The sequence below is a fragment of the Mus caroli genome, unplaced genomic scaffold (assembly GCF_978045245.1).
Source record: "Mus caroli unplaced genomic scaffold, Mus_caroli_1 scaffold_1, whole genome shotgun sequence".
NCBI lineage: Eukaryota > Metazoa > Chordata > Mammalia > Rodentia > Muridae > Mus > Mus caroli.
Window position 1 is genome coordinate 132,604,440 of NW_028227256.1, and position 268,019 is coordinate 132,872,458.

The 268,019-nt window shown below is 49.3% G+C and overlaps 7 protein-coding genes across 18 annotated transcripts; 4 read left to right on the plus strand and 3 right to left on the minus strand.

The window, feature by feature from the left end:
- Positions 1-10,482: 10,482 nt before the first annotated feature.
- Positions 10,483-27,266, plus strand: Tmem9 (transmembrane protein 9). Of its 3 annotated transcripts, none has more exons than XM_021159659.3 (6): positions 10,483-10,550; positions 10,993-11,094; positions 12,150-12,241; positions 16,778-16,886; positions 19,551-19,682; positions 26,305-27,266. In XM_021159659.3, the coding sequence occupies exons 2-6, from the start codon at positions 11,029-11,031 to the stop codon at positions 26,455-26,457; spliced, it is 552 nt and encodes a 183-aa protein (XP_021015318.1). In that variant the 5' UTR covers positions 10,483-10,550; positions 10,993-11,028; the 3' UTR covers positions 26,458-27,266. The 3 variants fall into 3 exon arrangements, with proteins under 3 accessions (XP_021015318.1, XP_029337162.1, XP_085697536.1); XM_029481302.2 differs by lacking the exon at positions 10,483-10,550 and adding an exon at positions 10,599-10,632; XM_085841410.1 differs by lacking the exon at positions 10,483-10,550 and adding an exon at positions 10,712-10,735.
- A 15,159-nt stretch (positions 27,267-42,425) lies between these two features.
- On the plus strand, positions 42,426-42,992 carry Ascl5 (achaete-scute family bHLH transcription factor 5). The gene has a single exon (XM_085830305.1). The coding sequence runs from the start codon at positions 42,426-42,428 to the stop codon at positions 42,990-42,992; it is 567 nt and encodes a 188-aa protein (XP_085686431.1).
- Positions 42,993-44,506: 1,514 nt separating this feature from the next.
- Cacna1s (calcium voltage-gated channel subunit alpha1 S) lies at positions 44,507-110,565 on the plus strand. Of its 3 annotated transcripts, none has more exons than XM_085841423.1 (44): positions 44,507-44,661; positions 46,120-46,225; positions 60,300-60,439; positions 62,015-62,157; positions 62,283-62,435; positions 64,886-65,091; positions 66,260-66,363; positions 67,925-68,070; positions 68,826-68,907; positions 70,051-70,211; positions 74,969-75,194; positions 76,039-76,246; positions 77,305-77,425; positions 77,956-78,070; positions 78,933-79,026; positions 79,671-79,740; positions 82,413-82,545; positions 83,306-83,435; positions 84,071-84,130; positions 85,646-85,752; positions 86,228-86,315; positions 86,533-86,640; positions 87,827-87,879; positions 88,115-88,261; positions 88,907-89,108; positions 89,268-89,426; positions 91,325-91,435; positions 92,205-92,288; positions 95,423-95,479; positions 96,305-96,433; positions 96,631-96,696; positions 97,257-97,348; positions 97,872-98,031; positions 98,919-99,046; positions 101,736-101,832; positions 102,863-102,965; positions 103,794-103,895; positions 104,175-104,299; positions 106,159-106,287; positions 106,942-107,192; positions 108,625-108,710; positions 109,387-109,493; positions 109,722-109,865; positions 110,009-110,565. In XM_085841423.1, the coding sequence occupies exons 1-44, from the start codon at positions 44,507-44,509 to the stop codon at positions 110,180-110,182; spliced, it is 5,562 nt and encodes a 1,853-aa protein (XP_085697549.1). In that variant the 3' UTR covers positions 110,183-110,565. The 3 variants fall into 3 exon arrangements, with proteins under 3 accessions (XP_085697549.1, XP_085697545.1, XP_085697553.1); XM_085841419.1 differs by having other exon boundaries at positions 109,387-109,478; positions 109,713-109,865; XM_085841427.1 differs by lacking the exon at positions 95,423-95,479 and having other exon boundaries at positions 109,387-109,478; positions 109,713-109,865.
- Positions 110,566-123,260: 12,695 nt separating this feature from the next.
- Kif21b (kinesin family member 21B) lies at positions 123,261-167,110 on the plus strand. 7 transcript variants are annotated; one of them, XM_085841439.1, is made up of 35 exons: positions 123,261-123,613; positions 136,508-136,730; positions 137,038-137,220; positions 139,303-139,452; positions 139,539-139,673; positions 140,012-140,182; positions 140,435-140,550; positions 141,074-141,269; positions 142,998-143,187; positions 143,917-143,980; positions 144,078-144,296; positions 144,638-144,722; positions 145,076-145,193; positions 145,999-146,190; positions 148,015-148,214; positions 149,397-149,504; positions 150,210-150,278; positions 151,172-151,404; positions 151,566-151,713; positions 151,943-152,137; positions 152,233-152,334; positions 153,348-153,513; positions 153,668-153,719; positions 153,902-153,959; positions 154,738-154,943; positions 155,024-155,101; positions 157,210-157,323; positions 159,367-159,405; positions 161,440-161,576; positions 162,254-162,434; positions 163,482-163,646; positions 163,928-164,045; positions 164,500-164,670; positions 165,143-165,342; positions 166,394-167,110. In XM_085841439.1, the coding sequence occupies exons 1-35, from the start codon at positions 123,573-123,575 to the stop codon at positions 166,446-166,448; spliced, it is 4,878 nt and encodes a 1,625-aa protein (XP_085697565.1). In that variant the 5' UTR covers positions 123,261-123,572; the 3' UTR covers positions 166,449-167,110. The 7 variants fall into 7 exon arrangements, with proteins under 7 accessions (XP_085697565.1, XP_021039962.1, XP_085697558.1 ...); XM_021184303.3 differs by having other exon boundaries at positions 144,641-144,722; XM_085841432.1 differs by lacking the exon at positions 166,394-167,110 and adding an exon at positions 165,825-166,021.
- Positions 167,111-173,827: 6,717 nt separating this feature from the next.
- On the minus strand, positions 173,828-208,827 carry LOC110301141 (maestro heat-like repeat-containing protein family member 7). Its single transcript, XM_021171409.3, has 22 exons — positions 208,740-208,827; positions 206,299-206,363; positions 205,865-205,987; positions 205,701-205,780; positions 205,205-205,334; positions 204,385-204,471; positions 198,554-198,661; positions 197,955-198,090; positions 197,150-197,238; positions 195,689-195,838; positions 193,781-193,935; positions 187,583-187,727; positions 186,979-187,151; positions 186,395-186,532; positions 186,185-186,299; positions 178,697-178,837; positions 177,982-178,158; positions 177,478-177,636; positions 176,293-176,394; positions 175,394-175,496; positions 174,784-174,843; positions 173,828-174,068 (listed from the first exon to the last, which is right to left on the minus strand). The coding sequence occupies exons 1-22, from the start codon at positions 208,825-208,827 to the stop codon at positions 173,914-173,916; spliced, it is 2,679 nt and encodes an 892-aa protein (XP_021027068.1). The 3' UTR covers positions 173,828-173,913.
- A 2,127-nt stretch (positions 208,828-210,954) lies between these two features.
- Inava (innate immunity activator) lies at positions 210,955-231,442 on the minus strand. Of its 2 annotated transcripts, none has more exons than XM_085841456.1 (10): positions 231,240-231,442; positions 224,850-224,998; positions 224,116-224,240; positions 223,487-223,603; positions 222,670-222,892; positions 218,455-218,508; positions 217,505-217,715; positions 217,082-217,255; positions 213,132-213,816; positions 210,955-211,823 (listed from the first exon to the last, which is right to left on the minus strand). In XM_085841456.1, exons 1-10 carry the CDS (start codon positions 231,440-231,442, stop codon positions 211,731-211,733), a joined length of 2,034 nt encoding a protein of 677 aa, XP_085697582.1. In that variant the 3' UTR covers positions 210,955-211,730. The 2 variants fall into 2 exon arrangements, with proteins under 2 accessions (XP_085697582.1, XP_029325283.1); XM_029469423.2 differs by lacking the exon at positions 231,240-231,442 and adding an exon at positions 227,530-227,695.
- Positions 231,443-262,373: 30,931 nt separating this feature from the next.
- Gpr25 (G protein-coupled receptor 25) lies at positions 262,374-263,530 on the minus strand. The gene has a single exon (XM_021155457.3). The coding sequence runs from the start codon at positions 263,448-263,450 to the stop codon at positions 262,374-262,376; it is 1,077 nt and encodes a 358-aa protein (XP_021011116.1). The 5' UTR covers positions 263,451-263,530.
- Between the last annotated feature and the right edge of the window lie 4,489 nt (positions 263,531-268,019).

Genomic DNA, 268,019 nt, shown 5'->3' on the forward strand with positions numbered 1-268,019 from the left:
AAGCAGGATCCTCCCTTCTCAAAAATCCTTCCAAGCTCTGGGGAAGGCCGGAGCCAGTGGGCAGCCCGTTGCACCGCGGACGCTCCGGGAGATGTGTCACATTTTTCTCCGGGTTAATTACCTCAGGTTGGGAATCCGAGCCGTATCTGTCTCGGGCACAACAAGCCTTGTCGCCTGGTGGGAGAATCTTAATCTTTCTAAGGTGACAGCTGCTGGCCCGGGACAGAAATGTCCTTATTCTGGGGGCGCCACCTGTTGCACTAAACTGCAAAAAAGCCCAGGAGTCTAGATTGAGGTGGAGCCTTTCGGAACAGGGTGACCAGGATTGGACAGATGGAATGTCAGATTACCCGTAGGCGGGGCTAGGGTGGGACTTGGCCTAGAAGGAATTCTCTCTTGGTGAGCCCCACCCACTTTATCCCTGAAACACACAGGGCACTTGCCCTTTGCGTCCACATGGGCAAATATTTAACCTTTCCATTTTTGCAGTGGCTTGTGAGTCTGGGTGTCCTGCAGAGTTTGACACATAACAGGCACCCGATACCTGTTTGTTGAATGTGTAAGTCCATCAGCTTGTCTGTCTCCTAGGAAAGTGTTGTTCCCAGACTAGCACGTATTTCATCACAGGGTTATGACTTGTCACGTGTGTCGCTAAGTAAAATGCTAAGCATCCAAATGGGCGTGTTTATCACTTTCAAAGGTAAGTTAGATGAGATCATTTTTTTCTTTTTCATTTTAAATTTGTTTTTAAAGTTTGTTTGATTTTATCTATATGAGTACACTGCAGTTGTCTTCAGACACACCAGAAGAGGGCATCGGATCCCACTACAGATGGTTGTGAGTCACCATATGGTTGCTTGAAATTAAACTCAGGACCTCTGGAAGAGCAATCAGTGCTCTTAACCGCTGAGCCACCTCTCTGACTCCTCGATATTATTTCTAATCAACCTAATAACTTGAGCTAGTGGAGTCTATGATATCAGCTATTTGGAATTTTGAGACAGGAAGATTGCTGGAACCCCGGATTTTGGAGTTAGCCTGGGCAACACAGTGAAACTCATCTTTTAAAAACAAACACAAATTACAATAATTGCCTTGCAAGTGGGACAGAAAAGGGTGAAGACTGTGGGGGACGCTGGTTGGTTGCTTCTTCTTTTGCTGATAACAGCTTCTGATGACATCTTGGGAGATGGCCTTGGGTGTATCATCTGACCTTTCTGCTAATCAACAGGCATTAGACCAAGTCCAGAGCATGTAACTAACTCTCTTCTATAGAGATGGGAGGGACCATCTCTTACATCCCTGTGGAATGCTACGAGGGAGCGGGAGCGCTCTCTTCCTTCCTCTTCATGTCTAGTTCCTTGACCATTTCTTAGACTATATGAATTTCACACTTACTTTCTGTGTTTAACTATTTAGTGTCTGTTGCTTAAGACTAAAGCATCCTAACTGTGGGAATCACAACCACGTATCCCTGCTTTAGACAACCTGGTAAACATCCTTCCTTGATGCTAAACTGAAAAAAAAAAAAATCCTCGGTGCCTCCTTTAGGCCCCATGAACTACAAATTCTATCCCTCTTCCCCAGGACATGCCTTGGCATGGTTAAGAGAGTTGTCATCCCCCGGATTCTCATATGGTGTTCAAGGCATCCATTGCATTGGCCCCTGTCTAAGTGCATTCTCGTATGTGCTCTTCATGGTCTGTGTCCCTAAACGGAAGGCAGCACTCAGCTAGATGGGTGAAAGATTGACTCGAGATCCATGGTTCTCAATCTGTGGGTCTAGACCCCCTTGGAAGTCAAGTGACCCTGAGACCATGGAAAACACAGATATCTGAGTCACAATTCATAATAAAAACAAAAATACAGTTATGAAGTAGCAAGGAGATAACTTTATGGCTGGGGGGGAGTGGTCACCACAATATAAGGAACTATATTAAAGGCATTATATCACAGCATTTAGAAGGTGTAAACCGTTGATCTAGATAGAATTTGGTTTTTTTTTTTTGTTTTTTGTTTTTTGGTTTTTTTTTTTTGGTTTTTCGAGACAGGGTTTCTCTGTATAGCCCTGGCTGTCCTGGAACTCACTTTGTAGACCAGGCTGGCCTCGAACTCAGAAATCCGCCTGCCTCTGCCTCCCAAGTGCTGGGATTAAAGGCGTGCGCCACCACCGCCCGGCGATAGAATTTGTTTTAATTTAGCTATTAGGCTCTAAGCTTTGTTAAGTCACACCTAAGTCAAGTGAGCTTGCTTATTGACTCTTATCAGCCACATCACATTGGACTATCCACCGATGCATCCTCCACTATTTATCTCTTGTATTTACGTAAGTGGGAAACAGACTCAGCCTTCATTTCAATAATGCATTTTTTGTAACTGATGTTCTCTTTTCTTGTATTCTTATTATCCCTTCTTATTGTGGTTTGGATCAGAAATGTCCCCGACAGGCTTCTTATTCAATGCTCCAGTTCCCAGCTGGTGGCATCATCTGGGAGGTGGTTTAAAGCTCAGGAGATGGGGCCTGGCTGGAGTTGAGTAGGAGAGGGCCAGTGAATGTTATAACTAAGATCCATTCCCTGGCACTGGAGTGATGGCTCAGCAGGTAAGAGCACTGATTGCCCTTCCAAAGGTCCTGAGTTCAAATCCCAGCTACCACATGGTGGCTCACTACCATTTGTTAAAGGTATCTGATGCCCTCTTCTGGTGTGTCTGAAGACAGCTACAGTGTACTTAACATATAATAAATACATCTTTGGGACAGAGCGAGCAGGGTTGGAAAGAGCAGGGCTGGAGCGAGAAGGGGAAAAAAATCCATTCCTCTCACCCCCTGTTTACCATTAACTCTCAGTGGAAAGAGCCTTCTCTTCTATAGACCCCATCTGCCCTGACATTTCACTTCACCATGAGTCACACTTGGTGGAACCCAGCATTGAAATCTTTGAAACCATGAACTACAACTCTTCTTCCCCACATGGTGGTTTGAATGGGAATGGCCCCCATTGACCCATGTGTTTGAGTGCTTGGCCCATAGTGAGTGGCACTGTTAGGAGATACGGTCTTGTTGGGGTAGGTCTGGTCTTGGAGGTAGTGCGTCACTGTGGGGGTGGGCTTTGAGGTCTCCTATACTCAGGCTCTACCCAGTGTGGAGTCCAGTCTCCTCCTGGATACCTTTAGAAAACAGTCTCCTGCTGCTGCCTTCAGATCAAGATATAGAACTCTCAGTTCCATCTCTAGCACCATGTTTGACTGTTCCTCTGCCATGGTTCCTACCATGATGATAATGGACTGAACCTCTAACCTGTAAGCCAGCCATAAGAGTTCCCTTGGTCATGGTGTCTCTTCACAGCAGTCACGACACTAAGATACCCACTGCATATGTGTTTATGTTACATGTTCTTTACAGCAAATCTGAGAAGCACAGAACGCTGTTACCGTGACCATTGCTGTAGCTTTGCTTGAGAATGTAGCTGAAACACCTTTTGAACTCACTTGGAAAAGGCTGGAAAAGCCCTAGGAGGACGGTAAGCACAATTTAACGGGCAGTTCCACTGGGAGCTCAGAAGGCAGAATCAAACAACAGTGTGGACGGCGATGACTGTGCTCATGGGGCTGGAGATCTAGCTGAGCAGTTAGGAACACTGGCTGCTCTTTCTGAGGACCTGGGCTTGATTCCCAGCACTCACTGAGTGGTTCACAATTATCTGTAACTCCAGTTCAAGAGAATCCAGTGCTGTCTACTGGCCACCAAGGGCCACTATGCACACTCATGGTGCACAGGCATAGATGTAGGCAAAACATGCATACGCATAAAATAAAAAGAAATAAAATGTCCAGAAATGGAACCTTTGGGATGGGATTAGCTCATGAGGGTTTGAAACATATGAATTAATTAATCCAAATCATATCTCAACAAGTCTAAAAGAAGGGCTTTGTTTAAAAAGTTAACTAAGCCATGAGTTCCCTCCCTCGCTCCCTCCCTGTCTCTTTCCTTCTTGTCCATGAAGAGGAAAGTTTCAGTCTATCATACACTGCACCCCACCCCAGACATGGCAAACAACATCATCATAGTCCCCCAAACGACAGTCAAGTGCTTACTTGATCTGTAACTGGGAGCCAAGGTCAATATTTCTTTCTGTAAGTTGACTTTTGCAGGGTTTTGTCACTGAGAAGGAAGCTGGGCCAGCATTTTATTGTACAGTTGTTACAGCTCCATGAAGAATAGTTTAAAAAAAAAAAAAGAAAATACGTGACATGCCTCCTTCTGTGTGTTGGCCACAGCTCGCTATCACTCATCCCCACTCCTCCTCTTCCGTCCCCTCTTCCTCCTCCCTCCTCTTCCTCCTTCTCTCCCACTGCTGTCCTATGCTTTCTACTCTCCACGTGTATGTGTGTAATGATGTCTCTAGAAACATCATTTTATATCCTCTTCAGTCTATAAGGAGTAAAGTCTTAAATTTTCCGGGTCTGGCCTCTGACAGTGAGGTTGTTCTGAGGTGGACACTCTGCTGCTTTTCATCAGGCCTTTGGTGGCTGCTATCTCTCAGCTTAGTGAGAAAACTTTAAAGAATCTTATTCAAAACAAGACCTAGCTAATATGGGAGCCATTAGTTATCTACCCATGCAAATTGTATTTTTAAAAGGCATGCTGGTGGCCTCCAGCTGTCTGAGTAGCCAATCCCCACTATTAAATCATGTGGTCACTGATCCCTGTGGACACTGTACACTTTGCAGTTGGGAACAACTGCAAAGATCCAACTAGGGATCATGTGCAAACACATAGCAAGGCTAAGGCAAAAAATAAATTAGGAGCCAGGTGTACTGGTGCACGCCTTTGATCCCAGCACTTGGGAGGCTAAAGTAGGTGGATCTCTGTGAGTTAGAGTTACATAGTAAGACCCTGTCTCAACAAACAGACACCTTGAAAATAAATAACAACAAATAAACAAATCCAGTTAATGGTCAAAAACTATAGCCAAATACTATTATGCAATTCTATAGCTTAAGAAATTTACAATAAGGGCTGGAGAGATGGCTCAGCAGTTAAGAGCACTGACTGCTCTTCCAAAGGTCCTGAGTTCAAATCCCAGCAACTATGTGGTAGTTCACAACTACCCGTAATGAGATCTGATGCCCTCTTCTGGGGTGTCTGAAGATAGTTACAGTATACTTACATATAATAACTAAATAAATCTTTAAAAAATAAAAAGAAATTTACAATGTGTTCATTACATTGAAGTATCTAAAAGGTCCTAAAGCAAAATATGTATACTGAATTTACTCTAAGAGTTCCCACACTAATTTATTCATAGGATTCACATTTTCCCCTATACGGGTTGCATCCTTCTTACAGTAACATTCCTTGATACAAGTCTTAAGAGTGTGTTTTCTAAATTGTATTTTGAAAATTACTACCACGTCTCAGAAAGGCCATAGATTGTCATCTTTGGTCGGAGAGTTAACAGTCTTCGTAATCAGTAGTAGCCTGGGGACCTTTGTGAGTCTCTAGGGACTTTCAGGGAAATCACAAACTGAAAACTTTCCCCCCTAGAAGCACAAAGAAGTGATTTGCCCTTTGGGGTCTGATTCCCCTAGAATTCTACAGTGGAGATTTTCCAAGATTAGATGTATCACAAAGGATTAAATGGAGAAGTATATGTGAGAAGTAAACGTGAGAAGCCCCTGTAATAGCTAGTAGAGTCTGTCACATTCCGCTAGCTATTAAAGGGGTGACAAAAAAAGATAGATGCCATGCTTGTCTCTCAGATCATCAAAAGGTGCCTATGTGTGCGATGTAAAATAAAGGTTTGTAATTTTTCTGTTTTAATTTTGATAGTGAAAATATAGCTAGAACCCTCACAAACAGCCTCGGGAGTTCTAAATCATTTCAAAAGGGTGTAAGAGGGTGTGGGACTAAGATGTTTTAAAATGCCATTCCAAATTAAATCTCCATAGAGGGAAACTGAGGCTCTGTGCTCCGGCAGGAGTTCCTTTAAGTAGAACCAGTCTGTGGGTTTGATTCTATGGAATTAGCTCAACAGCACTCTTGCCTACTACTGTGAGCTAAAACACAAAACAAAACCCCCAAATATTTGGCTTGGGTAAGACAATTGGAACTCCAAAGTAAGCTGTTATCTCATATGTATGCTGTCTACACCCAGAAGCAATGTGCAGAGGCAGAAGGGCTGAGCCAAGGAAAACAGAACACTGGGCAAGGCGACCTTACCTAAGGCCACAAGCATCACAATTCTGGGGAGTGATTACTAGGAGTGTACACAGCTGAAATGTGTACATGTGTGTTGCATATGACTCTGTATATGTGCACAAGAGACTGGAGGGTCTACGTCATTTATTACATTTGGGCAGAATATTTAGGACGATCATTTCTTTGGTAAAGATCATTTTGGAGAGACGCTGTTGAGAATGAAGAATGTCTGTGAGACACTGAGAGAGGATGCCTTTACATCAGACATCTCTGCCCTGATATCAGTACCCTAGGATCCCTGATGCTTGATAAATTCCGCTTTGGTCAGAGACAAGACATTTATTTACTTAGGGATCTGAGGATGGTACCCAATCCATTATAAGGATGGTCCCTGTGCACCTGCCTCAACATCAGTGAACAGAGTGACAGCTTTGTAAATAGATGGATCAAAGACCACTCCACATCCTCAGGGATGGATCTTTTGGACATCCCATGAATGCCTGGCATCTCTTCGTTGGGCTTTATTCTGTTTAGGTCGGATGATCCTGTGGTGTGACTCAGATGCGATTGTAAATGCCAATTTAGGAGGGTCATCATTTCCTAGGAGCCTGGGGCTATGGCGATACTGGACAGATACACTTTGCTGGGTATCACAGGGGCAAGTAAGGGCATATAGCTGATGCCTGTGAGAGGTGCCCAGGTCAGAGGTAATGTCAGCCATCCAGTCCCTAGCTAGGAGTACCAACAGTAGGGAGAGAGGTGGAGAGGAACTCAGACCCTCTGTCCTAGCACGGATTCTAAGACCTAGCTTACATGTGCAAATTCATGCTAAGATTGTTGAGATACACCCTACCTGTTGCTTTTGTATCAATGTACCATGAACTCTGTGGCTTAAAACAACACAAGTGTAATACAGCTCTATAGGTCTTAAGTCTGATTTGAATGACAGTGGATTAAAATCAATATATATTATATGAGACTTCTAGGTCTAGAGAAGGCCAAAACTCTTTTCCTCCACCTTGAGAGCCAGCAACATAGCACCAGACATATGGTCACGTTTGTCTCTGACTTATAGCAGAAAAAACATTTCTCTCTTAAGGTCTCCCCTGATTAGATAGGACCCCTCTTGAATAGTTCAATATACTCTCTCAACCCTAAAAGCCTTAATTTTTTCTTATCACATCTGCAAAGTCATTTTGCTAGATAAGATAACCTAGTCACAGGATGAGGCAGTAGCACTTGGACCTTTCTGATAGTGGTGCGCATATTCTTATCACATTCTGCCAGCTCAGGGAGCCTCCTGCTGCCCTCAAAACTTCTCTACCACTCTGAGCTCCTCTGGCTCCTGGTCCAAGTTTCCTACTAACTTTTACAATTTTGTTCCCAGCAAAACTCTTGCTATCTTAAATTGTAATGGCTCGTTGGCCATTGTGATGGTTTGTACATGCTTGGCCCAGGCAGTGGCACTATTATTAGGAGGTGTGGCTCTGTAGGAGTAGGTGTGTCACTATGGGCATGGGTTTAAGATCCTCACCCTAGATGCCTGGAAGTCAGTCTTCCACCAGCAGCCTTCAGGTGAAGACAGAACTCTCAGCTCATGCCTGCCTGGACGCATGGAGGACTGGGGCAAAGTTCTTCAGAAGGCAGTATATATGTTTTGAATCAATGTCTGATATATGGTACAGTTTTTCTCAGAGCCAAGATTCATAGGTCCAGGAAACAAGGGGTGGAAAAGGGAATAGTTCCACTCACTATCACTCCTACAAACATTCCATTGAACTGGAAGCTCAGACTTCCCCCTGGTCATTTTGGGCTTCTATAGCCCTTAAACCAACAGGCTAAGAGAGGAATAACAGTGTTTGGAGGGATGATAGATCCAGATTACCATGGGGAAATTGAATTGCCTCTCCAGAATGGAGGTAAGCAAGATTATGTCTGGAGTGTAGGAGATCCCTTAGGGCGTCTCTTAGTACTACCATGTGCTGTGATTAAAGTCAATGGGAAACTACAACAGCCTAATCCAAGCGGGATGACAAAGGGCACAGACCCATCAGGAATGAAGGTATGGGCCACTCCTCCAGGAAAAGAGCCAAGACCTACTGAGGTGCTTGCCGAGGGTGGAGGAAACCCAGCATGGGTAGCAGAGGAAGGTAGTTATAAATTCCAGCTAAGACCACGTGACCAATTGCAGAAAGGAGGATTATAAGTGACATGAGTTCTTCTGTTTTATTTTGTTACTAAAAGTGTTTCCTAAGGGACATTGACCTATTCTAAATTTACAAAGAATTTGCATTTGCACGAGCAATAGTTATATTATGTTAGGCATCATTATGACCTGATAATTCCAGCTAAGACCACATGACCAATTGCAAAAATGAGGATTATAAAATAACATGAATGTTTCTGTTTTATTTTGTTAAGAACACATTGTCTTTCTTTAAATTTCTTTAACATCAATTGGTATTTAAACTGAGATACTAAAAGAATGCTCCCAAGGGACATTGCCCCATTGTAAATTTACAAATGTGTTTGTGATTGTACGAGAAATAGTTACATCATGGTAGGCATATTTATGACCTTGTTATTGTTTCATGTGGACATGAGATATTATTTGTGTCAAGTTGACAAGGGGTAATTGTAGTGGCTATTCCTGGTTGTCAACTTGACCATATCTGGAATGAACTACAATCCAGAATTAGAAGGATCACCTGTGATCCTGATCTTGAGGTTTGGAGACACAAGTTTCTGACCTGGATGTTGGCATGGAGATCTTGAGGTATAGTGGCTATGAATCCCAGGAGACTAAGGCAGGAAGATCTCTGAGTTCAAGGTCATCTGGGACAAAACAAGTCCCAGATCCAGGTGTGGTGGTACACACCTTTATGTGGGCTATATGCCTTCTCCTGGAGACCTACATAAGGACATAGGAAGAAGGAAGATTCTCTCTTCTTCTGCTTGCCTTGTGGGACTGAGCAACTGCTAGAGCCTTGGGCTTCCATTCACAGCTGCTGCTGACCACTGTTGGGCAGTTGTAGTACAGACTGTAAGTCATCAACACATTTGCTTACTGTATAGAGACTACCCATAAGTTCTGTGACTCTAGAGAACCCTGACTAATACAACCATTGTTTTTTGGTTTTTGTTTTTGTAATAAATATCAAGTTATACAAGAGCAGAGATGGGGCTGAAGAGATGGCTTAGTGGTTACATGTACTGACTGCTCTTCCAAAGGTCCTGAGTTCAATTCGCAGCAACCACATGGTGGATCCCAACCATCTGCAATGTGATCTGACGCCCTCTTCTGGTGTGTCTGAAGACAACTACAGTGTACTCATATACATAAAATAAATAAATCTTTAAAAAAAAAAAAAGAGCAGAGACAAGGCTAGCCTCCCCCTCCCCCAGGCAGCTTCAGTGTCTTGTATAGTGCTCAGATAATATGTCTGAGGAGGAAAACTCTTTTGTGACACATGACTTTCTATACTAAATTTCATTCTAGCCATATGACTATTCCTCTTTCCAGGAGCCCCAACCCATCAAAGCTGTAGGGCCCTTAGCTAAGGAAACTGGTACCCAGAGAGGGAATGCATGTTTTCTAGGGTAACACAGGAGCTTAGTTCGATGCACTTGAGGCCAAAGCTCAAGTGTCCTCACTGCAGTGGCCCCTGGACTCAGGTGACTCCAGTTTCCTTCACTGCTGGTAAGAAGTTCACATCTGTCCCTCTGCAGCCTGTAACCTCCTCCTAGTCCCAGACCCGCCTAGTACACCTTGTTTCAATTTGCCAGGCCTTCAGAACCAGTGCAGGCTAAGGAGGCACAGCTCCCTCCAGCCCACGCCTATTACTAATCCTGTTTTGCTCTCTTTGGTGTATGTCTTTGTGTGTAGGAATAGAGACTGGGCCCTTGAGTTCCTTGTTAAAAAACAAAACAAAACAAAACAAAACAAGACAAAAATGTGTCTCTTTAATAATATTTTCAGACTGTGAATAAGCACAATGGTCCTTGATCTTGTTCTAAAATCATTACTAGTTTCATTTCTAAAATGCTTTCTCTGAAACAGTAAGATAGTATAAGGCGAGGACAAACAAAGCCCTCTAGGAGGAGTTGAACGGACCCACAGGGCTAGAGCTTCAGTTTTCAGTAAGAAAGGCAGACATTCCCTTTTCTTGCTAAATCCTGGTAGAGAAATGCGTGCCTCTCCCTAGATTGGAAGACTCCGGGAACAAGAGAAGGTGGGTCTTGTTGTCTTGGCAACTAGCGAGGTGGGGCTGAGCGGCGACTGTAGCAGCCAATAGATGCTGAAGGGGTGGAGCCTGCTGATCAGTGGCGGCTGCGGCTGAGCTTGCAGGTTGGTAGACCCGGCATTGGGGGAGGGGTGCGGGGTCGCAGGAACACTGGGGGTTCCCAGCCACCCCAAATCCTTAGGCAGGGTGTGCAATACTTTTGGCGGTTAGAATCGGGGCTTCTGGTTGGGCCTGAGCGGCGCTACCAGGGCGGTGGAGGCAGAGATGGCGGAGGGCGGTGGGAGGAGAGGTGAGGGTCGGAACGCGGCCTGGTGACAGGATCTAGGGGCTCCGGGCGGCTGTAACCTCAGAAAACTCCCTCTGCTAGTGCACAGATAGCTTTTGAGAGCTGGACTTGGTGAGGAGAGGGAAAGGTTTAGAAGGCCAGGAATCCTGGAACTCAGCCCTCTTCCCTCGTCTGGCAAAGCTGAAAAGGGGCCGAGGGTGCTGCCTCTGTTGTGACCACTATCCCTTTTTCCGACTCCATGTTTCTTTTTATCCCCCCAGGCATCTAGTCTTGCTGGCTCAGCAAGCCCGATAAGCATGAAGCTGCTGTGTTTGGTGGCTGTGGTGGGGTGCTTGCTGGTGCCCCCAGCTCAAGCCAACAAGGTGAGGGAAGTGGGCCAGCGACACCTTGTTCCTGGGCTGCCGCCGAGGTAGCGGAAACGCCACCCTGACCCCTCCCCCACCCGAGAACCCTACTTGGGGGCGGGGACCTTACCTGGGACAAGCTGCTGGCCATCTTAAGGGTGTAGAGAGCACGGGGTTCAGAGCCTACCACACAGGGTCCGGACCAAACTAGCCCTAGGTAGACTTCTCCGCAAGCAAGAAAGTTTGTTTAAGAGAAGTTACCCAAGTTCTCTGTATCTTCCTTTGCCCCAAGTAAAAACAGCTGTGGTCGAATCTCCTGCTCAATTTGATAGTCAAATCATGTAATGCTGTAAAATGCTCTGAGTGTAAAGGCATGCACAGATGGGAGCTTTTTGGCTTCAAAGCTAACGCAGCTGCACCGTGGACTCCAGAGGCTGCTCTCATTCCTTCCGGGTGGGAGACCCGCAGCTAGGTTTAGATGATGTATGCGGCTCTAGGCTGTACGCTTTCGATTCTGACTCTCCCTGAGACACTGAAATAACGTTGAGTATTAGGGCTTGCTTGCTTGCTTCTTTGCTCTTCAAGGAATTCCCGACGGGAGTCTTCCGGTGATAACGTCCCAGTTTTCTTTATTCATCCCTTTCCCCTTTCCAACCTAAGGAGTTAAGACAGAATTGAAGGGGAATCTGGCCACCTAGCTCACCAGACACAATTGTAGGCTCCAGGGTTGAAAAAAGCCTGTCACTTTGCTTGCTATATACACTGCAGTCCCACAATTCCCTCCTCCCCCCCATCCCATCCCTCCTCTTTCTCCCAGCACATCACTTCATGGATGGCAGGCAGCCTTGGGTAACTTCTGTGAGTTTGTTTTTGATACCAGAGAGGTTTCTATCTTGAGGACCAAGTGGAAGAACACGCTTCCTATAGAGCCAGACCTTGATGAATTGGGGATGGGAAAATTCAAAAGCATGCCTATAGTCACCCAACGGAGCAGAGTACAAGACTTTGCTAGCCTGCCTAGACTCTGAACCCAGGCAGGACTCTTCCCTGCAATTTCCTCTTTTTCCTTCCAGAGCTCTGAAGATATCCGGTGCAAATGCATCTGTCCGCCTTACAGAAACATCAGCGGGCACATTTACAACCAGAATGTGTCTCAGAAGGACTGGTAAGACACTGTCAATGGTTGAGCCCCCCAGCTATGTCACCGGCCAGACTGAAATTATCAATGTTTACTAGATTTCTTATCCTAGAGATAAGTTACCCATTCCTGTGGAGAGCCTACAAAGGAATATTTTGTCCTTAACCATTTGATAACAAAATCCAGGTATCTTGAATTCCAGCTGAGGAGGTTGGGTTTTGTTGTTTTGCTTTGAGTTTAAATCTCTGTTGATACATGTTAGAATGGTCGTAGAGACAAGGCAGGTGTGTGTAGCGTACACTTTTGCAAAGCTCTCTACCTGTGTGCTCCGTTAGCCTCAAGCAACCTTCTAAGGTAAAAGGAGTAGATATTCTTCCCATTATATAATTGCATAGGCTTAAGTCCAAAGATCTTATATTATGTTTCTTTTGTCTCTGGTCTTGAATTCATTCTTAGTCGCTTATTTAAAACAAAACAAAGCAAAAAGCATTGAATGACCAAAGATTCATTCAGGTAAAGAAAACCAGTGAAAGGAAGTATAAGCACAGTGTTCTAGAAGGAATAGTTTAAGGAGTTAGAATCTGGAGACACATTCAGTGGATGTTCAAGACAGGGAGAAAGGCTGCCGTGCTGAGGAGAAGGGAGGGGCATGTGGGATTGGAACTGGAAAGGCTTGGGATGGTGTCATAGTGTAGAAGTAGGGCCAGGGGATGGAAGCTTCAGGGGGATGGATCTCAGCGTGGGTTAAAAGCCATCTCTGGCGCTGCTAGTTCTAGGATGGGAGGCTTCATCCTTGAAGACATCAGCATACCGACGGGGTAGGGTCACAGCAAGGCATTGGATGGGGATGGGTCAAGGTTACCGCTACCTGTATATCAAGGATCACTAGGTGAGCTTTGAGAAAATACACAGTCCTGGCACTCTCCTGCCGAGATTTGATTCAGCAAATACGGTAGTGGTGGAGGGCTAACCTTTGCTTGGAATCCTTGAGGTGCTCATAATGCGATCCAGAGCACATCTGAGAGTTTTCAGGCGGTTATTTTCAAGCTTCTGGATAGCATGAGAGGCATTCTATGCGGATGCATAGACTCGAGGACCGCCCTTCCTGGATCCCGTTTGTTTCAGATTACTTAATATCCACTGTACTTTGATTTACTTTTAAAATTCATATGTGTGTGCGTATGTATATGTCTGTGTGTTTGCCTACTTTTATGTCTGTTTACTATCTGCATACAATACTTGCAGAAGCCAGAAGAGGGCCCTTGGATTAGATTCCTTGGAATGGGAGTTACAAAAGCTTGTGAGCTGCCATGTGGATGCTGTGAATCAAACCCGGGTCCTCTGGAAGAGCAGCCAGGAGTGCTCTTAACCATGGAGCCATCTCTCCAGCCCTATAGTGATTTCCTTACGAGCAAAGTATGGTAATAATTTTGAGTGTGAAGTGTGTATATTAATGTGAATTTATATAGTACTTAGGATGATACCCACACATGCTAACATAAATGTTAGCTGATGTTTATTAATAATATCATACTATCACCCTTTGTAGCGATTACATAATCAAATTATTCTATAACCCTGGGAAGTGTGGCCTTCTCCTAAAGCACTCGTCTAATTCTTGTGTTTCTTCTGACCTGATGGTGGCATTACCACAATGGCAGTCTGGAGAGACTGCAGTGGACTCCTCTCATCGGCAGAGACACGACACTGACCCCACTTCCTTCACACAGGCAGACTCTGCTACTGGAAAACGTTAGCAATGCTCTCTGGGCTTATACTGTGACCTGAAAACTCAAGCTTGGTTGCCCAGAGGATGGGATCCTGCCTATAACTTCCAGGCTGTAGTTTATCCTTTCTCTTCAGAAGCAGACTTGGGGGTTATCTGATGAACAGTTTCACATTAAGAACCTAAATGTCAGCAGTTCCTTCCCTTAAGGGTGTTGGGCAGAGGCTAAAACTTGGGGGTAAGACCCCAGGATTCTAGGGTCTGGCAGCACTGACCCTGGCTGAGAGCCATCATGGATTTACTTGGTGACCATTGGTGGAGCAGAAATGGACATGCTACCGGCATCTTAGTGCCAGGACTAGAATTAGAGATCTCATGGAGTCTTTAGGTCTAGTGTCCCATGCTGGCTTTAGGACTGAGGCCAGCACCCAGTGTCATATTAGTGTGTTGCTGGTTTCTGTCATCTAGTGTTGAAAGAATATAATCACATCCATATAAAAAGTCCCTTTTGGTGGGTCTTTTGAGAAATGTTGCATAGACAAGTCCCAGAGTTGAGGTGTTAAAGTAGGACCCTTCTACAAACACAGCCTGTCAGGGAAACACAAGCTGTGTGGGGTATGCAATCAGAACTGGGTTGGCTGAGAGGTCCTGCAAACTCTTCCTTACCACTGCCTGCCTCCTACACAGTATTTCAGTGCTACCCAAAGGGGCACAGTTTGAAAGACACCGATCAAGCTTAGCTTCCATCATCAGTGAAAGACTGAGGCCCAGGGAGGTTAAGTAAGTTACTGACATCACAGACTCAGAAGAGCTTGTCTTTCGCCTTCACTTTCTTCCCTGCCCAGTCCCCAAAGTCAAATGGAAGTATGTAGAGTTTTGGTGACTCTCGGGAGAGCCAGAAAGGACAGAAATCTTTCACCTTTTTATTGCTGTTCCCTGTAACTGTTTACAGCCTATTTCCCTGGGCACCAGGGTCCAAGTTGAAGAACTAAAGATGGTTTCCTAACACTACACCTTGACTTTCCAGGGCATTCACAGATCCTACTGTAGCCATGGGGTAGCCTTTCTGATCCAGAGCTCTGTGTGGCTCAGGAAAGGGAGAACTCTGCTCCCTGGAGGCTTGGTTTGTTGGAGAAGGGAGAGCCACATTCACTCTGCACAGGAATGATGGGAGATTGTGTTTTACATTTTAGAGACAGTTTCACATAGTTCTGGACACCCTTGAACTCAAGATCCCCTTACTTAGTTCCCAGAGCACTGGGATTACAGTTGGGCTTACACCACCATGTCTGGCTCACGGTGACCAGTGGAAACTAGCCTTGTCTGTGAATGATTCCCAAGTGATGTGCAAGGCCTAGAGGCAGTGCCCTGAAACACAGCAAGGAGGCTCCTGTTCCTGCTGCAGAGGGTAGAGTGTTACCCAGAGGTGGAACCAGGATCATCAGAGGGTTAGATAACAGATAGACGCCACACACTGGACTGGAGGAGAAACGGAGTCTTTGAAGGACCTTCTCCTCTTATGTCAGTGCATGGCCTTGCATATCCTTGGCGCCTCTGCTAACACCCCAGCCCGACAGCTTGGAATATCAAGCCTGACTGTATTCAGGGAGCCATGCTTGCCTTTTGCAGCACGTCCATCAGAACTGGAAGAACCTTTTAAAGTGACAGTGAAGGCGGGCTGACTGTCCACTACAGCATGATGCTTTCCTGCTTCACCTCTTTGAGCCTCTGAATGGCTTATTTTCTTCTCAGTGATAGTGCTTTTTTCTCTGGAGTCTTTTGGTTGGAAACCTAATGATCTAAGGAAGTTTGGGAATGAGACCTAACTGCACAGCTGGGCTCAAGCTGGACAGAGACTGAGTCAGCCACTGGTGGTGGCCCAAACCTCACAAGCGTGGCGAAACTGCCATTTTTGCCATTCTAGGCGTGTTTCCTTCATTTTAATAGAAAATGTACCCACGTTGCTCAGGAGCACTGCTGGTGAAGTGAGCGGTGGAGGCTCACTCTTGGCTTCTGATATAGTTGGCACTCACCCACTGAACCCACACCATGCTCAGCACAAGCGATAGGGACCCATGCAAGCTATAACTTGTGTTTGCATGGGACCTCACATCTATTGGGTAGAAGAGTCCACATCAAGGATGAAGAGCAGTGTGGTTGGGGATGAGGCAGGGGATGGGAGTGTGGGTGGGTGGTCAGACCTTAGGGCTGAATCATCTGATTGGGCTGTAGTAGGGTGGGGCCAGAGAGGGGCAATGGGACAGTTTGTTTGCCTGGGTGTTGGAGGAACTATGGAGCCACTGATTGGTTTTAAGCTGAAGAAGGATTTGACAGGAATCCCAGTTTGCTATGGTCCTTGGTGCTGTCACTTGGCTACTGTGGGAAGTGGGTTCTAGGCCAACTAGAGGCAAAGGAGCTAGGAAAGACATAAACATTTGCCTGAGAAAGATTATGAGAGCTCCAGGTCCCACAGCCAGTGCGCAGGACTGACAACTGGGGTCAAAGTGCATGGATGTGGCGATTAAGGCTCCTATGGGGCAGTTAGGTGGTGAGCACAGTCGTCAATGGGCCTGAAGAGATCTAGAAGGCTGAAGGGACGTTTGGATTGGAGACCCAGGCCAGGAAAAACAGCCCAAGAGAAGGCAGCTAAGGGCAGGGCTTTAGGACCACTGATGAGTTTTGTCCTGGTCCTGTGGCCAGGAAATGGGGCTGTTGTCTGGGAGAGCCCTTCCTGGGAGCTCGCACCTATGGGCTTAGGCCTTCAGCATCCTGCTAGCCGCTACTCCTGGAGCTCCGGGTGTGGGACCCTTTGTCAGCCCTGTCTGTTTGTGTTGCAGCAACTGCCTGCATGTGGTGGAGCCCATGCCAGTGCCTGGCCACGACGTGGAAGCCTACTGCCTGCTCTGCGAGTGTAGGTACGAGGAGCGTAGCACCACAACCATCAAGGTACCGCTGCGGGTTGGGGGGGCGGGGGGGGGCGGGGGCTGCATCCGCGTGTGTCTCAACCCATGAGTTCTGTTCTGTTTTTAACATTCTGAAGCCTTGTGCAGATAAGGGACCTGGTTCCCACATTTTGGGTGGGGGCGGGGTTTCTGACATGGCGGCAGGGCTCCTATGCAGTGAGAGTGAGAGCTTTTACCGCTGCACGAGGCTCCATTTTCCCTCCAGAGCAGCAGCTCTCAGCCTTCCTAACGCTGTGACCCTTTGATACAGTTCCTCGTGTAGTGGTGACCCCCCCCACACACACACACTATAACATTATTTCATCGATACTTCATGACTAATTTTACTAGTTACGAATCCTAACGTAAATATCTGATATTCAGGATATCTGATATGTGACCCTCAAGGGCATCATGACCCGCAGGTTGAGAACTGCTGTTCTAGAGAAGGCATTGAGTACGTCTCCTCCGGGTGCCTGACTGTCAGCACGATGCTAGGAGTAGAGGTAGACTCCAAGGGAGCATGCAGGTTATCCTCAATGATGTTAGCCTCCTTTGAAAAAGCCTTCATGGCCACATAAGGCATTGGACATTAGATTCAGGGTCTTTTACTGTTTCCTGAGCCTCGCCCTTGTTAACCACCTGGATGAATTGAAGATAGAAGTGATAGATATGGCCCACTCCAGATATGGAGAAGGGTGCTACAAAGCCCTTGTCTGTCCTTCTGTCATCAGGCTGGATTCAGACCTGTCTGGAGGCTGAGAAGCCAACCATCCTCTGACAAGCAGAGAAATAGTATCAGAAAAAGTTTAACGATATCAAATTCTTCCTTGGCTCTTGCTTTTGAGGCATGTTTAGAGAGGAGCTCATCTTCACACGGTCCCTGCCTGCCCTAGGGAGCTATGGCCCTTAGGACTGTAACTCCCCATACTCCCCCATTTATGTGGAAAATAGCTGTGTGTTATCCTTTAGCTCTGTCAGGCTGGGCAGGTTGCCTTCTATTCACTCTCCTGCCTGGGGCAGCCTCTCTGGACCTCTCCTGATGGTGCTGACTTCCTTCATAGGTCCCACCCTCTAGAGACCATCTAGATGCCCAGGACCTTCGATCCAGAGCCCAGTGTCACCTCCTCCCTGTGGAAGGGAAGGTGCTCCCAGCACGGGGACTGTGTCAGCACAGGCTCCGAATCCCTCGTAGTTTGCTCTGCCTAGGAGCCTCAAGCACGTGTGTCACCTCCCCTCTCCTGAGGTTCTCTATTCTCTGTGTGTATACTCGTCCGTGTGGAGGCCAGAGGTCAACTCTGAGTGTTTTCCTCAGTTGCTTTCTGCCTTGTTGCTTGAGGCAGAACCTGGAGCTTATCAGTTCAGCTGAGTTAGCTGACAGTCCTATGTCCTCCCCCGAGCACTGAGCATATTGGCACACGCCATCTTGTGTGATGTTTTTTTGATTGTGAGTTCTGGGAAATTTAAATTGTATCCTCATGCTTGCGAGCAATCACTTCACTGAGCTATCATCTTGGCCCTTAGTGTGGGTTGGTTTGTTTTCTAACCCCTTTTTCCAGTCAGGGCCACTGCTGGATCAGATGCCAGCAATAGCTAGGCATTTTGGGTGGGTAGAAAAAGCATTTGAGGTGTAGCCAGCCAAGCCAGGTCCACATCTCATCTCTGTCACTTCATCTGCCAGTCTTGGGGCCCTGGGTGAATTCTGTGGAACTGTGGTTCCAGTATGGTGATCCCATCCCATCTGGGCCATTTCAGGCTGAGTGGAGGAGGTCCTGTGGTCTTCACTGAGGGATTAGTGACTCAGGAGAGAGACCATGAGTGCTGAATGTCGCATAGGGGCCTCCAGTACTCACACTTCACACTGAGTTAATCTTACTGAGTCTGCCCTTTAAATGCTTTTGATTCAGTGTGTTTTGTCTGTGGTGGGGATACATGTCACAATTGAAGCACACACAGAACAACTTATGGGAGTCAGTCCTTTCCACCATGTGGGGCCACCCGGTCACCGAGCTTGGTAGCAGGCACCTCTATCTGCTGAGCCATCTTACTGGCCTGCATCCGTCCTTCCCAGAAGACACAATTACTCTAGCTTAGGAGGCTCCGTACGTGGGAGATGAGTGAGGTAGTCATCTTCCCTTCCCTCAGCCCTCAGGATGCAGCCTCTTGCTTTCCCCCCATCCCTCCCCCCATGCATAACGATGCACTAAGCATAGCACACCCTCTCAGGACACGAGCTACCCCCTCCCATTCTGCACCCGAAGTGAGGCCAGCCTGGATCCCCTGGCTTACTCTTTTTGGTCTCTGTTCTCTGGCCTCCTCAGCTGGTCCTCCTTGCTCTGGCCTAGTTCCTCATGAATCTCTAGTCTTTGATATAGGCTCTTGTATAGCCAGATGGCCCCTGCCTCTCACGTCACCTCAGAGTCTCTCAGGTGCCTAGCAGCAAGCTTAGTATCTGAAATCTTGGTGCCTGCTGGAATGTTCCTTGTCATTGAACTGTCTCAGGCCAGCACAGAGCCTGTGGTGTGCATCACTTTCCCTTCCATCCAGCCCCACACTGCCTCCTAGTACCAGTCTCTAACTTGATGGTAGCCAGGGTGGATATAAGACTAGAAATGGGGTCCTGACTCTGAATATGGGGGTCACTGAACAAGGCTGATGTCTTCCATAGGTCATTATTGTCATCTACCTGTCTGTGGTGGGGGCCCTCTTACTCTACATGGCCTTCCTGATGCTGGTGGACCCGCTCATCCGGAAGCCAGATGCCTATACTGAGCAGCTGCACAATGAAGAGGAGAATGAGGTAACCCTAGCTCTCTGGGCTAAACCCTAAAGCAGGGGTGCCCGTCCTCCCCACCCCTGTCATCTTCAGTTGCTTTTCCCTGTCCATTTTCTCATACTTCACCAAGAGACAGCAGCCATTGCCCTTTGCCCCTCCAGATGCGCTAGGCAGTGGCTCTGAGCTTCCCTGACACCTGGCACCAGGCAGCCTCAGTGCTTGGTGTTCCTAGGCTGGGGTGGAGGAGGGCGATCCTCCCAGGGACACATGCTATGCTGCCTGCTCAGATTGGGTCTAGCATGCAGAGGACTCCTTGGAGGTAGCAGGTTTTGTTCAGGGATTCGACAAGCATCTGTCAAGTGCTCACTCAGTTCAAAGCTTGGCCGTGGGGGCTGGTGACAGAGGGGGAATCTCAGAAGCTAGAAGGCCAGGTGCGTGGTGACCAGCACAGCCATGTACAAATGCAGGATTTGGATTTCTTAGGATAGACTAGGAGTGGTGGCAAGTAGAACTGCCCGGGAAGTTCAGCCAGATCAATGAAGGCCTTGAATGTCAGGCTAAAGAATCTTGAGTTCATATGATAAGCAATTAGGAAGCACTGTGCCAGGCAGCTTACATACCTGTCTGAAGGACAGCGTCTCTGCAGCCTCCTCGCTGGAAGAAACCACAGTCTGTCAACGGACTGGGGATTTGGTACAGGAACCTAGGTGTGTCTAGATGAGCATGTGGCAGGAATGCGCCTCAGCCATGACAACTGGCCCTGGGAGATGTCACCAAAGAAGCCAGAAGATGGCTACCTTAAAGAAGAAAAAGAAAAAAAAAAAAAAAAAAACGTGGCCCTTGCCAGCTGCCTTCTGATGTTTATAGAGAAGAGCTTGTACTGGGGGCAAAAGGGCCCACCCACAGGTTGAAGTGGGAGATGTGACAGGACCGTGTTAGGTTTGATGATAAAGAGGAGAGGGCTTCCTTTTTATATAGTGAGTTGTGGGTCACTGGAGGTGACCAAGCCAAGCTGTCCTAGGCAATTATAGTTTGAGAGGTTTTTAAAGTTCTAAATTGGAGACAAAGAACGAAAAATTCAAATGCATGTGAGGACCCTGACACTCAGAGTCTTCAGGTGGTAGGGTCTGGACCAGCCCAGACAATAAGGATAAGGACAGGCAGGTAGGTACTGGGAGCCTGCACCCCACCAGCCTCCTCCTGGCATGAATTTGGCCAAAGGTGGAGCAGAGGTGATGAGCCTCACCCCCCACCCCACCCCCTGGAGGTGTGACTAGGGAGGTGGTGGCCCTGGCAGTTGGGTGGTCTTGCTTGAGAGGAAAGCTCGCTTGCCTACCCAGTTATTAATGTAGTGTAATCGCAGCTCTGATAGGAGAGGAGCGTCACTAATAAACACGGGGCGATTAGGGGTAAGGTGGTAATTGCAGTCCTGGCCGGGGGAATAATTGAGAGATGCAGCCGATGATTACATAGCTCGCGCCATGATTCCTGAGGAATGCATGGCTCCTGGGCATGGCCTTGCCATGTCTCCTGCCACCCCATCCTAGATACGGAGCCAGGGGAAGGGTGGCTTGCCGTCTCTGCATCTGGGCCTAGGCCTCTCTTCCTACGAGAGCCTACCTGTGGGGAGCCTTGAGGATGTGGAATCAGAGTAAGCCCTCCCTGCTGTGGGATTGGCCTGGTGGAAAGGAGCCTAAGGATTTCTGTCTGGCCGTATAAGGGGTTGCAGCAGGCCGTCACTGGCAGATTCAAGCCAGAGCTTATGAGCTCATTCCCCATCTGTAGAGGACATTGCTCATTTCCCACCCAAGACTTCAAAGGGTCATAAAATGCCGTATTTTTAGTTTCTTGGAGACTCTGACCTAAAGTCAGTTTGCTCTGCTTGGTCCCAAACTCAGGGGTTGGGAGTGGAGGGCCAGGAAGAGTCTCGTCCAGCATCCTCAGAGTAGGCGGGGAAATCCTGTGCTCTCATGACATGGCACTCTGCTCCATCCCCTGACTTACTGTCATTCTGCATGGTGTCCAGGCGTAGGTGCCTGGGGCTCACTGCTCCCATCCTCTCCTGCTGTGTGCTGCTGAATCCTGCAGGCGGTACTGTGGGGAGACTTACTAAGACCTTTGGCCTGTGTACAGGCTTCAGCCCCAAGATGGCCGAAACCAGATGCCTGGGCCAGGACCATAAAGGCAGGCAGCTCAAATCTGACTTGAAGGGATGATAGTCTTTGGGGGGAAGAGGGTTACTTTGGGAAAAATCCTCTTTAAGGTCCTAAAAGAGGACATTTTTAGTAAAAGATCCCTGTGTTAGGAGCAAAGGCTTCCTAGCAGAGAAGAACTTTTGAGTGTGGCTCTGAGGGCTGATGGGAGAGTGAGTACCGCCCCTGGTCCATGGAAGTGGAATAGCCCCAAGGTGCCTTCTTATAGGGCATTGGGCTGGAGTGGTGAGGGACAGTCTTCGTCACCACAGTCGGCACACCAGGAAGGTCTCCTTTCAAGTGGCCATAAAGCCAGGGCCTCTGGATTGATAGTTGCCTGGAGAGACCTCCCCTGACCCAAAGGGACTTAACTTCCAGCTCAAAGTGGGAGAGTTGGAGCGAGCCCTGGGCTTCCTTGAGGTGTCACATGAGCTTATACAGCTACTGGCCTCCGAAAGAAAAGTGTCTGTCCTCAGGGGCTCCCCTTTCCCGCTCCCAGGAGCCTGGGACCCAGATAGAAGTGAAATTTGATAGCCAGTGAGTGTTTGCTAGGTTTAGGGGGGCTCCTGGGCTCTATCACCCCAATTCTTATAGGTAGGAGCTCTCCTGCCAGGGGATAGGGGCCTCTGGCAAAGAAAGGGAGGCATCCCCCCACTGCACAGCCCAGTCCACAGAGGGAGATGAAAGGCCCTCGTGCTCCCTTTGAAAGCACTGGCAGAGCCTCAGTGGGCCTGGCTGCTGGGCGCTGCCTCCCTGGATTCCAGTGGCATTAGACCTAATCCCTAGGCTCAGACGCCCTTTGAAAGGAGGAAGCCAGCATGTTTGTAGGGACAGAAACAGCAACAGAGCCATTTTAGATGTACAGAGCTGGCCCCCTTTGAAGAGGGAGAAATGAGGGTTTCTCCAAGGCTCTTGCCGTCTCCGCCACTCGCTCCTGAGCTCTGACAGGGTCTTCAAAGTTCTCCCTCCCAGTGGGGGCAGTGCAGAGAGTTAGTTCTGAGACTCCTGTGGGAGGGGGTGTACAAGGAAACCAAAGGAAGAGGATAAGGATGATGGGAGCTAAGGTCATGGAGAGCCAGACGAAAAGAAAGCCAGGGTCACCGAAGACTGGCCTCCCTTCCTGTCTGTAGATGGATGGCAGTATGCACTAAGAACCCTGGGGGCCCTGGGGTTTGGGAAAGACGGGTCCAGACTGTTCAGATAGCCTCCTCACCCTGATAATAGAATAGGGAGGTGTGCCGTTCAGCAGATACTTCTAGAACGTCGTGGGGCTAGACTGCATAGCGCTTGAGAATAGTCCTGGTTGAGGTCCCAGCTCCACCACTCACTGCCCTTGCTACTGAGCTCAGGGTATAGCTTTCTAAGCCGGGAGTAGACAGAGTAGCTCTTGCCTCAGGGCCGCTGTTGGGATCGGGCATTAAAGGCTTTTGCAGACCCTGAGTGCGCTCGTCCAGAGAGGGGAGCCTCTGGCCACAAGTAACCTGCAGCTACCTGTCTTTGATCTAACTCTGGGGTGAGTTGTGCCTGCTTCTCTGGTTGTCCATATGATTTCCTCTTGGGAAAATCCAGCCAAAGGCAGAAGCAACTGAGTCCTAAGACAGGAGATCCAGGGGCATGAACAAGTTCAAATGTGGTCCCATGAAATTAGGTGACCTTGGTTTGCGAGGCAGTTTCTCCTTCAGAGTCTAAGTTGTACAAAAGATGGAGGTGATATTAGCCACTTGCTGTAGGAGCCTGTCAAGTACCTGGGAAAGAGACCGGTGTATAGTGAGTGGTGTATGCTTGTCAGGGTGACATCAGTCTGGTTACCTGGGGACCTCTAGGGACTTGTCTGTCGTCGTCGTCCCCCCCCCCCCCCCACCGCATTCCTCAGCCCAGACCTGATGGGAGAAGGGAGGCTAAAGGGAAGACTTTCCTTGCTGCCCCACCCTCCTCCCCATTCACCTGCCAGTTCTATGACCAGCAGGCAGGCCTGAGGCCATCTGTGGGTCTTCTTAGGGAATAGATGTGGCTACTCTAATACCTTTTAATCAGACTGTCAGCCATGGGGACACAGAGGCTCTCAGCAGCAGCTTTCTCCCACTTGAGAGCTGTTTGCTGCGACTTCACCTGAGCACTCCCAAGTGGAGCTGTGGCAATGTGGTGTGTTACAACATGCTCCCTTGATGTTCTGCTCCGGCTCTGTCCAGCTCCCACTTCCTCAGACAACCCAAGAGCAGAGCTTCTGCCTGTTCACCAGCTCTAGCACGCCCCGGATGACCCCAGGCCTGCGGTTTACCCCCAGGCACTCACTAACCAGAGCCCTCCAGGGCAACACGGGGCCTAGAAATGGGCAGGAGTAGGATTGTGGAAGAAAGCAGCCCTTGGGCCCCCGAAGCTAGACTGGGGTCCTGGGGGAGCCAGCTGGTACTCAGGCGGGCAGGTCTTCGGTGCCCACCCCTACCCCACAGCCATGCTAAGAGCAGTCTGAGCCAAGCTGCTTTCTTTGTTGGGCCACTTAGGCAGCGCAGCCAGTCTGGGGAGGAGTGGAGTGGAAGGTGGTGTAGGCCACAGTGATGCTCAGAGGCAGCTCCCCTGACAGTAGTCAGCCTGCCTTTCCCCCTTCTCTGCCTCAGTGATTCCCGGCACTGACCTTGAGTGCTTTCTATCTCCAGAAGCTGACCCAAGTTTCTGTATACATTGTGTCCTTGAGACCACCTCAGTCTCCATCCTGTATGAGAGAGATTGGCTCTGACCCACCTAAGGCCATGTGTCTGGTAGGAGTCAAAGCCAGGTTTTTTTGAGTCGGCTCCACTGTGCTGAACTCCCAGGGAGAAGGGCACTTGAGCCCTGACCTATGCTTGCCAGTTCTCTTGACAAACGGTTCTCCCCATGACAAACACATCTTGTAGTCACACAATGGTACTCGAGCACATCAGACCTAAAGGAATTTTGTGAGACATGGCTAGGATTTTTGTTTTTCTTTGGGTTTGCTTTTGGGTTTGGGCATGTTGCTAGAAATTGTCCTACAGCCACAGGCATGGTTAGCTAGGGCTTGACTTACTGTGGAGACGCAGGCCTAGCTCTTTAAACATGGTCTGTCCTGAGACAGCATCTCACTAAGTGGTTGCCACTGGCCTTGAACTTGCTATCCTCCTGTTTCTGCTTCCTGGGTAGCTGGGATGGCAGGCCTGGACCTCACCTGGCCTGCCCATGACACCCACTCAGTCTTGAGCATGGACTCCCAGGGGACCATCTATAAGTCACCTTAGGAGCAAGTGAGCTCAGGACAAATCGCCCAGCACTGTGCTTCAAGGATAAGGCTGTCCCAGCCCTTTGACCCCAGCCTCCTCTCTGCCCTGCCAGCCTCTCTATACCCTCCTGCCCCACCCCACTCTCAAGCTGGCAGCTGCAGTGACAGAAGCTATGCCAGCTCGGGGCATTAGAAGCAAAGTTGCACTTACTGGGCGGCTCTGGGCTTAGAGGGCTGCACTAATCCTTTAAGAGATATGTGGCAGGAGATGAGAGGCGGGGAGAGCTAGGGAGGAAATCCCCACGGGCTGTGGGCCTGGCCCTCGGCTCTAATTCTCCCCCCAGAGATCAGCTCCGGGTCCTGCAGGAAATGCATGGGCTCTGGAGCTTCAGAGGCAGAGGAGTGATAATTAAGAGAAGACTGACGACAGAAGCGAAGTGGGTCTGAGAGCAAAGGGGAAGGGGGACAGGGAAACCAGCAGAGGGAGAGAGAGAGAGAGAGAGAGGGAGAGAGAGAGAGAGAGAGAGAGAGAGAGAGAGAGAGAGAGAGAGAGAGAGAGAGAGAGAAAGAGAGAGCAGAGCTGCCAAGCAGGGGACTGGCTGACTGCTGCAGCCGGCCATGACATGGGAATGCTAGAGTTGGACTCTAACCCTAGACTTTCACCCTACCAGGCTCTGAAGGATGTCCCATCTTCTCTTTTTCAGGAGAAGCAATCTCTCTCTCTCTCTCTCTCTCTCTCTCTCTCTCTCTCTCTCTCTCTCTGTGTGTGTGTGTGTGTGTGTGTGTGTGTGTGCCCTTCTTCTTGTCCCCTGAGCATAGGACAGAGAGAGGAGGTGTGCAGATGAGTACCTGCCCTGTGCATTTGGGTACATAGCTCTTGAAGTCTTGGCCGCTGTGCATGAGGCCTTGAAGCCAATATTCAGTCCTTCTCCTGAGACTTAGGAGTGGCTAGGGTGAGACCTAGACTTGAGCCAGCTCTGCTGGAATTGCTTGGGCCCCAGAAGATGCTCCTGACTCTTAAAGATGCCAAAGCTTTCTGGCTAGGCACACCATTGAGGTCTTCAGATAACCAGGCAAGGCGCTCATGGAGCCCACAGCCCTTGGGGAATTCAGACTTTAGAAGTGCTCACTGGGGCACTTGGTTCCATGCTAGACTTTAAGGATCCAGAGCCCTGACCCCTCCATCCTCATTCAGATCGTTTCCCTTCTTATTCCAATGCAGGATGCTCGCGCCATGGCAGCAGCCGCTGCATCCATTGGAGGACCCCGGGCAAACACTGTCCTGGAGCGGGTGGAAGGTGCTCAGCAGCGGTGGAAGCTGCAGGTGCAGGAGCAGCGGAAGACAGTCTTCGACCGACACAAGATGCTCAGTTAGATGGTTGCCATGATTGCATCAGAGACCTGGGCCATGGCTACCAGATTCTGGGGCTCACTGCAGTCTTCCCTGGGTCTTCCCTTCAAATGCCCATGGCGTTTGTCCTTCTCCCTCTCTAGAAATGTACTCGACTGTTATAACTAGGGAGTGTGATTGGGTCTCTGTAGGTCTCTGGGGGGTAGAGGGGAGGGGAGGGAAGGCAGAAGGGAACAGAGACATTTGAGGTGGCCACATGATTGAGTGGAATTCATCCCTCCTGTCTTCGCCATTCCTCCCAGCTCCACATCTTAAGGATGCTTACGGGAGATGGAGCTGTGTCATCAAGAGCTCGGTGGGTTCAAGGAAAGTATGACCCAGCGCTCAGCCTTCCCTCTAGGATGCTGTGGTCCCCATTCCCACTTCCTCCAGTGCCAGTACTTTAGCTTGGCCTGGCCCCAGCCTCAGGAACTGTTGTGGTGCCACTGAGCCCACGGTCATCTCCAGAGTCCACCTGGAAGCCTGCTCCCCTCTCCTCGGCTCCTGGTCCACCAGTGCATGGCAGTGCCCATGCATGCCAGCATATTCAGCAGCTGTCACCTTACTCCCGTCCCAGGAGGCCATCAGGCCTCCCACCTCTCCCCTGTGACTGCAGCTGCTGAGCCATAAAGTTAGAGCCTTTGACACAAGGCCAATGGGGACCAGAGTACCATGGCTCCTGTCCTTGGATGGCCTCTTGTCCCTGAATTTCATTGTATCATGCATGGAGAGAAATGTCTGTCTTTCTGTTGTCTGTACATCGAAGAAGCCATTAAATTGTTTTATTTCTCAAATGTTGCAGATCTCAAGGGAGATGGAGAGCCATGAGAAAGTGTTCTGCAAGTGATCTGGTTAGGTGTGCTGTTCCATATGGGGGACAATACATCTTCCTAGGTGGATTCAGACATAGGCAGCGCTTTGCAAAGCCAGGGTGGACTCTTGCCACCTGCTGAGGAAAGAGGCACAAGCTCAGTAGGGTACTGCCTGTGTGTGTGCACACCGCAAGGGGACAGTAGGTGTCACATTTACTTCACCTTTGAAACTGCACAGTGCCCACCCGATGTCATCCATACCCTACAGGCCCGTTAAATGGTGTTTCTTGCAAAATGTCTAAGCAAAACCCAGATGGGAGAGGGATTGAGAGGGTAGGCAAGAAAAATGTACCCTAGAAGCTTCCAGAGTGGCCACTCAGCAGAGTCCAGCCCTGGCTCAGCCCAGGCCTACATGTGGATGGTGGGAGGTGTCGAGGCCTCGGTCGCACAGCAAGTGCCTGTAAGGAGCTGTATGTCGGATCAGAGTTGCCGTTCTTCCAGGTTTCCCTTTGACCATGCGTGGAAGATGTCTGTGAAGCCTTTGGTTCTTTGTGAGGGGTTGGAGACGAGAGAGCAGTTTCAGTGTTTCAAGGGCTACTGACATTCAGTGCTAAGTATCAGGAGGATGGGAAGGGCTGGGACATGCAGATGGGGCTTCTAGAAGGTACAGAGAGACAGTTCTGGACTCCGAAAGCTATGAGATACTAAGAAGTCATCCTTAACTGGCACGCAGTCCCAGCTGGGGTTAGCAGGAGGTACGTGATCATGAAGGCAAAGCCGGGACCCGTGTTGATTACATTTCTCTGCTGCTAGATAGCCTGGTGTCTTCTAAGCCCCTCTCAGGGTTCGTCACTCACTGGGAATCTTGACGTTTTGATCCTCATTTCATAAAAGAAGCAGATGGTACATTTATGTACCAATACCTCATCTGTAACCCAGAGTCTGGGATGGATAGACCTCCCTTTGCAGCTGCTATACCAGAAGGATACCTTGAGCATCGTCTGTGAGTCCTGGTGACTGCAGAGCTCTGCCCAGACTGGTAGTTTTAAAGATTTCTTGTGAATTAAGCACTCGATGCTAGCTAGAAATCAGCCTCGGCATAAATAAGTCTAGTGTGGGAAAAATTTTAAGATTAGAAATGTGTTCACACCGGGCAGTGGTGGCGCATGCCCACCCACAGGGGCTCCTGGGGGCCTCACTGTCTCCTTATCCTCACCCTCTCTCCCACCCTTTCACTAAGGTATTGACCTTAATAGGGCCCAGGTCCAGCCATGGCCATGGGGTCTCCTCCTCAGGTAACTGCCTGCTGCCATCCCTTTCCAGTCACCCACCCCGTGACTTCTGTAGGCTGACCTCTGTCCCTTCCCCATGAAACAGTCCCCAGCAAACTCGGCTGGCTCTGCAGTTGCTGGTTGTAGAGGATTTTCCAGTCAACGCCCTTTCCCTTCCTGTCTTCTTCATTTGATGCCCTTGATTCTCTCTTTCCTTCTCAGAGTTCTACCCCTGGCCTTAGTAACAGCGCCTTGGCCTCCTCTCTCACCATCCCCTCACATCTGAGCATTGCTATTTCCCAGGCTTCTGTCCTCAGCCTGCTTGGCTCAAGGTACAATTTAAGTCACAAGTCCTCAGCTCAGAAGTCCCTTCTCTTGAGGTTTCCTGGTGTCACGGACTCTGACCCTGAGATCTGCCTGAGCCCAGGCTCCTGACTTGTCTTTCTGGCTGTTGGATGAAGCAGGCCTCTAGGTACATCAGTGCCTGTTCAAAACAAGCACATTTATGATCAAACTTACCTTTGCCCCAAATTGTCTCCTTCTCAATCTTAATGGGTGGTGCCACCATCCACTGAGTTGTTCAAGCTAGTAACCTGGTATCCAAACAACTCAAACCAACGTTACCACCAGATACTGCCAGCATCTATCTCTCCTCTCCCTGCCTACTATCTCTGATCTACTCCAAACTCATTGTTTCTCATCACTGGCCATTCTTGTTAGGAACCAAGACAGCGTGCTTATAATCCAGTCATGTTACTTCCTTGGTCCAGAACATCCAGGGTGTTCCTAACGTACAGGAGTTTTTAAATTGAAGCCACTGTCTGACTGCCTCTGCAGCCTGTGATCCAGAACAGTTGGCAAGAGCTACTGGGTTGAGTCTATGCAAGTCCTTGGCAGAGGGGGCACTGGGTAGGCCCTACAGAAAGACACTTACCTATGGGTGTCAGGTCCTAGGTCCCACAGGCCACAATCCTGAGGTGCCCTCTGGGGCTTTTATTTTTGCCAGAAGGCCTGGGCCAGAGCTAACTCCCGTGTCCCATCAGCTCCTAACTCATTAGCACTATTTCATAAGGGTTGAAGAGCAAGCAAAGCTGGAGTAACCAATGGGATACAACAAGGACCCTCCCCACACTACCCCCAGGCCTGAGCTTGCTGCCTAAGCAAGCCTAAAACTGTACTGTCTGCTTCTCAAGGTATAACCCCTCCCTCCACAGCTCTGGGATTCCGTAGGCAGAGTGGACAGTGGGCCCCAGTTGAGCTCAGCCTTACCCTGTGGAGCCAGTCCCCATGTCTGTGGTAATGACACAGCCAGGGTCCAACCTATGATCTGCCTTTGTCAAAGGATGCCATCAGATGGACCAGGAAGAAGTCTCCTTAAGAGATTGTTCCTTCCCTTATAAAGCAAGTGGGGAGGTTAGAGCATAAATTCAGCCCAGCATCTGGGTACAAGTCTCTCTCTGCCATGCACGAACCAAGCAGCTTTGAGCTGAATCTAAAACTCTACGTGTTTGACCAGTAAGATGGCTCAGTGCTTGCTCACCAGGCCCGACGGCCAGAGTTCAGTCCCCAGATCCCACATGGTGAAAGGAGAAAAAAGACCTAAGTTGTCCTCTGGCCTCCACACGTGTTCCATGGCACACAGATGCTTACACATATGCATACAAACATACATACATACATAAATGAAAATCTTAAAGCTCTACATGCGCTGATGTATGGGTATATGCCTAAAATTCCTAATAAGCAAGCATCACACTGTATCCCATGAATAGCCACGATTATTATCTCACATGATGGGTAGCAAATAATGCAAATTTAATACATTCTATTAATATTTTTAGAACATACCATTTCAGGGCTTTTTGTCCGAGAACAAATACCTTAAACAAACAAACAAAAAACCAAACACCCTCTACCTGCCTCACTTTCTTAACTGCAGTGGGAGCAGCAACCACCTCTGTCCTAGCTGTAAGGACAGGGATGTTGATACAAAGACCCTTAGTGGGCACACAGTGAATGTGGGAGGCTCCTGTTCACATCACTACAACAACTGTTCAACGTGACCTCCTGTCACAGTTACCAGAGACTCCCAGCCATCTTGGCCAATCTTCAGCTAGCTAGACTACCCCACTGAGGCTTGGTTCAGAGTTTCCTCTGGCTGGAATTCTCTCCCTAACAGAATCTGGGAGAATGCTCACTTGGTCTAGTAACTAACTAAGCACAGAGGAACACAGGGTCAAGGCTCTGGTCCTAGCATCAGCTCTGCCGACACTCACTGTATGACCTCAGGCAAGGGAACCTCCTCACTGAGCCCCTCTTTTTCAGAGGACTACAGAGCCTACCAAACTTGCCTATGGTTTCCCACAAGGTCGGCTCACATGAATGAGGGGATTTGAGATGTGTTTGCAATGATGCACTCTCCTCAGTTGCTTACACAGAGTATTGAGTATTCCAAAAACAATGACTGGCCCTGTAGAGCTTGATATAGAGAATGTGGGAAGGCATGGGAGTGAGCATATGTCATGGTTGGTAATAGGCTCATGACACAAAAGATGCCAGGAATGAACAGAAGACGTGGTGGACACAGCCTGTGCTAACAACTCAAGTTTGAAACTGCTGACGTCTAGTTCCTTCAGAGCTGACACCTGTCAGTGACTTGCTCTCTCTAGGATTCTGTCTCCTCACTAAGGAAATACGGGGTGAAAGGAATCAGCAGAGATCTTCTCAATGTTGGGCTTCCGCTGTGATACAGGAGCAGCTTAGGCCAGGCCTGAATGGACCTATACCGGACCCTGGACCTTCTCCAGCTGCATTGGGCATTATGGAGAGGTAGCTGCACCCACAGATACAGAGCCAGGCTCTAATTCCCAGGGCAGTCTTCCTAGCATGCAATTTCGGGCAGGTCAAGCTGCCTTCATCGAGTCAACTGAAAACGAGCAGTGCCATTTCACTGGGTACTGTAAGAGGACAATGAGTGTTGTGTGCACATACACACATGAGCACATGAACGCACACATGCAATGGGTCTGGGATGTACTAAGTCTTTCCATGTGAGTACCTGTCATCTGTTATTCTCAGCTTGTCTGTGTGGTGGGGATTAGGGCTTCCCGTTACTGCTAGGAAGGGTCCTTTCCTGGCTTGCAGCCTGTGCCCAGGCTCCCATCTGTACAGAAGCAGCAGGGAGTGAGGGTGAGGCTGGAACCTGGATCCCCAGATTCTAGCCTACACTTCCTCCCTGGCTAGGCTGCTCTCCTCAGCCAGATCTGGACTACATGCATGTCCACAGGTAAACTTCTTTTCTCTCTTTGGGCCATTTTCCTCTAGGAGTTTTGAGGACAGTTCCAGGCAACACTCATGGGCTCTGGGTACTCTGGCTTTGGGTAGTTCTACAAATGTATCACCCTCTCTGTATTCTGCAGTCCTTGGCAGCTCCAGCTGTGCAAAGCCAAAGCCAATCCCTGCCGCTACCACCACCACCATCATCACCACCACCACCATGCTGCCTTGGAACTGTGCTAGAGAGCCACTGCAGCTCTGTCCCCCTCCGTTTAGCCTAAGAGGATCTGGTAATCCTCAAACAGTCCCAGCCTAACCAGTACCATGAAAGCCACTCTAGAATCATCTCTATTAAACAAAGGGCACCCCTCCCCGATCCCCCGTGTGTTCCCTCTGCATTGCTTGCAGAGTTCTTCCTAAGACCTTACTTCTGGGCCACACAAGCAATCTCCCCTGTGCCTCTCATTTGGGCAGTACTTGGAGGACTTCCTTAGGCTCTCCCCAGTCTCCAGCCCAGTCTCTAGCCCAGGCTCAGAGCAGCCAATCACAGCAGGACAGGAGTGGCCTATCCCCTACTCAGGAGCCCCTTCCTCTCCTCCCTCCCTTTATGGGTGTGTCGCACACGCTGAAGCTTAATCAGGTGAAGTGTACCTGGTTCCTAGTGGCAGGGCGGCTGAGCCAGAGGCCGAGGGAGATGCAGAGAGGCACGCAGGCAGCTTGGAGTCCCAGGAGCCCCTGGCCAGGAGCAGCAGTTCAAACAGTAACGAAGATCTAACCCCAGGCAAGTAGCTGATAACTGTGTGATGGAGACTGAGGGATGTGTTTCATCCTGAAATAGAGTTGGAGGAGGGGGGCCCCTGTTTACTTAGGGCTTAGTCACCCCCTCACAGCTCGCCTACCTAAAGGAGAAGAAATAGAGCCAGGCCACCTGCCGGGGGGTGGGGGGGGGTTTGCAGCACCCACCTCTGGGGGAGAAAGATGGGATTAGCTGTGCTGCCTGGGACAGTGCCACCAGCCAGTGTTTGTCCATGCCCCTGCCTCTAGAGAGCCCGCTGGGTTTGGCTTAATGCCTGGCAGTGCCTAGAGATCACCGTGGGTTTTCTGTATAGAGATTGGCTGGGAGATGCTTTCTTGGACAGAAGTTAAAATGTGAAAGGGATTAAATAGAAGAGAGAGCCCTGACCTGGGTCTGAACTGAGCTGTCCCCACGAAGTGTGGGCAGCAGTTAGGGGCAAGGCTTTTCGAGCCAACTTGTGAGAGCTCAAATCCCAGCATCGTGGCTCAGCAGCTGTGCAACCTCGGGCCATTTGCTTCTTCACATCCCTTCTAGGGCCTGTGAACGGGGTCAGTCGCTGCTTTCTCCCAGCATTGCTGTGAAAGTAAAATGAGTGTTCAGCATTCAACTTAGGGGGAAAGCTATGGAGATACTTTGCAGTTTCTAACACCGAGGCTTGCTAGATTAACAGTCTCCTCGAGGCTAACCTCAACTCTCAGGCCCTCAGCCCTCCTCCCCCCAAGTCTGTAAAGTGGGGTAAAAAGCTACTCAGAAGGGAACGTGAGGGGATTAAATAAATTGCTAGCACAAGGTAGGTGTCCAATAAGCAGCCACCGTTCTCTGTGATATGAGCCAGTGTTGTGCCGGTTAACAATGTAGATTTCCTCTCCCTGACACCTGGGCCTTTACCCGGGGGCAGAGATTGCATGGTGAGTTTTATCTTTTCAGAGCCTGGGACCTCTGCATGTCAGCTGTACTTCAGACATTAGGCTATAGAGGTGGCTCTCAAGAGTGCCTGCTTGCCATGCTAATGTTCACTCCAGTATCATGAGCTCTGGAAGAACACATCCCCTTCCACCCCACTGTAGGCTACTTTTGGGCACCTCCAATCTGTGAGGAACAGTGCTGGGCCCTGCAGGATGGAGCAGTGCCCAGGACAGTAGTCTGCATTCTCTAGAGAGAGCAGTGTACAAAAATGTGCGGCAAGGTGATTGGACGTGCAAGAGGTCCCTGCCAGTGTCCCACACTATGGCTAAGGAGAGACCAATAGACAAAGGCTTTGAGGAAAGAAAATGAGTAAAAACAGGAGAAGGCAGAGTAGGAACCACGGACAAAGAGATATTCAAACAGGTCTCAGCAGGAGGAGGAGGAGGGGTGGGTGGGTGGGTGGATGGGTAGAGACGGGAGTGGCTGATGTTCCTGGGAGGGAACATCCCATGAACACAGGCTTGAAGGGGAGGACCCAAGGCTGATAGAGAGAAGGAAGGGAACAGAACAACATCGTGGTATAGCTAGGGGCTGATGGGGACTGTGGTGAGGGAGAAGGTTGGTAGCAGCCCACTGAGAATCCTGTGTGCCAAGCAAGGGAATCGGGACCACAGGAGGCATCAGCTGTCTCTCCGGGAGCCCCATGACCAAAGTTGTGTTTTAGACAGATGAATCTAGGGCTCCAGAGCCTGGACACCAGTTAGTGCCCCATCAACAACAGCTGCTGATCACTGAGCACTCAGCCAAGCAGCCTTCAGAGGCCTGGTCCTCCTGGACCTTAACCCTGGCAGGTACCGGTGCTAGCCCCATCCAGAAGAAGAGGCCTAAGAGAGACTTAGTCGTGCTCCAAAAGCTGGGAAATGCCAAAGCCTGGCTAGTTCCAGAACCCTAGGTCTAAATTGCAGTAGGAAGGGATGAGAAAGGGAAGGAGGCAGACCAGAGAATTCAGTGGCATCCTGGGGGAATGAGGAGGTGATGACCTCAGCCATTGTGAAGGGGACTAAGTGGTGGCAGTTGGGAAACCAGAATAGCAGTCTAACCTGATCTCAGATCCTGGTTCAACTAACCCCCTTCTCCTCTCACGGAGGGCGCTGAAGACAACATAGTTCTACCATGACATAAACACCAGAGTGAACATCAGCAAGGAGTGTCCCAGTGTCCATCATGTTTGTCTGATCCCTCCTTTCAGGTGCTCCAGCTAATTCATCCCCGGAGCACCCAGTCACTTTCCATCTATGAGGTCTGAGTCTGACTGTCTTCTCTGGGAGACTCAAAGCTTTTCTCCGTGGTCCCCAAAGCATTTTCCCCGGGGAAATCCTGCAAGGGAACACTTTGTGAAAATAGACATGGGGTTCCTTTTTCCTCTGTCCCCTGTGTTGGCAATGAGATGGACCCCTACAGTACTGCTCTCTATGTGAGCTGAACCCTAGGATCAAGACCAGGAAGCCCAAGGAAGCCATGGTGATGATGGGCAGCTCCCCCCAGTCAGTGTCTGTTCTCAGCAGCCCCCAGATCTCAGTCCAAGGCTCCAGCTTGCAGACTGGCTGTACTACACCAGGGAACACTCCTAGAATTTCTGGGATCGCAATGAATTTCTTCAGCAGAACTGCCTGCTTTGCCCTGACCATCCTTCACTGTCCGCAGGAAGGTTTCTCATCTGTGTAGCCTTTCTTTGAGATTAGTGCGATGGAGCCCTAGGTCTTTCTGAACACTGTGGGGTGGTGCTCAGGACAGGGGTCAGAGCAACACAGCTCTGGGGCAGCAGTAGATGTCCCATCAAGCCAGCACTCAAACTCCTGGTCATACTTTACCAGTCCTGCCCCAGCCACATTCTCCAGTGATCAGATACCCACCTTACTGGACTTGCTGGGCACCTCAGAGGGGAAAGGAAAGGGCAGTTTTGTTTTAGCTTAGGACAAGAACCCAGATGTTCTGGCTCTAAAGTCATAACCTCTTCTTCCATGCTTGGCACACAATGGGAAGCGGTGCACGGGGTTAGCTGGATGACATGCATCGTGTATGAAATGCACTTTCACTCTTTTCAATCTTAGACTCGCTCACTCTTCTGGGCTGATATAGATTCTTCCCTCAATTGGCTAATGACTGGCTTGTTCCAGGGCATATACAACCCTTGTTTCCCAGTTAAGATTTAATTATCAGAGTGACCTTGATAGAGCCATTTCCTATGTCTGCTTTCCTAATTGGTAAGACAGTATATATCATGTAGTGAAAATTAATGATATACATACACAACACACACATACACACACATATGTATGTATGTATATATGTATGTATGTATGTATGTATGTATGTATTGTTTAGAACAGAGACTGGCATGGAAGACCCTGGCTTCCAGGGTTAGCTATTATTGTCTGGCCTGGGCATGTTCCAAATTTTACATTGTTGCTGGCTCCTGAGGCAGCAGGCCATTGTTTCTGTGGCTGAGTCTATCAGGTCCCCTGATGGTAAACTGAGAACAAATGTTTCCCAAAGCTCAGTTCAGGCTTGAAAGGACACTGGAGAAATGATCCCAAACTGAAGAGAGGATGATGCCCGGTGGGTGGCTGCTGTGAGAGGTGAGGTCACAAAAGCCAGTGATGGTCTTCCTTTGATACCAGTCTGGAACCTCAGTCTGCAAAATGGCTTAGCTAACTTCCCCACTGGATCATCATCAGTTCTTGGGTGCATCAGACACACAACACTACCCACAGTTCTCAGAAGCTAGAAGCAGGCTGGGATGTAAGCACACGGTGCTTCCCTTTCCACCATGTAGGACAATTTATTCTCTCCTCCGCTGCTCTTGGATGAGGATTGGTTTTCTCTGTCATGTAGAGGGAGCAGGAACCCAGCCGCCCCAATATGAATCAACCTGCCTATAACAACCATGTGACCTTGTGTTACTTAGCTACTCCGTGCCTCGGTTTCTTCATCTGTGACTAGGGTATGATCCGTTCTGACCCTGAAGGCTTGGAGTAGCTCTCTGGCACACTTAGAACAGTGCCTGGTATATGGGTGAGTGCTAGGTGTGTATACTAGGCATGGCTACTACCACATGGTCCTGCCCTCCTCTGAGGCTAAGGACAGCAATTTAGGTCCTCCTCACTGGCACGTAGCCCACACAGAGCTCCTCAGAGGCGCTCAGGAGAGGGGGTGGGTTGACAGATAGATCACACTTGAGGGGGAATTGGGACCTAACGCACAGAATTTTCCTTCAGTGGCTATCCAGGCAGATGTGTTTCTGAGAGCTGTTAGGTGTGGCGTCGGGGTGCTTGCCAGCTCCCATGTAGATAGTGGGCACTGCCACCTTGAGCTTGTTCATAGAAACCACCAGAGGTCCTGGAGGTCTTGGTAGTTCTACCCTGGGCCATCTGCCTTACTGACCAAAGCTCAGCACGTGGCCACCCACACTACCCTTATCTGAAGTAGCCACGGAGGTAAATGGGATTGCTTTCTTTCCAGATGAAACACAGAGGCTCAGAGAAACCAGGGCTAAGGCTGCTTGGCCAAGGCTGCCACCTCAGGCTGCCTTTCCCATGAGCCTCCTGGGTAACAGGCTCTCTAAAGCTCTCCTCCTCAGTCCTGGGGCTGGGAAGGTAGTTCTCCCAGATCATCTTCCTGTGACCTCCCAAGAGTCCAAACGCTGAGGTTTAAGGAGGAGCTAGGCCCTCACCCAACTCCAGCTGCCAACAGACTTCTTAATAATTACAACTCTTATTAGAACCCAGGGAATGGGGGCTGGAGAGATGGCTCAGAGGTTAAGAGCACTGACTGATCTTCCAGAGATCTTGAGTTCAATTCCCAGCAATCACATGGTAGCTCACAATCATCTGTAATGGGATCCAACACACAATTCTTCTGGTGTGCCTGAAGACAACTATAGTGTACTCATATACATAAAATAAATAAATATTTCTTTAAAAAAAAACCAGAAGCCCCTGTCCAACCAAGAAGACCCTCAAACATCAACCAACTAGACCCCTGGTAAATTGTAGCCAAGCTTTGGGACCATGGGTGTGGCACTCTCAGCCTCTCAGGTTCAAGAATTGCATGAGCTAAGGAAATAGAGTGCTAGGCACAGCAGCAAGCACCAGAGGGCGCATCTGAGACCAGTCCTTCTCAGTAAAACTGGCTTCAGAAATGGAGCTGGGGAGCAGTCAGGAATCCCCAACCCCTAGACAGGGGGTCAGTGAGGAGAGAACATGAGGGCCTCACAGGGAACTCACTTCAGTCTGAGCAGACCAAGGGCAAGCGGGACTGATCCAGATTGCCTAGTTATGTCAGCCCAGCGGATCTGACATCATTTTCCAGCCTATCTAAGGCACAGGTGAGCTCACAGTCATGGGATGTGACTGCTGGTCTCCTGGGTCTTGGTCCCATAGATGCAGTTATCACATCCCATGTAGCAAAAAATATTCCAAAATGGCTACTCATATTGATGCATATTTAAAAGGCATTTAATATATATTTGTGAGAGTGGCCAGGTTATTCTTCGAAGATATTTATAGGCTATTAGACAAAGCCCCCAAGCAGAGTTGTGACATTTCTTCTTCTTCTTCTTCTTCTTCTTCTTCTTCTTCTTCTTCTTCTTCTTCTTCTTCTTCTTCTTCTTCTTCTTCTTCTTCTTCTTCTTCTTCTTCTTCTCTTCCCTTCCCCTTCCCCTTCCCCTTCCCCTTTCTCTTCCTCCCCTCCTCTTCTTCCTCCTCTTGCTTCTCTTCTTTTTTTCTTCTTTGTTTGAGACAGAATTTTTCTGTGCAGCTTCAGCTGTCCTGGGACACACTATGTAGACCAGGCTGGACTCAAAATCAGAGGATCTGCCTGTCTCTGCCTCCTGAGTGCTGAGATTAAGTGAGCCACCATTGCCTAGCCTTTTCATTTTAGAGTTCATATTCTGGATATTTTAGGCAGAGTTTCCTAAAAATATATTTAAGGATTAAGCATTTCTTTAAAGTATTGTGTAGTTCATTTTGCATTTGTGTTGTGTGGTTCAACACAAATAGGTTTCCTTACTGCAGAGCTTCTCAAGACCCCATGGATCCCCAAGCGGAAGGATGCAGGCTGTGTTTATCAAACTGTTTGACTTGGAGCACTTTGGGGAAAGGCTTTCATGACTACTTGCCCAGGGCTGGGAGGGATGATGATGAAAGCCAGCATCTCCATCTACAGAGTGCCTCTTCTGGTTTAGGGCAGTTGAATGACGGGAGGCTCAGGAAGTGGTCTTATTGCTGCCAGAAAGCTCCACGGTGCACTGAGTATTTTAGAGCCATAGGAAACTCAGCAAAAATGTGAAGGACTTCATTCCTCTTCCAGAGCCATGCTTGCCCGTGGGAAAGTTATTCAGCCTTCTTCTGACCTCAGGCCCCAACTCCAGCCCCAGTGAAGAGAGAGAGAAAAAAAAGCATTTAGGGACGACATATACAGGGAAGGCTGCGCTATTTCAGAACCACCTCTTCATCTAGTAAGGCGCCCAATATGCACTCCATGCACTTCTTATTTTTATTCAGACAACAAAACACAGATAATTGCACATATATGTGCAATGAAAGTTTATGTGATGTGTATATTTAACAAACTCAAGGTAAACATAGTGGAGTTGACAGAAATCCACACAGCTTCTTCCTCGCTGGTCCTGGGACCTTCAGTCTCCAAGACAGCACAGGGTCAGGGGCTACAAAAATACTTGCAATTTTTCTCATCACCACACTATGGCGCTGTGGACAGCCATTTCTACCAGGGAGCCCAAGGGCAGGTTCTCTGATCCTCATAGATCTTACAAGTTGGGAAGGGGGCCACTGCTTCTGTTTTTTTATTTGTTTGTTTGATTGGTTGGTGGTGGTGGTGATGGTGTGGGTATGTGCTTCTAAACTCGGACAAAGGATTTTCTCATCATGGTCTCAGGGGCGAGCTCATAATGTTTAGCTCCAAAAGGAACTCCATGCCCCACCTTTCCCAGGGTGACCAGAGTGACCTAAATGCTCGATAACTTTAATCTGCAGTGGGGCCTCCCTCTAGCAGGAGCTCAGATTTATTAAGCTCCACTGCTAGGACATTCAAACCTTTCTGATCCCCTGATCAGGTGTCACAGTCACCAACTGCCACAGAAGAGGAGGAAGCTGGGCATGATTGATTAGCATTTATTAGGTCACGATCCCTCACCACGGGGTCTAGGACAAGTGACTTAACCTTTATGTGTCTGTGTTTTCTCGCCTGCAAAACTAGATAATATGAACTACCTCTCAAGAGTGGTGTGAGAGCTTGAGAAGGTTTAGAGAATATCACTTAGAACACATCATGACGGATAACAGCTAAAATTATCATTATTTCACGGCAAGTCTGCGGACTGGAGTGGGCTTCTGTTTGAGTCACCTTTCTGAATAGTTACATACCAAAAACAAAAACAAAAACAAAAATGCTAATGTATGCACTATTTATTTTAAAAATAAGTTCTGAATGTTGAATCAACCATGAGGAATTGTGTTCCTAAAATTGTCATTAATACAAATAAACTTCTGCCCTCTGTCAGATCAAATATAAACAATCAAGTCTCTATTTCAAAAAGTTAAAGACACAGAATAATCCTGGCAAGTATCTTGAACAATCTTTATGTGCCCAGCATGGTGTGAGGGACTTTAGCTTTAAAAGAAAAAGCTTTAGCCCTGCCCACTGGGATTCACGTCCTGAGTAAATTCTCAGATACTCAACCTGGACAGCCCAGGCTGGGGCCTGGGAGCCCCACCAGGAGATCTAGAATCTTGCCAAAGTTGACTCTTATTCTATGACAAAACTACCATCGATGGGAGGCTCTGGAGGTCAGCTACAAAGAGCAGGGAGATATGAATTTTAGTCCTGATGATTCATACATCAGCTTCCACCTTCTAGAAAGTGTGAGACTCTGAGGCTTTGGATCCTTGTTGGTTTGTTGCGAGAGGGTATAGAGGACACTCAAAAATCTGAGGTTGCCACCGGCTTCTCAGGCAGGGAGAGGACTGGCTCTTTCCTGCCAGATAGACAAGGCTGAGCCACAGCCAAGGCCTCGGAATGCCCCCCTCTCTCAATGCAGGTTGATTGCTCACTCATCAGTAAACTCTGAGCATCGTCCTCAAAGAGTAGAACGAAGAACAGAGCTACGAGCACTCCAAGGACACTTACGAACACTGTGAACACACATGGGGACAGGGAGCAGGGCCAGAGAGGCAGAGCATAGTGCTCAAATCTGATATGCACAGCTGATGAGCTCTGGCAGCACTTAAACTCAACACAGACCAATTATTCTCTAAATAACAGTTTTCTAAAACCAGGGAATGGCTACGTGTAATTATGCCCCACCCTGGCAAACCCAGTTTTTGGCCTAATCCTCTTTCTTGGTTATTCAGCCAGGATTTATGAAGCATCTATTATATACTAGGGACAGGGCTCAGCTTGGGCAGGTACAGAGGGAGTTTCAGGACAGTGAAGGTTGCACAGAGAAGTCCTGTCTCCAAAAGCCAAAGGGGAAAGAAAAAAAATAGAAAAAGAAAAGAAAAGAAAAGAAAAAAAAGAAGACACCTTGTAAGGTGCCATAGAGGAGAAAGCCAAGAGGGTGTGAGACCCATATGTCCTCCTGGACCCATGTGACCTGGGACAGGGAAGGGGAAGGTCTGTGGGGCAGGGAGCTTTGAAATAGCTAACCCCCAGGGCTTTGTAATCAGGGTTATCTTTCATTCACCAGAGAGGGGCTTGTGTTAACTTGAGATAGTTGATCCAACTCCTCCTGCTAGTTCAATTAGCTCCGTTAAACAATGGTATTACTGTTAAACGTGTCTCTGTATGGATATGTGCAGGTGGACACAGTGCTCTTGGAAGCAAAGGGACTCTGATCCTCTATAGTGAGTGTTACAGGCAGTTGTGAGCGCCTGGCTGCTGGAAACCCAGTCCTCTGTAAAAAGCAGTACCTGCTTTTAATCACAAAGCCATCTCTCTAACCCCCCTGTCCCAGTAGGCTGTCTCAAGTTTTAGATGTCAGGCCCTGGAAGGTAGCCTTGAGGTGATGATCTGAATTCTCAGAGGAAATGATATTAATGGCTGCCGTTATCAGCCAGGCCAGGTACCGGGTGCTTTGGGATGTGTTTGTACTCTTTTGGTTCTCATCTTAGGAACTATAAAGGATGTTTTCTGTCTCTCCAAATATGGAATTCTGACTCTAAGATGTATGTCACTTGACTATTGAGGAGCGAACACTAGATTTGAGCTCAGATCAACAGTTCTCCAAATCCCCGCCCTCTTTCCTCTTGATTGTTTCTGGAGATAGGAGTACCACAAAGGCCTTTCCTTAGTGATATGTTCACTTTTCTCTACTTTTAGCAAAGTTCTGGGACCTCTTCTGCTGAGCTGACACGCTCTCCGCCTCTGCCCACGTCCCCGCAGATCCGGGATCCTGCAACAAGATCCAGTGAGGAACAAGAATTGGGCGCTGGGGGAATCTGGTCATGGAGGCTCGCAGCTAGAGCCAGGGGCAGTGCTGGCGGCGTTGGACTGCAGGAAGAGGCAAGACTCTCAGTCCAGGAGGACCAGGGAAGAGGGAGAAAGTGCTCAGATTGCTCAACACATGTCACCACAGGCGCAGGCGCGACCACAGCAACTACCTGCTGAGCCTCTGCTAGCCTCTGCACTTGTCCAGAGCTATGACTCACATTAGGAAGTCCAAGCCAACCCAAAAAGGCAAAATGAAGCCTTAGCAACTCGCAGCACCCCAGAGTGCTAGCGATGTGACTTGTCCCCTTTGTCAGGACCATACAGAGCCCGCGCAGAGGCCTTTCAGAGGGCCTCACTCTGGGTCCAGCTCCACGAGGCACAATGAACAGTAACTTCTGCCGAGCTCTGGTGGACCGTGGGCCCCCGGGGGGCATGCAGCTGGGTGTCGTGGCCCCTGCTGGACAGACGCCGCTGGCAGTCACCGAGCCCCTGAACAACGTACCCTTTCTCTTGTACCCCGGCCACTCAGAGCCGCCTTACTACGACACCTACACTGGGGTGTTCCCCTACGTGCCCTTTCCTGGAGCCTTCGGGGTTTATGACTACCCGTTCGAGCCCGCCTTCATCCAGAAGCGCAACGAGCGCGAACGGCAGCGCGTCAAGTGCGTGAACGAGGGCTACGCGCGCCTCCGCGGCCACCTCCCCGGCGCCCTGACTGAAAAGCGGCTCAGCAAGGTGGAGACACTGCGCGCCGCCATCCGCTACATCAAGTACCTGCAGGAGCTGCTGAGCGCCGCCCCCGACGGCGTGCCACCTCCGGCCACCTCCCCGCCGCCCGCCCACGCGGGCCACAGCAACGTGCCGCAGCCTTCTTCCCTGGTGGCCGAGTCCAGTGGATCCTCCTTTTCCTCGTCGCCTTTTTTGGAGTCGGAGGAACCCAGCCTTTGATCTGGCCAGAGGCCTGGACTTGCCCCTCTAGGGAACAGCTTTGGGGGCTTCTGGGTCATCTGTGCCGGACAGAACAGTGGTGTTCGAGGTCTGTGATCCCACCTCCACCCACTTGAGCCAGATGTGAGGGTCTGGGGTAGGGATGTCGAGATAGGGATCCCAGAAGCTGATGTCTGCGGTGAGGAGCAGAGCCCTGGACAGCTCCTGGGCCAGCCTCAGCGAAGCTCTGCTGTCCACCACACCAAGTCCCCTGGAAGTCAGCCACACTTTCTGTTATGCCTGAACCTTCCACAAGATGGCCTCAAATACTAGCGAGGAGCTTGATGGCCTCTAAAGAGCAGAAATTCTGAGGGAGGGACAAGGGAAGTGAAGACAGGCAGCTGCTTGCATTTAGCACCCTGGAGCTGACAGACTTAGGAGAAGTGTGTGTGTGTGTGTGTGTGTGTGTGTGTGTGTGTGTGTGTGAGAGAGAGAGAGAGAGAGAGAGAGAGAGAGAGAGAGAGAGAGAGAGAGAGAGAGAGGTCGCTGATGCCCATTGGCTTCCTTGACAGGGAGTGATCACCTCCCCTCTCCCACCCTTCAGTCTCTTCTGGACTTAACGCCTCCCCCACCCCAAGACTTGTAAGCTTCTAGGGTCCATTGACATTGTGTTTACATCAAGGGCTAAATAAAAAGGGGTTGTTGAATTTTGTGATTCCTGAATTATTGTCTATGCCCACCCTCCACCTTGCAATGTTTGCTAGCTGGTGCAGTCACCTAACATTTCCAGAGAGATTAGTGTATATGCTGAGACTGAATATGGAAGAGGCCAGGGTTCTAGGGAGAAAGCACACAGACATTGTCTAGTGAGGGATTGGAGGACCAGGGGCCCTGTGAGAGCAGTGCACATTCAAGGTTGCCTGGAGCCTTTCCCTCTAGTAGGAGAGTGGCTCCATAGCTGCCAGGAGAAGGCATTGGGGGCGGCAACTGTGAGAGGGTCCTGGTCAGATCCCGACAGACACTGAGACTGACGTGAGTGGAGATATGCTGAGCTAGGCCACCACCCAACACATTCTCTGGACAGAGCCAAGGAGCTGGGGTGGGGAGAAACTTAATCTCCATCCAAGGAACCTGTTTGAAGTTTGTGGCTCTACTCCATGGGTTCCTCTCCCTGACCCTCATTGCCCCAGCTGTGAAGCCTTCCTGTCTCCCACTGCCCCTACCCCATCTCAAGCCTGGATATAATAAGTCACCCCTTTACACCCAGCCCTTGCCTCCTCGGGGGCACATGGGGATGTCACCGGCTGGACTGGAAGGAATGACAGCTGCCTGGCCGCAGGAGCCTGGGCTGGGCAGCAGGGGCTAATTTTACTCGCTGGGAGCAGAGAGAGTAATCCTCCCGCCCCCACGCCCGACCCGTCTGCCTGCCTCAGCAGGATAGGCTCAGTCAGGTTCAGTCCCCAAGGTGGGGGCACTGGGGACACAGGGAGGAGAGGGCAGTGGGCTGGGGGAAGAGAGGGGTGTCGGGGAAAGCCATGGAGCCGCCGCCCTCACCCCAGGACGAGGGCCTGAGGAAGAAGCAACCGAAGAAACCTGTTCCTGAGATTCTGCCGAGGCCCCCGCGGGCCTTGTTCTGCCTGACTCTCCAGAACCCCCTGAGGAAGGCCTGCATCAGCATCGTGGAATGGAAGTATCCTTTCTAGCAGCCAAGCGAGATGGAGCAGGGAGGGGGTGGGAGGCAGAGGTGGAAGGTACAGGGTGGTCACAAAGCTCAGACTTTTAGCATCAGGGTGACCCAGGCTCTTGGAAAAGAGGTGAACCTACCCCTAAACCAGCAAAAGGAACCTTTGCGAAAGCAGGAAGGGAGGTCTCCGCCACAATGGAAAGGGGCTTCTCGGAGCTTGAGGACAACTCTCGGGTCATAGGGGAGAGCCACTGAGCTATTGAGCATCTTGTGGAGGGCCTGTGTTCTTAGGAGTCTTTCTAAGTGTGTTCAGGTCTCTGTCATCATGGGGGTACCACCCGAGATTTTGAATGAGATGAAGGATGGAGCAGCTCCTGAGGAAATCCTCCACAGAGGGAGAGTGGAGAACGATTGACAGTCCAGGGACAACTTCCACTGGCTCAAGTCCCAGTTACAAATGGAACTGGAGAAATGGATTTGAGGGGAGGCCTGCTCTTATTGGCTCCTGGATACTGGCGAGTAAACTTGGATGTTTTAGCCCAGAAGTAGTACCCTGGGGGACAGGGACCTCAATCTCTCTCTAGGTTTGTTCTGGAAATAACAATGATAATATCTGGGCTATTTGGGGGGAATAAGGAGGGGCTGCAGAGAGGAGGCCCGTGTCGAGTGGGTTCTGAGAGAGTCAGGAATATTTGAAATATTTTTGACGTGCTCTGGAGGAATGGGATTCCATCAGCTGTTCCTTGGGAAAAAGGAGAATGAGGAGTAGCCAGAAGGATACGGGAGCCATGGAGAGACAGCAGGTCTGGAATCGGGTCTGAACCGCATTGCTACACTGTGCCAGGCCACATCACGTCCAGCCCCCTTCCTCCTTGCCCTCTCTGGTGAGAGCAGCTTCCCCTGGCAGGGTCTCCCTTTTCTTGAGCCCATTCTCTTACAGATCTATTCTGTGCTACTCCCCCCCATCCCCCATCTCTCTTCAAAAGCTGAAGCTTCTAGGATGAAAACAGGGTTTTATCCAAATCTATCTACATAGCGTGCCTTTCGCTCTCCACCCCGCCTATACACCAAGGACTCTGCCTGGCTTTCCCTCCTCACATTTGCTTTCTAAATGACCAGCCAATCAGAAAGGGTGGCTCCCAGAGTGCCCTCATGAATTAGCTGCTGGGGGGGAGGGAGTACGGTGGGGGGGAGGTGTCCTGGGAGTGCAAGCCTGCACACATGAGTGTGTACACATAGTTCTGAAAATCTGTTTTTCCTCCCATTTCCCCCTCTCCCGGTCCTACTCAGCCTGAACATAGCCAAACTCCAACCCTACCCCCGAGCCACTTTGGGGTACAAGCCCCCCGCCACATGACTATCTCTTAGCATTATAGTGACTAAGACTGGCCTTTAGGAATTTCATGCCCTCAACCCCACAGATCCCACAGACGGCTCCAGGGCTCTCCTTAACCCTGGTTGCAGACCCTTCGAGACCATCATCTTGCTCACCATCTTTGCCAACTGTGTCGCCCTGGCAGTGTACCTGCCCATGCCAGAGGATGACAACAACACTCTGAACCTCGGCCTGGTAAGCAAGCCTTCCCACCCTTCCTCTCAAGCTCTGCAGCTCCAGCCTGGGAGTCACCCTGCACTTGGTTTCTGTGGGAGATGCTGCTACCGTGGCTCCCTCACAGTGTAGATTGGTGTCCTCACTGCTGAGCTACTGAGTGGCCCTGAAGCTTCCCAGACTAGACGTGTTCAGCCCAATTCCATGATACCTGTCAGACAACATTCACAGTGCCAAGCACCCAACAGGTGCAAACCCATGGCGCTTTCCCAAGAACTCCCAGAAGTGGTACCAAGACAGATGTGGAAGGCTGGGCCTCAGCAAGGTGAACCAGGGGTGCTGAGCATGAACCTCCTTCCCTGGATAGACTCTAGAAGGTTGCCTACACTGAGCTGCTAGAGGCATATGATATAGAAATCTGTAGAAAGGGCATTACAGGCCTACAGTGCCACTCTCTGCTGCCCCTTCACCAGCAACACAGCAAATTCTGTAGTGAGTGGTTTTCATCTTTGAATCATTGAATCTTTTCAGTGATCTCCATGGTATAATATTAGTCTGAAAAGAAATAGATAGATAGATGAGATAGATAGATAGATACATAAAAATAAAACAAAACCCTTGAGGTTTGGAATCTAGGCACATCATGCAGGATGGCACCCATATAAGCTTCCAACAGGGCCTCATACCCTGGTCTTCTTGTCCAGGCCTCATACCCTGGTCTTATTGTCTTTGGAACTTGCTCTTATGCACATTTAAAAAATATTTTTATTTATTCTTTGTATACATGTGTGACTCTGAGTGGGTGCTTATAATGTCCTCAGAGGCTAGAAGATGCCATTGGATTCCCTGGAGCTGGAGTTAAAGGCAGTTATGAGTTTCCCAGTGTGGGTGCTGGGAACTGAACTCAGGTCCTTTGCGAGAGCAGAGCTCACTCATAACCGCTGTGCCACCTCTCATCCAGCCCCCAGATCTTGGTGTATCCTTGATGTATCCATTGTATCCAGCCCCCGGATCTTGATGCATCCTTGATGCATCCAGCCCCTGGATCTTGATGTATCCTTGATGCATCCAGCCCCTGGATCTTGATGTATCCTTGATGCATCCAGCCCCTTTCTGTTAGATGTATTCACAGGGTGGCACACTTCTAGAGAAGTCTACTAAAAAACAAAGAGCTGACAGGGGATATGACTCAAGGGTGAGATACTTGCTCAGCATCCAGGAGGCCTCAGCTACCTCTCTACTAACACACACACACACACACACACACACACACACACACACACACACACACCAGGACAGTTCAATGGAGTCCCATACTCCAGGGCTTTTCTCTGCACTGAAACCACAGAGTTTGGAGAGAGGAGGCCAATATGCATATATCCGGGGCCAGAGTGCCTCTCTCTGCCTCTTCTCAGGCTGGTTTCCATGGCAATCTATTCTGAATTGGGGAGAAGCTGGGTGCTAAATGTGTGCTTGCTGGAAATGGAAATAACCGAGCTCCTGGAATGGAAGGGGAGTGGGACTCAACGAAGACAGGGCAGTGCAGCTTCTGCTGCCAGAGATGCTGCTGTGCGCAACTGGGGCCTTCTACAAAAGAAGCTCAACTACCCATGTCCATGGACTTAGGGAGAACTCTTGGCCTACCCTGTGCTTCATGACTTCATAATTTGATTCCATGTGCACTTTAAGAAACTGAATGCTTTTGGTAGTGTGTGCTTATGATCCTAGCCCTGGGAAGGTGGAGACAAAAGGGTCCCCAGGGCTCACTGGCCAGCTTTCCCAGTGGAATCAGTGAACCCTAGTTCCTAGTGAAAGACTCTGGCTCAAAAAACAAGGTGGACAGCTCCTGGAGAATGATATCTCCCCAGGTTGTCCTCTGGCCTCCACATGCATGTACACACATGTACACATGCACCTACACTTGCATGAACATGTACATACCCACATGAGCACTTATGTGTGTGTGCATGAACACACACACACAGTTCACTATTTTGCAAGAAGCTGCCTGCTTTTAAGAATATCAAATCACACCTTAGTGGTTATATAATCTTCCAACTTGAAAACAGAATGGTTTACTGCATAGTACTGCAGCCTGGAGCTGCAGAGCTTCAGTCAAACCTGAAGCTCAGAGACATACCATAGCGAGTGCCCTAGAAGAGGGCAAGCTGGCCAGCATCACCAGGCAAGTCAGCACTTCAGGACATACTAACCACCTGGGAAGAACTATAATCTAACTCTCTATTGTGAAGTCCCAAGAGAAGAGGACACACTCAGGGTCAAAGGCTGCTTTTGCCTAAGACTCCCCCAGCATCCTGAGGCCTTCTCAGCATCCCGAGGACCCCTCAACATCCTGAGGTTCCCTAAGCACCCTGAGGCCCCTCAGCATCCTGGGATTCCCTTAAGCATCCTGGGGCCCCCCTCAGCACCACTTTTCCGTCACAATTCATCTCCCCAACACCCAGAAGAGAATGATGAGCAGAGACAGAACAGAAGGAATGTGGATTAAGCATTTATCGCTCCCTTATCCTTATGGTTACTTTGAGCCTACAGAAAGTTGGCAATATTCCAGTTGTCTACAACACTCATCTTTTAAAGGGGGGAGACTTTAGGGTGAAATCTCAATTAGTTTCTTATTAATTTTATAAATATATATTCAGTGCCTGGAAATACTCCCCAGATGTCATTGTGAACCAAGAGAACAGTTCCCATCTTCACAGAGCTCAGTTAATTAAGCCAATTAAACAACTAATTACAATTTAACCAGTTAAATGTGTACTTAAAAATGAAATGAGCAACATGTGAGGTCTGATGAAGAGAAGGTAAACTAGTCTTGGGGTCAGGGAAGCTCTCCAAAAGTTAGAATATTTAACCCAAGGCCTGACGGATGCAGGCAGGACCAGCCAAGCCAGCCTTGTGGCTATGTATCTATACCAGCCCTTGGAATGTGTGCTCTGGGTCATGACATTTACATTTTCTTTTCATCTTTGAATTGTGTTTTGTAATTAGAGTCCCCTGGGACAGTGACCCTGGCAGCTTGGAGATTTGACCCCACAGACTGTTGAATCCTGCCACCTTCTGACTCAAAGCACAGGCGCTTAGATTCTTCCCTCCCTGGGGCTCTGGACTCCCTGGCAGAACCTGGGAGTGGGAAGGATGGTATAGATGTCCCCACCTTGGTCTGGCCCTGCCATAGCCCACACAGTGATCAGCTCTGCAGAGCTGAGAGTCTAAGGCACAGCCCCCATCTGGGGACACTGGAGTGGAGGGCTAGATGCCTTTCAGTTTTGCTTGTTCACTATGGTTGTTTGCAGTAGCAAGTTTATGTGATGGAGATGTACCTGGCTCCCCTTTTTCATATCTAGCTGGGCCACAGGATGGTGACTGCTGGTGGTGAGGATAGCAGAAGAGACATTAGCAGAAGGTCTGACCTTACCCATACAATAGTCCAGTGACAGGTAACGACACAGCCATGGCCATTAAAGATGATGTGTAAAAAGATAAATAGATTCAGTTTTGTTTTAGCACCTTTATTAGTGGGGGTTTCCTACTTTTTGAAAAAAAAATCTTCCATATCTTCCATTTTTCACATGAATGGAGTCCCAACCTCTGTTTTCACTCCCAGTGATACCCCAGGTGCTTGCTGAGGGGTGAGGGGAGGGGTGGGAGTATGCGTTCCTGGTACTACAGGAAGGCTCAGCAGAAAGAGGGTTTAGGTTGAAGGAGCTACATGGACAAAGGGGTTTTGCATTTTAAAAAATGTATTTATTTTTATTCCAAGTGGAAATGGTTGTAAGCAGCCATGTGGATCCTGGGAATTGAACCCAGGTCCTCTAGAAGGACAGCTAGTGCTGTTAACTACTGAGCCATCCCTCCACCCAACCAGGGTAGTAATTTCAGAAGCCTTTCAGACCCTCATGTGGGGTGGGATGGGGTCTAGGAAAGGCACACAACGCTGCCCCTGCAGGAACTGAAACAGGCCCTGGGGATAGAGACGGATAAGAGGGTGGCCTTGAGAAAGATTTATGAAGTAGACCAGATGGGACTTGCTGACTACTGAAGGTGACTCACGGAAGGGGGCTATAGAGACAGAGCTCAGGGAAGGCACAAAATGGCGCTGGGGACAGACAGGTGGTAGTAACACTCAGAAAGGCAGCTTGGGGAGTAAGGTAAATTCAAAAGCAACCATTTGGGTTACAGGTGCCTGTGTCTACACCGTGGACAATTGGTTTTGCAGGGTGGAGTATTTGGTGACAAAGGTCTCCTGCTGTGGCATGTGCCAGACCGGCTAGGATGTGGAGCAGGAAAAAAATGGCTTCCTGTTAGGGCCTTGCACGAGCCAAGTCTGGGTGCTGCACCATGGCTATGACTGAGTGCCCTGGCCCTTGACTAAGGGGATGGGCTTCCACAGGCTGTCTCCTCCAAATCCTCTCCTACTCTCTCTCTCCTCTAGCATTCCATGAGAGTACCAGACCTGTATTTGGGCCTGGAGTATCCTTCTGCCTATTGTATATCAGCAGGGAAGCCACAGATCCCAAACAGAAGAGGAAACTGAGGCCCAGACAGGGCACGGAGTTATGGGAATACACAATAGACAAGGGGTAGCACATGGAGATGCATTCTTGGACATACTATATGATCTCCACGTTCCCCAGTAGCCTTGTTTGTGGTGGAATAACCTGGTATACTTGAGAGAGGCTTCTGTGTGGATGAGGATCTTCTGGCCTGTAGCACCTTGTACATCACCATTAGGAGCTGCATGTTGAGGGTCTCCATGCTCCTCAGAATGGGTGACCCAGCCAGGCAGGCCCTGGCCACTAGATCCTTAGGTTGTTCTAGGTTGTTATATCTAAGGATATAATCCCCAGTGGCTGTGCCAAATAAAAAAAAATAAAAATGTGTCAGATAAAAAAAATTCTTCCTTCTGTTGAGAGAATGTAGTTCAATGATAATATGCTTGGCTATAAGGTCCTAGGTTCGATTCCTGGTAATGGGAAGAAATAAATCTATACCTGCTCACTTTAGCCCTTCATCTTTGAGGCCCCAGTGTGTCCAACCAGCCTTCCTAGTTCTCCATCATCACCATGGGCAACAGTAACACTGAGTGTTTGCGGAAGGCTCCATACTATACAGTGCATATGCTTCCCAGTTAGCACCACCTCAGATGCAAAAAGGCTAAATCACTGCATGGTCCAACTGGCTCTGGACCATGCCTGTGTCCTTTGCAGACCAGTCAGCATTGGAAGAGAGAGGGCAGGGGAGGAAGCAATCAGAGCTCTGACCTCTCACTGTAATCCTGATTCTACTGACTGTGAAACTGTTGCTCAGGACAGAGAAGATGCTCGGAGTGTCCGATCTAACCCCCGGGACTGACTTACCAGGAGAGAACCTTCCTGTGGGGGGTGGGGCTGTGGCTGGTGCAGCCCCAAACTCTCCTGTCTTGCCCCAAACCCAAGCTTTAAAAGAGGTCTGCCCCTGGCCTGGCTTCAAAGGCACTTTTCAAGAGGGCTGTGGCTGTATTTCTGGCCAACCTTAAGTGACCCATGAGAACCATCCATGATGACCAGCATCCCTAATTACCAATTATAAACAGATTGCTTTTGCTATAATTCTTCTTTCAAAGCAATTTCAGGTCAAAGTATGATGTTCACAGAGTGAGCCTTAACTGATTGAGAAAGCATGTGTCAGCGATGAATCCACTAACAAGAATAAGCAGGAGGATGAGGCTGGTTCACAGGGAACTGGAGGAGGAGGGTTAATGAAGGACACAATAGGACTAGTGGCATATACACAGCCTATGGGCAAGAAAGCTAACATCAGGGACTATGTGTCTACATAGTCCTTCTCTCAGGACCCAGTAGTGAGAATGAGACACAGGAACACCCCTCAAGGCAGTGGTTTTCAAAGGAGGAACAAAACTAGCGTTCCTGCCCATCAAGGGACATTTGCAATGTCTAGAACCATGGAGTAGAGGAACAGACGCATGTACGGGTGTACATGTTTGCATGGTACAGGATGGTCATAATCATCTGACCCCAGTGCCAGTTAGGGCTGAGATTGAGAGACCCTGCCTTAGACAGTTAAATAACTCCTAAAATATTCCATTGTGGGTCTGAACAGATGGCTCAGTGAGTAGGGGTGCCTGCTGCCAGGCCTGCTGCCCCAAGTCAGATGGCCAGGACCCACCCACATGGTGAAAGGAGAGAATCAATTCCCACACGTTATCCTCTGGCCTCTACACTCATACAGTGGCACACTCACCCTCCTCCAATAACTAACTAACTAACTAACAAAATAATACACATTAAGAATTAGTAAAATCCCACCTTGACATTACAATGGCCTGGCGCTTTGCTTCTAAGTTCTGGATGTTTTTCCTAACAGTCACAGGAGATACTGCCTCCTACATGGGCACTGTGAGTTACTCTCCAGACTGCCACCCGTTTAGTCCCTTCTCCACTCCAGAGCAGCCTACCCTAAGCCATCACAGGACGCTCCAGGCCTCTGCCACATTCCTGGGGTTCAGGTTGCCACCCAGCGTCCTCTGCAGGCTGGAGGCTAAGCCTCTGGCAGCCAGGGCATTTGTCTTTTTATAGGGCCCAGAATGTCCTGCTGAGGCCTGTAACCAGTGGCCTGCTCTGCTTCACCATCTAGGGAGGCTGGGCCTTCGGCAGGGCTCTGCTCTGGCCTGGCTTTCAGAGGGTCAGAACCAGGTTGTTCTAGAACAATCTGGGGATCTAGTGACCGGGTCACCCACTCTGAGGAACAGAGGAACCTTCAGCAGCAAGCTCCTGATGGTGATGTACAAGAGAGCTCCCAATAAGGAACAGTGACAATAAAACAGATTCCCGGCGTTTGCCCCACCCAGAGCTTACCCTCTCTCCACGGTAAGGGCTCAGGTCCCTTTCTGGACACTCTGTTCCCTGCCAAATCTGTCTCCCTCCCACCAGTGCAGCAGATGGGACTGAACAATAAAGCCTTGGGCGAGTCCCTGGTATGTGCTATACTCTGCAACCTTTCTGGGGACACCAAGGGAAGCCAAAGAGCTTTCAAGTCAGACAAGCCTGCACCTTTGTTAGCACGTCCCCTAAACTCAGTCTCCATTGCCCCTCCTGTGAGCAGGGGCGGGTACCTCCCCTTTCAGAACTGTTAGGTCTCTGTGAAGTGACCTCACACAAGCCTGGTACATAGGTATTATACAATGAGTCCATTCCTTCCTTCCTCTGCTCTTCCAGCTGTGATAGCTCTCAGCCAAAGTCATGCTGTGCCCAGGCCAGCAGGGACAAGGTACAGTTGTGGGCAGGATCCAACAAATGCATGTGGATGTCTCTCCCCCTCCACCGCGGCACGGTGGTTGAGACTGTGGGGTCCTCACTTAGACTCTCTGCACATGTTTCAGTTCTGCCACTTGGCTGTGTGATTCTAGAAAGCAGCACATCGCCCTCTGTGCTTTGGCTTACTCATAAGCAGGGTGTGAGGGCGCTTAATGTGTAGGGCTTCCATTACTGAAGATCTGGGGTGTGTGTGTGTGCGCGCGCGTGTGTGTATGTATGTGTGTGGGGGGTGAGTGTGTGTGTATGTGTGTGCATGTGTGTATGTGTGTGTATATGTGTGTATGTGTGTGCATGTGTGTATGTGTGTGTATGTGTGTGTATATGTGTGCGTGTGTGTATGTGTGTGTATGTGTGTGCAATTGTGTGTGTATGTGTGTGTGTATGTGTGTATGTGTGTATGTGTTTGTAGGTATGTATGTATGTGTATGTATGTGTGTGTGTGTGTATGTGTGTTTGTAGGTGTGTATGTGTGTTTATATGTGTGCATGTGTGTGTATGTATGTATGTGTGTTTGTGTGTGTGTGTGTGTGTGTGTGTGTGTGTGGTTAGAAACAGGTCCTGGCTTGTGAGTGCTGCTTAACAGGCTCTGTTGTTATTCTCTTTATCACCCAAGACAGCCTGGTCCTCAGCCCTTCTAGGTTAGGCCTGCTGCTTCCCTGCCACGCTGTCCCCAACCCCACCCCACCCCCATCATTCAGCCTCGAGTTCATAGCTACATGGTCCCAACATTTTTGCCCACTTGACCTGAAGAAACTAGTGTGGAGGAGGATGAAGACCCCCCCTCCCATGTAGACTGACATGAGTGACCCATCCAGGTCACGGCCATCTGAGCAAGGGTTCATCCAGATAAATATAGCAACTTCCCTCATCTTTCAACTGGTCATGGTCCATCGCCTCCGAATAAGGGTGAGGGACACTCCAGGACCAGAGAGATCAGTGGACAAGGTGGCTGAGCAACAGCCCAGCAGGCTGGCTCACCAGAGAAGTCTCGGCAAGGGACAGGAGTGAGACAAAAGCCCAGGTCCCCTGCAGAACCTCTCTTTGCTTCTCTTCTTCCTGGGGGAAGTGGGGAAGCAAGAACATATCTTGCTTCTCTCATACAGGAAATAGGAAATATGACAACTGCATCAGGACCCAGCCCCAGTTCACACTGTCTTCTTTCCTTGTGAGCTCGTTTGGGAACCTCCATTTGAGTTCTCGAAGCCCACTCCATGCCTCCCCTGAGCCTGGAGCACAGAAAGCACTGGCTGTAATTGTTCTTGGTGACTGTGACCTCCCCTCCCCCTGACCCCCTGTCTGTTCTGAGTTGTGCCTTTTCCAATGCTAAGGTCACAGGGGTCATGGACACTCGTTACTCTTATTGGGGCAGGAACCAGATCAAAACGGAATGGACTCCACTTTCAGGAGCCTTCAGATCTTTGCCATTGTGAACCCTACTCTATTGACCTCTCATCCTGGGGTGAATCTCCAACCATAAGAAACCAATGCACAGTACCGTGCCACAGACATCTCCAACAATAATAAGCCATCCCCTGATGTCTGTTCCTAAAAGCAAGAAAGGGTGAAGCCAGGAGACAGGCAGCCATTACCATTATAGAAGTGTCTTGTGTTGGTCTCACCAGGCCTGCCCCAGAGTACCAGCTTGGAGAACCCAGGTGTAAAGGGATGTGTGGGGACACCCAGCTGACCCCTGCTGACCACTCAGCCTAAGTTCTACCTGGTACCAAATTCCCATGAGATAATTTCTTTGGTCTCCCTGAAGCAATCAGGCCCCACTGAGTGAACCCTGTGTGTCTAGCACCTCTGGCTCCTATAAGCTTCCTGTCTGTGCAGATATTGTGCTTGCTTCCTAAGGAAGGAGCCCTCTCCGCCTGATGCTGCATCTTAGCATCTCCCCAGAAGCTCCACTGGACTCTGTCGACTCCAGAACCCTTCATGGGGGACACGGAAGACCTTCCCTCAGACAGGAGGGCAGACAAGACCATGGCTCTTCAGGTGGGGCAAGGGAAGGAGAGATGGGGATAGCTGGCCGTGTGGCCCAGATAGGGAGACTATACTGGGCAATTCTCTTTGCAGAGGAGTCTGGCCAGCTGCCACCATCTTCCCTCAAAGCCCCAGACACGCCTGGGTGGGAGTCATCAGGGGAATAGAGGAGTGGGAGTCATCAGGGATAGAGGCAGTGCAAATGACATCATCGAGAACCTTGCTCTTTCTGACAGGGACTTTGGGAATGCCTGACTCTAGCATAACATGGCACAGATGCAAGGCCTGTGCTCAGATTTACATAGCAAGTGCATCTCTGAAAGCTCCGATAGAGGCCTTTCTGTGGGAGGACAAGACCCTCTTGCCTTTGGTACCTGGTGATGGAGCCATTCAGGTTTCTACCTCACAAGCAGCTTCCTAGTCTTCCCAAGAGCTCAGGAAGGCAGGAAGGCCAAGAGTCTGACCCAGAATCAAAGACTATCTCCCCTAGTCTGGTATCAGAGCCTATTTGTTGCTTATGACTTCCAATCTGCTCTGCTGTGTGACGTCACTTCACTTGTGCACACGGGACTTGCTGTGTGCCTGAAAACCCACAGTGGTCATCTGCTTGTAGTTAGAAGCTGAGCATGGTTGTGGGATTTTCACAAAGCCTCCTCAGAGCCCAGTGATCTCATCTTGCCTCAGTGGTAGCAGCCATCTGCAGGCCACCCTAGTCATACTTTGTCTCTTAGACAGTAGGGCCTGAAACTGTCCAAAACCACATCTGTCAGGCACCTTTTCAGATGCCGCAGGGAACTGAGCCAAGAGTCCTATATGTCAGGGGACAGTTAAGTGGATAAGCAGGTGGTTGGTAAATTAAGTCTTAAAGTCTGCTAAAAACCAAACCAAGCCAAAGTGATGTGTCATCAGATAGGAGCTAGGAAGTAGGGACGGTAACCCAGAAGGGATTGATCACAAGCTGGGACCAGACAGAGAGAAGACAGGAGCAGCATTCCATGAAGAAGGACCAGCAAGGGTCTAAGCCCTGAGCCAAAATTTCTTTTAACTAGATATGAGGGGGGTGGGGAAAGCTAGCCCCAGCAGCCGGTAGAAGTATGTTCCTCTATGAGGAACCCTAGCATCTTCCCCAAATCCTGATACTAATGGGCAATGGTCCCTCTCACCTGTTCTTGTGGCCAAAGATACTTGACCTCGTATAGTCAGTAGACAGAGGAAGATGACATGGGTCCTAGGAGGCTGCAATTCAGCAGAGGCACTGGAAAGCAAACAGGGTCACAGACAATACAGAGGACATCTCAGGCAGATTCTCCCGGGAGGCAGTCAGAGAAATCACATGATCATAGGTAAGTGAAGGCTCAGTTATGCAGAGAATCTGAAGATCATCCCACTTGGCAGGTCAGGGTCCCGCGGGACAGTGGTGAGGCCAGCAGTCAAGGCCAGAGGGGTCGTTTGTAAGGGACCACCTACTCTCTGGTTTTACCTGATAGACTACATCGATGTTGGCGACCAGGAGTAGTTGAAGTGACCAGGGTAGAGCTGGACTAGGGGAGAAGGGAGCACGGAAGGGGGCAAGTGACTGCAGATCAGGGAGAGTGAGCAGGCTGCTCTGCAGGCAGAAGCAGCTCCAACGGAAATGAGATGGATGGATCAGGCGGTAGCAACAGAAATGCCTGAATCTGGTGGGACCCGAGGCCGGAAAGACCCTGCCTTGAATAAACGGACACGATAGGCCAAGGCAGGGACATAGGAGGAAGAGTTGGTTCAAGGGAAAAGAGAGGTCCAGGCTCAAACATGTTGAGTTCCTGATGTGCCAGTCACTGATGTTGCCCAACCCAGCAGCTCTGTGAAGACCAAGAAAGGACTGTAGGTGCCATGGTGCAAGCAGAAAGACCCCTCCCCAAAGAGCCAGGCATGTAGAAGACCTGTAAGCTGTGGGACTCTCCCTCTTACAAGATGCCACTTAATTCTCAGGACAGCTCTTGGGGGTGGGGGCACAATTATATCAGTTTTAAAATTATTTTATTTTACACGTATAGGTGTCTAACCTGTGTGTGTGTGTGTGTGTGTGTGTGTGTGTGTGTGTGTGTGTGTGTGTATGCAGTGTCCACTGAAGCCAGAAGAAGGCATTGAATCCCCCGGAACTGGAGTTATAGGTGCTCATAAGCCACGATGTGAGTGCTAGGTATTGAACTGAGGTCCTCTGGAAGAACAGCCAGTGTTCTTAACCACCCCTGAATTAGCTCAGTTTCACACACAAGGAACTGAGACAGCCAGTGAGAATGAACACCATGTGCAGGCTCTCCCGCACACAATGATGGAAATGCTTTAGAGAGACTATGACTTTGATTACAGGATGCCAGCCAGTCCCTGCCCAGGGGTTTAGTCTCAAGCTTAATAATAATTACCCAGGGATTGAATAGCCCTTGTTCCTCTGTGGGCCTCTAGAGAGGAGTGGGGCCAGCACAATGTAACCTTGATAATACTGTCCCTATGGAGCAAGAATGGAAATACCCCTGGTCTGTGTCTACACAGCGAGGTCATGTTGTGTGCACTCCAGAATTAGGTTGCAGAGTGGTAAACAGAGAGTGGGTTCTTGGAGCTGATGGGCTATGAATCCCAAGTGACTCCACCTGTGGCCCACAGCCCCTACAAGCTTGCTCTGTGGCCAAGAGATAGACAGATAGACAGGAGCAGGTGCAGGCAGCTCTCTGGGCGACATGGCCAGTCGCCCAGCCTATGAGCACCACAACTATTTTGAGTCCTGCTTTTCCCTTCCCTCAACAAAACTCCTCCTGTCTGTCCCCTAGGGGTTGAATCAGCCTGAAATTTTACAAGCTGACTTAACTTCCCTCTCTTTACATGTGCCTTCCCCATGAGGGATGGACCTGATTCTTAGATGCTTACTACACAGAGAGAAGACCACCCAGTTGATTTTCAGGGGACCCACCACAATGTCTTCACCCCATTTCTCTCAGTGGGGATGATAGACACGCTGGCCCTGGCAACTCTCTTGTATAAAGCCAAGATTTGCCCCATATTCCCCCTGCCCCATGATGCTCAACCTGGGCCCTAGCAACAGCCCTGTTAATGGAATAGTATGGAGGTGCCTTCATATAGATAGGTACACTATATTTTTGTAAAGAGAAAGCTGATTACAAACTGAGGAGCAGTTGGGAGGCAAGATTAAAAAGAACAGGTCTAGCTCAGATATGCCTCTGTTTCTCCTTCCACTTCTTCCAAGTCATTCCTGGGGTGCCAGGTTCCCACAATTAAGGATCCTGAATCATAATTAAAGGGGTCCCTGAGAGGCTCCTGGAGAGGCCCTCCCTAGTCCTGCGGTGCTTGACTGGGAATGGGTACTGGTGGGTAATGGTTATAGGGCTAGTAAGCTGTGGGTACAGACCCCTTCTTGTTAAAAAACAACTTTCTATGCACCAGTTAATCTTCTGCTGCCAGAGTACAGCCCTGATACTCCATCAGGGGGCTAGGGTTGTGATAAACCTGGAGAACCTGGACTATTGGATGCAGATGACTGCAAGAAAAGCCATTTGAGCCCGGAGCCCAGCCAGGAGGGAACTGTTTTCTCAGTTAGAAATAGCTCTTGCCTGGGCCCTGAGTAGGGGAAGGGTGACCTGGACAGGCTCAGGGTGACCCAGAGGATCAGGCTACAGAGCAGGGTATGGAAGACTCAGCAAGGCCATCTTCAGGGTGAGGCTGAAACTTTGGCCACTCACCAACACTCACCCTCTTACACAGGGTACTCCATTTTCTCATCCTCCTGCTGGGATGTGGCTGTCTGTAGTCAGCTGTAGTGGGTATGAAAAGGGAGATACCAGGAAAATAAACAAGAGTGAAGGACCCTGATTATCAAGGGAGGGTCATTTGGGGTGCTAAGTCCACCCTACTTTCTATCTTTAGTCCATTGGATGGTGGAAGAGAGAAAATATCCATACTGGAAGCCACCTGGGATCTGTCTTAGTTGAGTTTCTATTGCTGTGAGAAAACACTACCCCCAAGAGGGACTTGGAGAAGAAAGGGTTTCTCTTTCATCTTACAACTGTCAGATCACACTCCATCACTGAAGGAAGTCAACGAAGGAGCTTAGAGTGGGATCCTGGAGGCAGGAAGCCATGGAAGACACTGCTTCTTGGCTTGCTCCTCACGGCTTGCTCCTCATGGCTTGCTTGGCTTATATGGTCTTACACATCTCAGCCTCACCTGCTCACAGCTGGCACCACCCACAGTGAGCTGGGCCTTCCCACATTCGTCAAGAAAATGCCTGATAAGACTGGCCAGTCTGTCAGGTATTTTCTTAATTGAGAGTTCCTTTCCCCAGATGATCCTAGCTTGTGTCAAGTAGCTAACATAGGATCATCCATTCATTCATCCAATTCAAGGTCCTGGAAGATGGGGAGGAGGGTGAGGGGAAGAATGAGCAGAAATTTCACCCTATTGTAGAGTTCATATTCTGGTGTGAAAAGAGTTAAAGAACACAATAAAAATATATATGTGGCACTTCAGCTAGATGTTAAGAAGACAACAGGAAGCTCTGAAGAAGAGCTGAAAGGTTGGACGTGGCTTAAACTGCCCTTGGTTGCCAGGGAAGACCTCACTAATGGATCAGCTTATGGGTGGATTGTTGAAGCTGGCGGGGGGGGGGGCATCTAGGAGTAGCAGAAGCTGGTGGCTGGAGGGAAGATCAAGGCTAGAGCAAGGGACCACTAAGAATGTGCAGCAGGAAGGTATGACCATGTTTTTCCCCACCTTCTTCCCTCCAGGAGAAACTGGAGTACTTCTTCCTCATTGTCTTCTCCATTGAAGCCGCCATGAAGATCATAGCCTACGGCTTCCTATTCCATCAGGATGCATACCTGCGCAGTGGCTGGAACGTGCTGGACTTCATCATTGTCTTTCTGGGGTAAGAGCTGGCTCGGGGTTGGGGACCAGAGTCAGATTCACCCTGAGGACTCTGCCCACAAGCACTACCAGCAGCCCAGAGGCAAGATGAGACCTCAGCATTGTGCTAGCCATCCTAGGCTGTGGTCAATGTTGGTGAGACATGAACCAGTGACCCCAATACCTACCTGCAGGTCACAAATTGCATCATCACCCAGACACCGTAAGTTCCCTCATCTTCCCTCGCCACATGCAAGAGGACATGTGAGTGGCTCCAGTGGTCACCATTGCCACTTGTACATTGGTTCCACAGACTTAGACTGTATACACAAATATGGACATCTAGTAACCTGCGTTAGTGAGCTAGGATGTCATAGACTCTGCAGGAAGGAGGCTTACACAATGGGGATTAGTTGCAGATGTCCAAAAGCTAAAAGTCTAGTGTTGGCAGGCCTGACGTCCCCAGGTCTCTCCTCTTGGCTGTATGTGGCTGGCCACCTTCTCACTGTATCTTTATGTGCTCTGTTTATGAGCATGCACCCATGTGTCTCTTTATACATCCAGATTTCCCTTCTAATAAGCATACCCAGTAAATTGGATTACAGCCCACCTGGATAACCTCATGTCTAGGGTTACATTCGGAGTAACTGGGTGTCAGAACTCCAGGAAATGAATTTTTGGTAGCCTACAACATTCTTGTTTTATTAATCAATACCTAATTATAACAGCTGCATGTCTTGAGCACTTACTATGTGTTTTACATATAACATTCTTTAACAACTCTTCCATTGCCTCCATCTCACGGATGGAGAGACTAAGATACAGAGAACTAAGCAACGTGCCCAAAATCACACACTGAGCTGGATGCAAACTGAAGCATCCTTGGCTCCAAAGGCTTCACAGTTAACCATTAACCACACTCTCCTTCAGCCCAATGACATCATGTTGGTTATCTGCTTGTCCCTCAGTGCTCCTCTCACCACAGCAGGGAAAATGGAAGCATTCTCAGACTCAGCATGGTCCTTGTGAAGTGCTCTGGTTGGAAACCACACAGATGAATAGAGCATCAGAGAGCAGCTTCATGGTTTCACAGAGTGCCATTGTTCTGCAATGAACTTGGGGTCATTGAAGATGTTCCTAGAAGAGAGTTGAATGGGCTTTGAATCTCTAAAGGGGGAGGGGGATAGCAGGAGCACATCTGATGTTGGGAGGAAGGCCAGTCCTTGGGATAGCCTAGCAGAGACTCCCTCTGTCCTTCTTCCCTCTCCCCTACCCCAGTCCCCACCTGGGTCACCAAATGAGTTAGAGGCCGTCCTGCAGCTTCCTGTTATGCACTCTGACTTTAGGGCATGGCGTGCTTGCATCTCAACCTGAAGCCTCCCGTTTGGTACTTAGTACTATTCATCACCAATAGCTCAAGCTGAACTTGGCCTCAGAAACCTGGGTTGAATAAAATTCTTTAGCACTGACAGTTGGGAGAACTACATTTGCTCCCTACCCTCCTGTCCTTTACATGGTGGGACACAAGGTCCCAGAGCTCTGGGACTCTGGCTCATCCACCAGCTGATCCCTCTTCTCTGCCTCTTTCCCCCTCCAGGGTCTTCACTGTGATTCTGGAACAAGTTAACATCATTCAAACCAACACAGCCCCCATGAGCAGCAAAGGAGCTGGCTTAGATGTGAAGGCCCTGCGAGCCTTCCGCGTGCTCAGACCCCTGCGACTGGTGTCGGGGGTGCCCAGTGGGTGACAGTGTCTCTTCTCCCAAGCCCTCCTCTGTCCCTTCTGACATAGGTGTTTATGGGGGTAAGGCCATGAGACAGTGAAGACGAATGACTCTTGCCCCCCTCCTTGCTGTTTGCTGCAGGCCTTCAGGTGGTCCTCAACTCCATCTTCAAGGCCATGCTCCCCCTGTTCCACATCGCCCTGCTCGTCCTCTTCATGGTCATCATCTACGCCATCATTGGGCTGGAGCTCTTCAAAGGCAAGATGCACAAGACTTGCTACTTCATCGGGACAGGTGAGCTATGTAGGCCTATGGAGGAGTAGAGGCCCCAGCTCAACTCTGAATGGGGCCACCACAGCTAGTGAAGAAGCTTGGGGTCAAAGCCAGCTCCCCTCTCCACTAATGCACCTTGGAGTCATCTCCTGGACTCGTGAAGGTGAAAGTAAAGACAGCTCCATCAGGATCAGGGATGAGAGGCCGACCTTGGCCTCAGCTTGCTCCGCCCCACCTATATAATTCATTCGGTATGTCCCAGGCTCCCTGGGTCAGGTATGGATTGAAGCATAGGTCTGGGATGAGCCTGGATTTGTCTTCATACTTTCCTGTAGCCATAAATGACTTTGGTCAGAACTGTCTCCCAATTCTGGCCTGCAGGATGATATGTGCTGAATGAGGCTCAGAGGGAACACTCTTACGTGCTTATGACACATAAGCAGCCCACAATGAGGTCACGTAGAGTCCGAGGAAGTCTTCCCAAAGCAGTAGGTCTCACCTTTCTGGCCTTAGAATACCTTCATATCCTCACACAGCAACAAAGACTGGAAGAGCATGGTCTGTATAGGTCTGATAGTCACCTGGAGACTGGACCAAATATAACAATATCCCCTCATTTCTAAGAGCAACAATAGGCTGATGACATGAAAACAGGAGCTTTTTTTTTTTTTGAAAAAATGATAACTTTCTCCCAAACAAGATCCCCTTAGTGAGAAGAGGAGTGGCACTGCTGACATTTTCAGTAAGGCTCTCCAATGCCTGGCTTTAAGCAAGTGGGCTCTGCAGGAGGCTGTTGCCACATCACATGTCATGTGACAACTCCACTCTCCATCTCGAGAATGGGAGGCCAAGTGTCCAACAATGTCTTAGCATCGCTTAGATCGCTTAGCATAGTTCTGAGGAGGCAGGTGACTCAGAAGGCTCCCAGGCTGTTGCCCTGAGCGTTGCTACTTTATGGAGGAATTCCTGGAAACTTCTGAGCATGGCCTACTCCAGGGCCTTCAGTGTAGAAAGGGTGACACAGACAGAGATCAGGTTGTCTGTCTGTCTCGGACATTGGAGTCACCAGAACAGCCCCTGTGCTCACTGCCTCGTGGGGAGAGGATGCATGCTTCCCCAATCCCATGGGCAACAAGAATCAGTCAATGCATGGTCAAACCTAGCTTCTAAGAGTGGACTCTGACATGGCTTCAGCTGGCAGCTTCCAGGTCCTCTCTCACAGGGGCCTCTTCCATTGTCAGAACTGTCTACACCCTGTAAGCAACGATGGCGTCTTCCATTGCCCTGGCTTTCTGCATCCTATAATCAACACTGTTAGGCGGAAGACAGGGACCATCTAGCTTGAGCTTTGGGACAAATTTGGAAGTGCCATGCCATTAAGGAATGAGCAGCAACATTTACACACCACTCTCAAGTCAGAGGCACCAGCTTCAGAGAGCCAGGGACCCCAAACTGACCGGCACTGTTCTCCCTGCCCACCACCCACCATTAGAACTCTGAGCTGACATAAATGTGTTAACGCAGAGGGCACTGTGTCCCTAGGGTCACCTCATCTCAGAACATATCAGGAGGCTTCAAAACATCCTAAAATAAAAGTTCTTCAGGGTATTATTAAAATTGCTAATTTGAGTGTCTGGGGACATAGTCCGGTGGGTGAAATACTTATTATCCAAGCACGAGGACCTGAGGTGCAGCAGGGGCACATTGTGGGTCTATAACCTCAGTAGTGAGATGGAGACAAGCAGATCCCAGGGGCTTGCTGGCCAGCCAGCAGAATCAAACCAGTGATCTCTGTGTTCAGCAGAGGCCCCGTCTCAAAAAAAATAACTTGGAGGGAAACTAAAGAAGACACCTGATGTGGACCTTTGACCTTGACCTGCACATGCAGTAGTACATACACACACACACACACACACACACACACACACACACACACACACAGAGAGAGAGAGAGAGAGAGAGAGAGAGAGAGAGAGAGAGAGAGAGAGAGAGAGTGAGTTTTAGAGAAAATAAAGACTCCTTGGGCAAAACACAGAGAGGTACTTTCTGAAGCCTGATAGCAGCTTCCCTAGAAGGTGCTAGGTGGCCCTGGCCCTGTGTGCTCCATGACTTGCACAGCTTAGCCCAGTGAGGCTGGAAGAGCTCCACGTTGACTCATGTCAGGAGTCCCTGTCCCCAGCCCACCCCAGCTGGACAATGGCCCCCTCTTTAAGTCTCAGAAGGTACAGAGGCCCCTCTGGTTGTTCCTGACGTATGAGTTGAGCCTCAAGGGACAGCTCATCTTCAGAGTAGCCCTTCCAACCTTGTTTGAGCTCTCCTAAAACATAGCTGCTGTCACCTGTCGATGCGGATTACCAGTCTCCGTCCTAGGTCCTTCTTCATCTCTGTTACTCTGTTCTTTCAAATGGTCCTTGAACAGCTTGTCTCCAGTCACTGTCCTCTTGTCTAATCCTACATCCCTCTGCCTCCAGACATTGTGGCCACAGTTGAGAATGAGAAACCATCACCCTGTGCTAGAACTGGCTCTGGGCGTCCCTGCACCATCAATGGCAGCGAGTGCCGAGGAGGCTGGCCAGGACCCAACCACGGCATCACCCACTTCGACAACTTTGGCTTCTCTATGCTCACTGTGTACCAATGCATCTCCATGGAGGGGTGGACTGATGTCCTGTACTGGGTGAGTCTGGGCTTCCAAAACATCCCTCTCTTCTAAAGGCTTAGTAGGGGGCAGGAAGAAAGGGCTTGTAAGCCCGGCCATTGCCTTGTATTCCCTGGGTTAAGCCACGGGAGTATACAAGACCCAAGAAGGGGATGAGGGATGGGGATGGGGGATGGGGGTGAGGGATGGAGTGAGGGATGGGGATGGGGGATGGGGGTGGGGGATGGGGGTGAGGGATGGAGTGAGGGATAGGGATGGGGGATGGGGGTGAGGGATGGGGATGGGGGTGAGGGATGGAGTGAGGGATGGGAATGGGGGTGAAGGATGAGGGTGAGGGATGGGGGATGGGGGTGAGGGATGAGGGTGAGGGATGGGGGTGAGAGATGGAGTGAGGGATGGGGATGGGGGATGGGGGTGGGGGATGGGTACAGGCTGGCCTCAGAACTCAGAAATCCGCCTACCTCTGCCTCACAAGTGCTGGAATTAAAGGCATGAGCCACCACTGCCTTGCCAGCTTTCTTATTAGAGCAAATTCCTTGTTAGGTAATTTTTTTCTTTTTTAGCTCTGTCACATTTCGTATTTAATGCTCCAACAACAAACAGCATCAGTCCTATTTTACAGATAAGTAAATTGAGGCTCAGAGAGGTTAACTGTGTCCTTGAGTCTAATGAGCCACTGAACCAAGAATTGAGCTCTCAGCCATGTGACTCCAATTCAGAACTCTTGGGAGCAACGTGGTGCTGCCTAGGATGGGTGTGGGGGATTGTAAAACTGTCAAATGCTTTGCAAATATAAAGGATTAGTATGAACATTTCTCGCAGGCTCACATTAGGGAAGCAGGTGATTAAACATGTCAAAGGAATGTCACACATGGCATTTCACCTCTGCTACAAGTCTAGGAGGAGAGCACGTATCATATCTTCACTAGAGACGTGAGGGTGTACCCAGAGGTGTCAGGACACCCCGGCAGGGTCACAGAAGATTGCTACTTTGAAAAGTTTTGGTTGTAAAGAAACTGACTGTAGATGGGGGTCTGAGAGGCAGGTTAGAGAGGCCCTTGGCAGGATGGACAACGGATCTGCCTAGCCTGGGCCAGGTGCAGTCCAACACCTGAACAGACAGAACGGCAGACAGGAATTATCCTTCAGGTCAGAGTACTGGACTCACACTTTTGTCTTGGACCAGGTCAACGATGCCATCGGGAATGAGTGGCCCTGGATCTACTTTGTCACCCTCATTCTGCTGGGCTCCTTCTTCATCCTCAACCTGGTGCTGGGTGTCCTGAGTGGGTAAGAAGAATGACATCTGAGGGAGGGGAGAAAGGACCCCGACCCTCAGCTCAGCTCTCAGCCCTGCCAGGCCAGGCACACTTCTTCTTGTTTAGCTAGGAAGGCAGAAGATACATCCTTCAAGCTTATACATGACTCCCTTTAAGCCTTCTCTCTGTCCTTCCCTGCCTCCTCCTTTCCCCCAGCATCCACACTCCTGTGTGAGCCTGTAAGCCCCAGACTTCAACCCTGGGCATGTATCAACAATGAGAGCAGTACTCATTGCACTGGCTAAGCACTCCCACGAGGTAGACTGTCTGTTTGACCCCTGAACTGCTTACTGCTTAGTGTCTGTGAGACCCTGGCTAAGTCCCTAAACCCTTGGTGCCTCAGTGTTCTTACCTGACAAAAGTAGTTTCAGGACCTGTTTCCTACAGTTGTCGTGAAAGTTAGATGAGTTTAAAGTATGTAGAACAGGGTCCAGCGCATACCAATCACCACCATCAAGAGTGCTGTTCTCAGCGGAATGGCTCTGCTGGCATCTACTCCAGCCACAGTGGCGGGGCGAGCTGTAGCCTCAGCTCCCTGCTGGATTGACATCACCCCCTTCCAGAACCTTCTCACCAGATAGCTGTAGACAGAACTCAGGAGTCGGCTAGGGGAAAGCCATCTTTACTTTCTATTGCATTAACTGAAATGTTTCCTTTAATAATGAATGCAGGCGACTAACCACATGGCATTAGCAGTGCCTGTGGAGTCTCCTAATGGAAGTGATGTCACATGTCTGTTGTTGTACCCCTGTATGCATTCCTTAACCGCTTGCAAAATGGCGATAGCCATTAGACCTGCAACAGGATCCTTGCATTAATGGAGACACAGCTGCCTTTCTCTGTTGGAATTTGTTCTACGATCAGTTCCTTGCTCATTCCATGTGCCTTTTGTGACATTATTCCGAGGAGTCATCTGTGGATAGGCTTCACTGAACTATCTAAAAACTTCATGCATAAAATGGTCAAGAGTACCCAGCTGGATGCCACACTGTTCTACAAGGAGACACCTCCTGGGTTTGGCTCAGTACTAAAGACTGACCTATATCCGAGTTCTGCTTGGTGTTGACCTGGTGTTGAGTTATGCTTGGTGGCCTAGGGCTGCCCTCTTCTGGTCCCAGGATGCCTTGCACCCTTCAGGTCCTTTGATTCTGGTGACACCGCAGTTTCTCCTTGTGCCCAAGAGCATTTTCTCAGGGCTAAAGTCTGTAATCAAAATCAATTTAGGGTATTTAAAAAACCCAGGAAGTGTGGGAAATTTGGAATAATGTTGAAATGATGGAATGTCCTGTCAACTCCTGACATCCATAGAGATAAACCTAAGGAGAAAATGAGAGGCCGAGAAAGAGTCAGTTGCCTGGAGATGGGGCTGGGCTAAGGGAAGAGAGACGGGAAACGTTGAGGGTCCCTGGCCCATAGACAGTGCCCCAGACCAGAAGAGGACACCCAGATGCAGATGTGTCCCCTGTGCTAAGGAAGCTCAGTGGGTCCCACCCCTTTCCCTCTTTTTCCCTATGCCCCTGGTTTTGTTTTAGAGAATTCACCAAAGAGCGAGAGAAGGCCAAGTCCAGGGGAACCTTCCAAAAGCTCCGAGAGAAACAGCAGCTGGAGGAGGACCTCCGTGGTTACATGAGCTGGATCACACAGGGCGAGGTCATGGACGTGGACGACTTGAGAGAAGGTTGGGGCCCAGAGCCATGGCTAACCTCCCCCTGTCCCAGTCACCCCCTGGAGAGGGCAACCCCAACATAGCCCCCAACAGCCTGATGTCTTAGTTACGATTGCTATTGCTGTGGTGAAACACCATGACCAAAAACAACTTGGGGAGGAAAGCATTTATTTCACCCAGAGTTCATGAGGCAGAGGCCATGGAGAGGTGCTTCTTCCAGGCTTGCTCAGCTTGCTTTCTTATAGAAGCCAGAACCACCACCACCAGTCCAGAGATGGTCCCACCTGCAATGATCTGGGCACCCCCACACATTGATCACTGCTTAAGAAAATGCTCTACTTAAGATTGCCTACAGCCCAGTCTTACAGAGGCATTTTCTCCATTGGAGTTCCCTCCTCTCAGATATCTCTACCCTGTGTCAAGTTTACATAAAATTCGCCAGCACACACAGAGACCCACTGAGAAGGGATAGTGATTGCTTTCAGAGACTGATGGTTTATGTAAAGCCTCAAACCTCAAGGTGATAGAATCTAAGTGCATCCTGTCTCTTCCCAAATCATCCTGTGGCCCTCCCATGGTAGCCACAGGCCCTGCAGATGGGCACCTCCAGTTCCCAAGAATCTGGGTCAGGGGAAGTCACAGCAAGAGACAGGCCCACCAAGAGCCCACAGTCATGGGTGTCCTACCCAACAATGCCTAACCAAACTTGTCTGTTCCCGAGGGACCCTGAAAGCTGCTGACTATAGCAGTATCTATCCTGTCCCCAGGCAAGCTGTCTTTGGATGAAGGGGGATCAGACACAGAGAGCTTGTATGAAATCGAAGGCTTGAACAAAATCATTCAGTTCATGTGAGTACCTGACCTGGGACCTAGGACAAGAATCCACTTTACTGTCCTAGTGGCACTTTCTTGAACCCTTAAGAAGCCTCCCTGAGAAAACAGGGCCAATTCTTGCTCTGAGAACTCAGCAGTGGCTAGACGCCTAGGGAATGTGCAATCAGAGAGGACCCTGAGTAGATGACCTATTTATACACCATGCAAGGTAAAACAGGAGCCCTTGGAGACAGCAAGCACATTTGGCTCTCCCCTTAGAGGAGGTGGGAGCCTGCAGGAGGGAAGAAACTTGCAGTGTGGGGTAGCCTGCAGGAAGGAAGTGGCTGTAGCTGAGGAGTCAGTGGCAAGAGGGTACTCCAAGCTCTTATCTTTGTTTTGGGAGCAAAGCTGTGTCCTTTTCCAAATTCACACATAATCACAACTTTTAAAAGATCCAACAATAGAGAAAAAAAGCAAAGAAAAGATGAAGGTCCTCGCTGTCCTTCAAAGAAGTAACCATGGTAACAGATGTGTATTCTACTAAAATCCTTTCTGCACTTTCATCTTTTACACACACACACACAGACACAGACACACACACACACACACACACACATTTACAACTTTGGCTATAATATCTATACCACAACTATCCCATGATATAGATGCACCGTTCTGTATTTAACCCATTTCTCCTGGTCAACTATGCACCATTTGATTCTAGAAGCAGAATTGCTGGGTCGAGGGCAGATGAGTCTAAACTTAGTGCTGTGAGGTCACTCACCACAGGGCTGTGTTAACTGTGGAAACACCTTTCCCACACACCCATCTGGAAATCCTCCTTGAGACAGTAAACCTTCCTATAGAAATGGGTAGGATTGGCACCACGGTGTTCTTTTGTGGAAATTAAAAGGCACAGTGCTCCCGAGCTACACCACTATCACGTGCTATGCTAAGCCTTTTGACTGCATTGTCTCATTCAATTGCTTGAGAGATTGACGTCGTTATCATTCTCATCTGAAAAGCAAAACTTGGCTAATAGGAAACCAGGTTTAAGTTGGCTTCCATGGCCCATGCCCTTCCTTCCTCTTGCATGCCCGGAAAGGAGAGTGAGTGGAAGAGATGCCAGGCTGGGGTGTGGCTAGAAGTAATGAAAGCCTGTTCTCCCATCTCCTGCAGTCGGCACTGGCGGCAGTGGAATCGCGTCTTCCGCTGGAAGTGCCATGACTTAGTGAAATCCAAGGTCTTCTATTGGCTGGTGATCCTGATCGTTGCCCTAAACACCCTGTCTATTGCCTCGGAGCACCACAACCAGCCACTCTGGTTGACCCATTTGCAAGGTGAGTCAGAGAGATCGAAACCAGGAATGAGCACTCAGGCTTTGAAGCTTAAACTTACCATGCAGAAGGGTATGCAGAAGTCAATGAGATTGGCATTGCCTTCTAGAACTTGTATACTACTGGTGTTGGACCATTGGCCCAACCCCTTCCTTTTACACTGAGACTATAGAGTCTTCAAAAGGCAAGATGGCATGCCCACTGTTTTACCCTTGGCATCATTCTGACCTGGGGCAGTGTCATGAAACACAGGGATAATTATCTGATGCTTCCTCAGACACATAGGAAAGTATTCAATTGTATATCATTGCATATAAGACTGTCAATAACTGAGAGCTCCAAGTATCCAATTTCAAATCCTACTATGTATGTATATATATATATACATATATATATATATATGTGTGTGTGTATATATATACATATGTATGTATGTATATATATGTATGTGTATATATATATGTGTGTGTATATATGTATATGTATATATATATATATATATATATACACACACACACTAATTTTTCACCAACTATGCAGGGAGTGTACTACACATAGAACACAGAAAAAGAGTTAATTCATTGCTTGTTACTTTAAGGAACATACTTAGCCATAGGACAAGTCAGAAGTTAATTGTCTCCAGCCCATCCAGGGAAGTCAATGAGAAAGTAAATATAAGATGGTAAAAGAAAGACAACAAGAAGAGATGCTGATGCTCCACACATCTAAAGGACACGGAGATAAAGCCCAGCTGGTCAAAGGTTGGCAGGGATTCCTGCAGAAGAGGCAATGCATGCAACATGTGGTGAATTAAGGGAGCGACAGAACATACGTGTTGGACAGAAAGCGCTACATGTGTTCATAGGGTTCCTTGTATGCTGTCATGATGCATTAGGAGTTTAAATTGTGGGTACAGGGAAGCCAATGAAAATATAAGCATAAACATTGTATGATATGACTGATTGGCCTTGGTAGAAGATGACTGGATCAGCCTCATCCTTGTGTGGATTTCCCACTGTGTGCAGAGCTCTGGGCCGTGACCAAGAACAAGTTAAGAAAAAGAAGATCCAGTTTTCACAGCTAGGTACCCTTCCCATTACAAATACCTAAGTGGCACGAATTATAATAATGTTTCAAGGAATGATACATTGGTTATTTTTCTCCTTGCTATGACAAATACCTAAAACCTAAAAAGCAACTCCAGAAAGGAAGAGTTTATTCTGGCTCACCCCTTAAGAAGTGATCATTGTGACAGGAAAGGCATGGAGGCAGGATCGTGAGGTGGATGGTTACATTGTGTCTACAGTCAGGAAGCAAGAATGGAGAGAAAGTGAAGTCATACACTCTGTGGCCAGCCCCCAATGATCTACTTCCTCCAGTGATGCTCTGCCTCTTAAATATTTGACAACTTCCCAACACAACACCGCCAGGTGAGGTTCAACAGTTCAAACACATGAACCTTTGGGGGGACATTGCACAGTCAGACTGTAATAAAGAACAATCCGGTCTCTGGGTGGCAACAGCAGGGAGCTCATTAGGTCACTTGCAGAAAGATTTCAGACTTAGATCTGAACCCCCAGGAGTTGTACCTGAGCTTTTCATGTGTATGCAGGGACTAGAAATAGGCACTGGGCCTGCATAAGGTGGGGAACAAAAGCCAGCCTGCTTGCTTGGAGCCAGGGCCCAGAAATGCTACTTCCATGTAAGGGGGTCTAAAATCTCACTGTGCATGGGACAGGGAAGGAGTTTGGAAGTTCCTTATGCATGGGGTCCTGGGAGAAAGCAAACATGTCACAGGTAAGAAATTAAACTCCAGCCTATGCCATGTATAGGTGTGGGGTCCAATGTGCAGTACCTTTCACACTGCAAGGATAGTGAACTGCCAAGAACTAGCTTTAGCTTGGAAAGGGGTTCCTGAGAGAAGGGATGTTTGAGAGTCATGAAAAGAACAACTTAAAGTCAAATCATGGGTACAAGCTGAAAGCCAGTATTCTGTTCGAGATAGCTTTCTCTGGAGATCTCCAGACAGCTCCTCCAGATATCTCAGCTCTTGAAGACCAAGGCCTGCCCAGTCTTTTATTTGCATATTAATCCAGTCATTTACTCCAGATTCCCTTTTGATTATCCTATGAATCAGCATTTCAAGATCCCAGCCCCTTGATTCTTGGAAAGAGACACATTTTTAAAAAAAGATTGATTTATTTATTTATTTATTTATTTATTTATTTATTTATTTATTATATGTAAGTGCACTGTAGCTGTCTTCAGACACTCCAGAAAAGGGAGTCAGATCTCCTTACGGATGGTTGTGAGCCACCATGTGGTTGCTGGGATTTGAACTCAGGACCTTCGGAAGAGCAATCGGGTGCTCTTACCTGCTGAGCCATCTCACCAGCCCCACATTTTTTTTAACATTGTAAATGAGTTCAGAGATCTGCCTGCCTTTGTAAGCACAGATGATACACTAGTTAGGTGGGATCCCATCCTGAGATTAACATTTCCGTCATACCTGGGCACAAACTATCTCTGTTCCAGGCTGACCTTGGATTCAGGAATCTGCCTACCCTTGTATCTTTCTGACAAACTGACTCACAGTACAGCTGCCTTTGCTCTCCCAGGTCTTTGAAGCCCCCCATATAATTCATATTCCATCCTTATATTTTGCATAGTTGAGAAATTATTCATTTTTTGAACTCACATTTTCAAGGCTCTTTCCCACAGCCTTAAAGGCTGTCTTGAGGGTTACTGTGTTTACCATTTCTGCTAAGGACATAGGACACACCCTTGCCTCCCAGACCTGTGCCATTTCTAATTACCATGGAGTCATTATCCTTGGCAGGGAGAACATTTTCTAATAACCTTGGCAGGGAATATATGTATTCACCTTCAGGAAGTTCTCTCTCTCTCTCTCTCTCTCTCTCTCTCTCTCTCTCTCTCTCTCTCTCTCTCTCTCACACACACACACACACACACACACACACACACACACACACACACACACAAGTCTCTCACCCAGAAACCATCAACACTTGCGGAGGCCCACACACTATTGGTTCTGTTCCATGGTCACGCCACCCCTTCCATGAACACACAGGACTCAGCAATGCATTAATAAAACAGAATTAAGCAATGAATTAATCAAGACAAATGAGAACTCAAGGGAGTCCAAGAGAAGCAAACACAAGTAGTCCTTTTGGAATGTCCTCATGCCAAGATATAGGAAAGGAAAGAGCATCCTGGAGCGAAAGAGCATCTCCAATTACGAGCTCCCAGGGAAGGAGAGGATGCAAATCAATAAGGAGCAAGGTTACTCCGAGGAAAAGTCTTCAGTCTGATGAACTCGAGTGAGCTGAGCAGGCACATGGCCGAATGAAACACCACAAGAAGAGACTAAGTTTAAAATGAACAAGCTAGAGATTGAGGTTTGGAGAGCTGGAGATAAAGCTACCATGCCGATGCATGGATGCACCCATTCAATCTTTCACTCGTTGCAGTCAGTCTTCTTGAGAAGCCCTTAAATGTGCTACACATTGTCATGCAGTGTTAGTAAACACATGTGAGAATGGAACTCTACCCACCAACAGGTGATTTCTAGACTGAGCAAGCAAATAGATGGTCGAGGCTCTACTTTCTAAGATGGCAAAGATAGTCAATTGCCAGGTAGTTTTGACAGATGTGAGCTGGCCACACTTGACCCACCCTGTGGTGCTGAACATATCGAGTTGGAGACCTTTGAGATGTTCTAATGGTGGTGTCAAAGAAGCTAATGGAAAATGGGTTTGGGTTGCAGTGGAGAGGTTGTATCTTTACTTAAGTGTTAAAAGATTGGCGTCATCAGAAAGAGCAGCTTTGGATCTGTGATCAGAGAGCATCGCCAGATGGTCAGGGGATAGTGCATAGCTCAAGTCTAGCATCCAGTGTCTTGGTAAATAATGCAGTGCAGAGGGAATTAGGAGAATACAGGGGAGGCTGGGAAGCCCCTGGAATGTGGTGTCTTGGAAGCCAAGAGGGTGGTGGGGAGAGAATATTTGAAAGAGCAAGAAGACGATGAACAGAATTGTGGGGAATGTGAGTACTTGAGAGTTTGTGTCTGCAGGATTTGGCATCATGGAATTTACCCTATAGGGAGCTGGATAAACAAACATGAAGAGACCATTTGAAAGGAAGAGGTGAAACAGTTAAGAAAGACAAAAGATGTTGCTAGTGGATGTCACAGATAGGCCTAGGCAAAGTTCATGAGAACATGTTGCTTTTAGTGAAGCCCACTTTCTTCCAGGAAGAGATACTATGTTTAATGAGGAAGGTCAGAACTTTTACAACTTTCTCCCTGCTAAATCTGGTATGGATTATTTGATGGAAATACAGATTTAGGTTATTTTGATGAGCAAAATTCACCAGGTTTTCCCAAGGCTTTTATTGTTGGATAGATAGATAGATAGATAGATAGATAGATAGATAGATAGATAGATAGATAGATAGATTGTGTGTGTGTGTGTGTGTGTGTGTGTGTGTGTGTGTGTGTGTGTGTGTGTAGAACAGTTCTGTTCTCTCCTGCAACTATATGGCTTCTGGGGATCAAACTCAGGTCATCATGCTTAGCAGCAAGCACCTCTGTTTACTCAGCCATATTGCTGGCCCTTTTTCTAAAGACTTAGTGCCTTGGAAAGGTAGGGAGTATACTGGTAGAGGCTCATCCTGGGCAGAGGCCTGGAAGAGGAAGAGGGAAGGAAGCAATGCTCAGACGCTGCTACCCTCTGCAGATGTTGCCAACCGCGTGTTGCTGACCCTCTTCACCATCGAAATGCTCATGAAGATGTACGGGCTGGGCCTGCGCCAGTACTTCATGTCCATCTTCAACCGCTTCGACTGCTTTGTGGTGTGCAGCGGCATCCTGGAGATCCTGCTGGTGGAGTCGGGAGCCATGACGCCCCTGGGCATCTCTGTGCTCCGCTGTATCCGCCTCCTGAGGCTCTTCAAGATCACCAAGTGAGTTCAGGCAGCTGGGCCCTCGAAGGTCTGATGTCGCAGGGGCTGACAAAGTCAGCCAGGCCCAGGCCTCCGTTTTCTCTTTCAATGACTGCCCTCTGGGGAAGAGAAATCCCACTTACTCCACTCGATGCTTATTTCTCCTTTTGCCTCATGGTCATCCACGTCAGGGTCAGGGGAGGAGGAGTGAGGAGAAGGGAGGAAGGAAGAGTAAAGGGAGGATGGGAGGAAGAGACAGGAAGAGAGAGAAATGCAGGAGGGAGGGGTGGGATCAAGAGAGAACAGGGAGATGAGGGAGTGGGGAAAGGAGGGACTTCAATTGTGCCTCTTCCCCTCTGTGGGGGTTTGCCAAGACCCCAGTGGCTGCTTGAAACTCTAAGCAGTGTTGCACCTTCAAATATGCCATGCCTTTCCCTAAACTATTAACAGCAATACAAAATTACAATTATAACAGCTTACAACAGTCTATGTGACTATGGTCTTTCTCTCTAAGAATATTTCACAGTCCTGCATGTATAGACTATAATGCTGTCCTCCACAGACTCCAGGCAACTGAAATCACAGATGTAAGGATTCTACTGTATTCTCAAGTATTTGCCCAGCTTTGGCACGAACACAGGTCTTTTACTCTTAACACATGTTAATAGTGAAGACAGAAAATGACCCTCTACCCTACTGAGAAGTGTGGGATGGGAACTGAGGTAGACGCTCAGCAGCATGGTGAAGCCTGTGATTCAGACTCAGGAAGCCATTTTCTGCTATGACCCTTCTTGAGTCTCCAAGCCTCCTCGGCACCGGTGAGAAGGCTCTGCCCACCCTCTACCCTGCTGTTCCTCTCCCTCAGGTACTGGACATCACTGAGCAACCTGGTGGCCTCGCTGCTCAACTCCATCCGCTCCATCGCTTCGCTCTTGCTGCTGCTCTTTCTCTTCATCATCATCTTTGCCCTGCTAGGCATGCAGCTCTTTGGAGGCAGATATGACTTTGAAGACACAGAAGTACGACGAAGCAACTTTGACAACTTCCCCCAGGCCCTCATCAGTGTCTTCCAGGTAGGCAGCCCTCATTATGGGAGGTTCCTGAATCCTGCTTCAATATCTGGGAAAACATTACCTCCACCAGAGAAGCCTTCTCTGACCTGTTGATTTAACTCTCATCACCCGTACTTTGGGCTACTATAATATTTGTATCTTTCCTGGAGCGTGCCTAGCGATGCCTAGTCTGGTTTCTCTTGGTCTCTGGTGCCTGGCAGAATGCTATAAGAGCTGATGAGATACTTGGGGTAGACCAGGAGTCAGAGGTGTGCTGCTCACATCTCTAAGGCAAAGTCAGACAAGGTGAATGCTCCCTCTGCAAGCCAGGAAAGCCTCAGGCAGGCATCTGAGTCCATCTTCTTACACTAGAGGCATCAGGCTACCTGCTTACCAGAAGCTACTCAAAGGCTGTGATTCAAGAGTAACTTGCAGAGCTACAGGCTCTCAGAGGACCTTCCTTGGTGTGGAACATGGAAAAAATCCCTTTCATGTCACTGTTATCTCACAAATCACCCGCCATGCCCTACTGGGGCAGTAGGGAACAATGAATCAGTACCATAGATGGCTTCATCCTATCTTCTCCCATTCACTACCTCAGGGCTGGTCAAGGACGGTGCTTTTCAAGGGACTTGACATTGGTACTATCTTTGAAGGGCAGGATAAGAGAAGTGCACTCCACTTCAGCCTAAGGATTAAGAACATAGTGGTGGCCCCATGATTAAACTCCTTGGCCCTAGAGAGGCTTGATAAGACTTTTTCCAACCATTCCAGACACCCCCTCAGTCTGTGCCCCTCCCCTCAAGACCATTCACTCCTCCCCAAGCCCACTCACTCCTCCCCCAAGTCCACTCCTCCCTAAAGCCCACTTACTCCTCCCTCCAGCCCTCTCTCACTCCTCCCCCAGCCCTCTCTCTCCTCCCCTAAGCTCACTCACACCTTGATAACATTGTAGCTCACTGAAAGAGGAGCAAGGAAGACAGCAGGGCATGGTCACTTGGACCCTGGGGTAGGGGAGAGTTAACAGGTGACAAAGGTCCCCTCAATGCATCATCCCATCTTGTGCTCTCTCCACCTAGGTCCTGACGGGTGAAGACTGGAACTCTGTGATGTACAATGGGATCATGGCTTACGGAGGCCCAACCTACCCTGGCGTGCTGGTGTGCATTTATTTCATCATCCTTTTCGTCTGTGGCAACTGTATCCCCTTTGAGCTGTGGTGCAAAGAACTCGGGGGAGTTGTCATAAAAGGGAGGATCAGGGCTCCCCATGTAGCAGGCAGTCAGTTCCTCGGGCGCCCAGGCTGATGGAGCAGAGAACAGGACACAGTAAAGGTAACTGCAGACACAACAAAATAATACTTTTACCCAGAAATGTTGGAGAGTACTGGGAACAAATGATTGTGAGATTGGTGCACCTAAGGTAGGTGGGAAGAAGCCCAAGGCCTAGCAGAGAAAAGTGGAGATGGTAGAGCAGCCTGGTCCAGAAGCTCAGAGGCAGGCAGGGAGGAACCAAAGTGCCCTCCAACTTGAAAGAGAGAAAGGTTTTTGGGCCAGAAGCTTCCCTGAGGACTTGTCTATGTTCCAGGGTCTGTACCCTTCCAAGGGGTGTAGGTCTGGCAAGAAACTGTCTTCTCAGGGGTTCAGGCCTGAAAACACACAGGCAGGCAAAACTCCTGCCCCAGAAACTGCCTCCCAACCACAACTCAAGTCTCCTTAGCTGTCCTGTAGACATCCTTCTCAACGTCTTCCTGGCTATTGCTGTGGACAACCTGGCAGAGGCAGAGAGTCTGACATCTGCCCAAAAGGCCAAGGCTGAGGAGAGAAAGCGCAGGAAGATGTCGAAGTGAGTGTTGTCCCCTCCCAGTGAGAGATGGAATGCTGGACCCTGGCTATGGCCTCTATACTGTAGGAGGGGTTTCCTCCTTGAGCCATATGAGCAGGGGTCATGTGGCAATGACTCCTATGGGCAGGGTCTCCAAGCAGGACCTGCTATTGAGTCACTGTTCCCCTTGGAGGACGCCATTTACTCCTCAACTCCCCATCTGTGGCTGGTCATGTTGCTGTGTGCCTGGGAGTAGACGTAGGATAGGTGTTCTAGACAGTGTTTCTCAAACTCAAGCTGCAAATGAACGCTCTGGAGGTTTCATGAAATATAGAGTCCGCATCAACCGGCCTGAGCCAGGTGGGCTGGATGAAGGCTTGAATATTCTGGCCAGTTTCCAGGCAGGGCTAATGCTGTTTGGGTTTGGAGGATCACGATTTAGGCAACAGAATTTCAGTTGAGCCTGCTTTTTTGAATGCACGTGCCTGCAGGGATGGGATGCCTGTTTCTTGGAGGCAAGACGGAAAGAGCTAGGGAAGAAGGACCAGCAAAGGCCCCAGACATTTCCAGGGTCGGAACTGTCTTACCCAAGCCATAATTCCATCCTGAATCCTATATAAAAGAGGTGTAAAGCCCCTCTCCACTCATTGAACAGTCATTGACTATGAATGACCACTGAGAGTCTAGCCTGAGTGTTGCATCTCACCCTCTACCACAGAGAAAAGGCTTACCCAGGCCTACTGCCCTTCCCAGTTGGTGGCCAGCGCTGCTTCTTCTTTCATAGAGACCCTTGAGCCCTCATTGTGAGAAGTTCCTGAGGGTGCTGTCAGGCCTGGAGTCATCCTTGGCTTTCACCTCGGATTTCCTTGGTTTTTCACTTTAGAGGGCTCCCAGACAAGTCAGAAGAGGAGAGGGCCACAGTGACCAAGAAACTGGAGCAGAAGTCCAAGGGTGAAGGCATCCCCACCACCGCCAAGGTGAGGGCTAGCATGGGGATGTTTGCAGGCTCGCTGGAGGGTCCCCTGACTCCTCATGTCACTCGGGGAAGGAAAGTGGAGACAACATCACCTTGCTTCTGTAGGAGGTAGAGCCAACGTCTAAGTCTCCTCCAGGGACTCCTGTGTGGAGAGGCATAGGCCCTTCAACCTGGGAGCCAGCCTTCCTTAGAATCCTGTGCAGAGCAGGGAGGCACCCCACCTGCCCACCCCCAATGTTCTACTAAGAGCTTGGCTTTCCACTCCTGCTAGCCCTGCCCTACATGGTTCAGCCTGGCCCCTGCTCACCACTGTGGAGGGTCAGGAAAGGGAGTCTGTGAGCCAGGAGTCCTAGGCTACAGAGAAGCTGCACCGCATAGCCTGAGTTCTCTTGTAGCGAGCTAAGGGAGCACACAGTGAGGACAGACTAAGACAGGCTAAAGCCTTGGCTTTGCCCAGTGCAGGCTTTGAGTTGTATACTCTGCGGGACCTGGCTTCTTATCTGTAAGACATAACAACTCCACCTCTACCCGCCTCTTGGGTCGTAGGGAACATTCAGAGAGCAGCTTAATGGCTCCACGGAGCATGCCCAGTAAGTTCGAGCATCAGTTTTTGCTTCCTCACCACCATCACTGTTCCTTCTACAGCTGAAAATTGATGAGTTTGAATCTAACGTCAATGAGGTGAAAGACCCCTACCCTTCGGCTGACTTCCCAGGTAAGTCTCCTGAGCCTGCGCTGGGGCACAGTGATGTTGAAGGGTCAGTGTGCGGGTGCTGAATTCTCTATGTGGGTCTCTCTGTGTGTCCCCTACATGGACCCTGAAGGCATCCCCTTTGCCTTGCAAAGAGCAACCTGCAAACCTGCCTCTCCCTGTGGTATACACAGCAACGATAATATTCCACACATGCTTCGATTTATTTGTATTGAGTTCCAGTCGTATGCTTCAGTAGTGAACACCCAGTTTTCAAAGAGCACGGGGCTGATGGACACATAAGACCTCCCTGCCCAGGAGGATGTATCCAGAGAAAGGCATTTTCACCCATAATGATGGGGGAACTCCCTCCTCCCTATCCTGTATCTCTGACAAAACCATGACTGCCAGACTGTCTGTCACTGTGTGAAAATCCACAAGGGCAGTGTGAGAAGGAGGGTGTATAAACCAGAGCTACAGACCACCTGCAAGCATCTCCTGAGTGCATGTGACCGCTGGTTGCCATGTGAACTGTACCCATCTGAACCAGGAGCACCTCAAATGGCAGATGCAGAGCCAGGCTGGGTTAGCCCCACATGGCCTGTCAGCTCCCTCACGGGTCCTTCTAAGCATTTTACTTCTTATTGTGGAATCAGCTGGCTAGCTTCAGTGTCTCTAAGCTCCTGATGGACTTTCTGGGCTTTGAATAGCGGTATTTGGCACACAGCAGGCCTTCCACAAATCAAATGGGTGAGGGCATGAAATGATTTTGCAAAGTGCAGCTTGGAGAGTAAGGCTGGCAAAATTTCTTCAATTACCTAGTGGGAATAAGTTCTGAGAACACTTCCTGTGGAGTTGTGTTGTCTAATGATTGTCTGCTCCTGGTGCTTGTGGCTGGCATGCAGGTGGGCACGTGACAGCTACGGGAAGTCTGATGTGAGTGGAAAGAGAAAGGGCTAGAGAGAAATGAGAACAGGAGGAACAGAGCATGTGCACTGGAGAGAGGCCTCACCAAGGCCACCAAATATATTTATATCTAACCTCTTTCCAAAAATAAGTCCGGGTGGCTGATGACAAACGTTCTGTGCAATCTGGGCCTAATGCACAGTCCTGTAATCCCAGCTCGCCTAGAGGCAGAGGCATGGGAATATAGGTCAGTGGCAGGGCACTTGTCTATTATACAGAAGACCTCAGGTTCAATAGCCAGTACTGAAGGAAAAGGAAAGGGGAGGGGAGGGGAGGGGAGGGGAGGGGAGGGGAGGGGAGGGGAAGGGGATGGGAAGGGGATGGGAAGGGGATGGGGAAGAAGGGGAAGGGGAAGGGGAAGAAGGGGAAGGGGAAGAAGGGGAAGGGGACGAAGGGGAAGGGGAAGGGAAGGGGAAGAAGGGGAGGGGAGGGGAGGGGAGGGGAGGGGAGGGGAGGGGAGGGGAGGGGAGGGGAGGGGAGGGGAGGGGAGGGGAGGGGAGGGAAGGGAAGGGAAGGGAAGGGAAGGGAAGGGAAGGGAAGGGAAGGGAAGGGAAGGGAAGGGAAGGGAAGGGAAGGGAAGGGAAGGGAAGGGAAGGGAAGGGAAGGGAAGGGAAGGGAAGGGAAGGGAAGAAGAAATGTGCAGCAAAACTATCAGCAAGCATAGACAAAGGGATGAAGAATTAGGAGAGCAACAGAGATACAAACACAAAAAATGAGCCCTCTCTGCAAGTAAACAGCCATGGCAGGCCAGGTAGGTGGATAGAAGTGTCATGTTAGGGAGGGAGCTGTTAGGATCAGAGAGGAGAGGAGATGGGCTTGAATTGGTTGAGGAATCCACAGGTACCTACCACAGAGACAGCAGACTCAGGCATTCTTCGCATCCCCGAGGGCTGTGGTCAGGCTGATGAGGTGGGGAGCAGGCATTGTCTGCAGAGGGACCCAAGCAGAGCTCAGCTGTAGGAATATGCTTGGAATATCTCTGCTCTCTGCTTCACCTCAGTGGTCACTCTCCTGGCCAAAGATCAAGAAATAATGGCAGCCAGGCAGTGGTGGCACATGCCTTTAATCCTAGTACTCAGGAGGCAGAGGCAGTTGAATCTCTGTGAGTTCCAGGTCAGCCAGCTCTATGCAGAGAAACCCTGGATTTGAAAAACAGAAAGAGGGAGAGAGAGAGAGAGAGAGAGAGAGAGAGAGAGAGAGAGAGAGAGAGAGAGAGAGAGAGAGAGAGAGAGAGAGAGAATGGGTATGCTCTGCTCATGCTAGAAATTCTTTAAAGATACTGCTTTTAGAACCCTAATCCAGGAAGAAAGCTCAAATTCTGTTTTCCCAAAACCCTTTTCTCCTTGGTCAATTTTATGAATCAGGAAAGAGAAACTAAGACAGGATAATGCTCCACAAGGCAGTGGCAGAACCAGGCCCAGAGACCGCATCTCTGTAGCAACCAACTACTGTTTAAGATGTCGTGAGTCTAACCCTGACACAGAAGATATAGCAACCACACTCCTTAACCTTGTTCAGATCCTACTCGCAGAAGGTTTGGGGGACTTCTGAGCCAGACTCTGCACTATGGACCAAAAGGGGATGGGCCAGGCTGTACCCTGCTAATACCCAGTGTCCCAAATTAGCCTTTGCTTAGCAGCTTCAGAGGCTCCTAGGAGGACTCTGAGCACAGAAACCAAGAGCCTGGCAAAGTTTGTGAAACCCCCTTATTTCTTTCTCTCTCCCCACAGGGGACGATGAGGAAGACGAGCCCGAGATCCCAGTGAGCCCCCGACCACGCCCTCTGGCCGAGCTGCAGCTGAAAGAGAAAGCAGTGCCCATCCCAGAGGCCAGCTCCTTCTTCATCTTCAGTCCCACCAACAAGTAGGTAGTGCTTTGGCAACCGGGAGAGTTGGTGAGGCTCTCAAAGACAGTGGCTTCCCCCCCCCCTGAAGAGATCTACTCTTGATCCTCCCCATCTTTGGTTACCATATGCACAGTTCATTCCTTTAGGTTATAGTTTTGCATTCAATCTAAAATGCTAGCAGTAAATTGGGGTAGAGCATCATGACGAGAGTTTGCCTAACATACATGAGGCACTGGTTTCAATGCCTGGCACATTACAAAATTAAGCTATCTTTAAGATGAATAAAATGGTAGGATTCTTGTGAGAAAGGATACCTTTAGGTTTTATCAGTTACTTGCACCTAAGAGGGACTGTAATTACCAGTTCCCTTCTAAGGGCAGTTTTAGGCAGGGCCAGGAGAGGTCTGGGGAAAGCTGGAGTTGTTATTAGCATTATAATCTTCAGCTCTGGAATAAACTGATTTCATGGAGTTTCTTCTGCTCCAGGGGAGGAGATTAGCATGTCCCACTCTTGGCTGGGGACTCCTCATAGTGGTGGGTATTGGTAGAGGGGACAGGTGAGGGAGGGGCTCAGTTGGGAGATGTGACTAAGACTAAAGGAACAAAGTGTCATGTGTGTCCATCCAGGGGACCGTGCAGCTGCAAGGTTATACTTACTCCTGGATGGTTGGGGACAGCAAGTGGATTCAGCATCCCTCTATAGGACAGAAGTTAGTGAGTAGTAAGGTCTGAACTTCCCGCATCTCTCAACTTCCATCCTCCCAACCTGTCCCACTAGGATCCGTGTCCTGTGTCACCGCATTGTCAATGCCACCTGGTTCACCAACTTCATCCTGCTCTTCATCCTGCTCAGCAGTGCCGCCCTGGCAGCTGAGGATCCCATCCGGGCGGACTCCATGAGGAATCAGGTGATGCAGCCCCTTCAGCTGTGTCAGCACCCACCCCACTCTGGGGCTCAAGTTCAGCAGCCATGGGCATCAGAGTTATATAAAGTTTCTGGAGAGGTGGGGCCTCCCGCTGCAGTTTCTGAACGGCACTACCATAGCAGAAGCAAGATAGGCCGGATTTGCCTGCCTGGCCTGAATCGTGATGGGGCTGGCAATTATAGTGGTCATAGCAGTAGCGTTGATCACAATGATAATATTAATGGTGGTGACGTTAGTGGTGGCAGTTATTGTCATGGCAATGGTAGCAATGGTGATGATCATAACGATGATGGAAGTAGTAGGTGTTGTTGATGATGGTAATATTGATGTGATGAGGTAGTGATGTTAATGGTAATGGTGGTGGTGATGGTGATGATGATGGTGATGGTAGTTATGGTAATGGTGGTGGTGATGGTGATGATGATGGTGATGGTAGTTATGGTAATGGTGGTGGTGATGGTGATGATGATGGTGATGGTAGTTATGGTAATGGTGGTGGTAGTAGTTGTGGTTGTCATGGCGATGGATGGTGACGATGGTGGTGATGATGGTTATGGTGACACCACTGCTTAGCCAGTTCTCTCACTGGTTGCCTCTCTACCTTGTCCCATCTCCAGATCCTCGAGTATTTTGATTATGTGTTCACTGCTGTTTTCACGGTGGAGATTGTCCTTAAGGTAAGTGAGGACTACAGGACTCGTAGCTCTGGATACGAAGCTTCTCTGCACGGAGTGGCTCCAATTTACACCCGGGGATTCACTTGGGGGCACTGTGAAGGAACGGGAGAAAGAAGATAGAGGTGAATATGGTAGGAAAGACTCCCCGGATCCAGGAGACTACACAGGGCTTCTGTTCCTGTGTAGGAGAGGATCCAAGCAAGGGAGCAGGTGGCTGGAAGGAAGGCTGGAAACAAGAAATATGACCCACTTGTAGCTGCCACCTCTCTGGAGAGCACAGGTCTTCTGCACAGAAGACACAATTAACCAAAAAGTGGCCCTGGGATTTGAGATTCACCCTTAGGATTTACTCCAAGAACCGAGTTCTTGTCCTCCTAGAGTTCTCAAAGAAGTAACCATTGGGGAGTGTCCCTGAGAGCGTTCAGTAGCATTGTATACAGGCTTTACTGCAGCTGCTGCGGTTTGTAAGCCTGTTGGCCACGTGCTATGAAGTCTAGGTGTTTGGAGACACAAGCTAGAGGTCTGGAAATGGCTTCTAACTGTGGGAAGGGGCTCTCAAGGCCACACCTTGCTCTGCCACAGGAAGGACAAATTGTTTTACAAATCAGGTTTTCCCAGCTTTTGAAAATCTGTTAAATCTGGGAATGTGGGTCCATTAATAGAGTTTTTGCCTAAGATGAATAAAGAGCTGGCTTGGTTTCCCTACACTGTATAAAAACGGGCCTGGTGGTGTATGCCTGTAATCTGTTCAGTTGAAAGGCAGGAAGATCAGAAGTTTAAGTTCATCGCGACCTACATAGTAAATAAAAGGGATCCTGGATTATCGACTAAGACAGGAAGCAAAGCTCTCTTATCTAAAGAAAGGATCGTGGCCCTGGTTTGGTGTTCCTGAGGTGGGCACACTGGGCTCAGGCTATCACAGTAGCGGGCTTTGAGGAGGGGGGGGCTCCATATCTGAGTGGAACCCAGAATCATGGCCCATTATCTCTTCTAATAGAAGAGGAGAGGGTGATGTATATAAGGACCAGAGCAGAGCAGAGGTGGGAGAGCTCCCTTTTCAGAGCTTCAGCCACTGACAGTGGAGCAGAGGGAGAAGGCAGCTTCTCCAAGGTCAAGGAGGAGTTCACAAGTGGAGTGTTAGCATTAGACCTTTAAATAAAGCTACACCAGCAACGTATTGAATGTGAGGCAGTGAATATAACTCCCTGGAGGACTTCTAGCCTGCCCCTTAGGAGGGAGGGGGCTTTCTACTCCTGGGAAGGTGGAGTGGAGGCACCTGAAATGCATCTGGAGAAAGGGACTCCTCCTCTGAGAGCAGAGACGGGCACAGGGGCTCCTGGAGTGCCCAGGGTTTGTCTGAAGCCAAGAACAGAGGGAGCACCCTTGAGCCTGGGGACTTGGGTAACATGACGTTCCTTGACACTCTCCCTAGCAGACTGAGATAAGAAGCCCTTCTCCAGGAGGGGTACGTCTGCTCCTCCAGCTGCTTGCTCCAGATGCTGTCTCTTTCCCCAGATGACCACCTATGGAGCCTTCCTGCACAAAGGCTCCTTCTGCCGCAACTACTTCAACATCCTGGACCTGCTGGTGGTGGCTGTGTCCCTCATCTCCATGGGCCTCGAGTAAGCAGTGTCCGGGCTCAGTTCCAGTGCGTGGGTTCTCTGTGCCTGTACCTCAGAGCAGGAGTCCTGGCCCTGTGGGTGGCTGAGCTCCTGGCTGAAACATGAGGGTGGCCAAGGGCCACCTTGGGTGGAACATCCTTGGGTGGTCCCCAGCTGGGCTAAAGGGCCAATGTTAAATGTTTAGAGCCTTATCTTGCAGACCAGGACAGGAGGCAAAGAGGAGAAGACAGCCAGGCCCCTGGAGTGAGGAATATAGGCTCAGCTGCAGGTCATTTCTAGTCTGACAGAAAAGACAGTCTATATCCACAGAGAAGTAAGCCAATGAGACCATTTGCAATGATCAGGGATCAGTTTTACCCATGGGTCAGGAAGATCACATGTGGAAAGCTCCAGGTAGGAGGTGACAAAGCCCCTGGCTGCAACCCTTTGGCGGGAGCACACCACTCTAGGCCCCACAGCTACTTGCTTCCCGCAGGTCCAGTGCCATCTCCGTGGTGAAGATCTTAAGGGTTCTGAGAGTGCTGAGACCACTCCGGGCCATAAACAGAGCCAAAGGGTTGAAGGTGAGAGAGGGCCCCTTTAGGGGAGGGACCAGCAGTCCTGACTCCAGGTCCTCAGTTCAGATGCTCATCTTGTGAGAACGAGGCAAGCCTGTCAGCTTTCCCCATGGGCCTAGTCCTCCTAGTAGGCGGAGTCTTGAATTCCCAGGGTTCCTTGGGCATGATGGTGGGTAGCGGTGGGGCAAGCCCAGTACCCATGGACCTGTCCCCGCCTCCCTAGCACGTGGTGCAGTGCGTGTTTGTTGCCATTCGCACCATCGGGAACATCGTGCTGGTCACCACGCTCCTGCAGTTCATGTTTGCGTGCATTGGAGTGCAGCTTTTCAAGGTGAGGCTCCGCCTGGCCAGCAGCCCTTCTCTCCCCACCAGGGCCAGCTCGAAGGCCTTTGACAAAAGCCAGCCAGTTCTCCTCAAACAAGACAACCCCAAACTGTGACAGCAACTGACCCTGGATCTACAGTTTCAAAAGGAGAAAATGACTGGTATTCTATTTGCTAGGTGATAACCTGTTGCTAGCCTCTGGTTCTCCGGCCACTTTTACCATTGTGTCTACTCTTACCCAGAGAGCCTGTAGTTAGCTTTTCTCTCACCAACTCGCCAACCTCCACCTACTCTGTCAGGTCTGCCTACAGCATCCCTTGTCCAGCCACCTCCTTTGCTGCAGCCTGGCACTGCAATCCAAGGTCCTGGCTGGGATGACTGGCATCATTCACACTTCCTAGGCAACTCTGCAGAGGCAATCTTCATTGCGAATTCACAGTTGGCCTTGTCCTACGGATGCTTCCCTGGGAGAACACAGCTATCAGTTTCTCTCTAGGAACCTCTTCCCACAGAATTGTAACTCCTCAAAGATGGAGTACCCTGAAGAAATAACAGAGCCCTGGAGGGAGGCAGGGCAGCTGGACCCCCTGACTGAGACATTTCTCTCTCTGGGCCTTCCAAGGAGCTAGACCAGAATTCACACATTTCAAACCTAAGTTAGTTGTAGGGTCACCCTGCATCTAACTCTTTGTTAGACAAAACCTTTCTCAGGTCCTCAGTATGAGGGAGATCGGGCTTTGTCAGGGATGTGCTGGACTTCTATCTAACTCTGAAGACAAATGAAGTTCTCAGAGCTCTACTGGGAGCATCTGTTTGTATAACTCCTGTTTCCTTAGCAGTCTTGGACTTCCCAGGGGCAGGAGAAGAACGGTGAGGGTGGGGCAAGCCTTTCCCCTTATACAGCCTGGGCTGTGATGGGAGGAGCCTCCATAGTCAAAGGAGCAGGGCTGGGTGTATTCAGGTCCAACCTTGGCCACTCCACAAATGCCCATCTAAGGCAGCAGCCAGGCTGGGTGGAGGCAGTTGGGATGAATGGATGATGATGGCCTTGTCTTAAGGGTATATAAGAGAGGAGAGGTCTCCTCCCTCCCTCCAGACAGCCCACCCTTCTCCTTCCCACCAAGTACCCACAGAGCCTGTTTACCTTACTCTATCTCCATGTCTCTGTGTCTTCTTTGCTGTCCTGGATGCAGGGAAAGTTCTACAGCTGCAATGACTTATCCAAGATGACTGAAGAGGAGTGCAGGTACCCCAGGCTTTGCCAGCAGAGGGATAGGGAAGGCTCCTATGAGGAGCACGTGACCTTCGGGGTGGGGAGCCTTCAGTAGGAGGGGGAGGGGATTCCTGGCAGCATCCTTCATTTCTGCTCTAGAAAGGGGCCGCCAGTTCTCTGGCACACTCACTACCCAGGGCCCAGGGGATATGGGTGGAGTTGATGTATCCCAGCCACACGGTGGAGTGACTGGGCCTCTCTGCGTCAGGGGCTACTACTACATATACAAGGATGGAGACCCCACGCAGATAGAGCTGCGTCCCCGCCAGTGGATACACAATGACTTCCACTTTGACAATGTACTCTCCGCTATGATGTCACTCTTCACGGTCTCCACCTTCGAGGGTTGGCCCCAGTGAGTAAGATTGGGGTCTGTGTCCAGCATGGGCACAGTGAGGATGGTGCCCAGGAACCAGCAGCCCCCAGGGTACCATGCCAGTCTGTGGCAGTGCTCAACAAACCCACAGACTCATGACTCTCCTAAGTGAGCCTGACCAAAGGACTCTGACAAAGTGAGCCCAATCTCTCCCACAAATGCATGTCTCCCGACCCACAGTGGACATCCCGTTCATTGCCTCCCACTCCTGGTCACCCCTCCCACAATCCTTTCTCCCCATCCCTCATCCCCTTCTCCTCTAAGCAGGTGGGGGCTCCCTAGGTATCCTCCAACCCTAGCACATCAAATTTCTGCAGGGCTAAATGCATCCTTTCCCACTGAGGACAGACAGGGCAGTCTAGCTAGAAGAACATATTCCATGGACAGGCAACAGCTTTTGGGATAATCCCTGCTCCAGTTATTTGGGATCCACATAAAGACCAAACTGCACATCTGCAACCTATGTGCAGAGAGGTGTAGCAGAGTCTTAATGGTTGACTGTGGTAAAAGAGATGCCCCTGGAAAGGCAGGGCCATGGCAGGGTGGGTTCTAACCTTCTCTAGATGAGTTCTGCCTTCTCTCCCATTACTTGGCTGCCTATCCTTTCCTCTCTGACCACCCAAGGCTACTGTACAAGGCCATAGACTCAAATGAGGAGGACACGGGCCCTGTCTACAACAACCGAGTGGAGATGGCCATCTTCTTCATTATCTACATCATCCTCATCGCCTTCTTCATGATGAACATCTTTGTGGGCTTTGTCATCGTTACCTTCCAGGAACAGGGAGAAACTGAGTATAAGAACTGTGAGCTAGACAAGAACCAGGTACTGAGCCACCTGCTAGAGATGGAAAACTGAGGCCCACAGGCCTGAGAAGAGAGCCTCCATTGAGGTCCAGTCCTAGCCTATGTTTCCCATTTATCTCCAACCTGAAGCAGTCCACACTGGTACTGACTTATCCTGTTTTTTTTTTGTGTGTCCTAGCGCCAATGCGTACAGTATGCCCTGAAGGCTCGCCCACTGAGGTGTTACATCCCCAAAAATCCATACCAGTATCAGGTGTGGTATGTCGTCACTTCCTCCTACTTCGAATATCTGATGTTTGCTCTCATCATGCTCAATACTATCTGCCTGGGCATGCAGGTAAGGAGACAGGAGACTGGCCATAGTAAGACCTAGGACCTGGGCAAGGCAGGGACAGAGAGAAGTCCCCAGTTCACCCCAGTAGGTATCTCTAGAACACCTGCTGCATGCCAGCTGCAGGACACAGAAGTGAGCTAACCCCAGCCTCCTCGTCCCTTATGGCTTATTTGTTAAGAAGCTAATTCAAGCCTCCAAAGAGGTGGGATGGCAGTTCTTCAAACAGGACACGGCTCCTGCAGGAGAGGAAGACCTGCGGGAAGCAGAACACATGTTCTGTTTTCCCTTCACTGTTGCAAATCTGAATGGCTGGAATGTCCCTCTTAGGAGAGGAGCAACCTCTCATAGGTCATATCATAGCTGTCAGCATTGCTACCATGCTTTAATTAAACCCTATATAATACAACGTCACAGCTAGGAACCCCCTCTCCTAGGAGCATAAGACATATTCAATATACGTTAGTTGCTTTTCTCGTAACTGTGACCAAACACCTTATGTGAAACATTTAAGGAAGGAGCAGTTTATTTTGGCTCATGGTTGGAAAGGATACAATGCAGTCTGTCATGGTGAGGAAAGGCTCAATGGCGGACTGCTATATGGTGATGGGGACACGTGCCAGCTGCTTCCATCTCAGCAGGACAGGAAACAGAGACAGGGTGGGAAGCATGGCTTAGCTATAAACCTCAAGGTCTACCCCAATGACCTAGTTCCTCTCAAACCACAGTCTAGGGGAACAAGTGTTCAGATCATGAACCTATGGTGATATTTCACATTTAAACAATAGCACAGTGAGAAAACCACACCCTGTAGGTTCGTGGAATCATGGGAGGATACTCACTGAGCTATAGACCCTGGTTATGTAGAAGAATATAAACAATGGATTCTTTAGGACTGAGTCAGGCAGCAGACATGGCCCCACTACTGAGGAGTAGGGCAGTCAGAAGGCCCTGCTGCTGAGGGGTAGGGCACTTAGTAGGCCCTTTTCACCTACCTGGGTGTGCTCTGTAGAAGGTAGTTGAGATTTTACCAACAAAAAGAATGAGAGTCTTAGGTGGTCCAAAGAAGTGGTCACAAAAACCAAGGCTGTTGACCAAATGGTCTCCCCATCCTGTCACTTCGTGTCTTAGTTAGGGTTTTATTGACATGAAAAGACACCATGACCAAGGCAAGTCTGATAATAAAAAACATTTAATTGGGGCCGGCTTACAGTTTCAGAGGTTCACCATGGCAGGAAGCAAGGCACCATGCAGGCAGACATGGTGCTGGAGGAGCTGAGAGTTCTGCACCCTGCTCTGAAGGCAGCAACAGGAGACTGGAATTCCACCCTGGGTGGAGCCTGAGCATAGAGACTCAAAGCCCACCCCTACAAGTGACTTATTTCCTCCAACAAGGCCACACCCACTCCAACAAGGCCACACCTGTTCCAACAAGGCTACACCTCTTAAAAGTGCCACTCACTGGGCCAAGCATATTCAAACCACCACACTGGGGCAGCTGGTATATAGGAGTCTTACCTAGCTCTGTTTCCCACTGGACAGATGTCAACCCCAGAACCCTAGGGTCTTCTCTTTAATCCTATACCATAGTGACTATGCTAAGCCCTGCCTAGGAGACTCAGTTTTGGTCACCCAGAACCAAATATGTAAATGATATTTGTAGCCCTGAGCCATACTTGGTCAAACTTATGGTTGTTGAACCTCCACACTCCCCTCTGCTACTGCTTATTGTGGATGGAACAGGTATGAAAGTTTTTCTTGAGACCTGGTAGAAGAGATTACTAATCTCCTAGATTGCTGAGATAAAAACAGGTACTTTCCAAAGAGAAGATGGATCAGGGATTGTGATCTGTAGCTGGGAAGCCCGGCCCTCCTGGCCTACCTCATTCATGTTGCCTCTCCAGCATTACAACCAGTCGGAACAGATGAACCACATCTCAGACATTCTCAACGTGGCTTTCACCATCATCTTCACCCTGGAGATGGTCCTCAAGCTCATAGCTTTCAAGCCCAGGGTGAGTGACTGGGCCATGGGGACAAAGGAACAGCTGTGGTCTGGGAGGAGAGACTTTCCCCTCCTTATACCTGAGGCCCCTTCTGCCTTCTGCTCTCAGGCTGCTCATGCCTATGCTATGCCACCTGTCAGATGCAGGCCTAGCAAGACTTCCAGAAGTCAAAATGGAGTGCTGGTATACAGATGCTCGCCACTGCATCTGTGGACCTGTTCACATCCCATTCCTTCCTTTCTGCTTCTAGAGTACAAGTCTCGAACTAGGAGAAGATCTTGTTTTGGCTTTTAGGCTCTCAGATCTATTCCCACAGTCCCATCTTAGTCCAACTGAGTTCTATTCTGTTGAACTCTGGACAGAAATTTTAAGTGGGGCTCTGGGTGAAAGCTCTAGACTAAGCTCTCAACAAGCCTCTCACCACCGATGCTCCAGAACAGCAGTTCTTGACCTATGGGTCTCCACCCCTTTGGGGGTCACATATCAGATCTTTACATTATGATTCATAACAACAGCAGATTTACAGATATAAAGTAGAAACAAAATAATTTTATGATCAGGGGTCACCACAGCAGAAGGAACTGTGTTATAGGGTTACATTGTTAGGAAGGTTGAGACCACAGCTCAGAGGATGAAAATTAGAAGCCAGAAAGAGAGAAATGGGATGCTGGCACCCTGATCTGCCCAGCAGCTTGATAAGTACCCCATCCCCCACTGGCTGTCATGGCTGCTTTCATCCACAGCTAAGACCTTGCTCTTCCATGACCTCCCTTCCCAGGGCTATTTTGGAGATCCTTGGAATGTGTTTGACTTCCTAATCGTCATCGGCAGCATCATTGACGTTATCCTGAGCGAGATCGATGTGAGTACAGGATGGGCAGAGCCCTCACTGGGGTAGGGCTCTCGTTCACCCTGCAGATGTTTATGAAGTACCCACGACAAGTACAACATGGTATCCGGGCTTAGAGCAGGACAAGTCTTCTGCTTTCGAGGAGCGATATCCTCTAGAACAGAATGGTATCCTCTAGAACAGAATGGTATCCTCTAGAACAGAATGGTATCCTCTAGAACAGAATGGTATCCTCTAGAACAGAATGGTGCCTGGAGAGCCAGACTGGCATGAGTGTGCCCACACAGCATAAATCAAGAACTAGAGTGGCAAGCAGAGGTCACCAGTGGCTCAGTCGAGAAAGAGGGTAGCAAGAGATATAAGAGGTGGCAGTGGAGTTGAAGAGGGCAGCAAGTCCAAGGGAAGGGATCTTCTGGGAGAGAATGTGCAGAGGTCAGACTTGCTGAGGTGTCTGAGGAGATCCATATGGACAAGCAGAAGAGAGAAGGGGTCTGGGTATAGCTGTGGAGGGTGTGAACTTCATGAGCCCACTCACTAATAAAACCTCACCAGAGATTTTGAACAAGCCAGGAAAGGGTTAAATCTCTGCTTTTTGAGATGTTAATCTAATGACCAAAAAAAAAAAAAAAGATAGCTCTTCTCTAGGGATTCGGTCATTTATAGCACTTATTAAGCACACTAAATACCAACATGTGCCTTGTATGGCTTTGGGTGCTGGAGGCAGAGCAGGGAACAAAATTGTAGGGGTCAGCAGACAACAAATATTGCTGCTGGGCTACATGAAGTTAAGGCGAGTAGGGATGACACATGGGAGGGACTGAGATGGTGATAACCGTGCAGCTATGGGAGACACTGCTGTAGAGCAAAAGGAGACTATGCAAAGGGCCCATGGGCAGAGCATGTCTGCTGCATGCAGAGAACAGCAGGATGCCCTTGCAGCTGGAAGGGAGAACAAACATACGAACACTGTGGTCAGCTCTTCTTGAAGGCCATCATTACACACTGGATTCTGTCCTGAGATGGTGAAGGATCCTTTGGAAGGTGTAAACACTCTCAGCCATCAGCTCTGATGGGATCGCTGGGGCTGCCCTGTTGAGCTGGTGCTGAGCAGGACCAGGGTTGCCCCAGGGACAGCAGCCAGGAAGGGCTTGCAGTGGGCCACCTGGCTGAGGACAAAAAGGGGATTTGGTTGTAGGGATGGTGAGAGGCGATCACCTGGGGTGTATTTTGAAGGCTGAGCAGAAAGAGAGAAAGGGGGCTGGAAGAGGAGATCCAAAGATCAGAGGCAGAAAGCAAAAGACACTGTCCCCTTGGGTCATCACTGAGCCACACCCTGGAGCCAGGCTGAGGTAGAAGAAGAAGAAGCCAGGAGGAAGAAGAGACAGAGGACAGCCATCTGCCTAAGCTGCTCTAGCTGGGGAATAGTGCGATCCTACCGAAGGGTCAGCTCATTCAAGGCAGGGGACTCGTAGGAAGGGCCTCCTTCTGAACTTCCCACCTCCTGGCCCAGAGCAGCAAGTTGGTGGAGAGACAGATATGGAGCCTGGAGATGCCTGACAGAGGGTCCAGCTGAGAAAAGCCTTAGTCTGTGAGGAAGGGGCCCTGGACGGAGGTTCCAAAAGCTCAGCCCTGGGGGAAATGGCACCTTCTGGGGACTTGGCTGCCACACCAACTGTCTGTTGTACTAGGGGAGGATCCTGGGAACTCTGTTCACCTCATCACAGGATGGTGACAGACAGCTCCATCTGCTCAGGGCTGATAGGGGTGGGGGTGGGCTCTGGGCAAAAGCAGAGAGGAGGTGGGGGAGGGGATAATGTGTAATGTGTGGTGCGTATGTGCTGTGAGTTTCTATCCGTGCTCAGTGTTTTCCAGGAAAACATTTATTTGTGGTCTGAGAGCCTCACTTGTCACAAGCAGCCAGAAGAGAGAACTCTGAACAGCCAGAATAAATAGCCCCAATTCAAATAGTTAATTCTCCAAGTCTGAGGCCCACGTGACAGAGGCTGTTCTCTTGGCTGCAGAGGCTGCCGTGGTCTTCCTTTGGTTTTCAGAAATAGAAAATTTCCCCTACCGGGAACATGTATTTGAGACACAGTAAGACGAATTTGCATTCCCAACACACAAACTAGGGAAAGGCCTTGCCTGTCGATCAGAACTTCAATGCCGGTCCCACGCTGTCCTGTCATGTGCTCCTCCTGGTCCTTTGAAATGTGGCAGATGTCACCAAGAGCTAGTTTCCAGTTTTGTTTGGTTTGGTTTTTTTTTTTTTTTTTTTGGTTGTTGTTGTCATTCAAATGGACAGTTGTGCTAAGTGGCTACTGGTCAGACTATACAAGTAAAGAACACGTTTGTCACCCGGCTGCACAGGAGATTCTCCTGGTGTGCACCGGAACCTCGGAAACCAGGCCCTATTCCACAGTCATTGGCTTCACTGGCTGGGTGGGCCCCCCGCAACAGCATATGTACAATACGATTCTCTCCATGAATCTGACATGCAGCCAGGATTGAGGCCAGTGGTACAGGGATCCAGAGAGCTGGGACCAATTTATCTGTAGACACATGGAAGCCCAGTGATTTTACTTTCAGGGCTCTAGAAAACGGGCAGCTCACAAAATGTGGCCAGGGAAAAGATAGCCACTCCCATATACCCAACCATGCACTCTTAAGGAGTCAGGCCACTGAGAGGTGAGCCTTGATCCCCAGACTTGATCCCCTTGATACCTGATGGAAGGAGGGGTCTCTAGTCTCCCCCACCCACTTTGCCCCTAGAAGGTGGACCTCTATGAGGGCATCAGCTCTGGTTACAGGGGGTGAGGGGAATCTACTTATGAAGGTGAGAGACAGTTTCCAGTATGCCAGGGTGTTCCCTGTACCACACAACCAGACCCAGGAAGAACCCAAGCCCTCTCAAAGAACCCACAGATGCCTCTCAAAGAAGAGATGGGCCCTGTCTCTGTCTGGTCTTCCCTCCCCTCATGTTCCCTTGCCCAGGTCTCTTTACCTCCCCACCCCTGACTGCGGCCACATGAGGTCTCCGTCCCTTGCCTGTCTTTTTCTCTCTTTAACTCTCCTGTGTCGGTCCTTTCTGACAACTCTCTTCACCTTCCTCCCATGTGTTTCTCTCCCCTCGTCTCTTTTCTCCACAGACTTTCCTGGCCTCCAGCGGGGGACTGTATTGCCTGGGTGGAGGCTGCGGGAACGTTGTAATTTCAGGCTGCATGAGCCTGTTCACCCTGCCCTGCAGCTTGCATGCCTAGCTGGCTGCATGGATCGCATGGGGTGCCCCCCAGAAGTCAGGGCTCCTTTCCTTAGAGCAGGCCCAGTGCAGGTTGGGGTTTGGGTAGAGGTGGGGCTCTGTGGTGGGACATGCATGGATGTAGTGGCTTCCTTTGAGCCCTGAGAAATGGGTCGAGGATTCTCCCCATACTCTCTCTATAGATCAAAGGACCGTCTGTCACCAGACCTCCGTGACAGCTTAGCAGGCACAGGGAACAGGGCCAAATTGGCCCCATAAGGAACAGGACTACAGCTGGCACAAGGGCAGAAGCTTGCCTGATTCACAACACTCAAGAGTAGTGTGGGGCAGGTGGGAGTGACCGCACTGAATATGCAGCAAACAACTTGATAAAGCTACCGGACACTTGTGGGAGACATTACAGACCACCAGATACTTAGCTTGGTGACAGTTTACAGAACAGGAAGCCAGCAGTGGGCCTTGCTACAGCCTCACCTCAGGAAGAATCCTTGCTCTGCTCCCAGGCACCGGCTTACTGCATAGCTTCGACCCCAAACTCAACCTTCTTGAGACACATGACCCCAGAGCCCTGAATCCCAGGATAGTCCAAGGTTCTGAGACAATCGGGGCTCGGAAGTGGGGTCTGGAACCCTCCTGCTGTGGACATTACACACACGCACACACGTACACGCACACACACACACACTGCGCGCGTGCACTGCATTTCTTGCCTGCCCTGCCCGTTATGCCCGAGTGCCACCCCAGACTGACCTCTGGGGCTGCTGCCCCACAGGACCCAGATGAGAGCGCCCGCATCTCCAGTGCCTTCTTCCGCCTGTTCCGGGTCATGAGACTGGTCAAGCTGCTGAACCGGGCGGAGGGTGTGCGCACCCTGCTGTGGACATTCATCAAGTCCTTCCAGGTGCGAGTGCCCAGCCGGCCAGGACCGGGGATCCTGGAAACTGACCCAGCAATGCCACTAGCCCAAGGTGGGATCCCAAGGTCCCAGAGCCAGGCAGATCCCTGGCTAGCCAAAGGGGGGGGGGGCAGGCTGCAGGACCTAGGGCTGCAGCGCAGGCAGGTGAAGCACTTAGCTGCGGCTGCGTCCTCTCCCCACAGGCCCTGCCGTATGTGGCTTTGCTGATCGTGATGCTCTTCTTCATTTACGCGGTCATCGGCATGCAGGTGAGGGCCAGGTGGGCTCAGGCCAAAAGGTGCGTCTCAGTCAAGCTAGCGGGTGTAGCTGCGGACCCAGAAAGGCGTAACAACATGCAACTGAAAGCTGGGCCTTCTCTGCCTTCCACAATCCAGCTGCCAAGGGGTCAGTTTCAATCTGACAGAGGGGGTAGAACTGAGACCCGGAAGCTCCGGTGTTAGGAGCCAGGGTGTGGCCTCCAGGAGAGACCCTAGCACATGAAGGACATGGTGGGGGTGGGGGGGTGGGGGGGCAGATCTGGTACCACTCTAAAGCCTTAGCTAGAGACCTTCTCCCGCCCCAGAACCCCTCTCCAGATCTTGTCTAACTTAGTGCTTGCTGGAGAGAAATTGTCTACCCAGCTTCTGGATTGAAAGGAAGTGTTCCGGGAAAGGAATCCTGTGTGTCTGGCTTCAGATCCGATGCAGCCTGAAGTGAAGGGCGTTGAAATGAAATAAGGGTCAGGGTAGGAAGCAGGTGAAGCAGGAGATGTGGCGGGAGGAGACCGAGTTGAGGAGACACTTGTATCCTGGTTGTCCGTGCTTGGCAGATGTTCGGGAAGATCGCCATGGTGGACGGGACTCAGATAAACCGGAACAACAACTTCCAGACTTTCCCACAGGCTGTGCTGCTACTCTTCAGGTATGAGAGCCCCCTGGCTTTTCTGGCTTCTCCTCTACACCCCAGGCAGTGCTGGTCCCACATATGCCCTGTACTAGAGGGGTCCCTGCCTGGCGCAATGCCCTGCTGTCACCGTTATGAAAACCTTGCATCGAGGTTTGACACTGAATCCCTCCTGAGTGGAAAGCTGCCTATTCAACTCCACTGAAGCAGAGTTCAAAGGTCAAAGGTCCCTCAGAGAGTACTGAGACCTCAGTGATCCTTGACATAGATCTATGACACTCACTTTAGCTGTGGTTCTGATCATGGGTAAAAGTTGCCCTCACTCCAAGAAAGGTTTTCTGTATAGCTCAGCTCTACTTTAGCCCTGCATTTAAACAAACATTGGGGGTGGAGGAGCAGAGGGGAAACAGCAAAGAGGGGACACCATACCAAGCTTATGGGTGTCTTACCTTGGGGAGCAGCCCAGTTCTGCTGATCCCACTGGCTGTTTCAGAGGACCCAGCAAATGTGAACAGGCCAACGGCATCTCTCCTCTGTTCAGGTGTGCCACAGGGGAAGCCTGGCAAGAGATCCTGCTGGCCTGCAGCTATGGGAAGCTGTGTGACCCGGAGTCTGACTACGCACCCGGGGAGGAGCATACATGTGGCACCAACTTCGCCTACTACTACTTCATCAGTTTCTACATGCTCTGCGCCTTCCTGGTGAGAAGTCTGCAGGCTCTGCCCAGGGTGGGACTTGCAGGGTGAGGTGGGATGGAGACATCTTAGAGGCGATGGAAACTCTTGTTAGTCTGTCCCTTGTTCTGATCTTTTGGGGGTGTCTTTGTCTTGTGAGCTCCTTTTTCTTGCTCCAAATGGACCATTAGTCACTTTCACTGTGTGTACGATGTTCTTACTGTATATATTATACATGTTACATACATAGTTTGTACTAAGGAGGACTGTGATGAGGCTGGGTCTTAAGAATTAGAAGCTTCCAGTAGAGACATTTAACCCTAACTATCCCTCATCACAGGAAGATGCTGTGTTACAAGACAAATGAGATTCTAAAATGAGTCTCCCGAGAGAACCTGGCTAGGGTCAGAAATAGCATCAAATCTCTTGGAAGTGGCAGGGCTGCCCATGAGGAAGGCATCCACCGGGCCCCTCACGCTGGTGTCTCCCCTTCTATTCCCTATATTCACCCAAAACCTTTAAATGTCAAATGTTTGCCAGGCACAGGGCTGGGTGCAGGGGGTAGAAACATGAATAAGACCTAGTCAGGACTCTGATGGAGTGGGTTCATGTGTGAGTAAGCATGGCAATTGAAAGGACCCCAGTGTAGACAGGAAAAGTGAGAGGGGCATCAGCCAGGCCCAGAAGAGGCAAGACTAGCTTTCAGAGACCAGAATAGCTCCCAAAGGGGTGCCCTGGTCACCAGGACCACAGCACATGCTGGGCAAGAACAGAGACAGGGCTCAGCCTTACCTGTGTGTGGAATGTGGAGTGTGCTGGAGAGCTGGATTGAGGGAGGAGCCCCATGCCCAGTTGGTCCCTGTTCTCCACCCCCACCCTGACACCAGTCCCTGAATCACCCCATCTTTTTGCAGATCATCAACCTCTTTGTGGCTGTCATCATGGACAACTTTGACTACCTCACAAGGGACTGGTCCATTCTGGGCCCTCACCACCTGGACGAGTTCAAGGCCATTTGGGCTGAGTACGACCCAGAGGCTAAGTGAGTCTTTGTGTGGTGCTGGGTGCCTACCAAACTGCCCGCCATTCCATCCTAGTGATCCCTCTGGAGTCTCTCTGTTCTCTCTTAATCTACCCAAGGTTTCGGCCTGGGGGAACAGCATGTCTCAAAGGTGGAAGGGATCCCTCAAAAGAGTAACTCCCTAATTTTCCGAGGAAGGGGTCACCCATCTTCTAGTTGGCCACTTAGTACTCAGGAGTGAGGCATGAGATCTCAGCACATCACAGGTACACAGGGCCTGGCTGCTCACTGTGGTTCTACTTACCAGCTATAGTGGAGGCTGATAACAATGCAGAGTCCCAGGCCACACTCAGACTGTCTGAGTGAGAGTCCCCACTGCTGTTAGCCATCTGCCTGCCTCTCAAAGCATGGGAAGCACTCTCCTACTCCTCTTGATAGAAGAAGCAGTAAGAGCCCATGGACTGAATGTTTCCCAGTACCATGTGAGTTGGCTCATCTGATTCTTCTAACCAACCTATGATGCAGATCCTCTGGTCATTCCAGTCTCACAAACGAGCAAACTGAGGTGTAGAGAGATTAAGTTGTTCTGGGTCACACAGTCACTGAGGGCACCAAAATCAAAGCAAGTCTGTCCAGAGTTCTTGGCAACTGGTCTCTAAAAAAAACACTCCCAACAGGGACAGTAAAACCTCCTGGGGGCCAAGTGCTGGAGAGCTGGCTCAGAGGTTAAGAGTTCTTGCTGCTCTTCCAGAGGACCCAGGTTTAATTTTCAGCACCCACATGGCAGCTAACAACTGCCTGTAATGCCAGTTCTAGGAGACCTGACACCCTCTTCTGGACTCTGGGGTAGTTTATACATGTAGTACACAGACATACATGTATAGACAAAACAATCTACACATAAAATAAAATAACAAAAACCTACCTACAGGCTGGAGAGGTGGCTCAGGAATTAAGAGCACTTCTTACTCTTGTAGAAGACCTAAGTTTGGTTTCCAGTATCCAGGTCCAGTGACTCATACTGTAACCCCAGCTCCAAGGGATCTGTCACCTTCTTCTGACTTCCATGGGTTCCTGCACACACTCTACTCACTCACTCACACAGACAGACAGACAGACAGACAGACAGACAGACACACACACACACACACACACACACACACACACACACACACACTTTTTAGAAATCTACTTGCTTCTATCACTACCACACACTCCTAACTTGTGGATGGGGAGCTGGGATGTGGCTCAGTGGTAGAATACGTGCCTGTCATGTGAGAGACCCTGGGCTCAATTCCAAGTACCAATGTGCGTGTGTGTGTGTGTGTGTGTGTGTGTGTGTGTGTGTATGTATGTCTGTCTGCATGTCTGTCTCACTCAGCACTTAACTTATAGACAATGTGGGGTCTACAAATGCCATGGTCATCAGCCTCACAGTCCATGTGCGACAAGAAGGAAATCCTGTTCAACGCGACTCAGCAGCCAGTGCTGGTTCTAACTTTAGAGTCAGACACTGGGCAGTTTATTTTAGACTTATTTAAGTAAAGTACAATTTGGGAAGAAAAGTTTCCTGGTGTAACATAATTCCATGTGCACAGTGAGACATAATTACATCAAAACTCTTCTCAAAGGACATGTCACTTGATCTCTGAAAGTAGTTTCTATAGACAGGCTGCATGTATTATCTTTTAAGGGCCTACAGGGAGGACCTGGTGTGGCCACAGGCAGGTCATACAGGTAGCCACAAGTATGAACTATCTCTGCTTCAGCTTGTAGAATTTTGGGGGTTCACCTTGGCCATACAAATAGTACAAAGGTCATCTAGACTAATGGACAGCTCCGGTCCCAGTGAGGGAGCTTGGGGGAGCAGCTATGGCTTGGCTCTACAGATAACACAGGGGTCACCCAGGCTATTAGGCACCTCCTGTCCCAGATTTCTGGGCAGAAAATAGGTTACACATTTTTTTCCTTGAAAAGACCACTTTGTGTATTTAACATTCCTGGTTTTCTTGGGCTTATCTGTGAGCACAAGAACCTGTGTGCTTCCAAGAAAAGAAATGTCTTTCACAGCCAGCCATGAGGATGAGATGGTTCATAAAACCTCCCAAATGAGTGTTCTCAGGGCAACACTCCCCTATTGCCAGTGCCTTGGTAATGGTCCTGCTTGCTGTGTTTTGTGCCTACCCCAGAAGTCACAGTTGCATGCCGTAGTGTTCCCAGCTCTGGGGGACTCTCTGGAGCAGGCTGCTACTATTCTGTTGATCTATGTACACAACCCAAGAGTCCCCACTTACAGCTTGACCAAAACTTAAGGAATGCCTTAGCATGGGAGAAAATGAAATCCAGATCCCCTGCCCTAGAGGGTAACTCCATGAAAGAAAGCATGTATCCGCACAATATATAGATCCCCATTCTGTGGTGGACGCCCATGAACACAAACCTTGTCTCTTCTTTTGGGGGTATAGGGGGACAATGTGAGAAGGGTTGGGGTGGCAGGGTGAAGATGATCAAAACATACTGTATGGAATTTATAAAGAACTAATAATATAGATTTAAAGTAATATAGATTTAAAGGCTTCTAGGCCTTTTAAACAAGGTTAGAAACTAGGAAATGTTCCTGGTCCCCTGGCTCCCTCCCCTCGTTGTCTACTCTCTGAGTAAGGTGCTCTGAGTAACACGCCTGGATGTCCTTGTCTGTGTCCTCCCTCAGGGGCAGGATCAAGCACCTGGATGTGGTGACCTTGCTGAGGAGGATTCAGCCCCCTCTGGGCTTTGGAAAGTTCTGCCCACACAGGGTAGCATGTAAGGTAATGTCTCCCAGGATAACCCCTGACTTACCTTGCCTGAAACACCCTGATGTTTGTCATTGATGTCAATGATGCAGACGGATAGCCATGACCAAGGTCCCCCAAACCTCAGTGGTGCTCCCAAAACTCCTCCTGCTTCTGCTCCAACTTCACATCCAGCCTGAAACCCCCGTTCTCTGGTTATCTCTCTCCATCACGCTCTCATCGTATGTGGCTTTCCCCACTTGCGACTTCCTGATCCCCTCGCTCTGTGTTGCTCCCGTGAGACACTGACACAATTCCTGGCTCGTTGGGAGAGGGGTGTCTTAGTCTTCTCACCCTCATCCTTCAGGTGACCACCCGTGATGGTTAAGATCCACATCCACGCACGATCCACCTGCTTAGCTGCCAGGCTAAGCAGCCGTGGCTTGGGGAAGGAGGATCAGCAGGTGCTGTGGGGCTGGGTGACTAGAGAGAGCCTGATAGGAGGAGGCGCTTTACAGTAGTGGGTTCCTTCCCGGGTCACTATGTCAGTGAGCGGGCCACCACTGTAGCAAAGACCTGAGACAAATCGCTTAAAGAGAGAAAAAGATTCTTTTAGTTTTCAACTTGGGGGTTCCAATCCACAGATCAAGCAAACTCATTGCATTTAGGCCTCTGGTTATGGGTGATGGGTGTAACACGTCATGGTAGGGGCCATGGTGGAGCAAAATCACTCCCCTCCTGGCCCAGACTTAAGGAGAGAAGAAGGCATGCCCCTCAGTTCCCCCAAATATCCCTCTAGGTCCACCCCTTACAGTGGCTACCATCTCCTGGCAGCACTACCCTAGTGTCTAAACCTTTAACACATGGGCCTTGGCAGACATTCCAGATCCTATCTACAGCAGGCTCCAAGTCCCTCCCTGCTGACCTCAGGTCTCATGGACATATCCCATTCAGTCCACACCCCGGTCCTCATAGCCACTCCCTTCTATCCTACACCAGGTAAGGGTGACTTGATGAGTTGGGCTTCTTCCTAGTGCATCAGCAAGTCCTATCTCTCCCTGTACAGAGGCTGGTGGGCATGAACATGCCCCTGAACAGCGATGGCACAGTCACCTTTAATGCCACACTATTTGCCCTGGTGCGCACAGCCCTCAAGATCAAGACGGAAGGTGAGGGACTTCTCATGAGTGCCCCCTTTTCTCTAGAAGGGTGGATTCTTGCACAGATTCCCAGAAATGTGGACAGAAGCAGAAGAAACCCAGGCCATGGTCACCAACTCTTGTGCCATTCAGGTCTCCAGGGAGGCTGAGTCTCCACACAAAAAGGTCATAAGATTATGTCTCATATTTATCAGCTTTGTCAGGGGCAGAGGCATGACAGTCCTCACTCAGGGCTGTCCCCCAACCTGCCCAGTGGTTCTGAAAGGGACAAAATTAGGACTCAGTACTGGGCAGGTGTGAGAGCCCACACTCAGCTCCACCAAACCTATTGGCCCCCCAAATCAGGAATACACACATGGTGGGAACAGGGGAAGAAGTGGGGTTGAGGCCAAGGGCTGTCCTTGAGTCCTTGGCCAGGGTTCCAGAGGCTTCAGGGCCATCCTCCTACCTGGGACAATGATGTGTGAGGCAGCCATGAGCAGGATACTTGAGATGACAAGAAGCAAGTCAGGATTCAGGGAAGAGCAAGTTAGAGAAGCAAGAGGATTGCATGGGGACCATGGGGCAGACTGGAGTATGTAGGGACTTGAAATCTTTACACAGAGAAAGGGAGGCAACAGCCTACAGTCTGACCCTTGCAAGGCATGAGAAGTGAGTACAGGATCCAAGCGTTGGCCTACCCTTGCCCTCATCCCATTGCCAGTGTGGAGTACAGCAGCTACCACAAAAGAGCACTGAGCCAGGGTATGCTGAAGAAATGTCTGCTCTTCCAGGCTTCATCAAGTTCACTCAATTTAGGGCCGCTCTTACCTTTCACACCTCCACCTCCCACCCCAGGCAACTTTGAACAAGCTAACGAGGAGCTGAGAGCCATCATCAAGAAGATCTGGAAGAGAACCAGCATGAAGCTCTTGGACCAAGTCATCCCTCCAATAGGAGGTGGGTACTCCTAGGAAGAACAGAGTCTAGGACAGACGCATAAACGTTGAGAAGCTTACTCAAGAAGCCCTTTCAGAACCTGGCATCTAGATAACATTGCTACCATAGGCAGATGCCAAGAGCATCTAACAGAGACACACTAACTCACGGTGAAAGGTGTCCACTCACCACCTCAGCAGGATGGGGCTGACCGCTGAGCCTGCTGACCCCAGACCTCTCTTCTGAGTCCAGTGTAAGTCTCCCACTGGCCTTCATTCCCTCCGTTTTGGCTGTCTACAGATGATGAGGTGACAGTGGGGAAATTCTATGCCACATTCCTCATCCAGGAGCACTTCCGGAAGTTCATGAAGCGCCAGGAAGAGTATTATGGGTATCGACCCAAAAAGGACACGGTTCAGATACAGGTAAATCCAACCTAGGTGGGTTCCAAGGGACATCCCTGCTGATCCAAGCCCCTCTCTTGATCCCTCATCAATAGTCAGGGATGAAAGCAAAGAGAAGGGAGCCCAGATAAATGGAATGAGAAGATAATTCAGGTTGGTCCGTGACAGAGGGTGTTTGGCCTCAGGAGAAGCTCTGGGAGCTCCTTATCTCTGAGTGACTGGATGAAAAAAATTGATTTCTTTGATAAGGAGTCCACTACTCCAAAGAAAGCAGAGCCCACCCCCACCCAGGTCGGCTTCTGGTCTGCTCCACTGCATAAGAGAATGTTTTAACCTTTATCTCAGAAGGCTTTTGACTTCTTCTTCTTCTTTCTCTTCTTCTTCTTCTTCTTCTTCTTCTTCTTCTTCTTCTTCTTCTTCTTCTTCTTCTTCTTCTTCTTCTTCTTCTTCTTCTTCTTCTTCTTCTTCTTCTTCTTCTTCTTCTCCTCCTCCTCCTTCTCCTCCTCCTCCTCCTCCTTCTTCTTCTTTTTCTTCTTTCTCTTCCTCCTCCTCCTTCTGTGTTCATTGTAATGCATATGACTTTAAAATTCAAAAGCAGACATGTAGGGTTAGAGAGATGGCTCATGGGTTGAGAGCACCTGTTGCTCCAACAGACCTACCTCAGTTCAGTTCCCTGCACCCATCCATAGGGCAGCTAACAACCATCTGTAACTCCAGTTCCACAAGATCTGATGCCCTCTTCTGGCCTCTGTGGGCACTGCACATACATGGTACACAGACATAATAAGCAGGCGAAGCACCCATACATATAAAGTTAAAATAAATAAATCTTTAAAAACAACACACACACTGGGCAGTGGTGGCGCACGCCTTTAATCCCAGCACTTGGGAGGCAGAGGCAGGCAGATTTCTGAGTTCGAGGCCAGCCTGGTCTACAGAGTGAGTTCCAGGACAGCCAGGGCTACACAAAGAAACCCTATCTCAAAACAACAACAACAACAACAAACACACACACACATTTGGGCCACGTGTTCAATAAGAATTCGAATTGCCTTTGCGGTTTTGAAATAACTTTATCTTTTACACAATTGCACATTTTGATATGAGCCATTTAAGGATAACTCACATGACACCCCCTCAGCTCAGAATACTTTAGTGTAAATTTCCAGACAACATGGCCTTGCCCTACATAATCCTCTACATAGTCACAATACAACCACTAAAACTAGGAAGTTAGTGTTGATTCATAGCTACCCTCCACTCCTCACCTCAATGGTGTCCTTTACAGAAAAAGAATCCAACTCAGGATCATACGCCTTGCATGCACAGCATCCTGCCTTGGTACCTTGCTTTCTGGAATCAGTCACTTGGCAGTCCTTCCTTAATGTGACCTTGACTCTTTTGAGGACACAGGCCAGCTGTCCCTCAGTCTGGGTTGGTATGATGTTTCCTCATACAAGACTGAAAATGTACATTTTAGGTAAGAATGTCACAGACATGATCCTGTGTCCTTTTTGAAAATTATCAGGTGGCATTCATTTTGATTTGCTTTTTTTTGCTTCTGATATATAACATTTCATTGGCTAAAAAACACATGTCAACAAAAAGATTCTCCACTGAGAGGCTTGGGTGGAAGGGATACAAAGTCTCTACCTACACAATCCCAGAAAGGCCCTTAGAATCTTTTCAGAATGCAGATTGTCTCCCTCAGGCCAGAACAAGACCGTGGGCCCTCGGAGCCCTGTGATATTGGTCCAAGCTAGAGAACAGGTTTCAGGAGAGCTAGAGGTTCAGGGATTCAAAACAAGTGGGGCCAGGGAAAGCATTTGTGGTCCCAACTCCTGGGATGCACGATCACCCTGATACTTCACCACCCCTAGGCTGGATTACGGACCATAGAGGAAGAGGCAGCTCCTGAGATCCACCGTGCCATCTCTGGAGACCTGACAGCAGAGGAGGAACTGGAGAGGGCCATGGTAGAGGCTGCCATGGAGGAGGGGATATTCCGGGTGAGTGAGGGCCATGGCCACTTCTAAGGGACCAGGCACAGCAGGGAGCAAGAGAGAGAAAGGCTAGAAGCCAGGATGTACAGGAGATGGATTTGGGAGCTAAAGTTATACCTTGCCACCTATATCTTTTGGGACTCAGAATTTATGGCCCCAATGCACTAAATATGATACACTGTCGTTTCCTACATTCCCCATATATATTTTCATTGCCCAAGGGTAATTTTATTTCCATTCAGGCTACCCCTGATTTTTAGTTCTATGGAGAGTTGTAAGCCATGGGATCTTGACGATTCTTCATGGACACCCTATTAAACTCCATTGGATTTTGTGAAATGGTGGCCCAAATAGAAGACATGCAATGTCCCATATCAATCAACTAGAGGGGCGCTAGAACAGAGTTCTGCAGACTCCCAATTCAGTGTGCCATGTTCCCATGTGTGCGTTAGCTGTATGGTTGCTGTCTGTCCATCAAAGTTAGACCTTGCTGAGGGTGAACTGTATTCTAGTATTGTCTTCCAGGGCATTCTCTTCTGGCCTTATAGGTTGCTTGCTCCTAACACTATGTTCCCAGGTTGTCAGCCAACCACCCAACCCCAGGGAACTCCATATCCTCATATCCAGTCATTGCCTTCTCACTCTCCCCCTTGCCTCTAGAGGACAGGAGGCCTGTTTGGTCAAGTGGACAACTTCCTGGAAAGGACCAACTCTCTGCCCCCTGTCATGGCCAACCAAAGACCCCTCCAATTTGCTGAGATAGAGATGGAAGAGCTGGAGTCACCAGTCTTCTTGGAGGACTTCCCTCAGAACCCAGGCACCCACCCTCTTGCTCGTGCCAATACCAACAACGCCAATGCCAATGTTGCCTATGGCAACAGCAGCCATAGAAACAACCCAGTGTTTTCCAGGTAACAGTTGTAACTGCTAGCCACGGGAATATGAATTCTGAGATATGTTTGAGAGGGAAGGAGGCATCCTGAAATTTGTATAATGTCCTTTGTTAGCTATGTGTCCTTGGGGACCACTCTACACCCCTAGCACAAGAGGGCAAATCTGGCCTGAAGGGGTGTCTTTGGCCAGCAGGGGGCAGACTCTTGCTAACATCGGCCACAAACCTAAGCCAACCTTTCTGTGATTTCTCAGTAGGAAGGCACTGAAATGTATTGGTTACATAGTACAGTTTAAGAAAGGGCCTCTAGCAGTAGCGTACACTATAGGAAACTGAATGATAAGGTCAGTAGTCAGATTTGGGTAGTTCTGTCTTAGGTTTCCATGGCTATGAAGAGACACCATGACCAAGGTAACTCTTATAAGGACAACATTTAATTGGAGCTGGCTCCAGGTTCAGAGATTCAGAGATTCAGAGATTCAGTCCATTATCATTATGGCAGGAAGCATGGCAGCATCCAGGCAGGCATGGCGCTGGAGGAGGGACTGAGGGTTCTACATCTGGTTCTGAAGGCAAACAGGAGAAGGCAGCTCTTAGGGTCTCCAAGCCCACCCCCACAGTGACACACTTCCTCCAAGACCACACACCTACTCCAACAAGGCCACTCCCAGGGTTAAGCCTATTCCAACCACCACATTCACATCACACCAATCCCAGCTGTGATTTAAGTGGCATATGATGCTGTAGAGCCACTTAGCCATCATAACTCAGGGGCTGGGTTCCCAGTGGGACTTCTGCTCTGGATGGGCCAACTGAACAGCGGTCTCATTGGGAAGACAGGGCAGAAGCCAGCTGAACAGCTACTTCCCTAGAAAGGACTGCCAACACCTCACTCCAGTCCAAAGAGGCCTCTTGAATTCAGCTCAGATTGCTTGAAGGGTACCTATGTCTTTGGGTCACCATGGTGCTAGGTAGTGTGGAAATACAGAAGCATCAGACCTGGGCTCTGCTGTGAGTGGATGTGTCATGTGGTACAACGGTGACCAATTAGGACACGTTAGGTGTACCAAGTGTTACTAATGACGCGGGCTGGAAAGGCCCAGAACACTTCTCGGTTTCAGTTGCACATGAGCAATATCTGGAGCTTTCAAAACTACCCGTGTCTAGAGTGGGTTCCCCAGTCAATGGTCTTCACCACAGCTTCCCAGGTGAGCCCATGTGTCATCAGGATTGACAGCTAGGGCCCTAAGAGTGCAGAATGTGAGAAGAGTAGGGGAAGCATTGAGCAGGAGTGGAAGCAGCCATGAGTTTGGCTTGCTTCCCCCAGAGGCAAGGACAGCTAGAGTCAAGCTCTAGCAGAACCAGCCCTGGCATGAAGGCTCCTGCACTCTGATTGGATGTTCACTGGTACCTCTGTGGATCGGTTTCAGCCTGCTCTGCTCCCATTTCAGCATCTGCTATGAAAGGGAGCTCCTGGAAGAGGCAGACATGCCTGTTACTAGAGAAGGACCCCACAGTCAGCCCTGCAGGGTCTCAGGTCAGTCTTTTCTGTGACTAAGAAGCTGAGCCTTCTCCTAGAGGGGTTTGGGGGTGCTCCCTCTTCTCTTAGAGCCTTGGAAGGTCCCTTAGGACCTTTATGACGGGATGGGTCCTGGGAGGAAGAACACTATCATCAGGCTGAGAAAGGCTCCAAATGGGAAGCTGAATGGAATGGGTAATGGGTGGGGAAGGCTTGTTCGCGCTATCGGCCCTTGTGCAGGCCTACAGGTCCCTTCTGTGTAGCCTAGCCTGGAGTTCCCTTTCACAGGGTTCCTGGAGGGACCATCCCTGCACAATTGATCCCTAGGTTGTGGAGTCCTTGGCAGGTCTCCCTATGGGTCTGGGATCTCTGTGTGACAGTAGCATCCCCAAGATTTCTGGGGTTCAGTAACAGTGAGGGTACTCCCTTGCTCGCCAACACACTTTAACATGCACACACATAGCCATACTGAACAAGAGCTTGCTGGCAAGTCTACCCCTCAGCTTCTCCCAAACCATAAGGACAAAGTGCTGGGCAGGGAGAGCTGAGCCAGTTCTGTCTGGCCTGGAGTTGCTTAGGTTTCAACGTGTGTCTACCTTCTCAACTACCTGCTGTAGCTGCCCAAGCAAGGCTCTGATGACTCCGCCCATCAGGGGTCGGCAGCCCCACTGACCTTGCCTTCCTTGGCCCACAGGACCTCACAGCAGATCCCATGTAGACAAACTGAAAAGACAGATGACCCAGAGAAGAATGCCTGAAGGCCAAGTGCCTCCTTCCCTGTGCCAGGTAACAGGGGCAAAAGCCTGGGAGGAAGTGCCATATAGACCCTGCTTGGCCTGGCAGGGGAAGGGCCCTGTAGGTAGCAGCTCATTCATAACAGAAGGGTCCTGTGTTCCTGCATCTTCCTCAGTCTGTGGGTCTTAGCGGAGACTCCCTTGGATGAGCTATGGGCTCCAGTGTGTCTGTTAGTTCTAGCATATCTCTTTTGGGGGCGTCTTTGCTTTTCTGTGGTTGAGACAGCTCTCCCAGGCAGAGCATCCTGTGCAGAAAGAGGGAAAGGGCCCCACGTCACGGTCTCTGGAAACACCCAACAGCAGGAACTTTGAGGAGCACGTTCCCAGGAATTCAACTCACAGGTGCACAGCTACAGCTACTGCCGTGCTGATCCAGGAGGTGAGGTGGGGCTGGAACAGAGCGGCATACTCAGGGGTGGCCTTGTAATAGTCTGTTGTTGGGGGAAGAGTAGGACCAATGGGGGTGGGGTGCAGAAGACAATTTGCCTGGAAGACCCACCCAACATCCTCCTCCCACTGCAGGCTCTGGTTCGAGGAGGACTAGACTCCTTAGCAGCAGATGCTAACTTCGTCATGGCAACAGGCCAGGCCCTGGCAGATGCCTGCCAGATGGAACCAGAGGAAGTCGAGGTGGCAGCAACAGAGCTACTGAAGCAAGAATCTCCAGAGGGCAGGGCCATGCCCTGGGAGCCTTGAGCCTCAGGTCCTCCCCTGGGCCACGTGAACTGACCCTGAGGCTCCCAAACGACCCTTATTGCTCCCAGATGTGAGGCCTATACAGAATGACACAAGCTTAGAACTACCATGACCAAAAGCCAGAAAGCGCTGGAGTGGAGAAGTAGGTTAGCCCAGCTTAATAGCCTCCCCTGCCCCCTCAGTAGCCAGCTGCATGGACTGAGTAGCGGTGGTCAGGAACCACCTCAACCAGGCAGGAGGCCATGAATGGGCAGGACTGGCCCTTCTCCTCATCAGCAAGAAGCAGGATTCAGCAGGGCTTGTGTGGCCATTCACAAAGGCCTGATCGGTGCCAGGGTCTGTCTGTCATAAAGCCACTCCATCTAGCTGGACATTAAAGTCTCCAGGCCTGACTTTGGCACCTGGCTTCTGCTTGCCTGTTTTATTTTATTGTTTTAGAACATCTGGGACTCCCTCTACCCCCTTTCTCAGAGAACCTGGGCCTTGCAGAAGAATACCAGGCCATCTTCACTTTCCCTCTGATGGCATTAGAAGAAACGCCACACCCTGGTTACACCAGAGCCAACCTGTTTCGAAGCTGTGACCCTGTGACTTTGGCCAGAGTCCACCGCCAACGCGAATCTCAGTGGCAGTAGTTTATGGCTATGTGTTCCCATGGCTCCTCTTCCATACCACCTAACAATGACTAACAGCTGCTGTCTCTAACGAAGGGCCTCAGGAGCACCCCTTGTACTCACAAAGCCCTTCCACACAAACGCCACTCACTTCTTACCACAGTCACATTCAAGATGAGGAAACAGGGGTGTGGGGAGATGACAAGATATACCTGTAATGTATCGCTAATGTGAGGCAAAGCTGGGTCTGCCATGCCCTGCCCTCTCCCCTTCACAGGGCACTCTTTCCTTCTGCCTATTCCTCCATTAAGCGTGGGCCAAGTGCCGGCTCCATGGCTGTTGCTGTGGTAACAAGGCTGCCCTGCTTTGCAGCCTCCTGGCAAAGTCCACAATAGGCTTCTGAACTTCTGGGTCCTGCCCCAGGACGTGCATAGCACAGGGCAGAGGTGACACTTGGTGACCTGTGCATCGGGTCCTAGACCCAGCTAGGCCCCAAAGCTTCCTGGTGCCCTGTCAGTGAAGCAGTTACACACACACACACACACACACATGCACACACACACACATTCACACACTCACACATGCACACACCTACACACATGCACACACACTCACACACGCACACACACTCACACGCACATGCACACACACTCACACACACATGCACACACATACACATGTACACACACTCACACACATGTACACATATACACACACACATGCACAATACATACACACACACACACACACACACACACACGCCACATGCCCTTTTCCCGTGCCCTGTCAGTGAAACAGTTTCAACTCCTCCCGTTTCCACAAACCTCAGCACCAGCAGCTTGCCTTATCCACATCACCGATAAACAGAAGTCACTGGAAGGTCCTTCCTCTCAGTTCTTCTAATCATACTGACCTATCTCCCCTCTCCTTCCTTCTTGACCTCCTGAAAGCTGAGTCTTTGCTCCAGACATTCTCCACCCTCTCCCTATCTCTGCTCTGGGTCCTGGTTGTGTCATCTTCCAAGTGTGGCTCAGCATTACCAGACACCACCCTCACATAGGTGAGGCTCCTGCTCACCTCTGAGCTCTAGTGTGCCTCCCTAGAACCTTCCTGAGCTCTACCTGACCGACCTCTAGCCATCCTTCAAACCCCTTTTGCTGTCATTCCCCAGGACTTGACCAAGCTGTTTAGAACCTGACTCCCAGGCCACGCCCCAGGCCACACCCCAAACACAGACATCCCCAAACATCTTTCCCATCCCAGAAGGCATAGCAGCACTGCTGTGAATGCAGTTTATCCTGCCAGAGGCTAAGTTCCCTGAAAGCTGGAGCTGTCCCCATCTTGTTCTCAGCTGCCCCTCTAGGGCCTAGCACTCTGGTGGCCCAGACACTGCTTGTTAAACAGGTGTTACAACCCACTAAGAAGCCGAAACCCCTCCTGCTCTGTGTCACCAGCTCAGCAGACACGTCAGCCACCCTGGCTAGGAACAGGTGAGAGGAAACATCTCCACCTTGTCAGCCATGGTGGCTCACCCCTTTAGTCCAGCACTCCAAAGGCAGGGGATGGGGTTCTCCATGAGTTCAAGTCCAGCAGAGACTGAGTTTCAGACCATCCAGGGCTATATAGTGAGGATTTTTGTCTCAAACAAAACAAAAACAAAAACAAAAACAAAAACAGCCCCTCTGTCTCCAAAGGTGCCAGGTGGGACTCCACACTGTGACCTCCAGTGTCCCCCTTTCACCTGACTCATGGATAGTGAGGTAATAGCTACCTACATAAAAACATTTCCTTTGCTATAAAATATTATCAAAGGGTGTTAGACTTTGATGAAGCAGCCGAGTGTCTTGTATGGTATTTAGCATGTACAGAACGAAAATTATATAACAAATCTTGTTTCAATGGTTTCGGTTACATATTAATGTATTTAGCCTTCTTAGCAGTTAAAAAGAGAGATAATTCTCTTTATTTTGCAACTGTGACACCGAGATCTCTGACCTAAGTCTGTCAAGCAGCTAACAAGAGGCCCAGAAGGGAGCTAAACCTAGGCCATTTGGCACTGCATTCCATGTTCTTAACGGATACACTATTTGTCAGGTCTACACTATCCTCCTGTCCTGACTGACAACTACAGGTGTACACAGGCCCAGAGAAACTAAGTCTTCATCCCTTTGAAAAGTTCAAGCAATTTCCTATTCGAGATATACAATGTTCTAATTCATCATGTGCAAATCCCGTCCTCTACCCGGCTTCACCTTACCTAATGAGTGGTTTCCATCAGAGTTAACTGGTCTGCTCAAATAAAGCCCAGAAGGAAAGGATGACGGAGGAACGGGGCTGAGTGAGCAGGTTTCAGATGAAACAGATGTCCCCTTAGGAGGACCACCTAACAGAGTCCATGTACCATAGGGACAGGGGGCCCTTCTGTCACTGGGAGGCACCAACGTTCTTGACAGTTCTGTGCAGATTTGGTACCCAGCTGCTGAGTGGGGACTGTGCCAGAGGGGCAGGAGTGCCATTTGCAGGAGGAGTAGGCACAAAATGCACACAAAGACTGCAGAGATGAGGGGAGCCTCTCCCATAGGACAGTGCAGAGCTCAGAGCCTCCATGGAAAATCCAGAAAAAGTGCGCTCAGGTGCCATCCCATCAAAGTCACAAGAGCTCTCACCTCTGGCCCTGGGGCCTGCTCTGAACAGGGCCTGCTCTTTCAGGGTTTATTTATTGTGGTGCAAGGGATTGAATCCAGGGCCCTGTACATGCTAAGAAAGTATTCTACCACTGAATTACTCACCAGCCCCATCACCTGCTTTTTGTAAAGGAGAGAAATGGCCATACTAAAGTTGTTAGAGCAACCTTGGAAACTGAGTCTTACTCCCTGACTGCTGTGTCACATGAGGGTCAGGGAGTTCACATTGCTCTGTTAAGTCTAGTTCAGCTTAACCTTAGGGTACAGATGTAAATGTGCAAGGCTCGTGTCTTAGTAAGGGTTTCCATTGCTGCGATGAAACACCATAACTAAAGCAACTTGGGGAGGGAAGGGTTTATTTGGCTTACACTTCCAAATATAGGAGATGCTGGCTCCTGGAGCTGACCTTGACTCCCCACCAAGGTGTCTTACAGAGACTGTCCCCTGCTCTTCCCAGCCTTGGGCTGACAGCTCAAGAATCCCGGGTGGCATCACAACATGTTCCTGTTGCTGGCCTTTGTTCTGAAGCTGTTCACACCTGTTCTGACCACCCAGAACTGCCTGGATGCCAGCTCACCAAGATGGACTTCCTGTGCAAAGCATTCTGATTGTTTTATGTTGATTTCATTTTTGAGACAAGGTTTGCCTATGCCACACTTCCCAGGTTTCAAACTCCCTTCCCTCAGTATCCAAGTACTGGGATTGCAGGCATGCCCCTCTCTCGGTCTCTTCTATATGAATGGGGGCGGGGGTGAGGCAAAGACTCATTCAGACTGAAAACATATGATTTGATGTTACCACGCCCTACCCCCATCACCCACCTCTAGCACCAGGGACCCACATCAGCCCAGGGGTAGGGAGCTGTGACGCAAGGCTTCTTCCTCTGGGCCTTTTCTTTTTTGTTTTGTCTTTTATCTTTTTTTGTTGTTGTTTAAGACAGAGTTTCTCTGTGTAGCCCTGGAACTCACTTTATATAGCCCAAGCTGGCCTTGAACTCCCAGACCCTCCTGCCTCTGCCTCCCAAGTGCTGGAATTAAAGGCGTGAGGCACTGCCACTGGCACTCTGGGCTTTTTCTAATTTTGTTTATGACTTAAGCTCTTTGCTCCACTCAGTCTGAGCCTTCCTTTTGGATTCTCCAACTTACTTTGGAGGTTACAGAGCAGAGAGGAGAAAAAAAGGTCTTTTCAGCCTTCTCTGCATCCTCCCTTGACCTTCCTGACACTGACTCTGCTTAAGGCAATGTATTCTCTGTCTGCTGCTTCAAGTTTCAGAAAACATGGCGCTAAGGAGGGACACAGGCAAACGTTTTAGGAGTTATGTCACTTTAGGCCAACTTGACTTTCAGAGTCAAAAGGTCCCTTGAACTGTTTCTAGCGTGGGCCAGGAGATCCAGCATACACTACTTGAGGACTGACATCGACCACTGTCCAGTGACATCCTGAGGCTGGCTGGGTTTCTGGAGAGCTGGCGCCATCGAGGTTAACTTAGAATGTAAAGTGTTAAGTGCTTCTTTGCTGGCAATTTTCTGGGTAGGGCCTGGTTCAGGCAAATGTCTCCCAGAGCTAAGGAAATGATGCGTCCAGAGAGACGGAGAATCAATAACTCAAGGACAGGAGTGGCCTTTGCGAACTTCATCAGCGGGGAAGTGCTGTCTGCGGAGGAGGGGTGAGCCCCTCTGGAGATCCATCTTGGAGGCTTGCTGCTTATTCTCAGCTCTCGGGGGGGGGGTTGGGGGGGGTGGGGGGGGGTTGTTACCTGTCTCTTCTGCTTTCTTTTTCCCCTTCCCTTTCCTGGCTTGCCCTGACTGACCGCCTCTTGATGCTCCTCTTGGCATCCCTCTCCTGTTCTATGCCATGTTCTCTGTCACTGCCTCCCTCTGGTGGGTGGGTGGGAGGTGGCTCTCCCTTTGAGCCCCTATACCATGTGGCGCAAGAGAGAGAGTTCCTCAGGGGCTGAGAACTGCTGTCCTTTGTCTCTATGACCCCAGATAAGCCAACCAAAGCGAAAGCTGAAGCAAGGTACCTTTTAAAAATAGCTCCATTGGGCTGGAGCGATCGCTTTGTTGGTAAAGTGCTTGCCTAAGCATGAAGATTTGAGTTTAGATTCGCCGTGCCCGTGTGAAAAGCTGGGTACTATGACTATGGCCCACATAGGTGGGATAGGAAAGGGGGGGTGGTGAACGCAGGTGGGTCCCTGTGGCTCACTGGCCAACAGCCTAGCCGAATGGGGTGACCTAAGTTCAGTGAGAGACTCTGAGAGCAACTAAGGAAGATACCAGATGATGACCTTTGACCTCCGCAGACAAAGCAGCGCTGTTGAGGTAAAATTAACCGTTAATTGCACATATGTAACACGTACAATGGTTTGCTTTGCCTCACATAGATACGTCCAGAGATCTATGTAAGACCACCTGAAAGACTTTCTTTGTGCGCCTTTGCAGCCCCTCCTGACCTCTTCAGGCCCCCTACCACTCCTATATCCCTCCCTTTGCCAGGCAACCACTGATCTGTTTTCTGACCCTTTAGGGTCACTGTCTTAGTCAGGGTTTCTATTCCGGCACAAACATCATGACCAAGAAGCAAGTTGGGGAGGAAAGGGTTTATTCAGCTTACACTTCCATACTGCTGTTCATCACCAAAGGAAGTCAGGACTGGAACTCAAGCAGGTCAGAAAGCAGGATCTGATGCAGAGGCCATGGAGGGATGTTCTTTACTGGCTTGCCTCCCCTGGCTTGCTCAGCCTGCTCTCTTATAGAACCAAGACTACCAGCCCAGAGATGGTCCCACCCACAAGGGGCCTTTCCCCCTTGATCACTAATTGAGAAAATGCCTTACAGTTGGATCTCATGGAGGCATTTCCTCAACTGAAGCTCCTTTCTCTGTGATAACTCCAGCTGTGTCAAGTTGACACACAAAACCAGCCAGTACAGTCACTATATTTTCTAGGCTGTTCCTCTCAGGGAGATTAGGGAGCATGTACTATCTGGTCTGCTTCTTTCCCGGAGTACAGTTGAGATTCATCTACTCTGCATCAGTCATGTACCAGTAGCTCACCCCCTTTCCTTGCTGAATAGGATTCCGTCGCGAGCAGGTCTGTTTCTGTACCCATTCCCTGCCAGTGAGCATTTGGGCCTATAGCAAAAGCTGATGTCATCACCCCCATACACACCCAAAGCAGACAACTTCCTAGGGTGCTCTACTCGCTTTCATAGCCCAGCAGCTGTCAAGGGGCAGATCCAGTCTCTTCCTTCACGGCAGCTCAACCCAAGATGGAGTCACCGTCAGCTTGCTTGGGTCTGAATCGCGCTCTGTGATTGTAGCATGACTTTCTTTACTGGATTGCTTTGTGGAGATAATTATTTCTCCTTCCAGGAGCTGGAAGCTTCATTGCATTGCAGCATGAAACGCAAACATTCACCACATGCTCCCTACAACATTCAGAAAAAGTATCCGTTAATATCTTGCCTGTGCCTCTGAGGTCTTTATGCTCTAGAATGGGTTAGTCCTGCAATATCTGAGCAGCGACCATAACCCTTTTTAGTGGCTCTGTTTCACGGAGGTAACTAAGTGTCAAGGGAACGATCTTTGAGCTAGAGACAAATGCAGATATGTCCTGATATCTGGAGCTAGAGACAAATGCAGATATGTCCTGATATCTGGAGCTAGAGACAAATGCAGATATGTCCTGATATCCAACCGGGGAATAATTCCGACTGAGATGACTGGTGGAGGCAGAGGGTCCTTAGTGTTTTCCAGTGACATCTCAGGGTGGTTCCTGAAGACTCCCAGGCAGCAGAACAGCACAGCCAGTGTAACCATGGGATCCCAAAGGGTTAATATTTAGCCATGTATGTCTTTAATCACCACAACAACCCAGTGACCAGGAAATTTAGTAAAATCTTAGTCAAATCAGGATGGAGAGAGAGAGAGAGAGAGAGAGAGAGAGAGAGAGAGAGAGAGAGAGAGACTTGTTTTCTTCTATCCACCTCTCAGTAGCCCAAAATCCAAAAGGGGCTTCTACCTGTATGCAGGCTAGGGCCTTGGAAATCACTTGGGCCTTTTGTCATCTTTACAGATGGGAGATCTCCAGACTCTGCGTCTGCTTTTACCAACTGTGTCAGAGTAGGTTAGGCTATGCCAGGACCACACAGGACCTACACGTTCAGCCGCTGATCACAAGAAACGTTTATTTCTCATCTATGCTCTGTGAACAGTACAGGTGTGACAGTGGCAGTGGCTCCCAAAGCTTCGCTTTTTATTGGTTCAAGTCACATGGTCCCTCACTATCAGAGGAGTAAGGTCATGTAGTCCTGAGCCCTGTGCTGGAAAGGCAGAGTTCGGGAAATGCAGGGACAGCACTAATGACTACTACCCTAGCCAAGGGACCTTCAAACCCGTTTCCTCTTTTGAAAACCGGTCACGATAATGGTGTACTCCAGAGATGGTTGTGAGGGTTAGATGAAAACGTGTGTGACACTTCCAGCGTGGTTACAGGGTGAATGAGAACTCTCCCCTTTCAGGGGCCCAGCCCCCAGGGAGGCAGGCCAGGGTTACCTGTGTATGAAAGGGTGCACAAGGCTAAGGCTTCCTCCTGGAAAGCCCAAGGTGCTGCCATGTCATCAGCAGAGGGCAGCTAAGTTCCTGCAGATCTGCCGATCCACCCAGAAGATCTCATGCCAACTGCTTAGCTGACGAACCTAGAATTCCACGCATGCTGGGCAAACCTTCTACCACTGAATTCCACCCCGGGCCCTCACTAATGACACCTCATCTTCACAATCTTGTTCTTGCTCACTCCTGAGAGTCCCTCTCCAGCTTTTTTGTAAACCTACCCCTCTGGCCAGACAGAGGTGGAGTCTATTGGAGAAAAGATGGAGAACCCACAAACAATGTGAAGGACTGACATCTACTTTGAGGCAAGCACTGGGTGGAATTCTTGATGCGCATCCCTCCCATTGCAACTCCACGATGGTCCTGAGATGAGGACGTGCTCCGTCTCGTTTTGAGATGTGGGAGCTGATGCTGGGCTCGGTTACATCACCGACTCGGGGTTACACAGCTCATCATGTGGATGTGAGCTCTGGATGTGAGCCCAGACCTCCGTGACTCAGAAGATCACAACTCAGCCTCTGGACTGCCTTTCGTTATTTCACTCAGACCAAAGTTTTGTCAGGACTATAAACGCACGACAGGCTGATTTCAGATGTTTAGCCTTGGGGTCTTATCATGCTGCCAGGGGCAGCACAGCAACCGAACTTCCAGTCTTACAGCTCAGCCCCTGCTTTACCATCCTATGCAACTTTGGACAAATCTCTTTCTCTCTTGGGGCCTCAGTTTCTTCATTCAAAAATAAGATGGCTGAATAATGTGACCTGGGGGGGTTCCTTTTGAGTCTAGACATTGATATGGAGACTAGTGACCATGAGAATGGCCACATCGATACTGTTAGCAGGCATAGCAGAGTAGAAGGGTGGGTAAAGTTACCATGTTTAAGAACCATGTACAGTCAGGTGGTGGTGGTGCATGCTTGTAACCACAGGATTCAGGAGGCAGAGGCAGGTAGATCTTTGAGTTCAACCCCAGCCTGGTATACAGAGCGACTTTCAGGGTAGCCAGGGCAGAACAGAGAGATTCTGTCTCAAAAAAACCAAAACAATCAAACAAAAAGAAACGTGTACAATGGGGTGTGCTTGTGATCCCAGTGCTCTGGACGCTGAGGCAGGAGGATCATGAGTTTTAGTGGTAGCATGTGCTTCGCAGAAAGACTGCTTTAAGAAGAAAAAAATAGAATGAAGGAGAGAGAGAGAGAGAGAGAGAGAGAGAGAGAGAGAGAGAGAGAGAGAGAATGTTTGAGGTTACATAGAGTATTAATTAAATCCTAATTATTATTTGAAGCCAAAAATAGAGTTTGTTTTAGGAGTGATGGATGTTTGAAATCCATGGGCAGCTCTCTGCCTTCCTTGCTATTTATAACAGTCTCTGGTTTCCTCTGTGGCCAAGTCTGTCTCCTTCTAAACACAGGAAGTGAGGCTCAGTTCACGTCTGCACTCAGATCTCCTGAGTCTGCAGCTCAATGGATCTTTTCTGGGGTCCTAAGCTTCTTGCGGGTGGGAAGCGCTGGGCCCTGCTTCTGGCTGGACATTGGAGGTCGGAGCTAGACATCTGCTAAAGGACACAGAGGATAGACTGAGGCCTGCTCCCATGGATCCAAACGCAGATGCTGGGGAGGGCCTGGGGTTAGAACTCGAGGTCTTGAGCTCTGTATCCACCACCACCATTTTACACTAAGGCTTATTTAGATTTTGCAATGCTGTCCCTGAAGGAGGGGGTAGGGGACACAGAAAGAAGACACAAGTTCAGATCTCCTTTGGGGACATTCCTGGTACCTATAGGAATCCCTTCCATGTTTTTATCTGTTCCCATAGCACTGCTGTTAAAAAAGTGGAATGTGTCTAAGAGAGCTCAGGCCAGATGGCTGCCCCAAGTCACTGCTGGAGTATTTTAACTACAGTTGCGTGGGAGCTTCCTGATTTGGAGGGGGCTCCCCACACCTCCCCGAGGTTCCCATCTGCCCAGACGCCCACAGCTCCTGTCAGGAAAAATGATGGAGGACCCAAGATGCCTGGGGGAAGGAACTCAACTCAGAATAGAAGTTGAGACTTATAGTCTAGTCCAGTTAGGGGCTTAGCCTTGTCCTCACGTGTGTGTGTGCGTGTGTGTGTGTGTGTGTGTGTGTGTGTGTGTGTATGCATGTGCAGCATTGAGGGCTGCAGGCAGTAGCTGATTCTGAGAAAAATGGGTGTGAGCCTCTGTGTGTGTGTGTGTGTGTGAGTGTGTAAAACATTGAGGGCTATATGCAGTAGCTGATCCTGAGAAGCATCATGGGTGTGTGTGTGCAGCATTGAAGGCTGCATGCAGTAGCTGATCCTGAGAAACATTGTGTGTGTGTGTGTGTGTATGTGTGTGTGTGTGTGTGTGTGTGCATGTGCAGCATTGAGGGCTGCAGGCAGTAGCTGATCCTGAGAAAAATGGGTGTGAGCCTCTGTGTGTGTGTGTGTGTGTGTGTGTGTGTGAGTGTGTAAAACATTGAGGGCTACATGCAGTAGCTGATCCTGAGAAACATCATGGGTGTGTGTGTGTGCAGCATTGAAGGCTGCATGCAGTAGCTGATCCTGAGAAATTGTGTGTGTGTGTGTGTGTGTGTGTGTGTGTGTGTGTGTGCAGCATTGAAGGCTGCATGCAGTAGCTGATCCTGAGAAACATTGTGTGTGTGTGTGTGTGTGTGTGTGCAGCATTGAAGGCTGCATGCAGTAGTTGATCCTGAGAAACATTGTGTGTGTGTGTGTGTGTGTGTGTGTGTGTGTAGCACTGAGGGCTGCATGCAGTAGCTGACCCTGAGAAACATCAAGGTTCTTTAAGAAGAGCAGCTGGGCAGAGGTGGGAACACAGCAAAGAAGCAGTGGTTATTGACGCTGGAGAGAGCTCAGAGAGGGCAGAGACTGTCTTAGTCTTTCCCTGAACTAATCTAAATCTCTCCAAATGGCAGCTTAAGCCTCCTTCTCAGCTTGGATCCCCACATGACCTCAGCCCTGTTAGTCCCTCACTCCTGAACAGAAGAGCCCAGGAGTCAGGGTCTGGACCTCAGCCACCCAGCTCCTGCTTGCTAACCCCAGAGGGAGCTGCTGGGGTGGCTGGGGCAACTGGAACCTTGAAACCCTAGTGGCTAGGAGGCCTGAGTCCGCAGCCATGGGCCTCCTTGCTTACCCTAACTGCACACCCTGGATGTCAGGAGACACAGAGAGGAAAGCTCTGGTGGCATTTCCCAGCAGCGGAGCTCTGAGTCAGAAGGTCACCTACTGCTGGAAGTGTGAGCAGACCTATGGCAAACAGGAAGCTAGAGTTAAGTACCAAAGAAGTCCAGGGATGGGAGGGTGGGGGAACAGTTTTGGTAAAAACACATTATCTTCCAGGAGAGCTAAGCCTGTTGCTTGTGGCACACACACCCCCACCCCCACCCCGGGTAAAGCTGAGCCAATCCAGCTCCCTTCTCCAAAGGCACGCCCTTAGAGGAATCCCTTAGAGGAATCAGGAAGCCTAGAACCACTTGCAGAAGTCCAGATCTTCTGTGTGTTGCTTATGAGACTATTTCCCCACTTGCAAAATTGGGGGTGGGGGGGAAGGCTAGAACCTGGCTCATAAGGTTAGAACAAACAAGAACAAAAGCACCAAGTACCTCCCTGTGTAAGCACTGCTCAGCTCTCCACATCTTCCTTTTGTTAGAAGACAGGGAGCAGCGTCTCAATTTCCCAACACTGTCTCTTGCTCTAAGGAATTTGATTCACTGGCTTTGGGTTTCAGATGCTAATATTAATAAAATATGTAGGATCCCACCAGGACCCCTTACACACCACCATCACCACTACCGCTCTGGGGCTCTGGCTCTCCTCCTGTTGGCTACGAGGGTAGGAAGAATGAGCTAACCTAACTTTCAAATTTTCCCTTAAAACAGGCACCTGGGTTCCCGAGTGGAGCAGTCATAGATGGGGGTGGGGAGTGGGGAATGATGGCACCAAGAAGTGGATCCTCAAGACCCTAACGTACATCCCAGCCAAGATGTCTCACTGGGTTTCATCATCTGAGGCTGATGCAAGAAGCTTGGAGTCAGACTCCCCTGCCTCCCCTCCCCCAGAGGTCTCCATCCACATCTTGAGCTGCAGCTGGGTCCTCCTCTTGGGCCTTTTCCAGAGGAAGGAGCTGGGTGAAGCCCGGGAAGGGAGGGCAGCTGGTGAGGGGCCCTGTGAATGGTCCTAATGTTGGTTGTTGGGGGGCAGGGAGAAGAGTGGGGCTGGGGGGGCAGGGGTGAACTGGAATGGGACTTGACTTCACATCACTGGTCTCCTTTCTCATAGCCCTGTGTTGAAAAGTCTCCTGGGCTAATCTTTTATATACATTTCTGATGGCAGCGCTGGCCTCCTTTGCCTTCTAGCTTCTCCCAGGTATCTGGAGTCAAGTGCTTCTTTGTTCTTACTACTTCCCAGGCAGATCTGGCCTCCCACATTGACCTCCCCCTCCCACACACACACACACACACACACAAAGTGTGAACCAGGCCCTGTGGGTCATAAAGGTTAGTGGGACCCTGGTCTAGTGAGGAGAGCCTGAGCCGGCCAGCCATCAAAGCAAACTATGAGCTTAAAGATGTTGCAGGGTGGAGGTGGGGAAATTTACTTCGACATCAACAAGAATCCCCTTCAATAAAGGTTAGCGGATTTACCGAAATAAATGCAGAAGGGACACTTCGCTGTCTCTTTCAAATTGCAAATTGCTCATCTCTATGAGATGCTTTGAGGTGCAGCACACCGCCCAGCCCAGAGACCAGGTTCTTACCCATGACTAGCCACAGACTCGCTGTATGACCTTGGGGTGTTCCTCTTTGAGTCCCGTTCCTCATTTAGGAAAGGAAGATCCCACTGAGAGGTACCATGACTTCGAGGGCCGTGTTTCCCGAACGGTCAACTTCCCAGGGACGAGTCCATCATGCCACTCCCGCTTTCACCCCCCCCCCCCCCAGCCCTCCAATCCTACCCCGCCCCTCCCAGCCACCCGATGGACCGAAGCCAAGAGGTCTCTTTAAAGGCTCAAGTCCCGCCTCTGCTGCTCGTTGGGGCCTTCTATTGGCGGCCTCTGGGAGGGGCGGGGCCCTGCGCGGCTCTGAGGGGCTGGGGGTGGGTCCTGAGGTGGCTCGGCCCCCGCCCCCTTTGTTCGCGCTGCGGCGGGAGGTGGCGGTCCGGGTGGGAGGTGTGTGCGCGCGCGTGTGCCGCGCTGTAGGGAGCTGCGGGTCTCACTGCCCGCTGTCAACGAGCTCAGCACCTCCGCGCGATGGCTGGAGGAGACGCATGGGACCAGCCCCGTGGGGCCGGCCGCGGCTGAGCCCCTCTGCCGCCTCCTGCGAGCATGTCACCTCCAGCCTGCGAGGTCGCTTTCGCTAGCAGGGTCCCTGCCTCCGCCTTCTGCAGCCGCAGCCGCTGCCTGGAGCAGTGGCCCCCAGACTCCCGCCCCTGATCCGCGCCCAGACCCTGGTGCCGGAGGACCATGGCTGGCCAGGGCGACTGCTGCGTCAAAGTGGCCGTCAGGTAAGGGTCGATGGCGGGGAAGGGACGTGCGAGGAGGGGTTCGAGCTTTGTCTCGCGTGTTCTCGGGCGGGGGGCGCGGGCACCGCTCGAGCTGGAGTCTGCAGTCCAGGAGGAGGGGCCGACGCGCGCTGGCCCGGCTGCCGCAGGGGAGCGGCGGCCCAGCGGACTGATGGAAGGTGGCTTTGTTTGGGTGGTAATTTCTGGCCCCTCATGGGAGCACTTAATGATCAGAAAATCGAATAAACAAGGAAATCCGGTATTTCACACCCAGCTTTGGCCCAGGCCGGAGCGTCTGTGTGTTTCCTCTTGTCCTCCCCATGAGGCTGCTGTCTCATTCTGGGGTATAGGAGGGAATCCCCCCCTCCCCCCATCTACCCCAGTTAGCCAGTTCTAAGTTCTTGATCCAGCTCACCATCCTGGGAGCGGATACAACAGACAAAGATCGGTTGTGGGACCCATGAAAGGGTTGGAATGGTGCCTTGGCTTTCCACAGGGTGCCAATGGCTTTTAGAGAAAGCCCTGCTGGTCCTGCCCCAAGAGGAGATGGTGCTAGGGAGGAAGAAAAAGGTGTATACGAGGGACTAATCCAGAAGGGGTGAAAGGGGGTGACAGGGCCCTAATGCTACATTCACAGGCACAAAGGTGAAACTGGGCAGGGGGGAAGGGCCCCTAGATTTATCTGGATTACCATTCCCGATATCTGTAGGTATTAGAAGTAATCTGGCAGACATTAAGAGGAAAGAGGACATGACTTAGTGGATTCTTTTCCTAGGGGCACACAGGTGCAGGGACAGGAAATGCTACAAAGTTGAACTCTCTGTTCTTTGCGGTGAGTGAAGATGCCTCCCACCAGCTCTCCCGACTGTGTTTTGTGGTCTTCTCTTTAAGAAGAACATATTGGGAGAATACCAATGTAGGAGCTGGTCACCAACTCACAGATGCACAGAGGAACATACATCCCTGGTTCTGGTCTTATAGAGTGGGGGAGGGGAGCAATCAAATTCTAGGGTAGGTCCTTGAGACAAGTGTTCAAATCCCCTGGGTCAGAGATGACCCAGATTCCAGGGATCCTGGGAAGGAGCTCATAGACAAGATGAAAGAAATCGATAGAATAGGTTCTCTCTTCCTGTCCCAGAGCAGATGCCCCCCACCCCCACCTGACCAACTCTGTACAACCCAGAGAGAAGGCATGGAGGCTTTTAGTATATAATAGCTCAGGTGCCGAGGGAGGGAGGTTGAGGGCTGCTGGCCCAGCAGCTCCTACAGCAGCCAGAACACCACCCGTGCACACACTCTGCCTGGCACTGAACAGTCTGAGACAAAGAGGAGCCCTGCAGGTGCCTGGTGGGCTGGTGGGGCGGAGCCAGGCTGCCACTGAAGCTGACAGTGCAGCAGGAACCCTTGGAGGTCGAGGGAAGGGGAGCGCGCATGGGCCGGGTGGGAGTGAGACATGTCAATATGGCATCTACAGCAGATGGGGAGAGGGGAGCTACCTGGCATAAAAAGAAAATGGAAGCCCAACCTCCAACCAGTGTGAACCTGGACTGACAGGACAGGAGATGGGGTGCTCTATCCATGGGGTCTTTCCTTTAGACTCCATTTTACCGGAGAGAGCCAAACAAAGACCTTCCCCCTTGATTCATACTCCCCACTCTGGGCCTGGCATGGTAAAATATTGGAGTTCCCACTTCAGGAGCCTGGGGCATGGGCATCTGTATAGAAAGTAAGGGGAAAGCTAGTGTTCCTTCCCACAATGACTATCGGGACATTTCTGGGACCTTTACCACAGAGAAGGGTTGGTGGCTGCCTTCTGCACCCAGGGCTTTGGGATGCTCTTCCCAACTGGAGTCAGCTGTGTATATGAAGTTGTGTGGAAATTGAACATCTGAAGCGCTAGCCTTTCCAAGGGCTCCAAAAAGGTGAGAGCCCCGCCCACTCATTCCGTCTGGCTCTAGATCAGCCAGCCCGGCACACGCCAGACCTCAATGGGCAACCGGCCGTGCAGGCAGACAATGCCTGGACAGAGCCCAGGTTCTAATCAGAGAGCTGAGGGTGGGACTGGGCTGGGAGAAGGAGCAGATGGTGCCAGCGATGTGCTTTAGGGGGAATTCTCCTTGGTTTAGCATCTCTTCCCATGTCTCACCTCCAGTGTCACCACTTGTGTCACTGAAGAAGGGGCTGGGTGGGAGGCTGCAGTCTGTGGCACATTTATGAGCAGCAAGGATTTGAGAACTACCCGCTGCTGTAAGTTTCCTAGTTGCTGACAAAGAGAGCTGTCTTCCTGACTTCCTGGAAGTCCTCTCCGAATTCCCGTGAGAGTCACTTATGGTGAAGCCCTGGGATCTGGCCCTGTGAGCAGAGTGAGACGGGGCTGATGAGGGGTGTGTATGGGAAGACAGCCTGGGATGTTAGAAAGGGGACGCTGGGGCTCCTGATTTACAGCCCGGACAAAGGTAAAGCTGTCTGTGTTCAAAGTGCTGCTTGGCAGCCTAGACTCCTAGAGTCAGAAAGAGGGAACTTTCAGGATGTGGGGAAGAGGGCCAGGTATGACAAGGCCCCCAAATCCTCACCCCTGCTAGGTAGAGTCAGACCCATCTGCCCCTGAACCCAGGCCAGCCCACCTTACACTAGAGATTCCCAGCCCGTCCCACCTCTGCCTGCCTGGGATCTTTTTATCCACTAATCCCTGTACTCCAAAGGCTGGACTGGCCTTTACCTGAGGTCAGGGAAAAGGATGCGCAGCCAAGCCAGAGAAGAAGGCTGAGCTGTATGCACCATGCTGCAGAGACGGAGCCCTGGCAAATGGGGGCTATAACTGTAGGGGTTGGGGGGGGGCGAGTAGCCAAGAAACCTAAGTAGGCAAAGTTGAAATTGGGGAAGGAAGCCAGGCTACGTGATGGGTTTACTTTAAGACCCTTTCAGGCCCCTGGCTCTGAGCCTCACCATAAAGAGAGTCCTTGGTGTGGCCTAGCCCCTTCCCCTTATCTCTGCCTGACTCTGCTCAGCTTCCTTCCTTTAGTGTGCTGGGGAGGGGGAGGTGCCTTGGCCAGACCCACAACCAGCCAGGGACCCAGGGGACAGTGGTGGATTCCATCCCTGCCCTCTCCTAGCTGGGATATCTCACTTCAGCTACTTCCCAAGTATTAGGCTTGCCTGGAGTCTTGCTCAGTGACTGCCTACATTTCTAATCAAGACTTTGCCAGGATGGGAAGGAGAGTAAAGACAGAAGAAACTGTGGGGTGGCTGTGTGTGTGTGTGTGTGTGTCGGGGCGGGGGGGGGAGTGGTGCTTTCAGGGTCTCAAGGCTAAGCAGTGCTATCCACTGCCAGCTATGTCCTGTGCTGTCCAATTTCTAGATCTGAGAAACTGAGCCCTCTATGGGCTGTGTAGAGACTTCAGTTCTTGCTAGTGGCCTCCTACTTGAGAAACAGGGCTTCTATCATAATAAGGAAGTGGAGTGTTGTAACCACAGGCCCCGGAAATTGGCCCCTCCACTACCCAGCCAGCCTGTTTGATTGGATCTTGGCTTTTGAAAACAACTGAGCAGAGGTAGGGTGGGGCTGGGGCCAGGGAACCAACCGAGGTGACACAAGGTTGACACCCTTATTATAGCTCTGGGGACAAAGGGCAGGGCAGAGCCCATGTAATTGTCTGACCCTTCCCTCTCTCGCCTTTCTGGACCTCATTTTGCCTATCAGAGAATGGGAACCCTTGGCTGGTTCAGTGTAGAGAGGATTGAGCCTCGAGAAGACTCCTGGGGCATCGAGGAGGAGTAAAATGTTTAAACAAATATCCCTTAGTTAAGGAGGTGTCCCTCTAGTTTAAATGATAATATCTATTTAGTAAAAGTGAATTCATTTGCAGCCAATCCATTCATTTTTTGTCTGTGACCGAACACCATAATTGCTTAGAATTTTGCTCAGTGCTGGGCATTGTGCCCGTACTATCATGCTCAGCTGACCAAATACGTGATGCTCCTCTCATGAGCAAACACAGGGGAGCAGGGATGGGGGGAAAGGCTGGATCTGAACCCAGGGCACTCTCCTTTGCAAGCACACACTTACTAGACATCCCTTGTCTGCCCAAACTGGAGTCTCATCCCAGCCTCTAATTGGCTGAGTGCTGTGGTCATGGTCGCTGCTTCTGTTCCTTCAGATGCTTCATTGCCCTGCCCTGTTGTGGTGAAAGGAGATGAAGGAAATACACACAGCACCGTGCAGATGCGTGGCAAAGGGGGGGGGGTTGTTCTTCAAGTGTGCCTTAGCTGCCTGTCACTCCGAGGCCTGAGCTCTCAGATCCTTGCTGTTTTCTTTTGGGTTTAAGAAGCTACTGTTCTCCTGTTCTGAGGTCCTTGTGACTGTCTTCTGCTTGAGCTCCACCTCGCCACTCTCCAGGCAAGGATGGCTCTAGCAGAGGTTTCTCAGCCTTTCTCACGCTGCATGTAACCCCTTTAGTTAATACAGTTCCTTATGTTCCGGTGAATCCCACCCATGAAACTGTTTTTGTTGCTACTCCACAGCTGTAATTTTGCTACTGTTATGAATCATAAGAAGATTGGGGGTTGGGGCTCTGAGGGCTCTGTAGCCCTAGGGCAGGCGGTGACCTATTGGATGCATTGTCCCCATCTCTGGTGGGCTCCTTCATTTACCTCCAGCTTTTCTCGGATACAGGAAGGAGAGGGTACTATGGTCCCTATCCCCAAATGCAAGCTACCTGTCTTCTCTCTATGCCTAGCTGTCCTATTTCAGGGAGGTGCACTTCACCAGAGAGCCAGCTGCCTAAAAACTTGCAATAGGGAAAGGCAGCAGGACCAGTGTGGTGGAGGGAGGCTGGCTGCCCTCCATCCCAGCCAGCCAGCCAGCTGCCTGTTGCTTGACATTCCTCAGCTGAGGAGTGTCCCCTGGGCCCAGCCCCTACTGAGCTGCCCCCCTACCAGATGCAGATGCCGGCACAGCTCTGGGATCTGGGTTACGCCTGATGCTTCAGTGTCTCCTGTCTCTTGGGAGGTCATGGAAAACCCCTACCAGATGCCCTGAGATGGGGGGTGGAGGGGCGGAGAAAGCATGGCTGAGTGGCAGTTCCCTGGGATGGACTTGCCCTTTTTCACAGGCTCCAAAGACAGAGGGGTCAGACCCAACCCCATCTCAGGAAGCGCCTGGTGCTGCTCACTGCCTGGCCACTGGGCTGGCCAATCACAGGCTGGGGTATCTCCCTCAGACAGGGGCTAGCCTTCTCCAAGCCTCCTGCTCTCTGGCTTTTGACATCTCATTCATCTGCTTGCTGCTTCAACCCCAGCCTGCTGTCGGTTCTGTTCTGGATTGTGGCCTTGACACCGAGGCCACAGAAAACGAGGTTCGCCTGGTGAAGGTGCCTCGGAGAAGGTGTCCTCTCTGTTTCTGCCTCTGAGTATGACTCAGAGCTCAGTGGCCAGGATTGTAGGATGAACTGAAAGTAAAGTTGAGGACATTCCCTTTGGAGGGGGTGGAGTTAGAACCCCAGTGTCTCGTGAGGTTGTTGTGGAGTGTTATGTCCCTCCCCATGATCTCAGAGGCAGAAGTCAGGCAGAGAGTGTTGACCCTTTTCACCAGGTCTGCCAGAGCCTCGTAAATCCATGCCCTTTGACCCCACAATACAAAGCCTTCTTGTTTGGGGGTGCAGCCCCATCTTTTCCCTGAGGGCAACCACAGGAGGGCTGGGCTCCAGATGCCTATGGAAAGCCAGGGGAGGTTCCAATAGGCAAATGGTGATAGGGTCCTGGTAGCTCTGCTCCTAGTATACCTGGGTTTTCCCTCACTCTACCGAAGAGTTAGCACCCTGAATTAGATCTTGCCACCCTGATGGAGAGAAGACCAGTCCCTGTGGGAAGATACCTTGTCTCAGCAAAGTCAGTTAAAAGCCCCTGGGCGTCTGAAAGCTAGACTCCCCTGAGAGAGCAAGGATTTTGCTTCTAGCAGCCTTCCCCAGAGTTGGCAGGTTGCCAGGCTGCCTAGGAGAAGTGTGTGTGTGTGTGTGTGTGTGTGTGTGTGTGTGTGTTTGTGCGCACACACGAGCACGTGTGTTTGGGGGGGGGTGCTACAGAGGGCAAAGGAAGCCTGCTATCTACAAATGGCCCAGCTCAGCCTCCTTAGCTACATAGCTTGGAAAATGCTTTCCCTCCAGGCAGGCAGCAGGCTGCAGGCAGCAGGCCGCAGGCAGCTGTCGGTGGGATCAGCAGGGATTCTAAAGGGATCGGTTTCCTCCAGCCTGACCCCTATGGCCCTGTTTAGGGGTGCCCCCCCCCCCCCCCGTGACTGCAGCAGGACTGGGCACACTCTTGAGGAGGCTGCTTTAAATTTCATCTGCATCATTATAAATTGTGGGGACTCTGGGCTTGTGCAATGTCCCCTTTGGGATTTCAGTAAAATGGGGCATGCATCCCTCACCCCATAGAGTTGTGATAACACAAGAGTGCATGTGGCACCCAGGTTCTCAGATGCTCTGTTTTATCCTCAGATGAAGCTAGGGAGTGAGAGAAGGCAGGAAGGCGGGCAGGCCTGCTACCCCCAAGGAATGATTTCCTCCGATCTCAGGCTTGCCCTTCCAGGATCCAACAATCTTTACAGGCAGGAAGTTCTTTTTGCTAGCTTATCTAAATCCCTCTGGCTGTGGCTAAGTTCCCCTTTGATCTTGCCTCTTCTCTGATGAGGAAGAGCATTGTCCTTGGCAGGTCACATAGCTTAGCGAAGTGACTATATGAAAGGCAGTCTGGAGACCACGAGGCCCCTCTGGGTCCCTTCTGTATCTCTTGCATCCATGAGCCAAACACGCACCACGAAGAAGACAGCAGCTGGCCTTTCCCTCTGCCCCACCACCTGTGGTTGGAGGATTGGGGATTCAGGCTGGGCATGAGGAGGAGCCAGTGGGTCTAAGCGGCCTTTGGATTCTATCAAGCTTGGATACAGTACAGCCAGATGTTGGGTGATAGGCGTCCTTTATGGTCCCTCTGGAGCTCTCCCACCAGCCCCCAAGGGCTCCTTCTCAAGATCCCAGAAGGGACTCCTTAAAACAAAACAGACATGCTTTTAGCCCCATGAAACTCCTTCCGAAGGGTCTATGTTGATTATTGTGGCCATCTGAGGGATAACTCTAGACCAGGTCTCTGGTTCCTGAAAGCCTGGGGGTAGAACTGGGGAGAGAGTGTCTCTCGGTCTAGAATCCCTCAAGTGCAAATCTTACACCAGCGAGTGTTTGTGTGCATGCTAATTTTGTGCAAATCTCGGGAAAAGGCAGCCGCTTGTTCCTTATCAGTCAAATGACCTTGAGCTCGGGACAGGATAGAGACAAATTGCTCCTCACTGGCTATGTGATATACTATACTGTGGTGACCCACCGTGGGTAAAGTGATGGATGGTATCTGTCAGGAAGTCTCACCCCTAAGTACTGATGTCTACTGAACTGGGTGAAATGAGTTCCAGGTAAAGCCTCAACAAAGAAAGGACATTAGGTATCAGACTCAGTGTCACCCTTATGTCCCTTCTAAGTTTTTGGTTTGGACCCTGCCTGGGACAAGGGTCCCAGGTGCATATTTTACATATCAAAGCAGACCTGGCCTCCAAATTCTCCCAGCATCCCTCAGGCCCTACCTGGCACACCCTTCCCCCAACCCTGATCTTTCCAGACCTTTCCCTCAGAAGGTTCTTTCTTATATAATCCAGACATTTTGCGCACATGCTCTCTCCCTCTCCCTATCTCCCCTCCCTCTCCCCTTCCTTTGGTCCCTCCTCCCTCCCTCTCCCTCTCTCCTTTCCCTTCTCTTGCCCTTTCTCTCTTTCCCCCTCCTCCCCTCCCCATGGTGACTTCCCTCCCTGGCCTTGGTCCTTGGGGCCAGTGAACTCACCTGAGAGCAGCTTCCAAATAAACCTGCCTTTAATATATTCTAATCTGTCTTGAACGGTCTCATTTCACTGGCAGAGAAATAACCTATTACTAAGGACCAGAGAGATGGCTCAGCCTGTAAAAGTACTTGATGCTAAATCTGATAACATAAATTAAATTCCCAGGACCCAAATAGTAGAAGAAATAGATTCCAGTGGTTGTCCTCTGGCCTCCACATGTGCATCCTGCCATACACGCACTTCACAGGTTTATTACATGCCTTCATCCATACACACATACAAACATAAATGGTTTTAAAAAAAAAAGCTTCTGGCTCTGGAACAGCTCTTGGTTATTTTAATGTCGCCGCCTGTTACTTTTCATCAGCAGAAAGTCTTGTGTGAGGAGTAGGGGAGAGTCGGTTAGGAACTCTGGGAGATACCTTGCCGCTAGCTAAGTAGGTGAGACTAGTTTTACCGAAAAAAAAAAAAAAAAAAACCACAGCCAACCCCCTAGGAGCCCAAAGTCACTGGGCGGAGCTTCTGGGAGGGGTGATTGGCTGCCTTTGTGTGATGTCACTTGAGGCCCTAAGGTGAGGCTCCTCCTAAACTTTGGTGGCGACTGTTGGGTCTCTGGCACGTACCAAGGCTCACCTAGCCATTATGCTCTGCAGAAAGCGAGTTTTGCCCTTGGCAGTCTCTCAGCAGCCCCTGGCCTGCCTCCTCGCTGTGTCCTCTGCCCTTCACTTTGCTAGGGCTCAGTCCAGCTCCTGATGAGCCAAAGAACCGCTGAGCTCAGCTCTTCCCGCGGCCCTAGGCTCCGGCTGGCTGCCTTTGTGCCCGCCTCGCCCGCCTTTAAGTCTCTCGGCTGTGGCTCATCGCTGCGGGGGTGGAGGCAGCCGCCCACATCACGCCAGCCACTGTTCGCTTGTGAGCGGAGGAAGCGTGGTGACCTCAGCCACGGTGCCAGATCCTGCCTCTGAAAAGCCTTGGCTGCGCCACCCTGCCTGCCGTTTGCCAAATGGCGAATAGTCCGGCTCTGTTCAGCGAGATTCTGGGGGTGGAGGGTAGGGGCTTTCGGAAAGGGGCCCTAGGTCATTCCTCCCAACAGGGTGGAGAGAAAGGATAGAGGGTCTTCAGTGAGAGTCACAGTTAAGCTACCAGCCTTCATTGATAATAGGCAACTGGCTTGCCGGCCGTAGTGTGCCAATTCCATTGTTTTAAATGTTGCATCTTTCCGCTTCCAGATTTTCTATTTTAGGGTATATTCTAATCATTCAGTAATGGGTTTCAATATGCCTGTCTCATGTACTTTGATCTTACACCCACCACCCTTTTATGTTCCTGTTTCCTCCTGACTTCTGGTCTCCCCTCCCCTCAAGTCTTATTTTTAAGTTTAAATACTACATATGAGAGAAAATGTGATTAGAGTTTCCTGGGTCCAACTTAGCAACCTCTTGGATCATTAGTCCATTTCTTGCAAATAACACAATTCACTCTTGGCAATGGCAGAATAGTATTCTATTGTGTTATACATACTTTTTTTTAAAGCTATTGATCTACTGATGATCACATGGGCTAATATCCATAACCTTGCTATTTTGAAAAAAAAAATCTGTAGAGAACATGGGTGTGCAGGCGTCTCCGTGGTCTGCTACATTTGATTCCCCCTGGGATATACCTAGGAGTGGCACATCCAGTTCCTAAGATAGTATTTCTGTGCTTAAGGTGCACGCCCCTACTTGCCTCTTCCCAGTCCTGGTATAGTTGGTAGCCCTCAGGGGCCCATGGTACAAATGGAAGAACCTGGCAACTGACCCCTGACCCCTCCTTCCGTGCCATTGGGAAGGCCACTGCTTGAGTGGTTGCCATCTGTGCCCATCCCGCTATAAAGAGAAACTTCTCCCTTCTGTAGGTCACTGCCATTTTGAGGACAACCCACAACTCATCCAGAGTGGGACCAGTGGAAGAGGCCGCTGGAGGGAGGGCGGTACAGTTCTTAAAAAGCTAAGACCACGTAGATCTATATAACCCAAGTGCATACTGAGGCTTGCTTGGGCTGTGAGAGACAGGACAGAATCTCCAAATCTCCACCAGGCACCAGAGATGAGCTCAGCTGTCACATGACACTGTGTCCTCCAGGGCAGGGCAGCTCAGTTCCCTGCTTGGTGCTGCCTGAATGGACATGGGGCGTGCAAGCCAGCTCTGACAGGGGAGGAAGTCAGTAGCACTGTGGGGGTGGGGTCTTTAGAGAAAGCATGGAGGGAGTTGGGAGAGAGCCTCTAGTCTCAGCCTGAGGAGAGATTGGACACCAGCCTTGTTTCTTACTACCTGAGTGACTTAGGTTTGGTTCCTTCTGGGAAGTGAGGATTAACATCCTAGCTCATACACCACCAAGGCAAAGTGATGGTGGATGCTGGCTGGCCTACTACCCACACACATGGGAATGTCTGTGAGATCTTCCTTCTTTGCTCACTCCCGCAGCCCCTCATCCACAAGGCTCACACACACTGTGCCTTGTCCAGATCAGCTATTCTGAGAATTAGTCACATACCCACTTCTTAAAAATTGTATCCTGGTGTTTTGAATAGGCTAGCAAGGAGCTAGATGGCTCTCTGATGTATCAGGATGTGTAGAATTGAAAATATAATCCCAGGGAGACCCCACAACCCTTGCTACCTAAAGCCCTGGCTGACCCTATGTGTACCCTTCCAGACCTGCTCTCCCTGACTCTCTTCTTTGCTGCCCCCTTGGAAGCTCTGGCGACTGGCTACTGAAGACCTTGGGAGGGCTCTGATAACAGGCCTGCTCTCTGGGCCTCTGGGGACATTGATTCAATCTTCTCCAATCGCCGGCATTGCCATCTGCCTGCAGTAATTAAATGGTATTTGAACTGGATCCAGAAATCCCATCACAGGCTGTCACGTGGTGGGGAGGGTGTCTTCAGAAGCTCTGCAGTCTACGTAGTTAAGAGAGGCCTCCCAGGCTGCTGTGATGTCCCCTCAGTTCACCAGAGAGCACCCACGTGCTCTGGGAGGAAGTATCCAGTCTTAGGCCCCTGCAGCCCCAGGGCAGAGCCAAAGCTCTCATTTCTATGCTATGCCATGCCTCACTCTCTGCAGCTGCCCATGCTCTCCTGGTGTCTGAGGCTTCCCTCCACTCTCTAATCCCTGGTCCTCAGTAGCAATGTGTGTACTGCAGGGTTAAGGAAGGGCTAGCACGTTCAGCCTGCCTGGGCTTGAAATGGCTCCTCACTGTCTGTGACTCTGAATGACACCATCCCAACTTCCTTATCTGTCAACTGGACACTGGCAAAGACCTCCCAGGGGGTTGTTGTGAGGTCAAGAGTTAAGAAGCCTCAGTTCATAGGCCTGGCCTGGCATGCAGTGGTGAGCCCCGTGTGGGTCAGCAGCAGTGGTTAGGGTGGAAGTGGAAGCCAGCATAGGGGCCTGGGATGGGGGATGGGGGTTGGGGAAAGAAAAGCTTCCGGTCTGAAGGTCAAGAGAGAATGAAAAAGAATCAGTTTTGCTCTTTCTGTCAGAAACCAGTTCAGGCAAACAGGTGAAAGGCTAGGACGCTGGGCTCCTGTCCCTGTACAGCCCTTAACAGTTAGGTGAGAGTGGTGACTTCTTTGGGCTTCCATTTCTTTCTGGAGAGAGTCACTCACTGAAGTGACTGTTTACACCTCCAAGGAAACACTCCTGAAAGACACCAGACTCCCACATATGGATAGAGTCTTGCCCAAGTACCCACCCCTCACACAGACACCTGTCCCTCCCCAGTCCTTATCCACAGCAGAGCGGAGTGACAATCTCGGGTGCTCCTCACCCAGCTGATGGCTCTGAGTGGGTGTTTGGGGGAAGAAGCAACTGGGACAAGGACATGATGGTGATTTAGAGGTGCTGGGGTCTGCAGCTAGGCACCTCTGGGCCATCAGTGGGCAATTGCTCCGGACCCTGGTGTTCCTTTCTTCTCATGGTAAATGTTGGCTTAGAGAGAGGGGCCTGACAAGCAGATCATTGTAAATGCGCAGCCAATGGGGCCACTAGTGTGAGTCCATGACACTAGAGCCTACCCCCACTCTTGCTTTGGGATGTCTGAAGCGTACTTTCTGCCCGTCCTTGCACGCGCATGCTTACTGACTCATGCTTGGTTGCCATGGGGACCTCATCCTGGTGATGCAGCTTAGAAAAGGGAATGAGGGGTGGATGGATGGAGACAAATTCGCCCATGGCTGGCTCCCCACTCAGGACTGATGCCACTTGTCCTCGACATAGGGACTCCTCCTCTGAACCAGTATCTGGGATGTAGATCAACCCCGTGGCCCCATTTGCTGCCTCAATGGGGTGCTTTCCATTGACCCAGGCTGCTTTGGTTGTGTTTGGGCGGGTCCTTCCGTTCCTGGAAAGAGCCAGCACTTGTGTCTGAGAGTGCCACAAAGCCCTGGTTGCCGCATTGAAGACCCTCATAGCCTCTACAGGCCCCTGCCTCGGTTCTAACCTTCTCCCAGACTGGCTCAGAAGAATGTGGTCAGGAGTTGTGGGGTGCTGCCTGTCCTGTCCTTCTCTCTCCATCCTTGGCTCTAAGCTGTATCTCTCTAGAATGGGCTAGCTCTCACCTCCTTGCAAGAGGGATACTGACTTCCAGGCCTCTGGCGGTGGTGGTGATGGTATGCCTTTGCCCAGGTTTGGTCCCTTCACTCTCTGGTGTACAACCTTGGGGTACTCACTGGAACATTCTCAGCCTCCTCTGGACAATCAGGGGAATAAATACCTCGTAGGTTCATAGCGAAGAGCACGTGAATTAGTTTATAGAGAACATATTTAACGTACACTAGGGGTACCAAGTGTTCAATGTTAGCTACTATTTGTTTGGGTGATATGCATATGTGTTACTGAAACCATTCCCTGGGGTTTCCTATCCTCTTCCCTTTCCTGACTTGTGGGGTAAACAAACAGAATTATGGCTGGTAACATGAGAGGATGGTCTGTCACTTCTACCCAGTTGGTGCTGATCCAGGGCTCTTTCCAACCCCCGAGCAGGATCCGACCCCAGCTGTCAAAGGAGAAGATCGAAGGCTGTCACATCTGTACCTCCGTTACCCCTGGAGAGCCCCAGGTCCTGCTGGGGAAGGACAAGGCTTTCACCTATGACTTTGTCTTTGACCTGGACACCTGGCAGGAGCAAATCTATTCGACCTGTGTGAGCAAACTCATCGAAGGCTGCTTTGAGGGCTATAATGCCACAGTACTAGCCTATGGACAGGTAAGCCACTGCTACCCAAACCATGAGCATGTCAAACTCAGTCTCCCTCCACCCAGCACGGGAGATAGGCCCACAAGAGAGCAGTCACTCAAGGCCCAGTGTGTGCTTTTGTCTGGCTTCTGAGTTATGGCTGCATGGCTGGTTAGCAGAAGCAGGCTTTCATCAGGGAATTCTACAGGGTTTGTCTCTGGGATAGAATAGGTTCACTGGTCTAGGGGTAATGGGTAAGAGAATTTGGTCCACGCCAAGGCTTCTGATTCCCCAGAGGGGACCAGTTACCACCTGTACTCTGTCTTTGCCCATGCAGACAGGGGCCGGGAAGACATATACTATGGGCACCGGCTTTGACACAGTGACATCAGAAGAGGAGCAGGGCATCATCCCAAGGGCCATTGCACATCTCTTCAGGGGCATCGACGAACGCAAGCGGCGGGCACAGGAGCAGGGTGTGACTGGGCCTGAGTTCAAAGTCAGTGCTCAATTCCTGGAGGTACTGTGGTCTTGGAGGGTGGTCAGGTGGGAGATGTGTTGGAACCTAAGACCATGGAAGCTGATGCTTCCCACCAGTATAGAGAAATAAGCCTAGGGAACCCTGGAGTTATCTATAGGAGATGAGTGCCCTGTTTCTGAGAGTGTCTAAGCTAGGGCTACAGAAACACTTGGTAGCTGAAATGTTTCCTGGGTCCAATGGGGCCTAAGATCTCAGACCTTGGCTGATTCTGGCCCTGGCCTGGTCACGTCGCCACTCTGAACTTCATCTGCAAAGTGGGCTTGATACCCCTCTCCTTCCTTAGGGACTAGTAAATCTGGCATGGAAGCCTGACCCTGGCACATGGCGAGAACCCAGCTTCTGTCTCTGGCCCTCATGAGGCCCTTCCTCTGCCCCCTAAGTACCTATCTGTATCTTTTGAGCTGAGACGCGTCCTGGCCTCTTAGTACAGCAGGAGTTTCCTTCATCTCTGGTCTGCCTGCTTCGGGAGGTATCAGCCTGAACTAGGCAACCATGAGCTTTGGGGAGTACAAGAGAGGATCTCTGGGCTCTAACATTTGGGCTGTGCTGGAAAGTCAGCAGTTCTGTAAATACAGGCTCTGTCCTGGAGATGGTCTTCTTGGGAGAAGGCTATAGAAAGGCGAGCCACCTTAGTATTTCTCACAGGAACCTGGCCAGGCTCCTCTGAAACATGTGGTCATGTAGTTCTGATTCCTAGCATCTAGTTTTCTCTACCAAGGAGCCCTGCTCTGCTGTGTTTAATGGGTTTGGAGCCATCCTACTCTCTTACCTTCCAACCCTGATGCTTTTCCTGGATCTTGTTGACCCTCAGAGGGATGGACAGGGCTGAGGCTTGTCCCTGTATACTGTTCCAGTATCTTTCCTGTGCACCCATAGCTGCTGCTTTCCCTATAAAGGACCTGTATTTTAGTCCTTTGGGTTACATCTGTGTATATATGCACATAAGTGTGTACATATATTATTGTATAAGTGTGCATGAGTATGCATGTGTGTATATGAGTGTTTGTGAGTGCATGTGTATATATATATGTGTGTGTGTGTGTGTGTGTACGTGAATATGTGTGGTTCTTGCTGTCTATATATCATTGAGCTTGTCGCTGTTTTCTTCCCTTTGCCATTCTGTTGCCATGGAGAACTTCCATGCTGGCAAGTCCAGGCCAAAGAGTGCACCACAAGGGGTTAACTGATGCAGTGTGTCTACACCAATACAAGACACACAGACACCATGAAACTCTGTCTCCTCCATCTCTTCCTTCTGTTTCCTCTTCCCCTTCCTGTGGGGTATTTTTGTCCCCTTAAGGCCATCAAAGCCTTGGATGTCTGAGGGCTGCAGTGCCCTCTCTCTGTCTCCATAGGTCTTGGCTGCTGCCCTCTCCCATCCCACCCCACCACACCCCACCCCACCACACCCCACTCCACCACACCACACCTTTTCCCCTGGCTTTTGACATCATAGCCTTTCTGCAGTTGAATTTCCCACAGTTCCAATCTTCTGATCCCAGGAATTGCCTCAGCAGACACCAACAGAAATGGGCTGGCACAATGGTCTTCCAGAAGGCTGGGCCACAATGCCCGGTCTTGCACTCTGCTCCTAGGCATCCGGCAAGGCACACAGCCATTCGTCCCCCATCTGAAGTTGCCATCAAGTTCTATGTCAGGCACCATGGCGCTCAGAGCTTCAGCGCTCAGGGCAGTGTCTTCTTAGTCTCTTCAAGCTTTGCCTTCCTTCATCTGGAATCACAGCCTCATGCCATCTCTGCCAGCCTGGCAATAACGATGAGATCCTTTCAATCCAGGCTGTGGTTTCCCCATTCATTAACACCTAGGACCTGCATCCTTCATCCTTGTCCTCAGCCTCCCCTTGGAGCTGAGAGCCGCTGGATGCTCTTCCTCCGGAGAGTAGGGCACCATGTGCATCTGCAGCCTCCAGATAGCCCTGCTTGGAGGACCAGGGTTCAGCAAGTTAGATTGCAGAGCTTGTTTCTGCTTTAGCAAATTGAGATGCTCTTGGGGCTCGAGCATGTACCATATGACCCAGCCATGCTTTGCTCCCCATCACAGCTCTACAATGAAGAGATCCTTGACCTATTTGACAGCACCCGTGACCCCGATGCCCGACACCGTAGGTCCAACATCAAGATCCACGAGGATGCCAACGGTGGCATCTACACCACAGGTGTCACTTCTCGCCTGATCAACTCCCAGGAGGAGGTGAGCATCTCATTCATGGGCATCTTTAAAGGCCAGAGTCCTACAGCACGTGGGGCCTGAGTCCTCTCCTCTGCGTCTGTCCCCAGCTGATCCAGTGCCTGAAGCAGGGCGCCCTGTCACGCACCACAGCCAGCACCCAGATGAATGTACAGAGCTCCCGATCCCATGCCATCTTCACCATCCACCTGTGCCAGATGCGCGTGTGTGCCCAGCCTGACCTGGTGAGGTGCTCTTGAGGGCCCAGGAGCTACATGATCTAGGGATGTCTCAGGGACAGGACAAACAAACGTGGGCCTAGGCTAGAACTCCAGAGGTGGGGCTTGCCTCTATCTCTCAGTTTTTATTTCTCTCCAGCCTCTCGTCTCATCTGTGCAATGGAGTGAGACAGAGTAATGTTAGTGTGTCCCAGCAGTGTCTGCTCTCAGGCACTGAGCACCCATGACAGTTGCTGCTGTGTAAGCTACCCTCACTCTCATGGATGGTAGTACTGTGGGGCGGAAGGCTAGCAGAGGATCAGGAGGTAGGGTCTGAGTGAGCCGGATGTCACCTTCTGCTGCAGGTGAATGAGACGGTGACTGGGCTTCCGGATGGAGCCGCCCCCACAGGCACAGAGTACGAGACACTCACTGCTAAGTTTCACTTTGTGGACTTGGCTGGCTCAGAGCGGCTGAAGCGGACAGGGGCCACCGGCGAACGGGCCAAAGAGGGCATCTCCATCAACTGTGGTCTGGTAGGCACACTGAAAATCACCAGCCCCAAGAGCCAGATGGCACAGACTAAGACAGGCCATAGGCTTCAATGGCTGCTCAGTCATTCTCTTTGGGTTTCTAGCTGCTGACTGGAACACCCATAGGACCCTGTTAGCTCCTCCTCCCTTAGCCCTCAGTTTATCAGACCAGTCTTTGAACCGACCCAGGAGCCTGAGTGTGGTGCTTGCTGCCTTCCTTGTGTGACTCTTCAGCTCTGGCTCTTTCTCCCACAGCTGGCCTTGGGCAATGTGATCAGTGCCTTGGGGGACCAGAGCAAGAAGGTCGTGCACGTGCCTTACAGGGACTCCAAGCTCACTCGGCTGCTCCAGGACTCTCTTGGAGGCAACAGGTATTTGATGACCGAGTCCAGGGAGGTGGGGAAGTTCCTGGATGCAGACCACTGACATAGGCTGAGATCCTGACTCCCAGGGAAAGGCGACCTTCTCAGCCTAGGCTGCAGACTTGGAGGCAGGGACTGGGAGGGGTTGGTTCAGTGACTCGTGGCTAGGTAGACTCAGTTTCATTGTTTCACAGAAGTGGGAGACAATACTTAAAGGCAGCCATATAGTCCAATGAGTCAGGAAATAATGGTAAGTACCAGGTCAACAGAGAGGCCATGGCACACTTTCGTCTCCAAGCAGAGGATTCTGTCATTAGGCATCAGCGCTTGTTAACTGTTTTCAAGGGTTTTCTTCTCTTGCTATGGAAGATCTTAGCCAGGTGTCCCAGGGTCCTACATCCCAGGTTCTAGGTCCTTTAAGTGTTAAATTGCGGGGAAGGAGGGTCTGGGTGAAATAGAACCTCAGCTGTGGAGCAGTGCTCCTGGGTCTGGCTTTGTCCTTTGTCTTCACCAAACCTGGTTCCACTCTTAGCCAGACCATCATGATCGCCTGTGTGAGCCCCTCGGATCGGGACTTCATGGAGACACTTAACACTCTCAAATATGCCAACCGGGCCCGCAACATCAAAAACAAAGTGGTGGTGAACCAGGACAAGACCAGCCAGCAGATCAGCGCGCTGCGGGCTGAGATCGCACGCCTGCAGATGGAGTTGATGGAGTACAAAGCGGTAAGCATCCCCTTACTCCTTACCTTAGGAACGCTGCCCATGAGGGGCCGATGCCCTGCTCCACACCTTGCCCTGTAGCATCCCACAACCAGATTCTGAGCAGTCCTCCCAACTTTGCAGCACCCATCCATCCTCATGTCTGCTAGGCTTCGCTGTGCATCAGATGTGGGTCCCAGTACTGGGTTTTATGGCAAAACCAGTGCAGGCTGAGCTTTCTAGGCTTAGAATACACCGTGTAAGAATTTGAACACCCTGGCTATGTAGCATGGGTGTTTGGTCAAGGGAAAATGCCTCCCAGGTGCTTTTTGTTGTCCACAGAGTGTATTGCATTGGAATAGATGAGACTGCCCCACTGTGGAGGAGTCAGTGACACAGGGGACACAGGTGTTGCCCAGTGTGCTACAGGGGCAGAGGAGTTAGCCTACTTGCGGTGTGGTGTGTGGGGCGGGGCTTTATGGAAGGGGTGTGCATGTGGATTTTGAAAGACAAATGAGATATCAGCAGAAGGAGGCCAGCAGGCATTCTGGGTAGAAAGCAAACAATAAAGAAAACGGCAGAAAGGAGGAAAACGGGCGCTTTGAGGGGCATATCTAATTCTAATATCCGAGGCTGACGTCACCCACTGGTCGCACCTGGTCTGAATCCGGCACACAGATGGGTGGGTTTGTACTTGACAATTCATCGGAAAGTCAGGAAGTCTCAACATCTGTGGAAAATTTGTCTCTGCTAGCAACTGGCACTAAGTTGGCTGGAGTGAGTAGCAGCGTCATGATTTATTAGATGAAGAAATCTCACAATTCACACACAAACAAGCTGTACGTTTACAGTCGTAGCCTGTTGGTAAGCGGTCAAGGGCCGCCGCCGAACTCTGGTAACTCAGAGCACAGATCGTTAGGATCAAGGAAGGAAATAGGTGGTGGCAATTCTGCACCGAATTTTACCCTTATAGTAATAAGTCTCTCTTCTTCGACTAAGCAGGGAGTAGAGTAACATCTGTGCGCAAAAGAATAGAGGGAGGATTTCAAAAGGTGAAATTCATCAGTTTGTAACATTTAACTTGGTGTCAATACAATGGACAACTCTGTAAGCCCAATCAATGTCTTGGTGACCTGATACACGGTCACTGCTTCAGCTGTAAGGTAGACAGTAAAACATGAGAGAGCAGAGATATCAAAAGAGTGGCTGCGTCTATTACACTATTTCTCCACTGCAGTCCCCACCACTCCTTGTTGTCTTATACCCAGGCTGACTCACCCATGGATGCCAATTGGCTGGCCCCATAGGGTTTTGTCACTTGGACTAGCGTTCCAGGATACTGAAAGTGACTGAAACTGGATAAGTCAAGCATTTGGAGATTTTGTTGTCAGAGAGAGAACTATTTGGTTGGTCGGTTTGGTGTTGCTTTTAGGAGGAAACTTATTATGTAGCCCAGGTTTGCCTGGAACTCATTTTGCCCAGGCTGGTCCTGAATTTGTGATCTTCATGCCTCAAACTTCAGACACTGATATTATAAGGCATGAGCTCCCAGTGAGCCCTCAGTGAGCCCCCATATTCATTGCTATGTAAGGCTTTGGGGCCTTAGGAGATAGGAACTCCATTAGGAAAGCTGGAGATAAAGACCAGAGTCCCACCCTGTCCTGGGGAAGGCTGAGGTGATTGGAAGAGGATTGTCATGCATCCTCCCATGGGATTCAGCACCTGACTGCCCCCTGCCTGTCTCCATCCCAGGGCAAGCGAGTGATTGGGGAGGACGGTACAGAGGGCTACAGCGACCTGTTCCGGGAGAACGCCATGCTACAGAAGGAGAATGGGGCGCTGCGGCTCCGAGTGAAGGCCATGCAGGAAGCCATTGATGCCATCAACAACCGGGTCACACAACTCATGAGCCAGGAGGCCAACCTGCTTCTGGCCAAGGCTGGTGAGTCGGGGTACGGCAGACTAGCTCAGAGCAACAACGTACCCCCCAACCCCCACCCTCGGTATCAAGCAGGCTATAGCAACCAGCCAATGCACAGATCATTTCATTTACGCATTTCTCCAGCAATTTAACATGACACATGCACAGCCTTCCTCTTAAACATGTAAGAGGCACACAGTACATTAAGCTAAGGATGAAAATCCCCTCAGCAGACTCTCCACCCACATCCTCTCTGCTTCCAGAAGAACCCTTCCTGAGCTGCTGAGTGTGTTTTCCCACGCGTTCTCGGTACATTTGTTTTGAGTATAAATGCATTCAGATATAGCATGTGTACGTGTGTGAATATGCATTGCATTTTCTCTATATGAGCTCATACTTTCTATTTTATGACTTCCTTTTTTTCGTTTAGCAGCATGTCTTATAAATCTTCATATCCAAAGCCACTTAATTTTTAAATGACTGCATGACGGTCCATCTGTGATGGTGAATAATTTATTGAACAGCCTCTACTGATGGCTGTGTAGATTGTTTCCAATGTCATGCCATTATCCAACAGTGCTTGGATACAACTCTGATCATGTTCAAGCATTCCCTTCATGTAGATTCCCTTATGGAGACGCCTGGGTAAACTAGCACACTGGAGACTTGTGCAAGTCTTAGAACAACAGCCCCAGTCCTTTCTGTTATCACCCGCTTCCTCTATTGTACCTGTCTGTCTTCTCCATCCAGGTGATGGCAATGAGGCCATTGGTGCTCTGATCCAGAACTACATCCGGGAGATTGAGGAGCTGCGGTGAGTAAGCCTGTCCAGTAGGAGCAGACTGGATGGACTTAACCAGGCCGATTTTACGCAACTCACCTGGCCTCACCCTCCCAATCTGTCCACACAGAACAAAGCTCCTGGAGAGTGAGGCTATGAATGAGTCCCTCCGCAGAAGCCTCTCCAGGGCTTCCGCTCGGAATCCCTACTCCCTGGGAGCATCTCCAGCAGGTCCAGCCTTTGGGGGCAGCCCCGCCACCTCCATGGAAGATGCTTCTGAAGTGATCCGCAAGGCTAAGCAAGACCTCGAGCGGCTGAAAAAGAAGGAGGTCAGGCAGCGGAGGAAGAGGTGAGTGGAATTTTACCACCTCCCCTGACAGCCAGAACATTTGAAGGTGAACCCCTCCCCAACACCATCCAGGAAGACGGCTCCCTACCCCATGTATGGCAGGACCACTCCTACTCCACTCCTAGGGCATCACTAGTAATGCTTTGGAAATTTCTCAAGCATGTACTCAATTTGGAGGAAAGATACCTTCTCCAGCCTTTTTTTGTGTCTATCTCCATCAAGGTCAATTTCAGGGGATAGAGCAGTGGAGGGGGTGGATGCTGGAGAAGAGCCATTCTCTACAAAGCTCCTGCTAGAGAATGGTATTGGTCCCTAATCTAGCTTCAATTTTCCTTCCAAAGCAGCCCAGAGAAAGAAGCGTTCAAGAAGAGGGCAAAACTCCAGGCAGAAAACAGTGAGGAGACAGATGAGAACGAGGCTGAGGAGGTGAGGACCACCCTGGCCTTCCACGGGCTCATGTCCGAGTTGGGGTAGAGACTTCGTCAGTGTTATTGGGGGTGGGGCAGGGAGTTGCCTTTAGTTGATCCTTGAGTTTCTCGGTAATGCTGACTTGTTGCCATGGTGATCTCCATCCCTTGGGCCTTTGCCTCATCCCAAATGGATGATGCTAGCCTGAGCATCCTCCACAAGGGCAGTGCCCAGGCTATCAGGAGTGGATGGTCTCCCAGAGGAGGGTATGGCTAGCTCCCACCCTGAGGTCTTGTGCCTCTCCCAGCCTCTGCCTCGGGGCTCCCGTCTCACCAGGCCGGTGCAGCTGGCTGATGGTACTTTGTGCCTAGGAGGAGGAAGAGCGAGATGAAAGTGGCTGTGAGGAGGAGGAAGGGCGTGAGGATGAGGATGAAGACTCGGGCAGCGAAGAGAGCCTGGTAGACTCAGACTCCGACCCTGAAGAAAAGGGTGCGTGGGCTGGGGCTGGGGCTGGAGAGAAGAGTTGTTTGCGGTCAGTCCCCCAACTGTGGGACTGTTGATCAGACCTGGGCTTCCCAAGAAGAAATTCAGATGGACCTGGGTGGAGTCAGGCCTGCCGGAGTGCTTAGAAACTGCTTGTCTAGACAGGGCTCAGACTTCTAAATGAGAAACCAAGAAAAGCAATAGTAAAGACAAATAATGGGTGGGGGGCATTAGCTCTCCTTCTGTGCCCACCGCTGTGTTTAGGCTGACCCTTCAGAAGGCTTGAAGAATCCAGTGCTCACTACTACCTTGGGCAAAGGTATTAGGCTCCCCTGGATCAACATCGAGCATGCTCAGAGAGATCCCTAGCCCACTGATGGATTCAGAGACAGGGCATTTGAATGGCTTTGGCTGACATCAAGAACCCCTCCTTCAATGTGGAGATATCTGTCCTTCAGCTCTGTCCTGTTGTCTGTCATCTTTCACCCACAGGGTGCTCTGGGCCACTTTACCCTCCCCCCACCCAAACAGTCCCATGTCATCAGTCATGGTGGCATAGGCCTATGAGCCCATCACGGTAGGAAGGGCATTAGCCTCCCTTCAAGCTCCTGAGCCCAGCTGTGTGTTTCTGAGGCTGCTCATTAAATGTATTGCCTCTCCCCTCACCCGGCAGTATTCCGCCTCCCTTCCTGGTCACTGATTGGTCACTGCTGACCAAAGGATGCCCACCCACCACACTCAAACTGTCTAGACTTCTCCCTTGCCCTTGCCCCTGGCCTGGGGCTGAGTCTGGCTCTGTCTGATTTGGCAGAAGTGAACTTCCAGGCCGACCTGGCGGACCTGACGTGTGAGATCGAGATCAAGCAGAAACTGATCGACGAGCTGGAGAACAGCCAGCGGCGGCTGCAGACGCTCAAGCACCAGTACGAGGAGAAGCTAATTCTGCTGCAGAACAAGATCCGGGACACGCAGCTGGAGCGTGACCGCGTGCTGCAGAACCTCAGTGAGGCCAGAGCCATGCACCTCCTCCCCGACCCCCTGTCTTGTCAAAAGACATCCCCCCATGGTGCACAGGGACCTCTGAGCGAAGCACCGTGACCTTTGGCCCGTAGTTAAAAAGTTCTTGTGTCTCACCCAGCTTCTCTGCTACTTTTGTTTTAAAATTACCTTTGGGGCATGTGCATGCATGTGTATGTGTGTGTGCGTGTGTGCAGACGCTAATGTGACGTAGCAGACACGTGGAGGCCAAAGGACAACCTACAGAGGAATTCTGTTTTCTCCTTCCACTGTCTGGGTCCTGGGGATTGAACTTTGGTCATCAGGCTTGGCAGCAAGTGCCTTTATGTGCTGAGCCACCCTGACAGCTCGGCCACTCCTTTTTTGAGACAGAGTCTTGCCATGTAGCCCAGGCTGGCCTTGAACTTGTAGCAATTTTTCTGCCTCAGCCTCCTTGGTGGTAGAACCATAGACAGCACAGACAGGTGCCACTATGCCTAGCATCTTATATGTTAAATCTCTAATCCTTTATCTCCCTAGGCCTGTGCTAAGATACCTCCCGAACCCCTACTTACTATATTCAGTTTATAAGACTTCCCAAACTGTCTTTTTCTACTGCCCTGCAGCCCTCTGAGCCAGTGGTTCATCTCCTCATCCACTCTATTAAGCAAATGTTGGCTGAACGGGTGCTATAGAGCAGGTGTTATTCTAGGGACTAGAATTGTCTTAGTGTGTAAAGTCCCTCTCCCAGAGTGCACACTCTGGTGCAGGTGGCAGTATAAAGCAGAATTGCTATCGGGGATGGCACTCCTAAGTATCTTTATATATATATATATATATATATATATATATATATATATATACATATATATATATATATATGGCAAGGAGAGGGGACAGGGAGGTTACCAATGGGGTGGGCTGGGCAGGGCATGGAAGGGTACACAGAGAAGGTGAGTGATCTTGGAGTAAGGCTGAAAGAGTAAATACATCAGGCTCTTTCTTGGTGCATCAAAAGAGCAGAACTAGCAATGGAAAGAACATTCCAGATAGAGGGAACAGAAGCTGTGAAGGCCCCAAGGCAGCTATGTCCCTAGAATGGTAGTCTAGACTAGTCGGAGAACAGGCCATGTATGTCATTGTAATATGTCACCTTGCCTCGGAGAATTGAGATCAGCGGGCTTGGCAGCAAGTAAGGAGGGGGAGGGAGAGAGAGAGAGAGAGAGAGAGAGAGAGAGAGAGAGAGAGAGAGAACACAAGACACTTAAAAGCATTTTAAAAACATCATTTTTACAGTTGTGTCAGAGGATTAAAGTGGAAGCTTAGGGGGTCGATTGGACCGGTGCTAAGATGTGGTTGGGCTCAGGTATCTTAGAGGCTGAGCTCAAGGCTCAGGAGGCCTAGGGGATAAGGGAGCCATCTCAGGATGTGTGCCTCAGGCAGGAGGTGGTGATGTTTTCTGAGATGGAGTAAGTTGGGTTGGTCTTGGATCTGCTCAGGCTTCGATGTCTGTTCCCAGTTCAGGTGGGAGAGTCTGGGTGAGGAGCCAGCTTATTCCTGCTGTAATCACACCACAGCGGCTCTTGTTACTGCTCCACTTCCTGCTGGCACCGCCTTTCCAGGGACCGAAGCCTCAGTCTGAAAATACTACACTGAATGTCAGAGCAGGAAAGTTAGGGCAGCTGCTGAACCCACGACCTTATTGTTCAAATGAAGAAGCAGGCTCAGGGGAGGGGTCAACTGTAAAATCAGACCCCAGCGCCCGTCTCCCCCAGTGAGCCCATATTTAGTGGGAACCCGTGCCTCTGACCCTGTTTTCCACTGTCCTCAGGCACTATGGAGTGCTACACGGAGGAGAAAGCCAACAAGATAAAGGCAGATTATGAGAAGAGACTGCGGGAGATGAACCGGGACCTGCAGAAGTTACAGGCTGCTCAAAAAGAACACGCCAGGCTACTCAAGAACCAGTCTCGCTATGAAAGGGAGCTGAAGAAGCTACAAGCGGAGGTAGCTGAGATGAAGAAGGCCAAGGTAGGCAGACGGTATGAAGAGTGGGGCCTAGGGACCTATACCGTGTTGTCGAATCCATATTCCACATTGAGTATCATCACTGCTCTTAAGTGAGGATTGTCCACTAAACACACAGCATCATGTGACCCAATCCTGCCCCAGCCACACACAGCCTCCTAGCAACCTCATCCCAGTACTGGGTTCATTGCAGGCACCCTGCTCATTGCTGCCCCCTGTGTTGGGAAGCTGTACTACAATTGCCTCCTGTCTGCACAAGGAAGCCTGAAGCCTCATTTGGTACAAGCCTTGCCTCTAGTCATAGTAATAATAGGCACCATAATGGGCACCATGGCCAGCTCCCATTGTGTTTGTGGAGACTGGCGGCTCAGGGAAGAAAGTTCCTGCTACCAAGATGTAGTATTGGGATGCAAATTCTGCCCTTGATGTTCCCAGCTGGTGCGTGTCCTTGGTGGCTCTGGGCTCCCTTTTCTACCTTGACACAGCCCACAGGGCACAGTCTGTAGGACCTGCTCTATTGATGTTGGCAGCTGAGGTCTTGAGCTTCTGGTATTGGTGTGGTTTCAGCTTCTGCCTAGGGCTCACAGATCCTTGCCTGTGAATATCCTTTATCACCCTTGGATCTTTCTGCCCTGGTTCTTAGCTTCTGTTGTCTTTCAGTTCTCCACAGCCCTGGTCTAAGCTCTGGGTCCAGACCCCCTAACAAAGCTTGGCAAAGGCAGTATCCCCTTGGGGACTTAGGACCTGTTAGTAACTGTGTCTTCGCTGCTGTCCTGACTCCTGCTGACCAGTGTGCACAGGAAAGGCAGTTATCCAGTTTAGAGGAAATGGAGCTGTGCCTGGGCGGGCTCTGTCCCTAAGCAGGTCCAGAGCCTTTATCTGCTGAATCTCTACCTTGCTGAGATCAGCCCAGCATGGCCCCAAAGAATCCGATGTTCACTTTTGACTTCAGTGCTTCTGTCCTGTAGACACGAAGCCATTGACAGTAAATGTCACTGGGATTCAAATACCCATAGATCTTAGTCCCTGAGGATGAGTGGGAAGGAAACCTTATGTTTCAGACCCCCAGTCAGTGCTGCCTAGAAGACCATCCCTGGCTAGTGCCCCCACTACCAGCTACTGACTGGGGCACATGGGCCATTCCTGCCCAGCCCTGCCTCACCTCTGTTACCTCTGCCACCCCAGGTAGCCCTCATGAAGCAAATGCGTGAGGAGCAGCAGCGGCGGCGACTGGTGGAGACCAAGAGGAACCGGGAGATTGCTCAGCTCAAGAAGGAGCAACGGAGGCAGGAGGTGAGAGGCCTCTGGGAGCTTTCAGCCACCCCTCCCTACCGATTACCCTCTCCCCTCCCCCCCTCGCAATCCCCCCCTCCAGTTCCTACTGTTCCAAGTGACAAGAGCCACACTTGGAGCAGAGTATAGCCCATCAGAAAGGCAGAGCCACTGTTGGCTTCTGTCCCAACCCCTACATGTCCAAGGTGATAATTTGAGCTCAGAGAAGGGCAAGAATTTGCCCAAAGTCACCAGCAAAGATCAAACACGTGGAGCTCCAGGCCTGGAAGAAACAGGAGGACTGGGCCTCTAGTTCAGATTCATGTTCATGATAGGAGATAAGACCAAGAGAATTGTCCTTGTGGGCAGGAATTCCTCATGGCCACCCCTGGTAGAAGCGTGCATCTGAGTACCATTTTATCTACAGTTTGGCTGTGTGAGAATGACCCCACACAAGAAAATCTTGAGCCTTTGGCTACAGAGCTGCCTACCCTGTCCCAATTCCTGTCTGGACAGAAAGTAGTTGTACACACCTTTACTCCCAGCACTTGAGAGGCAGAGGCAGAGGCAGGCGGATCTCTGAGTTCAAGGCCAGCCTCATCTACAGAGTGAGTGAGTTCCAGGACAGCCAAGGCTACACAGAGAAAACCGGTCTCAAATTTCACCCCACCTCTCAAAAAAAGATTGCTGTTGGTGGCTGAAGGTGACCCAACCCTTTTCTTTCAGTTTCAGATACGGGCCCTGGAATCTCAGAAGCGCCAGCAGGAAATAGTTCTGAGGAGGAAAACCCAGGAGGTGAGTGCTGTCAACAGGCAGCCTGGTTGTACAGGACTAGCCCTGGTTCTGATGCTTGCTCTCCTCTGAAGTGTGTGTGTGTGTGTGGGGGGGGGGAACCCCATGCTACTTGTGGACTGGAGCTTTCTTCATTCAGTGAGCACAGCCTTGCCAACTTCTAGCACCCTGTGAGATATGGCTTCTGAACCAGTCAGCTGTGCCTAGAGGGCAGAATCCACATCCCTTCCTGAGCGCCTAGCTGGTCATTTACAAAAGAGTGAAAAGGGCTAGAGAGACGGCCCGGTCAGCAAATTACTTACCACATAAGCATGACGGCCTGTGTTTGAACCCCCCAATACCTACATTAACAACTGGGGCATGGTCAAGACAGGTGGCTCCCAGCCGGTCATGGTGGCACACACCTTTAATCTCAGCACTCGGGAGGCAGAGGCAGGCGGATTTCTGAGTTTGAGGCCAGCCTGGTCTACAAAGTGAGTTCCAGGACAGCCAGGGCTATACAGAGAAACCCTGTCTCCAAAAACAAAAACAAAAAACAAAAAACAACAAAACAAAAAAAGACAGGTGGCTCCCAGAGCTTGCTGGCCAGCCAGTCTAGCTAATGGACGAGCCTTCGGGTCATTGAGAGACATAAGGGAAACCACACACCCTTGGGAACACATGTACACGCACATCTGGATGCACATGCACACATACCGGTAAAAGACAGACAGACAGACAGACAGACAGACATGATTTTGTTTATTTTACAACACAGACATCTTGTCTCTTTATAGCCCTAAGCTAGGCCTGTACAGAGCTGCCTCTATTCTCCCCAATACCTCATTCCAGGCTTCCTGTCCCTCCAGGCCTCCTCGCCCACTGGGTTCCCCTCTTCTTGTCTCCACTGTCCCCAGGTTTCTGCACTGAGGCGCCTGGCAAAGCCCATGTCTGAGCGAGTGGCTGGGCGTGTAGGATTGAAGCCCCCCAATATGGATTCTGGGGCTGAGGTGTCTGCCAGCACCACCTCGTCTGAAGCTGAGTCGGGAGCCCGCTCTGTCTCCAGCATAGTGCGTCAGTGGAACAGAAAAATCAACCACTTCCTGGGAGACCACCCTACCGCCACTGTCAATGGCAGCCGCCCAGCCAGGTGAGGAGTCTGAGTGCCCTGTGGGCAGGCAGGACCAGGGGGAGGAAGTGGGAAGGTCGGTGCCTGGGCTGTCTGCTTCCAGCTCTGGGGAGGGGCCTCAGGAGAACTGCAGAGAGAGGTTCCGAGCATTCAGACAAAGCCCCTTTGCCTCTGCCTCCCAGGAAAAAGTTCCAAAAGAAGGGAGCCAGCCAAAGCTTCAGTAAGGCTGCGAGACTCAAGTGGCAGTCCCTGGAACGGAGGATCATTGACATTGTCATGCAGAGAATGACCATCGTCAACCTGGAGGCTGATATGGAGCGTCTCATAAAGGTGGGATCTACCTCCCCATCTCTCCCATCCCATGCTCCGCATGTCCCGTCACTTCTCTGGCTCCTCACTCCTTCCCATCCCCCACCCTCTGCCCCCATGCCTCTTCTGACCTCTGGACAACCCCAGACAGGTGGGCGGCTTGGTGTAGGAATTGTGGGAGTTGTGGGCAGCAGCGCCTGTGCCTGAGCTGCATCTTCCATCCCTATCCCCGCCCCCACCCCATTCCCAGAAAAGGGAGGAGCTCTTCCTCCTGCAGGAGGCGCTGCGGAGGAAGCGGGAGCGCCTGCAGGCTGAGAGCCCAGAGGAGGAGAAGGGGCTACAGGAGCTGGCTGAGGAGATCGAAGTGTTGGCAGCCAATATTGACTACATCAACGACAGCATCACTGACTGCCAAGCCACCATCGTGCAGCTGGAGGAAACTAAGGTGCCCCTAGGACCCAGCCTGGCTGGGTGGGGGGTGGGAGCCCTGAATGTGTGGACAGCCCTGTGTGATGCTTTGTCTACTTTTCGCTCTTAAAGGAGGAGCTGGACTCAACAGACACGTCAGTGGTCATTAGCTCCTGCTCTCTGGCTGAAGCCCGCCTACTGCTAGACAACTTCCTCAAGGCATCCATTGACAAGGTGAGCTGGCAGCTGCCCTGGCACGAGGCAGGCATCGCATACCCTGGTAGTGAAGTCCATGGGTTTGGCTCCTTCCCACCTGCGTCATTCACAGGCTGGGACAAGCTACTGAATCTGCAAGCCTCGGGTTCTGGGGCTATAAAACCCAAACGTTGACAATACAGAACTTGTAGCTGGTTGTACAGAATGTTGCACGTAGGGGCTTGGCACACTACAGAGCTTCAGTTAAAGGTGCCCCAGCCCAGGCGCGTCCACGGCAGGACTGGGCTTGGGTCTGTTAGAGGGAGAGAGAGAAGTGTATACATTGGGAATTGGGGAACAGGAAACAAAAAATTACATTCTACCTTCTGCCTACCAGAACGCCAGGAGTCTTTTGGGCCCCTCTCCTTAATCAGTGGTCAGTGAGTATGTTTCCTTCTGTCCTAGGACTCGAATCTTGGTGACAGACACCAGCCAGTGTACATATAGTTAACTGGAAAGAGATTGGGAGGCCACCCTGCCTGACTCTAAGCCAGACCCTCAGTGGCTCCTCAATGTTGCTTTGTGTCTTAGGGAACTTTGTTGATGTTGGAGGGTTGTTCGACATTGATAAAATGTCGCACACAGAGTGGCTGGTGCAAAAGGGCTTTACTAGGTCTAAGATCCAGGTGTCAGCAGGGTGTTTTTTTCCATAGCCTCCCTCCCTGGCCATTGTTTCCTCCCCGTGTCTTGACATGATCTTCTGTGTAGCTTGTCATGATCTATTATAAGGACACCAGTCATACTATATTAGGGACCACCCTATGACCTCATATCATCCTGGCTCCTGCTCTAAAGGACCTGTCTCCAAGTACAGTCACATTTTGAGGTAACAGGGGTTGGGACTTGTGCATATGAATGAGGGGGTCACAAGTCCACCCACAACAGAGTATATGCTAAGGTGACCGTCACCAATGTGTATATAGGAGTCTAGGGGATACAGCATCAACCACAGGCCAGAAAGAGTAAGCCCAAGCTTTGTTCTTGGCCTCCAGGGACTTCAAGTAGCACAGAAGGAAGCCCAGATCCGGCTGCTAGAAGGACGCCTAAGACAGACAGACATGACAGGCTCTTCCCAGAACCACCTGCTCCTAGACGCTTTACGTGAGAAGGCCGAGGCACACCCCGAGCTGCAGGCCCTCATCTATAATGTGCAACATGGTATGCATAAGCATAGGGAAGTTCCCCTGCCTCAGGATTCCCTCAGAAGCCTTGGTCTGATTCTACTGGGTGTACCAGAGGGAGGCCATGTCTCCTTTCCCCATACTCTGATGGGGTCTCTCAACCTCTTTCCTTCCTTCCCTCCCTTCCTCAGAGAACGGCTATGCAAGCACAGATGAGGAAGTTTCCGAGTTCTCTGAGGGGAGGTGAGTTTTCAAGCAGGGAGTCAGAGGCTGCCTCACAGCATTCACTGGGGGTGGAGGAGGGGTTGCCATAGGGCCCCAGGCCTGAGCAGAGATTTGCAGGCTCTTTGGGATCCAGATGTCTAAGTCCTAGGGAGATGGAGTGTAACTAGCACGGTCCTAAACTTTCTTGGCTTCTTCCCTAGCTTTTCGCAGTCATTCACCATGAAAGGCTCCACCAGCCACGATGACTTCAAGTTCAAGGTAAGCCTTGCTGGAAAACAGGCTACAGGTTTATAGGGGCCAACGTCCCAGCCCGATCTCAATGACTGTAGTTCCACACCCCGAGCTTCAATTCAATTTTATCCTCATCAGGAATGGAAGTGCCAAGAAGGACCTTGCCTGGAATTGGGGGCGGGGAAGGAAGAACTAACCTGGAATTTGCTATGTAGACCAGGCAGCCCACCCTTTTCGAGACGGGAGAAGTGACTAGAACAACTGAAAAGCTTCTTGCTACTCTACCCTGTGACATGACATGACACGACCCAGGGACCCTGCTTTACAGAACATCTCCTTCCCCACTGAAGACTCAGGGTCAACGCTGACTCCAGACCCCTGGTTATCTTTCCCACAGCTGTTTGTTCAACTGCTTGAAAGGGAACAGGAGGAGAATGTTCTTAACAGCCAGGGGGTAGTGATTAGAATGGCCCAACACTCAAGGCTTATTAAAGTCAGACTCAGGAAGCTGCAGACTGCTGTGAGCATTGAGTTGTGCCTAGTCCCCGGCGAGCTGACTGGAATTCAGTCTGGACACTGCGGTTTGCGTAGTCCAGCAAAGGGCTTCCATCAGCAACTCTCCCTCAGGCCAGGCAGTATCATTTTCCTCAGAATTCACCCACCTCTCTGTCCTGTGCTCTGTTCTGCTTTTTTTCCCCCTAGAATCTCAGCCTCCTGTGTGCCTGGGATGGCAGGTCTGTGGCATCGGGCCAAGCAAATGGTCCGTCAGTTAGGCAAATCGGTTCACTCATCCCTCCTTTCCTAGGGTGAGCCCAAGCTATCCGCACAGATGAAGGCCGTGTCTGCGGAGTGCCTAGGACCTCCATTGGACAGCTCTACCAAGAACATCACCAAGTCCCTGGCCTCCCTTGTTGAGATCAAAGAGGATGGGGTGGGCTTCTCTATCCGGGACCCCTACTACCGGGACAAGGTCTCACGCACCGTCAGCCTGCCCACCCGGGGCAGCACTTTGTAAGAAGGGGGATCCAGGTACCTGGGATCAAGGTGGGCAGAAAGTTAGGTCTCGGATTCACTGGAGCCTTCTTTTCCAGCCCTAGGCAATCTCGAGGTGCCACGGACACGTCCCCTCTGACCCGAAGGAAGTCTTATGACCGGGGACAGCCCATCAGGTAAGAGCGTCTTCTAGAATCTACTCCAGAGTCACCGTCAGCCCAGGCCTTAGAATAGCTATGAGCTGCTTCTCTGTGGACCATCATCATACACACTTGCTATGGCCCAGCTGGCCTCAGTCATTCAGCTTTGCCATGGACCCTGGCCAACCATGTCAGGTATGGGCTCAAGAGATGCCGTCTCTCTCCACAAGGCACCTGGAAGCACATAGCTAAACCACAAGCTGGAAACTCGCAGTGCGCACTCTAACTGGATGGCCCGCAGCAGCTTTGATGGTGTTGTCCAAATGAGCTTTAGCCTCTTTTTGTGGTCTTAAAAACTTCGTAGTTTCCATTCTTTCAAAGGCTTCCTTCTATGAGGGAAGCTCAGACTATCAGAGAAGTCGCACTGGATTCTCCAGTTAGTTAGATACACAGGGGCCCAACTCTGCAGAGTTCCCATACATATGACCCTTTATGGCCCGACGGTCATATACTTAATCTAGAGGTTTGGTGGTCTTTGCAGCTAAATAGTGAGGCATTAGGGCTCAGAGTAACCATTGCAGCCTGCCTTGCTGAGAGGCAGAAAAAGAACCTACGCCAGCCGCCAGCCTCCTGTCTTTGCCAAAGCAGATGCACATAGCACTGGCTTGCATGTGCTGCTGGTAGAGGGGAGTTGAACGGACATCAACCCTGAACAGACCCCAATGGACTTCATCTTCAGAGAACACGCTGAAGTTGTGGTCTGAGGGTGAAGCGGAAATCATGAATCCGGTCCAAAGGGAGGGGGATGTCGACAGCTTTGCAAAGAGAGGAATGAGCGGGCCAGCAAGGTCATAGACTCTTCCTTGAAGGAACTGTCATTTCTCCCGGTTCAAGCATTCTGAACACTGAATCGTTGAATCAGAGTCACTGGTCTCAGGGAGGATGAGGGCTGCGTTCCTGTGAGGAGATGACTGCGATGTCAGCATCAGCATCCCCTTTTATTAGGTCTGTCTCTATTTAAAGGCACCCTAGTTATCGGATGCTATTGCTTCTTAGTACTGAGCTCGACCACAGCACTGTGGCGCCAAGGAAGCTTCTGTAATCTTTCCCAGCTTTCTAATGCTTAGCAACATCCAAGAACACTGTCCCACTATGCATGCCTTGGGACCAGTTCAGTAATCAAACCCACCATATTGGGCCTGGTAGCCCACAAGCACCCAGGAAATAGAGGCAGGAGGATCATTTGCAAAGTCAGGGCCAGTCTGGTCTACATGGTGAGATCATGTGTCACAACACAAACAAAAATCAAAAGCATCGTTAAGAAGCACAGAAGGCAATAATAAATAAAGGTCGCAAGCAAGGTACCATCAGGGTTGGGGTGGAAACAGCCTCTGCGAGAAGCACGCATGCCAGTCACTCAGAATTTTCACTACACTGCTTTGTCTAAGTCTGTGATTCACACAGAAAATGACTGTGGGATTGCAAGCAGATTCCAGCTAGTAGGTGAATCTCCAAATACGCTATGAGGAAGTGATTTTTTAAGAGGCTGAAGAGATGGCTCTGTGCTTAAGAGCTCAATCCGTTCTTCCAGAAGCCCTGGGTTCAACTCCCATCTCTCACGGGCTTCCCTCGAGTTCTAAGGTGTTTGGTGCTCTCTTCTGACCTCCGCAGGCACCACACGCACACATTGTGCATTGACACCTGCCCACACCAAATCAAATATATATATATATATATATATATATATATATATATATATATATATATGTGTGTGTGTGTGTGTGTGTGTGTGTGTGTGTGTGTGTGTGTGTGTGTGTGTGTGTTGGTTTTTGGAGACAGGGTTTCTCTGTATAGCCCTGGCTGTCCTGGAACTCACTCTGTAGACCAGGCTGGCCTCGAACTCAGAAATCCGCCTGCCTCTGCCTCCCGAGTGCTGGGATTAAAGGCATGTGCCACCACGCCCTACTCAAATAAATATTTTTTTAAAAAGAACAACTTCTAGGATCTTGACTGGGGCCAAGCAGGTCTGAGGTCCCTAACACAACAGACTCCATCCTCTGGGGCTCCCCTGGTGGGAAAGAAGCTAGGTGGACTTATGGGCAAGGATCTGATCACCGATGACTCTCTCTGCCCCCATTTCCCAGATCCACAGACATGGGATTCACACCTCCCTCATCACCTCCCACTCGGCCCCGCAACGACCGCAACGTCTTCTCTCGTCTCACCAGCAATCAGAGCCAGGGCTCAGCACTGGACAAGTAAGGACCTGTGGAGAGCCAGGGAAGGCAAGCATTGATGCCGGGAGGGAGCCTGCGGGACGGGTTAAGTGGGTAGGCTCCAGCCCTTCTGTTCCGGCTCCTCTGAGCCATGAGGCCCTGACAGTAGCATCTTTTCTGTACTGACCAAGGGTCTCTCCTTCCCCTCAAGCATGCTGGGACGCCAGGAAAGGGCAAGAGGGAAGTTACCTCACCAGGGTGGGACAGTCAGAGTCAGGTATGGTGACCTTGTGAGGCAAGCATACCAGAGGGTGCTCTAAAATGCCCCCTTTTATCTGCTTCTGCTGTCTTTGCTGTTCTTGGAAGCCCTTTCTTTACTGTCCCACCTGATTGCAAGAGCTTTACACAAGGTCCCATGATCCTTGAGCACTGTCCAGCAAGCAGAGACCACTGGGTCATCCCCACGTGGGAGCCTCACCTGAAGCTGTACTGCAAGCTCCTGTTGCTATGCTACAGTTGCTATGGGGTGCTCGGCTGTACTCACAGCTCCTGTTGCTATGCTATAGTTGCTATGGGGTCGTTCTGTTCACAGCCATCTCTGTATTCAGAAGGTCCTTAATGTTGCTCTGCAGTCTGCTGTACATGCATAATTCCAGCTGAACTGTCAGTCAGCCCAAGGATGGTCTGTCCTCCAAGGTTTGCATAAGAATATGGGCCGAAGCAGAGCCCCAGGGCTCTCACCTAGAGAGTGGCTCAGAGTCTGGGGCTGCTAACTCTAACGGAATAACTCTGACAGTGGAACTTTGCCTTGGGGCAAACCCCATCATCCCTGATTTCACCTCTGTGCTCCCCACAAGCCCACTGTGACCATCCTCAGCTCTGTAGCTCCTCAAAGGACACCTTCCTTTTCCCCTAAAAGCTTTCCTTCCATGAGGAGCAATGATGTTGTGACTGTCAGGGGAGCCTAAACTGTAGACTGCTTGCTGTACATGATACATGCTCTGCCCAGCCTCTCACATAAGTACCCCTTCTGGCTCGAAATGCTGCTCCCTCAGTGATAAGACCATGAAGGCAGACCCAGAAGGTCAGCATCCTGACACTGTCCTAACCCCAGGCTTGCTTCAGCTCAGCTCCTACTGAAGGGGCTGTGGGTGTGTCTGGCCCTCATTACCATAATACAGTTCTCTCCCCCAGTGCCATGCAATTGACTTGACAGGCCACTGTTTATTATTTGTTTCTTTATTCTGTTTTTTGAAACAAGGACTTGCCATGTCTCTAGACTAGAAAACCCTGTTCTTCTGCTTTAGCCTCTTGGGTGCTAGGATTACAGGCATGTGCCACAACATCCAGCTTAAACGGGATCCAGCTTAAACGGGTCTGTCTTCTGTCCTTCCTTCCTTTTTTCCTCTCTGTCTCTCTCTGTGTCTCTGTGTCTCTCTGTGTCTCTCTGTGTCTCTCTGTGTCTCTGTGTCTCTCTGTCTCTCTGTCTCTCTCTCTCTCTCTCTCTCTCTCTCTTTCTTTCTCTCTTTCCTTTTCCCAAGAATTGGGCTAGGATCCTGCCCATCCTAGCCTGCTCTTCAGGCTTTGGGCCTATCCACTAGTCCAGTCTTGGGACCCACATGTAACAGACTTAGCTTCTAGACATGGTCTCAGCGAGGAAAGAGCAGCAGGGCTGCTTTGCGACCTTGGGCAGGCTTGCGCATTGCTGGGGTGACACAGTCGGCCCCAGCTTATGCAGTGTGGGCCAACCAGAGAGCTTGGAACTAGCAAAGAGACCTGGAACCATCTTCCCAAGAGTGGGCTAGCCTCCCACACCTCCTGTGGCTCCCTCCTCACCCCTACCCTGCTAGCTGAGAGACCCCCTGGTGGCCCACTGCTGGGGGACTCTCCCAGCTCCCAGGCCAGTTTGTCCCCTCCCCAACCCCACCACTCTCCTCGAAGGCCTTCTTCCTCTGCCTCTCTCTGCCTTCCCTGAAGAGAATAACCGCCCTCTGACCTCCCTGCGCTGTTGCTGCCGCTGCTCCCGCCATCCCTACATGTGTTTTCCTCTCTCCCCTAATCCAGCTAATTTTCTGCCCTTCCCAGGTCTGATGACAGCGACTCCTCTTTGTCGGAGGTCCTGAGGTACACACAGAATGTCTCTCATGTTTGACTCCCCTTCCGCTCTCTTCTTCTTCTCTTTGCCTCATGCTCCACCAGCCCCTCCTGCCTGTATGCCTGTCCTCCGCATGCAGCCCTTCCTCTCCCCCACCCTGCCTCTTCCATATCCCGGTCCCTCCTGAGATCACCTCTCACCCCATGGTTCCTCCCTCTCATGGTGACCCCATGGCCTCAGACTATGCAATGCCTGGCTAGAGCTAAGGACTTGTGGTGAGGGAGGGTGCAGTTGCTTTTGCAGAGCCCTGTTCTCTTCTCCCTAGCCCCCTGGGCAAGGTGGGGGAGGGACATGGAAGCCTGGGTCAGAATGGAGGTGTAGCAGAGCTTTGCAGAGCGAGAGGTACCATGAGGACCATGTCAGCCTGCTAGTCCTTTGTTGAGTGTCACTGGCTATGGTGGCTGTGCTTGCGGTTCTTTGTAAGCTAGCTTGTGTTGGTGGGTGAATCTTACAAACTTCAGCTCCGAGGGAAGCAGTGCCCTGCTTATATCTCTTAGCATGCAGTGTGTGGGTGTCTCCTCCCCCAGCCCATGGGACAACCAGAGGCTGGTCCCTCAAGCCTACTGAGCACAGATTCCCCCACAACAAGGGGTAAGACTTGGGACCCTGGCAGCAGAAGGCTCTCTTCTAAAGGCCGAGAGCTCCCTCTAGCTCTCCACGCATGCTTTCTGCTCACCAGGCTCTGTCCCGTGGTTAGCACCACTTGATTGATCCTCCTGTGCAGTGAGGCCTTGCCAGCAACTGTTACCTGTATGTAACACACCATCCTCTTCAGAGTGCAGGCTCTTGATGATACAGGTTCACGGCAACCTTGGCCTAACTCAGCCTAAACTGGTATCCCAAGTCAGGAGCAAAAGCAGCTTGGGGAGCTACTTCTACATGTGTTTATCTGGCAAGTAGGCATGCCTGACTAGTATTCTGGTGTTGCACCAGCCACAAGCAAGTCTGCCATGCTGTGTAAAAGTGCCACAAGTGGGATCTTGGCCATCTGGTAAACCCCAAGCCACTGCGCTTCTGTCAGCAACAGTGTTGTCTTTTGAACAGCTTGAATGTGGTTTTAGATGTAACCTGGCTGGGTCTCATCCCAAAACACCTTCCTGAGACAGACAGAGTCATCATCAGAACCCCAAGAGGTATATATACTAAAACCCTCATGCTGACCTGGCTTTATTCTTTCTTGCTCATGGAGCACTGTGCAGAACAAGCGAGTGCCATTCCAGGTCCAGGCAGGCTAGTTCCAGAGAGGCCCGAGCATCCCAGCCCCAAGATGGGCTGTGGTCCCCTAAGGTTATCCATCCCTTTGAGGTTTTGGAGGGGGACATTATTTGTTGGTTGGTTTGTGTTTGATAAGGTTTTCCTATATTGCCAGGCTGGCCTTAAGCTCCTTTTGTAGACCAGTCTCGCCTCAAATTCACAGCAATCCTCCTGCTTGAGCCTACAAAGTGCTGGGATAACAGTGCCGATTCATCCCTTTGTAAGTGATAGGCACAGGTTTGACTATGTTGGTCCAAGTAGGGGCTTTTTGTAGATGTCCATCCACCTCACTGCTGGAAGGTGCCAGCCCCAGGACGCTGACTGGCAACGAAGTATGGGGAGGGTAACGGCCTGGATGTCCTTCCCTCTCTCCTTCCCTTCCCCCATTTTTGATCACCAAAGAAGCATGTAGGCTGATGGGAGCTACAGAGGCCTGTTCTAACACTTGGGCTTCTGCTCTGCCCCACCAGAGCTGGCTGCATGCTTATCTCTGGCTTCAGGTTAGGTAGCCTTTCCTACCCTGTCCCTTCCAGCTTGCCTGGCATGGGCGTCTCCTGCAGTGCTAAGGATGGCAGCCACAGCTCTTGCTGGCTCTCAGACAGTGGTGATATTTTGCTAGCAGTCTCAGTACCTCTCATGAGTCATTGTCCCCTCTCAGCCCAGACCCCTCTCTTTCATGTGCCTCAGTCAGCCTGGCCCCTTGGCTGACTGTCACATCCTCTCTCCCTCTCTCCCTCTCTCCTGGGAAGGGGCATCATCACCCCCATTGGCGGAGCGAAGGGAGCTCGGACGGCTCCACTGCAGTGCGTCTCCATGGCCGAGGGTCACACCAAGCCCATCCTCTGCCTGGATGCCACCGATGAGCTGCTTTTCACGGGATCCAAAGGTTCGTGAAGACTTGAGGGGCCAGCGGCGTTAGGCTCGGAGTTCACACGCCCAACCACACCCCTGGCTGAGCCTTCCCTCCCATGCAATCCTGTTGGCTCTACCACGACCCACTCCTCCAGGTCACCTTTCTAGAAGCGTCTCTGAAGTCCCAAATCTCAACTCTCTAAAACCATCACTTCCTCCCCAACATTACCCAACCCCCACATCATCTCTGCAGCTGCACCCAGGCAGTTCCTCTGGTCTCAGCAGTAGAAGTTTATAGTCCTACAACCAAGTCACCATAAAAAAAGTTAAAGCTTTGACCAGAAGAAAGGACAAATTTGTATCAGACATACATAATAGGAAACCTGTGTATGCGTATGTGAATATATGTATATATGTATGCATATATATATATATATATATATATATATATATATATGTACATACACAAATATGAGGAGTTAACTACCAACTGAGGTATGATTGATTGGCTCCAAGGTTTTTTATGTTTTCTTGATGCTTGGTCATTTAATAAGCAGGAGATTTGTAGGAATTTTATGTCAGTCCACAAAGGTCCCAGAACTCAGGGTTATTTAAAGCTCTCAGCCCTTTCTTGGTTTCCTGAGTTTTTGTGAGACTGCACACGCATGCGCGCCTGCTTCTCCCTCAGACTTGTTTCCCTGTCTCTGGCAGACCGTAGCTGCAAGATGTGGAACCTGGTGACAGGGCAGGAGATTGCAGCTCTCAAGGGTCACCCCAACAATGTGGTTTCTATCAAATACTGCAGCCACTCGGGGCTGGTGTTCTCTGTGTCCAGCTCCTACATCAAGGTGTGGGATATCCGGGACTCAGCCAAGTGCATTCGGACACTCACGTAAGTCTACCACTACTTGAGAATAGTGCTTCCTTCCCTGCTTCGGTGACCACTAAGCACAGCACAGCCTGATTGGGTGAGCACGAAGATCCTTGCTAGCCCATACAGTTGCTTTGACTCCCAGGGGGTAAGGTGGCTTGGGGGACAGTTTCTGAACAGCAAGCTATGAGCCTTTGGCCTATCTCAGTCCTCCAAGCTCAACCATTTGAGATGGACTGCATAAATCCCAAAGACCAGCAGATGGCAGCAGCCTTCAAAGCCAGGCCACACAGATGCGCCACCCAGCATAGCATGGTCCTGCTTGTAAGGCCACAAACCCTCCAGAAGTCAGGTTTTGTCCTTATGTGTCCACGATAAATCACAAATTGTTTAACTTGACAGTTGGAAAACAGACACAGAGGGTATTTAGGGCCCTGAATTTATTCTGCATGATGCAGTAGTCACAGATAACGTTACGCATTTGACTGAATCTACAGACTATAGAACACCCAGAGTGAGCCCCGCTGTATGTGATGAGCTTGGGTGATGCTGGGTCCGTTATAGGTCCGCGTACTGTAGCACTGGATGTGCTGTGGGGCGCGGGGTGCTGACAATGGGGAAGGCCCTGCACAAGGGGAAAAAAAGAAGCGTATGGGAAGGCTCCGCCTTCCACCCAGTTCTGCTGTCCTTATTTATAGATATCATTATTTATTTATTTATTTATTTATTTATTTATTTAAATGAAGTCTGGGGGCTGGGATGAGGAAACAGAGGCACGGAGAAGTTAAGTGATTTGTGCATGAACTAGCCAGCTTCAGAGCCTCTCCTTGGACTCTAACAGGCTATTCAAACCCACCCACACACACCGACAGGTCGTAGAGAAATGTCGGATTGAGTCAATCTCTCCCCTTGGCCCTGCTTCTAGGGGAAGCTGTTCTGCCCAGATAGGGAAGGAGACATCCTGGAAGAAGTGGCTTTCTGAGCTGGCCTGCGTGATGTTTCTTCGTTTCCTGGCCTTAGTGGGTAGACTCTTCTGAACTCTGGCTTTGCTTTTCCCCCTCTGGGTAGGTCCTCAGGCCAGGTGATCTCAGGAGATGCGTGCATAGCCACATCCACCCGCGCCATCACCAGTGCCCAGGGGGAACATCAGATCAACCAGATGGCCCTCAGCCCCTCAGGCTCCATGCTATACGTTGCCTCTGGCAATGCCGTCCGCATCTGGGAGCTCAACAGGTCGGTGACATATCTGGAGAAGAGGCCCAGGGAAGGTCCACAGCCCTCTGCATGGGGTGACCCACTCCTGGGTGGGCAGGACCTCAACTGTGCCTCCAATCCCCCACTGTATGACCTTGCCCTCTGCCGCTGAAAATCTTGATCCTTGATCTTGCTTTGAAGGGGAGACAGAGTAGAGTGGCCAGGAGTATCTATTCCAGATCAGATTCCCTCCAGTCCCCTGATCCGATATAAGTGCCCTCTGACCACACTATCCCTGCCTGGGCCTCTCCCCACTGCAGGTTCCAGCCCATTGGCAAACTGACTGGCCACATTGGCCCAGTGATGTGCCTAACAGTCACCCAGACTTCAAACCAGCATGACCTCGTGGTGACGGGCTCCAAGGACCACTATGTGAAGGTACCTACAACTGCCTTGACACCTCTGCTGTGGCCACCTCTGCTCTGAGGCTTGAGTGGTGCTGTTTACCGGGAACACGTAAAACCCAGTGAGACTTCTGGGAACGGCCGCTCGAGAGGGCGTCTTGAAGAAGACAGGAGGATGTGTAGATAGAATTAATCTGTAAATGGTGAAAAATAACGACCTCAGTGTGTGAGGAATGCAGGTAGAACCTCTGAATGGGAGAGGATGCGGCCATTAAAATGATAGATTGGGGGAAATACGAAGTACACAGGACCCAGTGATTTAGTTTGCTCTCTATGGGTATGGCTGGACACTTCAGTAGTCAGAAAGTAAAAAGGAACAAATAAATGGAGATGGGGTCGTGGGACTATGGCAGTGTCCTTCCCACAGTACTCCAGAGGGCCCCGAATGATCATGCCCCTGTCTGAGCTCTGCCCCTCCTCATCTGCAGATGTTCCAGCTGGGCGACTGTGTGACAGGCACCATTGGCCCAACCCACAACTTTGAGCCCCCTCACTATGATGGTATCGAATGCCTGGCTATCCAAGGAGACATACTCTTCAGTGGCTCCAGAGACAATGGCATCAAGAAGTGGGACCTGGACCAGCAGGAGCTCATCCAGGTTTGGGGAAGGGAAGGGAGGAGTGTCCTAGGGCAAGGCCGCAGGCAGACCTTAGCAGAGCCCTTCCAAGACTGCCTGCTATCTACCCTCTTCTCTGCTGCCCCCACGCCCCTCTCCCTGCAGCCTGCGGGGATTCCGTTGGGGCCCTCTATACCCTGCTCTTGACAAAGCCCTTGTGCCCAGTTCTTTGTGGGAACACTTGACTTTAGCCTAGCTCTTCTGTGGGCTGAAGATTTCTTCAGCAGCTCAGATTTAGAATGTGGGAGCTGGGGAGAAGAACCCATCTGGGCTTTTAAATCCCCCCAGCCTGGCTCCTGGGAATGGTAGGGTCCATCTGCATGATAGAGCTGCCTGGAGCCAGGCAGCATCCCAGGCATCCCACCACCACTAGCAGGAGGGGTGATGTGCTCCTGGGGCCCTGGGGCAGGCCCTCTCTCTTCCCTACACCTTATGAGCCGTGGTCCTTCCACAGCAAATCCCCAACGCTCACAAGGACTGGGTGTGCGCCCTGGCCTTTGTACCCGGCCGGCCCATGCTGCTGAGCGCCTGCCGGGCCGGCTTCATCAAGGTCTGGAACGTGGACAACTTCACACCCATTGGTGAGATCAAGGGCCACGACAGCCCCATCAATGCCATCTGCACCAACAGCAAGCACATCTTCACGGCCTCCAGGTAGGTGCTAGGCAGAGAGAGCCGCTTTGCTCCCCTCCTAGAGTGACCGAGTTGACAACTGGCTCAGGGCTCCGCAGCTGTCCCCACACACAGATCCGATTCATGGAGCAGAATCCCGTCAAGCACCCCTCTTTATACTTACTGCTCAACTTCACTGAGCACTAGGCACCCAATGTCCTGGGTGCTGCAAAGGCAGGGGATCAGGGAGCCACTGGGCCCCAGGCCAGGACTTGCCCCCCACAGCGATCCCAATGGCTCTCACCCCGTAAGGGCTACAGACTGCCCTGCACCACTCCCACACCTCTGCCCCTCCAGCTGTAGCTCTGGCCCCTGTGCAGGCAGTGCCAGCTCCTCTATCCCAGGGACACTACTCAGCTGGGTTTCTTCTTTTCTCTCCTTGTTCCCACCATGTCCCTTCTCTCCCCTCCCATCTCTTCCTATCTCTCTTCTCTGCCTCTACCTCCCACCCCACCCCCAAATAGTGACTGCCGGGTAAAGCTGTGGAATTACGTCCCTGGACTCACCCCCTGCCTTCCTCGAAGAGTCCTGGCCATAAAGGGCCGCGCCACCACCCTGCCCTGACCCTCCCCCTCCCTCTCTCACTCTTCCCCTCTTGCCTTTTCCTGTCTTTCCCCCACCTCGATCTGAGCTGCTTCTTCACGGTATGAGCCTGTTTTACTCTTAACCTTCTAACTTCATGCCCTGCCTGGCCCCACAGATCGCCCTCCCTGACCGACCCTCTTGCTAGCATGAGCAGTGGGCCAGAACCCTAAGGTGGCAGAGAACAGGGGGAGGCATTCAGGCCTGGACACAACACAACAGGAAAGTCTGGGACACCAGTCTTGCAGGGTCTTGCAGAGCATGGCCTGGGCCCTCCCCTTGCCCAGTACCCCTCCCCGTGAGGTCTTCACTGGTCCTAAGCAGCATCTGCCTTAGCCCAGCCATATGTGAGGGAGGTGGGAAATCTGCCCAACCTTTGCTTTGGGGTGGGGATGGGGCAACCAGCAGGGTCCACACCCACAGCTGAGCAGCTTCCCTCTGTCCTCCCCAGTGACCTGACAGTGAAGTTCTGGAGTATACGGCGGCTACCAGCAGCCCATCCTTGAAGTTAGGACTAAAGGTGGCTAGACCGTCAGATCAGACCCAGCAGCCTACCCAGCACGGAAAGGAAGCTGTGGCCCGACCTTACCAGAACAGCCAAGTTCACCGAGTACAGAGGGTGTGGCTCTTCTCTCCCTCTGCTTCCTCCACCACCCCCCTCTGTCCCTCCCCTGCCTCCTAAGAAAGACGAGGTGGAGGAGGGACACAAGCTGTGAAGCCAAAGGGCACACCGCTGCTCCACCTGTTCCCTGCCTTCCTCTCAACTGGCCACATTGTCTCCTGCTGAGCCAGCCCTGCCCCTCCCCCAGGCCCTCAGCCTCCGGTGAGACCGAGGGAGAAGCAGAGAGAAGCCCCCATCTATCTTCCAGTGAGCTAGCCTCCTCTATGTCTCCTAGCCCCACCTCCGGAGCCACTTCACCTGCCTCTGAGCCCACCGAGGTAGTTCTCAGGTAACCATGGAAACCAGATGTAAGCAGCTGAGTCCTGCTGCTCACCCACAGCCAATCCCAGTGGGGCCCGGCCCAGTCTTTCCTTGAGGTTCTCTTCTGCTGGGGCCTCAGAGGAGCTGTTTAAACAGCTCCTTTGGGGGGAAGGTCAGCGGCATTGCAGTCATTTAATATATTGATTTTTATTTTTGTGTTCTGCCGTTTGCCTCCTGGAAACTGACTTGAAGTTTCTTCCCATTCTTCCCTCTGCTCCTGGCGCGGAGGTGGGGTGGGGGTGGGGGTGGGGGTCTTCTCTCCAGAGCTCCGGGGCCTTCCCTCTGCTTGCTCTGCAGAAGGATAGCCTTCTCTATCCTTTGCAGCTCTGACCATTGCCCCCGGATCTGCCCATGCCGGCATACCTTCTAGGATAGACCAGGTCTCTAGGCCGCCTAATGCCGCAGTGCCTTTCTCCATCCTGAGGCCTGATATCATGCCGGGCAGCCTTATACTAGCCATGCCCGCAGCCCACTTGTGTCTTCTACTCCTGGGCCTTGTGCCCACAGCCCCTGAAGGTCAGAGCGTTCATCCCAACAGCCCAGGACCAGGGAGCTTGGTGGACTGTCCACTAGGTAGGCTTTGAGTAGTAAGGGTACCAGGTCCTTTGCCTAACCCCCCAGCCAGTTATGTTTCCACCCCCAAGGGGATAGGGAACATCTTCAGCTTTTCCTTTAGTTGTTCCAGAAACAGCCTTAAAACCAGCCTGGGACAAAGGCCCTCCCTTTTCAATTAGCGTGAGGAGGCAGTGACTCCTTGCTTCTCCCCTTGGTGCTGTGGACTCAGCGGCTGGGATGAGGTGAAGTCAGTGTCTAGCGCCCCCTACTGGAACAACTCTGAATTTATAGAACTGGGCCATGAGAGGGGCCAGCTCCGTTCCTCCCCCTGGCTTCCCCTGCCCTTAAACTGGTCCACACTTCCTCTCTTGCTTCACTGGTCTTATGCATCCTGGTCTCATTCCGGGATCCATGAGCCTCAGCCCCATGCAGAGGACGTGGTGACTCGTGAACTTTGGAGAGCTAAGCCTCTGTACTTAGCTCTTCTCCCTCTAGGGCGAGTACATTGGTGCCTGTCCATGAGGCCCTAAGATGGGAGAGTTAGGAACTGATAAGGCCAGACCCTCTCTGAACCATCCCAGAGCTGCGTCTGAGGCTGAAACTAAGAAGATTGTCCCGCTTATTGGTGGCTCCAGCCAGACACGGTGTTAAGTCTGGGTACATGGATATTTAGAACGAAGCACCGGAAAAGCAGATCACCTGGAACCTGGACCGTCTGTCTGCAAAGACCAGAAATTCTCCTTCCCCTGCTTATCCTGGGAGTGTTAAGGAGCATCCTTAGCACTCAGAAGTGACCATCTTCTCCTTCACCCACCTCCACCTAAATGGAAAGCCCGGACCTTACACCCTGTAAGAAAACCCAGAACCCGTCTGCATGACTGTTTACAAACTACAGAAACACGTGAGACTTCTGTCCCGACCCCAGAGGCTGGGCCGCCCCAGCCCGGGGTGCCTGTACTGTATGTATAGCTGCAAGGCCAGTTCTTGCACAAAGTGTGTGTGGTCTTACAGCCCCCGCGAGAGGTGCTCACCGGCATTACCCCTTCTGCCATTTCTGATGGGTCACTACCTCATGGCGGGGCTGCTATGCTGTCCCAGCGAGTGTCATTGACTAAACTTGAAATCGGAGCTCTGAGCTCATCGTCCCGAGCCATTCTGAGCTGTGTTCTGGGAACGTTGGAGTCCCTGCCTGCCCACCCTTTCAGGGATGTCCAAGGTACATAGTCAGGGGCAGGACCCCAGCTCCACTCATTGCACAAGCATCCTTCTTGTCGGAAGCACAAACTGGTTGTGATCTGAGCACAACAGCAGGTCTCTGGGTAGACGGTATGAGCAAACTTGGGCCCAGGAGGTCTTTCCCAGATGGGCTTCGTCTTAGGTTAGACCAGGGCTGCCTGTGTCTGTGAGGTTAGACCAAGGCTGCTCATGTCTTTGGCTGATGCACTATGTACACTGGGAACTATTAATCTACTCCTTGTGCCCATCCTAGGACTTGAGGCCCAGGCCACATCTGTATGCTGTGGGGGTCCTCTCTAGACCCGCACACCCCAAGCCTTTAACAACCAGAGTATAGCTGGTACCTGACCCTACTGAGCCTGAAGAGCCTGGACCCAGACTCCCATCTCTTGAGCTAACCCCAACATCCTTGCTTCTGATATTGATTAGCTTCCATGGAAAGTGTCTACTGCCCCCACTCTCTTAGATCTTTTCTGTGCCCAGTCCTGGGCCAGGACCCATCCCAGTATTAACCAATTCAGTGTTTGGTCTTGTTGGTGAGGCTTGATCCGACGGCAGTCAGCTCATGCTCATGCTGCCTGGAGCAGCCTTAGAGACTGCAGAGGAAAGAGAGAGAACGCGAAGAGTGAGAGGCTGACCCAGCGCAGCCCTTGATGTGGTCAGAGTGCCACCACAGCTACTTGAAAAGGGACAGCTATGGACCTGGGAGTAGCCTCCCACCGTTGCTCCAGCTGCAGGCTTGGAATTGTCTTAGGCTGTGTGGCTTGGGCAAAGGGCAGCTTAAAGCACAAACAAGGAGAAGATGCTGCCTTGCTGAAGGATTCTTCTGCTAGCCATTGTGGTGGTGGCGCCAGCAGGAAGCTGCTGAGAAGGCAGGACATTACATCTCTGCCCTGCCCTCTCCCAGTTCCTGGAGGCCTCCCCTGGAGTCTGGGCTGGGTGCAGCAGGCACACCCCCTTGGCTGTGCCTGGTATGTTTGTGTGGGCAGGACCTGCCCTGCAGGAGTGGTGAATTCCTTCCCACCATGTAGCCCAAACCTGCCACATCTATCCCTTTGTCCTTTCAAATAAAAAACTGCTTACTGCTGCTCCCTTTGCTGAGCACAGTGGCCAGTTCCCCAGCAGACCTTCCTGAGCCCAGCCCTTTCACCTCCTGACTCCCAGGTCTTCACTGCTCCTTGTGAGCAAGAGAATCTGCAGGGAAAGTTCCGTTTCTTTGACATCATTGTTGTGTCCCCGGTGTTCCCCCCCCCCACTTCATCTCCAGCACCCAGCTGGCCTCCCTCATCCCTGTCCCTTCCACCTTCACTCCTGTGTCCTAAAGGCTTTGTCAGAAAGTGGGAAGTCGGTACTGCCGAGAGTCAGAAAAGACCACTGATGTCTTGGTGCCCTGCCCTGCCCTGGCCTGCCCTGCCCTGCCCTGTCACCAGCTCTTATGATGGTTGCCCCTACCCAGACTGCAGGGTCTCGTTTGGCTCATGCACTCTCCTGTGATGTGGTAGCACAAGGTGTGTATATGTTTTGTACCTCTGCTGACAACTGTACATAGTGTATGAAAGTTATTTAAGCCTCATGCTGTACATTTCTGTTCTGGAAATCGGATGTGTGTGTTCTAAGAGCTTGTCATAAATAAAACCATTGTCCACAGAGGTGTGGCTAGTGGGTTGGTGGCCTGGGGCTGGTAGCTCTTTCTTAGGCTTGGGAGATCGTTTGGGGGTAGGTGTATGAGAGTGGCCTTTGTGACTGAGCCCCAGACTCTGCACTGAGTTTAGGGTTCTGTGGAGTGTGCTACCTTCTCCCAACCCTCTATGTAGCCTGCAGGGCTCAAGGCAGGTACAGCCATTCAAGAGCAGCCATAAGCAGTGAGCACACAATATACAGGTACTGTTCAGGGTGCTCTTTGCTAGGTCATCCCTCTACCTGGTAATAGGTGATGGTCTCTTTATGAATGAGAACGGTCATGACACAGGAGGGACTCACCCTGCCCCTCCAAAGGTGCCAATCTCCTTCACTAGCATGGCACATGCCTTCTCTAGGACTTGGGACTCCCAGTGTGTGTCTTATGACTTCTGTCTAGCCAGGACGCCAGGAGCATCTTTTGTTGCTTTGAAGGCTTCTGAAGCCCTGCTGCTTATGCTGACCCAAGGAGCCAGAGTTCCATGCTGGGACGGGAGGGGTTCTGAAAGAGACTCTGCTACAGCAGAAGAGCGCATGAGAGGGGACCCTTAGCCACAAGACAAAGTACACCCTGTCTCCAGCCTCACAGGACAGAGCCTCCTGCCTTGAAGAATGGGGTGGCTTCCTGCAGATCATTGATTTTGGCTGGGCAACTGAGTTCCACCCCATGCCAGTCTCCTGCCCCTCCCCTGCTCTCCACAGCTTCTGTTTTACACAAGTTCCTATTCTAGGCCACTGCCCATTGTGAACTGTGGGAAGTATGACACTGGGTGTGGCCAACTGCTGCTGGGATAGTCCTGAGGCGGGGAGGGGGAGAGGGCACTTGGTTTACTTCCCTTGCACCGACTCCTCCCTCAGGTCCCAGAGGGTTGACAACAAGAGTATCTCAAATTCAGGTCAGCCTGTGAGGACACTAACACCCTTGGCAAAGGACCCAGGATTTTCAGATTCTTAAATGTGGGGGGTGGGGGGAAGCGGGGGCTTGAGAGATGGCCAATGGTCAAGAACACTTGCTGCTCTTTCTAAAAACCTATTTACAGCTGGGCATGGTGCTGCACACCTTTAATCCCAGAGGCAGAGGCATGTGGAGCCAACCAGGTACCTCTGTTCCAGCACAGCCAGGGCTACACAGAGAAACCCTGTCTCAAACAAATAAATTTACTAAGTAAATATAAAGATTTATTTTTAATTGTGTATGTGTGTGCAGTTATGTGCACGCACACGGAGGTCAGAAGTTGACACCAAATGTCTTTCTCAAGCACACTCCACCTTATTTATTTATGCATTGGTATTTTATTTACTTTTGGCTCCTTGAGACAGGGCCTCACTATCTAGACCAGGCTGACCTCAGAGTCACAGAGCGGCACTTGCTTCTGCCTCCCAAGTGCTGAGATTAAAAGCATGTACCACCATGCCTGGCTACCAATTCACTTTTGAGATAGGGCTCACTGAATTGAGAGCTTGCCTATTCAGCCTGGCCAAAAAGCCCTGGGGGTTCTCCTATCTCTGCCCCCCACAGGGCTTGGATTACACATACACACCCCCAGGCTCTGCTATCTTCCATGGGTCCTGGGATCATGAACCAGATGGTTACACTTGTACAACAGACACTAGTGACTGAGCCCCGGCTCAGTTGGTGCCATTCACTGCCCAAGCCAGATGGCACCACAAAGACATATTTTTCCAAATCCCCCACTTTATACCCACAGGGAATTGAGGCCTGGAGAGGCCAACAGAATTAGTGAAAGGGGTAGTAGAAGACAAGTTTCTAGAACCATTTCTTTTATCCCTGTATCCAGGTTTGGCTAAAGAGAATGGGTTCAGCCTTGGAGGAGGTTTTTCTCCCCAAATCTGTTGCTAGTTGTTTGGTTTGGTTTTATTTGAATATAAGATGATGCACTATCCTTGCTTATAGCAAGGTATACTTGCCCTTTGCCCGTTGAATATAAAAGATGCACTATCCTTGCTTATAGCAAGGTATACTTGCCCTTTGCCCGTTGAATATAAAAGATGCACTATCCTTGCTTATAGCAAGGTATACTTGCCCTTTGCCCGTTGAATATAAAAGATGCACTATCCTTGCTTATAGCAAGGTATATTTGCCCTTTGCGGGCACGAAAAGAGCTACAAGGTGTTTCTGAGTCTTGGGTATTTCTACTTCCATGTATAAAAAGTGTTCAGCTCGGAAAGCTTCCTGGTGGTAACTGGTGGCAGCTGATGGGGGAAATGAGAGACAAGCCCCTAACCAATGCAGTAAGAGATTAGTGAGGCCTCTACTGTCACCTCTGGGCTTGTGTGCAGGCAGGTGAACTTGCAAGATAATGCAAGGAAGATGTGCACCTGGGTGGGGAGCACCCCAGGTTCCTGAAGCCTTGTGTGTAGGAGACAACTGGGAACTTCAAAGCCTGAGCCTGGGACACCAGGTCTACTTCACAGTGAACAGGACTCCAGCCAAGCCCAAGCCTTCTTGTCCAATGGAGGAGCTTGCATTTGTTTTGGGAAAGTAGATTGTTGTTCTACAAGCTTTTCTCAGTGACTGAACGTCAGGCACAGTGGTGAGGTGAGAGGGGCTACTGAAGCCTCAGAGGGCCCTGTATAGACCTAGTACACCCCAAGGACTTACTGATGGGCAGATCTCAATAAGACTGATTCCAACAGGGGCATGAGAAAGTGCAAGCACTGATCTAGTCCCCTTAGCATGGCAGAGGAACTACGACTCTTTGGCAGAACAGAGAATATACTTCTGATATCTGGGTCAGGGGTCCTTTTGGCCACAGCCAACTGTTTGGACAATGCCCACGGTGCTGCTTTTATAGAATGATCCTATCTACAATAGGTAATCACACTCTCTGTGAGCTCTCTCTCTCTCTCTCTCTCTCTCTCTCACACACACACACACACACACACACACACCACAAACAAACAAACAAATAACCTAAATCAATTTTCTGCTTCAACTAGCCAGAAGGGACACTGTTGTCTATCAACAAAAACACTGCTCAGCCACTAGAAGAGTTCAAAACTAGCCTGGACCATATAGCAAGACAAGTATCTCGGAATAAAGGGTGGATATTGCAAGACACACCTATAATCCCAGCACTTGGGAGACTGAGGCAGGAGAACATAATTTTGAGTCCAGCCTGGGCACATGGCAAGTCCCTGTATAAAAACAAAACAAACAGCTGCCTCGTACAAATGAACTCTCGATACCTCAGGTGTTTAACATGCAGTCTGTAATTCAAGCTGATTCAAAGAAAACCACTTACTCTGACTTTAGGTCACATGGCTAAATGGGAGTGGGCACGAAGCAGCAGGACCCGAGAAGCCAGTCTGATCCAGATGCTCTGTACATAAAAGGCTGCTGGTGACCACGAATTGACATCCATCTCCACAAAAATCATGATTTCTCTTTTTATTAGCAGAGTTCCGCAGGGACACACCATTTCCAGTACAGGACTCAAGGGTCACTGCTGTCACAGTGTTGATGGTGCACCTTGGGCCTTGGGCCCTAGTGTGCAGGCTCAGCAGTATCTCCTTTTGATCCTCCTCATGCAGAGGAGGTAGGAGGAAGGGGTCTTGGCTGGCATTACCTTCTCCTTGGCTTCTAGGATGTAGAAAGTCTGCACGGTGAGGCAGCTGACCATGGGGTCAGGGTCTCTCTGCATATACCTGAAGGCTTTAACAGATACAGAGGATGGTACAGTAAACAGAAAAGTGACCAGGCTGGACCAGGAGGACCCTGGCTCTGCTTGGAGAAAGGAGGCAAACTGGCAACTTTTACAATGCAAGCAATGATTTCTTCTACAAGTCCACACTGTTAATTACAATCAAGACCCCAAAGTTGCCCCAGGCTCAGGGAGACACAAAACAGGATGCCTTTTTGGTCCCTCCCCAGCTCTGGTCTCCTCCATCCAGTATGGAGTCCTCTGACCCCCAGAATTGCAGCCCAGCAGAGAGCCACACCTGGGGGGGTCACTGTGGAGAGAGAGAGAGAGAGAGAGAGAGAGAGAGAGAGAGGAGCACATGTCTCAAAGACAGTGAGATACATGTTCCCACAGTATAACATGAGCAGTGACGAAGCTCCTGAGAGAAGGGGCTGAGGACCCTGTGGTACCTCAGGGAAGAAGGTGGGTAACTTTCTTAGGGAGAGTTTAAGGGACCAGCCTGGCTGACAGCCTCAGGGTCAACGGCAGTAAAGTCTGTAAGAGTGTAGGAAGCAGAGAGAGAAGCTCTGACTGAGAACCCAGGCCTCTGTGCCTTGGGGACGAGGCTTCTGTCTTTCTGGATGGATGCTGGTCTTTATGAACCCTCCTGCCTTCACTTCTAAGATACCCCTCTGATACCAGTACCTCTAAAAGATTCAAGCAGTAGGCAATGGGGTGACTACTCACCTGCTAATTCCTCTTCAATTTCCTCTTCCTCAGCCTTATGAAGGTTCCAGATGATCTGACCTATGGTGGCACATATGTGCTCAGCAGTCTCACAAGGGGTCAAGGGGCTCTAGCTGTAAGCTACCTGATAAAAGTCGTAAAAGTCATCGTCCTGACCCTCTGTCTTCACCACCCTTGCTTACCAGCCTTAGGGCTGGGCTTGCTTCATGAGGCCAAAGTGCTTCTCCAATTCTGTGAAGGACTCTAGTCAATTGGACCAGGTAAAGGCTTAAACAAACACCACTTCAAAGGTATTGCCCAAGGGGTGACATGAGGTAGCATCTACCTGTCCTTGAACTTCCTCCACTAGGAACAACCCGCAGGCCTGATGCTCCACCCTTTGGGAGCACTGTTGCCCTGGTTTCTTAGGAGTTGCCTGTTCTGCTAACAGATAGGTCATCCCTACCCCACCAGGGGCTCCCTGTGGTGGGAGCAGATGGGAGTCCTTCCCAGGGACTCTTTAATTACCTTGGGTCCTGTAATTAACTCCTCACATGCTCAACCCAAAATCGGTTTGAAAAACCCAACTTCAAGGTGACAGTGGCTTCAAGAAGATAGAGGGCCATCATACCTGCAAACCACACGGCCACTTGGCGGATGGGGCCCTGCGGACTCTTAAAGAGGGCCACAGTCTGCTTCAGAAACCAGAGTGCCCTGCTCCTTTCCTGCTTCAACTGAAAGAAGCAGCATTAGATAACACAGCTGCCGAGGAGATAGATATTATCCCAACCTCAACAAGATCTTCCAGAACCTTATTTCTTCCATGAAGTCTTCCTAGATTGACCAAGCCACAGGAATGGCAATGTATACAAAGGCCATGACACACTGAGTCTTCAGGTCTACTGGTGTCCAGGTTTACGTGTAACTGTAGTCTCGGGAATTTGAATACTTGGTCCCTAATTGATGGCACTGTTGGGGGTGGGGGGTGGTTTAGAAGGAGAAGCATGTCACAGGAGGCAGGCTTTCAGAGCTTAAAGATGTGCAATTTTGAGTTTGCTTTCTCTGCTTCATGTTTGTAGTTCAAGACGCAAGCTCTTAGGTCCCTGCTTCTGCCACCATGAACTCTAACGCCCTGGAGCCATATCACAAATAAACTCTTCATGATGTTTAAATCACAGCAATCAAAAAGGAACTAATCCACTAAGCATTACCCTCTGCCATTTCTCCCTGGGAAGATGATGCTGTCTGGGAAGGGTTTCTTCAAACCCAAGCTGGGCCAAGTTCCCTGCCTTTGTACTAGAACCTGCTTTCCTCCAACTTTACCCTTTTCCAAAGTACTCCGAAGTTACCAATTCAGGTACCTCATCTCTGCAGGGTTAGAGATCTCTCATCCCTGCGAGAGCAGAGAGCACCAATAAGTGGTCTGCACGAAGTAGATAGTCTGTTAACTCAAATGTCTTGGGACCGGAGGGAGGGGTCAGGGCTGGACTCACTTGTACAGGCAGAATGACGCATCAGCTTCTGGCTTACCAGGGCACTGAGGATGGTGAATACATCATTCTTGGCAAAGACCACTTTGAGTTTGGACCAGTGCAGGATGGCAGCTATGCGGCAGAGGATGAGCCTACAGACCTGGGGAGATAAGAGGCTCAGCACACGGAACCATGGGAATGGGGTCAGGCAAAAAGGCAGAGGGGCCCAGGAGGGAGACAAGGAGCAGCTCATTTGGCCTTGGCGTACTGAAGACTCAGAAACTGCAAGGATCCAGGGTTAGGAGAAAGGCGGAGCCTGTCTAGGCATCTGGCTCTACTGAGAACCATTTTTTTTTTATCCCATGAAGAAGTTGAAGTGCTGGCTCTAATGCTTTTTCCAGTAGTAATGCTGAGTCCCACAGCAATGTGACTCTACAGCGCAGCCTTTGCACCATGGCTTTCCAACCCAAAGCGGTCACTCTGAAAACAAATGCTCCTATTTTTAGCCTCCCTTGAGACATGCTTTTGCTATGGATCCCAGGCTAGCCCCAATTGGTATGTTAGGATCTTGAATGCTAGGCTCACCAAAGTATACCACCTCACCCAGGTCTGTCAAAGCCCTAGTACTCCATCTGGTGGTCCCTGTTTTACAGAAAAGTTGACTTGACCAAAATATCCCTGAGTTCATGGTGAGGGGACATCCCTTTCTGTCACACGCTCAGCAGCATCCTTGAATGTATTTAAGGGGTCTCCTGTTACAAACCAAATCAGGAGTTTCTGAGTGTCTAGCTGTGCATGCTTCTAAGCTCCTGAGCTCAGAACTTGGCCTGTCATAGTCCAGGTCTCTATGCTCTACCCAGCATCTAACCCACAACTGGAGCTCTCCCGCCTTGAGAGCCCCATTTCTTCTCATTGGGAAGGCAAGAGCAGAAAGTAGTCTAGAGAAAGACTACAGGGGCCAAGTCAACACAGCAGAGCTAGAGGAGCTGGTACCACCATGAGACTTCCTAAATCCACAAACTTCTACTGGAGTTGGTAGTTAGCTGGGTCAAACTGGAGCCAGAGGAGACTCAGCACACTAGCCAGTCAACCACCTCTACTCAACCTCCCCAACATCAAAAGTCTAGTGCCCCGCCCCCTCAGTGTCACACAAGCCTGCCACGGCCCTGTCCAAGGGCTTACCATGTTCTGCATTAACTTCCAGTGAGAACTGAATGCCAGGCGCCATGGTCCGGCTTCTTACCTCCACCACGGCGGCATTTACATCCTTCAGGTGAAACACAAGGAGCATTAGCAAGCTGAGGACCTGGTGCCTCAAGGGAAAGACAAGAGTCATCCTCGAGACCTTAGCCAGGACACTTTCGTATATCTCGAAGGTTGTCAGGCGCAGCTGCTCTGACTCCTGGGTAAGAAGACACACATTCAGGAAGACACAGACACCTCTATGCCTGCTCTGGTCACCCAGGTCAGAACTCGGAGCTCTGTTCCCACCAGCCACCTTCCCCGTGTGCATCCCCTATCTACTTTGACCGTTCATCAGCACATCTCTCATGCATTGCTCTCAGTGACCCTCCTCTTTTGACTATTATAAAACAAGAGTGCAGATGCAATCAGTCCCCTAAGAACACTGCTGGGGATAAAAGGAAAGGGCTTTTTTTTTTTTTTACAATAGCTCCACCCTTCTCCATTGGGTCACAGCTACCTAGGGTAAGAGAACAGCAACCTCTTGATCCCTCGGGGGCTTTACCTCCTCAAAAAAGTGGACCAGAGTGAAGGTCAGCTTAATGATGAAGGAGGAGGACTGATACCAGGTGAGGTCCTTGAGGATGCGCTGCAGCATGAGGAAGGTCTCCATCGCCAGGTCACTGCTGGAGGAGTAGCAGCAGCTCAGCACGAAGGGCTGCAGGATGTTGAGATGCTTTATCTACAGAGGAACAGCCGCTCAGAATACAGTCAGGAAACAGTCCCTGCAATGCTGACCCTCAGGCAGACCACTAGGCACAAGCTCTCACACACTGCACTCTGGAAGTAGAAATGGCCCCAAGATCGGATGGTGGTCAAACTGGGCTGCCAATAGGGTACCTGGCCAGCAGCTTCCTGTCCTTCATGGGAAGAGGTGAAAATACGGAGGTTTTCTGTCTCCTGCACCATAAATTCCCCTCCTTATTGCTTTCTTCACCCCTGATGATGCCAATCTCCAGAGATGGTACCTCTGGGATCCTGGGATTGGCTGGACCTATTTTCAGAAGTGAATTATAGAACGGCTTCCTCTGGGACCTTTCCTGGATAGGAGCATGAATGACTCAAGCCAACCTGTATTCTCTACTTGGAGGACTGGCCTCAAAAGGACCTATATTCTAATTCCAAGTGTGTCACACCCTATATATGACTGGCCACACTAGCTCTCCAGATCCACCTATCCCTTCTCTATGGTATGCCCTTTACCCCTGTTCCATTTTCACCGTGTTTTTGTGTTTTGCAAAGACTTCTGTGATCTTCAGGAATAGATGCGCCGTGACTAACTCATCACAGTTGAACCAATCTGCCAGAATCTTCGTGGCAACTTCATCCACAACACTTGCCACATCTGGACAGTTGAGCAGCTGGCAAGCAGAAACCAAGAATGACCAAAAGGTAGGCAAGGGAACAACTGGATGCAGATTCTGCCTAGGGCCTTGGTCAAAGCTTAAAGGACAGTTCGCACCCTGCCATTCACTTGTGGTGCAAGTCTTCCGTATGCATCTTTGAGAAGAGTGATGGGAGACAGACAGAAGAATGCATATGGTCCTCACGGGTTCTAGAGCTTTAGTTGGGGAGCCATTAAAAACATGACCAGGAACTGCCTGGAGAGCATTCCAAGCCAGGAACAAAGTACCACAGACTGAAAGGAGCCACAGAGTACTGTGAATGGGAGATCATAAAGGAGGCAGAACTTGAAATAAACTTGAAGATAGAGGACCTCATGAAGCCCCAAATCTTTAGACAAGAAGGCCAATAATTTAATAGGAAAATAGGCAAAAGAAATGAAAAGGATTCCCAGAGACCAGAGGACTCTGCATGCCTATGTGTGTGTGTGTGTGTGTGTGTGTGTGTGTGTGTGTCTGTCTGTCTGTCTGTCTGTCTGTCTGTCTGTCTGTCTGTCTGTCTATGGACCTGTGTGTGCATGTGTGCATCTGTCTATGGGTCTGTGTGTGTGCATGTGTATGTCTGTATATATGTGTGCATGTATGCATGTATGTGCCTGTGACTGTGTATATATGAATGCATGTGTTTACCTGTGTCTCACTGTGTGTGTACATGTGTGTGTGTGCATTTGCGTGCATGTGTGTGTGTGTGTGTATGTGTATGTATGTGTGTGTAAAACCATGTAGACTTCAAAGTGGCCCATTTTTTTGTCAATTTTATATTAGATATTTTCTTCATTTACATTTCAAATGCTATCCCAAAAGTCCCCTATACCCCCCGCCCCACCCTGCTCCCACCCACTCCCATTTCTTGGCCCTGGCATTCCCCTGTACTGGGGCATATAAAGTTTGCAAGACCAAGGGACCTCTCTTCCCAATGATGGCCGACTAGTCCATCTTCTGCTACATATGCAGCTAGAGACACGAGCTCTGGGGGTACTGGTTAGTTCATATTGTTGTTAAGGTGGCCCATTCTTGTCAATTAGTCAGAACTTCTTAAATTCTCTGAGCCTGATTTTTGTTCTCCCCAAAGTGAGGATAACACACCAGGACTCAGCTTTGCAAATACTCTGAATTAAAGCACACACCCCTCTCTGTTTTAAATTCTTCTGCCTATGACTGCCTCTGGATAGAGGTAACAGTGAACAAGGAACTATAAGAGATTGCAAAATATCCCTGAGTGTCACAGATTTTAGCATTCTGTCTAAGTTCCACCCCACAGTTACCTGGCAACAGCCAGGTATGCTCTGCCCCATAGCTACCTGGCAACAGGCAGGTAGCCCTGGCCCACTATAAAAGTGACTCTTGGTCTCTTGTTTCCCTCTTGCTCTCTCTTGCCTTTTTGTTTTCACTCTGTCCCCGGAACTCTTCCCTCCTCTCTCCCCATTCCCTCCCCGCCCCCCTCTCCACATGCTCATGACTGGCCTCCATTCCTCTGCTCTTCTATCTGTGTGTGTGTGTGTGTGTCTGTCTGTCTGTCTGTCTTTGTCTCTCTGTCTGTCTGTCTGTCTGTCTGTCACTCTCTCCCTTTCTCTGCCTCTACTACCCTCTTAACTCCCCTCCCTATGCCCTGAATAAACTCTATTCTATACTATACCATCATGTGACTGGCCCCTCAGGGGGAAGGGATGCCTTGACATGGGCCTACTGAAGCATCCACTTCCCCCATACCTGACTACACATCCATAGAACATATCTCCCTTCTCTTTATCTTTTTATAAACACATCAACAGACACGGTCTCTCACCTACACATCTGGACCCACTTTCTCAGCTGGTACTTATTCCCCACTTTAAAACTGTCAAATTCCCCTCCAATTGGGCCTCCCCCACCTCTCTCCCTGAACGCCCTATCCCAAACATGCTAACCCTACTCCAGCCTGAAACTCCAATAAGGCTGGCAGCTGAGCAAGTGCTTATGTGGGTGTCTACTTGTTTCAGCTGGGCATCAGCTTTTGAGCGACTTCTAGAGTATCCCACAGTTCCAGCTGTTTCTACATCATAGCTGTAAACTAGGGAGCTTAGGCCAAACTAATGCCTGCGTCCACCCTAGAGAAATAGGCACTGAGTAGCAGGAGAATGTGCTGTGGGGTTTAGCACCCGCTGGAGCATCAGTTCTCAGCCTGTGGATAACAACCCCTTTGTGTGTGTGGGTGTGGGGTGTGTGTCACATATCAGGTATCCTGCAAATCAGATATTCACATTATAATTTATAACAACAAAATTACAGCTATGACGCAGCAACAAAATAATTCTATGGTTGGGGGTCACCACAACATGAGGAGCTGTGTTCAAGGGTCGCAGCATTAGGAAGGCTAAGAAACACTACCCAAGAGGATTCTAATATGCAGCCAGGGCTCAGAGCTGCTGCACTAGGAAATCAACCTCTGGCTGTGTATGCTACTCTTCTGTGCTGTTTCTCAAAGCTAAGCTCAGGGACCATCTGCTTACACAGCCAGCTGAATGCTTTAGAAACCAAAGGCTCCTGTGGACCCCATGTCTGCTGAGCTAAGGATGTGTGCTGAGCTAAGCCTCTCTGATAAGGACTCAGGGGTTTATCTGTCTTGTGATCAACAGCCTCAGTGGTTTGATTACACCAATTCCTGAGATCACTGCATGAACGCACCCCCAACTAGTCAGGCCTCTGTATCCTCCAAGAGAATTCTTCACATCCTTATCAAGTGTCTGCTAGCATCTTAGAATGAAGATCACTGTTTATATCCTAGTACTATTGCTATCGTATTATCTTCTGTCAGAATTCAAAAGTAATCCCTTTCTCTCTTCCTTCCTTCCTTCCTTCCTTCCTTCCTTCCTTCCTTCCTTCCTTCCTTCCTTCCTTCCTTTCTCTCTCTCTCTCTCTCTCTCTCTCTCTCTCTCTCTCTTTCTTTCTTTCTAAGTAGGTTGGGACTAGTGAGCTGGATCAGTGGATAAAGGCGCTTGCTGCCAAGATTGAGACCTGAGTTCAGTCTCTGGGACCCATGTGATGGAAGGACAGAACTGGCTCTTGCATATTGTTCTCTGATTGCCACATGTGCGTGCACACATGCGCGCACGCACACACACACACACACACACACACAAACAAACAAACAAACAAACAAATAAAATGTCTTTGAAATAGGTAGTTTGAATTTTTAAAGAAGCTGATTTAACCCTTCCTGTCTGGGCCGGTGCCCTGAGCAAACCTTGGGTAGTCCCACAACACCCAGAGGAAGATCCACTCCCAGATACTCTTTACACACCCAGGATCATAGGATCCCCTGAGCAGACCTTGGGCACAAAGTCCGAAGCCAGTCCTATAACACACAGAAGAAACTCCACTCCCAGGCACTCTAACATGCTCAGGATCCTGGGATCCAGATCCTAAGAGCTTGCTCACACAAGGATCTCAGGGTCACAGAGGCAGCTTGACTCCCAGGAGCTCTGACACAACCAGGATCACAGGATCACAGAGACAGCTGAATTCTGAGGAGTTCTGACACAACCAGGATCACAGGAAGGATGGGCTTCTGTCAGATACAGCAAGGGTAGGTAGCACCAGAGATAATAAGATGGCAGGAGGCAAGTGTAAGAACATAAGCAACAGAAACCAAGGTTACTTGGCATCATCAGAACCCAATTCACCACCACAGCAAGTCCTGGACACACCATCACACCAGAAAAGCAAGATTCGGATCTAAAATCACTTCTCATGATGGTGATAGAGGACTGTAAGCAGGACATAAATAACTCCTTTAAAGAAATACAGGTGAACACAGGTAAACAGGTAGAAGTCCTTAAAGAGGAAACCCAAAAAATCCCTTAAAGAATTACAGGAAAACATAATCAAACAGGTGATGGAAATGAACAAAACCATCCAAAATCTCAAAAGGTAAATAGAAACAATAAATCACAAATGGAGACAACCCTGGAGTTAGATAACCTAGGAAAGAGATCAGGAGTCCTAGATGCAAGCATCACCAACAGAATACAAGAGATAGGAGAGAGAATCTCAGGTGCAGAAGATACCATAGAAAACATTATCACAACAGTCAAAGAAAATGCAAAAAGCAAAAAGCTCCTAACCAAAAACATCCAGGAAATCCAGGACACAATGAGAAGACCAAACCTAAGGATAATAGGTATAGAAGAGAGCAAAGATTCCCAACTTAAAGGGCCAGTAAATATCTTCAACAAAATTATAGAAGAAAACTTCCCTAACCTAAAGAAAGAGATGCCCGTGAACATACAAGAAGCCTACAGAACTCAATATAGACTAGACCAGAAAGAAATTCCTCCTGTCACATAATAATCAAAACTCCAAATGCACTAAACAAAAAAAGAATATTAAAAGCAGTAAGGGGAAAAGGTCAAGTAACATATAAAGGCAGACCTATCAGAATTACACCAAACTTCTCACCAGAGACTAGAAGGCTAGAAGATCCTGGGCAGATGTTGTACAGACCCTAAGAGAACACAAATGCTACTAGACCCAGCAAAACCCTCAATTAACATAGATGGAGAAACAAAGATATTCCATGACAAAACCAAATTTACACAATATCTTTCCATAAGTCCAGCCCTACAAAGGGTAATAGATGGAAAACACCAACACAAGGAGGGAAACTACACCCTAGAAAAAGCAAGAAAGTAATCTTTCAACAAACCCAAAAGAAGATAACCACACAAACAATTCCATCTCTAACAACAAAAACAACAGAAAGTAGCAGTCACTTTTCCTTAATCTCCTCTCTCTCCCTCTCCCTCTCCCTCTCCCTCTCCCTCTCCCTCTCCCTCTCCCTCTCCCTCTCCCTCTCCCTCTCCCTCTCCCTCTCCCTCTCCCTCTCCCTCTCCCTCTCCCTCTCCCTCTCCCTCTCCCTCTCCCTCTCCCTCTCCCTCTCCCTCTCCCTCTCCCTCTCCCTCTCCCTCTCTGTCTCCCTCTCTCCCCGAACTCAGAAATCCACCTGCCTCTGCCTCCCAAGTGCTGGGATTAAAGGCATGTGACACCACTGCCCAGCCTTTAATATCTCTTAACATCAATGGACTCAATTCCAAACAAAACAAAACAAACAAACAAAAAACTAACAGACTGAATACATAAACAGGACCCAGCATTTTGCTGCATACAGGAAATGCACCTCAGTGACAAAGACAGACACTACCTCAGAGTAAAAGGTTGGAATACAATTTTCCAAGCAAATGGTCCCAAGAGACAAGCTGGAGTAGCTATTCTAATATTGAATAAAATAACTTTCAACCAAAAGTTATCAAAAAAAAAAAAAAAGATAAGGAAGGACACTTCATACTGGTCAAAGGAAAAACCTACCAAGGTGAACTCTCAATTCTGAACATCTATGCTCCAAATGCAAGGGCACCCACATTCATAAAAGAAACTTTACTAAAGCTCAAAGCACACATCATACCCACACACACACACAATAATAGTAGGAGACTTCAACACCCCACTCTCATGGAAACAGAAACTAAACGGAGAAACAGTGAAACTAACAGAAGTTATGACCAAATGGATCTAACAGATATTTATAGAACATTTCATCCTAAAGCAAAAGAATATACCCTTTTCTCAGCACTTCAAGGTACCTTCTCCAAAACTGACCATATAATATCTCTCTATTTTATAATATTTTGAGGTCACAAAACAGGCCTCAACAGATACAAGAAGGTTGAAATAATCCCATGCATCATATCAGATCACCATGGACTAAGGTTGGTCTTAAATACTACCAAAAACAATACAAAGCACACATACACATGGAAGCTGAGCAACACTTCACTCAATGATAACTTGGTCAAGGAAGAATTTAATGATAATGAAGACACATCATACCAAAACTCATGGGACACAATGAAAGCAGTGGTAAGAGGAAAACTCATAGCTCTCAGTGCCTCCAAAAAGAAACTGAAGAGAGCTTACACTAGCAGCTTGACAGCACACCTGAAGGCTCTAAAACAAAAAGAAGCAAATACACCCAAGAGGAGAAGATGGCAGGAAAGAATCAAACTCAGGGCTAAAATCAACCAAATAGAAACAAACAAACAAAATGATATTAAGAATCAACAAAACCAAGAGCTGGCGCTTTGAGAAAAATCAACAAGATAGATAAACCCTTAGCCAGACTAACTAGAGGGCACAGACACAGTGTCCAAATTAATAAACTCAGAAATGAAAAAGGGAGATATAACAACGAAATATATCTTAAAATAATTATTCTGTTTGTTGAATATTAACAGTTTAAAATATTAAAATCATGTTCTACAAACATCACAAAAAAGTTGTTGTTGTTTTTTTTTTTTAAATCTGATTTAAAATTCTGGCAAGGCAAGACCTCAAAGGCCTTCCCAGTCCCCGCTGGTGGGAGCCTAAAGCGCTCTAGCTTTACTGGAAAGCACCTGCACACCAGAACCGAACGTCAGAGAAGCCACTCACCCTTGAAACTCGTGTTTCCACATACTACAGTCAACAGTTAAGGCTGTGGTCTAAAATACGGGAAAGATTTTGCATAGGGGTGTTTATTCCAGTAGTGTTTATACTTGTGTCAAATCAGATACAGAGCACTTCATCAGTTATAGAACACTTGTGTTAAACACTTCTCACAAAGAAACCTGTTTCCTTATAGACTGACTAAAAAGTTAATTTAAAAACCAAAAATGCAATGAAAAGAGCCAAACAGAATATTTGAGAATGATTTCAACCTTATACACTCATACATACAGAGAGAGAGAGAGAGAGAGAGAGGTTCCTTTTTTTTTTTTTTTTTTTTTTTTTGAGACAGGGTTTCTCTGTATAGTCCTGGCTGTCCTGGAACTCACTTTGTAGACCAGGCTGGCCTCGAACTCAGAAATCCGCCTGCCTCTGCCTCCCGAGTGCTGGGATTAAAGGCGTGCGCCACCACGCCCGGCTTGAGAGGTTCCTTTTAACCACTGAAAAGATTAATGGTTTTATACAATGTATATACATTTCTGAATTCTCTACACATTTTCCCCCTGTCCAGTGACTGAACTATAGAGTGACTTCAGCTTGTCAAAGCTGAAGTAACAGCAAGAGAGAAATTTGGGGTCAGAGACAAAGCCTTGGGATTGAGGCAGAGGGAGGCTTGTGACTCAAAGAAACCTCATCAAGAATTCTTACCCCTGTTCCCAGCCTGTCCATGGGCAGAGGTAGACCAGGCCACTTCTCTCCCTGGGAGCCTTCTAGAGGAGTTCCCTGAGCACAGTTGCTTCCCTGGAAGATGTCCCCACTGCCCTCTGCCCACCCTTCACCAGTCACCTCTGTCAGGAACACCAGGGCTGTGAAGTAATTGGTACAGCTTGGGCTCTGGAGGGTCTTAATGAAGCTGCTGAAGACAGGGCGATTGTGCCAGCAGTTCTTGACGACCAGAGATCTGAGATAACAACAGAGTGCTCAGAGTAAGGTGGAGGCCACAGAAGAGGGCCAAAGCACAGAAGGTTCTCCACCCAGGGACAGGACACAGCTCACCTGGCTAGCAGAGTGACTCCTTCATAATGGCTTTCAGGGCTGACAAGCAGTTCCCAGCCACCAAGTGTCTGAATATAAGACATGTGGTCTACGTACCCAGAGCTGCGCATTAAGGTCTTCAATGCCTCTACAGAAGAACTGGGGACACAGCAGGAGTCAGGGAGCTACTGCCAGCCATACTCTCCTAACCCACATGACTCCCACCCATCCTGTGACTAGTGAACTTGGCCATGGAACGCTTCCAGACCAAGAACATTTCACAGTTGAATCGGACAAGGGTTATGAGGGTCTCTGAGGCAGCACAGGAAGCCTGCAGAGACTGGAGGAATGGAATCTAGGTTGTGGCCCACGAATTTTGCTTTGATTTTGCTTTAGTACAAAACAAAAACAAAAACAAAAAAACAAAACGCATTCACCCACTAGGGCAGCCACTTTAAAGTCTTTTCAAGGAAGTCTGGGAAGGCTTATTGAGTCGATGTGTGTGTCATAAGTGTGGAGGATGTAAAAGACCAAGTTAGTGAGGGTGCCAAGGCACTGTGTGCAGAGCATAACCCTTAGCACACTGGCCCAAAGGCCCAAGGTACCTCATGGTGTCCACAGATTCAGTTTCAGGCAGCCCATCCTGGGCCACGGTGCTCCCTTTAGTCACCAGGGAAGAGATTTGGAAAAGCAGTGCCACAAACAGGGAGGCGAAGAAGGTCTGCACCTCGAACTGCTGGCTCGGTACCAGCAGCAGCTCGTGGATGGCCCTGGTGGCCTGGAGTGAAGAGCAGGCCACTTTTACCGTCACTCATAGTTCCTGTCATAGTCCCTATCGCCTGTCCAGGGAAGTCACCGATATTGCCAGCAAGGGAAGACCAAGCACAAGACAGACTGCCTCTAGAACACTGTTATGTGCTCTTGTAACTATAGGTCCACTTTCGCCTCTCAGGGCTCTTCAGCATCCAGGCAGGCCTGGGGTGTTTGCCTTACAACACTGTACCCCCACCTCCAGCACCAAAATCTGGTTCTTCTGTTCTAAGCAAGTCAATTGGCTACAAACCCCCTTTCTCTCCCAGCCTGGAGACTCTGCTATTAGAGTGTCCAACTAAACATGGGTCCCTAAGTGGTACTACTGGTCCATAGACCCCAGGCTAGCCCATCAGAAATCCCGGTGCAGTTCCTTCCCAGCTCCCAGCCCCGCCATACAATCAGTGTTGAGAGCTCTGTTTCATGATCAGCCTCCTGGTCCTGAGGTGCCTGGGGTGAAATTATCTTCTGCAGTAGATACTCCATGATCTCTTGGTAGCTTTTTGGAAAGGAAGCCAGGATTTCCCAGGATTTATGTGTCTCTCTGCAGAGTCAGAAACCACCAACAGTTATAGGCGACCCATTTTCTGCTGTTCTACAGTGCTTTCTTGAAGGCTCTTTACTTCTTCAGGCCCATCCTGGGTTCCTGCTATCATCCTTCCCTGTGTCCCCTCTTCAATTCCTGTCACTTTTCCTTTAGTTCTTTTCACTATCCCATTGCCCTCAGGCTCCACTGTTCCATTACATTGCATATGGGCAAATAGGAAAATGTTCCCTTAGCGCATGGGCCTGATAACATCTAAGACCAAAGCTTGTTGAGTTCCCTTGAATGCATCAGGTCAAGCCCATGACCATGTCAAACACTCCTTAGTTCCACCAACACTGCATCTGGGGCTGGAGATACAGCTCAGTCAGTTGCATGATTGCATAGTATGCATGGTCCCTGGTTCAATCCCATCACTACATGAATTTGGTGCAGTGTAATGCCAGCACATGGGAGATGGAGCCAGGAAGATCAGGAGTTCATGGTCATCTTCAATCAAATAGGTAGTTTGAGGCCAGCTTGGGCTACATGAGTCTCTCCTCCACTCCCATTCAAAAAGAAAGGAAGTAAAGAAGGAGAGGGGAGGGGAGGGGAGGGGAGGGGAGGGGAGGGGAGGGGAGGGGAGGGGAGGGGAGGGGAGGGGAGGGGAGGGGAGGAGAGGGGAGGGGAGGGGAGGAGAGGGGAGAAGAGATTCCAGACTCCTCCAGCCCCCCAGGTATCAGCATGAGAATGTAGGAGGGGCACCATAGTTACAGCAAAGACACGAGGGAGCAAGTGTGGGACAGCTGCATGATAAAATGTATAAAACAATCTAAGGGACTGACACCCAGGTCTAACCAACTAGAAGAGACCTAGCAATACAACAGTAGGACTGTATCAGATCAAATAAATATAAAGACATTCAGACACAGAGGGTTTACGAACACATTTTTAACCAGTCTTGTATAATAATTTTGCATGTAGTAGAAAACATTTTTTATTTCAAATATCCATTCAACCTATGATAGAATTGATAAGCAGAGCATACCGTTCATACACATCAAAAATCTTAATCTAAAAGGGGGGGGTGTTAAAGATCATGTTCCCCAATTGTTAAAGAGAAGAAATTGATCAAAATGTCTAACATTTGGAGACATGTTCAGTTTAAGACCCTGGGAGAAGGGACTGAGGTGCACATTTTACATATCAAAGCAGACCTGGCCTCCAGGTTCTCCCAGCATCCCTCAGTCCCTACCTAGTACCCCGCCCCCAATCCTGAACATTCCAGTCCAGGGGCTGGGCTGCCTTTGCCCCAGAGGCTCCTCCCTATATAATCCAGACATTTTGATCTGTTTTCTCCTCCTCCTCTTCCTCTTCCTCCTCCTCCTCCTCCTCTTCTTTCTCTTCTTCTCTCTCTCTCCAACCTCTCCCCATGGTGACTCCTCTGGCCTTAATTCCTAGGCCAGTAAACTTGCCCAAGAGCAGCTGCCCAATAAATTTATCAGCCTTTAATATATGCTAATCTGGCTTGAACTGGCTCATTTTACCAGTGGAGAAATAAGCTATCAGACAGAAGTTGTTTAAGATCTTTATAGGGGACTGGTGAGGTGGTTCAGTGGTTAAGAGCACTGACTGCTCTTCAAGAGGTCCTGAGTTCAATTCCCAGCAACCACATGGTGACTCACACCATGTAATGAGATCCAATCCCTCTTCTGGTGTCTCTGAAGATAGTACACACATTAAAATAAATAAATAAATACATAGTTTTTTAAAAAGTTGTTTTAAAAAAAGATCTGTACAGATGTATCATTGGATATTTGATGAAATTTAAAGTTGATTTGTGTTCTTTGTTTTGTTTTGTTTTAATTAGCAGAATAAAGTAGAAACTTCCTTCCCATGATAAGAACATTTATTAGAAATTAATAATAAGCAATTTAAGTTTCTGTTGTCCACCAAGAGTGAGCAAGCCCATTGTAGTCTTGCTGACTACAATGGAAAACACAAAAATCTTTCCTCCCCTTTTCTCAGAGGTTCATAGATACAGACAGAAGTCAGTGAGGAGACAGCTGAGTAATGCTATCAATGAGCTCAATCTAATTTATAAAACTCAAATTGGATTAGGTTCTAAAAAATTAATAAAAGCAGGCAGCTTGGTGACTGAAGCCAGAACAAGGAAAACTAACCTATTGAGGAAAAACCCCTCTTTTATCTCCCAACTTTGACCTACACATGACCCCAGAGCAAAACCGTGCACCAGACACTGGCAACAGAACCTCTGGGTGAAGTTCTGTCTCCCTGGAGCAATAGGAAATGCCCTATGAGTCAGGAGGCATGAGTGAGTCTTTGTTCATTATTCTCTTTCCAATCCCTGTCTGGGTGACTCGGACAGACCCGCAGGGTGGAAGCTGTCCAGCTGCAACGCAAAGAGAAGTGGCTTGGTAGGTAGGGCGAGGAAGAAATCTGCTACTGGTGAGCGTTTGTAACTTGTGTCTGTGGTGCTAGGGATCAATCCTCAGGGCCTTGCACAAGCCTTGTGAGGCTTCCATTGCCTGACCACAGGCTAACACCTGGTACACCATAATACACACGTATTATGGTCCTTGTTGTTTGCCAGATCTTTCCCCACCACCACCCCACTTTATCACCCTGGTAACTGTGCTGTACAAAGAGAGCCCAGCTTGACAAACAGAAGACTTGGGAAAAGATCCTTCAGAGGCAGCAAGTGAGGGCCTGGTTCTATGTGGAAGCCAGCACAGCTCCCACTCTCAGGTTACTCAGGTACTGAAGAAGGCTCAAATAATCCCGAGACAAAGGGAGATAGCGATGTGGGAAAGAAGCAGAACTATCAGCCTAGAAGTCTATTCAGTGAAAATAATTTTCTAATGAGAGTAAAATAGGAAACAGTCTCATGCGAAAAAAAACTAAGGGAAATTTTGTTACTCAAAGACGTGAAATCTTTTCAGTGAAATCTTAATGAAAGTCTTTAGCTGAGGAGAAATTTTATTATATGAAAATAAGAACTTTGATAATAAAAAGTAAAAATAATAAAAAATAATAAAAATAGTAAATATTTGGGTAGCTGTAATGGATCATTTTCTCCTCTTAGTTTAAAAATACACATGACTGTGGACAAGAAAAACAACAACCTTTGACAGTCTATTCAGTATATGTACATGTGACATAGATGACAGCCATCATATGAAGCAAGGAAGACAATAGAAACTGTAGGATCTTCCTTTTCCTAAAGTTATTGACATTAGCTCTTAGTAGGCTGCAGTGTGGCCATATAAACTCTTAACCACTGAATAAATTAAAAGTAAAATCTGATCTAATAAATGTCCAGGTAAAGAAAAATGGATACAAGAAAGAACTCAAGTAAGTCAAAAAGTTGCAGAAAACAGGCTCGAGATATACAAAACAGAGAGACAGAAAACAATGATAAAACTGTGCATAAATCCAAAGAAACCACCAATTACATTAATTGTAAATGGTTTAAATTTATAATTTATTAAAAGGGAAGGATTTTCAGATCTAGCACATGATCTAGCTTTGTGGTAGACCATTTGGCCCAACATGCATGAGACTCTAAGGTCAATCCACACAACCACAAAAAGCCAGTATGGACACATACAAAAACCCCTAAAATGTACCTGTGTATTATGTAAAAGAAACTTATTTTAGATATATTAGTTAACATAAAAGAACAGAAAAACAAATGATGTCCTAGTCTAAAAGGTACAATTTACTATATTAATAGGATGAGATAGAAAAAAAACCACACAATCATTTTAGTAGATGTAATTAAAATATTTAACTAAATTTAATTTCCATTTGTGATAAACACTCTTAATAAAAAACTGCAACTGCAAAGGAACTTTCTTTAATACTATTTGAAATACTTAAAGTTTTATCTTGTTTGGGGTTGGAAAGATGACTCATTGGTTTGGAGTACATACTGCTCTAGAAGAAAGAGTTCCCAGACTTGGTTCCCAGCACTCACATCAGACAGCTTCACAACCATCTATAAATAGATGGTCCAGCTCCAGGGGATCTGATGCCCTCTTTACAAATCCACCTATACATAGATTTATAGATGATATATAGGTTTATAGATATTTAGTTATATAGATGATATGTCGATATATAGATGATATATAGACATATAGATGATATATAGATATTTAGATATGTAGATTATATAAATGTATAGATATATAAATTAGATATATAGATATATATATAGATGTATAGATGTATAGATATAGAGATGTATAGATATAGAGATATAGATATATAGATATATAAATAGATACATAGATATAGATATAGAGATATAGAGATAGAGATAGATAATATAGAGATATAAAGATAGAGAGATAGAGAGATAGAGATATATATAGACATTGTGTGTGTGTGTATGTCAAAAGACATTTGTGCTGCTGAAGAAATGGATTAGCAGTCAAAAGCACTGGCTGCTCTCCCAAAATGCCTGGGTTCCATTCTTAGCACTCACATGGCAGTTCACAACCATCTGTAACTCCAGTTCCAGGGAATCCAACACCTTCTTCTGGCCTCTGTTAGTATCAGGCATGCACATGGTGCCCAGGCATGCATATAAACAAAACACCCATACACACAAAGTTAAACTAAATTAAATTAAAGACAACTTGTGAGAATCTGCTTTTCCTTATACCATGTGGGACCCAGAGTTTGAACTTGAGTCATCAGACGTGGTGACAGTATCTTTACCTGCTAAGCCATCCACATATTATATGGTTTTAGATACAGGACACTGTGGAAAAGGCAAAATGATGGGGATAGAAGACAGACAAGTGGCTGCCAGCAACCGAGGGGCCAGCAAGGAGCTGGCCCTAGGAAGCACACGGGAACTGGGGAGGTGGTCATGGACTTTTGCCGCCATGGCTGCTGATGATTCTTGTGACTATACATACATTTAAAGAATCTATATAACTGTATGTTAAAACAGTGAGCTTGCTACATGTATAGTAACTTTTTATTTAAAAAAGAAAATTAAAATTATAATATAGTATAGCCTTACAATATAAGACCAAGAAGCCATTCAAATTTGGCCTATTACAGAGTTTTAACTTAGAAAATTCTGTAATAAAACATTAAATGGAAAGATATACAAATTAGTAATACAGTATGGGCTTAACTATGCATATATATTGTATAGAATATAACACATACATTGTATAGAATATATATTTTATAAATAACACATATGTGTTATATAATATAGTATACATATATTATATATAAATAGTTTTTCTTTTTTCTTTTTCTTTTTCTTTTTTTTAAATAAATGCTTTGGAACTTCTATTTTGAACTGTTTTGGAATCTTTTCAGTTTTCATCGTCCCCACATTGATTTTTTTTTTAAGTACACTCACTTATATGAGTACACTGTGTGTCTTTAGACACACCAGAAGAGGGCATCAGATCCTATTACAGATGGTGGTGAGCCATCATGTGGTTGCTGGGATTTGAACTCAGGACCTCTGGAAGAGCAATCAGTGCTCTTAACCACTGAGCCATTTCTCCGACCCATAAATAGTTTTTCTACCTGCTTTCAGAAGATAGACAAATTATAAATTACACCCAAATGATAACATAAGGAGCTATTCGCTAAAATTTAATACATTGTTTTTGCTTTGCTCTTTCTAAATTTTACATGCTTCCAAGATTTTCTGTGGTAAAGCAGACAGCTGTTAGGATCACTCTTCTATGAATAAATAAGAAAATATTCAATCTTTGAATATATGGCAAGAATAAGCTAGGGACTGGGGAGACGCATCTGGAGCCCCAGCACCTCCACATAAAGTTGCATACAGCAGCTCACGTCTGTTAACCCAGGACTGGGGAGGCAGAGAGCCAGGTCCCGGGAGCCTGGTGACAAACTCATCAAACTGCACTGGTGAGTCCTAGCTTCAGTGAGAAACCCTGTCTGAGAAAAATAGGGTGGTTAAGGAAGAAGATACACATTACTGTCTCTGGCCACCACACACATGTGTACAAATCTGCAGACACATATGTAGCTGACGGGTAGCTCACCTTTGTGATTGGTCCTTTATTTTAAACAGCGTCAGGATAACCTCCTCTGTGTGGGACTGGACCAGCAATTGGAAGACCTTCTTTATGGTATTCTGGGCAGTTTTCTCGGTGGCTCTGTCTATGTGGTAGTAAATTAACTTGATGATTTCTGACACCTGAAAGAGTGGGATGGGGGCTTTTTCTGGACTGCAACACCGGCAGAACAGGAGTCACAGGCCACTGAAGTGTGTGGCTGCAAACAATATAGTATCTAGTGTCAGGACCAAGTCCACCTCTGTCTGCAGCACTTGGCTCTGGCCAGATGATCCCAATGGACCCATAGCTCCAGACTTTCAGAGGGGCAGACAGAATGCAGTCATGGAGGAAAACATGGCATAAAGAATAAAGGAAGAATGACTTGGGAAATGAGAGATGGCCATGTGACAAGAGGAGATGGCCGACAGAACCGTGTGCTGCTAAGCCAGCCTGTTTGGTAGGCTAGAAGTGTTCTCAGCTTCCAATATATTCAATGAGTTTATAAGCATACCCCATTGTCTTAGTCAGGCTAGAAGTGTTCTCAGCTTCCAATATATTCAATGAGTTTATAAGCATACCCCATTGTCTTAGTCAGGGTTTCTATTCCTGCACAAACATCATAACCAAGAAGCAGTTGGGGAGGAAAGGGTTTATTCAGCTTACACTTCCATACTGCTGTTCATCACCAAGGAAGTCAGGACTGGAACTCAAACAGGTCAGAAAGCAGGAGCTGATGCAGAGGCCATGGAGGGATGTTCTTTACTGGCTTGCTCAGCCTGCTCTCTTATAGAACCAAGACTACCAGCCCAGAGATGGTCCCACCCACAAGGGGCCTTTCCCCCTTGATCACTAATTGAGAAAATGCCTTACAGTTGGATCTCATGGAGGCATTTCCTCAACTGAAGCTCCTTTCTCTGTGAAAAATCCAGCTGTGTTAAATTGACACAAAACTAGCCAGTACACCCATCATCATCATGTCAAGATGTATCTGCATGTTTCCATGTTGTCAAGGTATGAGTCAGAAGTGGACCCATGTGTCCCCCATGGGTCCATGCCTTCAACACTTGTTCCTCGGCTCTTAGCATTATTTTGGGAGGCTATGGAACCCTCAGGGAGACCTAGCTAGTGACTCTAGGGCCAGGCCTCTGAAGGCGATAGCCTGGGCTCTGGTTCCTGTCTCCTCTTCCACACACTCCTGCTGCCATGCACTGAGAGTCTCCTTGCCATGTGTACCTTGTCAGGGTAGACAGAAAACCTCTGAAACTGGGAACCGAAACAAATCTTCCCTTCTGTTTTGTTTTGTTCTGTTTTGTTTGTTTGGAGACAGGATTTCTCTGTGTAGCCCTGGCTGTCCTGGAACTTGCTCTATAGACCAGACTGGCATAGAAATCACAGAGATCTGCCTGCCTTTATCCTAACAGTTAAGCCCGAATGCTGGGATTAAAGGTGTACAGCAGCCAGCTCCCCTTCGTTCTTAAAATTGTATCTGCCAGGCCTTTGGTTGGTCACGAATACCTACCTTTGTCCTCAACCAGGCATTCTCTCACCGATATGAAGGAGCAGCTACACACACAGAACACATGCATAGTGTGTGGAAGCAGGAGGAATGACCGAGGTCTCTCCTGGTCCTGTGAGGCCATAGCACTCCTCTACTCTACCTTCAACCTAATTCTTTCCATCCTAGTGGAGACAGAGGCCTGGACATCACTACTTCATTCTTCTCCACAGAAATAGCTTTTGCACTATTCTGAAAACAGCTCACCAAAGTCAGCTTTTCTCTTTGGAGTTAAGGGATTTGAGTTTCCTCAAGCTCACGTTGCTAAGACATAAATCCAGATTCCCCCAAGACAAAACAGAAAGACATCGAAGCAGGGAGCCCCCCTAAAAACCTACCTTGGCAACTTCTGTAGCAGAGTGCCTCAGGACCATCTTTAACATCTTGGAGGCTGCAGAGATATCGTTCGGGCTGCCGTTGATCATGGACTCCAGGGCCACCAAAATCACATTGGCTCTCTCCACAGGGGTCAGGTATTTCCTGAAGAACTGAGAGAAGAGAGGAGCTCTCCATTCCAGCTTCCCACGTGAGGACTGCCCCCCAAAGCATCTGGCATCTGCCCGCAGAGACCCAGCAGGCAGGGTTCAGCTAGCAGACAGCCAGGGAAGCATTTATGGCGTAAAGTCACCTCCAGAGTGCCACCTACTCTGATGTCCCCAAGAGGAGCGATAGTCCAGACAGCGGGACACAGAAGAGGCTGGCAAAGGCCTTTTCTTTCTAAACATGAAATGCAGTTAGGTGAGCCCCTTGGAAGCAGGCTCTATGCCTAGTGACTTTACAGTATTCCAAAGCAAGCAGAAAGGCAGACATGCCCAACACAGGACTCTGCGAATGTGAAGCTCACTGCAATCAACCAACATTGGTACCAATGTTGTGTGTGGCTTCACCGTTGGTATCTAGGGAGGAGTGTGAACAAGATGCTCGATGACTTTGCCCTCTGGGTACTCACCATCATCCCAAATAGTGTGGAGGGAAAAGCTAATAGTGGCCGTGGCAGGGCACTGAGATTAGCTAGAAAGACTGAGTCCAGTCCTGAGGAGACTGGGGAGCAAGGTACAGCAATGAGGTAGACTATGTGAAGGCAAGGGTGCACAGGACCTCAGTGTGACTAGAGCATCCTACGAGGAAGACTGGGGAAAGCAGGAAGAGGAGACTGAGGGAGGACAAGGCAGGACAGGTAAGGGAGGAACCAGACCACAATGGCCTCTCTGGACCCACAGAGGAGGTTCAGCCTGCAGAGTAAGGAGAACAGTTTGCACTCGGCCTGAAGGAAACTCGGAGAGGTTTGTATTTTAGAAACATTTTTCCTGATGACAGAGAAGTGGCTGGAAATGGAACACTTAGTAAGAGGCTGCTGTAGTAACCAGGCAAGAGGTGATGGGGACTCAATTACAGTAACTGATGTGGGGCTGCAGCAGGGTGGACAGATTGAAGAGCCAAACGGGAGGAAGAGACAGACGGGTGTGGTGTGGAGTTGGATGTGAAGAGGACGAGAAGAAGGAGCAGAGGGTGTTTTCTATGTATCTGGCTGGGGTGACCTGGGTTGACTGAACTTAGGGACATCAGCACTTCTTTCTAAAACCCTCTTGGTGACCTCAAAGTTCACAGGACTCAAGTGTCACTAGGAGAGGATATGCCTCACACTTTTAGCCACCTGTCTCTGAGAACTTGGACTTTGAAAGCGCTCCTATTTGTAGGGATCATTACTTCTATAATCTACTCTCCAGCCTCCTTTCTCCCCTGCTAGCTCCCACCACCACTACCTCTGGACATCCCATGCATGTGGGTATCTGGGTTACCAGTGTGAGACTCTGCATGTTGGCCGTCAAGTTTCCACGGAATTGCTTCTGCAAGTTCTTCAGGATGGCCTCCGTCTTCGGTCTGATACCTCCAATCCAAAAACAGCAAGTTAAGGGGCTGGGCCTTAACAGTGAAAAATGAACCCATGCTCCCATCTCTCCTCCAAGCTTCTGAGGGCCATGGAGACAAATAGATGAAAAGGCATTGGCCCAAAAGAACAGAGGGACTTCTCTAGCACTCTAGGGAGGTGAGGGGGAGGATGTGGATTAGGAGTCAAGCTGGCCCCTGTTCCAAATGTGTGAACCCCACCCCACACTGTCCCTCCACTGAATCATAAGAAGCCAGGGTCTCTGAAATTGCTTTTGGGGGAGTTTGCAAATGCCTTGGTACCTCTGTGAGCATGACTATTTGAAACAGAAGGGTTAGATTGGAGAGGTAAAGCCCCCACATTTGTTCTGCAAGAAAAACTGCTTACTCTCCTGGTACTGTTCATATGGTTGGGATGGGGCAGCTGGGAAATACTGAGAACCCAGGTGGATCCCACAAGTGACTGTAAACTTAGCTGCCCTCCTAAGGATGTCATTGAAACGGACACAGTATCAGATATGGGGCTGGCATTTATCCAAGGAAAGGTTGTTGGTTTCGTCAATTGATCTCCTGGTCTCTCTGCATCATGGTATATCATGCCTCTCTCAGATGCCCCTGCTAGAGGGAGCGGCCTTTTGCGGTAAGTCTGAAACAATGCCTCTATTCACCGATTCCGTGCATCCAGCTGCAAGTGGCCCCAGAGTGCAGTTCACTTACTTCTCTGAAGCACGAGGATGATGAACAGGTAGTTCAGTGCCTCTAATGCGCCTGTAGAGATGTCTTGGCTGGGATTCAGGCAGAGGATGCTGAAGGTGCCCACCAGTTTCCCAGTTATGGAGAACGATGCCATGTTCTGACAGGAAGCAGAAATAATCGCCTCTCCTCATCCTGAGGGAACCTCTCCCTGCTGTGGTCCCCACCCCAAACTTCTTCCTTCCACCACTGTATCTATGTATCCCATCTCTTCTACCCTACAATATCCTGGCCAAGAAAAGTTTCCCTAGCCAACCTGCAAGGGAAAGGACAGACAGAGAGCCCTGAAACACGTTACTCCAAGGGCACTGGGTCTCTATCTAGCTGTATAGGCCAAGGACTTCAAGTAGGCTCATCAAAGCTTATTAGGCCCAGGACAAACCCAAGAACAAATTGAGCTTCTTGATTGTCAGGGACAGAAATAAACCCTGATGCAGTAAAGTGGCACACACTCTGATTACACGCCCCCCAGTTGCCCCTGCAGAACCCTGGCTCAGGCAGTGTCTCTGTCCAGAGAAGCAAGGCATGCTGGGTCAGTCTTGCGACAATCAACAAATACTCACTGACAGTTCAGAGAAATTACAAATGAACCTCAGCAATCGGGAGATAGTGCCCAGGGCTCGGATCTGCTCGTACATTTTGTCTGACATCATTAACCAGGGTAAGATGATCTGCAGAAGGGACAGAGAGGCTCATCAACATGGCGGCGGAACAGCGCTCCCTTCCTAGCTGGACAATCAGAAGGAACAACAGGAGGAAGCTACAGCGAACTTGGAAGGGAAGTCCTAATTCATTCAATCTGTTCCCTTTTGAGTCTTTTCACACAGGAAATGCAGAGGGGTGGTGTGGGAGGGGAGAGAGAGAGAGAGAGAGAGAGAGAGAGAGAGAGAGAGAGAGAGAGAGAGAGAGAGAGAGAGAGAGAGACCACCCATACCTGGTATCAAATACAAACTCTAACAAGTCACAGATGTATACTTAAAATCTAGAATTAAGCTGGTCTGGTCTGGGCAGCTCACACCTATAACCCTAGCATTCAGTAGACAGAGAGAGGTAGGAGGACGGCTGTGAGTTCAAGACAAGCCTGAGTTTTATTTCTTCATGTGCAGTGACTCAAGTATGCAGTATCTTTAATATCTTTTCATCAAGTTCTGCTGGGTAACCTGTATTGTGAGAGGGGTCTATGACAGTCCCCTTGACCTACTGCTTGAAGGAAGGTAGCTCCCACCAGCTAGTGGGAGCTTGAAAGCCTATGGTGTCTAGTAGAGGTATTATCCCTCTATATAGTGGAACATCATTTAAACTCTTTATATATTGTTTTTATGTAGAGTTTACCCTAAATATCTTTACTATTATTCTACTGTTCAAAGTCAAATTAAAATAAATTATGTCACTATAGTTTTATAGGAAAAAAATTTTTTTAAACAAAGTAGCAAATATAATCCAAATTTTGTTGCATATAAAATAACCTGTTTTCTGGTCATCCTACCAAAAGCAACTGTCAACCCAATCCCCACCAAGATCATAACACAAATCTTTACAGACCTTGAAAGGACAATTCTTAACTTTGTATGGAAGAAAGAGAAAACAGGGTGGTTAAAACAATCCTGTACAATAAAAGAACTGCTGGAGGTATCACTGCTCCTGATTTCAATTGTACTACAGAGCTATAGTAATAAAAACAGCATGGTATTGACATAAAAACAGGTCTGTTGTTCAATTGCATCAAATTGAAGACACACACACCTATGGACTTTTTTTATGAAGACCCCTGAAACACACACTAGAAAAACAAGACAGCATTTTCAACAAATGGTACTGACTAAACTGGATGTCCACATATAGAAGAATGCAAATACATCATTTCTACCTCCCCGCAAAAACTCAAGTCCAAGTGGATCAAAGCTGGCAATATAAAACTACATACACCAAACCTAATAGGAGAGAGTGTGGGGAAAAGCCTTGAACACATGGGAGAGAAGACAGTCTCCTGAACAGAACACCAATAGCTCAGGCACTAAGATCAACAACTAAAAAATAGGACCTCATGAAACCAAAAAGCTTGTATAACACAAAGGACACTGTCAGTCAGACAAAGTGGCAGCTGACAGGATGGAAAAAGGTTTTTACCAACTCTACATCTGATAGAGGACTAATATCCAAAATATATAGCGAGCTCAAGAAACTAGATATCAAAAAACAAAAACAAAAAAACCCCACAAATAATCCAATTAAAAATACAGTTCAGGGCTGGAGAGATGGCTCAGCAGTTAAGAGCACTGACTGCTCTTTCAGAGGTCCTGAGCTCAATTCCCAGCAACCATATGATGGTTCACAACCATCTGTAATGGACCCTTTTCTGGTGTTTCTGAAGACAGCTGCAGTGTACTCATATACATAAAATAAACAAATATTTTTTTTAAAAAAGGAGAGTACAGATCTAGATGGAATTCTCAATGGTACAATCTCAAAGTGGATGAGAAACACTTAAAAGAAATATTTAACATCCTTAGCCATCAGGGAAATGCAAATCAAAATTACTTTGAGATCTTATACCTATCAAAATGGATAAGATTGATAACAGAAGTGACAGCTCATGCTGGTGAGGATGTGGAGCAAGGGGACTCTCCTCCATTGCTGATGGAAGTGCAAACTTGTACAGTCACTATGGAAATCATTGTGTCAGTTCCTCAGAAAATTGGAGTTATCTCCCTCAAGATCCAGCTATACTGCTCTTGGGCATATACCCAAAAGATGCTTCATCTTATTATGAGAACACTTGCTCAGCTATGTTCGATGCAGCTTTATTCATAATAGCCAGAAACTGGAAACAACCTAGATGTCCCTCAACCAGAGAATGGATATACAAAATGTGGTACATTTACACAATGGAGTATTGCTCAGCTGTCAACAAAAATGACATCATGAAATTCACAGGCAAATAGATGGAAGTAGAAAAAAAATCATCCTCAATGAGGTAAACCAAACTCAAAAAGACAAATATGGTATGAATTCACTTATAAGTAGGTATTATCTGTTAACTAAACGATAACCATGCCGCAATCCATAGACCCACAGAGGTAAGGTAAAGAGGAGGGATCTGTGGGATGGGACTAAAAGATTCCTAGGAAGGGGAAATAGAATAGACTTTTCTTCTAGACAGGATTTCTTTCTGTAGTCTTAGCTGTCCTGGAATTTGCTTGGTAGACAGGTCAGCATCAAACTCAGAGATCTGCCTGCCTCTGTCTCCCCAGTACTGGGGTTAAAGGTGTGAACTACCACCACACAGCTAGAATAGATTTTATGGGTGGACTAGGAGCAAGTGAGGACCGGAGAAGGAAGAATCAGGTGGGAAGATGGGATGGAGGGAGAGGGTGTGGAGAGAGACTGCTGGAATCTGTGGGGTGGGATGGAAATCTAGTACAGTAAAAAATTCCTGGAATCTCAAAGGCGATCCAGTGAGGACTCCTAGTAATGGGGATATAGTCTCAACCAGCCACCTTTTGTATCCAGGAAAGGTTTCCAGTGGTGGGTCTGAATTGCATTCAATTGAGTTGTTGGCCAACAGGGTCTCACTGAAATCTCAAAATAACTAAGCATCAGGCTGATGCTTAGACAAGAAGGGTAGCTCTCCACAAGCTGATGATAGGTTCCTGGTGCTGAGGACTGCATCCATATAACTCCTGGAACACGGAGAAGCTGAGCTTGTGCCTACATGGAGCCTTCTCCCTATGTTCTCCCTCTTTGGTGTGGGAAGGTACTCTGCAGGCAACTGAAAGAGAAACATGGACACCAACCTAGCCACAAAACCTTTGACCTACAATCTGTCTTGCCTGAAAATTAGGTTAGGGCCATGGTAACACAGAATGTGTTGTAGTAGCCGGTCAATGTTTGATTTGCCTTAAGGCCCACTCCATGAGAAAGAACCCATGCCAGAAACTGGAAACTGGGTAACCAAGGACCAAAGACCAGATATCTCAAAGACCTAGGATAAAACCACACACAATTGGTCTAAACACAACAGCAAAACAAAACAAATTAATAAAAAGATTCCTAATGATATCCTGCTATACTCATAGGTCAGTGCCTTATCCAATCATCATCAGAGAGGCTTCCTCTGTAACAGATAGGAACAGATTCGAAAACACAGCCAGGTATTATGCAGAGGGAGAGAAAGAGAGAGTCTAGATGGGATGTCTTCATCAAATCCTTCCCCTCATAGATCAGGAAATCCCACAGAAGAGGGGGCAGAAAGACTGTAAGAGCCAGAGGGGGTGGAGGACACCAGAAGAACAAGACCATTTAAATCAACTAAGCAAGGTACGTGTGAGCTCTGCTGATTATATAGTATAAGCTATTAGGGTAGTATTTTCAGGACTCCTGAATATGTGAACAAGTGGGTCTCTGACTCTCTGACCTATTCTTGGAACTCGAACGTTGGGTTGCCGTGCCCAACTTGGATATGAAAGCTTTTGCTTCATCTTATTATATTTTATTTTGTCAGGTTTGGGTGTTATCTCTTAGAAACCTGTTCTCATCTAAGGAGACACAGAAGGAGTGTGGATCTGGAGGGGAGAGGAGATGGGAAGGAACTGAGAGGAGGAGAGGGAGGGAAAACTATAATCAGGATATATCGTATGAGAAAAGAAACTGTTTCCAATTAAAAGGAGAGAAATAGGATGCAGACAACTGTTTTGAAATAAATAATAAAAAATAAAACCAACCCATTTTCTATGAAAGGTTGAAAACTTTTTTAAAAAAAAAGGTTCATTTATTTTATGTATGAATATCTTGCCTGCATGTACCAATGCCTGCCTGGTGCCATGGATCCCCTGGTACTGGAGTTACAGACAGTGGTGAGCTGCCATGTGGGAGCTAGGAACTGAACTGAGGTCCTCTGGAGAAGCAGCTGATGTTCTTAACCTCTGAGCCAGCTCCAAATCTGGTTGAAAACTTTTGTATGGTGCTATTTTATTTTCTGTTGTACATATATATTATATGTTGAGAGACTATATGTATGCGTGTGTGTATGTACATATTTTATATTTAAGTATATATGTTTAAGACAAAGTCTCCCTGCCGGGCAGTGGTGGCACATTCCTTTAATCCCAGAACTTGGAAGGCAGAGGCAGGTGGATTTCTGAGTTCAAGGCCAAGCCTGGTCTACAAAGTGAGTTCCAGGACAGCCAGGGCTACACAGAGAAACTCTGTCTTGAAAAACAAAACAAACAAACAAACAAACAAACAAAGTCTCCCAATCTAGTCCAGATTGGCCTCAAACTCGTTGCAGTCCTCCTGCTTCTGCATTTCAGTGTTGTGTTTATAGACACTACGCCTGGATTCATCCTTGGAGAACCAGAAGCCTAGTAATGAATCCTGAGGACTTCACCCTGACCAGGACTCTGAGCTCAGTGCCTCCCTTCCCCCACAAACTCAGAAGATAACAGGGGGGTTGTTGTTGCACTCACAATGAGGTGTCTATAAAGCATGGAAACGTCTCTCAACAAACACACCAGTACTTCCCCAAGCGCTGTGTCACTTTCTTGCAGAGGAATAAATGTCTCCTCTAGTTGCAAAATACCTGGACACTCTTATCTCTTTATTTGTAGTCATATGGAATCTTATGCAAAATATTGTACCTCAGGCAATAACCATTTTGCTCATGAATGCTATTTTCTCTCTTTTTGAATTTTTTAAAATTTTTATCAGATATTTTCTTCATTTACATTTCAAATGCTATCGCAAAAGTCCCCAATACCCTCCCCCAGCCCGCCCTGCTCCCCAACCCACCCACTCCCGCTTCCTGGCCCTGACATTCCCCTGTCCTGGGCATATGATCTTCACAAGACCAAGGGCCTCTCCTCTCATTGATGGCCGATTAGGCCATCCTCTGCTATATATGCAACTAGAGACACAGTTCTGGGGGATACTGGTTGGTTCATATTGTTGATCCTCCTATGAATGTTATTTTCAAGGGACTCTAAGCTATATTCCTAATTCAAACTTGTTCTCAGGAAGTAAAAATTAGTCAAAACTAAGAATATTTTAAAGAAAAAAAGTGCTTTGTAATGCACTTTTTGAGTCTCCTCTATTTAAGAAATAGAGGAGTGGCCTACGGAATGAACATTGATCTGATCTCAGAGCAGTGACACCATGCGACAGTACACTACAAAGGTTTGAGTGTAACCTGGGCATAAATATGATCACTGCTAACACTGCAGCATACCCAATTCTAGATGGCAAAGGGTCCTGATGACTGTGGTTCCCAAACATCCTAAGAACACGTTGGGGGAGACACGGGACTGCATCCTCACCAACTCTTGTCATGGACCTTTCCTGCCTACCTAGCATAGCGTACAGGAAACAGTGTGGGATTCTGGTTTCTGCAGCCACCTACCTCTACAAAGCTTTGCAGTATAACCATATTGGGGCTCATGTCTTCCATCACAAGAGCTTGGAGCATATCATCCAAGGCCTGAATCGTCTGGAAGGGAGGAGACATGGAGGGTGCCACATGCTTGCTTAGCTTCCTGACAACACTCTCTTCACCCCCTCCACAGGATTCTCAGCATTAGAGAGTTGTCCTACCAGTTTACAGAGACCTCCGTGTTTTATTTTTACAATTCTGGGAACCGATGGCTCTTGGGTGCTAAGCAAATGCTTTACCACCGAGCTATACACCCAGCCACAATTGTTTTTAAACTTTTACTTATTTTTAAAACATTTGTTTATTTATTTTATGTATGTGAGTCACTGTCTTCAGACACACCAGAAGAGGTCATCGGATCCCATTACAGGTGGTTGTAAGCCACCATGTGGTTGCTGGGAATTGAATTCAGGACCTCTGGAAGAACAGTCAGTGCTCTTAACTGCCGAGCCATCTCTCCAGCCCTTCTCAACCCCATTTTCAAAACCAAATATCCTTGGGAAAATTTGGCAGTCCTTTTGACAATTATTCCCTATAGTCTCTGGATTTTGTTGGTAGACTATCTAAGATTATAGATGGCATGTGAGTTTCAGAGAGAAAAGGTATGGGTGTAACCATTCCCTGGGAAACCCAGAATGACAGACAGTAAGCTGAATGGAGGACAGGGGGACTTGGGCTCCTGAAGGAGGAGCCAGAGCAGGAGGAAGGCCAGGAAGCCAAGCCAACAGGAGGTAGTCCCCAAGACAAACTCATTCCCATAGAGATCTGCAGCAAGACACATGGGGGTTACCTGGAGGTAGAGACTAGCGCTCTCCTTTCGGTCTAGACTGGGCATGATGAGAGGCAGGGAGAATGTGCTCTCGATGCTAACATTGACCAGATCCAGCTTCTGGCATAAGTGGAAAGGTGGCTTCACCTGACTTGGGGGAGAAGTGGTGATGAACAAGGGACTTAGGGCATCCTGTGTGAGGCGGAGGGATATTTTCAAACCCTCTGGGGGAAACTGCTCGGCTACTCTCTGAGGTACAGAAAGCTGTGGGCCATCTTCCTTTGATTCCTTGTCAGAGCAGGAGAACATTGATCAGGGAGGCGTCCTACACTAGATTTCCTAACAGATTTCCAAAAGCCACCCCCACCTCTCCCGGCATCTGGCTGATGAATTGGCCACCAAAGACTCTGCCACCTTGATCCTCTAGTCAAGTTCCCAGACTTAGCCTGTCCTCCCAACCCACACGTTCTCAGGGTCAGAGCCCCAGAGGCTAGGAGAGGGTCCATGGGGGAGGAACCTCAGGGCCACGATGCAGAGCATGGCTTGCTGGCGCACGCTACTATCCAAGATCTGAGGGGGTTCTTCCAGGATGAATGTCTAGAAAGACCAGGAAAAAATGAGAATTTACCTCAAAGAGGGATACCAGCCTCAGGTCTAGGATGAAGATATGTTCTTTCTCACCTCAATTTTCTTAGCCAGAAGGGTTTTTGGATAGTACTTATTCATGTTGCCATTGGCCTGGTCACGCACAACGCTGCTCAATGTTGCCACAGCATTCAGGAAACTGAGCTTGTCTAATTGGGACTGGGACAGAAGACAAAGCCAGTCTCAGGGCAGGACCTGAGACCTGCACCCCACACTTTGTCCACTCCCAACTCAACCAGACAGTGCTACACATCACTGGTATCTAGGGTCTTTGTAGCCTTCTGGGGACAGTAGGGCCAAGAGTCTACAAGGAAGATCCTTTAGGCAGGAGGGTTACTGTCACCCTGTCTAGTGGCCAGTGAGAAGGTGACATTCAGGAGGCTTCGGGGCTAGGGCTAAGGGAAGCATCGACCTTTGGATTTTCCTACTCTGCTCCTTAGTTCCCAAAGAGTCTCAAAGCGTTTCCTTACCATCTGTCCTGGTTCCATAAAATCCAGAATGAGCTGATAGGCTTCTTTCTCTGATTGGCACAATCCTGAAAGGGGATGTCGTTGGAGGTGATCAGCTGGCTTTATCAGGTGGGCTAGGGAGGGACAGCAGCTCTCCCCCACCCCCTTCACTGAGAAGTGTGGCATGGGAATTTGTAGCACTTCTTATATAAGCATGGAGGCCAACATGGAAAGCATCCAGGCATGGACTTAAGAGACACTCTGCATCAGACATGGCCACTGATACAAGAATGATTGAGAAGAGAAAGGACTTCAAGCCACTCTCAGTGTCCCACAGATTTCTGGGACTGTCCATCACTGACTTTGAGATTCTTGATTGTGAATGGACTTTGAGTCTCAAATCAGCCTTGGGAGCCTTTCTTGTCAACTAAGAGAAGATACATATAGCTTTAAGGGCCTGCTGCAATGAGAAATAAAGACAGAGGCTGGGAGGGAAGGCTAGTGAAAAAGCCTGATTATCCCAAGTTGAGTCCTGAAGGGATAAGACAAATGAATGAGAGCTATGGCAATAGGGTGGGTGTGGGGGATAATGGGCCTGAGTGCAGGCTTCTGTTGTCCCTACAGACAAAAGGTTCTAGGCAGGGTTTGAAGCCAAAGTGCAGCCTTTCCATTCACTAACCCCGTGGTCTGCTGCAAATGAAACTCTTGACTCAGCTTCATCAACTGTGCAATGGCAATGATGATGCTCAATGAACTAATAAAGGCAGATGGGTCCTTAGTAAATTACAATACACCCCATCCCCAGGCCCAGTTCACTAGTGCACATCTTTAATGCTAGCATTTGGAAGGCAGAGACAAGAGAACCAGGAGTTCAGGGTTACCCTCAGCTAAGTCCAAGGCCAGTCTGGATTCTATAAGAAGAGCCTGTCTTTTTAAAAAGGAGGGGATTAGTTAAGAGACTGAAACAATAACCAGGAGAGACAAATGATAGCTTTCCCGGAGGGAGGTGATAGCAGGAGGTAGTCATATCTGATATCTATGTTGATGATCAGTAGAAATAGATGATGGAGAAGATGTGAGCCTAAAAGCTATAAAGAAGTCAAGATTTTTTTTTTTTTAGGGTTAGGAGTGTAGCTCAGTGGTAGAGCACTTGCCTAACATGCTGAAGGCTCCAGGTTTGATAATCTGGTACAAGTACTAAACAAAAATTAATTAGACATAGTGGCACACACCTGTAATCCAAGCACTTGGGAGATAAAGGTAGAAGGAAGGGTCTTGGAGTCGAGGCCACCCTGAGCTATATAGTTGAGTTCTGAGCCTGCCTGAGCTACATACTGAAATCATGCATCAAAAAGTAAAATTAGATACAAAAGCAAAAAAAAATTAAAAATCAAATAGGTGTTGTAGCACACCCTCTCAATTCTAGTATTGTGAGGCTGCGGCAGAGAATAAGGGTATTTGTGAGGCCAGCTTGTTCTACAAAGTGAACTCTGAGCCAGCCAGTGTCATAGTGCTACATAGCAAGACTCTGCCTCAAGAAAAAAGAAATTAAATTTTTGGTCTGAGAGACTAGAGGTCTTGGGTTGTCGTTTGTTGACCTGAGGGTATCTGAAGAGGGTAACAAAGCCAGGGTTCATTTAGGCCATGGACCATGTTGATTCTGAGATGTCTACCTGGCATCAGAGTGCAGATATCAATAGGCTTTGGGATGGGATGTGGCGGCACATTCTTGTAATCCTAACCAGGAGGTTGAGGCAGGAGAGTCACAAACTTGAGTAATTTAGCCAGACTCTGTCTAGGAGAGGAGGAGGAAGAGGAAGAGGGAAGAGGAGGAAGAGAAGGAGGAAGAGGAAATGAAAGAGGAAGAAGAGGGAGAGGGAAGGGGGCAAAGGCCAACAGAATAACATAGCAGGTTATCCAGCTGGGCAAGAAGTCTGACAACCTAAGCTTAATGTTCTAGACCCATGTGGTGGAGAGACCCATCTCCTGGAAGTTGTTCTTTGACCTCTACACATATGCCATGGCATGCATGCACATTGTACATGTGTATGCACACACATGGTAAAGAAATAAAGTGAAATTAAATTTTAAAGGATTAGGGCTATAAGAACTTGGAATTTGGACACCTCTGGTCTAAAAATCAAGTGTTGGTTAAGAGGTTGTTGGCCTATAGATAGTATGGAAAGATGAGCTCTAAACATCTAGGGCTCCACTGAACGTCTAGTTGCCTCTAGGTGAGCTTTCAATATGAGATCAGCACCCAGCTAAGCTCCAGGCTTCTGAGGGAGATGAGCCTGCAAAAGGAGCAGGCCTGTAGAGACTAAAGTTATGAAAGGGATAGCCAGAAGTAAGTCGACGTGTGCCCTTCGAGTGACATCTCTAGCAAGGGCCAGGGAGCCATCATCACTTCCAAACTGCCACAGTAAGGTTAGTGATACCCAGGCCTAGAGAAAACTGCTTACCTGATAAACTTGGCTCTAACAAGACATCGTACATCGATGACCGAAATGCTACTCTGTTCAGATTTCTCTCCTCAGGGTGTAGATTCATTTGCACACCCAGGACAGGATCCAACAGCTTGTAATGAGACCAGCAGTCAGGCCTGATGAGAGTCTAGTCTTCTTAGTGATGCAGGTTTAGTATAGGGGAAGGCTGCAGGAGGCAGCCTGACCATTTACAAGGACAGGGTTGGGGATAGCAGAGCACTTGTTCAGCATCTCCTGAGGCTCTGCATTTATCCATGGCATGAGGGCAGAATAGAAAAGAAAAGAAAAGAAAAGAAAAGAAAAGAAAAGAAAAGAAAAGAAAAGAAAAGAAAAGAAAAGAAAAGAAAAGAAAAGAAAAGAAAAGAAAAACAAGACAAAACAAAAAACAAACAAAACAGAACCACAAGAACTGACTGGACAGTGCCCATGCTAGGTCCCGTTTGCTAGTTTCCCATTTTATCTCCTGTTCCTGGGGAAGGTGCACAACCCCCTTGAAGAACCCTGACTCCTTATGGGTCATGCAGGCACCAGCCAAGGATCTCCTGTGGCAATCTCAGACTCAAGCTGGCTCCCAGGGAAGTTTCTATCTGTGGTTCTGATGTCGTAAGGTCAGGTTCTGAAGCTGTTCTTAGCAGAGAGGGTTCTTCCCCATTCCCTGGGATGTCCCTTCTACCATCCAGGAGGGGAGGCTAAGGGCTCCAACGTGCCTGCAACTCCCAGACATGGATGCTCAGGTGTAGAGCTAGCCTATGGACTGAAACTGAAAGGAGCTATGCCCAACCAGTTCCTCACACTGGCACATTTCAAGGCTGGCTGCTTACAAGAACTTCGCTATCCCCCCTTTTTTCTTAACACCCCCATATCTGTATCTATATATAGATATATAGATATCTATACTTCAACCTCTTTGCCACCTAGAAAGATTATTACAACAGAACCCTCTGATCAAGCTTTACCTGAAACTGGGGGTGGGAACTGGAGAGATGGCTCAACGGTTAAAAGTGCTCATGGTAACTCCAGTTCCAGGGAATCTGATGCCGTCATCTAGCTAAAGTGGGCACTGCACACACATGGTATACTCATATACATTTAAAAAAAACCCTAAAATGTATTTTTCTGGGCCTAACAGATGACAAATGGCTAAAACACAAAACCAAATACCTGCCTGACAAGTGTGAAACCCTGGATTCCATTCCCAACACAGGAGAAATAAAGTCCAAACTCACCACAAAATAAGTTACATCCAAAATCAAGTCCTTACTGGCCACCGTTAATAGCTAAATTGATGTTCAGGTCTGAGATAAGGATGCCCACAGCTTCTCTAGAGGCCCTGGAACTCTCTTCCCTTCCCACCCAACCCCTAGCGTGGAACAACCCCCAGCCTAATAAAGCCAGGTCCTTGAAAGCTAGATTCCTACAGTCTCCAGGGCTGGCCACCAAGGGCAGCATTGGCGTCACCCCTGCATAGCCATCTGCCTGGCCCTTTGTGACCTACCTCTTCCTTGACTGTGGAGAGGGACAGGCAAAACAGAGACCCCTTTCTCTGCCTGACACAGAGCTACCTCAGACTCAGGCCACAAGCTCTCCAGAAACTGTAGCCATAGCAGGCGCTCTGCTCTCAGGCCCTGAGCACCCCCTACAGGGCAGCAGAAAAAATTGCAGCCTCCCTCCAACACCCCTCTCCTCCTCCTACCCCTCCCCCCGCCACCTTTTGCAAAAACACAGAAGGGGTCTCATGGAGAGCCCCTTCTTACCCAAGGAACGCCTGTTTTTCCAGCCACAAGAACAATTTCTCATAAGCCTCAAACCACTGAGCCTGGGCCATCTGAAGCCAGAGATGAAGGGATCACAAAGGGCTGAAGTGCCTTCCAAGGTTACTCCACGGAGCTGCCATGAGGGTGCTGGGAATGGAATCTGGGCTTTCCAGATTTTAACAGTTGAGCTAAAAGTTCAGGCTCTGGAGACCTCGAGGAGCTTTGCTGGATTCCCTGTGCTCAGAGAAGCAGCTTGAGTTTCCGTCTGTCACTCTGCTTGCTCCCTAGAGTCGTGGCCAAACCAGGCAGCCATCTAAGGAGCCCACTCTGTGCTTGGTCAAAACAAACAAAAAAGAAACAAAAACAAACAAACAAACAAAAAAACTCAGCACACACACAGAATCCTTCCTCAGCTGGGCCAATCAGATTTTATTGAAGTATTTGGCACAAGGTTGCACAGTCTTAGCCCTGCAACGGAGGGCACCGCCAGGGTGCAACCACACGAGATAGCTGTTAGGTAAGACCAATAAGTTAATTAATGTGAAGGATGCTTAGGTGTGGGGAGGCACTAGCGCTCAGAAGTCTCTCAGCTCTGTGGCTCAGGATCTAAGGCACTTAGGGATCCAGAGAATACACTGGGTTGGGGGGGGGCATCTATGCACTGGGGAAGGGGCTCAGAAGCCATACAATATGGCAAGTGGAGGTTGGGACTACTGTAGGGTGTGGGAAGAACACCATGACAGAAATGCCTGTGCCCTGAAGGGGAGAGGAGAGTTCTCCCCAGCATCTGGGAAATAAGGGAAGAGTCCCTGTTGAGGGAGTCCCACATCCTGCCTCCAGCCTTAAGAAGCAACAGGTATCTCAGAAAGAGGGCCCAGAGCATATGGGGCGTCTCAAGGGGCCCTCTATGCCACTTGTCCTACATAAGGAGACAAATGCTGTCGATTAGTCCAGCTCGACATTAGTCCAAAAGGCCAGACTCTGGGGGATAAAGCATAATCATGTTATTAAAGAATAAGACAAATCACAGATATAAATCCTCAGGTCAGGACTTCTGGGAAACACATGTAAAAAAACGAAAGGTCTCCGCTCTGCATCATCGGCCTGCGATGAGGGGAGGGGAGATGAAAGAAGCACTTAAGGGTGGGGGGGTCCTCGACCCCAGCTCCAATAGAAAAGTCTTTTCCCGCACGAGGCAAGGCGTTCAGAGGAGTTACACTTGGCTGATAATCTCTCCGTTCTCAGGCACAAAGACTTGCACTGGGGCCCCGTCTGTTGACCTCCGGAGTACGTACACGGGGGGCACCTGTCACAGGCAGGGAGAGAGGAGAGACAGATGAGCAAAAACTGGGTAGAAAGGTCAGCGCAGAAAGCTCAGTCACACCGTTCTCTTTGCTTAAAGGCACAGACCATCATCGATTGTGAAGCCCTGGTGCTCTGCTCCTGTCCTCCCCAGGAATGATGCCCCCCAGGTACCACCCCTGATCCAGGTCCTTTGGGGTATGATGGTCACCCTGACTTTCTTCTCCACCTTTCCCGGGCTCATGTCTCATCACCGTCCCTGTCTGACAGGTCGGGATGAGCCAAGCCTAGACCAAAGGCAGGTCTAAGCTCGCAGGAAGGGAAAGGCACGTCAGCTAGAGGGTGTATAGCCTGGGACTGGGCCAGGGCGCTGCCCAGCCAGAGATGGCAGCTGCAACAGCCCAAAGATCAGGGGTGGGGGTGGGGGATGATGCAGCTGGGCTGCTGGGAATCTGGGGTCTCAAAGAAGCAGCTTGTTGGTAACTTCTAGAGTGTGTCCCCTGCATAGCCTTCTGAATCCGGATGAGAGAATAAAGAAAGGATTCATGCCGGCTAGCCTCAGTTCCAGGATGAAGAAATGGGGCTCACAGAAACCAAGGCTGCACCCCTACCCGAAGTCAGAGTGCTCAGAATCCTTCTTACTTCCGATACAACCTAGCACACACACACACACACACACACACACACACACACCACCCTCTGGGAGCCCCCGTGATAGAGCTATTGCTGATTCTAGGACTCTCATATATTGCTTTAACCATTTCAGCCTCTGATCCACCCCATGAATGAGAGGGGTCATTTACTACGCCCATCTTTTAGAGGGGGAAACAGAAGCCTAGGCGTTAAGTAAGCCACAGGACCATAGAGTTAGAATCAGAACCTGGTAGTCTCTAGCTGTCAACTGTGAGACCATCTCCTTCCCAGCCTGGCGACAGTGAGTTATTTTCTATAAACCCATTTTCCAGATTCTCCCTTTGCCCCTGGGCTCTAGAGTCAGTAAATTCCAAGGGTTAATTTGGGTTGCACATTTGGTTCTGAGGAAGTTTATCTGTTTTGTGGATCATCCGTGAAGCCATTAGGGGGAAATCTCTGAGCTATCTGTGAGGACAATCTCTACCAGGGCACATTGGTATGCACTCTTGCGCTAGACACTAGACACAGTAGGCACAATTAAGAGGCACCCCCAGGGAAGGCAGAAGTGCCTTCCAAAGCCAAGAGGAAATATTCTCCTCTTTTGGCCTAATTTTCCTAACTGGTGATTAGTCGGCCAGTAGTTGCTGGTCTAATTTCTTCCCCCCACGGGAAGCTGTACCTGTGTCCTGGGTCCCGAGGCCCGCCCCAAGCTCTCCCTCCCAAGAGGCAGACTCCTAACACGGAACGCCCCTTGGCGGTCGAGCGAGTGGGGGCGGCTGCTCCGGAGACGTGCGCGTTCATGCCACCACTTGAGCTCCTCCGAGACTGCTGCCTTGCTGAGTCCCCGGCCTGCAGGACTGTCCTTTAGTGAGGGTGTGCGCACAATGCGGCTGTGGGAGGGTACCAGTCGTTGGTAACGCAGGGGTGCACCTTCCTCGTCATAGGCAGCACCCACGGCTGCACGACACAGCTCCCACTCGCCCGGCGGCAGGTGGCCCTCGGCCACCATCACATAGCGCCCCGTTGGGAAGTACCCAGCGGGCAGCAGAAGTTTAGAGTAATGAGGGGCCAGCTCTCTGCCACAGGCTGGGCCCCAGGCCCCACGGTGGCGAGGTGGCTCAGGGGGACAGAGGGGCCTCAGAAAGGAGATGTCAGGACTGCTGCTGCCAGGTGAGGTGGGATGGGAGATGCTGGAGACATCAGAGCCACTGTCTTCAGAGCAGGAATGGCAGGCAGGGTGTGGCAGTGGGGGCTTGCCGGGTGTGAAGCAGGAGTCTGGCACTGTCACTGTGTAATGAGTGGGGCGGCGGCGCGGAAAGGCACTGCGACCTCGGCCCTCCGCGCCTGCTCGGAAGGAGTCCACCCTGAAGAGGAAGATGGGAAAGCATTGAGTTGGGGAGGGGCCATATCGGAGTGATGAATTATGACCTTGGATGCCAGTGTTCTGTCCCTAGGCCAGGGCAATGAGCTTGTACTAGTTTTTGGCTTAGGTCAGACCTCCGCAGAGCACACAACCCAGTCTTGTTCTAATATGCAGAGGTAGGGCATTTTCTCCCTGGATGCCATATTGCTATACTGCTCTTGTTCCCTTCCAAACTTTTCCACATCAGGATAATGATTCCTGAGTCACAAAATCCAGGTCACACAAAATAGGGAAATATTAAATACAATACGCCCTGTAGACTGTAATCACTGGAGTACTTATAACTCCTAATACAGTGTAAATACCATGTAACTCCCTCACGTGTTGTACTACTTAGGAATGACAACAAGATTCTGAAGGGTGGAGAATGTGGCTCCAATGTAAGAATATTTGCTTAACATGAATGAAGTCTTAGGTTCAATCCCAGCCCTGCAAATAGAATTGGTACATGTTGGATGCATAAGTTGATTTTTTTTTACAATTTATTTTTATCTTATATGCGTTGGTATTTTGCCTGCATGAGCGTCTGTGTGAGGGTGTCAGATCCCCGGGGACTGGAGTCACAGACAGTTGTGAGGTGCCATGTGGGTGCTGAGAATTGAACCACGGTCCTCCAGAAAAGCAGACCGCACTCTTAACTGCTGAGCCATCACTCCAGCCCTGATATGTTGATTTTTTTTTTTTAAGTATTTTGGTTTCTCAGTCGATTTCAATCCACCGATAGGAAGAGCCAACATTCTGCTCCATCCATGTCATGTTTCCAGCCAGCTAGGGTCCAGTATGTTAGTAGCATTTACTCAGTCTCTTAGTGGTTAGACATCGTCAAGCACCTAACTTAAATGTGAAAAGCTTCCGTGTGTTCCAAAGGGCAGGTGCCTGCAGCACAGGATGAAGGAGGGCTGAAATTTAAAGCCTGCTTCACTTATATTCTGGGCATGGGGCTGGGTTGCCTTTTAAGATTTTTGCACCCGTTGTTTATAAAATGACCTTGGAAAGTAGGTAAAATATAAAATAGGTTGTTTTACTTCTGAGGTGTTCAATGCTACCGGATAAGGCTTTGGTGGTACCAGGTCACTATGGCTGATGCTGCCTCTCAGACCACACTGACTAAAACAATTACCAGGTGGCTTGAAAAGAAGCATACAGTGGCTTTCATTATTCCTAGGTTTAGTATGCCAGCCCACCCACATGCTAAAATCGACTTGCTAAGTCCAAAATTCACATACACTGTGTTTTTGCAATGGCTATACTCTTGTCAGCTTGATAGACTCTAGGACCACCTATAACACAGACCTCTGGATATGCCTGTGAGGGTGTTTCTATATGGGGTTATTGGAAGTGAGAAGACCCTCCCTAAATATGGGTGGCACCTTCCCATGGGCCAAGGTCCTGGACTGAATTAAAAGGGCTGAGAGTGAACTGGGAAGCAGCTTTCACTTCTCTCTGCCTCCTGACTGCAGATGAGCAGATGCGCTGCGACCAGCTGCCTCATCCGCCTGCCTCCAAGCCTTCCCTACATGATGGACCGCACCTCAAATGGTGAGCCGAAGCAAAATCTTCCTTAAGTTGTTATTGTCAGGTGTCTTTCCCACACTGAATGACAAGGATCATTTATGGTCACTTGATGCCGCCAAGAATTCGGATTGCTCTAAGCACATGTCTCCAGCAGAGACTGAACAAGGACCAAGTGCTGTGTTTGGTATGGTGGTACAAAGGTACCACACCAGGGAGGCTGGCGCAGGAGGATGGTAAAGGCCAGGCTAGACCATGAAGTCTAGGCCAGGCTAGACTACATCGGGAACCCTTACCTTCAAACAAACTAACAACAACAACTGTACAGTTGGGGGCCTACAGAGAGCTTCTCCATCATTCATAAGGCCCTGGGTTCCAGCCCAGCTGTGCTCCACAATGACAGCCCTAAATACAAACAAGTTCATGTGCCTTCGTCTTACTTCATGTGTCACACCTGACAAGGGTTACTGAAGGAAGGAAGGAAGGAAGGAAGGAAGGAAGGAAGGAAGGAAGGAAGGAAGGAAGGTTGGTTTTGCTTTGGCTCACAGTTTAAGTTACAGTCCATTATGTAGGGAAGGCTTGGAGGCAGGAGGATGAGGTAACTGGTCACAGCACATCTGTAGTCGGGTAGCAGACAGAAATGAATGCTGGTTACCAGTTCACTTCCAGCACAGGACCCTGGTCCATAGGAAGATGTCACCCACACTTCCTTTCCACTTCCAGTGGCATTGCTTAGTGTGCGGACACTATATTATTGTTTATGAATTTGCTTGTTTTGCAACAGGATCTCTCAATGTAGTTCTGAATATTTTGGACCTCGCTATGTAGACCAGGCTGGCCTGGAACTCCTCTGAGATCCACCTGAGTGCTGGGAGCACCATACCTGACTACTTTATATTTAAATGGTCCCACAAGTGAAGTACTCTCTGCAGTTTCTAAGCACAAAACCACTGTGAGGTGACTTGGAGAGAAAGTAAGACTGCTAGACCGACTTCACTCAGACTGAGTTACAGTGTCACTGGGCATGGGTTTGGCCATAATGAAGCCAATATATATATTAAAGTTAATAATCAACACTGTCCCCAAAACCTGTATTTCCTTATAGGTCAGTGGCTCTAAACCTTCCTAATGCTGCGACCCTTTAATACAGTTCCTCGTATTCTGGTGACCCCCTAACTGCAAGATCGTTTTTGTTGCTACTTCATAACCATAATTTTGCTACTGTTATTACTTGTAATATAAATATCTGTGGTTTTCGATGGTCTAATGCAACCCCTGTGAAATGGTCATTAGGCTCCCTCCCCCAAAAGGAATCGTGACCCACAGGTTGAGAACCACTGCTAGAGGAGACTGTATGTTTACAGCAATGTTATAGACCATAACTACCATGAATAATGAGAACCAACTGTACATCAACTGAAAAAGAGGACTATGCATTGTTAGAGACCAACTATAAACTATTATCTATCAGTGCAAGAAAACAGCACGGCTGGAAACCTCAAATGCTGCCTTCCTTCAAGCATGAGCTGCTCTGGGTTCTGCTAAAGAGCAGCCTCTTTGGAGAGGCACCCCAGAGAGGGATGCAAAAGAGTACCCAAGGCACTAGCCATGTGTCACCCGGGGTGTCTCAGCTGTACCTTGTACCTTGGAATGGGAATGGGATGTTCCCTGTACCTCTGGGATAGCCATCTTACCTCAGAGACTGTGACTGGCCCCTCCTGCCCTGCATCTCAGGGGTGGCTGGGGCACTGGTGCGGCCCTGACGCTGGCCGGGAACATTTCGGATGGGGACCATGTGGTAAGAGGCAGCATCCAGCACCCACAGGCTGGAAGGGTTGGGCTGGTCCTGAGGAGTGGTGGCCGGGCTGCTGCAAAGGGGTCGAAGGTAAGTCAGTGACAGCAATGTCTTTATTTAAAGACTCGAGACAGGGAGCCCCAAAGGGAACAGTGCAAAGCACCAGCACCCAACAAGCTGCCGCTTCTCACACCTCCAGCATCACAGAGCTAAGGAGTGTGATCGCCCACACATTGCCCCCATCCATGGCCCCAGTCTGGACCACTGTGTCACTTTCCCTCTGTTCTGGGCTCTACCCCACTCCCTTCCTGCCCAGTCTGACCTGGACTCGCTACTGAGCTCAGAAGACTTCCTTGGCTTCTCATAGGGGTGGTCCAGGCTGGTCTCCTTCCAGGGACTGTTTTGGATGGGAGCCCGTTCCTGGCCGCCAGATTCAGGTCCTGTTGGCTGTAGGCCCTCAAGGCTCTGGGGTGGGAGAGGCCGTGAAGGTGGTGCCGGTGACTCTGGGGGAGGTTTTGGCGCTTGGGAGTCTTCTGCAGGGGTAGAGGAGGCAGAGGCTGGGGAAACCTGCTCAGCAAGTCCCTCAGCCCTTGCCTTGCTCCCTCAAAGCCTTGACCTACTGCCCCAGGCCATAGTCCCAATCCCAGATAAGAAAAGCTGTTTTCTTCCTAAGGACTCCCTCCCCTCCCTCCCTCCCAGTCTTATTTTAATTTACACCTGCTTCCTCTCTGACTCTCTCTAGCCCACTTTCTAGCATTTGCTTATGGTGCCTTTCTGCAGCTAACTAGTTTTCTTGTTCCTGCCTCACCTAAATGCCCTATTTCCTTATTGGCCTGGGCACACCCTGGCCACGCCTGCATTGCCTTCTTAGTCCACTTTGACCTGACATTCTTAGTGTTTTAAAGCAAGGTCCTTAATTCACAGTCTTGTACTTCCCCAACTCTGCCTTCTTTACAGCCATGGCAAGGATCTTAAGTAGACCATTCCTTGGCTCTAACTGGCTCCACCCAAATATAGCCTCTGAGTGAAGGAGAGACACCCAGAGTAGGCTAGAGCTCACCTTTCCCTTCCTCATCAGAAGGATCCATTGAAAGAGGAGCTTAACTCATCCCCAACCCTCAATGGGGCATGTGCCTGGACAGATACTGACATCAGAGCTCAGAAAGACCCTTGGCTAGTACCCTAAACCTTCCAGTCCCGCTGAGAGTCCTCACTAGGAAACTCTACAAATCCCGCACCATCTTGACCAAGTCCCCAAACTGTCCGTCTCACCTTCCTCCAGGAGCAGCCCATCAGACAGGGAGCTGTCATCAGAGGCACTGAGCTCTGGAAGGAGCAGAGAGAGGAAAGAGAAGTGAGACAATTAACCCAGGGTTGGGCAGCAGTGAGCAAACCCTAGCCCAACTCCTCTCCAGGACAGCAGCTGAATCCCCCCAGGAAATACTGACTCCATGCTAAACAATGCTTCAGGAATTTAGTTCTTAGAGGCAGAAAAAAAAGGTTGACAGGTTAGGCTGGGAGACAAGAAATGTGACTGTAATCACATTCAAATGGGTCTATCCTTAAGCATTTATCATTGAATTAGCCATTTCAATACTCTGGAATACTGTCTCCCCATGAGCCAACACAAGCAGGGCACTTTGGTAACAAAGGAGAAAAGCCAAGAGCCAATTTCGAAAGCACATAGGATGCTGTCTGTCTATCATCTTCAAACATCACAAATGCAACCCAATTCCCCGGTCTTAAAAGCAAGAATTCCTGTGGTACCCACAAGAGAAGTCAGGGTAGAGAGCTGGGCTATGGGGACTCATGATACCAACTTAGGTTGGGGTCTGGCCAGTTGGCCCTGAGATGAGTCGTGTCCACAAGTGCTCTGCAAGTCGCCTGAGGAAGATGGAGCACAGGGCAGCTTCATGTGAAAGAGTTGCAGCTGTCACTCGGGAAACTGGGGGGCTTTGTTACTTTTGCCCTTCAACAGATACAGTGCTTTGGAGTCTGAGGCTGAGTCCGTGTAACCCACACAGAACCCAGAAATCATTTTCAACTGCTTGATGATAAGAAAACATTAATAACAGCTAATATTTCTACTGTGCCAGTGCTTTCCTAGATATGTTGCATACACTAATTCATGTAATCCCTTAACAGCTAAGGTAGATGCTATCATCTCCGTGTAACGGGAAACCCAGCCTTAGCCCATCCAGCAAGGAGATTTTTGTCAATCTACCAAAAGGGCTGCTGCTGCTGAAGAATTCACACCCGGACAGTCTGGCGAAAGCCTGTGCCCTAAGCAACCCATGCTCCTTGAATGGCTCTCCTATCAGCCAGCACGGATCACTACCAGAAAGTTCTAAGAGCAGACAGTCTTAACCATCCTGAAATCTGTCAGGAGAGAGGCTGGCATGGCTGGGCGGTGGAGGCACACGCCTTTAATCTCAGCACTCTATATGCAGAGGCAGACAGATCTCTGAGTTCAAGGCCAGCCTGGTCTACAGAGAAGGTTCCAAGACAGCTTGGGTTACATAGAGAAACCCTGTCTCGGGTGGAAAAAATTAAAAGGGATGAGGAGTGGGCAAACTTTGGCCCACAGACCAAGTCCAGTTCACCTAACCAGAGCTGACCAATAAAGTTGGATTGAGACACAAGTACAGATTCATGATGTCAGACTTCGTCAGCACTAACACGGTAGGTTGGTTGTGATATGAGACCGTACAGCCCACAAAGTCTAAAATTATTCTCTGTCCAGACCTTTACAGAGAAAATTGCCACGGCAGTTCTTCTCCTCTGTGCTGGGCTGCCCCAGTAGCCAGCCAAGGGTTGCATAGTTAACCTTTGTTGTAGGGTTCAGTGGAAGAGAAACGCTCTTCCTGAAATCTCGTTCTCTTGGTTTTTTGTCTTTTACAAAAGTTATTTTATCTTTGGCAAATGTCAGGTTGAAGGGGTTACCCACGTGTTACTCTCTCAGCCCCTTAGTGTATCATGGGTTCAGACTGTAGGCTTTGCTTACAATGTAACAGCCTGGGAAGGAAAACATCAGTCGTTCCCCATCACCTCTCAGGACCACATAAACAAGACATCAGCTCTGTGGACCCAAAGCTGCACCCTACGAGGGAAGTCTGGGGGCACAAAGCTCTGTAGGGACAAAAGCTGGGAGCACAAGCTGCCAACTGCAAATGGCTCCTGAGATGCTCACTGTCTCAGCCCTGTCTCAAGTCAGTCCTGGTTCACTCTGGTCCTTCTCCCCCGGCAGCCATGGCAGAGTACCCCAGGCAGAGATGAAACCACGAGACCAAAGCGACCCTGCCCAACAAATCAAACTGTACGATACAAAGCCACACTCATTCGAATTAAAAACTTAGCTCCTCGGTTACTGGGGGCACAGTTCAAACGTTCAGTAGCTACATGCAGCTAGCAGTCACCACGTTGAACACACAGCATTTCGATCATCACTGGGCTGCTATTAGACAGTGTTGCTCCAGACGGACGCAGTCAATCGACAAACACAAACAGGGCACCCACTCCGTCGGAGGAATACAGGGGGTGGTTCTTGGGCTCGCTTGTAATAAAAATTAGCTCAATACCTGTCTGCTCCTTGCCACCTGCAGAGAGCTGACTAATTAATTACCCTCATCTGGCTAATTACTTTCTCAAATTGAATAACCCTTGTGTGCAAAGAGAGGAGGGTGGAGTTTCGTTTTGACTATTTTTTTTTAATTTTTGGTTTGTTTGCTTATTTTTCCTTTTTAATTCAAAACACCCTCTAGCCTCAAACTAATTATTAATCTCTTTCTACTTCCTCCTTCCCAGGTGAGTACAGCAGACAGAGGAGCCGAGAAACAGGAACAACTTGTCTAGAACAGCCTCCTTTTGAGCTCCCAAGTCAGACACTAGAACCCAGAACCTCAGGCTCGTCTGGAGGGCGGGGTCCGTGTGGGAGCCACACAAATCACAGGCTATACCAGTTGGTTCCTCTGCCCTCTCTCTCCTCTCGGACTAAAGGCTCTGAGAATATCAGCCTTCTTCCCTCCTACACAGGGTTAAGCCAGAGCCCTAGGCATGTCCTGGCCTGCTTCTTCACTTCCAACAAGGAGTGTCATCAGTCACAATGGCAGTAGTAGTGACATTCCCCCCAAAGCCCCGCCCTGCGCAAAAGCTCCTGGCAGTGCCAGCACCTATGGGCAAAGGAGCTGAACAGTACATGTTAAGAGGGACCAGGGGTGTGGAGACAGGTCACATTTCTACACTAATGGCTCCTTCAAGTACAGAGGTGGCCCTCGGGGACCATTATACCTCCATCAGCATGTGCCTTACCAGGGCCTGTGGGAAATGAAGAGCTGAGAATGACTTTTTCCTTAGAGTCTTGGTGAGTGACAGTGATGTCCTATATTAGGGCCAGAGCCACTGAAAGCAGAATAGGGTCTGGCCACTAGGCCCAGTTTTCCTGGTCAGTCAAGACACGGAAGAACACGTTGTTCCTTGCCATCAACGCCAGGCTTCCAAGGGTGGCCTGGCTGGTGTCTGTTCAGACGCTTCGTCCTGGAGGTCACAGGTACTGAAAGCAATGCCTGCCTGACGCACACAGCATGGGGCGTGGAGAGGACCTTGAAGCTTCTACTGTGTCCAGCCAGGGAAGAGAAGAATTGCAGGGCAAGAACCAGCTGATATTCGAGTATGGACCGGGACATGGGGAAGCCTGCTGCTCCCCAGGCTGAGCCTGAGGCTCTGGGTAAAGAGCAGCTTGTTCCTCTTACCACTTCCTTCAGACACAGCCAAGCAAGAGACTCCAGGGCTGAGCTGGGACTGGAGGAATGGAGGCTACAAGTCCCAACCTGACAGGATTTGGGTCAGGACAAAGAAAACGGTCCCACCTCGGGGCTCAAAAGCACTAGAAGCTCACCAGACCGGACACACTGAAGTCATTTGGCTGGCTCTGGTTCTGAGGTGCCCCGCAGCCCCATCTCTGGGTCAGGGCTCAGTCACTAGGCTACAAGAACGGTTCAGCACTCTTGACCAGTTGCAGACACTGACGGGACTGTAGAGGTATGACTGGATTTCAGTCTAAACACCCATGCATATGTGGCCCTGAACCCATCAGTCATTGGCTACCCATAGCAACAGCAATTCCCTAAAGATGCTGAACGAGCATCGCTGCAGAGCCTTCTGTCTACTGCACTTTTCTCCCTGAAGATAGCATTTGAGTTTGAATAAACACTTGGATTACTATCAGAGAAATGCCTTCTGTCTATAAAGTCTTGTGGGAGCGGTACACTACGTGAGAGATGCAAACGGAATGAAGGTCTCCCAGAGTTGAGATGCCTTGTGGGGTACATAGGTAAGAAAGGACCTGTGTGGACCCAGAAAGGAGTACCCTGAAGGTGCTAACGAGAAACATTATTAGCGCAGGCGCTAGCCGAAAGCATAACACAGGGCCACTCTGGCCGTCCCACAAGAGCTGTGTGAGGCTTGCATGGCTCAGGACAATGGGCTCACCTCTGCCCAGGGAGGGCGCAGTGGTAGGAGGGGGCTCACTGTTCCTCCGCCGATCACCCAGGCAACGCTGAAGGTCCCGCAGCTTCTTCTCCTCCTGCAGCGCAGCATGCTTCCTCTGCCTGCGTGCCTGTCTGCTGAGGTTCTCCTCTGCACACAGCCTGCGAGCCGCCTCGGTGATCTGAAGCTGCAGAGCCAACTGGCGCTCCAGGCTGCTCAGGGGGTCCTGAAGGAGGGGTTGGGGGTGAGGGCTAAGAGGGTCCTCGGCGCTTAGGGGACAGAAGTCTCCAAGAGGCTCTGACCCAGTTGTGAGCAGACTACAGTGTCCAGAGATACACAGCAAAAGGTGGGGCACTGGGAGCAGCCCAGAGCCAACTTGTCACCCTTGAAAAGTTGCCACGATCGTCCCACCCCCTGCTACCTGCTATTCCGGGCTGGGAGAAGACTTAAGTAGGTCACTTTCCTTCCTGACCCCAAAGGACCAAGCATGTCAACCTACAGGAATCTCTCCAAGAGGAAGGTCATTTAGGGTTGGAGTGACCCTACTCCCTTCCACCTAGGCTGAGAAAGGACAGGCCTCGTGCCACACCAACCTCCCTGAATAGGCAACTGGCTCTTTGAGCTGGTTATTGGTCTTTTTAATCCTCTGCCACAGGGGCCGAGCTGCTGAGGTGGCATGCCTACTCAGAGCCATCTGGCCCACTCCTGAGAAGCCTGGGATTGGCCACCACCCACATGGATGACAGGGATTGCCAGTGCACTGCTGGTAGTCAGCCTTTGGGGATGAGGTACAGCGACCACCTCCTCTGACGTTCCTCACCTCTCTGTGGAGGGCCCACTCATCCAGCTTGTACGCTGCTCCGATCCTGCGCCGGACCTTGGGGGCCTTCTCACCAGGCTTAAGGGGATACTCTGCCGGCAAAGTCCCAGTCAGCTCCTAGAGGGGGGCAGAGTCAAGTCGGGCCCCTTCACCCCTCTCTGCTTGCCCAGCCCTTGACCGATCATTTAAAACTTCCCATCCAGCTCCACACTGCATGGACCTGACATCCCAAAGGCCCCTGAAATGGCAGGACACTTGTACCCCTGCTCACCTCATCCCATCTGCCACAGTTGTCTTCCTCCCCCACCCTTGAAGAACACTTTTTCTCCCTTTGCCTTCTCATTCTCTCTGGTCACTTCCTCCTGAGGGCCACCCTGACCCAAGGTACAGCTATCAAATGCACTTCCATCTCTTTGGCCCCTCTGCACATCCCCTCATCTCTTCCTTTCCTATACTTGAGACCCTACTCAGGTCTACCCAGTGTCCAGGTCAAACCCAAATGACAGAAACTCTAGGCCCACACCTCAGTCTAATTTCCAATCCCCTAGAAGGGGTTTCCCCTTGGCATAGTTTTGGGGTTCCTCAGATGAATGCTAAGTTTGTGGGGGGCAGGGACTTAGGAACCTCACCGCCTCCCTCAGGCAGAGTCTGCGAAGCTCCTCCAGGCAGGCCTCCAGCCTCGCTTCCAGAGCCCTCTGCTGCTTGCGCACTGCATTGGTCAGCTCTTTCATTGGAGAGACAGGGCTATCTGGGCCTGCAGGGAGATAAGAGACACTTGCTCAGGAACGCTGAAGCAAGGCATCCCTAGGACACTGTTGGCCACCTTTGGGGAAATGCACACCCATACCGTCTCATGCTTGCCCACAAATTACAGGCTAGCCGTTATGGCTTGTGTCACAGCCACATCATGTCTCCTGGCTGCTATAGTTCAAAGGGAGAGCTGTCCCACCAGGGTGACCTGGGTGTGGGAGGGGCCCATGTGTCTTCTCTTCCTCCTCCTCTCCCGTCCTCTATCAAAACCAGAACAGACTAGATCCACAGGCTCAAGCATAGTAGGGATGGGACATTAACACCAGCGAAATACAGTGTTCCCACTTCTTAGTAAGCACTGGAGCTGAAGATGGACAAAACTGATCTCTGCTCCAGATAGGACAGGAACTCCTGGCTGGTTGATGCCTTCCAGCAAGGAAAACAGCAGTTCCTTGAGGTGCCAGATCTTCCAGCCATTCCACTTCTCCAGCAGGAACCCCTCCATTCCCTCCTCTCCCCAGCCCTTTGGGAGGTCTAGCCCAGCTAGCCTAGGGCCTAGGGACTCACTCTGAAGTCAGGGAGCAGGGCAGGGGAATTTCCTGGATCCACTCACCAGACTGCAGGATGATGCCGCTGTCGGAGTCACTGACTTCATCCTTACTCTCCATGATGAGTTTCTGGGAAGAGGGGGCACAGAGGAAGGAGGGGCTGCGCTGGTCCCAGCCTGGGCCAGGATGTGTAGGTAGTCTGGAGTGTTCCCAGCTTTTAAGAGAAGATAACAACCAAAATGCTCTATGAAGTCTCAATGCTTGAGTGTCGGGAATGGAAGTGCAGATTGTGTCTCTGGAATGATCTGGGGTGAGGGGTTCTCAGTGCACTCTGGGGTGCGAAGACATTCCAAGGGAGGGTTCAGCCTAGTCCCCCACTTCCCCCGCAAAAAAATCCTCTGGGTCCAAAGGGGCCTACTGCACTGGTGGCTGTACAAAATTAAGAAAGAGAACAGAGAGAAGAAAAGGAGGAGATGGGAAGATTGGACAGGCTGGCAAAGCAAGGAGATGCCAAGGACTCTTCATAGGTATGACTGTTCTCAGCTTGAACACGGGAGACTTGAGGCATGGCCTACTGCCCCACTGTTTGAAAGCATGATGAGAAAATGCCTGGACAGTGGGCACAAAGCCAAGGCTGGCCAGGGGCCCAAGAACCGGTGCACCATGTTGTCTGGACCTGGTCATTCACCAGGCAGGGGAAGCAGAGTTGAATCCCAAGTCAGCAGTTTACCCTAGGAAACTTCTCAAGGGGGAGTTAACCTGCAGACCCTACACCCCACAGCTAGGGTGGAGGGGATCTATTGGATTGTTGGTAGAGACAATGGCAGATTAGAAGTTACCAACGACAGAAAGGAAAACACGAGTTCCTCTGACTGGTCGTCACTTTGATGGTGTAGGTGCAGCCCAGCACACCACTCACCACAACACCTGTGACCACCCCTATCTCTCTCCCAAACCCACACCCTCGGTGGGATCCCAGCTGGCCAGGGTTGGCAGCTGTTAGCTAGAGCAGGGGTGGGGAGGGGAGGGTGGAGTCCAAGCAGAGGTCTGGAAGGAGAGGCCAGCCACCTCCTCACTGAGTCAGCCCATTGAGCAAGAGTCCAAAAGTCCTTCAGAGTTTCTGTCTGGGGCTCATCCTGCTGCCTCCAGAGCACAACGGCTGCAGGGAGGGGGGAGGGGGGCTCCGTCGCTGCATGACAGACGACTGAGCAGAATGGTAGAGAAGAGGGGCCCACTACGGTCAGCTAGGCTCCCCGTGTCTGCCAACTGAGCCCCCAGAGAGGGTACAGAGCGAGCACAGCTTATCAGGGCTCTGTGGGCAGTGACACTGAATGAAAACCACGGCCCTGGAACTGACATGGACATTTTTTGCACTCTGGAATTTCAGTTTTTCAGGCAAAGTCTAGAGGATGAAAAGGAGAATAAAAGAAATACAAGTTGACGAGGTGGCTTTGCAAACGCACTGAAGACTGGTCGTCCGACCCCCAGAGCTTCCAGGAGCTTAGAGTGACTGGTAGTTTCCTTTAGCTCAAGTCCTTTCTAGCACAGAGAAGCAGGCAGCTGGGCCTTCCTGCCACCCTCCCCAGAAGGGGGCAAGATCATCTTAAACTAAGAAGCAGGACCAGGACTCTAGCAGGGCTGGCAGCTGGCACCTGAAGCCAGTTTGCTTTGGACAGAGGGAGGAGGTAAGTGGGAGGGAAGCTATCAATTAGTCACACTTGTTAATTAATTATTAACCACTAAGAAGTTGCCTTGAAAGGCTGAAATAACTCGGGCCCTCCCTTGGGATGGGGGGTGGGGTAAGGAGAGGGTCAGACTGCGGCAGACAAGGGTGTTTTAGCATGCCTCTCCTTCAGGCTTTGTTATTATTCACCATGGACCCAGCCTCATCATCTATCGCCAGGGTCCACTCTGGGCTCACTTGCTGCTCCAAGGAGGGCAAGGAGATCAGGCTCAGAGACCTGTATTCATTCCACCATCAGTTGTGCAGCTTCCTGGGACAGCTGAGGATGGACTCTGGCCTTCTAAGCCCCAGTTTTCCTCACAAGGACAAGGAAAATCAGAAAGGCCTACGGCCCTTCCCAGGCCCTATATCTGAATTAGGACCTCTCTGGGCAAGACCAGACAAAGAATAATACCAGTACTGACACAGAGCACAGCTCTCCAATATGAAACTTTCCCAGAGTCCACAAGGGCAGCCCAGACCCACCAAGAAGAGATCGGGCCTTGGTGTGAAAGTTCTTACTTTAGAGAAGGGCAGTTTCGATAATGTCCCCACACCTCTCCAACTCAGGAGCCTGTCTGCCCCACTGCTGTTCCCAGGCAGCTCAGACACTCAGAAGCTATCCCCAGCAGACACACACACACACACACACACACACACACACACACACACACACACGCTCAAAGCTATCCCCAGACAAAGCCCAAGGGAGAAAGAAGGCTTTGAAAGGGGGAAAACTCCAGCATCCTCAGGGATGCCATTGGGAGTCCTCCCCATCACAAATGTGCCTCCAAAGCCAGGTCCTCTCTCTCTGCCCCAGCTCATCTGTTGGAAATTTAGGCCTACTCATAGACACAGGTTCCCTGTTTCCAAACTCATTTAGCAGTCCCCCAATTACCCCTGAGCCCAGAAATGATTTTAGGAGTAAGGGAATGTTACCATGTCTGGTTGGGGATCCTTCCATTTCCTGGTCTGCCTGCTGCTCAACCCCAAACATTGTCCTTACCCTGCCCAACTCTCACCTGCTCCAAGCTCAGTCCAGATCAAGGAAGACTCCTGCTTCCAGATCAGGGCATTGAAACACCTCTCATGTCACCTCAAGGTCTCCCAGGCTGCCTGGTGCTCTTGCTCCCAGGAAGCTCACCACATGCTGCTAGCCGCCTCCTGGCTCTCTCTCCCTCTCATCAGGTCCCGCCTGCCTGTTGTCCCTCCCAGGCGGCCGGGCCAGGGGAACCAGGTTACCTGTTATGACTTGAGTCAGAGGGGAGGAGCAGGTGAGCAAGTCCTTCCCTGAACTAATCCGGCTGCTGGCAGTTGCCAGCAGGCAGCTCCTAGGCCTCTGCACTTCCGGGCGGAGGGGAGCAGGGAAAAGGGGCTCCCCATGAAAGAGAACCAGAAGGCAGCAGAGTCAAGTTTCCGTAGCCACAAGGAACCCTAATAGTGTGCTGAGCTACGAATTGCTTCAGTGCCCTCCAGTCCCCTCCTGTCTCCCTTGTCTCACTTTCTCTTTCTAGAAATTGAGGAATAAGTCCCCCCCACACAAACAAAACAAAACAAACAAAAACCAAAACAGAGTAAGAAACTCTTTGTCCCAGGGAGCAACTTGGAAAACCTAGGCTCACAGAGTCACAGCTCTCCTGACACACTGGACTAAAGATCACAGCCTCAGTCCTTCCCAGATTAGGATCTCAAAACCTCAGACTGAGCTGGGGGGTTGTGGCAGGCACCACTAGCAACTTGTAGTCCCAACTACTTGTGATCTGAGGCAGGAGGATCACATGAGCCCATCCATAGACTGAGGACCAGCCTGGGCAACAGAGGAAGATAGTAATCTGAACAAACAGACAAGCAAACAAAAACAACAAAAAACCAGAAGGAAACGGTAGCTGTGAGTCTATAGAACTCATTGGTAGACTACAAGCCAGAGGTCTTGGGTTTAAAATCTTAGACCTAGAAAAGAAACAAAACCAAAGGGACAACAGAAACAGGCCAGGGCTGCTTTTGCAGAGACTCTAGGATGCTAGGCAGATGGAGGACAGCGCTGCTTTCTTCGAATCCCAGCCACATCAAGAGCACCACATCCCATTTGCAATCTCTGTGCACCCCAAACAATGCTATACCTGGGGCACTGACCCACACTACCTTATCATCCCTTATTCCATACAAAAGCAACAGTAACCTCCAACCTTAGCGCCTTCTCCATACTCACTAAAACGGACCTTTGTCCCTGCAAAAAGCCAGCCCCCAGGCTCTCTGTCCCACCCCACGGACCCTCAGGCAAACAAAAAATTGCTTGGACTACGTTGCTTTGGAGTGGCGAGCAGAGCAGTTGTGGTCTGCTCCCAGAGGCTAGAAGGATACAGCAGACTGGCCTGTATCTCTCAGATCTTTGTCTCATCACCTCCCACCCTCCACCTTTGGGATCCAGGTCTCAGGTCTCAATGCACACCCAAGCTACTTCCTTCTCCCAGCGCCGCCAGGGGACCCAGTGCTCCCACTCCATGCCCTAGCTGGCTGTTACGCATCTCCTGTGCACAGCTATGTCACAGGCTGCCACCACCTTTCACCAACAACACCGTTCCTTCTCTGACACAACCCCCCTCCCATACCTTTACATTCCGGTACACACCCTCTTTCCAAACAATGCTAGCCCGAGTCTCACAGGCTGACCACCTCCTCCAAGCAGAGGCTGAGGGGCCCTCACCGGGGACACACCCTCCCCACTGTGGGGAACCAGCTTTCTGAACCTTCCAAAGAACCCACAGCCTTTCCCATCCCCCCCCCAACAAGTCTTCCACAATACTGCAGTCCCCTCCCATCCCCCAACAGGTTTCCGTGTTCTTCCAGTGTCTGAAAGGGCTTGAGCTGCCTTGGCCCATCCCCCAGTTCCAACTGGGGGCTGTGGTGGAGTTTCTAGAATCAGCTCATAGTTCAGTTTTAAATGTATAAAACAAAGAGACCAATTACGAAGCCCAATCATGCTGAAATACAGTTCTGAAACCATAAGAACAGATCATGTATACTTCGTTATTAATATTAAACAGGACCCAGCAACCGGTCATTTCAAACAACCCATGAATGAAACTCTTTACATATAACCGACCTCATGTGAAAGTCACAGGTACTGCTGCTGCTGCAGCAGCCTGGAGTGTAAGTTTTAGAGTCAGCTGAGCACTCTGGCCTCAGGTAACCTCATCTGAATTCAGGGGCCAAAAGCAAACTCGGGTTAAGGCCTGTACACACCGGGACATACATTCTTTAAACTGTCTTCCAGGAAAAGCCTCCAGGCTCTCAATAATGATTCTCAGCGCTTGAAAACCAGCTTTTCAAGAACAGACTTGAGCAGAAGCCAGGTCACTGATATCACAAACCCAAACCCCCTCTAGCAGAACATACCCCACCCCACCCCCAACACACACACACACACACACACACACACACACACACACACACACCAAGAAATAGGCAACCTGCAAAGAGGAAAGCCCGGGAGCCAATCAGCAGCTTCCTCACTCTTCGATGCCCACCTACCAAGGAGGAAGGCTTACCCTCCGGGCCTCCTGCAGGAGGCTTTGCAATGGAGCTCTTTTTTTTTTTTTTTTTTTTTTCTCTCGTTTTGCAGAAACTCAGCACTGGCAGTGGCTTCCATTGAAGATGGGCATCAATCCGTTGCTCAGCAATAGACTTACAGACCAACCTGCTTGCACTGAACCAAGTCCAAACGCGGCATCCCCCCCAATCCACTAGAATCTAGGGTTTGGAATTAGGCTGACCTAACAGTCCTCCTGCCAAGATGGATGTTATCGGAAGACACCATCAAGGGATAGGTGGGCACTCTCCAGAGGAAGCTTAAAACTAACTTGGAACTCAGCACCCATTTTCCCTGATCCCAGGTTCCAGAGCCACTGGCTACGAGGACAGGCGAGAAAGTGAGGTTTTCTAGCACCGGAATCCCATCTAGGTGGAAGACAAGCCCTTTCCACGACAGCCACCTCTTCAAAACCTTTCGTGTCTAAACTCTTTCACAGACCTGTAACCAAATATTACTCCGCTCTCTCCGCTGCCCCCGAAGTTTCTGTGATACTTTAGGGGTCAAAGTTTTTAAAACTACGTCCTTCAACCTGACCACATCAGCCCAACAGCACCCAGCAAAGCACAGCCACCAGCATTCCCACGATTACTTAGTGCATTAACAAATCAATGACCAGCCGCGGAGCTCACAGCCGGGAAAAAAAGCACGGGAAATAGTCGGGGACTATCTGGGCAGGAGGGGTGGAAGAATATCTGTTTTCTGTCTCCACTCCTCTCTGGCCACTAGGAAAGGTGTTCACCTCAACTAAGCCAGGGTGGAGAACTAGGGGTAACAGAGGATGCACCCTGAAATCAAACCTCTAAGGCTCTCCGTAAAAAGCCCCTTTGTCCTGTCCCCCCCAGCCCCTCCCCCACCGCGCCCTCTCCTTCCAGGCCGGCCTGGGACTCGGGCTCCTTTTGTTTGCCTGCTTTCTGCCTTCTCGGAACCTGGCCAGGAGAGCCACCGGCCGGGGGAGAGAGTCGAAGGAGAAAGGTTGGCCGTTGGAAACAGCTTTGGGGTAGAAATTCAGGAATGCTCGACCCCTTGGTAAAATTACCCCCTTTCCCTGCAAGACTCCCTCTGCAGAGGATGAAGACCGAAGTTCAGGAGCTCGATTCCCCCCAGTTCTCCCGCGCTCCGTTCACTAAGTTTCCGCCTTACCTGTCCCACCGAGCTCTGGCACCTCGCGCCTGCCCCCGCGCCCCCCGCGCCGGTCGCGCAGCTTCAGGACCTGTTGGTCCCGCCCATCTTCCCTCTCCCCAAGGCTCCCCCGGGCCTCCCCTCCCCGGAGGTATTTCATTTAACTTCGGCATTTGCAGCATCCCAAATGTTAAAGATCCCAAGACATCTGTCCCCTGGGGCATACCAAAGACCCAGTGAAGAGAGGGGAAGATGCTAGAAGGGATTCGAGATTCTGAACCCAGAGACGGGGCGGGGCCTCACGTTGGGCTGGGACACTGCCAGCCCAAATGTGCATCCTGCGGGAGCAACAGCGCGAGGGGCGACGCTGCCCCCTATCTCCCCCATTCACGCAGCCTCGTGGTGTGACACCCCCTACTAGACCGGTTTCTGAAATCTGGGCGGGGCGAGGCTCGACTAGAGGTCCTAGGGGCCGCCTTTCATCCCCTCTCTCTGGCCCGGCTGGGGGCAGTTTTCATTCCGAAGACCCAAGCGTGGAAGAATGAAAGGAGACGGCACGCCCCTCCCCCTCCTCGCCTATCCTTTCTGGCGGCCGGGGACTGCGGCGCGATCGAACCGTGGTCGCCTCCCCTCCGTAGTTCCCAGCCTTGTCCCTTTTGGGGGCGGCGGGCAGAACTCCGGCTTTGGCGGCAAGGCACACACTCCTGGGCAGCGCCTCCTGCTGCTTGCGACAAGCCCACGAAACTATCCATTCATTCAAACGCGCTTTCCCCCTTTTCCGTTGGTTGTTTACATTGGTGCTGTCCTTGCCAGGGCCAAGCATGGCAGTTCAAAGTTCAGACTACTTCACTAGGAGGGTTCTTAAGTCCAGATCAAGCTTGTATACGTTTGAAGACCAAAAACCAACGGATAGTGGAGGTTGACCCAGGCTGAGGGTCCCCAAAGCCTAGCCAGAGGAGTGTGCTCTCTAAAGAGGGACCTTTAACAGGCAGGATGTACAAGACATCTTGGCAAGGGAACACAGCAGGACCTAAGAGCTGTAGGGGATTTAAGATAGAGGTGGGGAGGGAAAGGAAGATTTGCAGTTACAAGAGTAACTTGTGCACTGGCGGAAAGAACAATCAGACTTTTCTGAGTCTATTGTAGACTGGCTCTGAATTGACACTGATCCCAAGAAACACTGTGGCCCTCCAGTTAAAGTAGGGGCTTATGGAGGACAGGTGATTAATGGAGATTTAACTGATGTCCAGCTCACTGTAGGTCCCCAAACTCATCCTGTGGTTATTCCCCCAGTTCCAGAAATGTATAATTGGGATAGATACACTATACTTAGAAGTTGGCAAAATTCTCACATGGGTTCCCTGACCTGTGGAGTGAGGGCTGTTATGATTTGAAAGGCTGAAATGGAAGCCTTTAGAGTTGCCTCTGCCTAAGAAAATAGTGAATCAAAAACAGTATCATATCTCTGGAGGAACTGTAGAAATCAGGGCCACCATCAAGGACTTGAAAGAGGCAGAGGGTGGTGGCTCCCACCGCATCTCCCATTAATTCTCCCATCTGGCCAGTGCAGAAGACAGATGGACTGTGGAGAATGACAGTTGACTATTGGAAACTAAATCAGTTAGCAACTCCAACTGCAGCGGCTGTACCAGACAGTGTACTTGCTTGAGCAAATCCAGGTATTTCCTGGTACCTGGTATCCAGCTATTGATCTGGCAAATACCTTCTTCTCAGTACCTGTCCACATGGACCACTAGAAGCTGTTTGCTTTCAGATGGCAAGACCAGCAAGTTTTGCCTCAAGGATATATTAACTCTCTTGCCCTGTGTCATAACTTAGAAGGTATCTTGATCGTCTGTCTCTTCTACAAAATATCACACTAGTGCACTATATTGATGACTCTATACTGATTGGAGTAGGAGGTAGCAACCACTTTGGACTCATTGGCAACACATATGGATATCAGAAGATGGGAGATAAATCTGGCCAAAATTCTAGGATTGTTTACCTCGGTAAAATTCCTAGGAGTCCAGTGGTGTGGGGCATGCAGAGATATTCCTTCTAAAGTGAAGTTATTGAACCTGGGCCCTCCCACCACCAAAAAAGAAGCACATTTAGTGGGTCTATTTGGATTCTGGAGACAGCACTTTTCTCACTTGAATGCATCACACAGGCCCGTTTACCAAGTGACTTGCAAAGCTGCTAGCTTTGTGAGGGGCCTGGAACAGGAGAAGGCTCTTTAACAGATCCACGCTGTCCTATCACTTGGACTATATATATGATCCAGCAGATCCAATGATACTTGAGATGTCAGTGGGAGATAAAGATGCTATTTAGAGCCTTTGGCAGGCTCCTTTAAGTGAATCACTGAAGAGACCTTTGGGATTTTGAAGCAAGGCTCAACCAACATCTGCAGACAACTATTCTCCCTTTGAAAGATAGTTCCTGGCCTGCTATTGGGCCTTCGTGAAAACTGAATGTTTGACAATAGGCCACCAAGTTACCATGTGACCTGAACTGCCCATCATGAGCTGGGTGTTATCTGACACTCCAAGTCATGAAGTAAGACGTGCATTCCATTATCAAACAGAAGTGGTATATACATGATCGGAGCCTGAGCAGGTCCTGAAGGCACAAGCAAATTACATGAAGAAGTTGTCCAAATACCTATGGTTCCTATTCCTGTTACAGTGCCATGAGTGTATCGATAGCCTCATGGGGCGTTCCCTATGATCGGCTGACTGAGGAAGAGAAGACCAGGGCCTGGTTTACTTTACTGATGGCTCTGTGAGTTATGCAGGTACCACCCAGAAGTGGACAGCTGCAGAATTACAGCCCCTTTCTGGGACACCCCTGAAAGATACTGGTGAAAATAAATCTTCACAGTGGGCAGAACATAGGGCAGTACACATGGTATTACAGTTTGTTTGGGAGAAGAAATGACCAGATATACCATTGTTCAATGACTCATGGGCTGTAGCCAAATGGACTGATTGGATGGTCAGGAACTTGGAAAGAGATCACCATTGGAAAATTGGTAGGAAAGATATTTGGGGAAGACGTATGTGGATAAATCTCTCCAAATGAGCAAAGGATGTGAAGATATTTGTGTCCCATGTATTCTCATCAAAAGGTGGCTTCAGGCAAGGGAGAATTCAGTAATAAAGGGATAGGATGGCCCATCCTGTGGACAGACAGCCTCTTTCTCTAGCCATTCCTGCCATTGCCCAATGGGCACATGAACAAAGTGCCCATAGTGGGGTTATGCATGGGCTCAGCAACACGGACTTCCACTCATCAAGGCTGACCTGGCTACAGCTGCCACTGAATGCCAGATCTGCCAACAGCAGAGACCACCACTGAGCCCCAGATATGGCACTGTTCCCCAAGGTGACCAGCCAGCAACCTGGTGGCAGGCTGACTATATTGGACCACTTCTTCCTTGGAAAGGACAACATTTTGCTCTTTCAGGGATGTATATTTACTCAGATGATAGATTTGTCTTTCCTGCACATTAGGCTTCGGCCAAAACCACCATCCATGGTCTCACAGAAGGCCTTATCCACCATTGTGTTATTCCACACTGTATTATGTCTAGCCAAGGAACTCATTTCACAGCCAAAGAAGTGTGACAGTGGGCCCACGATCATGGAATCCACTGGACTTCCCATGTTCCCCACCATCCTGAAGCAGCTGGTCTGATAGAAAGATGGAATGGCCTTTTGAAACAAAGTTACAGTGCAAATTAGATGGCGGTGTCATGGAGGACTGGAACAGGATTCTTCAGAAGGCAGTCTATGCTTTGAATCAGTGCCTGATATATGGTACAGTTTCTCCCATAGCCAGGATCCACAGGTCCAGGAATCAAGGAATGGAAAAGGAAATAGTTCTACTCACTATCACTCCTAGTGACCCTCTAGGAAAATTTTTGTTTCCTGTCCCTACAACTCTAGGTTCTGTTGGCCTAGTTTTGGTTCCGGAGGGGAGAGTGCTCCTACCAGGAGCTACAACAAACATTCCATTGACCTGGAAGCTCAGACTTCCCCCTGGTCATTTTGGGCTTCTATTGCCCTTAAACCAACAGGCTAAGAGAGGAATAACAGTGTTAGGAGGGGTGATAGATCCAGATTACCATGGGGAAATTGGATTACCTTCCCACAATGGAGGTAAGAAGGATTATGTCTGGAGTGTAGGAGATCCTTTAGAAAGCCTGTTAGTACCATGTCCTGTGATTAAAGTCAATGAGGAACTACAGCAGCCTAATCCAAGCGGGATGACAAAGGGCACAGACCCATCAGGAATGAAGGTATGGGCCACTCCTCCAGGAAAAGAGCCAAGACCTGCTGAGGTGCTTGCCGAGGGTGGAGGAAACCCAGCATGGGTAGCAGAGGAAGGTAGTTATAAATTCCAGCTAAGACCACGTGACCAATTGCAGAAAGGAGGATTATAAGTGACATGAGTTCTTCTGTTTTATTTTGTTACTAAAAGTGTTTCCTAAGGGACATTGACCTATTCTAAATTTACAAAGAATTTGCATTTGCACGAGGGATAGTTATATTATGTTAGGCATCATTATGACCTGATAATTGCTTATGCATTTACAGTTACACAAGGGATAGGTATTATCATGGTAGGCTTATTATGATTTAGTTATTGTTTTCATTTGGACATGAGATATGATTTGTGTCAAGTTGACAAAGGGTGGATTGTGATAACTATTCTCAATTTTCAGTTTGTGTGGTTCGTATATATGCTCCGCCCAGGGAATAACACTATTAGAAGGTGTGGCCTTGTTGGAGTAGGCGTGTCACTGTGGGTGTGGGGTTAAGGCTCTCACTCTAACTTCCTGGAAGTCAGTCTTCCACTAGCAGCCTTCAGATAAAGATGTAGAACTCTTAGTTCTGCCTGCACCGTGCCTGTTGAGACCCTTATGGACTGAACCTCTGAACCTGTAAGACAGCCCCAATAAAATGTTGTTCTTTATATAACTTGCCTTTGTCATGGCGTCTGTTCACAGCAGGAGAACCCTGACTAAGACAACTTGACTGTATCTGGAATGAACTACAACCCAGAAATAAAGGGCATATTTGCGACCAGATCTTGAGGTTGGAAGACACAAGCTTTTGATTCAGATCTTGAGGTAGGAATGGCACACACCTTTAATCCGGATCTTAAGGCACACCTTTAATCTGGGCCATACTTTCCCTGGAGGCCTCCATAAGGACAGTGGAAGAGGGAAGGATTCGTTCTTCTTCAACTGCTTGCACTTACTTGACAGCACAGCTATTGGCGCCTACTTCTTTAGGATTCCGGCTTATACAGAAGACCAGCTAAACTACCCAGCCATGTGGAACTGAGCAACTACAAGATTCTTGAGCTTCTCATTCATAGCTGCTCATTGCTGGGTTAGTTGGACTGAAGCCTATAAGTCATTCCAATACATTCCATATATATGTTCATCCCATAAGTTCTGTAACTCTAGAGAATCTTGACTAGTATGAGACCCGAGAGGAGAAATGTTGGGCACTTTTAGAGCTGAGGCAAAGGATACCTTTGGAGTTGCCATTATTATTTGTGAGTGTTACTATTGATTAAGATCAATAGTAACTAAGTTGACTGTTGCGGCCCGCCCGCGGTCCACAACACGAACGGTTCACTGAGAATGGCAGTTCCCTGCAAAGAGAGGTAACTAGACGGGGCGGAAGAAACAATGGAGTCAAGACAAACAGATTCTGATCAAGACTCAATTTAATATTTCCAGACACTCAGTTTATAAAGGAGGGGGGAGGGAACCCAATTTCCCGCCGAGTAACTCAGGGTCCAGTAGCAGGACGAACACGTGTGTGCCTCCAGGCAGCAGAGTCAGGTTCCAGCAGTGGGCGTGGCAGGACGAATGAGCCGATAGCTCCACCCCAGAGCAGGCAGGCTCCAGGCTGGGGGAAGGGAGGCCACATTTCCCCCCATTAGATAACAAAAATAAAAATAAAAAAGGGGTGGCCTGTGGCAGAAAAATTATCTATGTTCAATAGTTCTGCCTAAGTTCCTAGGGCTAAAGAAAAAACCTATTTCCGTGGGATTTCTTAACTATTCTAATGGTAAACTGTATCTGGCTAAGGCTGTAGGCTCTGACTTTATAATGCTAATTAGTGCTGAATAGGTAGCTACCTGTTTGCCTTTTAAGTAGGGCGTTGGAACCCTGGCTGAGTTTAGCTAAACAATTTTAGAATAACACTGAACTGATAATTATCCACAATTTTGGGTGACAGGCAGGGGAAACAGTGAGAAGCGATTAAGACTGGCTGGCTCCTAGTACAAGGCCAATTGGCTTTTTTATTTTTTGGGTGGGAGGCAGTGAAGGGCCTGCTCTTACGACAGCAAGGTCTCCAATCTCTCTCCCCCCTGTTAATTAAGTTTAAATAGGCAATGCTTAACAGAGGTGATCAAAAGATTTTCTCATCCGTAGATGAGTGGGCCTTAACCTTGACTTGGGTGGACATTAACCTGATCCTCCCGTGAGTATTGTAACAACTCACATCTGTGGCTCTTGGTATCTTTTGGGGAGGGGAGGCAGAGCCGTAAGTATTTTGGTTTTTATCTGGAGTCAGATACCAACCTCTTTTTAAATCAGGTGTGTCGCACAGGGAACTCAGAAACGGTCAAATTGGACCTTCCCTCCGCAGTGATCTCCTGCGCCAAGCGGTACCCATACCGTATTCATATGATTATGAATCAGTATCGCAATTCTGAGTTATTGCGAGGCCTCTATGTGAGACTTGTCAACCTCAGATTTAGCAAGGCCTAGACAAGAATTATGTCACTATTAACACCATTAATTTTGGTTAAAATAGGAGCTAAAAGTCTTTTCTCTTCATCTCTGTTATTCCCAGTAGCCTGAGGAACTAAGGACACCTTGCAGTAACAGCAAGGGTGAAAAGCCAGAGGCCAGTTAAGGGACTAAGCCTATATCTATCAAAATAAGAACTAATCTTTGTAAATATACATGAAATTTCTACTTCCCTAGCTCTCCTGGTAAATCTAAATCCTATCTTAGACTGAAAGGCCACATGCTGAGATTAGCAGAACCACCTGTTTGCTCTTAGGGGCGGGGCGGAGAATGTAGATTGACCTGCTTGAGAGAAGGAAGAATACTAAACAGTTAGAGTGTAGTAATGTAAATTTTCTGTTTGGAGAAGTCAAGGTACTTTATTTGGATGCAAATTGTAAAGCTAAAGTTTATCTCCGGCCTTTTGTAGGGGAATTGGCTCAGAGGAAACAGTGTTTTTTGAGAGCTTCCACTCCCAGCTCAAGAGGAAATTTTAGTCCTCAAGGAGAGACAGAATCTGTGTTTACCTGACGAATTAATCTCTCTGGTAGCCACCGTGCTTCATCTTCATCTCGTGAAAAAACACAAACCGACCCTCTTCCCCAAATTAGGACTGGATCTGGACCCTTCCATTTATTAGTCAAGGGGTCCTTCCATTTTGCCAATGCATAAGAATTAGAAGTAACTGGGTGCCAGCGGCGTTCCGCTGCAGACTGACCTTTATTGTCAGTTTGCAAAAAGTTTAGGACAAATAAGGTAAAGGCAAGATGAGCCTTTGGTGACCTTGGGGAATATGCTCTGAATTAACTTTGCTAGGTAATTTAGAATATAGGAATTTCTAATAATTGAACTGAATATTAGACCAGTCTAAGATTGAGTTAGAATGGCTGGTCACACTGAAGAAGAGTGAAAAATCATTATGACTCTATTAAATGACTAATTTTACTAAGTCTGAATATACAGTCTCTGATGTACTATTGCCATAAAGTTAAAAGGCTAGAAGCTAGTCCAAACTGGAAAAATGACAAGCAAGGATGGATCTAAAACATGAATTTAATCCTTTAGTCCTTTTAATCAGGACACTGAGTTAACTTACCTGTCAGCTCAGCACACGAATTACCAATATGCTTCTGTAGAGTTCTGTGGAGAGAACTTGTTTTTCCCTTTCCTAATAAGGTAGCTGTTTTAGGATCAATTTATAAGCCAATAAGTAGATCCTTTTAAGATACTAAAAAGCATTTATTAAATTTGACATTTTAATCTCAAATTTTGAAAATAAAGGTATGTTTTAAATAGTGTGCATGGAAATGCACTAAATGGTATATATGGGGATACAATTTCTCTCTTTTGTCTTTTAAGAGGTTAAAGTTTAAAATTTTACAATATCTAACCTTTTGAATTAATAACTTTTTGGACAAAACATTTTAAATATTTGGCTGTAAAGGGGCAGTGACTAATTGTACTTTCAATTATTTTTCTTAAGGAAAGGTTGTAACTAGAAGGCTAGAAAAGTTATTAAGAGTCACACGTGCATAATTTATTTATTTATTAACTAGAAATATGTATAAGCAATTGTAAATTTGAGAATTAATAGTATCTGAGGGATGAACAATTTTAAGTAATTATGAGCTCAGAGATATAGCATTGACTATCAATATATAAATTAAGGTTTGATTGTTCAGCATTTTAAAACACCATCTACAGCACACAACCAGATTATTTGTGCTGGAATAGGGGCAACTGTGTGTTAAGACTCCGCTCCACAGCAGCTAGTTGGGCCCACGTGGGCCAAACGATCGGCTGGGAGGATGAGAAAAATGACTTTACAATAATGTTTCTTCTGGCCAAAGAATTGTCTTGGGCACAACTAATTTTTAATTACCAATTAACAACAATTATAAAAGCTTTCTTTATTTCCTGCAAAACCTTTTGCAGCAAACCAAAACACCAAATAACAAAAGGATACTGTCTCTGAATCTTTTGGGTGAGAGCAAGGATTTAAGGTAAACTTCCCTTGAGAAGCATTAGTTAATAAAATATTTTCCACGTAGGAAACAATATATACTGAAAGATTAAAACTTTTGGCTTCTCGTAAAGAAGCAGAAACAATAAACATTTTTCTTACATAATGTAAAGCTATATTAGCCATACATAGAGGCAAAATTTTCTAGTGATTACCAGTTTACTAGAAGCAAAAATCTTTGAATTTAAGCATTATTTTAAACATCTGAATAGATCTGTAACACTGTTAAAAAGAAATTTTCTTGAACACAGGGAAAAACTTTTTTAGGCATTGTTTGCAAGACAAAAGAAAAGGCCACAAGCCGCTCTGGGACTGCCCAGAGCCCTGTATTGACTCAAAGGTAAAATACTTTGTAATCTGAGCATTAATCTTAAATTTGCAATCAAACTGCAAGCTGCAGTCAATGGAACAATGGCAGTTTTAACCATAATTTTTAAGTTTTTGTGCAAGGTTAGGATAATACCTACAACTTTGGGAAAGCAAAACCTATGTTTAAAACAATTTATCACTGTTAAAATCAATATTAGAAGCATTACTGTCATATTACGAAGTTTGGATATCAATTAATACCTATGAATACCTATTAAAGCAAGCTTTAACGCTTTAATAAAGAGGCATTGCTTTATATCTTATCTTAAATTTTACTATTTAGGATAGGAACCACATTAATTATTATCTAAACTAGAAATATCTTAAGAGACTCAGCCTCTAGGGCTGCCTTAGGCCACGTGTCGGAAGGACTCTAAACTTGAGTTATCAAATTTAACATTAACCATCTGTAGCAATGTAACAATTATTAATTTTAACCAACAACTTATGAGCTGAATGCGAAAACATGCAGAGCACATTTTTAATAAAGAACCAAATGAAGCAGTTAATTTTAGACCAATCAGAGAATATTAATCTTTGTAGCTACAATCATAGAATAAAAAAGCACTTTACCATTGTCAAACACATTAATCATGAACCATTTATCAGATTCGAAACTAAGAGGCTGTGTACTTGCTGCTTTTTCTTAAAACGAACATTTTTTCCAATCAGGGGCCCTCCTGCCACGTGTCTGGTTTTTGGCTGAAACACGTGGCAGCTCTCGGCCTTGCAGATAAAGATTTTTATACCATTTTTATTATCCAACATAAAACATAGAACATTCATTCATACAGACTGGACACGAACATACATGAATTGAACACGAGAACAGATTGGTGCACCAGACATAAACAAGACACAAAATGGGGCAGAGTACTCCTGCTATTTGGGACAATTTCCTCCCTCATGATGCAGTTTTTATAACTGGGGCAATCCGCCTGTATTAATTTCCTTTATCCTTAAGCAACTCCTGAAAACTAAACACAACGGCCTAATCATGATTTTGAACCCTTCTTTCCTCCACCTAAGCAGTTTTTTCTAAAAAAAACTGCGGCACACCGCCTGTCTCCGTATCTAGTTCCGATTTACGAACTGCTGACCCAAGTCGAACCAGTGTTGGGTTAGCACTGCTTCAAACTTGCTTCGTATCCTACTGCATCCCCGCAACACTTTCAAAACTGAAATTTTTTTTTTTGGGCTAGCGCTAGCATGTGTACCTGTCCGTTGCTCCGATGCTCCTCCTCCGATACGAAGATTCTTTCCTTTCTTGTGGAGCTCCACACAGCAATCGTTTCTCTTAGCATCTCTCTGCCATTCTTCAGGTCCCAGTTCTGGCGCCAACTGTTGCGGCCCGCCCGCGGTCCACAACACGAACGGTTCACTGAGAATGGCAGTTCCCTGCAAAGAGAGGTAACTAGACGGGGCGGAAGAAACAATGGAGTCAAGACAAACAGATTCTGATCAAGACTCAATTTAATATTTCCAGACACTCAGTTTATAAAGGAGGGGGGAGGGAACCCAATTTCCCGCCGAGTAACTCAGGGTCCAGTAGCAGGACGAACACGTGTGTGCCTCCAGGCAGCAGAGTCAGGTTCCAGCAGTGGGCGTGGCAGGACGAATGAGCCGATAGCTCCACCCCAGAGCAGGCAGGCTCCAGGCTGGGGGAAGGGAGGCCACAGTTGACTAAGATCCAACTTGACAAGATCTAGACTCAAACACAAAAGTCTATGGGGGCCAAACCTATTCAAACCACAGCGTGGACCTTCTGATCTCCCACCAGAATGGCAGCAGAACTTGGCAGTTTCATTTGTAGAATACTGAATTGACACACATGGAAGATGCAAGAGTGAGGCTTGCACCAAGCCAGTCAGGGCAGGCAGTGTGTGGAAGGGTCAGAGTCCCTGCAAGGAGACCTCTAGACATCATTTTGAAGAACTGTGAAAGTGAGGTCTAAGTTGCTTGCAGTGGAGCCCCTGAGATGTTAGAGATGCTAAGACCGTGGGTGTAATGGCTATTCTTGGTTGTCAACTTGACTATACCTGGAATATCCAGAAGTGAAGGTTATACCTGTGAGCAATTTTCTGCTTGGTTTGAAGTGGGTGAACTCACATCTAATCCTGACCTTTGAGGTAGGAAGACAGACACCATTGATCTGGATCCATATGTCTTTGATCTGGATTTTATTTTTTAGAAATTATTTATTTTATGTACATGAGTACACTGTAGCTGTCTTCAGACATTCCAGAAGAGAGCATCAGATCCTATTACAGATGGTTGTGGGGCACCGTGTTGTTACTGGGAATTGAACTCAGGACCTCTGGAATTTCAGCCAGTGCTCTTAACCACTGAGCCAGGTCTCCAGCCCTTGATCCGAATCTTAAGGCTGGATGACACACCTTTAATCCAAATCTTGAACAGGAAGACATAGCTTTAATATGGGCCATATCTTCTGCTGGAAGTATCATTATGTAAGCACATAGAAGAAGGAAGCTTTTGCTCTCTACCTGCTTGCCCTCACTGCTAGCACATCCATTCCTTCACTGGCATTAGAGCCTATTTCTCTTTGGGACTCCAGCACATACTGTAGACCAGCTGAGACACTCAGCTTTGTGTGACTGATCAACTACTAGATTCTTGGACATTTCATCCACAGCTAGCCATTGTTGGATTAGCTTGTCTGCAGCCTCTCAGTCATTCCAATTAATCATATATATGTATATACATAAACATACATATATGGAGAGGGGGAATTCATTCCGTAAGGTCTATGACTCTAGACAACCCTGACTAATACAGTGGGACATCTGCCAGGAAGTAGTGCCCAGGGGAGAGATACTACATGCTTTACAGACAGAGGAAATGGAGAGGCAGGGCTACCCAAGCCCTATGGATCTAAAGATTGCACCAGGAGCCTCAGATGCCAGACCTTTTGCTACAGGGTTTGGAGTTTCCCTGCTGGGATTTGGTCTCTCTTTGACCCTATCATTTCTTCCTATGACTCCATTCTTCCTGGTTGAATATTTATTCCATGCACTTGTACATTGAAATTATATATATATCAATGGCACACAAAAGAGTGCCTTGAATCTCAGAGAAGTCTTGGCCTTAGAAATAGTATTGGAACTGCTAAAGGTTATGGGGACTTAAAGTTAGACTAAATGCACTTTTCATCATGAGATGGCCCTGATCCTATAGGGACAGGGAGTAGAAGGTTATAGCATCAAAATGATAATGTTTATGTCAAGGTGATGAGGGGTAGACTTATGATGGCTAATGTTGTCACCTTGACAGGCTCTAGAATGACCTGTGGAAAGACCATTTGGGTTAATTCTACGGGAATGTGATTGGATTAAGTGAGTTGGGAAGACCTACACTAAATGGGGGTGGCAGTATTCCATGAGCTGTGGTCTATGGCTGAATTTAAAAGGAGAAAAACTGGCCTGTGGTGCATGAAAAGGAGTTTGTGACATCCAAGTGTTCATGGAGAGCTGCTGAGGCCCCACATTCCAGCCCTGGGCTTCTGTCACCACTGTGTGGCCTGTGAGCAAGAGGAAACTGCAGCCCTCACGGGCGGCACTCACGCTGAACCCCTCTGCTGTGAACAAGATAAAACAACTTCTCAAAGACAAGCCTGAGCATGTGGGTCTGAAAGTTGGTGTGCGAACGAGGGGCTGTAACGACCTCTCTTACAGCCTGGAGTCTACAAAGACAAAAGAAGATTCTGATGAAGAAGTTAGTCAAGCTGGAGTCTGAGTGTTCATGGAGAAGAAAGCACAGCTAACCCTGTTAGGAACAGAGATGGACTATGTGGGAGGCAGACTGTCCAGTGAGTTTGTGTTCAATAGCCCCAACATCAAGGGACCCTGTGGCTTCGGTGAGGCCTCAGGCTGCGAGCTCCAGGAGAGCTGGGTCTACCTTGGAGCTTGCTAAAGGCATCATGTGAAGTCACATGCTCAGAAGTACTAGTGTGTGGCTGCTTCATGGGTAAAAGTAAAGTGACGCATTTGGAAATCAAGCCAATGTGTGAAGAGTTCCAAAAACATGGTATCTGTATGCTCAATAAGACGCAGAAACAAGGAAGCCGTTGGTTTCCTTGAGTCATTCTGTTCTGTACAGAAAATTCCTACCCTTCCCTTATGCTGTAGCCTGCTCTGTGCTAGAACCAGCCTCATGACTATTGCTTTGCTGGGAACTGAGGACTGGAATAACAGGCATGTACCTACATCACAGAACGGCTTGAGTGTCTCCTGGTCCGTTCTCAGTCTTTGCCAACCCCAATCTCAGGCAGGACAACTGTGGGCACCTCGTTTCCCTCACCTTTGGCATGGCCCATTACGTTTTTACCAAAAATGTGATTATTAGTCAGGTGCCTCATTTTGCCAACCCTTCAACAGTTCCTGAGTTCTGAGTTCTGGTATCAGAAGGTGGGAACCGCCAGTCCTGGTTTCAGGCGTTTCTCTCAGGGGTGCTTCATGATGGTTTGCTTAGACCTTTCAGTTAGAAGCGCTTATGATAAGCAGTGAGCTAGCTCACTCAGCCCTTACTACGGAGAGTAGGTCTCAGAGCTCCTGCCCAGTTCTCCCTTCGTCACAGGTCACAGCAGTGCTGTCAGAGGCATTGGGTGAGGATAAGTGGCCAGTGCTCTCACCAGAGTTTAATTTATAGAGACTGCGTTAGTTTTCTTTTGAATAGAAGTCTTGTGTAAATCCTTCTGTGTGAATTGCCATCTTGTTTGTTTAGAACCTTGAAACAATAGTTTCTTCTTACAGAGAAGATCTGCCGCAGGGGGATTACTCTCAGCACAGGACCTGTGGAACACAACATGCAGATTTTTACAGTTGCCAGTATACATACACTTTCTGGTTCCTAAATGAAATTGCTAAAAAAATGTTTAATGTTTTTATCACCTGTTTTCTGAGCCATGGTTTTGCTGTATGCCAGCCTTGAGCCCACAATCCTCTTGCTTCAATGTTCTGAGGCATGTGTTACCACACCTGAATCCCATATTTTTCTTTAAGTGATCTTGATTGACTTGGGTTGGACATCTTAAATAACCTATGACTTTCTCTGTGGAAGGCTGAGTCTCATGCAGCTGAGTTTAATATTTGTGCTATTTTCTAAAGTACCTACCACCAAAATGTACGAAGTCTTAGTTTTAAATGACTGTTGATGAGTTTGTGTCATAAATAGAATTGATGATACATCCTTAATTTGTGAAATATTGAATGAAGAGATAAAGTTATCAATTAAGAGCATGCCTCTTTATGATACTGAAAAAATAGAATAAAATAAAATGAGAAAACTGAGCACCCACAGTACAATGATTCTTTCCTGTGGATGTACTGTGGTCAGCGGCTTCACCTTCCTGCCACTGTCTCATACTCACTACGATGGACTGTACCCTCAAATTGTGAGCCAACAAACCGGTCCTTGAGTTGCTTTTGCCAAGCATTTTATCACAGCAACAAGATAAGTCACTAGTCTATAACTACTCACGGAAGATGGTACTTTGTGGCACACAGATCGGTGACCCAGCCCTGGCTCCAGCACATACTCACTGATACCTTGTCTATAGATGAGAAGTAGAATCTTCCTGAAGGTACCAACTCTGGGCTCACTTAGAAAATGCCAGCTGCCCACGTGGGCAAAGGCAGGGATGGGAGTCTTTGGGGAGGGGGGTCAAGAGAGTAATGAGATAGACTGAGAATGGGAGCAAAAGTACTGTCCTGGGCACCATATCACAGCATACCCTTGGAAAGTGATGGAACCGCAGCAGGGATGGGAGTGTGGGCCCCAGATCTGCTGATAGATTCTGATATCCAATGTGTCTAGGGGGCAGGTTTCTTCCATGTACAAGAGAACTCAGCAGCCTAGACCAGGGAAGATGTGTGTCCCTAACAGACCAGCCTTCCCTAAACCTTTAGATTCTTCAATTTATATGTGCTGTAGTTGTATTTTTTTTTAAGATTTATTTTATTTTATGTATATAAGTGCTCTATCTGCTTGTACACCTACATGCCAGAAGAGGGCATCAGATCCCATTATAGATGGTTGTGGGCCACCATGTGGTCCATAAGAATTGAATTCAGGACCTGTGGAAGAGCAGCCAGTGCCCTTAACCACTGAGCCATCTCTCCAGCCCCTTGTACTGTAGTTTCAATAATGTCCCCACCCCCAAAAGTTCATGTGTTGTGAAACTGATATCCCAATTCGTAAGTTTTGAAGGTGGAGCTTCCTGGGTAGTAATCAGGATTAGATGAGGCTATGAAGGCAGAGGCCTCTGTGTGGTAAGTACTGGCGTTGGAGGCTGAAGACCCCCGGATCTCTGGCCTGCTTCATCTCATAGTGCGATGGCAAAAACATAGGCTCCCTTGCCAGAGATCAGCACCATGGTCTTGAACTTCTCAGAGTCCAGAAATAACCCTAGGGTTGTTTTTTTTTTTCCGATGTTTTTAAAAAATTGTTTATTTTCTTTGTTTTATACATACATGGTCTTAGTATGTAGCCTGCACTGGCATAGAACTTGCTATGTAAATAAGTCTGGCTTCCAACGTACAGAGATCTGTTCTGTTGCATGTAGTTTTATGCTCTACCCTCCTTTACTCTGGGAGGTGTCCGTGCTACCAGCCCCCACCTGGCTTCCCTTGAATCCTTGGATAAAACACACACACACACACACACACACACACACACACACACACAGAGAGAGAGAGAGAGAGAGAGAGAGAGAGAGAGAGAGAGAGAGAGCTTGTTCCTTTTTCCACTAGCCTTCTTGGCACAATTGCTAAGCGATACTATTTCCCACCTAGAAAAGCATGCCCTTACCAATTTCTTATCGCAGTCTCTCCCACTTGCCCTAAACTTCAGTGGCTAGTCCCACTTAGCTCCTGCCAAACATCCCTGATCACCTGCCTGTAGTAGTGACCACAGGTCCCAGCTCCTCCCGAGACCTCACATGGCTGCTGCATTCTTCTGTTTCCAAAGCACGGCAATCTCTCATCTCCTCCCCTGCATCTCTATGGCTTCCTTCAGGGACCCAGAAGTCCTTCCTGTACCTTTCTCCCAGCAATTGGACTGAGCTCTCTTTACTGACAGATCAAGAACCAATTGGGGAGCAGGACCTTAGCATTAGAACCATCCCTACAGAGATCTGCCTGCCTCTGCCTCTGCCTCTGCCTGCCTCTGCCTCTGCCTCTGCCTCTGCCTCTGCCTCTGCCTCTGCCTCTGCCTCTGCCTCTGCCTCTGCCTCTGCCTCTGCCTCTGCCTCTGCCTCTGCCTCTGCCTCTGCCTCTGCCTCTGCCTCTGCCTCTGCCTCTGCCTCTGCCTCTGCCTCTGCCTCACGAGGAATTAAAATTTTATGTCACCACACCTAGAAGAACTCAGTTGGTTTTTTGTTTGTTTGCTTGTTTTTAACAATTACCTAGTCTGAGATACTTGAGTGTAGCAGCCAAAAATGGTCTAAAATGGTTATGCTTGTTTCTTTCTCAATACTGAGACACACATGCCTGGCAGATACAACTTATGGGAAGAAGGGTTTGTTTGGACTCACAATCCAAGGCAATTCGCTCTCCTGTGGTAAGGGAGGCATGGTGGTAGGAGCCTAAGTAAGCCATTCACACTCTATCCATAGTGATGAGCAGGTACTAGCTGGTACCCAGCTTGCCCTTTTCACTCTTATGTAGTCTGGGACTCCATGCCATGGGATGGTGCTACCCACATGTAGGGTGAGACTTCCCACTGTTTACCTAAGTCTATGAGGGCATAGAGTTGCCCAGAGGTTGGTTTGCCATGGTGATTCTCAGCCTCATCAACTTGACAACCGAGGTTACCCATCACAGAGGGTTATCTCGAAAGCCTGGGGTTGTAGGGTGACTGGGTTTGCTGTGCTACTGAGAGCATCCTGTGGCAGATGAGAAAGCTGAGGCCCAGAAGCACACAGCTACTAAGGTGACTTAGAATGTGAAGACAGAGATCCTGTTACCACAGCTCTGTACTTGCTGAAAAACATTAGATGTCAAAAAGACCGAATGGTTAAGGGATAAAATATGTCAGAATAAAACATGTAAGAATTCTGGTCCTCAAGCATCCTAGTATTTTGTTAATGGTCTAGTAACTCATTCTTTGCTTGGTTTGAGTTGGGGAAGGGAGGCAAGATGAGCCCAAAGGAGAATGGGGGATCAAGATCATGACAAATTATAAAATTCAAGTTGTCTGTACTGAGACTTCCTTTGTCAATACCTTAGCCTCAGGTAGACTCTTCAGACAAGGGCAAAAAGCAGCCACATTCTTCACCAAAATACCACAAAAAACAGTCTCTAGGCCACATATGAAAGTTTTTCCCTGAAACCTCTTGGGCCTGGGCTGCACAGGTCAAATCACTCACAGCAACAAAATCTTCCATATTCCTACTAGCATGGCTCAATAAACCCATGAAACATTCCATGGCTTTCCAAATCCAAAGTCCCAAAATCCACATTCTTCCAAACAAAAGCATGGCCAGGCGTATTACATAAATACCCTAGTCCCTAGTACTAACTTCTGTCTAAGTTAGGGTTTTACTGCTGTGAACAGACACCATGACCAAAGCAACTCTTATAAGGACAACATTTAATTGGGGCTGGCTTACAGGTTCAGCGGTTCAGTCCATTATCATCAAGGCGGGAACATGGCAGCATCCAGGCAGGCATGGCACAGGAGGAGCTGAGAGTTCTACATCTTCATCTGGAGGCTGCTAGCAGAATACTGGCTTCCAGGCAGTTAGGATGAGGGTCTTAAAGCCCATACTCACAGTGACATACCTACTCCATCAGGGTCATACCTCCTAATAGTGCCACTCCCTGGGCCAAGATTATACAAACCATCACATTGTCTTAAACAGTAGTCACCCCAAATGTTATCACCAAAAAAAAAAAAGCTTCTGTTTTAAAAATAAAAGCTAAAAAATACAAATTTTCATGAAAAAGATTGGCTAGATGGGTGGCAATGGCTCACAACCTTTAACCCCAGTGTTTGGGAGGCAGAGGCAGGCAGATCAAGTTCGGGCCAGCCAGGTCTACAGATCCAGTTTCAGGACAAGCAGGGGTACATAAAGATACCCTAATCTAAAAACAAAACCAACAAAACAAACAAACAAACAAAAACCCTCAAGCATTTGAATAAATGTCTATCCCTTAGGCTGTGCTGCTGTTCCATCTCACACTGGGGCATTGGGAGCCTAGCACCGGGGATTCTTGAGCATGGGCAAAGCAGGGGCTAGAGAAGCAGGAATTCTGGCAGCAGAAACCCAAGCCCTGACCAGTTGGAAGTTCATGGAAGGTGCAGAGTGGTGGAGTCAGCTAAGCTCCACTCATTTTTCTCTTCTTCCTGTGACAGCTGAAGAGGAAAAAGCCTTCTTCTAGCAGATGGGCTTCCTAGGACAAGACCAGAAACTGACTTCTTGCCCATCCAGGAGAAGCAGGTAGAGAGAGAGAGAGATCTCACAGCCCTGTGGAAGCTGGGCATGTTGTTCGTACCCCAGGGGCATCCTTCAGAGGGAGGGGCCCCCAGGCTCTTCCAATCTTGCCTTTCAGAAGCTGCAATGCCCAATCTTTCCATCCTGGGGCCTGGCAGAGAGGGAGCTCAGCTCACGTAGTCTCTTCCTGGACTCTAAGAACTAGGTAGGGGAAGAAAAGCCACAGTTAGCCACCCAGACACTGTCCTATCAATGTCTGGAAACCCTAGAATGACTGGGCCAAGGCTTACTTCCTCTCCTGACCGCATCCTGCAAGCTGGGGCAGGTGCCAGCAGGCACTGCCTGGTGGCCTCTGCAACTGTGACTGGAACTCTTGATGTCCTGGCTGGGCTCCAGGAGAGTAGACAGCTCCATGAACTGCATAGAACTGACGTGCAGGGCCAAACCAGAGCCTTCCCTTGACTGCCACAGGGAAGAGAAACAAAAGTGGGCCCAGACCCTGAGTTTGCAGAACTGCTTTAGACAAGACAGGCCAAGCCCTGGGGTCATCCCCAGACATGCACAAGTCAGGCCACTCCTCCAGCACCCCATGGTCATCAGTTCTGGTCTAGCTTCTAGATTTTTCTGAGTCCTCCCTGAGTTCCAGCGTCTTTCTTCTCGTTCATGTTTTCTTCGCTCTTTCTATTTCCATCTTTGCTTTCCTCTCCGGTCCTTCTGTTCTATCTTTCTGGGCTTCTGTGGGATGTGAGGGGTCACAGACTGGCATCCTTGGGACTCTGTGTAGATCACTGATCACTGACATACTTCTTTCTGTGTCTCCTTAATCTTAATGAGACCTTAATCTTAATGAGACCATTAGGGGGTGATAATCGCCACTAGTCCTGGTCACAATTAGTCTGAATCAGTGGTCTTCTGTAGGTCTAAAAGATCCCCCAGGAGGTGGGTAGAGGACAGGAAGAGGACTCAGGGTCTATCCCAACTTCCTTACTTCCTGGGTCCATGCAGGTAGAAACTTGGATCACTCCTCTCGGGAAGGCAAAACCTGACCCCTCTCTTGCTGTGAGCCCAAGCTTCCACCTAATCTCTGTCCCCTGAGGACCACCTGCTACCAAGCCCCATGGCTCCTACCATTCTCTCATTTCTGGAGGCCTAAAGAAGATTTGAAACTTAAGGTAAGAGTGAATTGTATTTTTGTTTTGTTTCTCCCTTAAGATAAGATTAAATTCAGCAGTGGAAAGATAGATGTTAATCTAAGACAGGACAACGGGACCCCAAGGATGCTCTGCTCTAAGCCTTTTTCAGGCCCCTTGGGGCCTTCCGGGTTCTTTGGGAAAACCTTGTTTGAAGTCAGCTACAATGCAGTCTAGAGACCCATTGATCTGGTCTTGCTGCTTCTGCCCTGGCCATGGAGTGAGACAAAGTTCATCTCTACGTCAGGCCCAGGAGCTGGTCTGCCAGAGCTGCAGATTGATGACCAGCCCTTGGCCAGCATGTTATGTTGGTGCCAGCCTGAGGGTGCTTATTCTCATGGGGTGGGGGGTGGGGTTAAGAGACAGAGGGCCACACATATAGTTAAGGCCCTGGAGGATTCTTAATTGTGGCTCATGAAGAGGGAAGATGTTTCTTCTAGAATGTAGGTAAGACCCTGGTAAGCTGAGAGTCTGTCAGCAGAGAGGGAAAAGAAAGCAGAAAGGGGCTGAGAGCAACTGGCTGTCAAGTTACTGTGGTCACTTTCCCTAAGGGACAACTCCATGGAGCTTACTTATCTTGCTAGTTAAAAGCATCCATTTTGAGGATTTAGCTCTTGTTAATTTTTTCCTGAGAAATTTTGTACCATGCTATTGAACGTTACCGAGTGACCCTACTAGTCTGGTCTGCTTGGCCCAATGTGGGAGCTCAGCCCAGACAGTAACTTCATATATATTTACACATACACATATTCAACATCACTAAGAGCAATTAAACTTTCAAAAGGTCTGAAATAGCAGATTCCTCCTAAGGGAGTGCCTGAATTACTTGGGGCTATGATGTTAAATGGGTAATTTAGGAGACACAGTAGAAGTACTTGGGGCTGGGAGTATAGCTCAGTGGTAGAGCTCCTGCCTACCCAGCAGAAAGCTACAGGAGATCCTCAATTTCTTCCTTTGTAGACCCTCACTTCCCACCTTCACGGCTGTGACAGTGCACCCATGCAGAGAAAACACTTCTTGGCACTATGCTTTGGCCATAGTAAACATCCAGTAAGTGGTAGTGGTTTTTAAAGCGACGTTTTCTTACACTTTGGTCTTAAAAAAAAAAGACCCCATTTTCTTCCTCCCCACTGCTTACTCTTATGAAAACAACACTTCAATTTCTGCATGCTTCTATTTTTGAAGATCCAGACCTGTTTGCCAGTGACCATCTTGCACTTCTGTGGCTTAGTGACTAACTGCTTCAAAAGGCCCAACTCCTCCTGTGCTGGGGCTGAGCCAGAGCTGAGGAGCTGCGGCTGGGGCCATCAGAGACAAATTAATACCTCCCGTCCTCTGGCTGCTCTGAAGACATCTTACGCTCGATGAGAAAAGAGGAAGGTGGGTTTTCACTGAGGTCAGATGCTAGCTGTCTACCTAGTGGAAATCGGCCATGTCTGACTTCCTTCTCCCTCTGTCGCCGAGCTCTGACCTCAACCTCTGTCCATCTCCAGTCCTCTGTTAATTCACTTAGGTCAGAGCATTGTGTCTATTTGCTCATAGCCACACGGACTGAAGAGTTCTAGTGAGAAGTAGCTGGTGGAGAGATGGGGCACTGGGGTGGGGGGCGGGGGGAGAGTTCAGTCTGTCTAATGAATTCTTCACCCATCATGTGGACTTAGGGAAAAGAACTTTTTTTGAGAGAGAGAGAGAGAGAGAGAGAGAGAGAGAGAGAGAGAGAGAGAGAGAGATGAGATCTTACATAGCTCACTCAGGCTGGCCTCAAACTTGCTGTGTAGCTGAGGACGACTTTGAATTCCCGTTCTTTCTGCCTATACCTCCACAGTGCTTGGATTATGGGCGTGAGCCAAGCATGCCTGGTTTGTATGGTACTGGGATTCAAATCCAGAGCTTTGTGCATGCTAGACAAGCACTGTGGTCGCTGAACTACATCCCCAACAGTAGATTTAGTGATTACTAAGACACCCCTATATTTCCTTGTTGATGCTTTTCTTTTAATAATAATAAAAGAGATTTTTAGAAGAGCAGTATGGTAAGTATGCATCTGGAGAAGGGTGATGGGTAGGGGGTGTTTGGAGTCTTTGAACTATGGAAGTTCAGGAAGTGCTTTGATGCAACCCTAAGAAGCCTTCTGATCTGCCCTGCTGCGGGGACAGAGGGAACAGGCTTGTCAGTGTGGGGTATGGCACTTCATAGGGGTGTCCGTGTGGAGGAAGTCCTCTCATCTCAGGGTTCCTTCTGAGCTCTGGAAGGTAAACTTTAAGCAGAGTATAGGGTACACCTTTAATCCTAGCCCTCAGAAGGCAGGGGTAAGTGCACCCCTGAGCTGGAGGCCAGCCTGGTCTACAGAGCAAGTTCCAGGACAGTCGGGGCTACACAGAGAAAGTTTTTCTCAAAATATGAATAACTAAGTAAGCAAGTGAGTAAATAAATAACAAATAAATCATAAAAATTTAATTTTACTTTATGTACATGGGTGCCTAATACCTGTGGAGGCCAGAAGAGGGTGGCCGATGTCCCAGCACTAGCATCACAGAGCCGCCATGAGCAGCCATGTGGGTTCTGGGATTGAACCTAGGTTTTCTGCAAGAGCAGTGAGCGCTCTTTTTTTTGTTGTTTTGTTTTGTTTTTTGTTTTTTTTTTGTTATTTGGGTTTTTTTTGTTTTGTTTTTTGTTCTTTGAGACAGGGTTTCTCTGTATAGCCCTTGCTGTCCTGGAACTCACTTTGTAGACCAGGCTGGCCTTGAACTCAGAAATCCGCCTCCCAAGTGCTGGGATTAAAGGTGTGTGCCATCACGCTCTTAACCTCTGAGCTGTCTCTCCAGCCCCAGGAAGGAAAGTCTGAGCAGGGAGACAAAGTGTCCATGCTCTAACCATGGGCTCCTATCCCTGGGACACATTGACCTGTCACCAGAAACTCAGTGAACACACAAGAGACCAATTCACAGCACAGAATTCAGCTTGTAAGTTTTAGCTTCAGTGGGATTTATTATTATTATTATTCCCCTCTTCAGTACCACTGATTCTGCATTTTCTGTCTTTTTGTGAATGGATGGAGACTCAGTTATCAACTGTTGTTTTGTAGAACGTGGAATCATGAAATAAGAGTTACATTCACTCCGTGAATTTGAGAGGCGCGATCCAGAACAAGGAAGCATTCAATGCCGCTCATTACTCTGTTGTTTATTTTTCTACTGTAATTATAGCACGTACAATGCTTACTATGTCCGGGATAATTCTAAATTCTCCACATACCAACACATTTAACTGTTTCATCTACCCTATACAATAGAAGCTATCCCTGATGTACAAATGAAGTTTGTGAGACAGAAGAGGACCCAGGCAGTGGCAGCAGAAGCTGTGGATGTTGCCCCCGCTTTCATTAGCATGTTATGCTGCTTTTCAGAGTGCTTTTGTGAGGTATTTTCACCAGTCCACAGTCACTGCTGTTGACAGTCTGTCTTCTGTGTGATATGGTCAGACAGACCAGCAAAGGGGAAGAGGGCAGGCCAGGGGCAGGCAACAGGTGTCTGGTCACTTTTGACACAAATGATCCAAGCCATTCCTCAACTGGAAGGGAAAGATACTCAAGCCAGCATGGTTATAAGAGCAACATCTCCGGAACAATTTCAATGTCCAGAAAAGGGGGGGGAAGGTTGGTCATACTATGGTCTATCCACAGAACAAAGCTTTCAAAGTGACAGTTCTGACTTGTGATATTGATACAGAAAAAAAATGTATAGAGTGCTGTGCAAAAGAATGAGCTGAACATTGGGGCTGGAAAGGTGGCTCAGAGATTAAGAGCACTGGCTGCTTTGCAGAGGACCTGGGTTCAATTCCCAGCACCCACACAGCAGGTCACGTCCATGTGTAACTCTAGTGCCAGGGGATCTGATGCCCAATTCTGAACTCCACAGGCACGAAGCCCACACATGGTAGATACACGTACATGTAGATAAAACCCCATACACATAAAATAATAAAATAAGCCTAAGGGAGAGAGAGAGAGAGAGAGAGAGAGAGAGAGAGAGAGAGAGAGAGAGAGAGAGAGAGAGAGAGAGAGAACATTACATTGATGTAACATGTAACCACACCGGAGAAGGTTTGTACAGATGTACAAATGGGGAAATTCTTGTTATTAGAGCAGAGAGGATCTTTAGTCATTTCACAAATACTACTTTATTTGTAGTAATAATAATTTTAGAGGTGGAGACTTGAGAGGATTGGGGACACTGAGTTATGTAAAGAACAAGGTTTTGTTTAAAGGAAAGAGGAGAGAGGGTTGACCTTGATGGTAAGCTAGTCACACTGTGCCGTGACTTCAAGATCCTAAACTCTAGAGTAGGGGGTCCCCAGCTAGACGGGCTGGAATATTTTAGATTTGTTGGGGTAGGCGTGGAGAATGGAGATGGGAAATGTCCGCATCATGGAGGAGAATCAGGAACGCTATTATGAATCATCCCTGTCTGTCACATCTCTCTGGGTCAAACCACAGCCCCCACACAAATCTCAGGCTGTTCAGGATCTCAAATGAGTACGTTTGTTTTAAGGGTCAGGTGTCGGGGTTCACCCCTAAAACCCAGGCTCATGGGAAGCCGAGGACCTTGAGCTCAACGTCGAATTATGTAAAAAGACTTAAAAATAAAGAAATTAAAAATTTTACTTTTAGCAATTTGTCCAGGATTGAATATAAACTGTCTCTCCCCAAACAGGGTCTTACTATTTAAGGCCACTCAGAGGGATCCTCTGGCCTCATCCTGCCTTCTGGGCATAAATAATTTTTGTGTAAGGATGCTTATCCTGAATTATTAGGTTAAATTCTATGAGTAAAATCCCAGGGAAGCTGAGGCAGAAGGATCATGACTTGAAGGACAGCCTGGGCTACATGATAAGTGGCTGGACAGCCTGGGCTACACAGAGAAACCCTGTCTTGAGGGGGAAATCAAAACAAAAACTGTCCTGAGAATAAATGCCTGAGTACTTGGCCTTAGATTTCAACCCTCTTCAGTAAGGACCACAGAACACTAAGGGTGGGGAACATAGGAGCCAGAGGACAGGGAGAGTGCTGGGACCCAAGGTCCTCTGGCCATGGCATAGCTGTGGCATACACAAATGGTGACAGCTGTGGTTACCCACCCACAATCTAGTAGTCAGTTAAAGATTCCAGCGTGGAGGGCTAGGGCCTCCAGTGGCTACGCCTCTAACCGAGGAGCTATTGGCAGTTGACAGCTGCTGGAGAAGAAGTGCCACTTCGGGGGATGGGGGAAGGGGAGGTAGTTGCTACTAAACTAGCTTTGCCCCAGGCTGCCACACCCATCCGTAGACACCAAGTAGGCTCCAGAGCAAGCCTCCCCAACCTTACTTAAGGTTTATTTTAACTTGTGTGTTTGTGTCTGTATCTGTGTGTACATCACATGTGTGTGGGTGCCCACAGAGGCCAGAGGAGGGAATTGGAAAAGCAGCTGTGAGCTGTCTGATGTGGGTACTGGGATCCAAACTCTGCAAGAGAAGCAAATGCTCTTAACTGCTGAGACATCGATCCAGCCCTGAGTATATTTACATATACATAAAAGTACACACATGCACATATGTAGCTCAAATATATAGTAATTTAACTATAGAAAAGAACTAACTTGTAATTCTTTTTCTACATAAGTTGGTACAAATTTATATAGACTGTTGTGAGTCTGTTTTCACAAGAATGTGTAGTTTCTGCCTCAAGCTTGGTATTCAGTACTTATTTGTTAATAGTACAATAATAATTTCTATAATTAAAAAAGTGTGTGTGTGTGTGTGTGTGTGTGTGTAAAACAACACTAGGCTTTGGACCAAGGCCTTCACCCTTGCTAGTTTCTCTACCATCAAGCTACAGTTTTGACCCTGTTACTATATGCAATGCACATTATTACCCAGGCTAGCCTTGAAATTATGATTTTTCTGCCTCGTCTGACTGCTGGGATTTTAGTTATGAGACCCATGTTTGCTCTGTAGTTTGCTTTTCTTATGTAACAGTATGCTTTGTTTCATTGTATCCTTAAATATTGTTTTAAAACATGCCTTTGAAGTTACATTGCATTACAATACACACACACACACACACACATACACATAAGGTGTAGCCAAGGCTTGCTCTATCTGGTGTTTTGATTTGTTTTCTCAGCACTTTGAAAAGTGATGACCCAGCATTAACTGCTCCCCACCGCAACAAGAAGTTTCCTGTCAAAGATGAAAGCATCACAAATTCATGAACATAAACCTAAATATTTAGGAGAGATTTTGACAACCTGACCTCTTAGCAGCGCATCAGTAGATATCAGTCGGTACATCTGTGACGTACCCAGCCTTGGGCTTTGACCATGTTCTCAGTACCAGGCATGAGTTCTGTGCCGGCTCTCCTTGGTTGTCACGTTGACTCCATCTGGAGTGAAGTATAATCCAGAAGTGGAGGGCACACCTGTGAGATTTTTGGGTTTGGTTTTAATGGAAAAAATGAGACGGCAGTGCTGCGATCGTGTGCCATTTTTGTAAGCACATGTCTCAAGTGGAGTGACACAAATGTGGACTCTTTCTGATCTTGAAGAAATAATTGAGAGAGAGCGTACTCTCCCCCTTCGCTCTCTCCCTCCCAGTCACCAGCAACCACTGCCTCGGTTGCCCAGTGTGAGAGTGAGGTGGGGAGGTTAGTGGTTTCCTGCAGGCTCCTTAGCCAAGGGAGAACAGATCCTTAGACCTGATAAAATCCCACAAGTGAGCAGACATCCTAGTGTCCAGGGTGCCCTCAGTGGAGAGAGGAGCTGAGTCATATCATACACCACCAGCATACACCCTGGTTCTGCCAGCCTTCTGAACTCCCCAGATCACTCATCAGTCTGGGCCCCAGTTCCCACACCATGCCCTGAGAACAGACCCGTGGGGTCGAGGGAGGGGAGGAGAAAGGTCAGAATTAGTCACAATAGGCAAAAGGCCATATGCCAGACTCTGCCTGGAGGTGGAGTTTCCCTCTCTTCTCTTCCCTTTCCCCTCCCTGCCCTGTCCTCACCCCATCCCATCCCACCCCCAAACCTAGCTTTCTTACCTGCTAGGTATAAGTGCTCTGTTGCTGAGTTAGAGCCTCAGGCCAGATGTTGACCTTTTCAATCCCAGGGCAGCCCCACAGGTCTCTCTACAGTAAAAAAGATGGGGAAGAAGATGAGGGCCTGGAACATGCTCACCCCGGGACGAGCTCTTGGGACACATCTGTCTGAAATACCACCACTCACAAAGTCCTTTCAAGAACATCATTTCCTTTGATCTGCGACACAACAAAGCAGATATGATCAGTCCCAGCTTCAGCTCAGAAGCCCGGATGAGGGGCCCAGGGACAGGCAACTGAACGTGATTGGGGGTGGGGGTGGGGGCAGGTCCCACTCTAAATTTAGCTTCCTTCTATTGGGCGCATCCATATATTGCTAACGGCCCTTGAAATGCTTATAAACATTTTCCAGAAGGAATGCAGGGGAAAGGCGCTGTAATTCTGTCATTCTAATATGACCGTTGTTCACAGTTATTGCATTTTCTTCTAGCCTCCCTCTGTGCCCTTTAATAAAGTGTAACTATTATTGTACATAGACTGCAGTGCCATTTCTTTCCCCCTTCACAGTGTCTTGCATGAGGACACAGACCTTGTAGTAGTTCATGTAGCAGAAGTTAACCCCGGCTGTGTGGAGACACTGCTCCAGACACTGGAGACACAGCCTAAAATCAAATAACAAAATTGCCTGTAAAGAGAGAGACAAATAAGCAAACAAGTAAAATGGCTGCTATTCTCTTAGTGAGCAGCATGAGAAAGGATATTACCTTTTGTGCCCAAACTGTGAGGGATAAGAAATAACAAAAAAATAGTGTTGATCCAAAGAAGATGGTGCTGGCTAATTTTATAGCAACTTGATATGAGCTACCGTCATTTAGGACAAAACTTTTCTTTAATATTTAAAAAAAAATTATTTAATATATGTGAGTACACTGTTGCTGTCTTCAGACACACAAGAGGACGGCATCAGATCCTGTTAGAGATGGTTGTTGAGTTACCATGTGATCGATGGGAATTGAACTCAGGACCTATGGAAGAGCAGTCAATGCTCTTAGAAACTGGGAGGGAGGTTCAGGCGGGGGGACATCTCTCCAGCCCTGGACAAAAGAATCTTAATTAAGAAAATACCTCCACTCAATTGACATGTCTGAAGCTTGTGGGGGTGATGTTTTTTCTTAATCAGTGGTGATGTTTCAGGCACAGCCCATCGAAGGTGGTGATACCTCTAGGCAGGTGGTCCTGAATCGTATAAGAAATTAGCCTGAGCAAGACACCAAACTAGGACCAAACTAGCAAGGAGCAAACCAGTGAGCAGCGCGGTTCATGCACAGGAGCTCAGGCCCTGACTCAGTGAGGGACTGCGATGTGGAACTGTAAGCTGACACAAACCCTTTCCTCCCCAGGCTGGTTATAGTGTTCAATCACAGCAGTAAAACCTTACCTAAGAGACACGTATGCTTCCCTTCGACAGAACCAAACGCACAAGTTTACATCCTTCGAATCACAGCGTGAGGAGGGTATTTTAACTTCTGAAATTTTACTTTCTCCCTCTTGGAAACTACCATCAACACTTCCTGACTTCTCCCTGAATGATATTAAATTCTGCATTTTAGTCTATCCTGGCCCTGAAACCACAGCATTGCACCTGGGCAGTTAGGGGTTTTCCTTCTGGGTGTAACTCTTTACAAACTCCTCTTTCTCAGCAACCCAACTCCCGTGGTTTAGGATGATTGAGTTAGGAGGGAGCTGTGGTAAAAGACGATAAGGTAAAGGAGTATGGTAGGCATTCGAGGGCAGGGGCCATGCACGACTCTGAAGTTCTTGATGAATATCAGCAACTGCTTGCTAAACCATTTCAGTTTGCTCTTCCTTCACAAACCATTCTTAGCTCCTGCATCCACACTTCGACTCCCGCCCTCATTTTCCTCAGAGTGATGGGCAATCACTCCAAGGAGTGCACCAGAGTCCAGTTGAGTGCCACACTCCAAGACAGGGAGATGTTCTTCACACTGTGCAGAGCTCTATGCTGGGGCGGAAATGTCAGCTTTCAGTAAGTGCTGCAGGAGGGGACATGAAAACTTCCCATGGGTTAGGGAAGCTGTCTGTCTGCCTGCCTATCTCTCTGTCTGTCTCTGTCTGTCTTCAGGGAGCTCACTCAGCTGAGATCGTGGAGATGAACTTGGAGGGGAGCTCTGTCCTAGCAGCCTAGAGCAATACCAGCTCTGTAAGCTTTGGTCTCACCACACATACCTTGATGGAGGTCAACACTCCTGTCCCTTCACCCCAGGCAGCACTGATAAGGAAAGGAAGGACTATGCTATAGATGGGCTCTTGGACTTGAAAGCACCTGAGGTACCTCTTGCTGGCTCAGGTGACCCTTGGGCTGCAAGCCTTGTTGCTCCCAGAGCATATATATATATATATATATATATATATATATATCATATATATATGCATATATATGTTTTTGTTTTTCGAGACAGGGTTTCTCTGTAAAGCTCTGGATGTCCTGGAACTCACTCTGCAGACCAGGCTCGCCTCGAACTCAGAAATCTGCCTGCCTCCCAAGTTCTGGGATTAAAGGCGTGCGCCACCACGCCTAGCAGAGATGTTCTTTTTTGAGCAGCTACAAGATGAGGTCAAGGTGGGCTGTGATGCTAAATACACTCCAACCAGTGGTCTCGGATGCTCTCGAGAATGCAGTGGAGCTAGATGAGGAGAGAGGAGGTGAGGAGGTTAAATAGCCCGAGAGAATGCCCTCCTTCAGACCCAACCTGGCACTGAACATCAGTCTGTGCTGCTAACTCCACGGTCTGGGTCTTGGTTCTCGGCCCAATCAGGGAATTTCTTTCCCTCACTGATCAAAATGTTTGTAGGCCAAATCCTCTCAAGTAAAAACATTTACTTTCTAAGCCTTCCGGAAGCCTCAAAGGATAAACCAGAGACTGAAACGGTTAATTTTAAACATTTGTACTGGAAAAGCTCCCAGAGTGTGGGGGTTCGGGGGGGGGGAGCCTGGACCACATTTAAAAATCAAAATTACACATCTCTTCTTTGAAATGACACCTGGCAGGCAGATGCTGTACATCTTCCTCATTTTTTCCTTTCATCTTGTCACTATCTCGATGTGCGATGTCCTTTAAAAGAATGAGACTAAGTCATCCTCTGCCCTCTGAGAGTACCACACTCACAGGTGCAGCTGGCACTCCCAGTACCAGGGTCACACAAACCATCACCCCGAAGGGCCTGAACTACTGAGCTGAGTTTTGTCTGACTGTGTAACACACCCTTCTGACACCCATCTCGCTCTCGATGTTCAAATCAAGACATGGTTGCCAACTAGGGTCAACAAAAGTTTTTATTGAGATGTGTGCTCACAGAAAAACCTGGGGTCCCCGGCTAAGTGAGGGAGAATCTGAACACCCACGGAAAAATTTCAGATGCCAGCATTCAGAAGGAAGGCCAGAACTACTTTCAGGGCGAGTCCCACAGGTGTCTCTAGATGGGAGAAGGGTTGCCACACCAGGGTGAGGCAATGGGTGGGAAGGACCAAACTGAGCAGTTCACACTAGGGTTGGTTTCCATGTCTTTCGTGAGCCTTTGAAAACGAAAATCCGAATTGGGGATGAGAAACAATGTAGATAACATAGTGATGATGGGAGAGAAGGGGGGGGATAGAAGGGGAGGGAAAAGGGAAGAGGGAGGGGATAGGGGAATGGAAAGGGAGAGGGGATAGAGGGGGAGGAGGAAAGGGGAGGAGGAGGGGGAGGGGAGGTGAAAAGGGAGAGAGGGGGGGAGGGGAAGGGGAAGGGGGGAAGAGGTAGGGGAGGGGAAGGGAGAGGTGTTTGAGATCGTGTTGCTAGAGGGCTGACCAGGAGAAGAAATTCCTCAAAAGACAATGGCTTTTGTAGGGGCAAGAACAGTCAGGAGCAAGAAGGACTTTTGAGAGTCTGGTTTGGATATTTGGGCTGAATTACACAGAATGAAGCAGAGAACAGAACCCACTTTCCTCCCATCTACTAGGTGAACCTGCTTCTCCAGGTGAGTGTCTACAGCTTTTCTTGCCCTGGAGAAAACTAAGATAATAGCCCATCCTTCCCCGTCGGTTTGTGAGAACAGCCAGTCCCAACAGCCAGCTCTGAGAAAACCGATGGGCAGTCCCCTGGCGCATCTGCAAGCACATGGTTCCTCTCTTTGAAGCGCCGTTCCACCTGCGCCATCCCGGGGAGGCTACCAAGTGGCCGAGGCAGAGTTCACCTTCGGGGACCGGCCCCAGAACACCGAACTGTCGTCCCTGGAGAGCGAGGAGGCCGAGCTGATCCTGCGCACCTGGCGCCCGGCGCGCGTGCACAGCCCGAACCGGGCCCGGGCGCGGAACGAGCGATCCAACAGGAGGTAGATAACAGGGTTCGCACTGCTATTGACGAAAGCCAGGCAGGTGGTGACAGTCAGACCCCAGCGCAGCGCCAGCAGCAGAGAGCAGGGCAGCGGCAGCGCCTGGAGCCGCGCCAGGTGGAAGAGGGAGCGCAGGACGCCGAAGGGCAGCCAGCAGCCCACGAAGACGCTCTCCACGGTGAAGATGATGCGCAGCGAGTTGCTCCGGGCCCTACCGACGCGCGGCAGGCGGCGCGACACGCGCCAGTAGCAGATCAGGGTGACAGCCAGCGGCAGCGCGAAGGTCAGTAGCAGCAGCAGCAGCCCGACACCCTGGAGCGCATCCCAGGGCTCCTCGGCGCACTGGCTGCCCGCGCCGTCCAGGCTCGGCTGCAGTCCCCGGTAGAGCAAGGCGGGCAAACCCGCCAGGAACGCCGCAGCCCAGGCGGCGCCGCACGCGGCTCGCACACAGTGCGCGCTCCGCAGCGGGCGCGCGCTCAGCGGTCGGCCCACCGCCAGGTAGCGGTCCACGCTCATGCCCGCCAGCAGCAGCGCGCCCGCGCAGCGCGTGACCGCCAGCGCGAAGCTGCTGACTTTGCACAGGCCGTCGCCGAAGGGCCAGAGGCCGCCGCGCGCCTCCGCCGTGGCCCACAGCGGCAGCGTGAGCACGAAGCCCAGGTCGGCGGCCGCCAAGTGCAGCACGAAGGTGTCCACCAGCCGCCGCGGCCCGCGCTGCCGGCTCAGCAGCCACACCACGAAGGCGTTGCCCGGCAGGCCCACGGCGAAGGCCGCCAGGTAGAGCGCTGGGATGATGGCGTGGCCGTAAGGCAGGTTCCAGGCAGGGCACAGCTCCACTTGGTCCAGGGAGCCCGAACCCGAATAGTCCCAGGACATCGTGCCCCAGCTAGGACTCCAGGGCTCGGTGGACTGCATGGCTGGGGTCACCGGGCCGGCGTGCACCCTGGCTCAGGGCGGCTCTCTCTGAGCAGGAGGGGTTTGCTTTTCACAGCCGGTGCCCAGCACCTCCCTCCCTTCCTGCCACCCTAGGCCGACTTTGGGGTGAGAAGAGTGTGGGGCTGGGAGGGGCAGGCCTCTGTGGTGGTGATGTTACCTTCCAAGTTGGGGCTGACCCAAAGGGAAGGGCACAACTGGGTATTGTGAGATGTCCTTAGGGCTGAGAGACCTGCGGCCACTCAGAGTTGGTGGCTCATCATTTCTGGGTGCTTGACCTAGTATCTAGGGGGAGGGAGTGGGACTCTGAGATGGGGTGCAAGGGGCAGTGGGTGCCGTAGAGCCCTAACCTGTTCTCGATTCTCACCAGGCGTTTTCTTTTCTAGTTTTTAGAGGGGGGTGGAGGGTGGGGAGACAGACCAGGCATGAGGGTTTCTGAGGGAGGGCAACGCCTCGGCTTCCTTCTCTAATCTGCTCTGCTGTGTAGCACTCGAGGGGGTCTGAAGGTTGAGGAAGCTTCCCCTGGTGCCCGATCAAGAATTGGCACCACAGTTCTTGGACTAATTAGCCTCCTAGGATAAAGGACTAGACGTGTCACCTGGAGTGACACTTCTGTCCTGGTCCAGGCCTCATGGAGCCGTGTGGAAAGGGTCTAAGCTAGAGAGGGAAGGTGCCATCAGGTGGCCCTGCTGGAAGGGGGCCAGACCCCTGGGTTAACCCTCCTCCTCCTCCCCCATACTTCAAAATCTAGCTGATAAGTCAAACAGGGTTATCACCTCTAGACAAAAGATGACACAAAATGGCCCCTAACAATCTAACAGATTTGCTATTCTAAATCATGAGTAACTCTGAGAGTTCTTGTGAACGGATGGGAAAGGGTTGGTGGCTAAAGGGGTGCAGGATGTCTAAGCTTTGTTCCTTCCCATTCCACTCTCGGGGGGACCTCTCTGTGCAACAGGCACTGGCTTACTCTGCATTGCAAGATATGCATTCTTGACCTCAGATCCTTTCCCGAGGAGGGGAGAGACACAGGCCATGTGTGCAATGGCCAGCCTGCCATCAGTCAAACCGTGGTACAGGTTTAAAACCACGTCCACTTAGCGCTTAGAAGGAGGAGCTGTTCATGCGGTGGGAAAAGGCCTGCAGAGGGAGCGACAGTTCAGGTCGGGTCTAGGAAGGGGTTAAAGGTCAAAAGGAATGGCAGAGCAGAGAGGATGAGCCAGCCCAGAAGAGGATAAAAAAGCAAGTATACTGAGACATGCAGGAAGACACTGGCAGGCTGTGGCCTGATCCTAAAGGCTTTGGGCATCAGTCTGATTTGGCAGGACTGTATGAGTCACAGAGGGGGAAGGCTTATCAAGCCACAGGGACTCCACAGGGGGCTGTTGTATTCATGAAGGAGCTAGATGGCGATTGTTTTATTTTAAGGGGGGTGTAAGATCTCTCACCCTCATTAGGCAAGAGTCCTGCCACTGAGTGACATAGTTATTGGCACTAGGGACAGAAAAGGGAGGATGTGTCAGGAGATACAGTACAGGTCTCCACGTGGAGAGACTGGAGGGAGATCTGGGATGTCTCTTCTTTGGAACAGTGTGGTAGCTGTCTCTGTCATTACAGGGCCAGAGCACAGAACGGCAGCTGTGTGTGCATCCAGATTGACATTGATTGGAAGTAGGATGCTAACATCATTTATGATCCAAACCTAGACACATCTGAGAGCGAAAGAGGCATCGTCAGTAATGGATCCCATGGCTCTATTCTGGGAGCCACAGGACCCCACCTGGGTCATTTCCTTTCATATACAGAGCCACCCGGCAGGGAATAGGAAGTGGGATGGAGGGCTAGATGGTTTCCACTTTCCATCCCAATCCAGGTCTCACAGAGTAGGGGTTTACGCTAGAGAGGGAGGGTGTAGCCAGATTACATTTTTGTGAGGGGAAAGGGCCTAGAGTTAATCTTCCTCACCTGACTTCGTCCTGCAAAACCCTATCCATTAAATCAAACGTGCGGGGACTGGGATTCATGTCTAGTCTGTTCCCGCCAAGAAGTTTTTTCCTTGGGCTGCTGAGATGACTCAGTAGGTAAAAGTGCTTGTTATTAAGCCTGTGGATCTGAGTTCAAGCCCCAATCTACACAGTAGAAAGAACGAACCTACCTCCCCAAGCTGTCTTCTGATCACACTCGTGCTGTAACACACAGGCTCCCCCCCCCCATGTATACACTCATGCATACAGACACACACACACACACACACACACACACACACACACACACACACTAAAAAGGCACAACAGTTTTTTAGAGACTATCTCTCATGCCAGCAACAAGCTGGGAAAAGAGGCTGCAGAGTAAAGCTGTCTAACCTCTTTGTGGGCACCTCAGTTTCTAGACTTGGGCTTTCTCCTAAAGTTCCTCCACGCACATGGTGTTGGTGAGCTGCGCCTACCTCCTGGTTAGCCAAAGGCGCTGCCGCCTCCTTCCCTGGAAGACCAGCAGGACCAAGCCCAGATGGTTGAGGCCAGGCCCAGTGGGTACATCTCAGGGTTCAGAGAGCGTGAGTAATCATGAAAACCAGTGATGAATATGAGAGCTGCCCTGGGGAGAAGGCAGACTGGGGGCAGCTGCCCAGAGGGGAGGGCAGCAGGGGGTAGAGGGGAAGTAGAAGTAGAAGTAGAAGTTGTTTACTGAAAAACACAGATTCGTGTTTCCTGGCTATGGTCTCATGCCCAAGGCAAGCCTGGTTGGGCACATGTGGTGGATTTTCTCTGCCCTGGAGAAGAAAGCAGCAAAGGCCTGAGCCAAGGATAGTGCTGAGTATGGACCCCTGTAGCACCTGACCCAGGGGCTCTGTGAGGAGTGACTAACAACAGTCTCTTTACCCCGTGAGGAGCACTCGCCACAGGGTTACAAATAAGTTAGCCAATTGATGTGTCCATCTTTCTCAGCCAAGGTGAAGCCCACTCTGACCAGTGTGCTGCGGCTAAGCAGAAGTGGCCAGCTCTTTTCCAGTCCCCCTCCCAAGCCTTCTCTGACACCGGTCCTCACAGACCTCCTCCTTCTGTACTGGGGGAACCACTGGTTGACTGATCTGTGGTCCACCCGGCCCTTTCCAGGCACTGTATTGTTTTGGAGGGAGAGAGAATAACATGTACAACCTTTAATCTCAGTTGTTTGGGGAAGTTGCTCTTTCTTTCTGCCCCTATGTAGGCTTTATGTAAGGCATCACACTACAATTCATTTTTTCTGTACAAAGAATAAACTTCAAGGAAATTTTGTCCTGGCCTTGTTCATTACCACGTCACATGAAAATCTCCGCAGATGTGACTCTTCGACACAATCATACTTAATAGATTGGTGATTTTTTTTTCCACCCAGGGAAGGATGTTTCTGAAAAAAAAAAAATCCATGCACTCCCGTAATTTTTAGATTTTTAGAAAAATGTATTCAATTTACAACCCAATATCAGCCCCTTCCTCTACTCCCAGTACTCCCTTATGAAAGTCCCCCTCCCATTCCACCTTCCCCTTCTTTTAAGGAGAAGCCCCCCTCTGGGAGTTAACTCCCCTCACACTAATACCCCCCCCACACACACACAATCAAGTTGTTGCAGGACTAGACACACTCTAAGGCCAGACAAGGCTGTTCATTTAGGGGTGCAGGATCCACAGGCAGGTAGACAACTGGCTCAGGGACAGCCCGTTCCCATTGTTGAGGGACCCACGTGAAGACCAGGCTGCTCATCTGCTACATAGGTGCAAGGGCCTAGGTCCAGCCCATGCTTGCTCTATGGTTGGTGATTCAGGCTCTGGGAGCCCCCAAGGGTCCAGGTTAGTTGACTCTGCTGGTCTTCCTGTGGAGTCCCTGTCCTCTTTCCTTCTCCCAACTCTTCCGTAAGGTTTCCTGAGCTCCATCTAATGTTTGGATTTAAAAAAATATTGTATCTCCAGGTATGTAGATTTTACACCGTTTCAGCCATATTTGACATCAGAATGTACCTGGCTTATTGTCTGCTGTCCTCAAAAGTCCTGTTTTCTCTTTGTTTTGGTTTTTGGTTTTTGGAGACAGGATTTCTGTGCAACCTTGACTGTCCTGGAACTTACTCTGTAGACCAGACTGGCCTTGAGCTCACAGAGATCTGCTTGCCTCTGCCTTCTGAGTGCTGTATTAAAGGTGGGACCAATCAAGCCTGGCTAAGTCAAATTTTTTTTTTTTTTAAAGATTTATTCATTTATTATATGTAAGTACACTGTAGCTGTCTTCAGACACTCCAGAAGAGGGCGCCAGATCTCGTTACGGATGGTTGTGAGCCACCATGTGGTTGCTGGGATTTGAACTCTGGACCTTCGGAAGAGCAGTCGGGTGCTCTTACCCACTGAGCCATCTCACCAGCCCCAAATTTTTTTTTTATCTTGCTTAAATTTTTAAATACTTAAATTCAGATATTTCAGTGGTTTATTGCTTTTAATTGGTATAGTTTAGTTTGAGATATTGAGATAGTCATGTCTTTATGTATTATTATGGTCATATATTTATTATTAATTTTCATAAACT

Bases quoted from the DNA above. Each gene is read 5' to 3' on its own strand.
- Tmem9 (XM_021159659.3), top strand. From the start codon at position 11,029: ATGAAGCTGCTGTGTTTGGTGGCTGTGGTGGGGTGCTTGCTGGTGCCC. The intron at 12,242-16,777 runs GTAAGACACTGT...TTTGTGTTGCAG, and splicing joins AATGTGTCTCAGAAGGACTG to CAACTGCCTGCATGTGGTGG. The intron at 19,683-26,304 runs GTAACCCTAGCT...ATTCCAATGCAG, and splicing joins ACAATGAAGAGGAGAATGAG to GATGCTCGCGCCATGGCAGC.
- Ascl5 (XM_085830305.1), top strand. From the start codon at position 42,426: ATGAACAGTAACTTCTGCCGAGCTCTGGTGGACCGTGGGCCCCCGGGG.
- Cacna1s (XM_085841423.1), top strand. From the start codon at position 44,507: ATGGAGCCGCCGCCCTCACCCCAGGACGAGGGCCTGAGGAAGAAGCAA. The intron at 77,426-77,955 runs GTATCCCCTTTG...GCTGTCCTGTAG, and splicing joins CCTTTTCGTCTGTGGCAACT to ACATCCTTCTCAACGTCTTC. The intron at 91,436-92,204 runs GTGAGTGACTGG...CTCCCTTCCCAG, and splicing joins TCATAGCTTTCAAGCCCAGG to GGCTATTTTGGAGATCCTTG.
- Kif21b (XM_085841432.1), top strand. From the start codon at position 123,573: ATGGCTGGCCAGGGCGACTGCTGCGTCAAAGTGGCCGTCAG. The intron at 137,221-139,302 runs GTACTGTGGTCT...TCCCCATCACAG, and splicing joins TCAGTGCTCAATTCCTGGAG to CTCTACAATGAAGAGATCCT. The intron at 154,944-155,023 runs GTAAGAAGGGGG...CTTCTTTTCCAG, and splicing joins CCCACCCGGGGCAGCACTTT to CCCTAGGCAATCTCGAGGTG.
- LOC110301141 (XM_021171409.3), bottom strand. From the start codon at position 208,827: ATGAATCTACACCCTGAGGAGAGAAATCTGAACAGAGTAGCATTTCGG. The intron at 205,781-205,864 runs GTGAGAAAGAAC...TGGTCTTTCTAG, and splicing joins TTCTGGCTAAGAAAATTGAG to ACATTCATCCTGGAAGAACC. The intron at 187,152-187,582 runs GTATGGCGGGGC...TCTTCACTCCAG, and splicing joins CAGAGCTCTCAACACTGATT to GCCACCAGGGCCATCCACGA.
- Inava (XM_085841456.1), bottom strand. From the start codon at position 231,442: ATGCCCCAGGGGACAGATGTCTTGGGATCTTTAACATTTGGGATGCTG. The intron at 222,893-223,486 runs GTGAGGAACGTC...CCCCTCCTTCAG, and splicing joins AGTGGGCCCTCCACAGAGAG to GACCCCCTGAGCAGCCTGGA. The intron at 213,817-217,081 runs GTAAGATGGCTA...CTTCCTCTTCAG, and splicing joins GGCCAGTCACAGTCTCTGAG to GGTGGACTCCTTCCGAGCAG.
- Gpr25 (XM_021155457.3), bottom strand. From the start codon at position 263,450: ATGCAGTCCACCGAGCCCTGGAGTCCTAGCTGGGGCACGATGTCCTGG.